We start from the raw sequence: 285,334 nt of genomic DNA, 5'->3' as shown, positions 1-285,334 counted from the left end.
TAATTTCCTGCCCAGCTGCAGTGGCATTGTTGTCTGACTCTCTGTCTTAATTCGAAAATGCAACTCGCACACAATTTATAAAACGATTTTGGGGCCTACTAGTTTTTAATGTGATGGCGTCACATGAGTGTTTTGAAGTGTGTGCCCCTGCATCTGGGTATTTTGATTAATTGAATTTGCAATTGCATTGCCAAGTGCCAAGTGCCAAGTTGACAGCTTGATGTTGATGAACTGTGTACGAACCAACTGCATTGTTGCCACATTTCACCGGTTCTTTGCTCCGGAACTAGAAAGCTTCGTTGTTGCGCAGACGGTTCTTGTACCCTATGTTGGTCATTTTTCTTCAAATATATAACAAACGATTAACAAGCAAATGTATTAATTTAGGTTAATTAGGTTACCACAAATCTGCCTAATATTAGTCTTCTGACTTAACGAATAATGAGCACAGATAAAGAACAGATGGGCCTGCTACTATAAATATCTTTTTCATATTATCTAATCAATAGTATGCATAATAATAGATTAATCAAAGGCAAATATTTGGGCATAGTCGAATTTTTGTTGTTGTATTTAATGAACAACAGAATCTGATTCTTATTACATAACACGAACAACAACGAAAATCAGTCCTAATTAATTGCGTGTTCTGAGCTCCCAAATATTTAATCAATTGGGCAGATGCAATATATTGTTATTGAGTAAACCCAAATCTACTAATTGAGAAATTTGTGAAAAACTGTTGTTTGAAATTTTATTGAGGCTTAAGACCATTTTCCAACATTTTTTTTTGAGAAGATAGGAATGATGGTTAAATTAGTAGGTTAGTTTTTGGCTTGATCTGAAGAGATACTGTGTAAAAATAGATGACTGGTTTGGAATTGATTTTTTTTGATTTGGTTCATTCCGAATCCGATTCAAATGAACTGTATTACACTTCAACAGAATGAAAGTGGATGAAGTAGATACCTGGTTTGGAATGCAAGCCCAAGCTTTACATAAATGCAACTTGGTCTCCACCATGCTGCTCTTGCCTATGGCGGCAGCTGATATACAGTTGCTACACGTCTCGACCCAAGGCCTTCACACTCGAATACCCATACAAACACATACGGCTGTTGTCTCATTGTGCATGCACTCAACGCATAAAGTGGCGACATGTGTTACACAAGACAGACAACGAGCGAAGTACACAAAACAAGGCAGCTAAAAAAAAAAAATTTAGGCAGCTCAAAGGCAGGAGGGCGAGGAGCAAGGCGGCTTTGCGGCCATGTTACTGGGGTGTTAATAGAAACCAACAGAGAGTGTCCTGCATTCTAATGCAGCTCTATATCGAAAGCAAACCTACGCACACACTCACACACACACAACATGCCACAAAACATTGCCAGAAAACGACGAACTCGGGGCCAAGTTGTTATTTCCTTGGCTCTCATGTTGCACATTAATCATAATTTCAAAGCTGATGCCAAATGTGCATGCTGAAGCGCCCCCAAATGACAAATGGTAATGAAATTCAAATTTCAAATTCAATTTTCCCGATGCGACGACACATTGTGTGCTGTTGTGCTCCTGTGCTCCTGCCATAAGCCGACTGCTGACTGGTTTGCTATTTTATTTGCTTTAGTATGGCTGATATTTTCTGCTAATTAAGTAGCGTCGTGTCGTCATAGCAATTGCAAGTGCTTTGCTCCAATCCGAACATGTTGCTGCCTGTCAGCAGGTGGTGAAACGAGCTAAATGAAAATTACCTTAAATTGGCAAACACATTCGTCTGTGTGTGTAGGTTGTAGGTGTAGGTACATAAATTGAGTCGTCAAGCTAGGTCTGACACACACACTCAAGTGCAAAGTATTATCAATCACAAATTTTGACATTATTACGTATTATAAATGCTGCTCCCAATGGCAAATGTATCGAATTTAAATGGTGTAAGTCTGTGTAGAATGCTCGCAACGTGGAACAAGTTTATATACAAAACGAAATCAAAAATAAAATAAACTCGTACCTGATACTTATTCATTACATTTTTATATTATATTCCAAAATGAAAGACTCTGGCACTTAAAGGAACTGAGATCGGCCAGTTCGTAGAAACGGATAGAAAGACAAAAAGACTTTCATGGCTAGGTCGACTCGACTTTTGGTGCTGAACAAGAATATATATATACATTATGGGGCGCAGAAATTTCCTTCTTTCTCTCACTTTCAATGAGTTCAGGAAGAAAAATCCACTCTTCATGGTTTTAATTTATTATTTTGTTATTTATAATTTATTTTTAAATTAAATTTTAATGAAATAAACTACAATTTGTAATAGAACGAATATCGACAGGTATGCAGGTCGGTTCCCATCGCAATTCTTGAGAAAACCAGCATTAAAGGTAAAATTGCACAAACCTTTTGCAAATAATATATTTATTAAACACTTGGCCAAAACAATTTGCACATCTCGTTGCGAGCAAAGAGTCACGTAGCGAATGCATAAAAATTCCGTAAGAGTCGCAATGGCACCCCAAAAGCGAGGAATGCCAAAACACTTGCCATGCATTTATGCAAAACGAGAAACAAGAACGACACACAATCATCATACAAACAACAACTGCAAAGTTGGGCAACACTCGAGTGTTATGCGTGTCGCACTAATTTGCGTTAGGGTCGTCGACAGCACGCACAACTTATAAAAATTTCAATGGGACTGAGCATCAGAAGGCAAACAGTTGCATGTCCAGAATAGTTGCGACAGCAATTTGCCAATTTACATAATTCACGAGGCTCAAACGGAGTCTGAGGACAGCCTAACTGACAATTGCCAGCTGTCTACGTGCAAATGGCAAAATGAGAGTCCTTTCGCCTGTTTCTTATCCAAAGACCACATCTATCTCAACTGTAACACAAATTGCACTAGCACCTCAATAATTGATATACCGTCAATATTCAAAATTTGTTCTTGCCACAGAAGATGTCGAGCATTGTGGCCATTGATTAGTTAAAATACCTCCAATTCAATATCAATTTTGTAGAAATTTTCATACCGATTGCTGTGGTTTTTGCAGCAATACAGAAATAAATAAACAGATACACATCATCCTAGTTATATAAATATATATTTTGTCGTTCTACTTGTGCTGAAAATTATTAAATTGTGTTATGTTTCTCTAGCTCATGCATTTATTCAAGTTTCCAACATTTGGCCAGATTTGTTATTGCATATGTGTATGCTGAGTGTATGCTGAGTGTGTGTGCGTGTGTGTGTGTGTGTGTGCGTGTGTGTGAGTGTGTGTGCGTATATGTGTATGTGAATTGCCTATGGCAGCTCAAATTTTAAACGATTAAAAATATTTCACAAAATAATAAACATGTTTATGAAAATTAAGAGCCAATTTAAGTGATAGATATTTGAAATACGCATATATTATATAAGTAATTAATTATATCCGTATGATGAATTCAAGAGCCGCAATAATAAATGCTCTTTATTATAGAATATATATGAAAATCATAAGCCAAGCACTTTTCTCGGTCACAATAAGTGGAAAATCTATTTGAAGAAAGTTTTCAGTAAGCATAATTGTAATTTGACTATATTTAATAATTTACCAAATATGTAAGCATAGGTCGAATATAATTGTATATATCATTTTCTCAATAGAACTGTATTTTCAAAATATTCATCACATTTCAGTGGTCATTTGATATTCCTTTAATCGTACCTATTCGAAAAGATTACATTCATCCTCCATAGTCGCCTAATTCTAACCTTATCTACACCAACAAGTAGTTTATTCAATATTGTCCTGACCCAATCTGATTTTATTCAATTTTAAATACAAATTAATTGGTTAGTATAAAGAAAACAATATTATATTTCAATTGTAAACTTACTATTCTCACCCTCTGCATCCTACTAAAAATAATAAATCAAATGGAATGATTGCAGACAACGAAACTCTATAATTTGAATAGGATTCACTCGCAGTTTCACATACTGCTTCCATCTACCGGCAACAAAATTAATGTTCTGAAACACACAAACCATTTAACCCAATAAAACGTTGGGGTTTCGAGTACACAAACAAACCGCAAGCTGTGCTCATCACTTGCAGCTAACAACGTCGCCAATTCTCAGCTAGAAGGGCTCCCATCTCTCTTCCTTTCTGTCTAGATTGAAACATCTCCCTCTCTCTCTCACTCTCTCTCTCTCTCTCACTCTCTCTCTTGTTGGGTAGCTCCAGAGCTTACCGCAGTTAATTTGTTGTACAAACCCGCACACAAATAAAGACGTCAGCACACAAAACAGCTGCAGAAATCATTTGCTTTGAGCCAACATGCAACTCTTTATCCAGACAGTGGCTGGACGTTTTCAAATTTACAGCACGTCAACAGGCAGCAATACTGCACCTAATTCTCAACCAACTCCCCCACTGGCACTGTACAGGATGCAACATCCATTGCCCAGTTAGAGGCAACCACTCTACATTGAGCATAAAAGTCAGAAATGGATATAAGTTGACTTAAGGTTTGGCTTTAAGTACACCAAATACGGATGTACTTATTACAGGGTATGCGTTCTTTGTAGCTACAATACATGATAAAAGTAAACAAAACAAGTGAAAGAAACTTGTAACATAACTGCAAAATTCTGTTGTATGTACGAGAACATTGTTTAGTTTATTTTTTAAATAAATTTATTATTGCCTTGCTTATTACTAAGCTACTAAAGCCCAACCATTTTTGATCTGATTGGGTTTATTTTTCGGAGTTTCCTCAATCCATGCAAGAAATGTTGAACCATTTTACATTTAAATTGACTTATTATGTTCTTAACTTAAATTTTTTAAAATTATAAGCATTTAATTTTATTTCTCCTTGTAAATTTAAATAATTAAATGTGCAACTTTAGTTTCAAATTAAATTTTAAGGTTTTATTAAATCATTTTGTAAGTTTTCGAAGTGTTTAGTCGAAATTAAATAAATACATATACAAGAAATAGATACATGCATATTAGTATTTATAGTAAATATGTAAATATTGTGGCAACTGCTTATAGTTGGATTGGATTAACATATTTTGCAAGCACTTACATCCATCCAATTCTTAAGTGTCGTTAAGCACTGCATAAGAGGAAAGAACGGAATGCTAAATGCAAAATGCCAAATGGTGCCTGCAACTCACGTACTTCAAAAATGTCCCATTAAACTATAGTCATAAAATCAGAGCGAAACTGCAAAATCCAAACTTAAACTTACCAGCTACATGGCAAACACGTTTCGCATTGATGTTGGAATTGTTGCCTTTGTTATCCTTGCCCCGTCCCCGGTCCCTTTTGCTATCCACTTTTTATTTTATGGTCAAGTTAAGTTCCACTCTCAACATAGCACTACATACATATATCATGGGCGCTTTTTATTATGTATGCCGAAATGAGACAGTTTTAAATTTTGAATATAAGTGCTCAAGTGTTTAATTCAGTCGAATTGGAGGCTCTTAAGTGTTGCATAACTAGATTATCTAACGGTGGTTTCCCTATTTTGACTAACCATCTCAAACCTCTACCTACCACTTCCTGGCGGCTCCATTCTCGCAATTATTTGCGGCTATTTGCGTGCTCATTGTTAATTTGATTCCAACTCGCGATAAAGCCAAACACCTCGACTGCCTTGGTTGCTTACGGCGGGTATTTGAGAGGGAGGGGTACGTAACTGCAATGGGCGGTACCTGAGCGCATAATTGAACCATAAATTAAATAAAGGTGCTTCGGGCAGTCCATTTAAGCAGAGCACACTCCAAACCCCGAAATGCACTCAACTAGCGTCCATTTTTAGTTGCCATTTCGATTTGCAGGCCAATTGAACTGTTCGCATTGATTTCTCCAGGGCTGGCATCAATAATGCACACCTCAATGCGTTCTTTTATTAGGCAACGATAGTGGGAAAATAGTCGTTTATTCCAAAATTTCCAAAAATTTATTTTGCAAACTGTTCGATAATTTACTTGTTCATTTAAAATATTATTGCTCTTATTAGATATTCCACAGTTGTCGAGTAGAAATACAAATAGAGCAGCCACTATATGGCTGTGCAGTTCACAGCTGCACATTAATTTTGTCAATTATTTCATCAAATATTTATTTGTCAAATGTTCCAAGCAAAATGGCCTGCAAAAATATAGTTTTAAACAATGTCCAAATATCAGTCAGTCAGTTGTCAAATTTGAGTGGCTTCAATTCGTGAATAAATAGATGGGAGGAAACGAATATTTAAAGTGCTGAAAACAGTATTTATACAATTTTATTATTATTATTACTTTTTTTTCTTATTTTATTTGTAGCTATTGAATTGTATTCAATTATTCAAATTTATCTATGAATAAATATGTATTGTTCAATAAATTTATTTTTAAAATGCCATCGTTATACCGAGCCATATAAAAATAAACATATTAATAATATTAGCCAAAGAATATGAATATCATATAAACAAATAAACGCTAAAAATAAATAATTAAAACAAATGTTAATAAAATTCGTGTATAATTTTCGGCACAGTTCAACACTGACTTAACCTTTCACACATAGAATTTTGCTTAACTTGCAAAAATTTAATGTCAAATTGAATGAAGCTTAAAGCGCCTTTTAATTTAGTTACAGCTAATCAAATATTTAAGCTCCATAAATAGCCAACAAATTGTGAAGTTTGAATAACAGGCGTGTTGAAAAGTTACCTTTGATGTTTGGACCCACGTCTTTTTAACAGTTAAACAATTTTACGGTCTGGCGATCAATTGTACGGAACAAAAAGCGGTGCACTTGAGTCACCTTTACACAAACCAAAACCGAGTGGGAGGGTCAACATTGAGTTTACATTCAATTGGCCTTAAATTTCAGTTCATCAAATCTGAATTTCAACTGCTCCCAGACAAAACTTAAACAATAAAAAAATGAGCCAGCTACCGGTCCTGAAATCAAGTACGTAAAGGACACTAACTGATAGACTGCCACTCATGTCCGTTCTAGGCACAGCTGTAATCAAGTTGAGCGACCACTCGCCTTATGTACAAATTGGAGTCGGTGCCGGCGGTGGCCTTGTGACAGGATTGGTTTTATTCAGGGTAAGCAAACTGCTGGCTATTTGCGTGGGTGGATCCATCCTGTGCGTCCAGCTGGCTATGGAGGTGGGCGTTGTCAGCATCAAGTGGGACAGAGTGGACACACGACAGGTAGTGGATGCAACTACTCGAGCCATACAGCGTGATCCATTCCGGACACCGCATATTAACGGCACAGAAATTGTAGAGAGCGTTAAGAATTTGACAACACGCCTATCAGTGGCCTTTTTGGCAGGATTCTTGCTGGGCTTTGGATGTGCTTGAAGCTGTGAATTAATTTCAGATTTGGAAATGCATGCATCAACAAAGTACTCTGTAAATTGTAATAGAAATGCACTCAACAAGTAAAAAAAAAAACAGCCATACACATAGGTTTATGCTCTGTATGCATTACACTGCTCATATTAAAAGTTGAGAAGCTCAAAGTGCGGTGGCAAAAAGTTCAAAGTTTTAAGAACATTTTCATGCGCTTTTAAACATTTCAGTTTGCAAGCAAACGAGCCGACATAAATTTATGCATAAGCAAAGTTTTTTTTTATATTCAAGGCTAGGCTGAGCGAATTTTTGTAAGGCTGAATCAGTGGGAAGGTGTGGGCGACAGAGGGGGAGTGTGTAATGTGTTTCGCATGTGTCACATTTATCGTCATCAAGAAAATGCAAATGCGCAAAAAAATAAAGTCGACAAGCTAACTTCTGAAATTCGGACCTTTAGAATAGGCCTTTACTGAATAGGCTTGATAGTAAAGTTAGCTGCAAAAAAATATAATAATACGAGCATTAAAAAATGTTTACGATGTCTGTTTATAATTGTGAAATCCAATTTAAATATATTTAATATTCTATATATATCTATATAATTTATTAATTATTAATATATGTAAATATAAGAAATGCTCATATTTACCGTGAGGAAATAAATACTTAACGAGATTTTTAAAATAATGACACAACTGCCATTGTTAAAATATACATGTTGTACCTTTAAATTTGTTCATGCCTCGCAACTCGTAAAAGCGCAGCAACTCTTTTATTTTTTATTTCAATTTTGTAGACTTTTGCTTCTGCGCCTAAATAGTTTTATTTTATTCACTTTATCACCGCTGCCGGCCAGCCTTTTAGGGGAATGGTTTGACTGGTTGGTTGGGTCTTGCAATATTTCTTTTTTTTGTGTTTCACTGGTACATTTTCTTTCATGTTTACCACAAAAGCGGCAACAGCAAATGAAGAGGCTGCGGAGAGTGAGGAGACGAGTTCCGGCCGAAGGACATTGTGCAGTGTAAAACGATGCGATTCTTATGGGATTCTTATGAGTTTTTTTTAGGCAGAACTGCAGGGAAGCATGATAATTTAATGAGCAGCACTGTGACTTTGAAGTTACAGTTGGAGTTTACTGCGATTTGAGCTTTAATCGAGTTATTGACAGTGCATTAATATTCCATAATGCCTCCTTTCAATTAAATGCGATGCTATCTAAAAATACAAACTAAATGTGGTGTGCAAATTATTTAGTGAATCGCAAACAATTTAATAATAACTGGTAGCCATGCAGAGCAACGAATCGAGCTGAAATGAATTTGGCAATTAGTTCCCTGTGCTATTTGCGGTTTTGTCCAAATTGAGTTTTGGTGTAAACATGCAATCTTATATACTCGTATATATTACGCAATTGCTTAACCCATCGCATATAATGGCGGCCTCGAATTTTGAATTGATTTGGTTTGGTTTGTTCTGGTTCGGTTCTGTTCGGTTGCATTTGCTTTGTTCGACAAACAATTATGGGCATGTGCGATGTTATTTGGCTATCGAAATTTGCCTTTGCATTGTACATATTGAATAAATTTTGTTTGCACAAGTTATTCGAATTAGTGAAGCATACAAATTTGCGGTTAATTTAGAGCAATTATTGAGTGTTCAATAATTATATTTATTTGGATAGCAAATACCAAATAAACGAAGAAAACATCCCCATTACATGTGGTCAATCTATTATATTAATACTTCACTTAATTCAACATGCTAGACGCACCAATTTCAATAAGCAAATCGCATTCAATTGACTGATGAGCTTAATAAGCTCTACGGTTGAATTCACTTAAGGCTAATTAACACTTTTCCATTCATTGAGCTAATCAGAAGCCAGAACATCAATTGTCTTCGCTTCTCCATCTTATTGGCTAAAACAAGCTCAATTAACTTTGAACAAGCGTGAAACTTTCTGCATGCTAATTGGACTTATCCACTTTTGGCTTCGGGTATTTGCATATTTAAAAAGTTCGAATTGAATTGGTTTTAAAATGGATGTTGTCCAATTTATATTGGACAAACGCAGTGAGAAGTTTTTCGATTCCCAATTTCGTTACTCATGCGACACGTAGCCACATTTAATGCACTTCCTATGTTTGTCGGTGCGGTTTCAGCTCTGGACTAAAATTGTAAATATGTTTTCATTCTCTAGAAAGACAGCCGAGACAAGTTTGATTGTCTGTGCATTTTATTTATTTCGTTGTGCTTCGGGCGATTCCATTTTGCAAGTCTTGAATATCTTGGTATTAGTTAATTTCCCGTAAATCAAAGTTCTATTGTGGGATATATGAGCAATATTCAAATTTATTACTGGGATTCGCATGCATTTAATGATCTTATCAAATTTACACTCAGCACAAATAATTTAAGAAGCTTCCAAGGCGATTAAGCTGCTTCAGGCGATTTGTTTAAAGCATTGGCCTCACAGATGACCGGGTTTAAATTTGCGGCTGTAACTTTTGGCCAGGCAGGCAGCGGATGTAATTTCTAGCTGAAATTGCCACGAACATGTTTGACTGGCTGAGGGCGTCCATAAATCTAACGGAGAGGGCGTTAACTGGGCCGCTATCTAACTAACTAAGTATATATCTATCTAGTTGCTTGTTTTGCCAGACGGTCTGGGCTGACTGTCTGACACTACTTGCAAATAGTTACGTGAAATTATTTCCGGCGTCACTTACTATCACTTTGTTTGAGTTTCTTTTGGATAAACTTGCAAGCAAGTTGCATTCAACTTTTCATGTTAAGGCCCCAAACACAAGCATTGGTGCTGCCGCTCTTGAGTTGAATTGGTTCCACCAAATGTCTTCATTGCAGTTGGTAGAGGTTATTTTTTAAGTGCTTTCACTATCATTCATACATTTTCACATTATTTTTAGTAGAATTATAATTATTACTAATTGGTATTCAGTGATGTTACATACAAGATTCCATGCCTAAGATTTGATTAAAGAGATTTAAGAGATCAAGGATAAGGAAAAGGCAGCATAATGTTTATTTATCCGTGTTATTAAATGAATTACATTTTGGTGTTATATACTTCTGCACTATATTTCTAAACTATCTCTCTCTATATTGTAAATTGACATAACATACCAATAATATGATATATTCTTCATCTGCTATGTCTGATGACTTCATCTTAGCTCCAAGGGCTGTGCATATTCTAATCAGAGCCCCATAATTTTGCCTTCAACTTCGAGTTATCGCACATTTCCACGGCTGCCAACGCACAAATTGTCGTCATAAATGTTAATTAAATTAAAATGCTAATAGGCGTGAAATATGATAACACTCACAGATGCCAAGTGGGAAACAGAGAGGCAGGGGGCAACATGCCAAAGACAGGTGGCAAGAACAGAAAAAGTGTAACAGCTGCCGTTGTCTGAGTGGCAGGCCCATTCCATTCCGCTGGTTGGAGGGCGTGCCCAAAGTTGCCACTTGCTTGATTTTCAGAATAATACTCGTAATAAGTAATTAAAATGAAAATTAGAAATGGGTAAAAAAAAGCTCGCTTGCAGTTAGGTAAAGCAGCTGCCAACTGAAAAGCAAATAGTCAAAGGGCCACGAACACTTTTCAGGAAAAGAGGGAACAGGGATTGAGGAAGACTTGGCTCTCTTGAGCTTGAGCTCGGAATTTGCCTTTTAGCGGCGTCTAATTAAAAGGGATAAGAGTTGGCCGGGTGCCCAGAAAGGTGTGAACATAAAAACCAAAAAAAGGCCCGTAGATGGAGAAGCTATATTTGCTAATTGCCGTGATTATGACGGGAAAAGTCAGTGAGTTGAAAATTCTTGTATGCAATGGTATATGTCTTTTTTGCTTGGAGAATGTAATTTCCATCAAAAACGTTTTTATTGTTTGTCTTGTATAAAATTAAGCAATCATATTCATATGAATTTCAATTTGATAATCTGATAACCGCTTCTTGGCAATATAATTATTATTATATGATTAATTATTTAATTATTATATGGTATTATTTTATTTGAATGGGATTCAAGATTTTGGGGTTTTAAAATTTTAAATATAATGATTAAGTTTCACATTTAATATAAGATTTATATAAAGATGACTCGATTTATATTATCGGTGGAATTTTTTGTATATTGCCATTATCTGGTAACTCCTTTTTAAAATCGATGAGCAAGTTTAAAGCTTGTTTAAACACATTTAGGTAGTTGACGCTAACCAAAACCAGCAACTAAGCACCTAAGGTCTCATTGTGTGATCAGTAGCCCCACGTTTCACCGTTCCCCCACCCACATAAACACCTTACTGAAACTGTCTTAATACCTACGAGTTGTTATGTGGCTTGTCTGTCTGTCGCGACATGTGTCATGGGCAACACAGGCAGAATATGGATTAGTCGGGACACCCGGTTCTGTCGCCGTAGGCCTACTTAGGAAACAGTTCAAGGATTGCTGTCAAACGGGGCCCTTCCATTAAGATGATGAAATGCCCCCTGATGGTCGCAGCACCACTCGACCCACACACTTGTTGCGTAATAATTGATATTAATATTTCAGTGTGTGTCCTTTGTGTGGTGTTGCTGTTGGCCATGTTAGCAGTTGTTATGTTGCCTGCTCTGCTAGCTGCCAACTTGATAATGCTTAATTTGTTGCTTAATTATGCATAGAATATTTTTTGTTGCTACTTGCCAGGCAGACAACTCGGGTTTCTTTCTAATTACTGCTGTTGCTGTTTGTTATCGGGCACAACACACTCTGTGTTGGGGGACCAGGTTTAAAGCGGCTTAACCAAGCTCATTTTAGGGGCTCAAATAATTTTTACACCAGCAGAATGACAATTTAGTATAGGCAACAACTTCATTTTGGGTTGCATTCCACACATTCTCATAGATACATATTAAGTTTTACATATGTATACATGAGTGTGTCTGTGTATGTGTATATGAGCGGTGGTGTGGTGGGGGATGGTTACAAATGGACAAGCTGCGTGTTACGGTAAATGCCATGACAGCCAAACACGTTCCAAACACATAAACAGCTTTTGGTACTGTTTGTTGCCATTTCTTTTTTTTTTCTGGTCTTTATTCTTGTTTTTGCCCTGACCAAGTTAAGTGAGCTGCCTCATAAATTTCGAATTTTCTTCTGAAGGGTTTGCAGCAGGATGTTGAGACTGGCCATTGGATTGGGCAGAGCTTTCAATGTGTGGAAGGGAATTGCTGTGGGCTAGTTAAATAAACTATTTGTTTAATTTCACTTTAAAACAGAGATGAAAAAAAATTCCCAACTTGAGTAAGCTAAGCCATTAATAATTTGGAGATTAATTTCTGATACTACAACATTAAAGATTTATTTTACTAAAAGTCTATCAATGTGGATTAAATCATTCCACTGGGCTACATTTTGGATAGTTATTTTCTTAATAAAAACATAATTGAGAAGACCGAATATCTTTTTATTCAAAAATAAATACATAAAACTTTCCTTGCGTCGGTTAGCTTAAAAAGCTGAGTTGCAGCATTATTATTATTATTATACATATTTATTTAGTTGGCAAACCATTTTCAAGAAATAGAACGGTAGTTAACCTACAAAAAAATTGTATCTGTAAACCTTGGAACATCTTATGCCGCATAATTTGCAAGGATGCATTTGCCGTCGAGACACTTTAGTCAAATCCATAAATCTACTGGCTATAGAGAAAATCCATTGTGCTTGTTTCCTGGTGCTTAAAAGCCGTTTAATAAGCCTGACCACAACACGTGACAAATGTGCCGCCCAAGAACTGCATTGTGTGACAACACCAAACCGAAAAAGGAAGCTCCAGACAGCCAGGCGATTGAGGCTGCTGCAATGGCCATAAATATTATTACTATGCTATTGAAAGCTTGACATGGCACAGATATTTTGTCGCATCATTTTCCATAAATTTTTCTGAATAGTGGACACTGTGGCAAAACGGGCCATTGCGAAAATCATTCTTGTCTACCTTTGGTATCAGACTATAAACACTAAAAATCGAATCGAGTTAATTGATTTCGAAAGCGGTCCAATATTTACTTCGCAAAGCGAAGACTTTTGGTAATTTATGATATATGATAGCATTTGGCTGGACTCTGAGACACCTCAATGAATCAACTGAAGCAACAAGAAATAAAAGCAACTAAATAAATTAAATATCAGTCAGATATATGATCTCCTCAAAATTGTTAGGGTCTGACTGCAACTGTTTACTAATCGAGCCGTCGGCTTTTACCTGTACATCTTCTACGCACTTCTCTCATTCAGAGGCAACTGGTGTGTTTGGCACATGCTATTCTTCGGGAAAATTCTGGTCATGGACAAGACCACAGCCAATGTGGATAGATGTCAATAACTATGCATACAACACATAATATACTTTGTATGAATTACATGTGCCTGATATACACATGTATATATAGACACTCACTCCTACATAATACATAAACTAAACACTGCTCACTCAAGAGCAATATTGAATTGAAAATGGCTCTGTTGACATCAGAAATAATTAGATACTTGACAACATCTATTAATTATATGAGATTCGCTATTTTTTATTTGTGCTTAAATAAATACAAACAAACAAATATAACTAAATTTATTCAAACACATTCTTAAATAATATTACGTTCCATATTACGTTAAAATTGAAATAATAACATCATCGCGTAATTTGCGTTTCGACTTTATCTTTAATTGTTTTTATTTTAGTTATATTTATAACAGTTGGGAACAACAAGTTTCCCCCAAACAAGCCCTCTCTCACTCTCTTTCTCTCTCATTATTTATCTTTCTCTCTCTCTCTCTCTCTATCTCTCTCGCTCTCTTTCTAGATACGAGCAGATCTCTTTCTTGCTATTTCAATCTCTCTCGCAGAATTTGCGAGTGGTGTTTTGATTCTATTAAATTCACAAAACAATTTATAACGCATGCCACACGAGCAGAGATGTATTTTAATGGTACATGTTTTATATTTTGCTCTGCATATAATATAATATTTATTATTCACATTCAGAATCTGTAGTTATAAAACGATGGCAACTACACGAATATAGATGAATGAGAATTCATATATATTATCCAGGGTAGCACTCAGTCTATCTCTTCTAGTTCAATTACACTCTCAAAAAGTTTACAATTTGATGATTGTAAATAAATATATGATTATAATTCAAGTTGGCACTTGCAACTGATGATATCACTGATTACCGATACTTCGATATAGTCGGCCATAAATGATTATCAGTTGATAGTATAGCATTTACATATACTAAAGTCAACAAGGTCAATCTAATCTAAAAAGAGCGTCGCTGTATTCACTCTCCAAACGCTCACTACCTCCAGCTACAAATAGTTCAGCATTTATTGAGCGGCAGTCAGTTTGAAAAAGTTGCTCGGGGAATCATCACATCAAATTATGCTGGAAGTTACTTTGACCTTGGTGGGATTGCTGGCGGTGCTCTTCTATGTTTTCATGAGATGGAATTTCGACTACTGGCACAAGCGGAAAGTTCCGGGTCCCCCTCCACGCATCCTCATTGGCAACTATCCCGATATGTATACTATGAAGCGACATACTATCTACGGTCTCGATGAAATCTATCGGTGAAGTAGAAAGTAAAAGAGATTTATACTTTACTAAACTAAACTAATTCTATATTTTTAAAATACAGGAGCTACAAGCAGCAGTACGATGCAGTTGGCATCTATGAAGCACGAAAGCCGCAGTTGTTGGTGATCAGCCCGGAACTGGCACGACGAGTTTTCGTCTCGGACTTCAAGCATTTTCATGACAACGAGCTTTCTGTAATGGTGGATGAAAAGTCCGACTATATATTCGCCAACAATCCATTCTCCTTGGTCGGCGAAGAATGGAAACACCGTCGGGCTGACGTCACACCCGGACTGACCATGAGTCGTGTAAGTTATAAGTATATTGGATTAATGTTTCTTATATATTTGCAAGAAGTATTCCACCTTTGCCACATGAAATACAATAGGTCCGGGTAACTCCTGCTGGAATTATATTAATGCTCTGAGATACTACATTTTATTTTCTTTCATATCCAATATGCTGCTGATGTTGGGTGTTAATGCAGATCAAAGCTGTCTACCCGGTAACCAATGAGGTCTGCGGCAAGGTGAGCGACTGGCTACGCAAGCAAATACGCCTGTCTCCTCCGGAGGGAATCGATGCTAAGGATGTGAGTGCTGTGAGATTACTCATTAAATTGATCACATAGTTATTTACAAATTGTTTTCAGATGAGCCTCCGATTCACCTCTGAAATGGTCACCGATTGTGTGCTGGGCCTAAGGGCCGAGAGCTTTTCTGAGAAGCCCACACCAATTCTGGCTAGCATCAAGAATCTGTTTGTGCTATCCTACTCTCTCATGCTTTACTTTGCCTTAGCCGGCATATTCCCCAGTTTAATTCGATTTTTCAAGGTGCGCTTCGTGCCTTTGCCCATAGAACGATTCTTTGTGGATCTGATGCAGAATGCGGTGGATACGCGTCGTGCTCAGCTGGCTGCTGGCAAGCAGTTCGAGCGCATTGATTTCCTCGACTATATACTGCAATTGGCCGACAAGAGGAATCTAAATACACGCCAGTTGACTGCTCACACAATGACCTTCCTGCTGGATGGCTTCGAAACGACGGCAACGGTCCTGAGCCATCTACTCCTGCTGCTCGGACGTGATGAGGAGGTGCAGCAGCGATTATTAAATGAGGTGCAGGCACATCTCAATGAAAAGGGTGTCATTGACTTTGAGAAGCTGAACGAGCTACCATTTCTGGATGCCTGTGTGCAGGGTGAGTTTACGTCTAAAGATTGTTTTCTTACTGTCCGGCAAATATAAGTCTAAAAAACATTGATAGTTAAGATACAAATCCATGTCACAGACAGTGAATGTGAGGATTGAAAAATATTCAAAATGTACAAAATAAAGTGCAGAAAGCAAAGTCTATAAAAATAAAATCATGATAAATTCAGGACCTCATGAATACGATAATTACTTTAGAGTATAATATTAATATGTAAGTCCCAAGTTTAAATATCATCAGTTTACAGTTAACTTAAATTTTAATGCAACATAAATATAGAGCAGTCAATTGGTTTATGTTTTACTATCGATACCAGCTAGATATTAACAAAACTTAAATAGACTTAACTAAACTATTAATGTGACGAGAGTCACCTTTTAATATATTTAATAATATGAGAAATTGTTGCTATTCCCAATAGAAACTGTTCGCCTATTTCCGCCCGCCTTCATGTCCTTAAAGCTATGTACAGAGCCGATCGAGTTACCCAACAGGAAAGGCGAGAACTTCGTTGTGGAGCGGGGCACCAGCATTGTCGTGCCACATTTCTGCTTCATGCAGGACGAGGAGTACTTTCCCAATCCCACGGCATTCCAACCCGATCGCTTCATGCAGCCCGATGCGGCCAAAATGTATCGCGAGCAAGGCGTCTTCATGGGCTTCGGCGATGGTCCACGCATCTGCATAGGTGGGATAAGCTTCCATATATATCTCTCTGTAGTATATATCTATCTATAATATATTATTTTATATTTTAGGAATGCGCTTTGCTTTGGCACAAATTAAGGCCGCTGTTGTTGAGGTGCTTAACAACTTCAATGTTCGTGTTAATCCCAAGACCCGCAATGACAATGATTATGAGCCTACAAGCTTTGTTACCAGCCTTAGGGGTGGCATTTGGCTGGACTTTGAAGAACGTAAATGAAAAAGCTGAATTCACTTTAAATTTTTACCCCAATTGCAATTTCTTACGATATCAAATCTACTCAGCGCATGAACAAGATTTCTGTATACTAATTTTCTATAATTATAATTGATTATAATATAACGCGGATAAAAAAGTTTGCAAAAGTTTATTACATTTTCATATGCTCTGATAATGAACTTGATATTGATACCTACTACTGTGCATAAGTCCTATTGTGAGTATATTGTGTAGTAACTTGCAGTGGTGTCCATATATCCACATTAATATTAACAGAAAATTGGAACATTTCGTACTGGTAACGTTTTTTGGGACGCGACTGTAACAACGGTCAGCATCTAAGCGTGCATGCAAACAGCTGATCGGTAATGATGCATTAGCAGAACCATTCACAATCATTCGCACGGTGACCAAATTAGCAACTCTGACGTCAAAGCAACTGTCGCATGCATTTTCCTGCAATTGATGAATTGCTCCATGAAATTCTTATTGAGAATAACTTGGCGGCATGGCTTTGTTAAAGCTCGTTTTGTTCAAAATAATTGAAAGAAACAAATACTAAAAAAAAGTGCACCAATATTGAATAGCAATTGTGTGTCTTCCCAAAACATGGCGGCTGCCATAAGCAAATTGTGCCAGGGCTACATCAATCATTCAAATGCCAGTGTCATTGAAGCGCGACAAACATATTGCGGCCGTTAACAATTAACTTGCTGTTAATCTGTTGGTGGTGCAATAAGGGGAATAAGTCTACAAACTCCTTGACGCCGTATCCATTGTGCGCACATGCAGCTTTACAGCCTCTTTAATGGATGATCAGCGCCGAGGCGGACTATCAGCTGTTGTAATTTCAGTTTAGTGCGCAAACCTTGTGCAAGTAACGAATCCAATCTGAACGGCGGTTGACCGAAACTTCGACTATCTCAAACTGAACTCTACAAGACCATACACAACAATTTAGTTAAACCGTAGGTTAAATTGTCATATAATGAATTTGCGATGAACTAATTTTTAATCTTAAAAAGAGTTATATAAACTTGGTATGGTTTGTAGTATATGTAATATCAGCTGTTATATTGTCTACTCCGTTTTGAAGATCACACAGCAACAGCAATTATGGAGTATATAAAAAATTATTTATGGATTAAAATAGCTTAATGGGCTCCTGATATAAATATGGTTTTGCATATTTAATTGGGTAAAGGAGTAGAATATTAGTCTTTACAGGTTGGGCGGCTAAACAGAGAAGAACATCAACATATCTCTTCTTCGACTTAAATATATCTTCACTAGTGGATTCTGTTAACTATTCTGTCTGGTTGTTTTATTCCGTTCCTTCAACACCCTATCTACCATTTTTTAGTTATGTGACACGGCAGTTTCCTACTTACTACTTTCCCTGAGCACAGTCGACCGTAGGCAGAATACGGCTCCAGTTTGCTGCACACTTTAACGTGTTCGTTACAAGCTGACAATATTTTTTTTTTGACATCGAATTAAGAATTACCGACAAACCTCACAAGTTTTGATTAGTTCGATATTATACGAAGCAAGATTTCTATCATACCGCAGGAACCGGTGCTCTTCTCTCATTCAGAGGCAGCGGGTGTGTTATATTCGTATTATATATTATATAAAGTAAACACTGCTCACTCAAGATCAATATAGAATTGAAAATTGCTCTGTTGAAATCAGCCTTAATTAAATACATGGCAAAATCTAATTATTATCATTCGCTATTAAGCACTAAAAAATACAAACAAACAAATATAACTAAATTTATTCAAACACATTCTAAAATAATATTACGTTCCATATTACGTTAAAATTGAAATAATAACATCATCGCGTAATTTGCGTTTCGACTTTATCTTGAATTGTGTTTATTTTAGTTATATTTATAACAGTTGGGAACAACAAGTTTCCCCCAAACAAGCCCTCTCTCACTCTCTTTCTCTCTCATTATTTATCTTTCTCTCTCTCTCTCTCTATCTCTCTCGCTCTCTTTCTAGATACGAACAGATCTCTTTCTTGCTATTTCAATCTCTCTCTCAGAATTTGCGAGCGTTAATTAAGGGGTGTTTTGATTCTATTAAATGCACAAAACAATTTATAACGCATGCCACAAGAGCAGAGATGTATTTTAATGGTACATGTTTTATATTTTGCTCTGCATATAATATAATATTTATTATTCACAATCAGAATCTATAGTAATAAAACGATGGCAGATACACGAATATAGATTAATGAGAATTCATATATATTATCCAGGGTAGCTCTCAGTCTATCACTTCTAGTTCAATTACACACTCAAAAAGTTTACAATTGGATGATTGTAAATAAATATATGATTATAATTCAAGTTGGCACTTGCAACTGATGATATCACTGATTACCGATACTTCGATATAGTCGGCCATAAATGATTATCAGTTGATAGTATAGCATTTACATATATTAAAGTCAACAAGGTCAATCTAATCTAAAAAGAGCGTCGCTGTATTCACTCTCCAAACGCTCACTACCTCCAGCTACAAATAGTTGAGCATTTATTGAGCGACAGTCAGTTTGAAAAAGTTGCTCGGGGAATCATCACATCAAATTATGCTGGAAGTTACTTTGACCTTGGTGGGGTTGCTGGCGGTGCTCTTCTATGTTTTCATGAGATGGAATTTCGACTACTGGCACAAACGGAAAGTTCCGGGTCCCCCGCCTCGCATCCTCATTGGCAACTATCCGCATATGTACACTATGAAGCGACATGCTATCTACGATCTCGATGAAATCTATCGGTGAGGTAGTCTCTTTTACACTTTACTAAACTAAACTAATTCTATATTTTTAAAATACAGGAGCTACAAGCAGCAGTACGATGCAGTTGGCATCTATGGAGCACGCAAGCCGCAGTTGTTGGTGATCAGCCCGGAACTGGCACGACGTGTTTTCGTCTCGGACTTCAAGCATTTTCATGACAACGAGATTTCTCTAATGGTGGATGATAATTCCGACTATATATTCGCCAACAATCCATTCTCCTTGGTCGGCGAAGAATGGAAACACCGACGGGCTGACGTCACACCCGGACTGACCATGAGTCGTGTAAGTTATAAGTATATTGGCCGTAATGTTTCTTATATATTCGCAAGAAGTATTCCACCTTTTCCACATGAAATACAATAGGTCCGGGTAACTCTTTCTGGTGTTATATTAATGCTCAGAGATACTACATTTTATTTTCTTTCATATCCAATATGCTGCTGATGTTGGGTGTTAATGCAGATCAAAGCTGTCTACCCGGTAACCAATGAGGTCTGCGGCAAGGTGAGCGACTGGCTACGCAAGCAAATACGCCTGTCTCCTCCGGAGGGAATCGATGCTAAGGATGTGAGTGCTGCGAGATTACTCATTAAATTGATCACATAGTTATTTACAATTTGTTTTCAGATGAGCCTCCGATTCACCTCTGAAATGGTCACCGATTGTGTACTGGGCCTAAAGGCCGAGAGCTTTTCTGAAAAGCCCACACCAATTCTGGCTAGCATCAAGAATCTGTTTCAGCAACCCTACACTCTCATGCTTTACTTTGTCTTAGTCAGCACATTCCCCAGTCTACTTCGATTCTTCAAGCTGCGCTTCGTGCCTTTGCCCATAGAACGATTCTTTGTGGATCTGATGCAGAATGCGGTGGATGCGCGTCGTGCTCAGCTGGCTGCTGGCAAGCAGTTCGAGCGCATTGATTTCCTCGACTATATACTGCAATTGGCCGACAAGAGGAATCTAAATACACGCCAGTTGACTGCTCACACAATGACCTTCCTGCTGGATGGCTTCGAAACGACGGCAACGGTCCTGAGCCATCTACTCCTGCTGCTCGGACGTGACGAGGAGGTGCAGCAGCGATTATTAAATGAGGTGCAGGCACATCTCAATGAACAGGGTGTCATTGACTTTGAGAAGCTGAACGAGCTACCATTTTTGGATGCCTGTGTGCAGGGTGAGTTTACGTCTAAAGATTGTTTTCTTACTGTCGAGCAAATATGAATTTGATCTAAATTGAATATAATTATAAAACATGATAGTTAAGATACAAATACATGTCACAGACAGTGAATGTGAAGTCTAAAAAATATTCTAAGTGTACAAAAAAAAAGTTAAATAGACTTAACTAAACGAGACATTGCGAAATTGAGCTAAGGTCACGTAATAATATATTTAATAATGTGAGAAATTGTTGCTATTCCCAATAGAAACTTTACGCCTATTTCCGCCCGCCTTCATGTCCTCAAAGCTATGTACAGAGCCGATCGAGTTACCCAACAGGAAAGGCGAGAACTTCGTTGTGGAGCGGGGCACCACCGTTATTGTGCCACATTTCTGTTTCATGCAGGACGAGGAGTACTTTCCCAATCCCACGGCATTCCAACCCGATCGCTTCATGCAGCCCGATGCGGCCAAAATGTATCGCGAGCAAGGCGTCTTCATGGGCTTCGGCGATGGTCCACGCATCTGCATAGGTGGGATAAGCTTCCATATATATCTCTCTGTAGTATATATCTATCTATAACATATTATTTTATATTTTAGGAATGCGCTTTGCTTTGGCACAAATTAAGGCCGCTGTTGTCGAGGTGCTTACCCACTTCAATGTTCGTGTTAATCCCAAGACCCGCAATGACAATGATTACGAGCCTACTGGTATAATTACCGGCCTTAGGGGTGGCATTTGGTTGGACTTTGAAGAACGTAAATGAAAAAGCTAAATTTACATGATACTAATTCAGTTCAAAAGTTTGTATGTTATATATCGATTTGTATACCATTTTAATATTTGAAGATCTTTAAAAAAAAAAGTATGAGCGAAACTAATTTTTAATATTTAATTATAAAAGATTGTTATCCTAAAACAAATACGACAAGCATCTGATCAACTAATATAACGGTGATAAAAAAGGTTTGCAAAAGTCGCATGAATGTTAAATTTCATAAAATGTATTCAATTTTCATCTGTTTACTTTGAGTATATTGTGTAGTAGCTGATAACATTTTTATGACATCCAGTTAAGAATTGCCGACAAGCCTCACAAGTTTTGATGGTTATGCACATTCCCTCATTGCTGATGAAATTTTAAGTTAATTGTTTGAAACAAAATACCGTATACAAAACTTAATCAGATATATTCTGGATAAAGTTGAATATTAATAGAGTGACACTTATCAAGAAGCTAAATAATGTACACACGAATATGAATATATACTGAGTTCGTTGAAGAGCAACTTATTAAATTTAACAGTTGCAATTCAGAATACTTTCAGAAAACGAAATGTATTAGATTATATATGAATATAAAAACACGTAATGCATTTCAAAGAACCGAATTTTATACATTGAGTTCGTAGCAAGAATTCAAGCCAAAAAATAGCTAAATCAGACTGACTAAACTAGTACTTATTTTGCAAACAATATTTATTTGTACGTATATATTAATGCCATTCTGTTGAAGTATTCATTTATCAGACATCACATAGATGTCAATACAGTTTTATCGGTGATAAGTTGCGACTTGACAGCAGCAACTGCTGTCGGGGCAATTTAACCCCGAAAGCACCCAAATATTGGAAAGTGAAAGTTGATTGAACTTTATGCAGCGGAGTAGCTTATGTCAATTATTGCTAGAGAGACACGTTAGTTAAAATCGACAAGTTACCGTTCAATAATTTTATTCGCATCGTGCCAGGCAACGGGCAGGTCAACAACTAAAAATAAACATAAATATTTATGGTATTTATTTAGTAATTTATTCATGTCTGGCAAGCGGCTGACACATGCTACTTGTCAGCTCGCCTGACTATGCTTTGTTTAGCTGTCACTCGGTCTGGCAGTTGTATAAATCATATTTGGGGCCCATCAATGCTGCGAATCGATGGCAGTTCAGCAGTTCAGCAGACCGCTTTACATATTTCGGCAAATCGTATCATTTGTCAAAGTTGGATATGAAATAGAGAGACAATTCAGAGAGTGATTCGCTCAATATCTAAACTCAATTCAATTAATTGTTTTCACTTTTATAAAGTCGTGTGAGTAGCTCCATTTGAACTCGAAAAGTATGTGAATTATGTTGCAAATCCAATTGGAAATTCAAAGGCGCACATAAATTGCATTAGCCAAAGTGCTCAGACAAGAGATTGTTCTTGGAGGGGGTTAGTGGCAGGCGGAACTGGCCAAAGTTGTGCATATGCATTTCTTTTAGCCAGCATCGAGTGCATGTTCAATCTGCAATTTGCTGCGGCTGTGATTTGCCAAATTGTTTGTCGGAAAAACAAAAGGCGAAGACAATCCAGCTTAGCCTAACAGCCACACCACCTCGCACCAAAAGAACTACCGCACAGACTTTGGTCGGTCGCAATTTATATTGCCAGGCACTTTATATCCCCATTTTGCCTTGGCAGTTGTGTGGCTGGGAAGACTTCGCTTACAGCCTTTGTTTGCAGTTCAAAGGTTGAGCGTAGTTCAAATTGTTTGCCAGGTGTTTTCCCAGCAGCACTTTTTCTTGGTTATTTGATCTGTGATTGAGCTGAATGAGCAAATAAACTTCTGGCTGTGACTGCACTCTATTGAGCGCTGAAACTAAGCTGAAAGCTGATTGAGCTCAATGGTTTTACACTTTTCGCCTGTCGGGCGTCTGACTTATTATTATCTGTTGCTCTCTGGTCGTAGCACTGCTGTTCATTTAACTCAAGGTGTTGCGTAAATCCGCAATATAACCATAGCACTGTAATTACCAAAGCAATTGCAATCCGAAACGTTTAATGCTGACAACTATTCTGGAGTTTTGTTTGAGCAGATTGTAAGTCCTAAGTAAAATAAAAATGAATTAATAACTGTGTTAGTTGATTATAGTTGTTACTCAATCAAGCACACTTCTTATTGTCTTATTGGGTTTTACTGAGTTAAATTCCACTACTGATTTTGAGAACTAGAACTAGCTTAGCTCATTATATGTATTGGTATTATTAATTGATGTGGTGCTATTAACAAACTATCACCACACAAATAGTAGTTTATCGTAAATAGATAAACATACACAAATTAAAGTTCGACAAACAGATTATGTTCGAGTTGTCAATATTTAACTCAAATAAAAGCTTTAAGCGAATGCGCATATTATACAAATGTGTATATTCAACCATAATCAAATCTCGTGCATGCTGAACAACAGCAACATGGAATACTCCAACGTATTGTCACCGCCTCTGCCATGCCTGCTGTGCATTTGACCTTGTGTTAGCATAAAAAAAAGTGAAATCCAATAAAAACATTTTGTTTAGAGAATTTATTTTGTAAACGACCTTGTCAACAGGATGATGAACACGTTATACAAATATTTACCCACAAATTGGAAGTGTGTGTGTGTGTGTGTGTATGTTTGCATGTGTGTCTGCCTGTGTGTATGTGTGTGTGTGGGCGGCAGTGTGTGCTTACATTCATGAGTTACACACACTCAATGTTTATTTTGGCTACCATTGAAGGACATGCAAAATTGTTGCCAAAAACGACTGTCCATCGTACAAATTTAATTTAATAAGAAGATTTGGTTTACTGTCTTGATAGTGATTGGTACAGGATGGGGGAGGAAAAGCCACAATAACAACAAAACCCCATTAACAATTTCATGGAAAAACTTTGTACTAATTGCATTTATGGCATAAAACCCCAAAGTTCAAAATCAGTTCCAAAAACACAGCAGAAAATGCAATTAGCACTCGAGACGGCAAGCGAGTCTCCATTATGATGGGAAGGGATGAAGAGCGGCCACGCCTCCAACTTAGCGGCATGACAAAGATGATGACAATGGCAGCAAGTGGAAATGCCAAGAAAATGTGCGGCAGCTAATTAAAAAACTTGCGGCTGTTATAAAATTTCATAGAGCTGGAAAGTCAACAGCAAGTGACGAGCAAAAAAGACAGCTGGAGAGAGAGAGAGAGAGAGGGAGAGAGAGAGAGAGAGAGAGACAGGGACAGGGTGCAAGAGAGATAGAAGAGTGTTTTCAGTTGGCAACGGAAAATTGCATGATTTTCTCTGCCACATGGAAATTAACAATTTGTAATGCAATAATTTGTCAGGCGAGCGACCGCAGCAGACCTGCAAAGAAAACTCCGGGAAACGGAGGTGATTTTGATACAGCCGCAAGTCTATGCCACAAAATCATAAACAACCCAGACAGGAAACCGGGCATATCTCAAACCAAACAGCCAGCCGAGCATTCTGGCTAACAGAGTGTACATCATTTATTGCTAATCTCAAATTTATAAGCTGCTGTCGGAAATTAAGCTATTAATGAAGCTTGGCCATTGTGAGTGGAAGCATTTGCTATTAAATAGTTTATGAGCCGGTAAATACTATTGTTTAGTAAAATATGAAATATGTTCATCATGCAGAATTTGGGAACTTATTTAGATAATCGCTGCGTTTCTTAATATTTCACATTAATTCCTTTTGTTTAACTATTATTTACTTATAATTTGACTGCGCAAAAGGAACTCAACTCAATTTATGAAAATATAATAGCAATAAATAAAATTATTTCACCCACCGAAACGAAATTCAATTCTCTTTCATTGAAGCGAAATTGAACCTGGCCAAAACGCAAGCTGTTGCCACCCGGCAAACAGTCAATAAGCAGACCAATTAATTTGTACATCCAATAGGTCTTGTGAACGACTCTTATTAATTGAGCGATGCATATTTTGCACGACACTTGCCAACCGAGGCTGATAAAATATGAGCAACAATATTCATTTTAACGATATATGCAGGCAGTTTAAGCCATGTGTGTGTGTGTGTGTGTTGAGCTGCATTATTGCGGCATTTAATTAGCCACATGCGATGACACAAACGATTATGTTAATAAGCCCAAGAATGTATGAAGAGGCTGATATGAAACGGATTGAAGTTTGGGTTGACAGTTGGAGTTTTGGGCTTAACATGTAAAGCGGTTGGAGCAACGCGTAATGCTATTTAATTGATCATCACGGCGTGTAAATGTGCCGGCTTATTGATTGTTCCGCCATCCTTTCGTTGGATTGGATTGGTTGGTTTATTTGGCATTGATATGTCAATTTAAGTGCATTTATTTAATTGCACAACATTCGCGTTTAATGCGCATTAATGAGACATGACATTTTAATTGGATTAATTGCGTTAATTAGGTGCCAGTCATGTGAAGAGCAGAGAGCTAAAAGCTGAATGCTGAAATCTGATTAAGTTCACTCGCTCGGTCAGCAAAAATGATAGACTATCGCCAAGATCCGAACACTCTACGGAAGGACCTGGTACGGCATGTGCAATTGAATGGGCCTGCAAGTGGATTCAATTTACTGCTGAGGTTGCTACGGATGTGTGCAACAACTATAAGTGGAAGTTCAATCAGTGTGGATAGACTGAGAATGAGTACGAGCAGCTCAATATTATAAGAATGTCAAATCAAATTTAAATTGGCATACTCGTACATCTTTAAATACAATAGCAACATAAAATTTTAAAAAATATTATCTCTAGTAATATTATAAATGTTAAAATAGGAAAATCTTGAAATATTTTTAATCTCGATCTTTTTGGAACAAAATCGTTCTTATTATTAAAAAATAAATGTGTGAAGCAATTGTTATATGTATTATTAATTATTTATATAAAGTCAATTTGTGCTCAATGCAAACTCTCCAACTAACATTAATTTTGCACAATATCGAGTGTCGCACGAAGCAAATGGAAGTAGCATAAAAACTCATAGTAATGCCCTCTTGGCCCAGGCCATATATCAAAAAACCCAGAGGCAACCACATCGAGTCCCTCATTCCGCTCTCCATCTACGCCACATAGAGCAATGCTTAAGTTAATAAAATATAAATAAGCATAAATCACGCACACGAGCAAACATGAACATGATTAACAAGGTCATTTAACAGCACTTGTCTCGCTCCTTGTCCGGTTCGGTCAACAAAAACAAAGCGTAGGCGTGTTCCCCAGCAAAACATTAGTCCCGCAAAGGCTTAAGCCATGGTCTGGTGGCTGGTGTCTAAGTCTGATTCCCCCTATAAAAATTCGATTATTGTGTTAAACGCTGCAACGCCCCAAAGGCAAGGGATCGGGTATATATGTGTGTGTGTTTGTGTGTAGTTTGTTACTTCCTCGTCTAAATGTTGTGTTTTGTATGGCCGTAGATATATATTACCCGAGGGAGACATTTGATAATAACTTGCGGCCAATGTTGACTATAATCAGCATAAGTTAGACAACATTCTTTCATATTGCCCATATTGCAGTGGTCCACTCCTATGGCCACGCCCCCGTCCCGCAGGCACTCAGGCTGCCTGGCCATCTATCCGGCATCGGGAGAGCAGACAACGCACATGTTTTTGGGCTGACACAGCGTACATTAATCATTTGTATTGAGTTTTCTGGCTTCGGTTCGGGTAAACAAGTCAATTTCTGTAGCTTAGTTGAGGTAGACCACGGGTGGAGTAAGGGAAGCTTCCACATGAAAAGTAAGCCGATTAAAGAGCATGGGAAAATACTACATGTGAAAAACAATACAATGGGTGCCTAAGCTGGTTATTGTTTTACTGCAAACTAGTGATGATGCAAAGCCAGTTGCTTGAAAAACCAAAAACTTGAATAATTAATAAACACAAATAAATGAAAGGTTAACTGCTATATACCTTTCAGAAGAGCTTTAAGGTGCTTAAAATTCAAGAGGTTATACTTTGATTTCAACAACTATTTATAATCAAATAATAAACTTAAAAAACAATCATAATTTGCACTTCAGAATGTGCAAGCTGAGCTTAAAATATGTTTGCGCCCGAGAGGAGTAAGTAATCAAAAACTCAAGTTAGTAAGCAAATAATATAAAGCTACCATATTCTACAAATCATAAAAGCAATGACTGAGTTTTAAAATCTCCACACACTCTAAGAATAAATCGACTTATGTATGAATTGTAAATGAGTGCACTTTTGACCAGCTTTCGCGCAATGTATAATGAAATCCCAAATACTTTTCCTGTTATTGTCTGTGGCTCAGAACAAATCGGTAGTTGAAAACCCAGCAGCAAAAAATGTAGTTTTTCCAAATGCGCTGCACAGCTCCATTTGAGATATTGTCTGCAGCAGGTCAATTGTTTGTGGCTTTTGTGCACATTGCTTTCACGTCATGCCAACAACTCAGAGCAGCTCCGCCCCTTGGTCGACTGCTTATCCGTTGGCTGGAATTTGATTTGCACTGCGAAGCAATTCAGGCATTTCTACTTGAAAATGCATACATTCAATTGTAAAGATTTCCGCAAGGTAACCTGCTTAAAGTTGCATTAAAATGTGAAAGTCAAAACCATTACATGGTCCTGCCTTGTTTAAGAATAAGCAGGAAAAGGTAAACACATGCTGGGAAGACTGTGCTGCTGTCTGCTTGAGACAAATAAAAAATTATGTTGTGTACCACATGGTGTCTCAAATGTGGCCTTCTGGCATATATAACAAACAAAATTTAATTCAATATACGAAGCATCAACACAATAACCGGCAATGACTGGAAAATTCTCTACCTTGGAGAAGAACAAATTAAAATCAGTTTTAAGATTAGTAATATTATGTATTGTTGAGAAATAGAATATCGTATGTATTATATCTCAATTTATTATTTATATAAAATATTTCTTTAATTTCAAATGAGATCAGTGAGAAATTCTGATTATAAAAGACCATTTTTACCGCTACTAAATTTTTTTTTCTCGTAAATTTCCGGAAAATTTAACACACAGTAGAGCAGAAGCCTACCGACTTCTGAGTCATTGCATAAATTGCAATAGGTTGCCAAACAATTTATGGGCCAAGTACGGGAATTGACGGAAGTTATGAAACCATTTTTATTTTTTCCGTCTTATGAGGTTGACTCGTAGTTGGCTGGGCTGGGCTGATGTGCGTTGTCTGTTTACATGTTTAATATCGGACGATCCAAAAATGAAAAAATGTATTACGCGTATGGTGTGTATGTATGTAGTTCACGTACAAAAAAAAAAAACACTTAACGTGTTTTTCCGTATTATTACAGGAGCGCCTGAAAGTAGGCAGTGTTATGTGCACAGGTGAGCCAGTCTCTGTTTGTTTATTTGCTAAACTAATAAACAACGGTTTGTTATTTTTCATTTTATACGGCTCAGGAAGAGCGTAAATAGCAAAATCAAAGCAGCTAACTCAAATACAATAATGGTGAACCATGGAGAAAATAATAGTGTACAAAAAAATTAAAGAAATAAATTTTTAATAGGGCCAGGGATCAAAAAGTTACCCAAGTTTCTGCAGCAATTTTCGGTCAAAACAAAAAGGCGGAGCCACTCCCATTTTATATAAATCAATCCAAAACCCCAAATACATAAGTTGTTTACCTAAGCTACAAAGTTGTTCCCTATTTCCTTCCCAACAAATAGGAATTTTGTCCATCGAAGTATTTCATGTAATTTGGAAATTGAAATCGTCTAAATTCATAGTATCAGCATAAATTGTATAATTTGTTTGCTTGCACAAATTATTAATTGTATTACCTTTGAGCTTGAATTTGTTTCCGAAAATGGATAATTCTCCCCACAGTGCAGGTGGCATGCGACGAAGCGACGCAATACCAGTCATTCCCACACCGCCCTCTCGCTATGCAGCAACTAGCAAATGAATTAACAAATTAAAAGCGTAACAAATTGGCTTTGGGAAAAGGCTAGCGGATGTTGCATGTTGCATGCTGAATGCTGCACGCTGCACGCTGCCCTCCGACATCGGCTGTCGTAGTCTGCTTTAAGTTGATTTTAATTAAATTAGCCAGAGCAGAGCACATGTCAGTTCAGCCTGTAAAATGGGTTAAGGTTTAGTTGCTTCCTCCTAAAACGAGCTGCATGCTTGCAAGCTTTTATCGCCTTGTGGGGCTAGCGAGTCGTTAAATTGTAGTTCAACTGGTTACCCTATTTACTTTCTCTATTCGAGTCATTTTTGTTCAATTATTACTCCAATTTTAATTTGTTTTCAAAAATAAAAGTTGCAACATATTATTTTGAAAATAATACCATTTCACATGCAACAGCCAAACCCAGATTAGTGTAATTAAACGGAAATGGACCGTAACGGTTTCTATCATATAAACAAGAATAAAATAATAAGATATTACAGCATCAGAATGTCTACAATACACTTCTAAATAAAAATTCATACAGTTCTCTTATACTGGCAAGTTGAATGTTAATATGTGCCAGAATTTCAATCAAGTTGAGATACATCAAATATATTCCTTTTTTATATTCAACCCCTTCTTTTTCAGCTGTAATCCTTGGCAATGTCTAGCTAAACCACAGCGCAAATCCTTCTGCAACACACTTTTGATAAGCGGGACGCATTCACAACGATCTCAATGAACTCAGATGAGTGATTACAATACCCAACGGGCACATTTGCCACACTGAGACCCTCACCCACCTAAAACACCAACAGCCGACGGCGTCGCTACTTTATTACATTTTTATTACCATTCTCTTTTCTTTTTTATGTCTACGTTGTTTGTCTGTACGGATAGATAATTTGGTTGAGTAAAAAGTACAGGCAGCTAAAAAATGTTGTAATAAACCCAAGAAAGAACAACTATCTTAGGCACTCCAAGGATAACTTACTCTAGACAGACTGGCCACCTAATTTGTTCCTATAGCAGCAATGTTTATATGATAAAATGAGACTTGATTTGTCTCATTTCTTTTGATTTTATATAAAACTAATTAAAACCTTAAGCTAACTTATATTAAAGAGCAATAGCAGCTAATTCCTTCAGTCTAATATAAAACCATGGATGATATGAGAAACCCACATCTGCAGTTCAGCATTTATACACAGCTTTATTTTTGTCTTTTTTTACCATCTATAAGGAAATATTAATAACAAAAGACTATATTATTTTCGCACTTGTGGAATTTAGTTGTTTTAATATCAATCAAATTTTATAAGCCCAACTATGCATAAGTTTAATTTAGATTAACGTATATCAAAAAGAACCCCTCAAATGTACGCATATTTGTTTTTTGTACATACGTAATGCAAACATTTGACTGCAGCTGGCTGCATAATAAATCCGTTCGATGTCGTCAAAAAAAACAATGGATTTTCATTCGATATTCTCGCGTGGCTGGCACTCATCAGTCCCTGCCCAATCACAGCCAGAGATTCACAGTGGGGAACTCACGAGTATAGCACAATCATTTGTTATTTGATTTGGCCACCAGAAATCACAGCCAGGAGCCGGACGTCGGAGGACGGAAGTCGAAATTTGCCAGGCGATTGCCAGTTATCGCTGACGTTGAGCCCGGGGACAGCTGCGCCTGACCCTTCCCCTTTCCTGCAATTCACCCTCTACAATTACAATTCCGGCGATGTATTGTCAATTTTTTGAGTGCAATTTTACTGCTCCGTCAGTTTAAGCTGCCAGCAGCGCAATCGTCCATAGACAAGTAAAAGCTATGCTCTGGTGACTGTCGCACGAGTTCCACAGGTCTGACGAGGTGTTGATGCCAGCGATCATCTTAGCCCAGGCGTAAATCAACTGTAAACTGTGCTGGTACAGTAAAACTGATGGAAAAAGCTACACATTGATTGAAGAAAAAAAAAAACTACAGTGCTTCATTCGACACTTATATTAAGTCGATTGAAATATGTACAATCATACTCATAATCATTCCATACATGAGAATATGAAACTACATTTTTGTGAATGCCTCTAAACTATGCAAAAATGGGATATTTTACTGCAGCTTAAAGTATTTATATTAAAACAAATTTAAGCAATTTATATATACACATTCGTATCGATATCAATGTAAAACGTATTTAAATTAAAATGTATGAAATGAATATTCCTTCCTTCCTGCTTCTTCAATAAATCTCGGCTCTCCATCCCTTTTCAAAATGCCAGATTCCATATTAGCCTTGCCCACTACAGCTTTTAGCTTGAAATTGTTTAAATAACTTTAAATTCTTGCCGACGTTGCACTTTCCATTTCATCTTGATTTTTAAAACCATTCTTTCACATTGCTTAGTTTCACTCTCTCTCTCTTTTAGACTTTCTGAATGGAAACTTTTATTTCATTTTTATGGCGGCCAAACCGTTAAAAAATGCTTTATGCAAGTTAAATTTAAGTTGAAAACTTTTCTAATTAAAATTTAATAGAAACTTCGTTTACTGTGAAGTTTTGATTACTATTTGCGTTTCTTGCTTACGTATATTTTATACATATATTTCTTTTTGTTCCCAAACTCATATTCAAAACTGTTACCAAGGTGCTGTGGCCACGATAAAAGAAAAAGCTGAACCAAAACTTAATCGGGGGCAAGTGGGCGACAAAGTTGAAGGTCAACTGGTTGCCAGTTAAAAAGTAAAGGTTTCATATTTGCCAATTTAGTCAGCATTGTTTTTGTAGTCACATAGTTCAGGAAAGTGTCAAAAACTTAAAAGAAAAAAGACGTGCTGATTGTCCAAATCAACAATAATAACAAGAAGAATAATTTGGAGCACTAATGCGTATCTATGTGCACAAATCTGTAAATTATCTGCTATGCATAAATAGAAAAAGAAGACCAAAAACAAGGACTCTTGAAATGACTGCCACAACAGGATCCACTTTATTTGGGGCATTTTAATAATGAATGTTAATTTGCATTTAATTTAATAAAGGCAGGGGCCAGTCATAACTGCGTTGACTTGACTTCCGCTTGAGCTTAAGACACTTGCCAAACCATTAGCCCCTCTGAGAACTTCGCTCATTGAGGGTGTTATGCATAAATTTTCATTTCTTAGAGTGAGAGAGTCAAACAGAGAGAGAGAGAGAGTAAGATTGTTGCGCCTACAATTTACATAATTTATTAACGAGAGTTGGAGCGTCTCCTTCCGTTTGGGTAAACTGGGGACCGGCACCGGACTTGGGCAGCAGGATCAAGAAGAACAGGCAGTCGAGCGGGTGTGAGCGGTCCTCATGCATAATTAAACACGTAATTAACCATTATTAACAACGTCTGATTTCTGTTAGATCTGGGGTGGCTGTTACCTAATGAGTTTCAAAAAGATTTCACTGCCCGAATCAGCCTCAGTTTCTGTCTCACTTGTCTCCTGTTTGAGAGCAATCAGAAAGGACGCACGCATCTGACGTTTGATTTGTGTCCTAAGTCCATTCACGAGTTACAGTTACAGTTTCAGTTTGTTAATGAGCATTAATTAATTAAGCTCGTCTCGGGCCGGTTGTCTACGTGTCGAGCAGGTGAAACTTTTCCGCTCGGACAGCTAACAGGCCAATTATGTCGGCTTTGTTGCTGTTGCCAGTTACCCACTGTTGTTTATGCCGTTTCTGTGGTCTTGAGGTGTCCACAAAGTCAAGTGTCACTTTGACTATCAAAAGTGGTTTGCATAGCAGCGTATGCTAATTAATTATCTTCAATTGCTTGTGAACAGCAATAAACATCCACATGATATCTAAACAATAGGATTGGGTTTGACAAAAAAGTTGTATTATATAGAGAACGTCCATGATATTTTATTCATCCAAAAACACCCATCTTGAAAAGCAGACTCCCTAAATATTTCTGGCGTGGTTAAGCGAGCCATAATAATTAGGCAATAAATGTAAACGAAGTGTTCAGAGTAATGATAATGAGCTCCATTAAATTTATGGTAATTTTTCGTAAAATTAACGAAGCCATTTTCAAACAACTGCTTTTATTGAATTGTTTTGTGTACGGATATCGCACAAAATACATTTTGTCTGGCAATTATGACCGTGAGAGAAAACAAATTTGTGTATGATAAAAGCCATTTGCCTGGCTATTAATTAGACCAACTAACTAATGTCAACTGATGAACAAATGCGTACATTTCAGAGTCATAATTAAATGTGTAGCAAACTGAAGCATTTATGTAATAACAGGCCGTGCTATTTTTGCTTTTAATAAAAACATTTCATTGTTTGCATAACTAACATTTTAAGCATTTCATGAATTATATTCTCTCACTACTTTTCACACAGCTTTTTACAGCTCCTGGCTCACCTGGGGCACCAACATTTTTTCTGCCACCTGTCTCCTGAAAGTTGCCTCATAACTTTCACAATTAACAGACGGAATGTTGGCAACTGCTCGTAAATTCTTTGTTTGAACTGCGGGGGAAAATTTCAATTTTACGCAATTTCCAAGCAAATAAATTTGCCAGACTTCCTTTCTATGCTTTGTTCAATAAGACAAAATAGTATTTGAAGACTGGTTTCCAATAGTCATAGAAGCAGAGACATTTTCAAATTGTATTGACGAACATTTGAAAAGAGATCATTAAAATGATAAAATAGTATTTGAAAACTAATAAGTAGAACCTTTTTTAAGTGATATTTTAAAAACAATTATGCTATTTCAATACAAACAGCAAATTTTTTAAATCGTGCTTGCAACCCAATTTGAGAACCATTCAGGCACCTGCTTGTCATGCAAAAAGCAATAACTAGCTGCCTAGTGGTAACTGTGAAATAGGCTCATAAATTTTCAGCAAATTTATAATTTCACACCTACATCCATAACGAGCTGAAGAAGAAAAAAGAAAGGAAACAGCGAAAATATAGGCAAACTATTTGCCAATGTGCATAGCTCCGCTTGTCAGTGGTGAATATGACAAATGTTCACCAGACAGGCAGCCGGAAAATTGTGTGGAAAGCCTGCCAGCATAAGGGCATGCCCAAACCCAAGTCCATTCTGTGGGGGAGGGGGTGGACTGACGAGCCATGCAGCCCTAATGACAGCGAGCATTGCATGTTTGCCCAGTGTTAATCATAAACGGTTTCTATGTTGGGGTACAAGCAGCTAGCAGCATAATAACCCTGGCCACCAACTGAATGCCAAGAGAATTCCTTAGCCAATTTATGTGACCATCTCATATTGGTCTAATTAAAAAGATGCCAATGTCGCAGCCAAAGCGAACCTTTGCATAGAGTGCAACTACAAGAATCCTGTGCCGAATGGAAATGACACCAAAGTATGCCAAGGGGAAGCAACCAAAGGACCAGCGATAAAACTCTGCCAAAAACGACAATTACCTTGTCTGCTATGCACTTGCGAGCACAAAGCGTTTTAAATAAAATGTGACAGCTATTTGGGCGCTTAAGGCTGGCGGCTTGGCTAATGGAAAGATTGTAAGCGCTTGATTTATGGCCCACGTTGATGACACAGTGGCATGCAACGCGAATGCAGGTTGCACTTAGATTAACCAAAATTATAATGCCTGTCGAGTGCATGATTGACAAAAACCATTTTACGTCTCATTTGAAGATTAATTTCGGAGTTAAAATATTTCTCTCTCTAAATATCATTCAATGAACATGACAGCAACAGTTTTTGAAGCACGTAATTAGTTATAGCTTGAAGTGTCAAATTATATTCTCTGACACCTTTCGCTCGTTGCCTGCGAATTTTTAATTAAAAAGTGAATATTGTGCTTTGCCTTAACAATCCCTGAAATTTGAAGCTATCAACTAAATTCCATCGAATCAAACACATACACCAATACATTTGAAAGTACTTTCAAAATGCTACCCCCCTTGTGGCGTCGAAGACTCGCACAGAAGCTCATTATCAGCGCTCTGGTAGTACTCCTAACCATCTACCTTGTTTGCTATCAGTTTGTGAAATTCAATCGAGTCATGAAGACAAGGGGTCCGGCTTTCCTGGAGCTTCCTCGTATGCAGCTGGAACAGATTGGTGATTACTGGATCTATCACAACTTTATGCGTTCGTCGAGTCGCGAGCTGAGTGGAAATGCGAGTGTCACCCTCACCACACACGGCACCTATAGGGATCTCAAGTATATGACATAGCTGCTGGTCCGTTGGAGTGGTCCCATTAGCATGGCCGTTTATGTGCACCAGGATGACTTGGACGAGACACAGCAGTATCTCTACTATATTAAATATTGCACATCTGACTCATTGAGCTGGACCCATTACGTATCCCTACAGTTGGTCTTCTCCGACAAGCATATGCCACACATTTTCCATGGCATATATGGCAGTCATCCTAACGGCCTGCGTTGCAAGGAGGAGGTGCATATCTCAGCCTTAAGCAATTTTCACAATAATATCACCTATCCGCTGCATCTATTAAGGCATGTGGCACGCCTAAATGCGGAAACATTTTATGTACTTCCCGTGGAGCCGGGCATGCTGCCCACAAAGCATTTCATCAAAACTTTCCTTCAGTTCGTTCATCTATATTACCCGGAAAAACCACTTAAGAGGTGATGACAAATATTCGTGAGTCTACTGTTCTTTATAATCTTCCAAAATCTACAATCAGCGTCTACTGCATTCCCGTCTTCCCACAAATCGGCGATGACTTATCGCTGCCCAAGTACAAATCGCAGCTTTGCACCCAATTACAGCCCTATCTACAAAATAGAGTCTGGCTTCCTAAAACTAAACTGGAGCAACTCGATAAGTGGCGCTCTTGGTTACAAGCTCCGATACGGGATGGCGATATGACTATATACAGGGTGACCCAGGATACCGATAACTGTGCTGTCTATGTCAGTAGCAACGCCTATGATCAGTCCACTTATGAAGTTAATTCAACGAAGGTAATAAATTTCGCTTAGGATCTCATTTTACTTATAATTTAAAAAAAAAAGCTGACCGAAAAATAAAAAGATTGATTTAAAATCTCTTCTCTTTTTTGTTGCAGCTAAAAATATTGGTTGGCCGTGGATTTGACTTTATTGTGTTGGATGGCACGTTTCTAATTTACCGAAATACAAGTCTGCAGCCGGAATACTCAACAGACTCCATACCACATACGGCAACTAATCAAATTGAATACCTTAGCACTGGGCAACTAGAGTAATAAAACAACAACTTAGCTGCCCCTGAGACTACGCTTACTCAAAGTGATGCTTAAAATGGGAGTTGGACTCGTACTTGTAATCGGACTCAATTGCATGGCACTTAATCAAATTGTCTGCTTGCTTGCCACTACGCCTGTCGTTTTTTGCATGGTATTTTATATTATATTCATTTTATTATTATTAATTTATTTTTTGGTTTTTTGATGCCATTTGCGGCGTTGAATTTTATTTCTCATTTGGCGTCGTTTTTTAATTTTATTTGCCCAGTGACTTCTACGAGATAGCTCTACGAGCGAGCTCTGCTTAAATTTAAATTAAATTTGAAAGTTGCACATTTATTGTGGATTTAAAAAAAAAAGACACCACACTTTCCTGAACTCTTTATCGGATGACTATAAATCAAATATGTATAAGCAATTGGTTAAAAATCGTGATACATAAAAATACCATGGGCTCAGAGTATTTGCCAGTGCAAATAATTACGTGAAAAGTTAATAATGAACCGTTTGACTGTAAATATAAACAGTTTTAATTAAATGTATCTGTCTGATATAGTTATTTTGCAAAAGCTTTTTCATATTCAGAGCGGCTTACCTTTTGGAAATTACCATAAAATTCCATTAATTTATTTGTGGTTGCATGCAACACCTCATGTTATTCGGCAACAAAAATAACTGCGGAATATTAGATCCCCACGCGCTGCTAGTCTTGTTGGCTGCTCTTTACAACTAATAATTTAATATTTTATGCATGACCTGCAAAATAAACAGAAACAGAAAATTGGTAACAGCACAAAAGAAAACATTTGCCCATTAACAAGCACATTGTCTCCTGTTATTTACGTTTTATTTTGCTTTTTTTTTTTTTTTGGATTTCTCGTTGGATTGGAAAGTATGTAAAGCATAAAAAATGGGCGGCGCGTAACTTTTGGCGAAAGTTTTCTGCAGAAGGAAAGTGAGCAGAAAAGTTAATATTAACGATGAGCGACGCATTTTGCCTTAATTTTTCGCCCCTCTTCGCCATTGTTGGCACCCTCAGTTGTTTTTCGGCCATTTTGACGCCAAACACGTAGTCAACTGTTCTTGGTTTTGCCCTTTGCTTTGTTAGCAAATCTTGTTAGGGTTCCTTTTCTCCCCGAGCTTTATTTGCATGAACTCTTCAAAATCGTTTATTTTTCGTTTTTTCTTCCCTCGAACATTTTTTTTATTATGGAGATTTTTGTTGTGCAAATTTTCAATGCTGCGTTCAGCATACAAAGCAAACGGCACACGTTAACAACAAAAGGATTCGGAATTCATGCAAACTCTATGCGAACAATTAGATGAGTTTGCCAAAGGTGAACAAAAATTTCAATGTACTTTTCCATAACCTGTATTTCGATTTTAGCAACATAGTCGTTGTAAGTCTTTATTTTCTATTTATTCATTTATATATCCCAGAAATATAAAGAAATGCTGTGACATTTACTTTTATTCGAAAGCGAACCCTACATAAAGTAACATAATAATTACCTAGAGAAATATAGTAGGGCTTTTCAAAAATAATCGACACTAATACGTAAGTGAAACTTAAACAAGCTTCAGATATTTGTACTTCTCAGTAAAGAAAATACAAAGTCGGACTCATTAAATATGTTGAAATTACTGAAATGCTGCAATGCTCGTGAGGAGCCCGAGGTGGGAGTGAGGCGGCAAAAACAAATGAGAAATGCAAATGATGAAATAATGAAAAAGCCATACCGAACCCAAACAAAGCCCGCAGGCGGAAAGGCATTAAAACAAAAAGTAGTTGAGCATAACAACAAAGTGCTGCATCAAGTATGAGAGGCTCAACGTGTGTATGTGTATGTGTGTGCCTGTAAGCGTATGTGAGTCTGCATATTTAATTATTCATACGCCTTGTCTGCCCGCAATGTACAAAATGCATGAAGACGCACAAGAGCATGAAGACAGTGCAGCAAACATGGCAAAAGTTTTCTTTCCAGGCTTCAATTCGTTGTAAACAAGACGTCGAGTGGCGTTGTGGGTGTGTGTGTGTGTGTGTGTGTTTGTGTGTTTGTGTGTTTGTGTGTGTAAAGTTACCAAGCAGGGAAATTGAAAAGTGCAGTGAAACAAAAATGGATTTGCAGTCGTATTTTTTCTTAACATATGCCATTCAAAGTGACAACAAATAATTGAAAATCAAATTGCAAATATATTCAGATTTTGGTTTAAGCTGGCCAGAGCTCAATTAAATTCTAATATTTTAAAATATGAAAACAATATACAGACTTGCAATCTGTGAAGCAAAGTACAATCACAGACATTTTAATTCCTTATTTATTTCTTAGCAATCAGAAATGCATATATATCTTAAGCTGAAATGCCTGCAGGATGAGGAGAAGGAGGATTGATTTGATGATTCAAACGAGTGTAGAAAAGCTTAGATTAGCCTTGCAAGTGTTCAGTTTGCAAAGTCACAGCATATTTTACTGATGTGTTCATTTTGAATAAACTAACATAAATATAATTGGAAGTTGTAAACATTGTTTTTGTGGAATAAATAATATAACAACAGTGTAACTCGCCCTCTTATGCATCTGCATAGCTCAACTTGTAAGCAGAAACTCAAATTAGCCAATTAAAATAGTTAAAATATAAATTCACCTGCTTAGCTAGAGCCCTAAATATATATGCTTAATTAATTCTTACACACAAATACTGATATATTTAAATGGTGACGCATAAATCGCAAACTTCTAAGTGGACTTCAAAATTTGAAAAGATCTCTTTAACATTCCCTAGACGCCAATCAGTATTTGGCTGTCAGCGCCAGGGTGTTCTTAGTATGAAGCATCAACACGTTTAACAAGGGTAACGCTGACTATTTGTTGCCCCCCGTTGTCTAGTTTATCAGCATCCCTGTTGCCATCATCACTCGCAATCGCACTTCCAATCTCACTCCCAATCGCACTCGCAAACGCACTCCTCTCTCGTTGCACACTGAGCATTTTTATGTCCTTCACACATCATTCAGCAACAAATTGCTGCGGGCGTTTCAAGGCGATGCCATTGCACACATAGCTGGACTGCTTGAAATCTATTTGGGAGATAAAAAAAAAAAACAAAAAAACAAAAAGACATAGGAATGTCAACAGCCAGCAGCTAAGCATACCGTGTCCGGGGTTCGTGTCCAGGCTGCGTGTCCATTTGAGGAAGCACGTGCCATGAGCATTGTACGTTTTATTATCATGAGCTGCGGCAACTTTTTATTATCTTTTAGCTCTTCTGTGCTCTGTTTTATTCTACGCTCTGATCCACGGATGGCTTTAACACTTCCCGACGCTATCCTTTTGAAACCCATGCCGTAAATATGACTTACTGTTGTTTAAAGTTGACACAGGCCATGCGCAGCGCCTTTTTAACGAGCTGCCCAACATTCAATTGACCCACGTCAAGTATTCTCCCATTATCGTTAAAATCATCCTTCAGTATCCAAGACATGTGTGTGTGTGTGTGTGTGGCGAGTGTGCGTGTGATTTTGTTTATGGGAAGGGCATCGTAAAAGCGAACTGCTCTTAGCACAAATTGCAACACGTTTTGAAAAGTGCAACGGGCTAACAAAATGCTCGGCCTGCACTGCGTGTCCAGGATAAGTTACAGATACTCAAGCCAAGGCTGCGCCTGAAACTGGACGTGTTTAGTTTTATATCTTGCTGTGCTGGCCATAATAAAAATCGTGTAAATTGGTAAAAATAAGTAGATAACTCGAGTTAATATTACTGCACAAAGCGCCAGCACTAAACCAAGTTACCTGGCTCTATTAAGTTTTTCACTGCGCAACAAAATTAAACACCATGAAAGTTTTAATAAGGAATTTCATTTCAACAATTTACCACACGGATACTAACTAAGCTATGATAATGTAATGGAAGACTCTAAGTTAAAAATTATAAAAACCTGCAGAGTTTTAAATTCATATTTGATTATATATAACATCTATAATCCACAATACATTTTCTAACATTTTCTGTAAAATAAACTCAAACTTTACTACCTCTTTAGCTTAATAATATATTTTATATATGCATGTGTATGTATTTGGGAAACAGACTTTTGCCATAAGGGTTCAATGGTATGTTGATCGCTTTGTATGAACATTGATTTAATTTAACCTCATTTTACATAAATGATTCATTTTCCATTAATTCATCTTCAAAAATTCACAACACTTAACTCAAGTGCCAGTCGATTTAACTCAAAAGCATTCTTCAAAGGCAACACTTGTTTCCTGTTTTTTACTCCAAGGTACTATATACATATATAAATATGTATTTATATATGTATATATATATTTTTTATTTTTTTTTGCTTTTGGCATGAGTATAGCTAAAAATAAATTGCAAAACAAAATTCAATTACTAAATGCAAATCCAAGGCGCCTTGCCATCACTTTTGCGCCTTTCCCCTCCGCTCTACATATGTGTCAAAAAGCCGCAACCAGAAAGCATTCGCCATTTATTTACCATATTTTATATTGTATTTCCTTTGTGGGGCCAAGTGTGGGGTGCGTCTCCATAATATTTATGTATTTATATTTATTTCTTGAGCTCTCCGTTATTGAAAGGAGTTCGAGAGGCCTTTGTGCTTCTATTGTGTAGATACTTGAAAACTTGGCAAACACTGACGGAAATTTGTTTTTGGGAACAGGAAAAAACAAAAAAAAAACTTGTGCTTGAATGCTGCCAAACTTGTCGAAAGACATGCAGATAATAAAATGCATAAGTCTACACTTAAAACGGACTATTTTTGCGAATATTTAATTGCTTAAGCTGTCCCTTGCGAATTGAGCACATGGCAATAAATATATATTTAATAGCCCTTTAAGTTTGGGCTTAACCACAAGCCACAAATACTAAAACTAATATAAGAACATTAATATATTATTAGTATTAAAACAATGCGATTGTTATGCAAAGTGAATTCAGGCAACGAGTGCTACGAAAATCAAATATGTGATAATTACTAATATGATAATAAACAAAAATTAAGCCGTAATTTGCATACTCTTATGTACAATTTAAAATTTAAATGAGCCATGTCTAAACAGTATTAATATTTAATATCAAAAGCACATGGATAATAGCTCTGATTTTATTCATGCAATATTCGAAACTCAACATATTTAATAATTAAATCAAATTGGAAAATGTGGTTATAATTTAACCCGCACAATCCATCAATTGATATTTCCTCTATCTCTTTCTCTCTCACTCCCACTTTCCATATCATTATGTTCAATTTGATTAGATATTAGTAGTGCTATTGAGCTATCCTTGTGCTTAGATATACCCAGTCTGGCTCACTCTTTCGACCGCATATAAGCAACAGCAACGCCAGTGCCAACGCAGACAACACCACACAACACACGCAACATTTAACAAACACCAGCGCAGTTTAAAACTTTGACCAGCCAGTTAAAAAAATAAAAATTACTGCTAACAAAATGAAAACAAGCTAAAAACTACAGCAAAAAATAAATAAAAATAAAAGTCCGGAACTAGTTGAGTTTGAGTTTTTCCGACAGGCTATGGCTCAATGCGCATTTCAATTGCTTTGGTGAAGTGGGAATGGATATTAATTTTTGTTTGTTTTTTATAGACCATTTCAAAAGTTAATAGAGTGCTAAATTAACTAAATTGCACTTTGTCTGTGGCACAAATAGTTTGCAGTCAGCTCGCGTATGTGCAATGTGCAGCATTTATTAAGTATACGCCATGTGTTTCCATGTCAAATTAATTAAACGTCCGTTTCGAGCAAGTTTGTTCACTAGCAGAATAATTTTGCCAACTTATTTGAGAAAACAATTTGGACTTTTTGTCTTATCTACAAAAAAGGTCATAAATAAAAACGTAAAGAAATTTAAGGGGCACAAATCGGTCATGGATTTAAATTGATATCTTTATGATAATAAAAAAAATGCTGAAAATCTTTAACATAAGTAATGATGTTTTTATTTAAAGTTGAAATAAGTGCAAGCTTCAGAAAAATATGTAGAAATGTAGTTATTATTAAATGTACTGTCAGAAATTTAAACTGCCATTTTATTTTTAGATCATTACTATTATATGTTCATGTGTGAATGGAAAATACGCCAATTATGCAAACACCATATAAGTTTGCCAGCCGTTTTTGTTTTCAATGCTTATTGCTTAGCGATTTACCTGCTATTTCAGAGTTCATCAATTCTCGGCTCGAGTGCCACCTCAGAAATCAACGATGCGCATAAGGAAAACAGCAATTGTCATAATTACACGCCCGACCAACTGCGAAGGACCAGCAACACAAAAAAGCAACACAATCACAACACCCATAATGGCAGACTTAACAAGCAGCCGACCTCGGGCTCGGGGTTTGGTAACAGGTTTTTCTTTCTTTTACGCTGTCCACCCTCCAAAGTTATTATTAGCTGCTCTTACGCTTGCCTGGCCGAGATTTTCTGGCTACGCCCCAAACTGCTTACAACTTGATTCAAGAAGCTTACGCGCATCTGCCGGGCAGCAGATGAGGAGACTAAGGAGACACTTGTCGGGGTGTCTCAGAGCTGTCGGTTTTTGTGGCTTAGTGCGTGCTAATTATGGCATAATGATTATGTTTCATTAACAGGCTGCTTTCGCGTAATGGGCGAAAGTTTGCTATGCATTTTTCATGACCACTCTCTTGCGCAGCAATTTTAAGCAAACACTTTGCACAAAAGTGCAAGTAATACTCATAGTTAGCCAGCGTGAAACCTCAACTTCACGACCTTCCCGCACTTAGGACTCTATGACACATTTTAATAAAAACCTGTAAAATTTTATGCGACATCATAGCACACACAATGCGGACAGCGCAAAACGAACTTGACAGTCACACAAAAATGAACACAGCTCGAATCTAGTAAGAAGAAACCACACACACTAACACATATATGTGTATCCAATGGTTGTGGCGAATAGTGCAATACTCGTATCGATGCACAGATACAAATTTCACTGTCCATTCGAAACCATCTTGCTAAAATGAGCAACAGTTCCAATATCGGATTATGACTTTGTCATAAACTCATATGAAAAACTGAAATGCAATTTTGATCAAGCCAAAGTAAGATAGACTATTATATGCTTTTCTCAATATATATTTCACAATATAATTCTTAGGATATTCAAAATGTTAATAAAATATTGTAAAATTCAAGTTCAATCACAGAAGTGGATTATATGATGAGTTGCTAATATATATATTTATTAATTTTCAATTACCAAAATCAAAAATCAAGTAAAATTTTGTTTCTAAATTTGCCTTACAAGCAAAACTATCATTCACATTTTAAAGAGTGACTATTGATGTGTTAGTAAATTTATAATAATTATTGTTTTGCTACCATACCTGGCAGTATCTATGTTCCTCATTTATTTTCCAATATTTCGAAATTTTATTTATTGGAAATATAATATAATGTAATCTAATCTGGTTATTTATTAGTTTGGCTGATAATTTGTAAATACAAACTAGACTTACTAATGATAACAGCAACATTTTGAATATAAAGTTAAACAGAAATATGTCATAGAAATTACAAATAATAAACGTTTCTCCAAGTGTATTCCGCGACATATAAAAAGCAACAACAAGTGCAACTCATGGCACACTTCGTAAGCAATTTTTGCTGTGCATTCAGCTGCAAATAAACCGCCACGCTGCACATAAATGTCACTAAATGCGCTGGCAACATAAACATACACACACCCACACACACACACACACACACTTACCTCACACAGCACACCCATATAGCCATACCAGTCCAAGTGTTGTGAGTACATAGAAAAACAGGTGTCACATTGTTGTCGCTGGCTGTTGCGCGGTTTTTATGTAATTTTAACATTTCCTAATGTGTGTGGCATGTTATGGAACCAAGAAAACACAATAAAACAAGAGCCACAACAACGACAACATCATCATCTCACGATTGCAGACAAAACTTTTAAGCAAAAAGATTAAGCCATATTCCTATTTACGACTATGACAGCAGTCAGCAAACAGGGCAATGCACTAAGTTTTTGAGCGGTTTTTAGTAGCTCTCCAAAGCAACAATATGGAATATGTAATAAAATACGCCAAGTTAAGAAACAAAATATTTATAAGATATGCATGGAAAATTGTAAAAACAGGCAAAGAGAACAAGACGAATCTGAGACGCACAACAAAGCTGTCATTCAAGTCGAAAAGTCTGTTCATCTCCAAGTGCACTCAGCTGCATAGCATGATTCTAAAAGCATTCAGTTTTCTGAAACTCTTGTGCAGATTTATCATGATATTGGCCTTCATAATCTAAGTTCTCGATATTAAAAATCTATTAGTAATGCTACTGTGTATTCATTAATATTTTTTTTTATATATACATAACTGGCAATTTTCAAAAATGTTCTTCAAAGGAGCTGTAGGCTGTGTATTTTGGAAAACAATCAGAGCTGCGAGTTTACTAATCAATTTGTAAATCAGAACGGAATCTACAGCATTCTCAATTAGCCCAATAAATAAACAATGCGGTTTCGGCAATTCAATTCAGTTTGTTTTCATGGCCATTGTAATGGCAACAAGTTAGCAGGCTGCTCATGCAATGTTCAACAAAATCCAATTTCATACAATAAGAATTGCACACGCCCCTAAAACGATACTGCACTTCAGTGCGCGCAGACACACACACACACACACACTAACACACATATACACTTTAAATACGATGCTGCACATCAGTGCACACACACACAAACACACACACACACATTTAATATAGTGTGTGCGAGTGTGTGTGCATACACACTTAATGCAATTTAAGTCAAATTTAATCAATGCACAGCTCAACCGGCCCACCAAAGGACTCAACGAACCAACTTTCAGCATTTTTGAACCAATCGAGCTGCAGAGATGTAGGAGAAGCAGGGGGGGTTGAGTGCGGAGTTGTGACGGCAGTCAATAGAGTAAAAGTTATATCCGACTGCCTTGGCTGGCAGAGGCTGTTGGGGCCTGCTAGCAATGAGTGGAGTTCGCATTAGTTGCAGTTGTAGTTGTAGTTGTAGTTGTATTGTAGTTGCGGCAGTAATCAAAAGTAGTTTGGGGCACACTCAACTGAACCGTACCAGCTGGTGGAAGTGGGATTGGCAACAGTTTGGCAAGGGGGCGGTGGGCGGTGGGCGGGTGCCGCGTTAAACAATTTGTAAAACTAAAAAGCGGAGCAGGGTTTTGGTTTAGGCATTGCTTGGCAGGCTGTTGAAACTTTTGTGCAAATACTCCTCCAAATTGCGGCATATGTGTGGAAAATAATTTGCCAAAATGTAATAAGTAAGTTAGAAAGGCTCTGCAGCCAGCCACCCAAATGGTTAAAAAGGTAAAGCATAAAGCTTGATTTTACACCAGTGCTAGGGAAATTTTTAAACAAACGAGCCTAATTGCTATGGAATTGCTTGAGTTGAAACAATTATGAGTAATAATGACAAAGAAACACACTGCATATTGAGCTACATTTCATCCGGGTAAATATCCTGTAACCACATAAAACCATTTTACATTCGGCTGTGAACATTTATATAATATATTGTATTTCAATTCGGCTATTCAATTTAAATGCCTAAGTCAATAAAAAAATACCTGATTCTTATCAGAGACCATTAATTATATACAACAAATATCGTTAATTAGTTGACAAATTTAAAGGTTGTTAAACAATTACGGGACTTAAGCTGTCTTTAGCTCATTAAGTTGCACCGAACAGCGAACAGATTTAATTTGCATAGTTGCACTTCAAATGAGCCTCCCCATGAGTTCAGTTTCCACATCGACTCTGATTCTGATTTTGACCCAGGCTATGTTTACGGGCGGAAATTACATGGTTATCAAAACATAAGCACCGGTTGAATGCTGTTGCCCCAGGCTCTGCGCCTACGCATGCCTGTCCATTGTTTGCTGTATATACCCCAACATCTTTCCCACCGTATTACCGCCCACCAGCACAGCCCTCGATCGGAGTACGCAACCATTTTCATAACTGCCACAGGCAACTAGCCGTATGCAGGCATTTGCAGCATTTTGCATTAATTGCCTCGGTCAGCGACAATAGAGCCAGAATCTGAATAAGAGGCAGAGTCTGAGTCAAGTGTATGTTATCGCATACAAGCACTAACATATGCATATATACATATATACATATACCTAAGGATGTCGGCTCAAAACTGCTGAAGTGTGTAGTGTGAACATTTATGTTAAAGTATCAAATTAGCAGCTCAGTTAAGTTGGGCATTCAATATGTAAGTTGGAACTTGTAACTATTTTAGCTACTCAATTGAATACTTGATAGCTGAAGCCAAAGAACAAATAAACCATAATAAATAGTCGAATTTAAATTGAATTCATTTACGATTTTGGATAGAAATGCTTTGCCTAAATAAGCTTTAATGTGATATCAATTCTTAAGGGCTATTTTTTTGTTATATATTGCTTTGTGGGTATTTTCCTCGTGTTTTATTTATAATATATATTAATATTTGTATTATTTTTTAAGCATTATTAATTATTCTTTTCACAAAAGTCAAAGTCTGTTCAACTAATCTTTTTTGATACATTTGATGTCAGCAATGCATATTGTCGCTTATTAATATATTTGAAATCGAATTATCATTTTTTTTCTTAATGTCTAGTCAGCAATCTAATCAGTAAAATTCCACAATTGCTTAGTTCGAACCCAAGAATATAACCAAATGTGTTTAAAAGCCTTTTGAGCTTTTAAGGGTTTGACTCCGTCAGTTTATTAACTTTCCATTCAAATCGTGCTACCAAAGTTCTACAAACATACACCAAAACTGGATAACAACTGGTTTGCAAAAGCTTTTTTCTTAACAAAAACAAAAGCTAACAGGTCAAAAAGCTTCATGCTAACTATAATTGCTCCGTTGTTAATATTGTTCCGTTGTTAAGAAAGCTGCGACCAGTGTTTACACCATAAATTTTGCAGCAGAACAACATCAACAAATCAGACCAACAAAATGAAAGTTTGGTGGCGCGGCAAGTAGTCAAAAAGAGGCCAATAACTTATATACAATATTTACAGCGCTATCAATGCTATTATCAACAAGCATAACTTGCAGAAAACACATACAAACGCAAAAAATACACAGCATGACAAAAGAAAAAAGCACAGAAAGTTATTAACATAAATTCTTATAACAACATCGCATCGCACATCGAGCTAAGATGAAGTTGGCCCACAAGCAGCGAGAGTGGGGCTAAAAAGTTAGCAACCACAAAAGTCAAAAGTGTTGCGACCCCGATCCAAAAACCGTCTCATTTCCACCTCTCAAAGTTAAGCATTTTTCAGTCCTTTAAACTTTGCCTCGTTTACCGGCGATCGTCTGAGTACGCGCCTTGAGTCGAGTATTTAGAAATTCATTTAAAAGTTGCACCAGCATCGTTGCCTCTTTGTTGTTAATATTACCATTGTTGTTGTTGTTGTTGTTGTTGTTGCTGCTATTGTTGCTCCTGTTGTTGCCACCACTACCAATATTTTTGTACGCCCAGTTACACGCATAAATTTTGTTATGAAACTTTTTGCAAGGCTGTTCGTTGCTGTATGCACAAGGACTGTACGAGTACGTGTACGTATACTGCTAGTAGTGAAAGTTTTGACGCCCTTTTTGCTGTACTTGTTGTTGCTTTTGTCGTTGTTGTTGCCGTTGTCGTTGTCGTTGTTGGTTGTGTATTTGCTGTTGCGAATGTTTCGTTGGTTTTCTTTAGTTGCTTGCGGTGTTATTGTTGAGGTGGTACAATGATGGTATGCAAAGTTTAGTTAGATTATGTTACCTGTTCCCCGGTACAAAACCATTGATTATAAGTCAAGAGCAGTGCAGAAGACATCTACGTACATTATTGATTAAGGCTTTAAATTAAAATTTATTTTGCATTGCCAAAAACTAATAATATTTATTATATTCAGAAATGGAGTTAGATAGAATCTTAGGTGATTTTCAATGTTCAATTTCTGACAATATATTTTTAAAATTTCTTTTTAAGTTCCTATCATCTTTCAGCTAAAAGGGGTTTGCTCTAATTTATGACGACAAGCAAGCTGAGCTGGACTCTGTGCTGCATGAGGTAAAGCAACCCTTAGTTCCTCATAAGCTCGGCCATGTGGCATGTTTAGAGACGCGACTCAAGTGTTTTGGGTACATTCGAGTGGCAGCTTTAATGCAAATGAAATGCAACCGAGTGCTATGCTAAGCAATTGCATCGCAATGGTAAGCCACACGTTTAAGCTAAGGTGCCCTTTCCATTTTCGCATTATCTTCATGACATTATTTTCACTTAAGCCCCAGAGCCAAATGCTCAGCACTCTCACACACACAGCCATAAGTTGGAGCCACACGCAGAATTGTGGTGCACGCAGAAACCTTGTAAACAAATACAATAAATACCGGGCTTTGAAAATTTAACGTCGAAATGCGCAGCAGCTAGCACAAACAGGTGTTAATCCTGCTTGGCCAAAAAGGATATGGAAAACGACACCCCAAAAACAATGCTGCATTAAAAGGAAAACTTTAAGCTGCTTGCGCCAGTGGCTAAGAGAGTGAGTGTGAGAAAGAGAGCAAAGAGATAATCATAAAAAATTTGTTGCACATGAAAACAATTGCGCTCATTTGTAGCGTGAAAAAGACACCCATAAAGAAAGAGAGAGAGAGAGAGAGAGGGAGAGTGAGAGGGAAAGGGAGAGAGAGAAAGCAAATGTTCGCAATTTGCATTTGTTTTGGTCACAAGTTGTCGTCGTTTGTCAGTTGTCCTGGCAACCACTTGCCTCACACACACACACACACACACATAGAGAGAGACCACTAGAGTGAGACGGCAGCTGTTGGAACTTGTTGTTGTTGTTATTGTTGTTGTTGTCTAAGCAACTTGCACTGCTATACACACACATACATACATATAAAACACACATATATATAAATACGCTCTCGCTTGTATGCAGCTCCTGCAGTTGCTCCTTGTGCTTGTCATTTTTTAGTTTTAGCATACGAGCAGCTTTTAAAGGTTATCTCACATTGACCATTTCCATTGCGCTGCTCTTTTCGGTTACAAAAACGTAAAAAATAAAATAGAAAAAACAAAAAAGCGAAACTTGCTGCAAATGGAGCGAAGCATAAAGTGATGCCAAAGCTTTAAATACAAAGCCAAAGCAAATCAACAAAATAAGCAAAAAAATCAACAAAAAAAAAAACAACAAAAAAATAAATGCCAAAGAAAATAACGGCCATCGACTAAGGCGAATAGTAAAATGTTAGTGTTTGTATTCCCGGCTGTGGTTGTTCTTGTTGCTGCCTTTTGTTAGTGTAACGGTTTTGTGCATATTTTCTTTTCCATATGGTGACGCCGGCGTTTCTCTAAGTGCTTTAGTGCACCAGTGTGTGTGTATGTGAGTGTGTGTGTGTGTTTGGTTGCTTGTGTTTTAGCGTGCTGGTTTGTTTATCTGCATTTGTGTTAGTGGCATGCGCTTTAGCCGGTTAAATCGCACGTTGCCATTAGCATTTAAAGCTAACTTAACAGCCCTGTTAACAGCACTGCCAGGCTTTACTCAAATGTTAAGCACAACTGTCTTCGATAATTATCGATAGTGCAGCTTTTCAGTCACGACACGAAACAGACAAAACAAATCTTTGCATGACTGTGATTGTACTTACTCATTTATTTAAGTATGCTACATTAATAATGGGAGTATTTTAATTATTTTAAGGTTAATCAATCTCTCTTAATTACTCCTCGGTTACACGTCTATTTATTATAGTGCTAGATAGGGGATTGTAGTGTTAATTAATCTGCCAGAATCACTCCTCTGATACCCGTTAACGTTTTTATAGTGTCAAATAAAGTGTGGAAGCGCAGGTATTGCAAATCATTTGTCGAATGGGTTACACCATGTATATGTCTTTCCTCTCTCTCTCTCTCTCTATGTCTCTCTTTCTCTTAGTCATTCCTCACATAAAATAGCATAATTTCGGCAGGCGCAACTCTTGAGTAGATATTGCATATGGCAAAGTTGCCCCACCCACTTGAGTTTCCTTAACGGGACAACTATTTTTACGTAGATTAGTAATGACACTTTTCAACTCCAAATAGCGAAGTTTGATTTTCGGATATTGGGTAGTAATTACATTAAGAAATATGTTTGTAAATGCAATATTTATATCCTTAATCCTTAGTTTATTTTGAAAGAAAAATTAATTCTTCAAAAGTTATGAATTATTTATTTTATATGCATTCGTGACTTTGATGCATGCTTGTCAAAACTATTAACAGATTTATATCTTATTCCGAAATAGTTTTCCTCAACTTAAAATCAAATTCTTAAATAAATTAATTGTAATTACCTAATTTTATATACGTGAGCTCTAATTATAATTACTAATAATGTAAACTGGTTTGACCTTGCATATAATACTATTTGAATAATTATTTGTTTGACCTTGGTGATTAAATCTGGTTCGTTTTACGACACCTCTGAATAATGGCTAGTACTTTTGGGGATATCATGAGAAGTTAATTAGGCCAAATGTTTGAACACAATATGCATTGGGCAACCCGAAATCAGACACACATATCGGGCAAATGTTCTACTAATAAAAATGATTGTAATATCCTCATCTGTTCTCATTTAAAGCGCATTAAAATCACTTCTGAATGTCGCCCATTTCTATGGCAATACACACACACTATATATATATATATACCAACGCGGTCTCTCACCCAACTCTGGGTCATAAAATTATTATGAATATTCCAAAATAATTTGCTGGGCAACGCCAAATCAAGGCATAAACTTCTGTGCACATGTTCGGCAAATGTTGTTTGTTTTTAATGACAATGGATTGACAACGCAAAACACAAACAACCCAAGCAAACTACAACTATAACAACACTATTAATAACTTAAATACAGAAAAAGCAACAGCTACAATAACATCTACGACAACAGCAGCAACAACAGCCACAGGAACAGAAAGAGGGGCTAACCCTCCCCAAAGACGAAGCGTTGCCAATGTCAACCGTCGCTGACACCCCAACAAACCTCAGCCCCCTTATCGTTGTTGTTCTTGTCGGCGTTTTCAATGCCGCACTAAAATTCCGGCTACGGTTACGGCTCCGGTTTACTATAAACAAACTTTGTTAACATTTCTCAGTGGACCGACGAACAGTTTTGCCGCGTAATTTCACAAACACGCGTGTTAACACAAGACACATAAAATAAAATACAACAAAACTTAAATGCGCGATAACTAAATGAAACTTATCTAAAATGTGGCAAAAGTAATTGCGAATTTGGGTTTAAACAGACAAATACAAATCAACGACTATTTCAAAGACAACTTTACGCTGTATACACCAAAGGGTCTATGGACAAATGGTTTGGAGAGAAACGTCTATGGCTGTTTGGTAATCATCTTCCACTTCTGCCCAGAAGGTAAGTCACTGAATTGTAATTCAACAAGTTTAACTTTCAATTATGATAAACGATATTGATTCCTTTGAATGTTTGACTTGAACTTGATGTCGTCGTTTAACTTTAAGATTGACGCTTAGATAATTTGCCATTACGGCATAATTGTCCCTGATATTGTTTAGCTATAACCTCAGACAGTTGACTTTCAGGCAAAAGTTTCCTTGACTCTGAAAATTCAAGCGAACAAGTTATTTTCTGAATAATATGGATGTTCATTTGAATAAACCTTGGAGAATACTGATATGTGTACATATGTTCGGCAAAAATACCTTACTTTGCATATTGCTTTTTTGCAGAGCTTTGAACTGCTTCTTTTTGACTATTTGCAGAGTTCCGGATATGAGGCTAGCTATTTTGAATTTATGTATTTATGAATGTATTTAAAAGTTCAGTTGTTGGCATATATAGGCGTAACCCATACAATAGAAATAGTAATTTCAGATATGCCAGTGAAAATGAATTAAGTGCATTAAATTTATATACAAAAAGTAATGTACAGATACTTTAAATAGTATATTGATTACAAATTCAACTTACCATATTAAATAACATAATCTGTATCAATTTCAATGATCACATATGATACTCCAAGTATGCATTACAATTGTATTCAAAATATGCAAAGTATTTCATCTTAGACTTTGGTTTCGCCGAAAATTACTTCAAATATTTGACGTTTGGCATTCAACTTCTCGTTGAGCTGACTCCTCAAAGTGCTTTCAATTACATAGTCACCAAAGAAGACAAACATGTTGGACTCCCTGGTTGAGAGACAGCTCACCTAGCAAATACCCTGCGAAAATACCAAGTTATTTCACAAGTTGCATATGAACAATAGGGTAAATATTTGTAATCGATTTTCTCCCGAGTTTCTGCTTCAACTTGCAGAGATGATCAAAACTATTTCAAGGTATCAACTTACCATGGATAAATTGTTAAAATGATAGTTCTTAAAGCCATCTGTAATCAAATCGTTTTCATGTTAGGGAAATACAAGAACTTACTTTCCAAAATTAAAGTCTCTAGCTCTTCTAGTCTCTGAGATTTTGTACAAATGGAATTGGAGGTGCTTCGTTCTGTCTGTTACATACTTTTGTACATCTTCATTACACCCTTTTTACTGCACAGTAATGTGCTGAAGGTATAAGTAGAAAAAGTGCAGAACCAACGGCACAGGCAGCAGGGAAAATATATTTTCCATATTTTTGCTCGCAGTTTCCATGCAGACGCGCAAATGACGTTGACATGTGCGCAAAGGTTTCACCCAGTTTCACCCGGTTCCACCCGGATGCCTCTCTGGCTGAGGAAGAAGCATTAAAAACCGCTAAATCATCCGCTACCGCTGCCAATAAGTATGCAATATTCCATTTGAGCTGGTTGTCTGGCTGTCAGTCGTTGTCGGGTCCATGTTGGAGTCTCACAATTCTATGACGGATCCTTCGGATGGCATGGGCAGTGAAGAAACCAAACAAAAACAAACAAAGCGATGGCCGCATATCAATGCAATTTTGATGTCTGTGTATTTTTTCGCCATTTTTTCTATTATTTTTTTTTTCTTTTTGCAAATATTTTGTTTGATTGAATTTCAATTTGATTGCAGTTATTTGCGGGTTTGGACTGAGTTTCGCTGATAGGGTTTGTGCGATTGGTTGGTTGGTTAATAGCAAGGTTTGTTGGTTTTCGTGATGCTCATTTTGCTGTCAGTATTGGCAGCTAGTTGAATTGTGAAGAATAAGTTTTGTCACGAGCATGTTCGATTTGCCTGACAGGCTGTCCGATTGGAAAATTGATGCATTCGTCTGATGGGAAATAATATATAATTTCTGGTTAACATATTAGACCATATTAACATGTTATAATTCAATTAATCAATTGCTACTTAAAATGGTAAATCAATGCCGAAAGGTATTCTTATTTTGAGTAATATTACGCAATGAGGAATTGGGCCCCATAACATATATTTATTCATAATCAGCACCAATAGCTACTACAATAAAGCCATTATCGGCTAGTATCTCAGCAAAGCTACCTGTATTAAAAGTCAAATACAATATAAGTTAATTTGTTTCGCAATTTTGTTGAAACTCATTTCTCACGTGTCACACTGATTGGAGAAAATCAACTCGACAAAATATTTTAAATGTATATAATTTAATTTAATACACATATATGTATGTATATGTTGTAAGTTCATTTTAGAATAGCTCGCAATGTAGCTAGTTTTTTGCTCATTCTATTCACGCCATGCTTTTCGAATTCAGTCGCAAAGCAATTGCACATTTGCCCCAAACTCTGTACATCACTTGTATATTGGGTCTTTCAGCGCAACTACTGAGCTCTCCCCTTGCTCAGCCCCTGGATCAACTGCATAGCTGCCTTTGGTTTGGACATTTATGAGCTTCATTTTGCATGTGCCGTGTTTTCCTTGAATCTTTTTGACTGCCATCACAACTCTCGCTCTCTGCATGTGCAGCTAGCTACTTTAGCTGCCTGACTCATTTGCATGCGCCCCTTTCTGTTCATTCCCATGTAGCAGCTGTTTACTGACCCCAAAAAAAAAAAAAAAACAAACTTAGAAAAAGCATTAAAAAAAAAGAAAGACGATGGAAGGGAACTGGCGACGCTGCCAGCACGAAACTCGTCACAGTCAAAGCGGCAAACACCTGGGCCGGTTTCAACGGGGGCTGAGGGCAAGTTGACTCATGGAAAATGGCAAGTCGTGCATTAAATATGCATCATGTCCAATGCATTTTAAAGCATATATCGATAAAATAGATTGAGAAATGGCGTAGTCTACATTTTTCGCTGTTGCGGTGCAAACGTGTCTGTTGGCCGTGTGAAATGTTTCACAATTATTATTTCCCGCAAGCGTTTCACGACTCATTTCTCTATCGTCTCATACAAAAGATACAAGTGTGCAATGAGCCAACTATAAATGCTAGGCAGCACAGGTAGGTCGAAGTTCATATCGTATCGAGTAAAACTTTCGCCTTTGCGGCAAGCTCGTCCGTAATTAGTTTCGTTTTAACTTTGGTGCCAGCAGCTGAAAGTGAAAAATGTGCAAAAAAAACCAACAAAAAACGCAAAAAAAAAACGCAAGAAAAACTTTTGCCCGAATGACATTTAGTCCTGTTTGTAGTTTGTATGTGCATTGGCCTTGGCCTTTGTTACGCAGCCCGTAAGTTGTCTGCAGACCGTAAGTATGCAATGCTTTTTACAGCCGTGCGTGTGCTCGCTGCACATTTGGCATTAATAGCTTGTTATTTATCGCACTCTCACTCCGTGTATTCAGCGAACAAGGCCACATCCCCACTAGAATCCCACAACCCCGCTTAACCAACTCGCTTTTACATATTTGCGCCCATGGAACGCAACGTTGCCGCTCTTCAGCGATTGGGTTACCAAATTTGCAGAGTGCTAAAGTTTTGCCTGGCATATTCATTTCTATTTTCGCACAACAATTTGAGACACTTGGGCAGCAAAAGTTGTTCGTTGGGAGAAGTATTTATAAGCCATATTCGCTGTTTTTAGCACAATGCAAATGCTTAAGTTGAAAAGGTCAGTCGGCTTAGGCATTGTTCTAGGTTCATGTGTTATGTAAGCCATTAATTAGAGACATGCTCAGAGGAGGTAAAACTATAGCCAAAAATCTGAAAATCAGATTTGACAAAGTTACGGCTCTGGAATATTTTAACCCGTCCTATAAGCACTCTCTGTTGGTCTAATTTTAAAATAAACTTCGAGTTAGAATCGCGTTTCAACTTGAAATTCAGCATTAAAGTCAAAGTCAAACTATGATTCTTGCTCAAAGTATATATTATAATATTAGGTAAGATAATACTATCTCATTTTTTTAGTAAGCTTTTTTTCGATAAAGTCGTTCCACTTCTCAAAGTCTTATTCTTAGAGTCAATATTTGAACTCTCCTTTCAGCTATTTTTAGACTAGGATCAGAGTATTGTTCAGTCGGTTAGCTCTCACTTGCTAACATACACACAACATAATTAAAATGACCAAAAATGAGCTCTCTTAATGTTCAGCAGACTATTACTTAATTTTGCAAACTTTGCACTCGGACTGCCTGTCGATTCTCGCAAACACTTAAAACCGGAGCAGTTGGTAAAACACGTACACAATCAATAATATGTACAACAATGGGTTTGCCAACCCACTTGACCAAAAGTTGAACAGCCCCCGGCAAGTGTCGACTATTGAACCCGACTCAAGCCAACAATATGCCCAAAACTCTCTCGCGGCACAAAAGAATAAATATCGGATAGGAGAGTATTGTAGTTAACGTTAACGTGCATGTAAGACCCGAGCCGTGAAGAATATAATTAAGAGGCATGAAAACGACTACAATTACATGAATAATGTAGGAAAAATCAAAGCAAGGGCTGTGTGGTAAACAAACCGTTTCAAAAATAGCCACACAATTGAAGAGAGCCCCAATGAAAGCACTACAATTGCGAATATAATTATGCAAATTGAATGGCGCTAACAACTGTACAAATCCCCTTGCCAATTGGCCAGAAACAAAAAGGTCAAAAGCCGTCACCATATTGGCGAAATTAGTGCGAGCAATTAGAGGAAATGGCTATTGGAATTAAAAGGTGTTGGTCAGAGTATTCATTGTTTTGAGGCCAATTGTGTGTCTGTCAGGGCTCTTTGTGCGATGGTACAACGAGGCGTATGCGTGACAATTGCTAGTAATTCCAGCTCGGATTTCAATGCATTTTTGAGTATATTCGATTCATATTTAATGCAACACGCAACCTCATCACAGACGGTTCGAAACAATATCAAATGAAACAAACCGGAAACCAAACAGCCAATGTCCAATGCGACACACACACATACACATATACAATCACACACACACACACACACACACATTTCTGCAATGTCCGCAGATGCAAGCAAGTTGAGCGGCCATTTTGACTTTATCGCCAAAGCCTGTGGCTGTGGCTTGGCGTGTTGACTTGCTGGCCATTTAGGTGGCCCTGCTAAAGTCCTGTTCCTGGCCAAAAGAAACTTCAGTAGGTTGCCGGCACTTGACGTTTCGACATCGTCTTGCGCTCCACTTTTATTTGCTAGCGTTGTCGCTGCTCGGTATCTTTATTGTTATTACTGAAGTTTCGGAGGTGATAAAGCAATCAAAATAATATCTATATATTACGACTTTCATAATGAAAATGTTTGAGATATCCAAGTTGTTTTCGCTGCGGAGGTAAGCCTGAGTATAACTTCTTCTATAGACTCAACTCCATTATATATCAAAATATTTCATTTGAAGTTTGAATATTTAAATGTATTGCAGCACAAATTGTATATATAGTTTTCTATAGTGTATAAACTTTTTTGTGTTAAAGCAAGTATATTATATTATTATTTATATTTAAGGTGCAATTAATCACAACAAAACTGTTTATTAAATTTTCATTTCTGACTTTCAGTTGGATCTGTTTTAATAAAAGTAAAATATTAAATCTATCGACAATACAATATAAGGAGTCCTAAGTATTTTAATCAGACCATTAAATCGATACCGATAAGAGTTAAATTAAATAAGAATAACACTTGACATTGTTTTAATTACAAAATAAGTGCTGAGAAGTTGATAAGTGAAAACTCGCTTAATTAGACTTCATTAAATATTAAAATCTCACAATTAGGCACCTGCAGGCAACCAAGTCAACAGCAATTTATTCATATTTTGAATCGTAATATCCCAGTGAAGTGTGCCATAATTGCTCTACAAAATGCTAGACATTAATAAGTTATAGTGTCATGGATAAGCCAAACCCAACCTCCCATTCTACTCAGCCAAGCCGATTGCACTGCTGCACCAGTTTGACTGTCTTCCCTAGTTCAAGATAGAGCTACCCTTTCCTTGACTCAGCTCACGAGTTCCTTTTGTAGCACAGTTTGAAAGGCGACAGGGCCACAACGCCCACAGTTCCCGTTTCGCCAGAAACTACCAGGTAACCTCAAAAGGCAAAGAAAAAACTACGCCTCAAATTCTTTCCGGTAGTCGTCGTCGACAGTCGTTGACTGTTTATTCAGTGCACAATGGTCACTCTGGGCAAAAACAAAATCTTAATATTACCTATAAAGGTGTTTGTAAAAAACGACAAAAGGACAAAATGGAGAGTTGTTCGATGTTGCTAAATCCAATCATATTTTTATTTTAATTTATTGAACATTTTATACAATAATAAAAATTAGAGGCCTAAATTTGTCTGTCCGTCTATATATATATATATATACCATGGATTGTTGTCGATTCTGTTTTGTAATGTATATAAATTTGACAGCACATTAAATATCTTTGAATTAAAAGCTATAATTTGATCAAGAATGAACTCCGATTTGCCCACTGTTCAACGTTGTGAGCCACCAAACAACAATACCAACAACAAAAACAAACACAACAAACCATAGAGCACACACTGCTCAGAACTCAGAACTCAGAACTCAAAGGGGAGCTAAGGAAGCTAGATGTTCTACATGAAACATGAAACTTCTTGAAAAACTTCAGAGCACTGCGCATGGTTAGCTTTTGTGTTGTGGTTTTTGCTTTGTTAACTTTGGTCGCATTGCTATGACATTGGTTCTCGGTTTGGGACGTTCGGTCGGACGCCAGACAACGACAAGGGCTGGGCGGGGATTAGCGGGCGGAGGGAGTTCAGGTCGGGCCAAAAGTCCGGGAAATCAGTCGCTGGTTGTCAGTCAAACAAACGGCTCTCGTACAGGTCGCACGCGTCTGACGACCTTTAGCTGGAACCTGCTTAGAATCTTAGAACACATATTGATCGGTATTCCAATTAATTACCAAGTTATTTAGCGCATGGTGTGTATTCAGCTACTCTTTAAACAAACGATTTGTTGGTGCTAATCTTGTGCTTTTCATCATTACAATTTGCATATGTACATACATTGCATCATTCCAAACATACATATCCACATATGTATATGTACGCCAATCCATTTAAATACCGTAGTGGCACATACGTCAGATTATAGCCAGATGGATACCTACTAGGTAAGTGCTCAGTTGGACAGCTCCTCAACGTTAATCCTTCTGCTTTTTGCTGAGTTTTCTACTCCCACCCGCCCCACATCCATTTACCAATTTGATTTGCACTTAGACCTTGTAGCCGCACATGAATATTTAATTTAATTGCATTTTGTGTGTTTACGACCTGCACACATGTAAGTGGCTCGTGTCCTGCACTCGGTTTCCTTCCAACCTTCCCCCCAAAAGTTCAGTTACCTATGCATGACATTGAAATGGCAGAACATATTGCCTGTAAGCTTATCACTCGCTAAACATCAGCCAAAATCACAGAGCCACAAATTGTCTGAAAAGGACACGCATTCAAACTATGAAAAATCGATTTTAGTTTACTTCCTATTTTTTTTTTCTTTTTTGTTTGTTTTGTGGGAAGAGAACTCATTAGTGGGGTGCAATATCTGCAAAGCAATATAGAATATTACTGTTATTGATTATTTGGGAGCCAAAAATGACTTTATAATTATGATTAAGATTCGTTCATCCAGTTTGTTCACTTGAATTTTATGAAATCAATTACAACAATTTCTATTTAAATTAATAATTAAAATTATAATTTCGATCATTAACTTTTGAGATGAAAATCGAAAAACATAAAATTCAATTCAATTTTAACTCGTACATTTAATGCTACTGAAAAAATCAGTTTCAAATAAAAATACAAATTAAATTATTGTGCTCGATTGGGATATACACTGAAAAGTAGGAGAATTGCAGTTTACTCTCATTGAAAGTTAATTTTAAAGGAAAAATAATAAATTAAGATGCATATTCAATACAATTCTCTAATTTAATGGGTGCGGTACACAATAAGTTAAGGAAACTAATAGATTAAAATTTAATTATTAGCTTAAAACTCTCTTATCATATATCTCTCGTATCATAGAAATTTTCCATATTTTAGTATTCAAACACATTCTTTATTTATTATTAATATCTGTAGTCTTTTTCATTCTTTTTATGCTTAACAAAGGCATCACTTGCATTGAAATAACTCATGAAAACTTTTCTAATCTCATTCGTTTTCGTTGCAAAAAGAAACCCATCAAATAACAAGCACAACTAATCAAATCCGTTAAACAAAAATCAACTTTTGGACATCAAATAAAATTACAAAAGAATAAAATCAAAGTCTGTACATATATATAGTAAACAACATCAAAAGATCACCGCTCATTCAAATGACATATACATTTATATATGTATACCCGATTCCCATATATACATATATATATATGTGATTGAGATCTCTCATGTGTTCGTGTCAAACAAATAGCATCATAAACATTCTATGTGCTCAATGCAAAGCAATGCGTCGTGCAAACATCAAACGTGGTCAATGTTTGAGTCTAAGGTAAAATTCACAGCTAAATGTATATTTATCTAAATCTGAACCTTATGCACATGTGCAGGTTGAAAAATATATTAAAGTATTACTCATTGAAACACTTTCAGACCACAAGGTAGCAGCAAAATGGATCGTTATGAGAAGCTCAGTCGACTGGGCGAGGGCTCATATGGCGTCGTCTACAAATGTCGAGATCGAGAAACTGGCGCCTTAGTTGCGGTTAAAAGATTTGTCGAATCTGAGGACGATCCGGCCATACGTAAAATAGCATTGCGAGAGATAAGGCTGCTGAAGGTAAGATGAAGTGCTTTAAATTGTCAGATGCCTTACAAAATAATTGAATTTATTTAATACATTTATATCTTATACATGTGCAAGATATAAGTTAGTCGAATATTAATTTGTTTTTTCAGCTTAACATATACAATAATATTAACCAACCATTTTACTTCAATTTTGTAGAACCTGAAGCACCCGAATCTGGTGTCGTTGTTGGAAGTGTTTCGACGCAAGCGCCGCCTGCATCTGGTCTTTGAGTTCTGTGAGCTGACGGTGCTGCATGAATTGGAACGACATCCACAGGGCTGCCCGGAGCCACTGACCAAGCAGATTTGCTATCAGACGCTGCTGGGCGTGGCATATTGCCATAAGCAGGGCTGCCTGCATCGCGACATTAAGCCAGAGAATATTCTGCTGACGGCCCAGGGTCAAGTGAAGCTCTGTGACTTTGGCTTTGCGCGAATGCTTAGTCCGGGCGAGAATTATACAGACTATGTGGCGACACGCTGGTATCGGGCACCGGAACTCCTCGTCGGCGACACACAGTATGGCACGCCGGTGGATGTGTGGGCGATTGGCTGCCTCTTTGCGGAACTGGTGCGCGGCGAGGCGCTGTGGCCGGGACGCAGTGATGTGGATCAATTGTATTTGATACGCAAGTCTCTGGGTGATTTGCTGCCGCGACATATACAAATTTTTGGACAGAATGAGTACTTTAAGGGCATAACGCTGCCAGTGCCTCCGACGCTGGAGCCACTAGAGGACAAAATGCCGGGCAAAGCACTGCAAAATCCGCTAACCATCGATGTGCTAAAGAAGTGCCTGGACAAGGATCCCTCGAAGCGTTGGTCCTGCGACAAGCTGATTAAGCACTCCTACTTCGATGATTACATAGCCAAACAGCGCGAGCTGGACCACATCAACAGCCTAGAGGCGGCCACACTACGCCAACAGCAATTGGCCTCCCAACAGTTCATGCTGGCCACTGCCGCCCAACAGCTTCAAACGGGCACGGCGCAGGCGGCGGCCATCGCCGCAACGCGTGATAAATCAAAGGTGAGCAAAGGACAGCTTACACTCACTGTGAAATATGCCCAGGCATCAAATTAATGCGAGGTTCAAAGCTGGATTTCATAAAGCTATTCCCAGTAGGCCAAACAGATTTATATCACTTGCTTTTTTCCGTATACATCTCATAGCATGTTGCTTTTGGATTCATCACAATGTCTCTCTTTGAATATGTTTCCGTTTCTGACAACTACTTATCTAAGGTATAAAAAAGTCAACCCGACCAAAAAAAGTTCCATAAAATGGAAATAAAATGCTGAGAGCATTAGCGTAAAAAGTCCAATATGAATATTATTAGTTTAATATAATTCCATAAAATATTTTTTCTGTATTTTATACGGAACTTCAAGAAGAACATTTTTTCAAATTTGAAAAAAATTAAAAGACCACAAGAGAAATTGTCAAAGACAGTTATAGAAAATAGCAAATGTCTTAGAGAAGTAAAGGCAAACAAATAATGGTATATTTTAATGATACTTTTGTTTAAAAACTAGGGTTCTGTTTTCAAAATATAAAAATACGAACTTCAACTATGAAAATTAAGCAATCTTAATTCCTAATTGGGTTTATTTTTTTGGCAAAGTTAAGCAAATATTTGGTAATCTTCATTAAAAATATTATTTAATGAGTGTACTTCATTTCTGTAATAATTTTGTCCTTTTTGGCCAGCAGACTTCAAACACCTCCTTGCCGCTGCTGCCGAGCACACAGCATCATCATCATCATACGCATCAGGACTATGTGAAGCTACAGCCACTAAATAAGAATGCAGCGATGCTGCATCGCACCGAGCATCACCTGCCCACCATTTGAGGATTGAGCTCGCTACTTCTGCACTGAATTGTAATCTTTACTATCCCCTAGCAGTTGGCTCACATATTTTAGTATATTACTGCGTTATGTGAAGAAAAAAACCTGGCATAAGTTTCTTTAATTACTTCGACAAATAAATGTAAAGTGTGAAAAAATACAAAATACTTTAAATTTCGTGAGTGAGTAAAATTGTTAGGCCAATAATCTGCATAAGTTTAAAAAAAGTAAATAAGACGGATGTAGTTTAGAACTGTCAGCCTCGAACAGTGTGGGTAGTTGGGTAATGATGCCATCTGTCTGTTATATACATAATTAATTATATCTAATTTTGAGATTATAATGTAATGCACTTGCTAAATCCCTTCGAGCCATGCACACACACGTACATTGAATTAAAATCCAGCGCGGGAGCTACAGAAAATGTCGTGTCTACACAGCTGGGCCTGTAGACACCTTAACCCACTGGCAGCAGTCGCGAACTTGGCTACTACTTTGCTTCGTACATCAAACCATATCTAACCATATCTACCACATCCACTTGTTGCCCCCAAAGCTAACCAAGTGAACGTCACACTTCGCCACGTGCCAACCACGACGGAGACGGTGACGGAGAAGGAGGCAGAGGCAGAGGCGGAGGCGGAGGCGGTGGCGGAGACTGGGTCTGTTGGCAAAGGCTCGACTCGTTTTTTTGGCAGGCTAATCCGGTGCTAAGCACACGGCAGATAATCAACGACACGTACCGTTTTACGTGTGTTCTCCCAGTGTTCCGGAAATGGGCAAACAATCGCTAACAAAGTGGCATTGACTTTTGATTGCAGTCGTTACGGTATTTAATGATAAAGATATTTATTAAAAGAGATTGGCCAAAATTGTGGGTTTGCTTGAAACTCTATTTTTTCTTTCGCATCTTTCAAATCAATCTATAAGCGTTAAGTAATATTCATTATTGATATTTAATATAAAAATGCACTATTAATTTGGCATACTTTTAATCAAGTTTAATATTTTGGGCTTATAAAGTTTTATGCTCGCTGTATTTTATTATTTTATTGTTCACTGAGCTCGTTTGAAACTTCATGTTGCCAACTAATAGTATTCATAGACTTATGAAAATTAAATTAATTTATTATGCATAATAGAATTGCGAACTTTGTCGAAGGCCCATACAAAACAATTATTTGCTGGCCCACTTTTGAATCTCAAATGACTAAAATAGTTGACTGGCTCAACTGATAGACTTTTGTTTTTTTGGTTGCCAAAAAGTTTTAATTAAATTAGTGTGCAAGTTGGCAGTAGTGCAACAGAGTAACGGCAACTGTCAACATACAGCTCGAATCTCTGGAGGTCGACGATGTGACCAGAGTTTTGTACGGGAGTCGTCGAATGCATTTGGGTATGGCGGACGCAGGCAAACACTGAAACTGACTCACATTCTCTCTTTCTCCATATCTTTCCGTTTCTCTCTCGTTCTCTATATATATATATATATATATATATATATATATCTGTGCTGACTTTTGCTTCAATGCACCCGCCGCCAAGTGCCTGGCACAATTGCTAGACACTTTGATTTTTCGTTTGGCATCACAATGGTCCAGAAACTTTCCGTTTCACCCTTTTATCTAACTGAGCTGAGCATTTGGCTGGGAATGCAAAAGGCAAAAGGCAAAAGGCATTTGTAAAGCGAGTGCAACCCCCACCCTCACTCCGTCCCTCACACCACCGCACCTGCAGCAGCCTCGTCCTCTCCCTGCCACATCCTGGACAGGATATGCAAAGTGTGCAGCGTGTTGTCGACTTGACGCTTGACAATCGCAGACAGTTGCATAATCTGTACTGTCGTTTATGCAAAGTGGCCTCCGGCAAAGAAGTGGGGCTGGGATAATGTTAAGAGGTGTCTGAATTGTTAAGCTCCACTGAGTGCAGTGCAAAGCAAAATCGAATATTGAATAAGTCGATAAAGCGTGCTTGATGCTTTTTTATACTTTTCCTATTCTCAGTTGTATTATCCAAATTCACAGCAAATTTTTAGTAAAGCCTTATAAAAGTTCTGATTGCGGTTTGCATTTAAACATGCCAATAAATGGGCAACAATAATAAAATGGTTTTAGTTTGTATGAAATATGAACTTCAAATAAAACTTGCAAATTTAATTACTATTGTAGAATATTAAAATAAAGTTATTGAATTAAAAATTAAAAATGTTTCCTACTGATTCCATAGGCGAATTAATAAAAGAAAGAGGAAAAGGTAGATTCTTTTGAAGTATTTTTATTCTTATTTTAACTTCATAATTTGATGATTAGGATAAAGTTTTAAATGAATAAATATGTTTAAATATTGAGAAGTTTTTCGAAATAAAAATCAGTGAAAAGTTCGTTGCTTAAGCATTGATTTTCCTTACAAGCATAGTTTGATTGTCATCTAAACCTTAACTAACAAACTAATGCCATTGATAAAGTTGCAAGTCCGCATAACGGCGATTAATGGCATTTTTACGTTCCGCATCCCCGCCCACTCCACGCAGCAGCTCATCGCGTTGCCAGTTGCGATAGACAGCCGAGTCCTGCAGCTTATCGTCCTTGTCCATGGCCTGCAGCTGCCACCACTTCAAGTTGACAGCTGGCGTCTGCATTGGTATAACTGAAATAATCTGGGGCTGGCGTGGTGGCCACAGGCCCAGCTTAGCCAATCTCTTCTGCTCATCGATGTCCGTATCCTCGGGTGTGCCCAGCATTCGCAGCTGTTGTACTCCATTATTACTGCCATGGGAACGCCTCAGCGGAATCGGGTCAAAGGGATCCTCGCCATACAGCTGACGATACTTGTTGCTCTTCACCAGGGTTATGATTTGGAACATGGCAACACACGTGATACAGTTATAGCCAGCAAAAACTGTAGAAAGATCGTCAATTACATATAAAGAGTATTTCACTTTAGACAGTGCCCACTTACGACAATAGAAACTGCCCACCAGGGTCAGTATGATGAGCAGACCCAAATTGATTTGCTTCTTGAGCACGATCATCAGCACAATGTGACTAATTGTAATATTCAAAAAGTAAATGAATTCAACGACTGCCAGCGGCAATAACAACCATTTTCGCAGCTAGGAAACAATTAAATATAGTACAGATTTAAACAATATATAATCAAGTAATAAAAGCAGAAAGATATTTTCTCACTCAATAAGTGGTGATCTTTTTTCAGCTAAAGGACATACTACAGGATATACTCAACTCAAGTATCGAGTACTCACCTTTATTGCGCCCACAATGCCTAAAATGGCTATCACAATGTGAGAATAACACATGACTTGCAAACAGATCAGAATATTGTCGGGTGCTGTAATTATATGCATAGTGTAATGATATATGTTAAATCACACATATTATATACTCACAATCGTGTATTCCGTTGATGAACTTCCGTATTATAAAGGTGCTCTTGTACTGTGAGTCATTTTCAAGCAAATCGATAAGTCCGTCGAAAATGTGGATGCCACGCACAAATAATAATATGCTCAGCGCCAAAGACTGGGTCTGGAGAAAGTAAACTGATCTTAATACAATATGCAACCACTACCAAGATTTTTTGGGTTTTTTTTTACAATGCTCAAGCCGGCCACAATCAGAACGCCTAGGCGAACTGAGCAATAGCACAAATAGCTTTCCATAAACAACATATTCAGTGGAATATTATTTTAATCGCTGGCCATAATTCAGGCGCCAACAACCTGGCCCCGCCGGACTCACTCAACAACTGCCGGGCTGGGCTCTCCCACGTCGGAGTCGGACAAATTGCCAATGACAACAACGACAACAAAAACGAACAATTAACGGCACAATGGAGGCCATAAAGGACAAAAACTTGTTCCACAGCCAGAGAGAGAGATGCCTATCTGCATACGTTACTAAACTGTTGTCATAACTGTGCTCATAATGCAATCTGAATGAGAACCATTTTTCATTCGCCAGCTGAACGTCATGGAGTTCGCTACAATGTTGCAAGGCGCTCGAGGCCGATTCCTCAGTAAGTGGCAAGAATGTTGTGTATGGAGTCCTATATGTTCTGCGCCTCAGTGCGACTGGCTGTTATCATTATCAGTGCCTTTGCCTTGGTCTGTATCACCTGAAAACTACTGATTTATTATGAGATTTTGTTTGTTTACAAAATTGTGTTTGCATATTAAAATGCCGCATCGAACTTAAAACGAAACTAAAATGAATTGCTGCAGTTTTGTCACAGCTGTGGCAGTTAGTCAATCAGGTTAAACAGTATTATTTAAACATTTATTTAGATAGACTCAATGACTGTTTTTTAACATAATTTATAGAAATATGAAAATAGTTTCTTTAACATACATTTACAGGCATTGAAAGTTTGATAAATATTGAAGTAATTTTACAGCCCTACACAATTTTATTCAACTATTCAATATTTAAAATGTTTTTATAAGTCTAAACCTGTATCAATTATTTTGATTAAAGTTCTTAAAAAATTATAAAATAAAAACTAGAAAAAAACATTTTAGGCAAAAAGCATTATTATCTTATGTGTGATCACCACCGAAGGCATTGACTTTATGGTTCCTATAATATCCGCCTTTGATAATAATTTGAGTTACAGAGCCAGCTACTACATGGTTAGAGATGTCATATTCTGGATGGATAAATGTAAGCTTTAAGTAAAACTCTCATAATATTTATACTAATTTAATTCATATTCATATAAATTATCTAACAGATCCCGATGTAGTTGTTCTAACACTCCAACTATATAGCATTTGTCACGCCATATTCTGCATCATTGCTGCATATGGTGCCTATAAAGTGAGTAATAATTGCGATCCAATAAATACCCTTTTCCTCATTTTGTCTTAATTATTTTCAGCTCAAAAGATTTTTTGTGGTGCCCCTTGCCATTTTGGAGTCTGTGTATATTGTGCAGATCATAACGCTTTTTATACTTTTCTTGCGGATTGTCAGACATTTTTTAAGCCTTGGAAAATTGATACTGCTGACCCTTTCAGCAACTGCCTATTCATGTGATTATTCGAAAACTGATTGCATATAGTTATCTTATATATATATATATCTTATATATCCTTTGCATAGTTCTCACTGTTTATGACTTGTTCGCTCTGGTTGCTTTCGAGCAAATCATTGCACTTGTGAGAAGTAAACGTTATCAGCAGCTTTATGGCTCGGACCCATTTAATCCCATACTCAACCATAACACAGAACAGCAACTGAAGGAGCATCCCACTATTGTTTATGTAATGCCCAAGGCGAATGCAAATTTGCCAAAATGGTGGCAAGTGGATAGCTTGCAGCATAATAATAGGGAAAATATTATGTTGCATGATGCACACAGATATTTTTAAGTTTAACAAAAAAAGATGACGTTCAGAATGAAAAAATTAAATTTAATCTCTAATCTTTTGAATAAAATTGATATTATTATTATTATTGTAAATAAATATAAATGAATTATATGAATTCCAGATTCGAAATGCTTTCAGGTGGAAAGCTTAAAGCTCTCTGCAGACTAAAAAGCTGTGGTGAAACTATCGTTTTAGAATACCACACAGCGTTGCCACTCTATGCAAAGTGGTGAACTTTCAATTCGAAAGCTAAACCATTCTACAACAAAATTAATTATTACAAAAAATAGCTTTCGTAATGGCTGCCTTAGTCATATTATCTTCGCTGCTGCTAATCATGAGCAACATTCGGTTCCAAGCAAAAACTGCAAAGGATTCTGCACGATTCGTTGAGTAGGATGGCGGATTTTTAATTAAACTTACACTAGACAGCTGGAATAGTGTAATTTGGGCTCAAGCGATACACAAATTATATTTGAAGTTATTTCATCAATTTAACAACCATTTTTTTAGCATGCAAACAATGCCTTCAAAAGAATATAATGTTAATCAACGCCATTGTTGGTTTAAGCCGACAAAGATGATAAACTACTGAACACTTAGGCTAAGGCCAAACTCAAACAGCATTCTGCATAAACGTTTACCAATTGTTCAACTTAAACATAAAATATACGGGTACATTTTATTAAAATTCTACATTAAATGTTATATCACTTGAGATCGCAGGAACCGTCTGACTTTTTTGATAATAACTATCGCATTCACTTGCATCACGTAGTACAGTTCTTATTCTCTCCGTAGAGCACTCGATACTCTGGCTCAATTGTTTTCTTGATTATACGGTTCATCTCCTTGGCGTATTTTTGACGCACCGGATTTAGCTTCGAAGTCTTAATGCCGGGACTGTGCACTAGAAAGGCAGGATGCAGCACATGATACTCGTAGCCCAACAGGCACATGGCGAGGCCCTGCAAATATAAAGAATTTTAATAAATCTCGAACTAATATTTATTTAGGCCGATTTTGAGCCACGATAAATATAGATGAAGCGAAGTTTAACAAACATTGACAGATTTTAAAATGTTTTACTGCATTTGATTTGCAAGAATTCCTATAAATGATTTTTAATATGTTTAATAATGTAATGGACTCAACTCTAAGTAAGAAAAACCTTCTGGATTAATACAACATATCATTTGACAAAAATTCATTAGATTAGATTAGATTGTTATGGCATTTCAATTTACAATAACTTCATTGTTTGGTTTTTTTTTAAAGTAGTACCATAATTAGCGTACATTTTGTTTGTTTTTATGGTTTATATGGTTTTTCTTGCGATTTTAATACCAACCTGTATTCGCTTGTTGGATTGTCCCTCCCACGTGACACGCTCATCGAAGATTGGCTCTGTATTGTCGCTGACGTAGAAGGGCTCCCAATATTTGTAGACGCCCTGGCGCAACGTCTTGCTAAATAGTTGTAGGGGATCTGTGGGGTTAAAGGCTCGATTTATCCAGCTTTTGTATTCAGGCACTTTGTGACAGTTCTTGCAGATCTTCGCATGGAAGATCTGAGCTCTCCCCTTGCCCAACAACGTTAACAGTTCGGATTTATCGTTTGGCACAGATTCGTTCTCATTCACCTCAAAAACGGCAAGGGGATAGACTCGGCGGGCCTGATCTGGCCTCAAGGCCAGCACACTGTTGTTGAGGGACACCATATCCAGAAATTGGTCCACAAACCCTAAGCTCGGATATAGTTCAATGTCGCAGGCGAATATGAAGTGTGTATTGGCCGCCAATCTGGCGATATTGCGACCTACATTAATGGGATAGGTCATTTTGGCCTGCACCTTGTACATAGTGGAACTGTTCTGTCTATAGGGCGGTTCGAGCAGGGTGCCATTGGCTTCCACGCATTGGTAGGGCCAGTTCAAGGCCTCCTCCTCGTCATAGGGGACATAGTCGGGCATATGATTGTGGGAAAAGTAAATGTGAAAGCTGACAAAATCGCTGATCATTTGGCTGCCAGGCAAACAGTTTCTCACATACTGAATGGCATCCAGCGTCGAATTTAGATCATAGCCAGGCGTGTGAATCGCAAAACTGATTGGTGCAAACCATCTGCAAATTGAGAATATTCATTTTATATATATGACGAATAGACCGATAAGATCTAACTGGGCTCTCTTCGAAATGCAGTTATTCCAGTAATCAATGAGTACTTTTCTACTCTATTATATACTCTATATCTAACTTATATGCCAATTTAAATATATGCTTGATTAGCAACCAATCATACGATATGAATTGTATTTACTTATGGTCGAAAGACATAGACGTCAATCGACTCTTGAATTGTATCTCAAATCATAATTGTTATCAAATCAAATTTTTAGACATTTTTTGATAAGGAAATAAGTTGTAATCAAAATAGCTATTTTGTGCTAATACGAATTTAACATGTTTATACCCAGGGGATATTATAATTTTAGCCTGACACGTTTAACGCCAGTTTATAATTTAGATATGACCAGATTAACTCATCTCTAAAATGTGTGCCGAAGGTAGCCATTGTTGAATTCAGAATTAAGTGTTTTACCACCCACAAACAAACAAATTTAGATAATTTTTCACTTTCCTATCAGTTTCACTTAACAACCTCATTATAAAATGTTTAAAACTGTGGGTTATACAAATTGCAGAGATCAACAGCTTATTTTTTGTTAAAACTCGAGATATTTCCAGCTTGAAACAAATAAAACAAAATGAAGATGCTCAAGGGGAATAGATAAGAATTAAACATTTTACTCACCGCTCTGCGAGCGTTTCCAGATTATCAAAGAATGTGAAGTCGCCATTTGTAGTGTACGTGATTGACTCGGCACAGCCCATGTCCCGACTCAGTCGTCCCACAACCAAATTCTGAACCACCCAATAGTCGCCATGTTTCACTTTCTGCAGACTCAGTTGACGATTGCGGCATTTGAGTAGCTGCTGCAGCTTTTCTGTACGTGGCGATATCCACTTTGGCTCTTCGATGCTGGTCGGTTCGGTGATATCCAAAAGAGTAACAGGGGCAACATCAGCAAATTTCAATTGCCGCGCCTCTTGTAGATTTCGAAGAAGGTACAGTGAACTCAATGCGATGAGTGCTAGGAGCAGCAGAAAACGTCTATTGACCTTAACACCCATCGATGTAGAACCACTTGGTCTGATCTTAGGCTCAACACTGGATCGCTGGATACACGAGCGCAAAATTAGAATGCAACAATAACGACTCAAGTGTCAGACATATATATGTTTTAGTTTTTAGCTTCGGATCGTTTAAAAGCTGTCACACTTGCAATGATAAATTGCAGTTCAACTCGCCTCTCATTACCATGTGAAATACTAAACACCAATACGTGCTAAACTCGTGCACCCAACTGAAATGAACTAAGTCAAAACAACGGGAATGGCTATCAGGTTGCGCACAATGTGTCTAAATATTGAGATATTATGTTATGTTTCCAGTTAATGATAATTAAGTATATATTAAAAAATATAGGGGTTATTTTAAGCAACAAACGAATCGAAAACAATTCGGATTTGATAGCTAAGCATGAAATTCATAAACATATAAACATGTTATTTTTTTCATAACTATTTTATCAACATAATAAAACCGGAAACCGAACCGCGAGCGACGAAAGATGGATGGCAACTAAACTGACCGTACTGAATATTATATGGTAGACGTACTGGAGGAGCTGCGATAAGCAGCCGTCAATCAAAACTTTAGGATAAGTCTAATCTAACAATGGAATAAAAGAGAATTACACTTTCACAATTTATGTACTTATTACTTGTACAGCATATTCTACAAATAATTATACACATATATATATATATATATATATATATATATATATATATATATATATATATATATATATATATATATTTATTTATTTATTTATTTATTTATTTATGTAAATAAGTTTCGTCTAGGTTATATTGACAATTGCATTTGTATTGGCCAGTTTGCTGGCACAAGTGTTTTCTTCTCCATCACAATTGAAATTATTTATCTAGTTGGTTGATCTGATGACTCTAAAGCACAATGACCAATCTCTCGCATAAAATTGTTTATAAATACGTTAATAAAATATTTGACATTAAGAAGATAATAGTTGAATTCTATCATGTTGTTCATATTAGTATTCAATTATTTTTAATTATCTTATAATCTAAGCTTTACAAATAAAACCAGTTGGTTGAATCTATCTGTAAATTTCTACTCATTTACATAATTTTATTTGTTTTAATCATTTTTTGTATGCGTTTTTAATGCTTAATGCCCATGGTAAAATATTATTCATGCGATTTATGAAATTTCTGCGATTTTAACTTCCTTTGTTGCTGATAATGCTACAATTGGTTGACTTTAATCATTAATGCATGCATTACACATGAAAAATATATACAAATGTACAAAGAATATCATTAAAATAACGCGGTATTAATTGAGAAAATACCGATGTGAAAGCAAAATTAGAAAAAAGAGAAATAAATATTTCAATTCAAATTATCTTGATTTGTCAAATAGCTAGCAAATAATGAAATTAAAAATGCAGTTTTAATTTATTTTTGAACATGGACTATTTGAAGGCGACCCACTGTTCATTTTATCATATATTATACACCTATAATTAGAGAAATAAAATAATATTTATTTCTAAATGTTTAGATTATTTCGTCAGAGAACTGCGACGTTAGATTAGCTCCTATTCGTATTTTGGTAGATTACAATTAATTATTATTGTTTGATAACTGCCAAGTTATCTATATCAATCTATATCAATATTTACTATCTATTATATATTGTATATAGATACAGATATGTCTAAATAAAAACACACATTTAGCATATTAACTTTGTTGGTAACGCTCAAGCGTTGATAAGTCTTAAACAGCCGTTACGACTAGGTGGAACAATCTCATGGATGCAGCACTTAGATGAGGCCAGTTTGTGCACGCTCCAGGAGTTGATTGAGGGCCACAGGTTGCCAGCTCTGAAAGCTGCTATCGCTCAGCATACAAACATTGCGATCGATGTAACAGAATAGTTTGCCCACTCGATAAATCTGAACAAAACCAAAGAAAGAAAAATATTAATGAATAGTTCTCCCATTGAGGAAGTTTGTAAGCTGCTTACCTGTTTGCCCAATTCGCGTCGTCCTGGCAATGGGGCGAATATGATGCCCAGTTCGGCGCACTTCTGCGAGACGAGCTCCTTGAACTCCAGCTGAGCGGGCGGAGCCACATCTATGAGCATTACGGGGGCGAGCAACACAGGGGCGGGCGCTGGTGGCATGGGCGGTGGTGGGGCCGAAGTGGGTTGGAGAACCGCATCCGTGGCGCGGTGCAGCATGTCGAGGGCGCGACGCAGATGCTCCTTGATGCAGGGCTCGCGTAAGATGGCCTCACTGAACATGCTCTTCCAGCCGGCATACCAGCGTGAGATTTCGGCATAGTCCGGCGACTGATTCAGCCACATGACGAGCACCTGCATCCAGCGTGGAAAGAAATACTTATCGAGCAGCTGGGCCATGTGGGCGGCGGGTATTAGTTCGTGCCATTCCCACACCTGATGCCACAGCTCCAAATCCTGCTGCAGCGGATTGATGATGAACTCGGCGAGCACCGCCTGCAGCTTGGGTATAATGTGACGCAGCAGGAACTGCAGCAATTGTTCCTCGGGAAATGCCGTCTGCCACGGCGTGAGCATAGCCCGGGCGGACCGATCTTGAGGTGACCAAGCCTCCAATGCCACACCCAGTTTGCTGCGTATCTGCGGATAGACAGACTCCTCCAACTTCTCACCCAGCAGTCCATGCCAGGGCAAAATCCAAATGTGGATGGGCACCGTATCCGTCAACGGATCCCAATCGCGGACGCCAATCTTCAGCCGAGTCAGCACCAGTTTCTCCAGCACCGAGTCCAACACCCACGTGGGCAACACGGGCGCCCATGCGTCCAGCAAAGCGGCCATCACGGCATGCTCCTTGGGCTGCCAGTTGAGTGCGCTCGTCCGAATCGAGGGCATCACCCCGACCCAGATAAGCGAGGAGTATGGATCGAAAACGTTCCGCGATTGCCGCAGCTGCAGCTGCTCTACCGATACCGGCGCCTGATCCTCATCCTTATGCAATATGTTGCGCCAACGCTTTATCATCTCCACCGGCTGCATGGGCTTCTCCAGCGGCTGCCAATCAGCTAGTTCCCGGCGCAGCAATGGTGCTATGACGCCGCCAGCCATGTCCTCCATGCCGAACTCCTCAAACTCGGCGGGATAGTCGCGCTGTAGGTCGAGAAACAGCTCCTCCGCCTGTGACATGGTCAAGTCCGGATTCTCGCTGAGCTGATCGACACGAGCGAGCACCTGCTCCAAAGTGCTCATGTGATTACGCTCCAGACTCACCAGTTCCAGCAGCTGCTGATGCTCATGCTCCAGCGCTGCATGCAGATCCTGGCCCTCCCGCTTCTCCTTGTCGATGTTAATGATCTCCTGCTCACATTGGTTAACCAGCAGCGACATATTGTGCGCCAGTTCCGGCATGCTAAACACACTAATCGGTGAACTTTTTCCTCCGCCCGACGGCATCTGCTCATCGTAGAGCGTCTCCTCGGGCGTGATCTTGCTCTGGGCCAAGGCATGGTAGCCACTGAGGACGCGTCGCTCCGGTCCGGTCATGTCGATGACGGGCACATTGCCCAGCTGCTTGGCCAGCTTCACGGGCAGCAAGTGGTTGTCCTTGAGACTCTTAGCAATGACTTCCTCAACGGATTTATAGTAGTAGCGCTGCTGTTTGCCGGACTTCTCACGCGGCTCGACGCCGACTTTCTTCCACTTGGTCAGCTGCTCCTTGAACTCCCTGGCCTCCTTGATGTCGTCGTCTTCTTTCGGGGGTTTTGCCTGGCCGCCAATGCTGGCCGCCGTCTCCGGTCCGTAAGCACCAATGGCACCTCTTCCCTTGCGCACATGCGCCTGCACCGGCTGCTGGATGCCCTGCAGATCCTTTCCCAATCCCTTGCCCGGCTCATAGCCCATCTGCAGCAGCAGCTTGGCGCCAATGCCACGCGTATGTTGCTCCCAGGCACCAACATTCCGACCACTTGCAATGTGCGATTTGTGGCGCAGTCCAGCAATGTTCCGGGACCGCATCTGCTGCTGCTGCTGCTCCCTCTTATTCTCTTCACCATCGGAGCTATCCGAGCTGTAATCCTCGTTGTTGTCCATCAGCTGCGGCTGCTTTCCCCCAAACGATGGACGTGCCTCGTTGCCGTCGCTGTCCTCCGAATCACCAGCTGGAGCCTCATCTTTGTTTGTGCCCTCCTCCAGCTGCTTCTTCTTTGGCTGTTTGCCAGCTTGTTGAATGCCGCCAGCAACGAAATTGACGGGAGCCGTGTAATCCTTTGCTTTGTTGGCAGCGCCGCCGCCCAGGCCACGCCTACCGCCACGTCGACCGCTGGCTTCTCCCTCGCTTTCATTGTCGCTGTCATCGGCCCAAATGCCTGGAAAGGAAAAAAGAAAACAAATTGAAAACAAACAAATTTTGTGTTTGCTTTTGCTTACCGTAGATTTGCTGATGTTTGGTTTGACGACGGCGTGGTCGATTTATATTGAACTCGTTGTCCAAATCATAGTCCGTTATTTCAAAGCGCTCATATTCGTTGTCCGACATTGTGCATTTCTATAAATATTCAAGCTAAAATCAATATTAATATTAAGCAGACGAAAACGTTTAGATGCGTTTAAGATTAGTGTTGCAAAATGTGCAAAATGTAAGAATACAGATTAAGCGGTTCGCGAGTTAACATACAGTTAGCACACTGTTGTGCTTGTTATTATTTATTTTTAAAATTCTACGCAAGTTTTCGATGTTTGCTTTGGCGTCTTTTAACTGTCAAGCATTAATTCACAATAAATAATAACTTCAATTTGATATGATATTTTTTGGTGAAATGACAATTGGTACTGCTAAATGCAATCAGATGTTCTGTTAAGATCATCATTTATGAATAGTGGCAGCACTAACTCAGGAAACATACTTTGTTAGAGTCAACAGTGCATTTTGCGTATAACGACTGTATAACAGAATGTTGACAGCTGTAAAATTCAGTGATTCCGTTTGTCGGTGAACTACTCATTAATTTACTTCCTATTAATCAATATAATATGTTAATGCGAAAAATACTTTGAAGTTAACTTCTTCATCTTGTGGGTAATATGCAATTAAGAGTATAGCTCTTGATGAAAGTTTTCATTGAAAACTTTGTGTACCAAGTCTAGGCGCCAAAATCAAATATTTAACAGTTGCAGTTTTTTTAAATTTAGGAGAAAACCCGTTGTGAAATATTTTAGCTTTTAATGTATTCTTCTTCTATAATTTGTTAGTGACAAAGCGTGAATAAATCGTTGTTCACTCTTAAAATCTTATCAACTATGCTGAAGAACAAGTTCTATAGTTCGATTATCAAATCGTGGCAATCGAACTAGTTCAGTTTTGACAACAGAATTCTCGCACGTGCATTGCAAGAGTACCGATAACATAACATTGTTCTCGATGTTCTTGTTGCGTGCGGTTCGCTGTTTGGTTTTCGCGCATAAAAATCTAACGCGTTACAGGCTCGAGTTAAAGCAGCGTAAAGTGCACACAAAAACAAACACATTAACATAACTGCAACTGCAACTTCAACAACAACTGCACAGGCCGCGACGCAACAACCGCAGCAAACGCGTTTCCTTTGTGTTCTTGAGTGAACTGTTTATTGCATTTTATATTCAACACAATTGCACAAATGTACATAAATGCAAATTTCAAATACATTGAAAAGCAATCGCAAATACAGCAAGCAAAACAAAAGTGAAATTAACACGTGCGCTTAGCAATCACTCTTTCGTTCTTCTCCAACTTAAATTAATTATTGCAGTTGCTTTTACTTTTTCGTTGTCGCCGTCGCTGCCGGCGTCTATTTTGGCTGGCATTTGATTTGCCTTTGGATTAATTATTGCTTGGCAACAACAACAACTATCACAGGAACAACAAAATGGTGCAGGTTAGTAAATAACTAAGATTTGTTTAATAAAAGTAATAGCTTAAGTATAAGACACGTTTATTTAGACGACCATTTACTTGATAACTATTTCTAATTATATATTTTATCAAAGACTCAATCTTATTTTAATCTTAAGTTTAATTCCTTCGTTCAAATGGTATTTTAAGTACATCTTTAAACATTTTTAAAAACTAAAAGTAATGTTGGAAAAATGTATATAGGAAAGTTCAATTTAAATATGAGTTTTAATTACAAAAACAGTGAAAATTTGGACTACAAAATATAATAACTTCATATTCAAATCTGTTATTTTTCGATTTGCTTTGCTGATTTTAAAACTCAGTTTTCGTCTATTTTCGTCGACTTTCGAATGCAATTTATCTTGAATAGTTTTAATGTTAGTTTTCTTCCAAAACTCTTGACATACAGCAGTCACAAATAATCTCTCACTTGATATCAACTTTAAACACCTATTTACAACTTTTAAATCCTTATATTTTGGCCTGGCATATACACCATGAAACCCTTAAAAGTCAACTTACTCCGAAAAAAAAACAAACCAAACAAAAGGCAAACTCTGCACACAACCAAACTTGAAAAACTTTTCACTTTTTTCAACCCCCCTCGCGATATGCGCCTGTTCCCTGACCTTTGACGTAACTTTGTCCAACAGCATGAACAAGAACAACTTGCAACCCCACTGCAAAAAAAAAAATCCTTGTACGGGACATCAAAAACAAAAAAAAAAGAAAGAAAGGAGGAAAATATTGACTGGCTATGCAGTTTTTCCCAACCACCCCGCTGGCCGCTTGTGTATATATTTCCACCTTCTACTGTCCCAAACGGGAATCAACAACAACCACCGCACCACCGAAACAGCGAAAAAGCGGCACCAAAAATGTGTTCGCATAGAAAAACCCAATTAGATTCGTTCGGCTGTGCAGGACACGATGGGACGGAATCGCCCAAGGACTGGGAAAATTGGCCTATTTGGCCTGTATGTGTGGGCCTCTTACCCCTCTCCCCCCTGCTCCCAGTAATGAACTCGATACGTTGCATTTAGTCAATTTTCCAACCACCATCAATGAGCAGCAAACTGGAGGCAGCCAAAAAAATCATTGATATATGTTTCTCTAATTGCTATTTTGGGAGGCGATGGCATGCCCTTCTTTTTTGTTTCGAAGAGTTTGTAAGGCTTGTAAAATATCTAGTCTAAACAATTCAACAAATAAGAATTGTCCCAAATTGAGATGCATATACAATTTTAATTAGTGAGAAATTTTGATTTTCTTTTTAGAAATTCATTTAAAAGTATTGTCCAAAAATTGTTAACAAATTTATTCCGAAGTTTAAGGCAACCAGTTGAAGTTTGAACACATTTACTTTTATTTAAAACAAAAATTTAATTTCTTGCAAATCGGAACTAGATTATGATAAAAGTAAAATCTTGAATACAAACTTGATTCTATCAGAGTCCTAATAGGCCTAAAAATACACCCCGCTCGCGTATACCCAGCCTAGCCATTCATGTGCGTACAGGGTATTTAAAAAAAATAACTAAAACGGTTCGCCTACCTGTTCCGAAAAATGATTGAAGTTCCACTTTTCGATTTGATATGCGTTTTGCAACTGTCCACATACACACACACACACACACACACTCACACACACTCACACACACACACACACATATATGCTCAGTTATAAAAGCACACACACATACGGCTATGTCAAAGCGCATTTTCCACATTTGCATTTTGGCCCGGCTCTGTCAATGGCTGTGCGGCGCTGGCTGGGCTGGGCAGTTGTGGGGGCTGACGAAATCCGGCTGCTCTCGAACATTTTCTGATGTTTGACTGAACTTTGCTGTTATTTCTGCCTGTTTAGTCGGCAAAGTATCTAAAGCAGTGTGTGTGTGTGTGTGTGTGTGTTTGTGTGTGTGTGTGTGTGTGTTTGTGCTTGTGTGAGTGATGTAGGGGGAATAGACCCATATCAGTGTGCACCACGAAGCGTTACCCAATCTACTGAAAATGCTCGAGTTATTTGTAACGCTGCTCACGCAATTTTAGCCAGTTTCCTGGCCACGTTGTAAAATGTGCAATGTGCAGAAAGAGAAAGAGAGAGAGAGAGAGAGGCTACAATGCATTCTGAGATAAGAGTGCTCCCAATTATAATGAAAGTTATTGAAGGCTTCAGTTAAAAGACCAAGCAACTGCATCTTTCAAAATTATACCGGAATACATTTTATATTTGTAAAGTTGAATTTGTCTCTTGGTAACAATTAACATTTTTCGAATAACAATTTTTTTCTCTGAAATAGCTTATATTCTTTTTAAAATCAACAAAACGTTCCTCATCATAATTATTAAATACAAAATTTAATTTTGTATCTATACATTTCATTTGTGCTATCCTACAATTTTATTAACGAAAATTAATCAGTTAAAAATCGTAATTTAATTGGCAAAGTCTTGTGTTTAAATGTTTTTATAATGTATGTATGTGAAATGCGTATTTGTAGGTTTTTGCCAGTTATGTGAAAACTTGAAAACATATAGCATCGCTCTTTGGTGAGTTCGGCAAATAGATTTTTGGTTTGTGAGCATGTTTCCGTATTTCTCTATGCGTGCAACGCACTCTCTCTCTACCACACCTGTCTGCCCCTTCTTTACCCAGTGGCAAAAGTCAGTTTGCTTCGATATTGGTGTTGCCAAAATGCCAGGCAAATTCCATTTTTTTATTTTTTTTCTTTTGAGTGCTGTGTGGAGGAGTGCAGAGAACTCCCATTAAAGCGCTTTATATTTCAATTAACAAATGCATTTAGATGCTGCGTGGCAATTGCTGCAGGCTGCGATTGGAATACAGATTCCGATCAGAGCGATTCAGACGAGTGGGTACTGCATCTGCATCTTCATCCTCATCGTCCGTTATTTCAATATACTGTCTGTTGGTAGCTGGCATCTGCACCAGCTCCGCACAGTGGTCGTCGCTGCTGCGACGCTTTGCAAATTGGTGAAGCGAACGCAACTCAGTCAACGCCTCGGAGCTGTCAGACTGAGCTCGAAATCTGTGCCAAAGATCGCCCAAAATGCGCCAGGGCAGCAGCAACCCTATGCAGTACCAGCCACAACGTGAATGATTCGAGGCGCTCAACAGCAGCATATAGGAGAGCAATTGGGGCAGGTGGCGGTCCATGAGTCGCACCCAACGATGATGCCACAATCCGCGAAGACGTTGGCACACCTTCGTTAGCAGCCAAGCGCCGGCAACCGCAGCAAGAGCCACACTTGTTGGATACTGTTGCAAGACCAACATAAAGTTGACCCACGACGGTCGGCAGCTTTGCAGAGCGACGAACACAATTGTCTGACCGATCAAATGGATGCCCAGCACCATGGCCATGAAGTAGCTACAGATCAAGCAATCGCCCTACATCCCAGTCGTTGTTGTTGTTGCCCAGAGCACCAGGCCAGCAAGGAAGCGTGCCACGCGCATCTTGTCGCATCTCACCTGAAGCAACGTAATATTATAGGCCTGGTCCGTGTAGATGCCATAGCAGGCGTGGTCATGCGAGGGCATTGTAATATGGTGCAGCCGCTGTCCACTGCGCGCCAGCAGTTTATCCTCGAGCCTCTCACGATTCTCGCTATGCGCCCGATGCACACCATGTGCCGTTGCAGCCCTGTACTGCCTGTAGTCCACATTGGACGTGTATGGCATCAGCTGTAGTTGCTGTCGATTGCTCTGGAAGATGTTGCCCAGCCGCAGCTCCTGATTGCGACGACAATAGATGTGTATGTGATTCTGCGAGTAGAGCACCTGCAGCCTCAACAAAGAGTCTTGCACGTGGGGAATGTCCACGTGCAAATAGGTGATCAGCTGCTCGTTGAACTGATCGTTGTACAGATGTTGAGTGCTGCCTTTGGTTGCCAGCAGTGCAAGCAGCCAAATAAATGCAATCATTATTCCAATTTGCCGCTGTTCAGCTTTATTAAAATATATAAGTTAGTTTTTGAACGGTTTTAGTTTCAATAAGGAATATGTCAAATATATTTATAAAACAAAAGTAGGTCTTCAAACCATTTGGCCTACTTGATTGTATCAAATCATATCACATTAAATACTCGAAAAGGATATAGCCATATAAAATATGAATAACAATGCAAACTAATTAGCTATACAAAATATGAAATACATTTGATTTAATCTCGCGTTGTTTAAGTTTTAAAATCAGCATACTTTTTACTTTATTGAGTTTTTCAATTAATTTCCGAAAAACAGATAGAAGCAATTCCTATTTTAAGAAATTGTTTTTCGTGCATCTTGAAGTTACTTCTAAAAACAAGAAAAAATTCTTTGTTTATTATTTAATTTATTAAGCTGGTTGCAACAATGAAAAATTACTATCAATGCTGCTGTGTTGTCTGAGTAAATTTGTTGTTTCGTTATTAAATACGGTTGTTGCTAAAGCCTTTGGGATTTTGAGTTTGATTTAGACTTAAATTGCCTTAAATTGAATCATAATTGATTTTGCTGAGACACAATAGACGACAATACTCTACTTATAATCGGGCAAAATAAGTGTAATGAAGTAAATTAAACTTTAAATGGGGCGTCACTGCAATAAACCTTACAAACTGAATAATTGATGACCAGCAAGCATTTGTTTTTCTTTGGATTGCCACACACAAACATCATGTCTCGCCTCCACTGATGGCTTTCGACTCTGCAACCTACTCAAAACAGAGTTTACACTTTGTAGTCGCCTTTCAGGCGTGCAACAACAGTCGTATGCTGTGGCACATTTTTGTTTCTAGTACGTATTAAATTTGAATTGTACAGCAATTTATTGTTAAATCATGGACCACAGGAAATCTACAATTTAGAGAATATTTTAAAATGCAAAATATTTCAATGTCAATATCTTGCTTGGAAAATATTTTAATTAGCCTTAACTGGAGTGAAGAGTATTCTTTTGCTATGTGTCGTCCAGACACATTGACATATTTTCCATTTGAAAATCGAAACTACAAATTCGAAATCAGAGAAGATAAATACTAAAATGAAGAAAGTTGAATCACATATTCTAATTTCTACTCTTTTCATGTAGTTTCGAAATTCGACCGATGTATATAATAGATCTTTCGATCTATATTGTTTCATATGTACTCCAGTGTTTTGCTCTCTCTCTCTCCCACTCTCTATATGTCTCTTTCTCTCTCTCTTTTAATTTTTGCCAGTTAGCTTTTAGACATTGCCAGTCCCTTGTGGCACATTTTTATTCTCTGCTGCTTCGTCGTAGGTGCACTTTTCCATTGTGTCTTTTTTCAGCTGCATACTACGAGAACAAACTAACAATGTGTCTACGTAGTAACAAAAAAAAAAAAAAAAGCTCCTAGAAACTCCCCCAGAATTTGGTTTACAAGTCAGGGCCAAACAAAAAAGTAAAAGAAATTCCTGGTCATTCTATCAAAGCGCAAGTCGCAATAAGCAAAAAAAAAATAAAGCGAGCAAAAACTCTTAAAAAAAAGCCAAGGCAAACGAAAATCTACGCACAAAGTGGAAAACAGGCAAATGCAGAAGACAAAAAAAAACCAACTGAATTTGCCACAAAATGGAAACGAACGCAAAAGACACATAGAAGCAGGAGGAAGAGCAGAGGAAAAGATATGTGTGGAAAATGGTGTTTGGGGAAACTGAGAGAGGAGGCGGTTATAGGAAGAGATAGCGACTGCGAGGCAAGCAGTCTTTTTTTGCGTTATGGACCAAAAATCGAACTGAAATTTGTGCAATTTTTTTGCAGCTGCTGCTGCTGTTGCTTTATAGTTTGTTGTTATTGTTATTGTTGCTGTTGGCTGTTGGCTGTTTCCCTGTGACTGTGGCCACCCATTGCTATCCTTGCGTTGCGTTCGTTTTGCTCCACGCTGCTGCTTTTTGGGCCTCATGCATTTTCCGTGTTTCATTTTGTGCGCAAAATAAATTGGTAAACAAGCGAGGCACGCATAAGTGCGACAGGGACATTAATCGAAAGATAGAGAGAGACAGAGAGAGCCAGTGCAAGTGTGTGTGCTATAGAGTGAGTGAAAGAGAAGGCGCCATGCACTGGAGTGAGCATTAAGAGTTGCCTGGTCAATGGCAATACATGGCCGTATCCAATGCTCTCGTACATAGCCGCTTGCCACATTCACATCCACATTTCCATATAAGTATGCTATGAGTGTGTGTGTGCGTATGTGTGTGCAAGTTGCCCCCTCTGTGTATCTGTATGTGTGTGTGGCTGTATGTGTGTGTTGTGTTTTCTGTGATGCTGTGTGCACATTTCATTCTGGACTGCATTTTAGTGCCTGTCCATTGTTTTTGGGGTGACAGTCTTTCGCCCACTCTCGCATGCTGCCCAGCCATCGAATTTGCCCCAGCTACAGCTTCTCCTCCAGGCTCCTGACTCCCGACTCCTGCATGCTGCATACTGCATGCAGCATCGCCATCTCTCCATATAGATGTATATTGTGCATATTGTGCGTCTGTTTGCCTGTGTGCGTGCCGCGTGGGTCACATGCAATGCGTGGACGTCGCTGCCGCGCTTTTGCCTCCCTTTTTCTCCGACTCTCTCTCTCCCTCTCACACACTCTTTCTCTCTCACTCTCTCCGTGTGTGTGTGTGTGTGTGGCTCTGCCACGGCTTTTTTCCAAGTCCACGTCGTCGTCGCGACTCTTCCAACGAGTGACCCACGCCTCCTCTCCATTTACTCATGCTCTTGTTTTTCGGCCGTTGCATTTTTTACATTGCCTTTTTGCACTGTGGAATTAGTAAACAATTCAAAATTATTTCAATATTATTGAATTATCTATTCTATCTATCCCTATGGATATATAATCATTAAATAGTGTAACATTAACAACTCTTATATATATTTAGCTATAGACCCTTTTTCTGTAATTTTTAAAGAATTATCACATCGGTTCCAGGGCTGTGACCCATATTGGCTCGAGGATGCTTGACAATAAGTTTAGCTGAGACTTCAGGCATAAACCCGGTTAAATACGATAAATTCACAATTAAAATAAATTAAGAAAAACAATTAGGTCGAAAAAAGGTGAATGGAATATTTAACATATATTTTACACCTAAAATGATGCTGAATTGTTTAATTTACAAAACTTATATTTGATAACATTCATAATTTTGTCACTTTTCCATTAAATTAAAATTATTTCGATCTGTTTAAGTTTAGAAGTATTTAATAACAAATAGTAAAACGTAATTTAATTGTTTGAACTCTTTTCTTTTTTGAAATTCCAGGTAAGCCACAAGTGACAACTGCATAACACATTTGCCCCACTGTGCCAGTCCAATAATCAGAAGCGAACGAGACGCGACGCTGACGCTGCTGCCGATGTATCCGAGGCTGCCGCTGCAGTCGCAACAGCCGCAGTCGCCACTCGTTATGTGTGCCAGGCAAAAGGACAAACGCATGTGTGCTCAGTCGGCCCTGTCAGCCCACCCGACAGTAGTTGGCAGCCCCACTCAAGCCTTGCCCCAACAGCAACAGCAACAGCAGCAGCAACAACAACACATGTTGTGTGCACAGTACATAGATGTGTGAGCGAGAGGCAGACAGTGCCAAATGTAAAGCGAGTGCGAGCGAGTGAGCGAATGTCGAGCCTATACATAAAATGGCGTTGCATATGAGCAGAAAAACCAATGCAGCTGTGTGTGTGAGTGGGCAACTCTCTGCGGATGCGGATGTGAATGCGAATATGTGTGTTTGTGTGTGTGTGTGTGTGTGTGTGTGTATGTGTTGTATATGTGAGCCTACGCAACGGTAGCTTTTCTCTGCTGCTCTGCCGGTTGCTGCTGCTTCGGGTTCGGCTGCACCTCAAACGCAAAGGCTAAACGCATTGAATGCGTATCGAGTCCAAGTCGAATGTTGATTGTATTAGATTGCCACAGAACCTGCTGCCGCTCGCTCTTTCTTCGCTGCCTCTCTCACTCTCGACATGCACTTAAGTGATGGGACTCTGCTTCAGGCTACATGCAATGACAACACACACACACACATATAGATACATATACAGGGAGCAAATTGAATAAACTCCCAAAATCAAATTGTTCACCACTTTTGCTGAACTGACGTGACTGCCGGCTGCTCGCCAGATACACACACGCACGCACACACACATCTATACACACGTGCAACCCGCCAACCACCCTCTGGCATCCATATTTGCCATTTAAAGGGTCAATGAAATGCAAAGGTTATGTTAGCATCTCATCCATATCCACATCCATGCCCATTTCGATCTACTCGTCCTCGTCCTCGTCCTTCATTGATTGCTTGCCCGTTTTTAGTTTTAATCGGGCGCCTTTCAAATCAAATTTTTTTTTTGGGCGGACCCAGTTTTTATTTATATTTATTGTGGCGTTTCTTGTGTAGCTAATCTTTCTCTCTCCCTCTCCCTCTGTCCCTCTCTCTATCTCTGTATATTAGCTTTGATATTGTAGCCAAAGTATATTTGCCTTCTGGTCAATCTCCAGTTTCGAGTTCCTAGTTTTTATTGACCAGCTCAATTGTGATAACATTTCATTTTATGTTTATTCCTCTTCTTTTTTTCATTCGAAGTGAAAGCATGTCTAGCAATCATGGGCATTTCAATTGCAGTAGACAGTAGTTGGCTGTGCATGGTTTGGAAAAAAAGAGGAATTGATTAGGTCGGAAAATGGATTGTGTTTGGCATTACATATACATTGTAACAAGAAAGTTCAAATCTAGGCCAGATGGGATGTTTAAAAATGAAAGGAATGTACACTGCTCCTTGTAGAATTCACAATAATAAATAGAGGAGCCTTTAGATAGTTTTTTTTTACTTAAAGTTCAATTGGAGACATGACAGATAATTAGTCCTAATTATTAATAATATGCGAATTTTCCATAAAACTAATTATAGATAGGATACATTTTGGAATAGTTTGTAATAAAATAGATTTATGTACCAATTATTACAAAAAGGTTGCCTCAATGCGCAACTCCCATGTTCATTTACAGGCATTGAGCCCACAACAGTTGCATTACAATATTGCCATTGAGGCCACAACAAGAAGGAACACCTTGAATCGGATCTGGGTTTTGTTTCTATTGTTCAATGTTTACCTAACTTTCTGACAGCCTTTTCGACGGCCTACAGCTTTAGTCAATGGAATTGAGGCAAGAATTTGGTTAAAGCTGCCCCAAAAAGAGCCAGGCAGTCGGACATGGCAAATATAAAAGGCCCAGAGAGATATACGCACACACACACACACTGAAAATCACACATTGTTGGCCGCAAAGTAAAGGCAAAATGTAAACAAAACAATTTTACCTTCATTAGACTTACGTATAAATATTAGACTGCTGCCTCTGCCACCTACATATGCACATACATATATATATATATATGTGTGTGCTTTTTTTCATTTGTTTTGAAGGTCAAATTACGATATGGCACACACAAAAATGTGTCTAGCACCCTGGACAACATTTAATATACTATGTGTATTTATTAAATGGAGCAAAAGTTGTAACAAAACTTTGACCAGTCTGCATGTTGGAGTATGTGTGGCTAGGCGTATGTGTGTGTGTGTGTGTGTGTATGTGTGTGCGGGGTATGTGTGAAGGACGCCAGACGGTGTGGCTGCAAATGTTTTTATTGCAGCAACTTTCTAAAACTTTTGCAACATAGACCCAGGCGACTTGACCTACTGACAGTTTGTGCAAATTTATTTGTTCCTGCCAACCGATGAATACTTGAATTAAAAATGTACACAGCATAACAAAGGATGCTTCTGTAGAGACAGAAGCGACTGTATTTATGTATCTATGTGGTCTGCTGTGCTGAGATAAATGCCACAAAAATATTCTTAAGGTAAATATGCAAGGCATGTTTTTAAGTAAGAGCTGCAAAAATAACCATAGATAAATGTACACCGTTTCTACTATGCATTTTCTCAACACAATCCACCTCAAAAGTGAATCTCACAGAAATAACTTACTCTTAAAGCAGAGATATTTGTACAAATGGACGAATAGCCAGACAGGACATAAGAATGAGAATCATGAGTAAGTTACTTGGATCAAGACTAAATGACATAACAATTCTTGGACTGGTGTTTTGTTGTGTTTTTGATTGTTTCTAATTCTCTACTACTCGTAATTAAATTATTATAAAATCGGGTTCATTTTGCTAAATACTTCATTTATATGTGAGCAGTTTGCCTCCGTTCTGCAAGGGTATGAGCTTCAGATAGTTTAATTCGAAATTCAACCAAAACTATGTTGGTTTCTCGGTTAGAGCAGATTAAATAATATTAAACAATCTTCAAAGTTTATATGAAACTGCAATGAATAATGTAGTCGTTAGTCACACATTTCAATCAATTCGATTGAAACTAAATGAACATTATTTCATAAATTTAAAAATAGAAATTCAGGTATGTTGCTTTGACTGCCAATTACTTACATTTTTCACATAGCCTGCATATTTTTCAACTTCAAACCTTGGCCTTGACTTCGATAGTTTCCGTATACATCTAAAGCTGGCACAATCAACAAGTTCTCAGCAATTTTCACGCACACTCAGCCGGCAATTGCAGTGAGTAAAAGTTTACTTTTTTGAACATTTTATGCAACTTATATAAATGGCAGGCGACACTTTAGCCTGGCCCGCCCACAAAATACCCACCGCCCACGGCCCACGGCCCACAGCCCACAGCTGCCGAGCGTTGGCCTTTATGTATTTTTCTCTTCGTCATCGTTGGCGTCGTCGTCGTCATCGTCGTCGTCGTCGTCGTCGTCGTCGTCGTTTTCGTTTTCGTATTTGGCAAAGATAAAGTTTTGTAATAAAAATGTCTGCTCGTAGACACCGGCGGACAGTCTGCCAGACAGTCGGTTAGTTCAACGGGCAAGAGAGTGGGGCGGAGATGAGAGAAAGGAGGGGCTTGCTCTGCCCAGCCAAGCCAACCGGGCAGACATTTTGTCTAGCAATTTCCAAGCCCAAAGTGTGTCAGTAACTTTGCCACGTCCTCGACTTCCTCTTCCTCTTCAGCGTCGCTGTCGTTGTCGTGAACCTGTCCTTGTCCTTGGCCCCACTCAGACACACACTCTCAGATATTTTTATACATTAGGGAAAATGGTAGGCGGGGGGTGAGGTGTGAGGTTGGTTGAAGAACTTTCGCTTTAGTTTTGCGCTGGTTTGCATTTTATATTAAGGCAAACATCGGAAAACTTGTTGACAGTTATTTAAATTTGCTTACTCTTGAGGAGTGAAAAACATTTCGTTTTTATAAAAAAAAAAAAACATTTTAAACCAGTATTACTTTCTGTTCTCTTAAAGTATTGTTTTTTATCTCACCTATTACTTTTAAAATTGGTATTGTTTTTAGTTCGATATCCGTTAAAAAGACTTTTTATTAAGTTTGTTTTTGGTAGCATTTGAATTTCGTTTTAAACAATTTGCAATTTAGGACAACATTTAAGAACACTATTTCTATATATATATATATATATAGTGCAACGCGTGCCTAACTCTTAAACACATGTTTTATTACAATACATGTACAATATGTAGTATGTTTTCTTTTTTGTGATTTGTTCATTTGTTGTTGGGCTATTTACATTGGTTGTTATTATAATAATAATAATAATAATAATAATAAATGTACTAAACATGTAAACTCATTTGATTGCTTAGACTTCGTTCATGAATGCGAATGCTGTGTGCTATGTACTATAAATATTTGTGAGACACCCTTTAGACCTTATGTTTTAGTACAGTCCCACATTGGGTTGCCATAATTTAGTACTACACGCAATATAAAAAACCACTTTATTACCTTAATTAGTACAACTCGCTGAAAATCCCCGGGCAACCCAATTGCAGTCTGGCTAACAATGCGATGATGAGTTTATTTTCAATTTGTTTTTGTTTTTATAATGAGAGTCTGCGACATGCGAGTGATATGCTTCCGATAATTATTAAATTATATAGATACTATGACAATATACATACATATATAAAATCGCCTAAGGGGAAATGCTAATACACTACTACGCCTAGAATGTAGACACCAACCCACTACGCCTTGCGCCTAATGCCCACCAGGCATAGCACAAAGAAGATGATTGTCCAGGCGGCCATCACAAGGAATCCGTTGTAGACCTTCGCGTTGGTGATGCTCCAACCCTTCTCGATGACATTTCGTGCCGATATCGAGGGTATGGTGAATGGCAGCACCATTACCAGATCCTGCAAGAACCGTGGCATGCTCTCCAGCGGCCACAGCAGACCTAAAATACGCAAAAATCTCAAGACACAATACTTTAGATACTTGAAGACTTACCGCATAGTATTATCATGGGATAGAAAGCGCCTGTGGCCACAAAGTTAGCCTCCGTGTGCGATTTGCAGAAAACAGAGATAAACAGACCTGTTTAAACAGTCACAAATTAGTTGTTATATCTTACATAATGAAAGCCACACGCTGCTCTACTTACCGAACAACATGCCACAGAAAGCTGTTAGCGTTAGCAGTCCTATCAGCGTGGTCGTATCTCCATTGTTATACGTATCGAATACGATGCCAATGTACATGATCACCTCAAACGATTGCAGTGTCATAATTATCAGCTGGGTGCACAGATGTGCCCAAAGCATTTCGGTTGCCGAGACACCAGCCAGCAAAGTACGATCCCAAATGCCATCCATGCGCTCTGATATGAAAACAGCAGCCGTCATCAAAGTAGCCAGGAAAAATACCATGCTAAAGAGAGTGGTAAAAGTTATGTTGCAATTATTCATAAGTACGACAATTGCATAAAATGAGATTGTTGTTTTAAATAGATAGATAGATTAAGTTCAAACAAATAATGATTTAAATCCAAATTAATAATGATGAAATCAGTTCGATTAGGAATCAAATGGAAGTTAAATCAATCAAAGAAAGATTCAATTCTATCATATTTAAAGGATAAAATGAACTTAATTAGATAGATTATGAATGAAATTTAAACTGTTTAACTTGAATCACGATTAATTAGTCTTCAATGTAAATTTTAGTATGCAAAATGATTTATCGAATTAAGTCGATTAGTAATGCATTTAAGTTGAATTGGTTGTTAAGATACTCACGTCATTACCACACCGGGTGCACAGTACTGCTGGAACTCAATGTCCGTACTGCCGTAGATGGGATCCTGGAACTGAACGGGCAGCTTCACCAGCGCCGAGGACACATTGCAATCGCGAACAACTCCGTTCATGAAATCGCTGAACTTATCCCGCAATTTGCGTTGCATATAGTAGGCAACTTGTTGATCTGCAAACGCAATTAAATAGCGATAATTCAGGGATAGATTATAGAACTCAAGCACCCACCTGTCATATCGATGTGTACAGTCAGTTCGGCATTGTCGACGGCTCCATCGCTGGCATGGATGCCATCCTCTATGAGTTCGTGCACCGATTCGCTAAAGTTGTGCGCAAAATAAATATAGCCGACAGTCAGAGCCCTTTTGGCCTCTTTGAGGGCATCCTCTTGGGAGGCGTAATACTTTCTGGTTGCTATATCGTCGCCCAGTTCGAGTATGTAGCGACAGGAGAGCTTATTAAAGTGACAGGTATCGTTGGCATTGTAAATCGTTTTCAAATTCGCATCGAAGCACTCAGAGTAGCTGTCCACCTCGCCGGAGTAGACGCCCAGCTCCAGATTTGTGGGTGTCTTGCCAATGGCCAGGTAGAAGCAGGTGAGTTGTATGATGGGAAACAGCAGCATAAAAATGATACCACTGCAAAAGAAGGCTCGGTTATGGCTATAACTATAACTGCATATTATGGCTTCTTCTACTTACGAGGGCTGCCTGAATAGTTGCACAAAATTCTTGGTCATGAGCGCCTTGAGGCGCCCTTTGGTCGTAAAGAAGACCTTCTTGCGATTCTCATTCGGTGTCTCTTCGTACGGAATGGGCGGCTTCTCGTCCGTGGTTGGGTCATGTGAATCGATCACCTCAAGTGGCAGCACTGCGGCAGGCAGCGCCACTGATTGATTTCTGTTCTGATCCACGACCTGATCCTCAGTGCCCTGGCGCTGGCTGAGTATCAAAAATGCTTCCTCAATGGATTGTGTACCAAATTTAATCATGATATTTGTAGGCGTGTCCTCGGCCAGTAGAACGCCTTTTCGCATGAGACCGATCTACAAGGTAAAAGCAGAGAAGATATAAGTCAAAACAGTAATTGGTACTATGAAAAACCTATTTCAAATTATTTGCAAAAAAAAACCATGGGTTTCCCAACATTACAAAATATATTAAGAATATTGGCAGACGGAACTACTTAAACTACGTCATTTAAAGTCTATCAAAATGTAAACGAGTTTAAAATATAAGTATTTAATTATAAAATAATAAAATGAGTGAATAAGTTGTGCAAAAGGCAGAAGGAAGCATCTTTGACCTCTACAGGTTGTATAATTGGATAGAATTGGATGAGACACACCCAAGTTACAGTCCAAAAGGTATTTGGTAATAAAACTAGAAAATATTTAACGAACTCACTCGACTACATCATTCTTAGTTGTTTGCCTAAAGTCAAAAAGGTTAAACTTACGTAATTCGCTTGGTTGGCCTCCTCAATGTAATGTGTGGTGATGATCACAGCCAATTTGCTATTTCGAGTCGTTTCCACCAGAAAGTTCCATATTCTACAAAGAACAGCTCAAATTAGTTAACATTTTCTTCATTTTTTTGTTCCTACACTAATATTTTACTTTTCGCGCAACATGGGATCGAGACCGACTGTAGGCTCATCGAGGATGAGGAGCTCGGGATCGTGGATCATGGCGCAGGCAAAGGACAAACGTCGCTGTTGTCCACCGCTGCACTCCTTGATCATTTGACGTGCTGGCGGTAATTGGAGCAGATCCTTTAGGTCTTTGAACTTCTCGCGAATGCGCTCATCTGTGAGTCCGTAGATGCGTCCGAAATAGAAGATCGTCTCCTTGACCGTCATCTCCTCAACCAACGCGATTTCCTGCGGCATGAAGCCAACACGTGAGCCGGGCACACCGCTGCCCGGCTCGCCGGGTTTGACGCCCAGCACCCGAACCTCGCCACCATTGAGACAACGCTGACCCACGATGCACGAAAGCAATGTGGTCTTGCCACAGCCCGAGGCACCCAGCAGGCCATAGCTATTGGGAGGAAGAATAGGCATGTGTAAAAGTTATCGATTGATCGATCCAATGAACGAGCTGAGCTCATTATGGATTCCACTCACATGGAGCCACGCATGACGTTCATATTCAGTTGGTTGAGCACAATCTTGGGACTCGATTTGGAGCCATAGTACTTATAACCATTGCGCACTTCAACGGCCGCCATGTTGTGTGTGTGTGTGTGTGTTGTGTATGTGCGTGTTTTTGTGTGTGTTTGTGCTCCCTCTCTCTCTCTATCTCTCTGTATGTTTTGCGCTGACGTTGCTAATGTGCTGCTTGATAAAAAAGAAAAAAAGAATATGAATATCGAGTAATCACTTGCGTCAATAAATCATTATATGGATATATATTTTATTGATTTGCGCTGCTTTATGACAGACACGTGCCAAGGCACACAAAGCGTTCCGGCTGCCAAAAATTCACAGTCCCCGGGTTCTTAACTGGTCGCTAAATTCTAATCACTCACTAAGAAACCAATAACTATTGAAACTCATTGAAGAATTTCTGAAAGTGAAAATAAAGCAAAGCAGCTGGTTACTTCCAGCTAGTGCAGTTCAATGCCCTATCTATTTACAAAGATGTTGATATTTATTTTGATTATTTCATTAACAGTCACATGAACATTAATATCAGCAGCTGACAAAACTTAATTGCAGTTTTTGCTTTCTATTGTTCCTCACATCTTAGACTTGATCTCTGGGCAAAATTTGTAAACTTTTTTTTGTTTGCGCTAATGAAGCTAAAGTCTTAAAAAAAAAACTTTAAATTATTAAATTGGCTGGTGTTTTTTTTTTACATCTTGAAGATCAACTTTTGAATAGCTGTTAATAATCTTAAATAATCATTCATTTTTAGACAATTCAGCAACACTCCGAACTGCAAAACAATCATTGAAGTCATTTTCGAAATTTTGTTTAACTCCGAAGTAACTTCAAAAGTCCGCTTGAAGGTCATATTTGTAATATTGTATTTATCAATAAGAATTAGCAGTACAAATTAACAAATAAACTACTTGACGAGTTTTCTAAAAAGAACCTTCAGGCTTTAAGTCGCTGCGGGTCATTGAAGTTTTGCTGCCGTCATCAGTAAAAATTAAAATGCTCGAAACTCGAAGTCCAACAGATTCAGCAAATATTGACAGCAGTTACAGAATACGAGGGCAAGTGAAATTTACTTTAACTACATTGCTTATGCATGTCTGTAAATGCAAATGAAAAAGTTGCTCAGAACTGCGGGCCACTCGGAAAACAACAATACGGAAAAAATCAAATGACAAAACGTCTTGAATAACAATAATGGAAACGAATACGAACCCACTTACACCTATGTATGTACGTATGTATGTTTGATGTATGTACCTACATACGTAGCTAGCGTACACTCATATATACATCAATGTCATGAAAATGCACTCAGAATTAGCAAGTAATGTTTTGTAAAATGATCAGCACAGCTAAACAGAACTGGTTAGAAATTCTTGTGGTTTGTGGTTGTAGATTTAATATATGGCTAAAGTTGTGAAGGGCAAAGTAATAAATGACAAAGTCGTCTAGACAAAAATGTCTAGATTATAAATAGTATGTAGTTGGCATAATCACTTAATTAGATAGATTCTCTTTAACCTGACTTTTAGTTAAAAAATAAAATAAAAGTCGATAGTTTGATTTAGTGACTTAAAATATTTTCCACATTTATGTAAACTGTCTAAGTCACATTATCATATTTAAGACTTTGCAACAGATCTGAACTCCGAGTGCTCTATAATTCATTTAATTTGCTGTTATGTGAAATCTATCAGCAACTCCCGCCCAAAAATCAATGACCTCGTTGTCAGACTTTGACCCACTTCGAGTGCCAGCTCATGTTTTAGTTGAAATCCGTCAAAACGCCAAATGCTAACAAACAGCATGTGAGTGAGTGGGGTACAGCTCTCTTATATCTCTGCATCTCTTAGATACATAATCAAATGAGCCGGCTAACTAGAAACAAAAACAACAACAACCAAAATAGCAACGCTCACAAGGCAAAAAGCCCATAAAACGTTCGAAAGTCAAACTCGAAAACATTAAAAACTAAATAAAAGCCTGCCCCGAAAATTGAGTAAGGTTAGTAACACAAATTCGTTGTCATAAATTTACGTATGTGTTGTTATTGTTATTATTGTTATTGTTGCTGTTTGCTTAACATTGTGGCAGATGACGCAAAGGACAACAATTTTTGACTTGATATGGTTTTAACCCAAAAGAGAGGCGTGAATATATTGCGCTTTATTATCATACGAAATTGCCATTCAAAACGAGTCAACATTAAATTCACAGATTGCAAGTGCAATAAATAAATAAAAAAATTTAAATATAAATATAAGCAGATGACAAAGGCTAATAGTGGAAACAATTTGAATAAATGTAAGAATAAAGCTCAGAGGCAAAATAAATTATGGATTAAGTTATTATGAATTAAGTCACCTGTTAATAAATGAACCATAAAAAACTTTCAACAACGACTCAAGCCCCATACAAGTTTTTAATTAAATACTTATGAATAACTGAATACATTTATTCTGCATTGATCAGATTACAATTTGCTCGTATCCCATATTAAAATGATAATCACAGACTGCTATCATTACATGCACTGCAAACTACATGCTAAAATGATAATACCCTGTGCAAGTGTAAAATTAAAAACAAAAATTAAAAAACCCAAAAAAAAACCAAAAAAAAAAAAAAGAAAACAAAAAACGCAAAGCGCAGCGCCAAAAACAAAACAACGCCAAGGTTGCCAACTGGTTAGCAGACGCTGCAGTCGACGTCCAAAGTCGGCGTTTACGTTAACATCGCGTCGTAATGCCAATTGCCGCCGCGGCTGTGTTACCAAAATTGTTTGGCTTATCGATTTGCTCTCAGTGCATACACACATACACACACACATGTGTGTGTTTATATATGTGTGGCATTTTGCTGCTCATATGCAACGAATTTAATTTGCAAATTTGCAAATGTGTTGCAATGCTTGCACTGCCGAGTCAAGAGGCCCTGAGCTGCAAAGCTGCTAAAAAGCACACACAGGCAGAAATAACGACTGTTGTCAGCAGAAAGAATTTGGAGTCACCTCTCCCTGCCAGCTATTTTGTTGTAGTCGAAACGGCTTATTTGACTCACAACCAACAAAGTTTTGGTAGTCTTCGATCGATCGATAGCTGCGCCACATGCTGCCTGCCACTGTTGGTGGGTATTTAGTTCGTGCAACATTCAGATATTGTGGATCGTCGAATTGGTCGACAGTTGCTTCCTTCTCGCTTGTCACCAGCTGCGCTGTTACCAACTGTCCACACTCTTCTCTCTTCTTTGTCTGTCTGTCTGTCTTGGTCTCTTGATTTTCAGTTTGTGGCATGGCCACTTGTTATATAATATAGCAACAATCATTTCGGCCAGCCTGCAACACCAACAGCAACAATCAACAACAACAGCTGTCTCAGTTGGTTGTCTGTACTGTTTACATCATTTACACTTATTTTATGTGTGGACTTTTAAAATTTTAGTGCCATTTGCAAAAATATTGCTTTGCAATGCTCTCCAGATGAATAATTAATTAAATGTTACACTATCTACACTGTGAGATAATTAACATAATCTTTATGTTTATAGATCCAAATCAGAATTTCTCACTCATCTTTAAGTTTTATTTTTTTTAAATTTTTAAAAATTAAATACTTTAAAGTAAATGATACCAAGTGGGTGCTAGCACATTCGTGACTTATTTTCTTTAGCTCATTGTATTCGGATGTAATTTTGTTTCTCTTTGATTATAATTTATGCATAATGCTGTGAATTTTCTTCAATTTTTTGGTTTATTTGAAATTTCTTTCGTTTCCTTTACCTTCTTATTTACTGTGTTAGTGTTGCCGTTTTGTTTTTATTTTTTTCTGTGTCATTTCGCATTATAAACATGTAACTATTTTGCTCACTTTTTAATCCCCTGTTGCTACAAAGACAAAGAGATGCATAATTATGTACCATAGGAAGACATGATTAGGCAAAAGGTCGGTTTGTGCCGCTAATCTAACGGTAAAAGTGGGTTATACAGCAGTACGATATAATGATGAGGTACAAATTATACAATCAGATAAACAAAAGAAACTGCAGTTTGGCATTTTCCTCAAATGGATTTGGCCGGCCTTTGGGTTAAACTTCTCACGTCTTAATCAATTCGATTGCCCACTCATATTTTAAAAAACCAGTAAAAATTTCAACGTATCGAATGCGGAGTTAAAACTGCAGTTAAAATAAATATATATATGGCAGTCATTGTCTGTTGCAATATTTTGCCTTGCCCAATCCCGTTCAGCTCGCTCAGCTGGCCCCAACAACTATGCCATTTCCCATACATGGGTAAGTTCATCTACTTGTGCTGTACGCTCATTTTCGAAATTTGTGTGTGTGGATAAACAAACAGAAAGGTAGCTAACAGTAGCAGGGGCAGCCGAAAAAAAAAATCACACAAAAAACATTAAAATTATGCTTTTGTTCGTTGCGTGAAGTTTAGTCATTTGTATTTTTATTTTGATGTTAGGTTTACAGTTTGTTTTTATTGCACCTTCCGCTGAGAGTTGAACATACGAGTGGTATATCACACCGAAACGAAACAGTTTCAAATAACTTCTTTGCGCATGGCCTGCTGGCTAGCTTCTTTCATTTTCTGCGTTTGCGTTTGCGTCTGCTTTTGCTGGGTTTTCTTTTGTAATTTTTGTTTTTCTTTTTTGTTTTTGTCAATAAAACACAATAAACGCACACACAAAGAAACAAACACAATACACCAATGCTGCTGCTTCATGCATTTGCGCACACGCGCCAGTCCGCGCAAGTTTGTGTCTTAAGTCTTTTGTTGTACTTTTTAAATTTTCTTCAGTTTTTTTTTTTTTTTTTTTTTTTTTTATTAAAAATGACTTTTTCATGAGGCCACTCGCTGACCAATTTAAAAGGCGGAAATTTTCTTTGTGTCGATCGTTTTCACATTTTCGAAATACACTTTAATCGAGTTTGCTCACTCGGTTCTTTAGACCACAGTTTTCACATGTCTGTTCACTTAATATAATAACTTGTTTAGTGCCTAAAATGTATACAGTATATTTTCCAATAGTTTAATCAGCTTCGTACCATTCAACGCTCTTCTAATGAACTTCTCCTTGAGCGCGCCTGGTGTGTGTGTTGCAATTTTCTTCAGCTGTGAGTGTTTTTTTTTTTTTTGTTTTTTCCTCTTGCTTTTCGCCGACTGACTACCAAGTTTGGCGGCTGCGCGCACCGTTTTGGTGTGTGTATGTGTTCACCGTTTGTGAACGCTGACGCTTCCGCTTAACCCAAGTGTCGCGACCAAGCTCCGTTTATCGACTGAGCTCCCAAAGCCGACGCTAGCCCGCTCGCAAGCTCGCAGCCGTCGAAACTTCAGCTTCGAATTGGACTTGGGGCCGGGAAGCTTTCGCATTGCCTTAGCGATGCTTTCAAAGCGGCACACGAAGAAAAAACAAAGTTGAATTTGAAATGCGAATTTTTTGTTGCTTCCTTAATACAACTTATAATAAAAAAAAGCAGCTAAAGAAAAAAATGTTAAGATAGATTGTATAAAATTTGTTAATGCGCCACAATACAGAAATGTTTTTGCTGACTTGTCATATTCATCATCATTTTTGCTTTGCCGAATATCGTTTTGGCTGATTAAAAAAGTAAAATAAACTTATTGTAGGGACAAAAATTGTATGACTTGTTACATAGTAAACTAATATAATAATATATTTTTTTCTTTGTTACAGGTATGGAAATATTTAATAGCAATTATTATTCTATGGTGAGTGTCTGCCTGATTGGCAGCTTAAGTGCGCATTTAATTTTTCATATATGGTCTCATTGCTAGGGTAAAATTCGCTAACTGAACTGTATTCAATTGCTTTATGGACAAGTTTAGATTATTTTAATGTTGAATTGTCAATAGAAATTGTATGCTGCACAGAAAGATTATGACATTAAAAAATGGTTATAGCATTACCTAAATTATTTAATTCCTATCTCACGAAATTTGTAGAATTATTATTTGCATGCAGAGCATTTACTTAAATCGTATGCTTAATTGTCGTAATAAATCCCCGGACCCCAACCTGTTGACAAAGTCACTTGTTTGTTGTTAGCTATTATCTTGTGATCTTTTCCCAGACGCGAGACCTCAATTTTGCTTGAAATTGTTGTGGCGAGTGTCCACCTTATAAAAGTTGGGGTGAAAATGCCAAACACATGAGGAGAACACATTTGAACTGTGTTTCCATGCTCAGACTGTTCCGACTAAAGTGAATTCCATTACCTTAGCATCACCTTGAGGGTTCCAAGTTTAATATAGCTCTTTAATAACATCGAGAAACTAGCTCTCAATGAATTCAATAGCGTTTAACGGCACTTAAATGTGTAATTGATGTTAATTGCTGAGCAATGAAGTCCAATCACAACTATTTTCATAAACCTTTTGATCTGTCAACACCAAACTGATTGCTTTTTAATTTCGCTAAGTAGTATTCTGATAAACACTAATGTAATAATCCACCTGCCTTGACGAATACCAACTCCGACATAATCTCCATATATTGTAACTTTTCCAGTTTCTGTTTGCACTTTGGCCCAATTTGCTCATGCGGGCATGCAAATAAACCAATTTGTGTTCCATTTAACTGCGATTCGTCGCAGACTTCATTTATTACTTTTATTATGTTTTTTTATGCAAACATTTCGAGATGCTTTCGGACGTTTTGGCTATTGTGTTTTTTTATTTTGTATTTTGCAGCACATATACTTTGTTTTGCTGTTGCCCATCTGTTGCACAAGTTTGCAAAATAAATTGGTCTGAAAAATATATATTTTGCTGGGCCATTGTCTTACTCAAGCATAAAGTTTATGACACGACACTCGACACTGTTGCGATACGAGTAGTTTAAACATTAATTTCTATGCAAAACAAGCCAAACACTCACCAAACAAGAGAGCCGCCTGAATAACCAGCAACCAGCACTCGAATTTGATTTGAGAGTCAAACGTTTTCTGCATTCATCTCTGACGCGCAGCATCAATTTTGGTGTTTTTTTTTTCAACTCTTCTTTGCATTGGATTGTTTTTGGTTTTTTTTGTTTTTTTTTTTTGTATTTTGGAGTAGCGCTTCTTTTTCGGCATCACTTTAACATATAATTTCGTGTTCAAGGCCAGCGCTGGCGCTTTCTTTTACAATAGTCGACCTTGACGCGGCTGCGACTGCGCAAGCGACAGCGCTTCAATTCGGCGCTTCAAGTCGTCCGCCGCTCCCAGTGCCCCGCTCGCCCCTGAAGTTTGCACTTTGTTATCAGAGAGCCAATAGCACGACGTACAAATTAACCCACTTAGGGTGTGTTGAACGCAACGTTTAGCTCGGCTTGAGCCGAGAGCTCCTCACCTGTTCGCGCGTTCGTCCGTCTGGCTGGCCGTCGGCTGACTTATCGATCAGCAGAGCCAGCAGCAAGCAAATAGCTGCGCTTAGACAGACGAGCTTGTAATTTTGGTTAAAGCGCCGAAAACAGAAATGTCGCAAAGTGTTTTTTTTTTCTGTTTGCATTTTGTCGTTGTTGTTGTTGTTGTTGTCGTTATTGTTGGTTGTGCAATGGTTAACTAGCCCGCCTTTGCACAACTGAAGCACTCTTTGGAGTCTCGTATTGAACTTGTGATGGGTACAATGACTTTGTGACGTTGCATATCATATGGATATGTTCACAAAACCACGCCATTGATACTCATAATTTAAAAATGGATTCTAAATGTCGAAATATTTATTGAAATCATATTATTTTGAAATAACAAATGTTTGTAAAACAGCTTAACAAAAAAAGCTTAGCTTAATCAATTTATGACTTAAATCTCAGCAAAAAAAAAAACCTAGCTTGAAAGAGTATTCAAAATCTGCATCTGCTTATTTTAAAGTCATGTTTAATTGCTGACATTTAAATAAACAAAATTTGAGCATATGAAAATGCAATTGTGCTGCGCTCCCCAACATTACTCTCTGCCTGTCTCTCAATCAATATTATTCTCTCTTCTTTGCGCTCTTACTCTTGCCTGGAATCATCTCTTTCTCTCTCTCTCTCGCTCTCTTTGTGATAATTGCAACGAGGTTATAAAGTTTTGTAATATTTTATGAGTTTATTGTGCTGACACAATATTTCAATTTAACTGCAAAATTATAAAAAAAAAAACAGATTTTTTAAATACCTGTTTTCAATTATCATGTTAAAGTGGAACTTTATGCTATCTTTGGCTAATCATCGCACTTCCTCTGCACGTTCTTTTCGTGTCTATGGCTTGTTTTGCAATTGATAACTGATAGCTGTAACAATTCAGTTGTAATTAAAAATTATTGCTAAATTAATTTTTAATAGCCACTTTGAGTTGTGCTTTTATGTTATCTTCAGCGTCTAACGTATTTATTTGTTTGTTTTCCAAATTTGTTGTTGATTGCATTTCTGGCAAAGTTTCTTTCCGTAGTTGCTGATGCGGTTCAAGGTTGCGTACTACTATGTTACCAATTATCGTGATCTGCGTAATGTAAAGCAACGTTTTCCATAGTTATTAAAGGTTGGCTTGCAGCTTGTTTAATGGGGGCATATGAAATATTACGTTAGCATAGCGACCAAAAACTGGTATTTAATTATACTTACATATGTATGTTTCAAAAGTGAGCATTCGCTGTCTTTTCTAACTCACAAAAATTCAATTTCATATCTATTGGATGACTAAGTAACATTTTGCAATTATATATTATACGAGTATATACTTTTATATTAAAAAATATAATTTTTGCAAATTACATTCACTCAATAAAGACCTAAACGATATTTTTTTTATTTAAATAAAACAAAGGAAAACCTGGTAACCCTAATTAAGCTGTCAGTACTCATTTATTCCGAAAATCAAGCTTTACCAGCAACTCTTCATGCAAAGCTTTAATTACTCTTAAACGACCCGTCTTATTTTTGAGATCTGTTGAGCCAACTCTTTAGCTGGCCTAGCAACAGGCAACTGCTAATAAACAATCAATTAGTGTGCATATGTAAACTCAAATTAAGTTGCGGCATGTTGCGTTAATCGATCTAGCAACATATTTCGACGAAAGCTTCCCAGCCAAAGCTTAGCAACAATGTTGCCGCTGCAAAAACAAAGCAGACAGTAGCAGCAACAAAGTGTAAGCAATTTAATGAGCCTCAATTAGTTTAAATGAAATGAAGCTGCGGCCTTTTGATAGACAGCGTAGACAGAAACAGCAACAACTCCAACAACGAAGCGTTTATGTAATTGAGTTCCATTTAGTGGCCAACCGTTTGGAATGTGGGAAGGAATGTTAAATATCTATTGGAGTTTACATCTGAATGCTTATGACTTTAAAGGTTAATCCAACGACAGAGTCATGAGCAACAAACTGGTGCTCAACTGTGGCATACCTCATCACAAGGGAACCCTTAAAATATGCTACATTATAATAGCAGCTGATTATACTTATTAATACACGTGTAAATGGAATTTTAATGTTTAATTGTTCTAGCTTGACAAGAATAAAACGGGTTATTTCAATGTAGGCAGTAGTCATTAAATATACAATCTATGAACTAAAATAAATTATTTATGAGCAATTTAAGCTAAGAACATGTCGAGAAATATTATTGTAAGGTAATGCAATCTATAAATTTATTCCATTTGTTGTTGTTGCATAGATAACATTGTCGGCTGGCCTTTAAAAATTGAAAGCGTTAGGAAATCGGTTTAGTTAATTGACTTTAATAACAAGCGTGTAATTTACATATTACATTTCATTCACTCTATTTAACCCCCTGAGAGTTGTGCATGCTTAATCATATACACTGATCCAGTCACTTAGACTTAGCGACTAAGAAAGTAATTATTGACAAACTTATTATACTATATTTCAGCAACATGAGATTAAATCACTTTATAATGACACCCTTTAAAAAAGCTGACGAGTCTAGATGAAACCCCACGCATCATTCAGAGTATGATGCAAAAATAAACAACAATTTTAAAAATTTGACCCCTTATATTACTGCTTGAATCTATAAAAATGTAGCTTTTTAGGAGTTTTTAAAAACCCTACAAAAGCAGTCAAAGATCTCAAAAGTCCGACAGTTGAATAAATAAACTTCAATCAGAATGTTTGTCTTGCTGCTATTCCTATCGGTTTCCCTGACGAGTGCTCGCCCAGATCCAGCTATAGTGAATCAGTCGACGCAGCTGCTAAGGCGCCATGGCGCTAAAGGAGTTAACTTCACATTTCTCAATTTCGAAAATGGTTTATACTACACTGAACTGGACACCAATCTGCGTGATGTTCTACTTCAACTACGCAACTTCACGCAACAGTCGGTGCTAACACAGTTCGATTGGGTGCGAGCACGCAATATGGAAGAGGGCCGCATGCAGCAGCCAGTGTTGAACAGCGACAGATTTCCCTGTGATCTGAGTGAAGGTCGATCTGCAGAGCGACCCACTCTTATAAGCCAGCTGCGTCCAGGCGATATCGATATTGTGGCGGCCTTTGGTGACTCGGGCAACTCGGGCACTGGCATTATGAGCCTGGGACCATTAGATGCCTATGTGGATTATCGTGGCTATAGCTACCTTGGCGGAGGTTTCGAAACTTGGCGCACAGCTCTCACATTGCCCAACATACTGAAGCTGTACAATCCACAGCTGTATGGATACGCCGTGGGTCATAGTCTGACTGCAGATAAGAATGTGTCTTGCTTCAACTTGGCCGAGGCTATGTTAAACGTACAAGATCTGCCGTTTCAGGCGCATGTGCTTATCGAACGCTTTCGCAGTGATCCGAAAGTAAATATACGTCAGCATTGGAAGATGCTGAGCATTCAAGTGGGCGCCAATGATTTGTGCTCAGAGCTCTGCAATTGGCCTGACACGGATGCCTTTCTCCGGATGGAGGCGCATCAGTTGCACAAAACCTTTCGATTACTCAAGGATAACGTGCCCCGACTGCTGATCAACTATATCGTTCTGCCGGACATCGATGAGCTGTTGAATATGGTTAGAAAAGCGCCCAGCCACTGTGCCCAGAGAATGTCCTTTTTTTGCAACTGCCACATAAAGTATGATCAGCAGATGTTGTATAATGCCGCCAAGCGATTCCTGCATCTCCAACTGTCGATTGCCTCGTCGCCCGAATTCCGTAGCGATGACTTTGCCATTGTGACGCATGGCATACTGAGGAATGTAAGCAACTTGTGGTCCGAGAATGGCATCATGCAGAAACGCTTCTTTGCCAATGATTGCGTCCACTATAGTCAATTGGGTCATGCTGTTTTAGCGAAAACTCTGTGGAATAATATGCTAAAGCCAAACAATGTTCAGCTGCCCGAGGCCTGGCAGCAACCGTTCAATAATTTTCTGTGCCCCAATCCAAACAGACCATTCTTAAGAACAGTGGGTGATCAGTTCTAGAGTTCCAGATCCACCATTTATGGACTATTGCTGTTAGCTGTCGACAGAGTCAACAAATTAATATTAGGAGGTATAAGGTGTATTTAAATATCAAGATTGCTTAACATTTGTACAAACTTTTTATAGACAATTCCTAAAGCAAAAGGGCCAAAAAGTCATAGAATAATTAGTGCTTATGATTTAACAGTTTATTTTAATCTACAAGTTTCAAAGATGGCTTTTCTAGCCAAAACTTTACACTCAAATGTGCTTGGCAAGCAGGAAAACTCCAACCGACTTCCAGATGAACTATACAAATATTTTGAGAAGAATCAAAGTTCAAACTAAAATTTACGTAATTATTTAAGTAATATTATTAGTATTATTCGAATAAAAGTATCATACAATAGTTAAGTTGCTTCAAGGGAAACTATTTTTGAAATATTTTAATAAATAATAATTATTATTTTGGTAATTGTATTCAGTTGAAAAGCGTTTTTGTGTTTTAATAATTAATAATCTAATTATCAAAGTATTAACTCATTAAACTCTGTTCCAATTCATTTATTCTAAACTTTTACTTTAAAATCTTACGCAAATTATAAATACCAGCTAGACTCCCCAAAAAAAGGAAGTATAAACTAATTGCGCTATAAAAGCAAGTTCAATTACGTGAAGCACCCAAAATTATTCGAGCTGTTTAGCACTCGAGGCGATAGTTAATCATGATTGTCATTCAGTTAGTGCTGTTCACGCAGCAGCTCTTATCCTTAACGGCTGCACGACTGGAGACCCCCATATTGAACCGCTCCGGCCAAATGCTCTCACGCTTGGGCATACAAAGCGTCCCATTCAACTTAGGTGATCTGCGCAACGGACACATGTACTACACGAATCTGGAAAAATATCGAAACATTGTCTTAGTGCTACGCAATGCGTCGATTAACATTGCGTTGGCCGGCATGGATCAGATGATGGCCAGCAATAAAGCGGAAGGGAAGCTGCAGCAGCCAGTGCCAGAGGACCAACCTTTTCCCTGTAATCTGAGCCAAGGGCGATCACCAGAGCCGCCCAGCCTCATCTCACAGCTGCGTCCTGGCGATATTGATATTGTGGCAGCGTTTGGAGACTCGGTAACAGCTGGCAGTGGACTGCTCTCTCGGAGTTTTTTTGACGTTAGTTCCGAGTTTCGAGGCCTGAGCTTTAGCGGTGGTGGCATTGGAAACTGGCGCACATCGCTCACACTGCCCAATATACTGAAGCTGTACAATCCACAGTTGTATGGCTATGCAACGCACGGCCTGGTTGCAGACAGACAGCGATCTGTGTTCAATGTGGCCGAGCCCATGTTGATCACACGTGATTTGCCATATCAGGCACTGGTGCTGATCGAGCGATTGCAAAGCGATCCAAAGGTCAATATGCAACAGCATTGGAAACTGTTGACCATTAATGTGGGCATGAATGACATCTGCTTTGAGCTGTGCTCCTGGGACGATTCGGACGAATTTCTGCATCTGCAACGCCAGCAGGCCTATCGCGCCTTAAGCATGCTTCGCGATAATGTGCCCAGACTGATGATCAATTGGGTTTTGTTGCCGGACATACATGAATTTCTGCGCCTGCTCGCACAATTTCCGGACAAGTGCAACCTACAGTTAATATGCTCGTGCATGACTCGACTCTTCCGGCCGCAATATCTGGACGTAGTGCAGCAACTGCAGCGCATGCCACTTGAGCTGGCCGCTCTGTCCGAGTTCAGGCGCGATGATTTTGTGATTGTGACGCACGATTTGCTCAGCAATTTAACGGGCATTGTGATCAGGCATGGAGCGATGGACATGAGATTCTTCTCGCACGATTGCATGCACTTCAGCCAACGGGGCCATGCGATTGCTTCCAGCGCACTGTGGAATAGCATGCAGCAGAAATTGGATTTGCACGAGGTACGTGCTTGGCGACAGCCGGTGCAGCACATGATGTGTCCCAGCGCGGAGAGACCATTTCTGAGAATCATCTAGTGCGGAAGTCGAGAGCGACTGCGAGTTATCTGAAATAAACAACAAAAATAAATAACAAATTCCTGCACACCGAAGTTCAGCCTCTTTGGTTGCCGAGATTTATCCGTGACACGCCTTGGTTTCTCGCTTTACGAGTCAACTATACGACTTTATTTTTAGATCACCTCACATTATTTTGTTATTGCAATATTACTTTGTTATTTTAGTGGGCAATAACCTATATCAAGTACACATACTGATTATACAGAAAGGCTACATTTTGCATGACTCCGACACTTACGACTCGATTCGAGTTCCTTTGACAAACATCTAAGCAAACAATTAGTTATTAATATTTTAAGTGGCTGGAAAACAACTAACAGCAATAGTACAAAGTTACTGGAGCTCAGTACGCAAATATTTGTTGTTGATCTTTTCGTAGCTCAGCTTTGGCTTCAATGAATGCATAACAATTCAGTAAACTCTCACAATGGAATCTAAGCTAACAAATACAACCGGTACAGTGGCGCAACAAGGGGTCTCGCAAATTACTCACTTTTTATAAAGGTATCGAGGAGTACAGTACATTAAATGAAGTAGATAACATTTAGAGATGTATATATGACATGACTGACACTTTGTGATTGTTGTTGAGAGTCAGAATAATTAGAGGAAAGCTAAATACCACAATTTAATGAGCAAAGTGCATTTCGTAATTATTAATATTATGGCTTGAAATTGAAATTTAATTACACATTAAACTGTTTTCCCTTTATATTGTTTGTATAAATCTTTAATCGTTCGATTTATTTAAGTTATCAAGTCTTAATAGAACCCAAAATCTTGAGTAACTCTCAAGTAAAGAACTTTCTACTATTCATGAAATTTGTTGATAATTCCATTTTAATATTAGAATATTAATCAAGAATCAACAATTAGTTTGTTGGAAAAAATTCCTTTGGCTTTAAGTCAAAGATTATACAGAATTAGACATATTTCCCTAATGTCACCCAAAGTCGACGCCACTGTTTTCACAAATAAACATAGACGTAAGTAGTTATAATTTATTTATAAGTCTTATATTTTTTTTATAAATGTCTAAAAACATTAATTGTTGTCTGTCATGTTGTAGTAGCATCAATGTTGTTTACGGCCGTACCAAGGTAATTATTTTGTTTTGGGTTGCTGTTAATCATATTTTCGACAATATCTTTGAACTTGTGTATAGGTTGAACCCAAGCTGTCTGTCCCAACTAGAGATGTTGTTGCCTGCTTTGTCATTTGTGATATTTTTTTTTTTTTTTTAATGATAGCCAGTGTCTCGGTCAACGCATTCAAGTCAAGTTCTGTGTAGCCTAGTGAGCCGGCATGCGATTTGTTTTTGCCTTTAATGGAAGAAATGAGTGCTTGAGGAGTACTCGTTGTTCGAGATGTTGTTGTCTGAGTTCGCTTCATTTTGTTTGAGGTTCCATTCAAACTAGCGGCATTTAAGCGCTCGACGCATTTGCGTTTCGATTGAGAACGCGTCAAGAAGTCGTGGTCGAGAGTGTGCAGCTGCTAGTCAAAGGACAACTAGAAAAGAAAAATAAATAACAAATATTATTAATAAATGTGCAAACTGTGAGACAACGAAAAAGCGTTAAGCCTAAGAAAACATTGCGTTTCATAATTAATATACAATACATGACGGATACCGTAAATGTCATCGATTCTAATAAATAGATAACCAAGTTGCCAACTATGTGTTCCAGCATATTTGGGCTCCTTGTGCTTGTGGTACTTGTAATCACAACAAATGCTGCTCATCTTCATCGCATACGCCGCCAAAATCGCTCCGATCAGCTGCTGGCCAGCATTGGAATACACGCCCAAGCCTACAAACCTGTTCGTGAACCCATGTCGAAAGCTTTGCCAGCGTACACGAATATAGATCGAGATTTTCGCCATTTGTTTATCCAAACTCGGACAACGACTCTCAACTGGGCTCTACAAGATATGGATGCGCTTTACAAAAGCAGCAGACGCGAGGGAAAAATGCAAACTCCAATTCCTGGTCAAGTACCGTTTCCCTGCCCGTTGAACAACACACGATCGCGCATTGTGCCCATATCGGTGGAGCGTTTACGGCCCGGTGATATAGACATCATAGCTGCCATTGGTGACTCACTGTCGGCTGGCAATGGCATTATGTCGCATAGTGCCCTCGACGTGATCAACGAATTTCGGGGCCTGGGCTTTTCGGGTGGCGGCATGGGCAACTGGCGGAATACTCTAACCTTGCCCAACATACTGAAAGAATTCAATCCGCAGCTCTATGGCTATGCCACTGGCCACAGTCTGGTCGTGAATCATAAGATATCACGCCTGAGCATTGCCGAGCCCATGGTCATGTCCCATGACTTGCTCTATCAGGCACGTGTGCTAATCGATCTACTGCAGCGAGATCCACATGTCGATATGCAGCGTCACTGGAAGCTGCTCACCGTGTACGTGGGCAACAACGATGTCTGCTCCGACATGTGCCACTGGACCGATCCACAATCGTTGCTCGATCAGCATGCCCGCGATCTGCGCCAAGCTTTTCGACTACTACGCGACAATGTGCCCCGGCTGGTCATCAATATGATAGCGGTGCCCAATGTGCCGCTCACAATGAGCCACCTGAAACAGGTGCCGTTCGAATGCTTTCTAGTGCATCGTATTGCCTGCCACTGCTTGATGAGCGATCGCCTCAGTCGGGAGCAACTGGAGCAGCGCATGGACACGATACGGCGATGGCAGCAGCTGGATTTGGATGTGGCACGACTGCCCGAATTTCAGCGCAAGGATTTCGCCATTATTGGCCATCCCCTGATCACCAATCTGACAACGCCCTTGTTGCCCAATGGCAACACCGATTGGCGCATCTTCTCCCACGACTGCTTTCACTTTAGCCAGCGTATGCACGCGATCGTCTCCAACATGCTGTGGAACAGCATGCTTCTGCCAGATGAACAGAAGCCACGACCCAATATCCTACCGAAACTCTTTGAGAAGTTTCTCTGCCCCAGCAAAGAACAGCCCTTCCTTGTGGTGCGGCCCAGTTGAGAATGGATTGTCCAAGTAAAACTTGGATGGTGAATGGTATTCTAAATACTCGAGCAGCGAGGAGTAGCACTGGATTAGGAGTAGCACAGCCCTTAAATAACCAAGTTAAGAGATTAACTTGCCATTAATTCCTATATATTTTTTTGGTGTTAAAATTGCACTGAGGCATCACCAAATTTCTTTCCTATGGCTGACAGGGCATAAAATTCATCTCCACATTGTTAATTTTCGATGGAAAATGTTGAACGATATTTGGTTTGAAAATATATTAAACGAAACTGAATGTTTCGAATGTAGACAATCTTTCATAATCTTAAGCTTTGGATATATATTAAATATTAAGTGGGTATCTTAATTCTACTTTTAAAAGAAGGGTTTCGAAGTACAGATTATTATTAGTAATTTAATTGATAAACAAAAGGAATAATAAGTACAAATTCTAGAATTATATTGGCTCAAAGTGCGCAGAATAGCAACTCTTAAAATCCGCACCGGATTATGAGCCATATCGAAATTCCATTGTCTGGTTTTATCCTCTCATTTGGCTGAACTTATCTTCTTCTTTTTTTTTTTTGCCTACTTCATTTCAATTAAAATATTATGCAATTTTAAACATATATTTTTATTTAATTAAAAAACACTAAAAAACAATACTCCACCCAGCATAAAAATTCATTAAAAATACTTTTTGCTTATATGGCAGAAAGTATTTTTCCTATTTGTTGCGGAACAATCCTCGAACCACAATTTCAACGGTACGCGTGACAACGCCGCCTGCTTATTACGCCTGGCTTTTCCGCCCCTTCTCCACCGTTCGCTTAACCCCCACACGCTCAGCGTGAATGCAAAATAAAAAATATAAAAAAACAAAAACAAAAAATTAAAAATATAAAAACAAAGCGTTGCGAACATTTCGCATATGCAGCGAGGCCACCTGCAAACCGGACAGTTGCCAATGGGCGGCGACCAACCCCCGGAACTCCGCATGGCATATATAGGAAAAAAATATATACACGCCCACTGCAAACAAGGCTGCTGGTTAGTGGGAGCTGGGCGATGTGGGCAAAAAGCGACCAAAATAAAAATACAAATCTGGAAAAAAATTGTGGCCGCGGCAACTGAGGCGCCAAGTGTGAGCCAACGAAGTATGGAGGGGGGCTGAAAAATTATATTAAAAATGCACTGTCCGAAAAAAGGGCGTTACACACACGGACACCCACACTCACACACACGCTGACAAGCTTATAAACCCTTGCACAGCAAAAAAAAAAAAGAGGAAGAGAAAAAAGTAAAATAAATATAAAAAAATTTAATAATAAAGTTGATGCGCTATGCTGGGTGAGGGGACGGGCCATGTCGTTGATATATACTCATACACCTCTCTATATATTACATATTTAAATATTTACGTAATACAACGGACAAAAAAGTGTCCCGTTTGCAAAATATATGCAATTTGGGTAACCAATGTAAATAAAGCGAATAAGCGAAATGGGATCACAAACAGCCGAAACGCATTCTCATCAAGAAGCCGAGAAAAAAAGAATCTATTTACCCCCAAATGATAAATACAATTTAAAATCTCGAGCCTTGATTAACCAAAACGAGCATTAGGCGAGCCAAGAGTGGTCACAAATACCAGGGACGAGTACTCAACTCAACACAACTCAACTCACAACCCCCTTAAAATAGCCGCACTTTGTTTGCGCAGTTAAAAAAAAATATATATACATGCAAATGTATGTATAAACGTATATATGTGCATACATATATCATAGAATGGGCAACTGGGAACTGGTGAGAGGAAACTGGCGGAACCGTGTAGAATGAGAGGCAAACACTGCATAAATATAATATGATGGCAAACAAAAACATTTGAGCCATTTGAGCTTGTCATTTGTACCAAGATTTTTTCTTTTATTTCACATTTCGCAGCTCGCGGCAGTTAGCAGTTGGCAGCGACCTCCCAGAGATTCGGGGGGGATGTATGTGCCAGTACATGTTTGTTGTGTATATAGTAAATTGGGTTGCTTCCCGGTTTGAGTGTTATCGACAATGCCAGACGAATATTCAGTGTGTAATCCAGTCAGCTGCCTGGTTCAGTTGGCGAACAAAAAATAAATAACTTTTCGGGTTACCTAACTCAAACCCAATCAATAAAATATTTCGATATATGCGAGGAATTTTTTAAATAATTTATTGCCATTGCAAATAGACTCGGCATGTAGAATATTATGTTTGACATTTTATGAAACCTTGTGCTCTTTTAAATGTTTAAAATTGGGATTTAAATATTTTCTTGCCTTCCTTAGATAATATTGTGTTTCATAAAAACAAATATGGTATACAAATTACTGAGAGATGCTTCAAAAATGCATGTTATCTTTATTCCAAATGTGAACTATTGTTTGTTTTTAAATTAAGAATCACAACTATGAACCTGTCCATCTATCTAATCTAAACCTAACCAATTCAAACCATTTCAACGCCAACTGCAGCAAGTCGACGAACCGACACTTAACCAGACAAATCCATCAAGACAGCGCATCAACTGAGACGGACCCTGGCCAATGACGGGCGGAGTGGAGTGGGCGTGACGCGTCCAATACGCAATGGGCATGAAACTGTCTGCAGTTAGCCAGCGACAAACATGCCAAGTATTCAGCTGGAAGACGGGATATCGGGGTCAGCGTCAACAATGGGCATTGGCCACAAAAACAAAAAAAAAAAAAAAAAAAAAAAAAAAACTGAAAGCAAAGCAAAAAACACCGTCATCGCTTGACATTAAACAGCGACAACATTTTCGCTTTGCATGCAAAATGTCGGCACAAAGGCGCACAGGATGGCGCGAGTCGCATAAGCCAACCGACAGACGCATACACTCGCAATCGCTGGCTGCTCTTGGCCATCATCTGATCCGGCATCGCCTTCCACTTCAGTCCAGCACCGCTAACGAACCGCCAAAACATCAGCCAGACGGCGGAAATAGAGCAAAGTTTCCCCAAGCGACCAGCGCACAATACAGCAGGAGAAAAAAAAAAAGAGGAGTTTAAAACGACACACAAGCTACTTGAGTTGACCAGCAGTCAGGCAGGCAAGCACTCTCGAACAGCAATTCTGGCATGGTCTTTTTTTCCGCGCTCAACTCTCTGGCATGCGGTTGACGGGTTAAGGCGGACAGTTGACCACCACAGCTGGTCAGGAGGCGGCTTCTTTGTGACGTCTTTGCTATTGTTCGCAGTGTGCCCAGTCCCAGCTTAATGGCAATGATTTTGACGGCTGTTTAGTGCTCTTGTTACTGATTCTAGTCCTAGTCCAGGTCCACGTCCTGATGCTGTTCCTGTTGCCGGTCCGCTTACCCGCTACTAAGACTAATGGCTATGTGCCTTGTTGTTGTAATGGTTTTTAGTGGCTTCTCGAATGATTTTCTATAGGTGCTTGGCCCATGGAGGACAGCGTCTTTTAATCAGCCAGCAATGGCAATGAAAGCTGACATCTGGTTTAGGGATCAGTTCCCTGAATGCGAATAGCTGAGACATTGCTTACCTTAAAATCGCAACCTTTTCACAATTACATTCATATTTTTGTAATGGATATTTAACGTTTGAAAAAATATAAAAATTTAGGTATCAGATTAATGTATTTTGGTGGCAGTTTCAAAGATAATCATTTGATAGTCTTAAATATATTTATTTTTAAGTAGCTTATCAATATGTTTTTGCATAATAATGCGATATATTCTGGGTATAGAGGAGTCATCGGTGACTGTATCACATAATATTATAGTTTCTATGAATGTGTGTATTTCCCTCCAAAAAACCAGCACTCACATGGGTACGAGTGAGTGCTATACAGAATTCAAATATGTTCCACATACATTCGAGTAGTACTATATCTATTTGCTGATGCCTTTTTTCCATTGTTTGCACTACACTTCAACGCACTTGCGTCATTGATCCGCTAGCGCCATGCAATCCACATACAACTAGGCATCTACCCATACACCCAGCCACACACACACACACACACACACACACTCGCACACACTTTCTCATCTACAATTCAACTCCAACTCCAATGGCAGCATTTTTTCCGCACACACAGCAGCAGACTCTTGTCTATCTCATACCCTCTAGCGGGTATTTTTATTGAATTTGCCTCCTTCCAACAACAGCAACAAGAACAACAACAACAACAACAACTGACCAGGCCAACTGACTCGTTGCATTATGCCAGGACATACGTTTTGAAATGCCATTCCTGCGTAGACTTTTCTTTGCTTCATCCATCTTTTTTTCTGTTTTATTTTTGCCATTACTCATATATGTATGAGGGGGCACTGGAGCTACTGGGGAGCGGGGCACGTATGTTGCCAGGTTGCCACGTGCAGAGCTTCGGCACTAAGCTTTGACTTGGGATTTGCATTTTTTACGCGCCGTGGACCATCACCCTCAGCCTGCCTCCCAACAAGGGTTCCACTTTTGCTGATGTTGTGATTTTTTTTTTTTAAATTTATATATATGTAATTTTTTTTTTTGGGCTGTTGACGCTTTTGCTGCGGGTTTTCCTGCTTTTTTTCATAATTCTCTATGCCCATTCTATCTATCTCCCTCTCTCTATGTCTCTGTGCTTCTCTGTTGTTCGCTTTGTCTATCTTTGCTTTCTCGCTGGTGCCCCATGTCCTGTTTTGGGATAAAAATCCATTTCATCAGCGGGGTTTCCGCTGCTGTCGTCGCTGCGTTTTGTTTCTTGTTCTTCTTCTGCTTGCTGCTGCTTTGTCTGATCGCGTTGAAATTGTAATGAGATTTCTGCTGCGAAGGGTTGTCTGCAATTTTACGCTAATATGCTCAGTACCCGGGTATTTAATTTATGAAACTTATCTGCGGCTCGCATCGAGGCGTGCAGGGTCCCCATTATTATTTTCCATTTGCGTCTACCAAAGTGGAAATGTGGAAATGTGAAAATGCATTCATCACTCCAAAAAACAATCTTGGGGGATTCCCCCTTGCCCGCCCCCCACGCCTCTCACGTCTTTTGTTTACTGTCCAGTTTTTGGTTAATTTCGCTCATGTGGGTTTTAATAGATTAGAGGCGACTGGGGATTGTGCAATTGGGGGAAAAGAATAGAACTGGACGGTTCATAAAGAAGGCTTAACAGGCTTGGCATACATGAGTAGCCTTGCTGGACATGTAACGTGTGTTGCAGTTGTGTGATTGATGCTGTGAAGAGGGTTAACCGTTGATAGATTGTCGAGCTATATCGCTGTACAGCTGTCTGGTCTGTTTAAGGATATTCAATGTATTTTCAAGTGCTAAGTGCGTATTACCACAGATGATGACAGTAGTATTTCATTTTGTTTTCTTTTTGTGTAGACATTTAAAGATTTAGTCTTGTCACATCTTATGGAAACATTATGTTAAAAATTATCTGAGACTGCGAGTGATCCTGCATAGTTGGACAACAATAAATGCATAATTGTTTCCTTTCTATTTTTCAAAGAATCGGGCTACAAATCTATAAATATTTTGTCAATCTTCAATTTGGAATTTGCACTTTTCTATGTGCAATATTTAATAGCTGCTGCCAAAAGCTTGGTACACCTATTAAGCACTGCTTTCCATATACATATCAACACAAACATCTATAAGTGTATATATAAATGATATAAATGAATGTGTATATACCTGCAGCAAGTACCAGTACATTTGATATTTCAAAACAATACACATTTCCAATTACTCGACAGTTGTGCGCTGTCTAACTCGGATATTGCAACTCTTTCCACTCGTTGTCTCTGCTGCTGTTGATGTGTTTGTTTGTGTTGTCGTCGTTGTTGTTGTTGTTGTCTCTCCGCTGTTGTTTGGCGGGGAGGCTCAATAGCAAATTGTATTTAAAATTTATATAAAATGCGCGTCGCATTTGTTGTTTTTGTGACAATGTGTCTGTGCTAACTCCTAGCCCCTCCCCACCCTCAACCTCCCCTCCATCCACTTCTAAGTCCAGCAGTGGCAGCCCCGCCTTTGAAATAACAACAACAAGAACAACAACAAGCAGCCACTTCACTCGGTTATTTTTGCTATACAATCAACGCGACCAACGTGAAAAATTCGCGCGATTTATGCATGCATGAAGTGCCATTGTGTGTCTGTGTGTGCTGGTGTGTTTGTGTGTGTGAGTGTGTGTGTGTGTGTGTCTGTCGCTGGCTCTTCCTGTGCCGCCTACATCCTACACCCAACGCTCGAAAACCAACAAGCCCCCCGACCCTCAACCCCCCAATTCTATGCGAGCCGTCAGATATATATGGGTCCTGCCCATGCTTGGTATTTCAACTGGCGAGTCACCAAAATACTCGACGCTTGTTTATTTTATTGGCACGTAAATTTAATGTTGAGTTCTGTATGCGTTTATGTTGTTGTTGTTGTTATTGTTGTTGGTGTTTGCTATTTCAGTTGTGCAGGTTTTTCATTTCTGCATTTATTCCATTTGCCATATACAATTGTGTTTTATGTGTATGTATTTTATAAATAATATTTGAACACGGCAAATGGACACACCCAGAAATAAATCAACGTGCTATTCAGATATATGCAGGCATAAATATGATGTCGCAGTTGGTTTTGTTTCGCCAATAGTATCGCGAACTGGAGTTGATAGCAACGCCGGGCGAGAGGTGAACAATTGTGGTACATGTAAATGCCGAATGACAACTGAATCTGATGGCCACTTTATTTTGATTATAATACAACAAAATTTCGAGTATGATTTCTTTTTAGATACCCCTTCATTTAGCTTGAAATTGCCAGTAACGCTCATTTGTTGTTATTCTTTAACGAAATATCGAGGAAGATACTTATATAGATTTATTTTTAGATTAACTTTTAGATACTCATATCTTGGGTGTATCTTACACTCGAGGGGGTTAAAAACAAAGATTTACTCATCACTTTCTTATCTTTCATTGAGTACGTATGATTTATTTTAATCATTGTGTGTGTTTGTAGTTACTAATTGATATGTGTCTAGTGCTGTGACTCCCAATTAAAAAGTATAAACATGATCAATTTATATTTTATCTTTGTAAATCACATATTCTCATTTATTGAATAACTCAATTATAAAACGAACATCGAATTTATTTCTTTAGCTTTCAGTTCATTATTTTCCAAAAACTCTTAAGATGGAAGCTTTACAAAATGTTTATGTTCTTCAAATTGAAAAGCTGTCGTAGTTTCGAACGGTTGTTAAGGATTGCAATGCCGTTTGGTAAATATAAAGTTACTTCAAAACTGGACAAAGTACATGTCAAACGATACATAATTAAAGCTGAGCTTCGTTTGTCTACTGTATGTGTCCCAGTTTCATGAGCGTCCGTTTAAAGCGCCATGCGCATTCCTCATGTCACCTTTGACTGGGTCTGGGGCTGGGGCAAGGCTTAACAATAACTAGTTGGAACATGGGGAAAGCCTAAAAGGAAAAGAGAAAGAGATGGCGAAAGATACAGGCGAAGTTATGGAGACAGACCAAGAGGCAACATCGTCGTCATCATCGTCATCAATATGCAAAGACCTCCATAGGGCGCAGGCAACAGAAAACAAAAAAAAAAACATCGGAATTGTAGCTGCCATTCAATGCGACTGCCGGAGATTCACTAGCTACCGCCTGACCACCCCTTTCCCCGCACAGACACACACACACAGACTCACTTATACGAAACAACATACTGGGTGCTGTCCAATTATGCCTCGCACATGCAAATGCAACGTCTGCTGCCCCCGGCACTCCCAGCAATACTCTCTCTCTCTCTTTCTCTCTCTCGCTGGCTGGCAGCCCCCTGGCAAACACTCAGCGCGCTTGTTGGGCCCGCGAGGCTGGCCAGGAGCAGCAATGCGACACGATGAGGTCGGCCTAGCAATGGTGGTCCAGCCTAGCCAGCCCGGTCAGTTGAGTTGAGCTCAGCTCAGCACAGCTTCTGCTTCAGCTCTCAACTCTGTTTCAATTTGCACCCACACATACACAGATGCAGCAATCACTCAGCGCGCAACGCGCCACCCAGCGCCCACTGCCACGCCTACATCCATACATCCATGTAGCCCTCTATCCACTCTATCCGCAATTGTTGCCGTTTCCCGCATCGCGTTCGCCTTTTTTCGCGTAACGCAACAGCAAAATTTTTGGGCAGCAAAAACCAGCTGGCTCTTTCACTCCACAACATTGCCACATGTCCTCGTTATCCTTGCTGCTCTGTTGCCGTTGTTTTGGCTGCAACTCTGTCGCCGTGGCTCGTGTTTTTGTGCTCTGTGCGTTTGTTGAAACAATCGATTTATTTTCGGTTTCATTTCTGATTGGCAATATTTCATAGCGATGTGTTTTTGTACTCTCCATCTCTTCCCTTCTCTTCTCATCCCATCTCATCTCTTCTCGCCTCTGCTCTTCTCATTCTCATTCCTTTTTATTTATTTTCATTTCATGCTGATTTCTTCATTTTTTTTATGGGGTATACGAGCGCTGTGTATCTGATTTTTTTGCTGCTTGTTTGTTTGTCAATTTGCATCTGTGTTGGTTGTTTGCATTTTTAAATATTACAGAGCTCTCCGATATGAAAACAGAAAAGAACAAAAGGTAAATTTTATGCATTTTTCGATTTGATCGATTCTTTAATGCCGTCCTTAGATGCTAGCTCTAATTGAAATCGTTTATAATCATTTGAATTAGCAAAGCTCTTTTCCAGTGCGAAAACTTGGCTGATCACTTTTTAAAATTTAAAAAAAAAAAAGGTATAAAAATCGAATGACGAGATAACTTTTTGTAGAAATATTAGCAACGTTCACATTAAAAAATTGGGGAATGCGAGAATATAAACATAGAATGGACAGTCTCCAAAAAATACATTTTAGAAATTATTTCGTATTGAAAATATTAAGCTGCAATTTATTATACTGACATATGTGTTTATTATTTAAATAAATCAATATAAAAAACAGAACGGTTGCTGTGAGTAAATTGACGTCAAATCCAATTCAAATGTTTATTTAATTATCTTGAAGGTTCCTGTGCAAATCCATTTAAGAGCGTCAAATTTTTTTTAAATAATCTTTTATATAATCTCGATGGTGAATCCTCAAATTGCTTGCTATTTTCATTTTCATTCACACGTCCTTAACCCGTTGACGCCCAGCACTCGGCCGCTCCCCTTTTGTTAATGAAAATTGCTTTCACAAAAACCAACGCCCGTTGACGCCTACAAATATGTGCGTCGCTCTGACACTTTGTTGTGATGTTGAAGGGAGAATAGAAAAAAAAGAAGAAATTGTTTGCCCCGCTGGCTACGCGGCGTATGAGCAACACTGCCCACATGTATAAAAAATGTCAAAATGTTTGCGCGTCTGCCCGACTGAGTAACTGTCCGTCTGACATTGTACTTATCTGTTTCTGGCCTGGCTCTAACAGGCGACGAATTTCTCTTGACATTCTTTTCTGTGCACATGCATATATTTTGTTGCCTCTTCATATCTCCGTCTTTCATAAATTTGCTTGAGTTTTTTATGCGTTTTTGTGTGTTTTGTGTTTGTTGTGCTCATTTGATTGTCAAAAAAATAAACAGCGCAAACAACAACAACAAATAATGTGCAAAGTTTGAATCTACTTCCGCATAATATGGCAAGGATTCAACATCTTTGATAATTCTTTATTTAAGCTATTTATTCTACAAATGCTTTCGATTGTAATAAGTATATCTCTTTTTAAATTTAAATGCAAGTTGTTGTTGTTTTTTTTTAATAGCTCGTATTTTATTTCAAGCATATCTTTGGGTATTCCATTTGCTATGCCAGACATTCATTTCAGCGCCTATTTGAATACAACTGCGGCTCTAATCTCGCAATATGGTCGCATTCGTTATTCATTTATTCAGACCGTTTGTACTGGCTCCAAATCGTCCCATCCCTGCTCCCTTATTCCCACTGGGCATTCATACTCCTTTGTCTGCTCGACCATTTTTGGTATTTTATAATTATTTTTTATAGTTAGCCAATTATTTAAATAAATAATGGCTGACTGGTTCAATTTGTTTGTTGGGTTGAATTTCGTTTTTCGCTGGGGGGGATTTATGCAGAAACCGAATTGAAAATTGCCAAATACCAATTTAGCCGGCGAAATGCAATGTTTGTTTTATGTGCCGCTGCATAAAATATGCAATTATATTTGCTGTTCCTATATACGCTATTAGTATATAAGCCCATGCGCTTCATATACAAGTATGTACGCATAGCTTTATTCATACACATATACGTATTTATATACTTTATGACACTGCGTGTGTATTGGCATTTTACGCGACCGCAAAAGTTTCATTTCCGTTCGGTGCGCACCTAAAAGCACCACCGAAAATCCACAAAAAACAACAAATGCTTCAACATATAATATGACATAAACAGTGCGACATGTCACAAAAATGTCTGCTCAATTCGCGAAGAGGAGTTTTGGTACTGTCTACTTGTTACTCAGTTCCTAGAATCGAATTCGCTTTTAAATGCAAGTATCCAATTAGAGGAATTTTTGATGATAAAAGTACTGAGTAGTGTTTTTGCCTATTTAAAATATGCTGGATCTCATAGCCAAAAATAAACTAATATATATTCAAAGCCATCAAATCTGAAAGTAAATATATAAAAGCTAAAATTTCTATTGCTTTGCAATTATTTACTTAAATTATATTCTGAGCTTGATAAGCAACTTTAATGCACAATTTACTAGGCAAGCAACAATATTACAAAAAATTTATAATATTCAAATCTAATATTAGATAGTATATAATTTATTTGCGAAATTCAATTGATTTGAAATTACAGAACACTCGTCGCATGTTTTGCTGCGGCTGCGTTTTATTAGCGAGTCCACGCGGTTGCTTTGGGTTGTGCCTATAAACTCTAATCAATATTCGGTTATTGGCAATGCAACTACAACCATCAGAACACCGACAACGACACATTGCACGAGGCCCTGCATAAATTTGAGGTCCACTTTGAACGGGTCTGGTGGGTTGGGATTGGGGTAGGGTCGGACTCGCTTGGTCTGACTGCGGTTTGCAACAGTCGCGCGTATTTCTTCATCAGGCGCTCAACGAACGCGGCCGCCAAGCACTGTCCAACCCCTCGTTGCACACACACAAACACACACACACGCACGTATCGGGTTTGCTCTTTTACTCATATGCATGTATGCTGTTTTAGCACCACACGATGCCCCAACTCTAGGACAGGCCATAATTTTGCCTATGCTGGAACGTTGCACTGTTATTTACAGGCTGTTGGCTGACACCACACCACAGCACAGCAGCCACACCGCTGCAAGCCTGCAGTTGCCTCGCCCATATTGTCACTGGCTCGCTGGTTTTAACGTTAATTTGCACAATTTTTGAGTTATGTCAATCGATTTCTAATGGCCGTCGCGCAGTTGTGCTTCAACCCCACCATTTACCCCTCCCTCAACGCGTACATCATGAGTGTTGGGGAAAGTGGAGTGGAGTTGGCTGAAAAGCGCACAATTTGTAGTTTTATAATTGAAACAAGTGGACCCCTTGCATTGCCTGCTCCTTTGCCAGGTACTTCCAAACGATATAATGATTACATGGGTGAAATCATTCTGAAGGGCGTTGTATTCAGTTGTATTCAAATCTGTCGATAATTCCCGTTCAAGGTCTCTTTTGCCTACTGATTATGTTAACGCTGAAAATCAGCAGATGAACTCATTTCTATTACTCGAACAATCAAATAGTTATTATTAAGGAATGTAAATCCCAAAAAAAGAAAACATGTTACAAGACTAGAACCGAAATTTGAAGGATTAATTTTATCATTATAATTTTTCGTCAAAGTTTATTGACTTTTATATAACTCAAAAATTCTATGTTTTCGAATGGGGTAAATGAAATGTCATTTATATTATAATACTAAAAAACAATGTGTATTTTATTGCAAAATCAACCATGAGATCTTTTAAGCTTACTTACTTGTATTTTGAAATGTTATTGTATTAAAATACAATAAACTTAAGCCTATAAGCTCCTCCCCCACATATCGCACAAACATATTTGCAACATTTAAGCCCACCAAATGTGCGTATACTTTGTAAATCTGTGTGTATGTTTCGTGTGCATATCCTGTGCGATATTTTAAATAAATGCCAAAAAACAACGAAATGGTAATCAACTGCATTCAGCTAGCTGCTGATGCCAGCTTAACAGAGCTCATTGGCCAATACCGAGCCGCCGAAATAGCGGCTGCAAATCGGTTCCACCTCTCAATTCCAACTACAGTCACCAGTCAAATGTTGCACATAATATACAATACATATATATATATATGTATATAGATGTGCAAATTAAAATGCTCGTAAATATGCAATGTATTTTGTGCAATTATCGCAGAAGTGCACGCATTAATTTATGATGTTAATGTCAAACAACAACCAAAATAAAATGAAGAAAGAAAAAAGTTCTGCAAAATTCGTCTGATGATGATGGCAGCCACACACACGTTTGCTAAAATGACACAAAACCACAGCAGACAGGGGGGAGAGGTCAGGAGAGACGAGTGGAATGATTGCGAAATGGCATCAAATGCTATCATTAAATTTTGTCAAAACTCGCTGAGGGAAGCAGAAGCAGAGGTAGAGGTGCAGGTGCATAGATAGAGGCGCACAATTTACATAACCTGCAGGGCAGGCAAATAGCAAATGTAATTCATATTTAATTCAAACAAAAAAAATATATAGAAGGAACTAAAACCAGTTTACACGCAAGAACCACAGAGACAGAGACAGCAAAAGGATGTATATACACCAATACATGTGTTTGCCTGTGTGTGTGTGTGTGTGTGTGTGCGCGAGTTCAATTCGTTGCCTACTTACAGGCAACGGCCTGTGCATAAAATGCATTTCCAAATAACCATTAATGCAAATGCAGCAACACAGCGGCAACAACAACAACAAACGCAGCTTGTTGTTTCCGTTGTTGTTGCTGCAGTCGCAGTTGCATTTGAAAAAGTGCCACGAATTTAAAATTATTGGCACGTTGTCTGTGAGGGCGGCCACCTCTAAATGCTGTTTGTGCGTGCGTGTGTGTGTGTGTGGGCCATTTGTTGTAAATTGCCGTTAGCAGTACGGATGTACAGATGTTGCTGTTGTTGTTGTTGTTGCTGTTGCTGTTATTGTTGTTGTTATTTGTGTTGGTGTAACGAGGCAACTCAAATAATCGGCCATCGTTATACGCATGCAAACCGCTTTTGCGGCTCGCAGGGGACAGTTTTAGGAAAGCGATGCCTTCATATGTTCTATGTGCGATTGTTGTTGCTGTTGCTGTTGATGTTGCTGTTTGTTTACAGTTAGTTTTAGCATTGGCTGTCGCCTAAAATATGCTCACATACGCATTTTATCTTGATCCTTCTTTAGTTCACCAACCCAGCACAACTCCCCTTTCCGCTCCAATCACACACAATGCGTGGCAACTAGTCGAGTGCGTGACGCAGGCTTAATTGTAATTGCATATTGCCCGGCCTCTAACGCATCAATAACAACTTCGAATAGAAATTGTAAAATGCTTCAAAATTTATGCGATTATAAATTAGCATTAAGAAAGCTTCTCAAACAGTATTAGCTTTGACTCTGACAAAGATTTGAATAAATCAAAGCTACTACATTAAAGGCTTACTAATCATGGTTTACTCAAAATGTATCATAATTCTAATTCAAATATTGCAAGATAAACCCTCAAAGAATTCATTACATAAAATTAATATATATCGCAATTTATTTGCTTTTTTTTTCTATTAAATATGTGTAATTTAATATACAGTTTGAATGATATACTTTTAACAGAAAATATTTGTATATATTACAATTTTCCACTTATATAAAAATAATAATAATTTCTGAAGCCTATTTTATATGGAAACTGTTTTTATTTTTTTGCAATTGGAAAACTTCAAAATTTAGTTAACTTAAGGACTGAACTCCAAGCTATCTCAATCACTCTCACAGAGTTTAATATTTCATATTCGAGTTTTCAATTCAAAGTACTTTTCCCTGGCTATACTCAATCAAGCAGTACAGAAATACCATTTTTGTAGCTTTTCGATGTGTTTCATCCAGCTAAACATCAATTAAGTCACAATTTCGAAGCACTTTGTTATTTAATGTCTGTCAGCGAAATGCAATTAAATTAATTTGCCAACAATAATATATAAATTTGTCAAAATTGTATATTTATGTGTAGGAAACAAACACGAACATACTCAAAGAATTGTTATCACAATAATTATTTGGTAAATTGCCTTGGAAATTGCATATTTCGCTAATCATCGCGAATGGCAGAAACAAAACAGCATCAATATCAAAACAACAAAAAATTATCAATTCATTTCACAAATTGCAATTAATCTCTAAAAATAAATGTGACAGGGACAAACCAGCGTTCCCTCCTCATTGCTTTATTAATATTAATTGAAAATAAATGCAGCATAAGCTGCGGGTTTTAAAAGGCAGTTTGACTAAAGGGGGGTCTGCGGGTAGGGCCGTGGCCAAAAATGCTATAAAATGCGAATAATTAAATGGCAACCAATAAAATATGCAAATGTGTTGTGCGGTGTCGCGTTCACAGGACAAATACAACACACAGATGCAGCACATGCATCATGGAGGCACATGGGACATAGACACAGACAGGGGAAGGGGCAGATGATGGTAATGTGGGCCGAAGTGGCATCAACTGTAGGGAGAATGCATTCTGCTATCTGCTTATGGCATTTCATATACTAAACAAGTTATTTGTGTATTTGCGTAGCAAATTTAATTTCCTGTGCACAAAATTTGTTAAATATGATAATGACCAATATAATAGGGGACAGCAGTGCAAGCGAGACAACTACACATATAGCTGATGGCGATTGGCCAATGAGCTATTTTTGGTTTCACAGCCATAATTAGTTGATATATATGTATATATATATATATATATTTATACATTCATGCATATAGTAGTATATTGCTTAGGTGCGACAATTGTGTAAGCTACATTTTATATTAGTCAAAAGTATCATTACCATTTGTTAGCATAGACAAGAGTCCATGCTAACAATGCATGAGGTAAGCAAACTGAATAAAATAGAATAGCATCAATACAAATTTCTAGAAATGCTTATGACGGGTGTATAATAGAAATATTACGTATATTTTAAATATATTATTTAAATAGTCTTGCTTCAATTAAATCAATATTATTAAATGTAATCACAAAATATTAATCCCACAAATTAAAATTCATTGCACAGGCACTGGACTACGATTGTGAGGTGCAGGGTCAGCAGGACATACCGCAGGCTATTCAGCTGCTCGGTGAGATGAACAGCAATGTGAAGCAGGTGACAGATCTCGTTGAGGGCATGCTGCAGCGCGTCAAGCGTGGCGAGCTGAGCACCGAATACGGACTGAGCTTTCTCGAGGTCAAGTATCATATGCTGCTGGACTATTTAATCAATCTGACATACGTGGTGCTGCGCAAGTGCTCCGGCGAGACCATTGAGGGTGATCCCTCCATTGAGCGCCTGATCGAGATACGCACCGTGCTGGAGAAGATACGGCCCATAGACTACAAGCTGCGCTATCAGATTGACAAGCTGGTCAAGACAGCAACTACAGGCGTATCCAGTAGCACAGATCCCATACTCTATAAGCCAAATCCGGAGGACATGCTCAGCACTGCTGGCGCTGGCGGTGCTGAGGATGATGACGACCAGGCAGGCAGCGGCAGCGATGAGGACGAGGATGATGACGATGAAGACGAGGACGATGATGAGGCAGGCGCTGCGAAAAAGCCGCGCAAAGCAGCCACCGCAGGCAAATCGGGCGTCTATGTGCCGCCACGCATTAAGCCCGTCTACTACGATGGCGATGAGCGCGACGCGGACAAGGAAAAGAAGGCTCTGGATCGTGCCAAGAAGCGTGCAATCACGTAAGCTAACTGGGTAATGATGCCAAAACCAAAGAATATATTTCATTTAATTCTATATATAGCTCATCTATGCTGCAAGATCTGAAGGAGGAGTACTTGGATGCGCCCACTGAGCTGTCGTCGGGCTCACGTGCTCAGCAGATGCTCTCGCAGGCGCAGAAGGAGAAGCAGGAGTACGAGGAGAAATATTATGTGCGTCTGCCAGTGACCAAAGCGGAGAAGCATCGTCAGCGTCAGCTCACCTCATTGGGTAAGTACTCACGTACGAAATGTTAATTTCATACAGCTTATGCTCAACTCTTATCCATTTGGCAGGCAATGTGGGTGATGAAATTCTTGGCGAGATTAGCCGCGAGTCTGCGCTGCGTGGAGATGGCCTTAGCAAAAAACGCAAACTGACCAAGGCACGCGGCAAGGGAAAGAAGCGTGGCGGAAAAAAGCGAAAGTTCCATTAATGCAGCGCGATGCCCAATTTATGGTTTTTGCATTAGTTACAATAATTTGTAATAACAGTTTTCCATTGTTTTATGATATTTTTCAATTGCTTGTCAAATTATACCTTAACAAATTTACCTTCCGAATGTGTTTTCAATTAGTTTATAGTTTAAATAACAATTATGTTGAATTTTTATTGCTTTAACCAAATTCTTATTACATTTTTATTAATGTTAAGTTTATGATGATTTATAATGAAACATTTTATTACTCAAACCCCCATTAAAGATTCTTCATATTTGGTCAAATTATCATTTGTGTGATTTCTATTTATTTATAAATATTTTTTCAATTAATTAAGCATCATAAAGGTTATCGGACTTTTACCGTGCGTTGAATAATTTTCAAATATAATTTTAAACTTAAGTAAGCGGGCAACAGCAACTACAAAATGCCGCAACAAAAATGCGTAATGAAATCAAATAATAAAACAAGAATTATGCCAAAAAAAAAAAATTGATGTATATGCGAATTGTAAACTGCATTAAATTTAGGCCAAAAAATTAAGCTCTTAATAATTTCCTTTCAATTTACGATTAAAGAGTATTTTAAACATAATTAAGAAATTGCAAAATTTGACGAGAAACCCGAAAATCAAATTCAAAATTATATATGACGGAAAAATATATAACAGTCTAGTATATTGATAAACGAAATTTCCATTAAAACTAACACTTAAGGCACAGCTAAATTTTTGCAACCGCAAAAGCAAAAATGTTTCGTTGTTTTTAGGAGTCAAACAAAAATGAAACCACTTTCTGGCTGCTTATGATATGCTTTAAGAGACTTGTAATTATTTAGTTGAAATAGCAAAAGTTGACCAACGAAATTCAAATCCAAAAATGCAGTTCCAAATCAAATTGTAAAAATTCCAAAATAAGAAAAAAAATTTACAAACTAAAACAAACAACAAATTACAAATTCAGTAACAAAAGCAGTTGCCTTAACACAAAAACAAGAGACCGGTTATACTTACAGTAAGAACAAAAAGAGAGCACAAACTAAGAAAAGAAAAGATTTGACAACAAGTTTTTATGTTGACATAGGAACACCACGGAAAGATACTTATGTAGCATATGATAAACGTAAGCCCCACCCAAAACTAAAATATACGAAAACTAAATTAACTTAATGCCAAAATCACAGTCAGAATTTTGATGGTACGTTCCAATCGGATGTTTAACTCTGGTGAGTTTTATGTTTCTGGCCGTATCTTCTTGATTTACTTACTAAAACAACAACAACAAATAACTCCTAAAAACAACTGAATTTGGACACAAAATTTTATATATTTACTATACATAAAATACGAGTATATTAACTAAATTTAAGCAACCTTTTTGAATAATCCAAAATGATAAGAAAATGCAAAAAAAAAGAACACATAAATAAGGCGTACGTCCACTTGAGAAGTTATTAAATTTAGCAAACGCAGGAAAATTGCGAAAAACTAAGCAGTTTATGAGATAAATGAACGCATATAAAACAAACAGAAAAGGGATAATATAAAAGAAACATTACAAGCAAATATAATTATTACAATTAAATGTAAATGATAAACCCGAGAATCTAGTATTAAGTTAAGTACTTTAAGCAAGCAAGCAAACTTTTGGCTTTTACAACCAACTTTGACTAAGGATGAAATTTTTTCAAAATTTTCTTCAAATGCGATCCGTCGCTGTTTGAGATCAACAACTTTTTGGCTATAAACTTTAAAACGAGCAACGTAAGGCAGACCACGAAAATTACCACATAAATGCAATAGAACACGAAATTATTTACAGGCCGCATCACTTGAACATTTTGTAATGCAATTAAATAAATTAATTTAATTAATTTATTTATGTTGAAAGCTGAAAGACTGAATATGTTAAATGAAAAACGATACGTAAACGAAAACAAAAACGATAACGATAACGATACGAAACGAAAACGAAAACGAAAAAAAATGTGTAAAACTTTTCTCAAACAAAACAAAAAATAAATAAAATGAAAAACGAGACGTGGTATGAACTTAAATAATTTTAATAGCCGAATTTCTAGCACAAATTGTAACGACTAAAAGATGTATTTTATTTATTTATTTATTTTTTTAAAATATTTTTGTTAACATTGCAAAAGTTTTCAGTTGACATTTTTGGTTATGCCTATGTTCAAATGCAAATTATTCGTTTTTGTGTAAAATGAGAATGGAAAACAGAAATTACTTAGACATACTGACGAGATGACGACAACGGACAACCGACAACAGAGAAAACAACAAATGTTGAATATATTGCAAAATGTAAAACAAAAAATGAAAACAAACAAAGTGAAACAACCAAACAAAAGTCGCCTTAGCCTAGCACCACAAACAAAACGAAACGAAACGGTAAGAAAAATTTGTAAAACCATACAAAACATACTCTAAAGCAAATACTTAAACTTAAATATTCATTATTTGTTGTAATTTAATCATATACACACACAAACAAAGACACACACACACACACACATGCAGAAAAATAGTGCAAAAAGTTCAAAAAGCAAACCTAAATGTAACTTAATTTTTATAGCCAAAAAAAATGAAAAATGAAAAATGAAGCAAAAGCATATGAAGAAGAGAGCGGAGAATAACTGGATCTTTGGATCGTTTAGTTTAAGTAACTCCAATAAATTTTACAAAAATCAATTGGTTAATTAGTGATAACAGAGGAATGTTTTTTAACAACAAATTCGAGCTTATATTTATTTCAAAAACTTTTAAAAGCGAAAGAAATTCATTTTGCATTAGTTCTCTAAACTGTAATATTTTTAACCACATTATGGTGTTGTATAGCAGCAGCCAGTGAGGTCAAGTTTAAAAATGTAATGTTTAATGAGGGATCTGTGGAGACAGTTGGAAGTCAAAAACCATGTAAAATTGACATAATTCGAATTAATATCTACCAATAAATTATAATAATACGAGTAAGCAACAAGTATAAACTAACTAATAAACCAAAACGACAAGCGATGATAAAAATAAAATTTAAATCTTACAAAACCTAAAACCTGCAAACAATTTTATTACAAGTGCATGAGAAAGGATTTTTTCGACATCTGGGCTAATAATTTTGGCTCCTTCTGGTCCTTATGCATAATTTGAAAACCTGATAGGTCATGCAACATTGTTTATTAGTTTACCCATAACATGGTCATTAAAAATGTTATTGAAATTAAAACTTCGTTTAAAGAAATGCGTAGGAATTCTCATTTATTTAAAAAACAATACGCAAATAGTATGGGATATAATAAGTATGTATTCAAATATTTACAAAATGAATTGCACAACTCTTATTGTTAAAAAGGGAAATCTCGACAAGACGCAGCCTCTATGAAAATGCTCAACTTAACTGGAGAGTCCTATGCCAGGGCCTCTCCCAGGGTAGGCAACTTGCGCTCAGCCTTCAGCTTCTGCTTCTCCTTGAGCAGGGCATAGCACTCGGGCACTTTGTTGTAGAAGTCGCAGAGCTTCGTCTCGTCATTGAATGCCAGGTACTTGCCGCAGTTGTAGAGGCGCGGATGTCCGTTGACGCACACGAAGTACTTCTTGCAGGTTTGTGGATGGCGATAATAGCGTAAATCGCCCTCAGGACCAACATCAACTGACGGTGCCTCACCATCAGCGGCTTCCGGTGCAGGGCAGTTGAAATTCAAGAAAGCCTCCGCATTGCAGCTGCCCACCAAATCGGGCCAGTCGCACTGATAGGTCTCCTCGTTAAAGGCCAGTCCCTCGGGGCATTTGGTCAAACTGGCGACACCATGGGCGCAATTGCGATAGACGCCGCACTTGGTGTCATCACCATTCAGATAGAAGCCGAACTGGCGAGGACACTCTTCGGTGCCGTTGGCCGGCTGGAGGCGTGCACGCTCCTTGCAGCTGGAGTATGGCGCATAAGTGCATTCACCGGTGGCCTTGGTTCGCTGATGGAAGAGCAGCCCATCCGGGCAGAGTTTGGCAATGGGCACATCGTCCTGGCATTCGGTGTACGCATCACATTGCTCTCCACTGGCAAAGCGTCCGTTGGGTATGGGGCACTCGGGTGAAGCACGGACTGCAATTGGAAGAGGGAAACAATTTAATAAATACAGTTAAATATTTGTACAAGCATTTCCTTAACCAAACAAAAGACTTGAACGAGACACACTTGTTACAAAAATGTCGACATTTATTTATTATAATTGTGAATGGCAAAATTGTATACAATAAACTGGCACAATGACCCTTTTAACTACAGACTAGAAAACTCGAGCAGCTCTTTTGCGTGCTTTGCATATCCAAAATCTGAATTCTGATTCAAAATCAGCTTCCACTTTCCTCCCTAGTTGATTTTTCCTTAGTGGTACGGTTAGTGCAGTTTTCCGGCAGCCTTGCGTCCCGCGGCGGCACTGGCGCGTGCCGCTTTGATCTCGGCGCCCTTGGCGCGAATGTCGTTGCTGCAGTTGGGCACATTGTCAATGTCGTCGCATTGCATAGTCTCCTGATTGAAGGCCTGATCCTCGCCACAGGAAATGCGACGCGGGCGATTCTCAATGCAGATGAAGTACACCTGGCAATTATCCGACGACGGATGGAACGTATAATCCGCTTCCTGCTCTCCCAACAGATCCGATTTCTGTCCTGGGGCTGGGCAACTGAAGCCAAGGAAGGCCTCAGCATCGCAATCCTCCACTTGATCGGGCCAGTCGCACTTGTATGTGGCCGCATTCCATGCCAATCCCTCCGGACAGTCAAAGACGTAACCGCGTCCACTCGCACAATTCATGAACTGGCCACAGTGGCTAGCATCGCCCATGCGATAGTAGCCAAACTGATGCGGACAATCTTCGGTGGGCTGGGCAGACTGCAGGCGTGACTGTGCCTGTGTACACTCCACATCGATGGGATAACCGCATGGGTAACCGGTGGACTTCTCGTTATAAAGTAGGCCATCCGGGCAGAGTTTCTCCTCGGCGACGCCATTCTTACACTCGATGTAGGCATCGCAGGAGCCGGAGACGGGAGCAGTGCCGTTGGCTTCCCGGCAGCCACCAGCTGCTTGGGCTGAAAGAGAGGCGGATAGGTCTGGATGTTAATAGGGTCGGGCTTGGGAGTGTGTTGGGCTTACCTCTAATGATTTATGATGAAAACTGATGCTTGCAATATTTCTGCATTATTTTCTTTTCTTTTTTTTCTTTTTTGTTGTAACTTTATGCAAATGAACGAACAATTGAACAACTTTAAATAAAATATTTCTTATTTTAACAAATACATTTCGGGTTGCGTTTACGCTGTATTTATTAACATTAAAGTACACACTAATATTTTACAGCTATTTATTTAGATATCTTCGACGTCGCAATGGATATACATATTATCATCCACAAAGAGTTTATAATTTCTAAGTACTACATGGCAAATAAATTGGATCAAATCATAAAGAACACCATCTTTAAATGATTGTAGTTGGTGTATATGAAAGGATTCGAGTTTATTCTACAAATAAATACAACAACTATGTTCAAAAATGGAATGCATATTATTATTATTCGGAATATTCTAAATGTTTATTATAATTATGCGATTGGCAAGGTATTCTGTGAGATCGTGTTGTTGGCATGGAACTTGCTGGCGTCCAAGCGCCAAGCGAACTGGAGGAACATCGCCAGCAAGAGTATATTGATGGATACATTTTCAAGTTCATTTCTATAATTGAGAATGAAGCCAATATCTTCAAGTGTTACGGCGTCTCTAAGGCACTCCTCTCATTCATGACCATAGTGGAATCATCCATGAGAGGAAAGAGACTAGAAACACGCACAAGAAGAGACCATTATCAAATTGACAAGACATGTACATATGGACATATTGGATGTCTGAGTCTGTCCGTCTGTAACTGTTGTCATCTTTGGAAATTTTAATGAGCTTGAGGCTGTTAAGTGTGGGTACACACCCCGTTTATTGAACTCTAGTTGGCATTGTGTCTGCAAAAAGTGTACACAAAAGATACTTAAGCCAATTACGCTGTGGGGCTCCACTGGGGAATCCCATGCTTTTTATTCAACAATCATTTTTAATGGGAATCTTACAAAACCATCGAACATTGTGAACAAAATTTAAATCGTATCTCATTTGCTAAATTTCAATTTATTTGAAACTCATTTGCATGTACAACAACATTTATTTATACATATATAAATATATATTGGATTACAGCAACAAGCTATGATAAATCTTTAGAGACTTGTTGGATACCGAAACTTATCTGCCGCAAGCACTAACACAACATTTTCCCACACATTGAAGTGAACAACATTCACTGGAATCTGCACATGTGCGGCTGTCTCCCTTAATTTCAGTGCAACACAAATGGTCATCATCATCATTTTATATTGAATTCAATGAGTTGGCCAAAACAAAACACTCGTTTAATAAAAAAAAAAAGCTCTTGAATGCTAACGCGCTCAAAGGTCACGTCAACCGGCTGGGCACGCATCGCGATTCAGATTGAGATTGAGGTAGCTGTCCAGGCCAAAAACTTGTTTCACGGCATATCAATAAGCAACAGTAAGCAGTCAGCCACAATGGACCAAGAAGCAAAAGCAAAAGCAAAATCAAAAGCAACAGCGACAGTCCCAGCAACAGTGTCAGCAGCAAATGTTATGTAATATTGATTTTGGGTACTAATTTACTTATGCGATGCTAGCGGCGTGTGAATTTATTTTAAAAGAGTTGCCATTCGACCTTGAAACAAGATGGAGCTGAAAACGCTCACTGATTTAACATATTAAATGCAATTTTTTATATTTTCACATTTTTGTGTTTTTCATGCGGAAATCGACAGGCAAATATATTGCCAAAGCTTGCGCTGATTAGTTGCACTTTTCTTTGGACAGTTTCCATCCCATGCAATTTCCTGGTATTGTTGGAAAATCATTCACATGGGGTGGCTCCCATTTTATGCCCATCCCAGCGGCAGTTGCTTAATTGCAAGATGACGTTGTTCGATCAGTTGAGTTATTGTTTTGTTTGCATGAAATGAATAATGCAGTTGGGGAAATGTGTGTTGGTGTCGGGCTTTGTTTGATGCTCTCTAAGGCTGAGACTTGCACTTTCAATGGTGGCGCCTCTAATTGATGTAATTATTATTGTATTGTTTTTGAAAGAGCGTGGGACGTCAATATAGTTAAACGTTTAGTTTAATGTGCTTTGGCATAATAGTTAAGGCTTATTCAAAATTCATTAAACGACGATTTCTACATTTTGAAGTGGGATTGTCATTTTTGCAATCTTAGACTTCAACTGAATTGAATTTTATATATTTAAATATTTTTTTTATGAGATAATTGAGAATATTTGTACATTCATATATGAAATATTTGGGATATGTGTTTAGAATTTGTTAAATTTCCGAACGTATGCGTAAACCAGAAAAAAACGTGTTTGGATTCTAAATTACTTGACTACTTTGTGATTATTCAATAAAGCAAAAACAAGTTAATAGTTATCTATTTTCATATTTGCTTTTCAGCTTAACCTTTGAATTTAAATTGAGTTAAAATTTATGCGATTGTTTTTATAACCTGATTTGATGATGATTTCTGATTCAATGGTAAATTTTGCATTGGATTTGGTTTAACAAAAAAGTAAGAGAATTATAAGCATACAAAAACGACGTATTTTTTCATACACATTTGAATCACTGTATAATATATAATATTTAATAGTTTGCAAAAATTAACTTAAAACTTGATAGAGCAATTCACTTAAAGTATACCCACATCCAATTTAAATATTGACAAATGTGGACAAGTTTGTCGCCAGAGTCTTTCGTTACGGAATGGAATTGGTTGTGGAATGGAATTTCGTTTTTACTAACCCAATGAGCCAAACATGGCCAGGCACAACAAAGCACTGATTATTATTTTAGCCATGTTAAACGACTGTGTGTGTGTGTGAACGTAGTTATTAAGGTGGTTATCCTTCAGGCGCAGTCCTTAGGCACTACGTTCCGTTCAGTTGCGGAAAGCGAACGCGATGTGCAAGCAACGAGCAGACAATTTCGACTGTTTTGCGATAGATGCGCGGCTCAGATCTTAACTGGTAAAATGGCAAGCGACGCATACAACAAAAAAAAAAAAACAGAAGCGGATGAGCATGAGCCGACACTGTGGTTGACGCAGTTGGTGATCTTCTTCTACTTTGGTTACGTATACGACAACGACTACTTTTATCGCTGCTGTTGCAATAAAAAGCAAACATGTTAATAAATAACCAAAGCGCATACCAACAACAAACAAACCACAGAGTGCGCGAGCGTGAGAGAGGGAGCCGGCAGCTTCTAGAAATGACCGAGTGGCATAAAACAAAAACAAATAATACGCAATACGAAGCTCGTCTCTCTCTCTCTCTCTCTCGAGATGAGTCAATGGCAGATCAAGACACCAACTGGTTGTATTCGGTTGGGCTAGCAACTGTCTTAGTATTAATCAAAAAGTTGTGTTTAATTTATGTTAAACAAATGCTGAAATGCCATCTATCGAATTAGCATTTTTGGCACTCTTATTTTCGTTCAGAAAAAATGAAAAAAGAAGAAAAAACAAGAAACACTAAGAAATCTGACAGAAAACCCGAAAATATCAAGTTAACTATTAAAGTCAAGGACGGGGACGAGCTGCGCCCATGCATGCCAGAGCCTACGGCTGTGCCAAGTGCGGGGCTACACCATTGTATTGTGTCAGAGTCGTCTTCGCTGATCTGATCTTGAATTTGGAACTCAACGTGAGCAGCTTTGGGATTTTTTTTTTTTTTTTTGTTAAATTTTTGACAATTTGTCTGCTTATAATTCGTAGAAATCTGAACATCGTGTTGGCTAAACAGATTAATAACAAGATAAAAGCGTGTCTTTAAATTTATATTGATTGTTTCGAGCGAATTAAGAATTCACTTGATTTTTGTGCATAATTACTTAAAATATGCACTGATGTCGTCATACAGTATGTGATTAAAAACATTGAATGTGATTAAGCGCAGAGGAAGTTTTTAAAATTGAAATCACAATAAGTAAAATAAGTGTCTGGTACTTAAGCAATAACACAAGCCTTACAAATGAAGTTACCCATAAAAAAAAACACTTCGTGCACCAAAACCCGTTATTTTCGCTTGTCGATTTCGAAACATTGTCATTACGCATTGTCTTTGCAGGTTGCGGTTAAGTTGATAGCATGTGCACGCACCAGTGACCTAATTCAGGTTTCTGCATTAGCTAAATTACCCTAAAGCTAAAAGATGCGGCATACTTATAGGGGTACACAGGCGACGAGAAAAATGAAAATATCGCAGGACTTGGGTCAGAATCACAAGGATGAAATCAATCGATAAGGCCAAACACTGGTAAAAATGTGATTCGTGTGGTGAAACTACAAGAACGATTTGAATGTTCTTTATCCAGTTGGTAGGGCTAGCAGATATATGAGCAATTTTCTGTACGTCTAATTTTTGAATCACGTTTTGCTTATAAAAATAGCTCTAACTCGGCCAAATCCTTACTCATTTTTGTAGGATATGATGAGTTTGAATCGAATTGCATTCTCTTAACCTAAACCTAAGCGTTTGTAAATAATCAAGTCGTGTAAGCAGTTTGATATTGTTTTCTTTATTTTTACAATTCTTATGCATAGACATCGTTTCACATAATTTTGTGAATTTTCTTAAATTTCAGCTAATAGTTCTTGCTCAGCAATTGTTTCGAAATGTTGCCACTAATCATATAAACGATGAGTAAAATGCTGCGCTCAAAGGAACCCAAAAAGGCTTTAGGTTAGAGTTGTTTTCATGATATTTATGGCCTAAACAAGATAAACGTTAACGCATATACTTCCGAGTGCTTAACTGATACGTAATAATCATACTAATAATAATTGAAATATGTAATAATAGTTATATTAAACATAAAATTGGCAGGCTAGCTATAAGAAGACTCATTCAATAGGGCATGACTTCGACTAACTGCAGCTTAAATTTCAAGTCGTTTTGAAAACTATATAAAAAGGTTTTGTTTAAGTAAATAATTAGTTGAAATCTTCATACACATACGTATATACAAATAGCTTAATACATTTTGTTGCACATAATATATGTATCTTAATATTAAATACATACTATATAATTATTTACATACAAAAATAATGCTCTCTATGTTTTACGAAAATCTTTTTTGACTTATGTAATTTGGCCAGAACAATATGCCGCTAAGCCAACACAACAAAAGGTGTCTGTGAATTATTTATAAAAATACAACTGAAATACAATTCACTGCCGCATTAATTAAGATTCCTCTTATATGATTTTAGTTTTTCATTTATTATTTCGTTCTCTAAGGCACTTTAATACTTTATCAATAATTTTTGTTTTCTTGTGTATTTTTATATTCTTTGTTGTTTAAATTGTTGTAACACTTTTTATTGGGTCTATTTTAGCTACTTTCTCAATAGTTTTATATTCTCTCTTTTTTAATATTAATTTTTATTGATATAGTTTTATTTATTTTGGAATTTTCTGTTGTTGGGCTAATAAAAATTTATTTGGATGTACTAACTTTTTTTGTAACAATTGAGCGCATAAAATTGTTTGGCGATTTTCATGTTTTGATTACTGGCTTAGGTGTAGGCTTATACATAGGCATACAATAGATACAAACACCAAATGTTGTTGTATTTTGTTCCCAAGACACTTTCAAAATTTGTTAAGCATACGAAGCTAGACAATTGTTTCAGCGACTTTAACATTTTCAATTGTCAGCAGCTCCAACAAAAAAAAAAAAAAACAAAAACACAAAAGCGCCGCATAATTTTAGTGTTTGTCTCGACTTCTCGTTATGTTTTTAACATTTATATGTGCACAGGTTTGACTTTAAGTTCAACACTAAAAAAAGCATATACAAAACTAGTTTAATGCCTATAATTTTTTTATTTTTTATTTTTATTTTTTTCTATTCGCTTCATTTCGTTTCGCTTCTTACTGGCTAAGTTGAATTTTATAATTAATGCTCAAACTAATCTTCGCCATTACTAGTACAAATATCACGGTTTGCATTTACGCCTTAAAACGTATTTTTTAATTAATTGGTTTTTAATTTTAGGCATTAACACGAACTTGATACTCAAGGTTTTTATAATTGTATTTCATGTTATTACCTTTTAATTCTAAATACTTGTTAGTATTATGTTTTATATGTATTTTTCGCATCATGTCAAATCTTCAGCATTCTAATTTCAAACGTCTTTTTTAAATTTCCCAAGTCTATTTAATGTATTTAATATTTAAACCATTATTTTGTAGAGGATTTTATTTTGAATTGTTACTGCTTTTTTTTTTACCTATTTTTAACCAAATTTATTTGCTTTGAAACTTAAACTCTGAAAATGTCGGTGTGTCAATCAGCCAACCTGGTGACCTAAATGGTATGCATATAAATGGTTAGACTATTGTGGCTAGGAATCTCTGTATATATATTGTGTCTTGAAGAGCTAATCTATCATTTAATCATTCAAATGGCAGTTGGTATACAAATTTTGGAATTGGAATTGATGCAAAGTATATATTTGAGTATTCCGGAGGAAGTAAAAAATTAATGAAAATCAACTTCAACTCACTAATTATAATGATATTCCATTCATGATAAATCAGCTAACTAACATAAGATAAATGGCTAACGAGTACATACAAATTGTGTGTAGAACTAAACCTAAATTATAATGACTGTATATCAGTATAAAAAAAGTGCAACTTGTGGACTGCAGAGGAATTCTTGAAGTCAAAAATAGGACGCATTTAGCCTGGCTCTGAATGAAAATTGCCGTATCTCTTAACTTTTTTATTTGTTTATTTTTTTGTCTTCATTTAAGCTCAAAGCGCGACATTCCAGCTGTATGGCAGCTAACTAACCTGGCTAACTAACTACATTCAGCATTTTAAAAAAAACCAACAACTAACTACGTTTAACGTACTTAAGCCGTGCTCCTAAGGCTTCGCTTATGCATAGAGTAGAAAAAACACCCGCTCCGAACTCTACTGGCCTATAAACCTATGTAATTCAGCTAATACTAAGCTAACCAACTAACTAACACTAACTAACTGTAGAACATACATACCCACACACACTCATTACATTACATTATGCATATGGATATGTATGTATATAGAACAGCGAACGGCATTATCATCTTTTCGTCTTGTCTTGTCTTGTTTTGTTTTGTTTTGTTTTGTTTTGTTTTGTTTTGTTTTGTTTTGTATTGTATTGTTTTGTTTTGTTTCTATAGCATTGCAAATAGAAATAGTGTATCTTGTTGTTTTAGTTGTTGTAGTCTTTTCGCTAACCTCTCACTGAATGAAATCGGTGCTCAGCTTGGCTTCACAATTAGTTACTATATTGCGCAGCCTTTGCGCATGCCGTACATGATCTTCAATTCCGGATAGATAATTTTGCGTATCAGCTGATTCGTTTTGCCCGCCAACATCGCTCGTCGATTATCCTTCTTCAGCACTTTAATGCCCGGCTTGTGCACCAGAAACGCATTGTCCAGTATGTGGAACTCGTAGTCCAGCACACACAGCGAGTAACCCTGAGCATGAGTGAAATGAGCATTTAGATAACTATTTAAATGTGTATTTAACTGTTACTCACCTGCGTCATCTTGTCGCTCTTGCCCTCCCAGCTGAGCCGTTCATCGTAATGGGGATCCGCATGGGTGCCGATATAGATGGGCTCCCAGTGGACATAGTAGCCGGTGCGTTTGCCTATGTGAAACACACTCAGCTCGTCCGTCTCATTTGCCGCCATCCACTCCTTGGACTTGGGCACACCATGGCAACTGGCACACACTCGCTTGTGGAACGGTATGGCCTTGCCACTGCGCAGAAACTCCTGCAGCTCCGTCTTGTCGTGCGGCACCGGCGAACTCTCATCCACCTCAAAAATGCTGAGTGGAAAGACTCTGTGCGAATGTTATGCAAATAAATAATTATTGAAAATGTTAATGTCAAATGTCAAGTCCTAAATAATTAAAAACAAATTATACTTAATTTAACTGCAATGCAATGATTTCTTGCTAATATTTAATATGTTTGCTATATTTCACTTATTTCTTTTTTATTTTTACTATGATAAGAGTTGAGTATAGCTGTTAATATAATTTTGGATAATTTAAGTACTTACATTTAACAAACAAAAATCTTCGTCTGGTTTCATCAAATTCTTATACTTATACATATGTTATTTTTGCCTAATAATTCTGCAAGTTTCTTGAACTTTGCCAAATTCGAAACAAGCTTGTTACATTTCTTAAATTTCACATTCCTTCAGGTGTTCTTGAGGACTGAGGGTTATCAGCATGAGGAAATGTGACAATTGGAAGCAAAACTCACCTGGGAGCCTTTCGTCGCAGATACTGCTCATTGCGAGCAATCATCTCGAGGAATTTCTTGACCAGTCCGGGATTCGGATACAGTTCTATATCCGAGGCGAGTATGAAGTGCGTGAGTGCTGCATCGCGTGCAATATTGCGACCCACATTGACTGGATACAGTAGCTTCTTCTGCGCCTTATACAGATGCCCGGAGCTGATATTAAAATATGGCGCTGGCAGCGAACAGTTGTAGCCCGTTTTGAGCGCATCCTGTGCCTTGGGCACACTCTTGGGTATGTGCTTGGTGCCAAAGTAAACATGGAAGGTGGCAAAAGCGCGCACCAACTGATTTCCAGGCACACAATCCCTCAGATACTTAATGGAATCCAGCGTGGGCTGAAAATCCGTACCGGGCGCATGCATAGCTATGCTAATAGGCGCGTTCCAGCTGTAAATTAAAAAGATAAATAAAACAAGTCAGCTCAGTTTGGTTAAGCATTGAATTTGAAATAACTTACCGTTCCAGCAGCGGCACTAGATTGTCGAGAAATGTGTAATCCGCGTGCGTTGTATACGTGATGGACTCGTGGCACTTCAGTCCGCCGTGCTCGGCTCGCACATAGTTTTGCAGCACCCAGAAGTCGCCGCGTTGCAACGTCTGCTGATTGTAGTCGTGCTCGATACAATTGAGCAGCGTCCGCACTCGCTCATCCAGCTCCTTCTCATCGCCGGTGACTATGTAGCTATCTGCTTGAGTGTTGTTTAACTCGGCGGCAACACTGCTGCTGCCAATGTTGCCGACCACCTGGCCATTGACGCCATCTGCCACATTAGATGACAAGCCGCTGTCGTTGGCAACTGCGGGTGGAGGTGCGACGACTGCAGCCGCCACTGTCTCCATATTTGAAATCCCATTGGCATTGCCAGTACCCACTGCAAGCTTCTCGTCCGCAAAGGCCGCCTCTATCTGTTCAAGATAGGAGATTATTTATTTTGTTTGTTATTTCAATTGACCTTATTATTAATATTGATATTTATTTGGCACATTACTCACATTAGCATTTTTGGGCGTGGGTTGCTGTTGTGTCAGCGGTGAGGATGCCTGCAACGCGGATGCCGCCGGCTGTTGCTGTTGCTCCTGCAGCAGAAAGCCGCCGCCGCTAGTGAAATTGTTGCCGCCGCCAATTGTCACAAGGCAGCCTATGTAAAGTAGGACGGCCACGTTTATGAGTATGCTGCAGCGCAGTAGCCAATTACGACGTGTGAACATTTTCTGACCCAGCGGCTCGAAACGCATGTTGAAGCTGCATAAAGAAAATCAATTTAAAAATTGTAATTTATACAAATACGTTGCAATTTAAGCTTGAAAACAGCGGACAATTAACACCGCTGTAGACAGCAGCGCCATCTATACTTTTGATTGTGTACTACACAGCGAATGTGTTAACAGTTGCGCGCCATAAGTATTTAAAATTTCAACAATAAAATGAGTGAAGAGTGTAACTGGTACTGCGGTAGTGACTGATTTTTAAAACAATATTAATATCATTAGAAATAAGAATATATTTGAGAGTAACAAAAAAAGCTCCATTAGCGAAGCAGCGAACAAGAACTTATAGTGTAAATAAAATAACATAGACGTTTACATTTTATACTGTACATGCTATTCTGTTATTTAAATACTGTATAACAGGTTCGATAGTGAGTACATAAGTATCGCTCATCTCTAATGTAGACCAGTTCGAGTAGACTTCAACAGCTGTTCGTGTCGGCATTTGGGCGCCTTTTTGCACCGGACGGAATTAATTTTGGTACGTATTTTGGCAAATAAATTAATTTTATTATAATTCAGCGATATTTATTTGTATTGGTACACAGAAAATGTCATTGCGACAGGCTCTTGACGATTGCCTAATCGATTTTGATAGACGTGTGCTGGTCACCGATTTGTTGGAGGAGTACAAATTAACGTATAAAGAGGTACACGAATTGCTCGAGGCGCACATTAAACAGCAGGAAGACGCCAGCGCCAACAACAAATATGAGAAACGCTTTCTCGTGTATGGAAATCAGACAGATGGTGGTGAACTGTATACGATTGTGCAAGGCGAAGACAAGCTAAAGGAATGGATAGCCAAATTGCAAAACTCACAATCGCAACTGTATTCAGTGGAAATTGCTGGTGGTTCCAAGAGTGCCGCGCCAATTTTTAAGCCCATGCAGCAGGTGGAGGTGCAACTGGCCAAGTTGGAAAAGCGTGCCGGCGCCACAACACCAAAGGGCGTTAGCAACGGTATTCACAAGCCCTCAGAAACAACAAAGCCCACCAATGTCAAGACGGAAACATCGGAACCAAGTAGCAGTAAAGTGGACGCTCCCACAGAGCAGCCAAAGAAAACGTCACCAAGCGAGCAGAAGGGCAAAGCAGCTGTCGCAAAGAAGGGCAGCATTGGCAGCTTCTTTAGTGCAGCTCCTGCGGCCAAAGCAAAGGAAACAAAAGCCGCTGTTGCAGCCAAACCTGCTTCGAGCAGCAGCATGGATAACTTCTTCAAGAAGCAACCAACGTCTAGCGGCGGAAATCAGGCAAAGCCGACGCCTACGAACAACATGAAAAAAGATGAACCTTCTGCCAGCAAGAGCAGCAACAACAATACCTCTATACAGCTGTTTGACGAAGCCTCCTCCGACGAGGAGGAGAAACTGGACAAGCTGCGACGCAAGGTGGTTGGCTCAGGTGACGAGTCAGATGAGACGGCGAATGCGTTGCCAACTAGTAGTAGCAAGCGACGTCGCATTGTAGACTCTGATGATGATGAGCAGCCACAAAAGAAATCAGCAGAGCCCCAGGAGGAGAAGTTGGAGGGGGATGTGGAAATGGAGGCGGACACAAATGAAACGTTTCTGGATGATGATGGCTTTGTTATAACTGTAAGGGCTAAGAAAGCAATGCAGCCATCCAAGAAAAAGGCTTCGCCGACAGCAGGAGCAACAGCAGCTGCAAAAGCTGCTGCTGCAGCTGCAACTACAAAGAAAAAATCACCGCCTGCAGCTAGCAAGAGCGCAAAGGAGACGCCTAAAATCAAACAGGGCAGCATCACAAGCTTCTTTGCCAAAAAGTGAATGTGTTGCCGGAAGTAATTATGCATCTAACCTCGTTCAATGTATGCTAACTAGATTTACTTAATATAAGGCTTGCCGTTTTCAATAATGCTTCAAATCATTGTTAATTTGTATAAAATTAAATATACTAATTTTTTCTCAAATGGGTAATCGTTATTTGAATCACGACGAGAGTGGTACATTTTAAAATTGTTCATAATTGTTTTGGTTCGTAAAAAACAATTTATCCTGCATCGATTTTGAAAAAGTTGAACACATCTTTGATTATTTTAACAATTTATAAAAACTGAATTTTTGCTTATTTTTTGACAACACTACGTATAACTGTGATATCCAATATTGGCCTTAACCGTCATGGGTTGCTGCCTTAACTTATAGATAATGTACATTCAATTGCGTATTTGTCACTGTGCACTTTGTAGTTAGGTATTTTGTTAGCACGTGGAAATATTTAGTCAAATTTTGCGAATTCTTGCCTTTTTGTCGCTTGCTTTATCAGCAAGGCCTTAAGCCAACCGTTATTTGGTAAGTGCGTTCTTGAACTGACTCATATCTGGTCAGCAACAGTTCTTTTAAGATGGTACGCCTTACTTACTGCGCTATTTGCTATTTGGATTTGCGCTTGTTGTTTCTAGTTGTGCGTCAGGAATACTGCGCTAATTTGCGTTTGAGTTAATGAAACTTGTTTACCATTGGCCAGCTTATCGTCAAATGAAAACTTCCATTCAAATTAAAGTCTGATAAGCACAACATAATACTAGTTTCCCGCCACTGCTACAATTTAAATGGAAACAAGTCTTTGCACAATTTGTAATATAAATGTGTACTTAATGTGATTTTAAGCACATTTTAAGTGCAGCTTGCGGTATATAACAAAACAAGTTTTGCATTTCGTTGGCTCCCCAAAACGAGAGTGCAACGACTCTTTCGGTTAAAGACAGCGGACGAAATGTCATCAACATTAGTCAGTGTGAAAAAAAAATAAAATAAAAAGCCAATGCCGCAAAACAGGAAGCGTGAAATTAGCTGTGGTCTGTTATTGCTTTTGCCTTTGCCTTTGCCTTTGCCATTGCCTTTGCTTTTGTTGTTTTAACTTTATTTTATTTTTTGGGAACACTGCTTAAAGTGCCGCCAGAAATTAAATTAACAACAGCAATAAGAATTAGTAACGTTTCCCACATTAATTACTCAACCGTCGTAACGCCTCAGGTGAATGTTGTTCTTTAAAACTTCATAATTGTCCCAGATTTTATTACATTATTCTGCCATTTTGCTTTTAATTTTGATGTTTTTTATTACTTGTTAATGAAAATGAAAAAGTTTTATAGAATTTTTAAAATCTTTTCATTGACGTCCTGCTTAATTGAGTGATAATTTAATGGTGAAAGTTTTAATAAAAGTGTCTTTAAAATGCAGTAGATATTTAACAGGCGATGTGTTCATTAAAATGAGCTATTAATCCAACAATTTAATTTATTTATTCTTATATATAAAAGAATATAAATCCGCTTATAAAAGTAAGAATTTAATCGGTTTTCGTTTTGTTGTATCAAAATATTATTCCTTATATTATCATAAAAGCAGTATTATTTGTAGATCGTTTTTAAATAAAAGAACTTTAAAATGCTCCTTTAAAAACAAACAGCGCCTATCGATAAGGATCAGAAAACTGACTCAATTCATTGACAGGTAAAAATTAAGAAAAAAGCACGTATCGACCGTTAAATCAACAAGTATGCCGGTTCATAAATTTTGTCAAAATCTCTGACACTTTTGAAATCAGCAAGTCTGACGATTCATAAATTTTGGCAAAATCTCAGACACTTTCGAAAACGTACGGAGAGCAATTAAGGGAAAGAGATTTGAAACTATTATTTTTGTATTTGCTTCTTTCTGTTTTATTATACTTTTATTTTATTTTTTTGGCATTTGCTTGTGCTCATTATAGCAGAAAAAGTATCATAAGAATACAAATTGTACAGTTGCTGTTGAGCTGGAACTGTGCTCCATTCATTAGAGTCTCCCCTGGGGCACGCGCATTTTACACGCGTCATTGGAATCGCTGCCGCAGTTGATGGATTGGAGTGAAAACTGTGAGATGTTTCAGGTTCAATGCACCGGCTTGACTGATGGGCCCACCAGGGCTGCGGTCGCCGATTTTTATCAGAATCTGCCCGGTAGCTTGGATAGAAAAATAAAGTGCCACTGGTTTTGGTGTTTGTGGGACAACAGCTCCGCTCCGTATGGGACTGGATTTTGTTGTAGTGCAAATGGTTGTATGTGCTTCATAAATTTGCATAGCCAGCGGACAATTCAAGCCGAACGCCTCGAGTAATCCGCACCGCACAGGAAACCAACCAGAAATCAGCATCTGAATCAGAATGAGAATCTCGTCAATTTTTTCACTGCCCGCCGGCCAATTTGATAAAAAAAAAATATCTTTTGCACGCGCTTCGCAACAAGTCTTCTGGTTTGCTTTTGAGTTTGGGTTTGGGTTTGTTGTTTGGTTTTGGGTTTGGAGTTTGAGTTCCTCTCTTTTATGGTCACATTTGCCATCATAATAATCGTGTGTAGAGTTCAATGGCAGGCACTTCTAGCGTTCAGTGGGTTGCTTGGCGGGTTCTTAAGCTGGCGTCGCTTTTATGGATCTCGCTCAGCCCACTCAGTTGGTCTCCGCTGATTATGCACAGCACAAAAGCGTTCCACAAAATTTAGAGCAAAACGTGAGAGTTTTTATGAGTTTTCAATTTGCCAATTGCCCAGACTAATGTGGCCCGAAAGTGCGCCACACGTTTACCAAGTCTACAACAGATTGTTTTTAATTGTTCGTTTCGTTTCGTTTCCTTTTTTTTTTTTTTTTTTTTTTTGCTTTTGCTTAGTGCTTATGCGTGTCAAAAATTTGGCTGACAACAGCATGGCGGCAAAGAGGGCTTGAGAGCTTGGCAATTTACTCATTGAAATATGAATATTTAATAAGGCTCCTCTTGAAAACAGGTTAAGAGTGTCTAGGGGCCAAACAATTGATAAAAACAACATCTACTCAAGCACCCGGCTAGAAGCAATTCTATTTTTATATGCATGTAAACACAATCCGAAATTAATATGCTAAAGTTTTGTTAGCTGAGTTAGAATTAAGTTCTTATGAAATTAAGATGCTAGAATTTTCCAAATATTACATTGAGTTGAGTCACCATTTGTTAAAGGCCTTTATATATATAAGAAGTGGTTAAGAATATACAAACTCTGCTCATGCTTTAAATATACAAAAACAAAACTTTTTAGGCTGAAAGAATATGAAAAACTTGATTTCGTAAAGAGATTTGATTTCGTAGCTGTTTATTGGGTATGGGACGCAGACCAGCATAGGATCATAGCTGGTATCAACCCATTCAGCCACCTTAGATTAACCCCACTTCGATCATCGATTTTCGCCCCAGCTCAACCATGAAGTCAGCCCAAAGTAACAATAAAACATTCCAGCAGCAATAACAGCTTCAGCAGCAGCTAGCGCAATCTAATTAGACATAATAAGGCAAAGAGCAACCAACTGAGAGTCGAAATTTGCTGGCCAAAAGGTCTGGTCAACTGTTTGTTTGTTGCCAGTTACCAACTCAGTGCGCGCTGGTTATTGACCAAACAACCAAGTAACAAAAAAAAAAGTATTAAAACGCGACTTCGTCTTCGACTACAACTAGCGACTCAATCGCCGAGTTTTTCCGGCCTGTGCTCACTCTGCGCTATTAAAATATATTACAGCAGCAATTTCACTCGACTTTATTTTTGCGCTTCAGACCAGGGACCAGGCCAGGTACCAGGCAGCCAACCACCAGCGACTTGAGCTACGGTCGGGAGCAGTCCCGATACCGCTCCCGCAGCCGATTCCCGCTGCACCCGCTGGCCTTCTGGTGCAGCCGGTCACAGTGCTCGCTTTGGTGTATATATTTTAATTTTTATGGTCATGCAAGTCAATTGTAGTTTGGCATTTCTTCGATGAATTTTTCTTGGCCAGACCGAACGTCATCGCTTGCCCGCCTCTGTCGTGGCCATCATCTGCTTTCTGTTTTGTGCCTTGCACTCGTTGTTATGCTGCGAAAGTCGTAACATGAAACGCAGCAAATTGTTTGCACAATGGTAAATGACTGTGAGTCAAGCCAAAGGCGCAACCGGACCAGCGATTCTTGTGCACATCTTCTGCCTAATGAGCCTGTAGCTAGCGGCCAAGATGCGGCAAACTTGCAAAAGTTGCTTAGCAATTTCTGTGTGGAAATAAATCTCTGGGCGGACAACTTAAAACCTACAATACTTTACATATATAATTAAAATGTTGCTTTCTTAATTGAAACTTGTTACGTTGCGTTACATTTCAGTTTGTGGCTATAAATAGAGATACAAGTTATAAAAAGTTGACCTTGACGCGGCAAGTTGGATTTAAAACTGATTCAACGTATGAAAGAGAGTTTTAACGTTTTGTAATTATTTTAACAGTCGTTCAATTAAAAGAATGTTCAATACGTTATATTGTTTGTTTGAATTTGAAACAATATATGGACTATCAAGGCCGTGCCATATCCGCTTCTATATTGGCTTAATTAGCAAACATCCTATCTAAAAGACTCAATTGCTTTCACGTCAGTGGACTAATGTTCCCAGAATTCTAATCAAACGAAATAAGTTACCAATTATGTGTATATGGTATATACATGTAACAAGAGTATACAGAATGACCGCAAAATCAATAATAAATATATAAACAGATAATTATCGATAATTGAACATTAATAAATATCAACATGGGCACAAATCAAGCGACAAAGTAACATACCGACTAACTTATGTGCCATTAATGATGATACTTTGGCATGTTGGTTGTTGTCTAATGGCTCTATAAATAGGCCCGGTGTTGGCCAGAGTGTGCTACTGACCACCTCGTAGACATTGTAGACACACATTGCACGACACATTTCCAACGGGCAATGGCTCTCCGCAGAAAGGCAGCCGGATAATTGATGAATGAATGTCGATTACTTGAGTGTTCGTATATATTGTGTATATTATGTTGTGTGAGAAAAGTAAAGAACAAAAACAAAAAAAAAAAAGAAGAAAATTTCAACCATCTCAACGGAAAACATACTCATAAAATATTGAATTTATATTGGTTCATTTGGTTAGACAACGGAAATGGCAGCGACATGAATTACAACTGTTTAATGGTCTGCCACGCCAATGGGAGCGGCCCCAGGGCGTCGCAACTGAGGTGGCCTGACATGCCTGCCCCGAAAGATTTATGCCGGATCATAAAAGTTTTATTTATTCGATGGCATCCTCTGCAAAGCAGCGTGCAGGTTTTGCAGTTTGCTGCTTGCTGTTTTCATTTATGCTAGCTAACGGCACTTGACCAAAGTTAACCAACCGACAACTTAGTCCAATGCCGGCTAAACTCCAAAAAGCTTTCACAACCGCAAACTTTGCTCGGATGGTGTTTGATTTTTCATTATGATTACAATTCTAGCATTTATGTGAGGCCATTAAAAGTGCCATAAAATAGTCTGTCTCACCGCAAGGAAATTAAAACAAAATAAACATTTGATTTGGCCAGGGACAGGCACATTAGGAACTAACTTGATATAATGATGTATAATTATCTATACCTGAAGAAATTCACTTAATAGTTTTTGTACTATTAGTATATATATATTCACTTTGTAAAGCAATGTATTAGCTTTTAAATTGGTTAAATACTTTTCTCACTCAATACAACTATCAATATTATCGATATTATTTCTTAAAAATGTAAAAAATTACACAAGCTTACAATAATACATTAAAATAATTAGTGTACAATCAAATTTAATAGACGAACTGGAAATGCAAACCAAAAAACAAACTAATTTTTAATTAATCTTTTTTTTCAGCATAATGATATCAGATCAGATTCGAACATCAATCAAATTGTGATTATCTTCAGCCTTGACATGAACAATGCTGAGAATTTCATTTAAAGTGTGTGATAAGATAATGATAAGAAAGATTTTTTATAGAAGTAGTTACGAGATAGTCATGCACTGCATAAGTTTTTTATTTGACATTCAAATTTGTCTTTATCTTTGTATTGGGTTTACCGACGATGTTTATCATTTAGATTACATTTTTGAGACGTGAGACGTAATCTTTTGAGTCGACAGTGCGATACGCTGTGTAATAGTTGATATTGATAATATATATACTGAATGGGGTCTAATAAGCCATTTCTGCGTCTGTACAAGGCAATCACACATAATATAATATACATTATTGAATGGAAAGAGAGTGCTCAAGTGGAATGGACTGAGCTGTGTATAAATAATACAAACGTCGAACTGATAAAAAAAAAAACTAACCGAGCTAACTTTCTGGGGTAATTGAGATGAGAAGTACGTACGTGACCATTAAATTTGACTAACTGACGACGCTAAGAAAATTACAATTGAATTGCTCAATGACATACATAAATTATGCAGAGAACCGACCACCAACACTACTTAAAGGCAAGTGAATCTGATTCGAACTGGAAGTGGGTCATGTCCAGCAAACACGCAACTTTAAAGGATACCAAAAATAGGCAGACACAATAATCAAGAATAAGAACAAGAGAAGTAACTAGAATATACCAAACTTGTACAAGATATAAACTTGTGTTTACATAAAAAACTTTTATATTATCAGTTTCTTTATCGTGAGTGTAAACAACCCTTAACTAACCCCAGAAAGGTCAACGTATAACAGAAATAAATATTTAGATGGATAATCTAATAAAGCACAGGAAGTAGAAAAAATCACCTTTTATTTATATTATAATTATTAGTCATAAATATGTTAGATACATGTCACGAATGCATGAATTATATATATATAGAGTATATACATATATTAGATACATAGACCATAGTACTGCAGATAAACATGTATATGTACTTATAAGCAACGCAAACACAATACGGCAATTATTATGACCACAAAAATAATTACATTGGTCACGGAAACATTAAATTAAGCTGCCTGCCCATATTTATATGGTCCCACATAGACTATATATATATAATATAGATTTTTTTATATTGGGCGTGAGATTGTGATATTGCGTTTGCATAAAATAAACCTTCACAATTTGTAACTCATAGTCTTAAAAAATTGACAAAGTTTGTTGTTATAAATAAATGTTGTTGTAGGTTTAGTCTCCTCAAGTTGTGACACGCATGTGTGTGGATTGCTTGAAAGTTTCTTTTGCATAAATTAAAGGAAGCGACTAGGGAATCGTTAAATTTATAAGTTGTATCTTCATTTGCTGTATTTTAAAATTGTTGCCCAATATTTGACTGAACTGCTCAGCAAAAGATGCATTTTTTTGTGTTGGTCTAATTGTATTTTCCATGATGTAACAAAATATTATTTAATGATTGAAAACTCAAATATAATATAATATAAAAGTAGCTGTCATACAACTGTGCAAGGAATTAGCTAATTTGTTTTAAAAATTAAGGATTCTGCGTATACCTGTGTGTACCAAAAGGTAAGTCCCAAAGCTGTCAAATTCAACCAAAACAAATTACAACAAATGATTAGAAAATCCAATAGGGACTGAGCTGAATGCTAGGCCATTACTCATACGCAGCATGTGACAAGCATAATTTTTAAAGCGCTCGCAATGTTTTCATAGCTACACACATTTAATACTTTCTAGTAGCACGTGAGCCAAAAACGAAGCGGGCCACAGAAAAGAAAAAGTCACACAAAAGGAAAATGAAATGAAAATCGATTGTTTTTGACCTCATACGGAGCATAGCACACATCTAGAGCGTTGGGCATTAGGCGACAGTCGGCCAGCGATTCTTCATTCGCGATTTTCATTTCTCGATTCTCGCCGGGTGCATTGGCACTAATGAAGCAAAGGAAAAAAGAATAATAATAATAATGAAAATAGCAGAACACGACACACGCCAACGGGCAAAAGCGTAAGGCAAACAAACACGCCACGTCTACGAGCGCAGGTGTCTAGTTTATTCCCAGTCCCAGACCCAAAACAAGGCAGACAGCTTTAATTCTATTCTTTTATATGTGTTGTTTTCCTTTTTTTTTCCAGCGTTTGCTGCCTATTTACAGGCGATTGTAACACGCGATCTAAGCCCAGTGGCGCAAAACAACAAAATGAAGTAATGCCCGCGAAAACCAATAAATTTGCACAGCACCCATGGCAAAGAAAAAGGGAAAGCTTCATCATTGAAAGTGTATAGATATTACTATTTCGGTGAATTTGAATTTCTTTTTACCCTAAATTAAACTCAGAAGCGACCGGCCTTCAATTTAAAAATATTACAAGCGAAGAAGAGCAATAACATTTTGGATAATTCATGGAATGGCGCTCAAAGTCTCAGTGGAATGCTAATTAAAACCTCAAGCAATGTCAACTTAGCTCTGCACCAATCCGACAACAACTCTACGCATACCCCACAATTTCGGTTGCAAATGAAAACCAGTCAACGACATTAAGCCGAATAATGAGCGACATTCGTCGAAGGCACGAAACTCACACGGCCAACATGTCAGCATAGTGACAACGCCCGTCACGCCCCCTTAAGGTGCCTGGGGGGGGTGGAAGCAGGTGCGATTATAATCGATTATCTTGTGCTGGCACAGACCGAAGTGCAGAGCATTATGTAAAAGCACTGTGCGACAGGCACAGTTACTAATACATGCTGATGTTCATTCACACCGTTATGCGTTCACTCAATATTGTCAGACACACACACACACTCACACACACACAGAGAGAGAATCGGTCGCAATTTGCAAGCTTAATTTCATTAATTAACGCTCTTTTTTTCCCCTAGTGGGACTGCGGAATATTTCTGCCTCGGCAGCAATAATGCCGTCGTTGTTCCCCGTTTGTTGTTGTTTTGCGTGTTGCTGTGGCAAATGTCATTTTCATTATCGTTTACATGCATTATGTGATTTGGCCATTAATTGATTGGTTAGCTCTTTGGGCACATTTCAAACGACGCAATCGACAACTGAATGCATTTGCATTGCCAACACGAATACATAATATAAACATTTGCCATATACATACATACGAAACCAAGTAACACTCCAGCCTAATGAAAATTTGTCGCGCGTGTGTTGACTTAGATGTTGAGTAACCAATTACAAAGGCGCCGTTGGTCAAGGTCTTGGCCACATACCTGGAAATAGTCAAGAAACGTTAAACATTTATTTAGTTACACAACTAATTACTGCATGCGTTGGTAAAAATTCTAAAAATTATAACAAATTGGAATTTTATTGATGAATAAAGTGATATTTTGCTGTTGTAGTATTTGGGCACATCTTCAATTATTTACAGATTATCGCTTTTAAGGATTTCACCAAGTTTTCAAAGTATAAAGTATAATTATTATTAAATTTTGTATGTAAGCTCAAGTAATTTAATAACAATTAAATATATAAATTCAAATTTACTGCGTTTGCTTGAATCTACATCGTTTTCAAATGTAGGTAGAAACTGTGTTTTTCCAATAACTTGAACAATAGACATTAAATAAGACTTAGCTCATATTGAACATAATACTTTCTTAAAGTGCTGAAAACAATTTCAGGTACGCACACGCAATGTGAATATAATATGAGAGATAAATTGAGCGGCAGACACGAATCGCAGAGGAGTCAAGAAAAGAAATAGGAAGAGTGGGGAGAGTGAGGAGATGGGATGGAGACGCCTCCAAGTAGGCAACAAAAGACAAGCGCTAAAAGTTAACAGCAACAAGCACTCAAAACGTCTCTAACACACAAGCACAGGCAGAAAACATACACTCAGCACTGTATACCAGCAGTTATATATTTATTTATTTATGCAAAAGGCAAATGCCAACAACACACGCAAATGCGCGCGAAATTTCGCTGTTTGCGAACTGCCTTCATTTCCCTTAAATTTCCCATTCGACCAACTGCACTTGGCCCGGACTGTGGCACATGACAAGCAAGAGATGAAGATGAAAGCTGAATTTCGGAGCATATCGCTTAACGACCAAATTCAATAGCACTTGTTGGTCAGAACAGATGCTTTTTAGTGGTGGCTACTTGTCTTGAATATAATGAAAACATCAAATTTAAAGATGGTGAATAAATGACAAGTTTATTAGTATTCTGTGTTTCGTCAACATTTTGAGCAGTCTGAATTGGTTGTGTAAGTTACAAGCAGTGAAGTTCTTGTAAACATGCGCAGTTCTCTATTTAAAAAGTTAGCAAATTTTAATAATGCATAGAAAGCTAAATATATTCCATTTGCTAGAGAAACTTTAAGATACTGTTACTGAATGTATGTACTGAAGAGAACTTATGAAAGACAGTTGCATACTAAATGTTTGTCTTGTAAAGTTTCGCTTAAGTTGAATGACACATTAAGCCACAATTTCTAAAAAGCAAAATTCGCAAAGCTGCAATGTTGGGATTCAAAAATATTTCTCGATATACTTATGATTTATTATATGCCTCTTAAATAAAATTGTTTCGATGGATAAACTTGGAGGGCTGTAACCAGCATGATAATCTTTTTACTATATTATATATTGTATTTATATTTATTTCATTTTTCTGAAAAACATTAGTAACAATATCCCCTACAATATTTACTACACATACCAGAAGTGAATACAATCCTAAAACAAGCAGCACACAGTTTACATTTGTGCTTGCAAATACGCATTTAATCCTTTCAGCCATTTGTTTGGCACCTCCACCGCACTCCGACCAGAACTAATGCCCAAAAATATACCGGGCAGAAACGAAAATATATCAATACACAGTAAAACTAAATACAAAACACAACAAATGCTAAACAAAACACACTCGTGTTCAAGCATTGTACAGCATTTGTAAAACATTTAGTGCACATTGTTCATCCTTATGTTCATTGGGGTTCTCCTCAGTTCGGTGGCTGCCTCCATTTTTATTATTTTTTTCCTTCATGTATCTTGTTATGGTTTGTGATGCCACATTGTGTGTTTGTGTGCGCTGTTAATCCTATCAGCAAGGAGCCCTATGTAACTGTAACTCTCTGCCCAACTCAGGGAAAAGATAATACTGGCAAGCTACGAGTATTTCAAATAGTACACTGAACCAATGAAGTAGAAGGCCAAGGAGGCATAAGTGCTGCCGCTGAGCTGTACAAATATGTCTATAAATATTTGTCTGAATGCGCCGGGTTTGTGGATTATATTCACTTGAGCGTAATGAAATGTAAACGAATCACATTATAGGCTTTTGCAATAATAAGTTAATGCAAAGTGTTTTAAATGCCAAATGCTCATTTCGTTTTCATTTAGAATAATAATTTCTTCCTTTATTATCGAGAATGAGTTCGGTTTGTCAATTCGTTACATTAATTCGAAATTCTGATCAACACACAAATTATCATTGGGTATGTTAAATAAGTTACTAAATTGAAGAGTAGATGTGTATAATTTCATATTCATATTAATCTAAGTCTTTCTGAGCACAGAGAGTGTACTGTTTTCAAATAAAGTAACCCAGCCCATCCAGCTATTAAGCTATGAAGTAACTAACCTCATCATCATCTGCAACGTAAGTAATAGACAGATGCTTAGAACACAGCTTTCTTTTCCACATTGAATCATATTTATGAACACATTGAATCTCTTTTATCGGCAAGTCGTATACAAGAATAAACAAACAAACGAATAAGACTCAAGCACATAATTTAACAGTTCCACTGAAACTGCACAGTTTCAACTTCCAAGTGAAGCATTTTCCGTTAAGAGTAATATCCAACTCCAATGATGGCAGCTCTAATATCACAGATCTCATTTACAAGCGCTATAATCAGCATACCAACGGACAGGCGATGCGTGAGTCTCATCAAGAGAATCTGAAGATTGTTTGCAGTAAGTGGCATCTAGTTGCCACTTCTATTGGGAGCATTGCAAAATACAGCAAGAAAAATTGCCACTTCGATCAATTTCACAAACATTGAGATTCTTTTCTTTTTGAAGTTTTTTCGTGTTTCAGCCGTGTTTCACTGCAGGAAAGTCAATTTACAGCGACGTTTCTTGCGGTTCGCCATGCGGAAGAGAACTACTATTTCTGGACTTGGAATTGGCAGCATAGCACTCCAACTATTCGATTAACAACTGTGCAACAATGGTGTGGGTGTACCTGGCGTGTGTTGACCAATAATGGCTATGCCATTATAATAAATACTTCTGGGTCATTACGAAATTGCAGAGGGGCTTCGGTGGAGCTGAGCGATTCGTAATTCGACTAATACCAGCTTTGTATCCAGTTAAACAACCACACATTTTTCACCATCGTAGAAGAATTTGCATTAATAAAACAACTTGCATTGTAATTTTAGTTCCCCAAAATAGTTGGCGGTTAGTAGACATTAGTAGTATATAAAGTTTTTTTCCGGAAAATTTGAGAATTTCACTTTGATATTAGTTGCGAATAAAGTGAATTAAACAATTTTCAAAATTAAAACTTGATTGACTGACAGCATAAAGCAACTTATTCGTTGCTTTATTCGTTAATATACAACAATTTCTAAAAATAGAAAAAATCTTAATTAAATTAATATTAAAAATTATTGCGATTTTAATACAATTAATTTTATAGATTCTTCTCAAACTTGAATCTTTTATTTCGCAGTAGTTTCATTGCATAACTAAGGCAGATGGCCAAATTAATGGCCATAAAGTGAGTTGACTAAATTAACTCATTAAGGAAAGTGCCATAATAAATTTGGGGAAAGGTTCTCAACGAGCTCATTTTAAGCTCGCTATGCGAAGTGTACAAACATATGTGCCTTAATATTTATGTACTGTGCTCAAAGTGGTCGGAACTAGAGTAACGAGTTCCTCAGAAATTGTTATAATTCTGTAATAAAGTAACCGCGAAATGTTGTTAAAGAGTTTTAATGAGTATAGCTATTGTTTATTATATCAGAAGCAGCGATCCTACATAAACTTGAACTTTGCACTGGACGTCGGTTAATCAGTTGCATGCAACTGACAATTACAACGCCTATTAAGAGAGGCAGTTTTACGCGTGTCTCAAAAGCATTTTGCTCATGGCAGAGTAATTCTTACACCAGATTATTAAATGAAGACATTATGGCAACACCTTGAGAGCATCAAGCACCCAGCACCGACTACTTAGCCTCTATGGCTATAGCTATGGCTATGCCCATATGCCAGCCGCTATGCGGCTATAGAGAAAAGTAGGAAGCAACGCCAATACGGCTGCTCATTTCATGGGCATTTAATAATCTGTCATCTAATCCATGTGTGCATCAGACTGTAGACTGTAGACGGTAGACGGTAGACTGTAGTCAAGGAGAGTGGCCAGTCGTCGGCTAAAGCCGCACCAACTTCTTTTGTGCGGCTTGCTGGTCTTACTGGCCTTTACCTTGAAACATGTATCAGAAGACGGAAAGAAGAAAATAACGCTCTTAGAAACTGGCCGCTTAGCAATTACATAAGTAGCAATTACTTAAGTAAACAATTAATTTGTTGCAAAAAATTCAAGACAACATAATGCTGGCGTGTAACAGGAAATTTGATAGTAGTGAAATTTTCTAAATTGAAATTTGTTGAAAACATTTCGATGTGCTCGTCACGTCGCCTGTCTCGACATGAAAGTCAATGATAAACCGCAGACTCTGATGCTGATGTAGAAGCAGAAGGAGACTTCTTGACTTTGCCGCTTCATGGCCGCTGCGAGTATTTTCGAGTGTTTGTTCGGTCTGACAGTATTTCTTTCTCACTACTTTCATTTCACAGGCCAGCGCACCAGTACAACAATCCTCACAGCCACCCTCTCTGTGGTTGTTGCTGCCACTGTTTCTCGGCATTTATCAGTTGCCATTGTGTTTGGCTATTTCCCCTAGTGAACTGCAGCTGGGAGCTGTTATTCTTGTGATAAGACCCAGATTTGTGGCACCACTTCGCGACCCAAGCAGCTATTCACTTGGACGGTTTCCTTTGTCAAATCGTGGTCGGTCTGATGGAATGTCAGCATTTTCATTCATATGAAATCTCTCAATGCCAATAGTAAACTGATTAAATATTGAAAAGCGGTGGACAGAGGAAACTCGAACAGGAAATAGAATGAATTAGTCAGACACAAATATAACAAAGAGCGAAATATATATATATAAATAAAAAAGAAAACATTTGCAATATGAAGAACTAGTATAAATGGAAGAATCGAATGTAAAGAATATTTCAAATCATATTTCAATCAAGTTTAATAGTAAATTGATGGAAAACTGATTTGGAGTCTTAAAGGTATTTTATAAATATAAGAAACAATATGAGTATTGAGACTACTATAAGTGAAATAATTTTCACATCAATTTTTAATCATCAAAATGTGAAACTGAAAGCTTTTAGCATGCAAAAGCTTATTATAAATAATAAAAATTGCGACTTAAAGCGCCACGCATCTGTAATGCGTTTTCTTAATAAGCAATAAATATTACTGAATTGCCGCGTTTTTAAACTTTTTGGTTTTAATTTATGATGCATACACGAAACACATATGCAAAAATTATTTATCAATTTTAAATAATGATTAATTCTTTTCATTATACACTCGCAAAGGCTTTTAATTAGTTTTATGCTCCAGCGACACATAGGCATAAATTAACCAAGTAAGCAAGATTCCAGGGAAGCAACCAGAGGGTAATGCAGCGCCTTGGCTTGGCCAGCACATAACTGGTTGGGCAGAACCACAGGAGAATAAACAACATTGCAATTAGGCATTGAGCACAACTGTGATTGCAATTGCAACTTGATTGTTTAGCTGACTATAAACGGCTTCAGGCTGAGGCTGGCAATTGTCGCTATTTATTTTCCATAAGCAGCTAAAGTTAAATGATTTTCCAATTGCATCATGCGGCAAATCGTTACGCTGATTTGCATAATGAAAAGGTTTAAGCAAATGGTCATTCGACGTTTCTAACGCGCACAAATAATTAACCGTTCATCAGCTTATCAGCACAAGGTCGTTGAGGGGGCTTCCTACATATTTGTAGTCATTAACCGAAAACCCCCAATAAACCTTCAAGGCTCACGAACCAAATTAACAATTTGCCAAAAAAAAAAAATACTTAATGCATAAAATGTACAAACAAAAAATTAAATAGATATATTGGTATGCTTACAAATTAAATAAAAACATTTGAAGACGAAGCTATTAGTACCTTGAAAGAGCAATAAGAATAATAAAACAATTTCATCATAAAATAGTAATAGCGTTAACGTCATTAGTACCCAAGCTCATGGACATGGTTTTTATATTTGCTGTTTCATTTTAAATAGACTCAAACAATTTGAACAACACAGATGACAATGTAAGTTTTCATATGTAAGACAGCTAACCTAATGATAAACTTATTAAGTCAATTGAAAATAATTAAAATAATAAATTAATAAGCAAAGCGCAGCTGCATAGTCAAAAGGGGCCAGTAAATGGCGAAGATAGTCATTTACTCTGTTCCTCAGTCATTATTTTCAATAAACGTACACGCAAAAGGCAAAATAAATATGGCAAATTGAAGTGGGCAACATTTACAGCCGGCGGCAACAAAACACAAACAACAAAGATGTTTACAAAAACAAAATATATATATATACAAAAAAAAAGCTTCAACGCAATGCGCATGCGCAGCACGCAATGTCAAAAGAGAGTCCAAAGTTGTTGCTAAAGCCATAGCCAAAAGCAAAGCCAAGGTTGATGTAATTTTTGTTGTTTGTAGTTTTTTGCCGTTGTTGTGGTTGCTGTGGCTTCAAGTACATCAATGTTGAATTGCGAGTACGAGTGGAGTTATGTTAGCGCCATAAATAGTTGAGGCTCAGCACACATACATGCATAAAACGTGGAAGCAAAACTGATGTTTAATTGCAAGTTGTAAAAATTCATTGGGTGGGGTTAATCAAAAACTTACAAGGCAGCCAATTGAAAGCCACAAAACAAGGGTTCAAAGCAATGACTTTTAATTAATGCTGAAGCGAAACTAAGAGATCGTTTGAGCAAAGTTCTTATAGGATATCTAAATATATGTATGTATATGCTTATTTGTCCGTATTTGGCGATTAATCACAATCAAGTTGTAGTGCCTAACATGCCCATTACGACTCGTAATCAAGGTTAGCTTTCTAAACAGAAAAACTACAATATTAATTCCAGTCTGGTTGAACACCTGCAGAACAGACTTTTTAATGCCAAAAGCATTTCCCAGAAGTACTTAAAGATAGGTAGAAGAGCGCCAAAACAACAACGAAAGTCTCTGAACATTTAAACATTATTTCTCAAACAAACAATTTGATTTATTGGGCCACAAATGCAAACACGTTGCCATGCTAACAAACGTTGCCAAGCAGACAAACCAACGACATCAAAATCAAGTTAAACACATGGCGCACTCAAAGACTAGGAGGTCAGGAAGAGTACGAGGAGGCAGCGCTGGGCAAACGTCTGGCCAACATGTGAGTGAGTAGACGTTGGCGGTAGATAAGCGCACCAAAATGCGCTTTAAGTGACACAAGGATAAACTTTAATGAGTATGAAACGAACACAGAAATTGTCACATTGCAGTCGCAAATCTGCAACTTGCACACCACAAATGCACCTTCAGACAATGAATCTTTTTATGGCACTGACAACTCGTGCGAATGGTCGTCTTTCAAATGCCCTGGCAGATGTAATTCAAAATAATGATAGAATCATGATTGAATAATGAATTCAGCTGCTGAACTCAGTGATTACAGCTTGCAAGAGCTACATGTTAATATATACAGAATTCTAACAACCTATTCAAGATTTCTTCAAGTAAATAAACTCATTATTTAAGCGAGTTGTATTATTATTGCGCAACATCTAACAGAGATACCCTTTTTATTAAAACATTACAGTATCTTTCGTAGCAAACAGAGACACCCTTTATTTTAAAATATTACGAGGTATCAGGTGCAGTCAACTGTGCTAACAGCAAAAAGGCGGTGTGGGACACAGATACACTACTTGGCCATGCAACTAAAAAGAGTTGAATCTATTCATAGAAAGAGATAAAAATGAAAAGAGAGAGAGAAACAGAGTGAGAGAGAGAGAGGGACAGAGCTTGTGAAAGAAGATATGAGAGATCGTTTAGATAGTCGCTCGTTTCGACACGCAAAAGGCCACTTAGGCCAAAAATGTATCATCGCCTGCTGCAGATAGTGGTTTACGACATTTAGATGCAATGATAGATTAAGCGCAGCATACAAATGTTGCATTATCGGGTGAAATTCTCGCGCGTGACAGGCGTTGCAATGCCATCGATTACCACAGGACAGCAGCTTCAAGCACATAATGCGACTGCAAGGTATTTTTAAAATGCACGCCCTAAATGGATACTCATACTCCCAGTGCCTGCGCTTGTGCCTGTGCCTGCGACTGTGCCCAGCAAATATACTTATAAATAGCCCAGGCTATGTATGGCCACAATGAATTCCATGGACGGGGGTCACTCCACGAGGCTGTCATTAATGGCGCCGATCGTTGGCCCACAAAAGAGGTTTAAGTATATACAGCTCTACCAAACAAGTTTTTCGGTGGCTTCTCTTTGGTTTTCGGTTTTCGATTCTTGATTCTCGTTTTTTCATTCTTCAACAGCGCCCGCCTTTCGTTTGCAAACTGCTGCTATGCCTACCACAAGGCAGTTTCAAGTATGGAAGTTTAAAATTTACTGCAATTAGCGACAAACAGCAAAAAACCAGATCATAGAGGCGACTAGTAGATTAACTGCATGAAATACCGATTTGATTTCCACCTATACGTTTATCTCGCCCTAAAAAATATGTTATATTTTGATTGACGATCTCTAAATAAAAAGTTTGCACTTCATTTCAATTTGTTCAGTAGTTTATTGAGGGTATTATAGAGGGGTTTGTCGTAAAGTGAAGAAGACTGCTATATTATATAAAATGAATCGGTCGTTTCGCTCATGTTAATAATTGAATTAAAATGCAAGTATATTCAATCCACGACGTGTCTAAAATACCTGCTCTTTCTTGTCTAATTTGCCTTCATATAATTCATTTTGTGGTGTTGAAATGCTGTCATGCATATCACATAAAATACAAAAAAATCTTGCAAATAATTTAAATTACTTTAAATCTTTTGCTATGGTATGCTTTTGATTTTGTGCACACACATTTGACTATTGTTTGCTCGGCTTGGTTTATATATATTTATATATACTACTACGAACATAGGAAATTCCATTTGTTTTTGATAGTGTCAGCTATTTTTAGTCTGATTTTTGGCTTAGTTGTGTTTGCGAAGTGTAACATCACGATGTGCTAGCCGATATTTAGCAGCGAATAACTGCACGTCATTGGCCTCATGAGAGCATTCAGACCGAAGCGATGGGAACGAGAAATGCGAGCAATACGAATATACTGCGTATAGATTCGCAGACAGACAAACAGACATGCCCCTTGATATGCAGGCATGCGGCAAACTATATAACAAAACGGCGGTAAATTGAATTTTGCGCAAAGATCTATATAAAAGTGCAGGCATTCATATATTAATTTAAGCAAAATAAATTCTATCAATATTATTGCTTTTTAATAGCTTATATTTAATCACAGCTTCTACTACGAACTGAAAATATTATTTAATTTAAATTTATTTATAGTACGTTAATGTTTATGTGTAATAAAAGTGTCATTAAGTAAATAATTAATTTGCAATTATACTTTATACTTAATTTAAATATTATTATATTATTATCGCTTTAAAGTTTGGTTCTTGCAACTCCACAGCAGAGTAGACGGACGCTGTGAATACTCTCCCTGAAGACGAATCCTGACGGCATTAGAAATATATCGAAGTATAAAATAAATCAAATATAAACACTGCATCTGAAACTATTCACAAATATTTAAATTATAAAAAGAGATTACAAAATAATAAACAATCTTAATACTTTATACTCAACTGTTTCTAATTATTTCTGTATATTGATTTTCTCCAACTTTTCAATTAAATTCTTAGTTTCTTCCATTCATATATTAATGTGAGCTTTCTCTACTTAAATAAGGTAATGTCTCAATGAAAATCCGTCATTTCTTTGCCCACTTAATTGAAGTTCGTGATTTGTCGCTAAATTTCGCATGCGCATAGTCATATAAAATGGTTAATGCCAGGCCACAAATATTATTTAATGTTTGTGAATGTTACATAAGTTGCAGACGTGCTTAATGGCAAATCAAAAAAAAGCACAAGCAATTGTTAAATCATTGGCGTTAATTTGTTGCAGCTAATTGCAGATAGCTAGGCTAACAAAAAGAAGCACAGACGACCTTTATAGCGAATACTTTTATTTTTATTGTGTTATGTTTTTTGTTCAGTTACCTTACATGTTGTTTTTTCTTTGCTGCAATACAGATATTTAATTGTGCAAACAAAAGTTGGCCAGTGCCATCTCTGGCGTTTCAGCTGCTAACCTGCCCATTTATTTTAGACTTTTTTATTCGTTGGGATTCTCCGGTTATATTCGGTTAATTGCTTTTCGTTGGGGGGTTTTTTTTTTTTGGTTTACCGGTTGGTTGGTTGGTTGGTTTGTTGGCTTCTTGGTTGCTTCCTTGTCTTGGCTGTGTGAACTCTTGATCTTTCAAGGTTGCGACAGCACCTTGACGTCTTTTAGGCCATTATCTTTTTAATAACATGGTATAGAATAATGTACAACTGCCGCTCAAAATTCATACGAATAGGTGTGAGTAATATTGTAAATACGAAAAGAATAACATCACGAATTAAATTACCGCGAACGTTGGCAATAATTTTATGTAGAAGATCTATACGATTTCAGCTGCTATTTGAAATGAGCGTATATTATGCAAAAATATGGGCGTCTTTAGGTTTCACATTCACAGTCAGCACTTAATTTTTGGTCACTGACAGCATGACGTATACTTAATGTATAATAAAGAGAAAAGTAAGCAAAGTTAAATTATGTATACCCACTATCACTATAAACTAGCTATTCAATAATATTTATGTCTATATAGATGTATAGCATGTATAACTTGAAAAATAATACGTAATAGCTTATATCAAAGACTATAGAGGTACCTCAACATACAGTCTCTATATAAATATATATATATAGTCTTAGCTAGGGTATAAGGGCGTCACTTAACACACGAAATATAATACACGAAATAAAGAACAGGAAAAAGAAATTTGCATAGTGTGTGCTAAGAGAGAAAAAAGAAAAAAAAAAAGGAAAACTCTCGAACAGAAAGCAAAGTTAAAGTCATGTTGAGAGAAATCTGAGCAAATGAAGTAAAGGTGTCAAGAACTTTATTGACAGGCCTCAAGCTGACTGGCAAACACAACGTAATGCTGGCAGCAAAAAAGTTTACACAATAAAACAAGAAAGCGACAGCAGCAGAGACCGTAGACCGAACCCGATCCCAAACTCCCATGTAAGAAGCCGATGAAAGCAAATAAAACAAAACAAACTGGAAACGTGACAGGCTGCAAGCGTACCAATAGCAACAAACACACAAATAACAACAGCAACAAACACACAAAACAAAAAAAAAAAAAAAAAAAAACAGCAAATGCATGACGACAAAAACGAAAAATATTTTTGCATTGACAAATGAGCTACGTGAAAGTTTTGCACAACTTCCCAGGCCAATGGACGACTGTGTAGGCCTACATCTTTGACTCACACTCTTACTTCGACTTATTCTCGGATTCTGGTTTTTAACTGGCCTGAGGGCAATCCGCGAAAGGCCAGCTGCAAAATCGAAATCCAGTAATTAGCACTTATTGAGATCAAAGTCAAGTGAATCGCTCGACAATGCGAACTAGTCTGCCGTCAATGTGGGCAGAGGTCGACACACTTTTCGCAGTCAGTGTCATTGGCAAGAAAAGTTAATAGAGCAGAGCAAATAATGACATATACTCATATAGCTGAACCTCAACTTAAACGGAGCATAATTAATATGCACCTGCCACAAACAGAGAGCGGTTACGAAACGTAGATTGACTGTGAGTCAAAGCCAGCACGAGAGTGAGTCAAATGAAGAGCAGAGGCATTATCTACGCTTGCGCTAAACTGCAATTTGTTTTGCATTCCAAAGTGTTCCAGCTCGGCCATCTTTTAACTTAGCAAATATTACGTAAAGTTGGCGTAGCCGACTAGATATTCTCTTCTTCATATTTCCTTAGTGCCAGAGAATTGCTTGAGAATTATTATTATTATTGTTTTAAATATTTACTATTTAAAGGAAATAGTTTTAGCAGAATTGAAACAATCATTTGTCAGCCACAAAATGATTCGTTTATTGAACGTAGAAATAATCATTAAAACTCCTTAAAAATCAATCTACTATATATGTATGTAGTATAAAAGAATTCAATCGTACTTTAAGGTATTTAAATTAAAATTTAATACAATGAAGTACACAAATAATAATAATAAGGAAACAAATTTTAACTGTTCACTGGAAAATTTAACTGCTGTCAAAGAGTGAAAAGAGTGTTTGCAAGTCGCCCAGTAATGAAACGATTCGCTTTATGCATTTTCTATCGGCTAATGCACAGAAACTCATTTGCATTTGACACCTACCAGAGACGACTGCAGTTGGAATTGCAATTGCCACTGCGGAGAGCAGGAAGGTGACAAACGGCTGGTGGCTGGACGGCGCTGGTAATAGCCATCGTCAGCAGCCAGCTTTGCAATCCGAAGAAAACGTGTGCCACAAAATGTCACTCTCATTTCAACGACATGAAACCGAGTGGAAAGGGGAAAAAATGGTTGGCTAGTTGGCTGGTTGACCGGTTGCATGTCACAGTCATTTGCGGACGAATGTCAATGTGCCGCTAATTAAGGTTAATCAAAATGGCAAAATTACGAGAGCTAAGCAAAATCAATGATTATGAAGTGCAAGCAAATGCGACACACGACAGACGTTGATTAACGAGGTCATCAACCAAATGCGGCTGTTCAGATAAATGGAGATTTGCCCAAACAAGCGACAAGCTGTAGAACAAACACATAAACTAATTGTGTAGCCAAATACAACAAAAACATACAAATGACTATGTCTGATGTTTGTTATGAGCAGCTTGAGTTGCTCTCTGCGGTGTTGTCTTACTATTTGCATAGCACTGTTGGAACAGGCTGACGCTGAATTTGATGGTCGAGTTTGCCACTGCATGTCAAACTCTCGGCGAAGTTTAGCACGCAGAGCAACACAACGCACCGTCCCCTTACCCCTGACTGCTTTTTCTCATAAATCAAAGAGTCTCGCATTGTCAGCGCTAAATGAGTCATTCACTTTTTCGTTATGGGCCAGAGGGTGGGGCTGAGGCTGAATACGCAGTCGAGAACCGAGAGGAAATGCCTTTGATGTTTTATGCGAAAATCAAATAATGCTATGCCCTAATTAGAGACCATTCGACTGGCTGCGGGCCTTTGAATTAACGCAGAATTTAAGACAATTAAATACGTGGGTTTTAAAGGGATAACGATTTCCGAACGCAGCGCTTTTTGTCGGAATCCGAGTGCTTCATTAACTCACCTGATTTGGTTTTGCAAACTGCTGAAAATGAGAATGAAAGTCAAAAGTTAGTTGAAATAATCAGAAAAGTGTGAATCTTAAGTTGTCCAACTTTTTTAGTGAAATATGCAGATCGCAGTTTAAACGCACTTGTAACAAACTCAAAATTGGGTTACTCGTCTTTTTAAATTGTAAGAATAATAACAATATATATGCTTATTTCACTTCAAAGTAGTTTTATATAGACGATATGCTAAATATGAAATGAAATTATTAAATAGCAAAGTAACGCATTACTCTAATTACGTATTTATTTATATAATCTTTTATGTGTGTTTACATTCATCTCAGAAGCAGTTAAATTTCATCTAAATACAGAAAATCAGCTTGACAACTGAAAGTGCAGGAAGTCAACAATAATCCCACTAAACTTCTCACAGCTCCTACAATCAGATGGTGTCCAAGTATTTTCCAAGCAGTTACTGCATTATACCATTAAGTGCTGCAAGTAACTCCTGCAACATAATCCTTGCGTAATATGCATTGGTCAAAGTGCATTAGCTTCAAACTTCAAAATGAGCTTTTTTTCTTAGTAGCATTTGCACTATTCAAAAATTAATGCGCTAAAAAAAAGGTAAAACATAAGTAGAGCAAAACACAGAAGAGAAGAGATGAGTGCCTGCATAAATGATGCCCCAGGACACGTTCAACGTTAGTTACTCGTAGAAGAAAAGAGGGAAAATGTGCAGCTGTGCAAAAATGTTGGCAAAAGTAGCCCAAGGCGAGCAAATGAGTTAAGCACAAGAGGAAGTCCGAATAGGAATGTGAATGACTTGAAAACAAGCATGAAAGCTGCAAGGGTTCTTTAACTCCAAAGAATTGCAGAACAAGTGTAATGCTCCAAGAGACATAATCTCTAAATAGAAAGTGAACTAATATAAAATAAAGCTTTTGTAGAGACCATCCATCAAAAGACGAACGCTATGAATCTCTCCTTGAAGTCGAATCACGACGGGATTCGAAATATATTGGAATCTATAGAATGAAAAACAAAACAAAAAAAACCTTGAGCTTGGAGCCTGCAAAAATCATATTTCAATTTCCTGAAGAACTTGTCAGTGTTTGAAGATATGTCAATTGGACGATTTAGGCAAGAGCTGATAATCTTACGTTGCACATAAGCTACGTATTCACTTCACCTGAGCCCAATCTGTTCAGGTACCGATTGCGGTAACGTTTTGCTACTGGTACATAAACCAGTAACATATATATTAAACATACCATACATATTCATTTGACATGCAGAGTCAAAGTTTACATCAATCACAAAATTTTTGACACAAAATTACTACTACAATATATCATGATAAGCATCTGACATATTTCTATAAACATACCGTACTCGGTCTATGTCTTATTAATAATTTTACTTAGAAGTGAGTTGGTGGACTCTGTTCTTTTTAGAAATTTTTTAATCAATGTTCTTTCTATTATTATTAGTTGTGGATTTTTTTGTATATAAATGTAATATACTTATAAGTAAATAAATAAAACTAGTTTCTAACTAATGTAATTGTGTTTGCCTCAATATAAATACCTAACAACATTTCAGTGTAATTGCACTGTAAGAGCATTATTTGAATCTACATATCTGCATATTAAATATGCCCATTCAAATGTAATTTATTATGTAAACACGCTTTTTTTGTCATTTAAGTTTTGCTGATATTTGAGGTGCTTATGCGAACAATTACATTTGCTATGCTCAGGCACATAAATGGCTGCCACGCCCACTTGCACACACATACACACACACACATAAACATATTTCACTTCAACAGAATCTTATTATTCAGCGTTATTGCTCTTGACCCAACTGACTTCCAGACCCAGTCCACAAATTGCACAGCAGTTCTATATTATCCCAACAACAAATGACTTTGTTTGCTTTGCCCTGACGTGACTTGATCCGTGTCCCTCGCCCCTTACGGCGCTCCGGCCCACCCATACGGCGCACACTCCGTCACTCGAAAAGTCAAGTGGCAGCCGTGGCAGAGTGGAGCAACCGCTGCTGAACTAAGCCGTCGCATCGGGGACTCTGCGGCTGACTCTGGCTGCGAACTCAGAACTCAGAACTTGTAACCATGTCGACGGCGATTTTGCTTGTGTATGAGAATGCTCATGAATGAATGAATTTGCTGCACAATTTAAAAACTTCCGCATCACACGACAACAACAGCAAAAATAAACACAGCAACAACAACAATAACAAACAACAAAAAATGCGACAGCAAACAAAAATAATGCGCCCCCATCTGTCGACAGATATTTCTCGATGCGCAGGTTTGACATGTACTTCACTATACGGGTATATTATATGTATTATACATTTTTCTTTGTTTTTGCATTTCTCGTACTTTTTGGTGCATTTTGGCGTAGTTTTCTTTTGGAATGAAAAAAATTCGTTGCGGATGTATTTAGTATACAATTTATTTATATTGACAAGCACAGAAAGTCTCGCTAAAATGGTAGACAGTAGTTGCTAGACATGAATAGTAAAAAAAATTGTTGGATGCAGACATGAAAGGAAAAATAAGTTTCAAAATAAATTCCAAAGGAGCTATAAAGTTATTTGTATTCTTCATGTAACTTGCCCCTTAAAAATATTCAATTGAAAATAATGGATGTGTCACAGGCAGTGCAGAAATAATGTATGAGCTTTTAAGTATTAAACTATCTGCGTAGGCGGCTTAAGCACATACTTCCGTTGCGGATGGGAATTTCGACAACTGTCAGCGTATGATAAAAATTTTACTTCCAAATGCACTCAACACATTTCACATTGCATACGCAACTTTTATATGCAATTTACAAGAGTTCGCACATGTAGTTAAACCGAGTTCCGGACACCCAGAGGACAATCGCCTTAAGAACTAAAGATAAATGACAACTGTGACGAGCAAACAAAAACGAAAATATAAAATAAAACAAAAAATTAACTGCAACAGACTTCAATATGAACAGAATCCACTCTCTAATACACACACACACACACACTCACAAATACAGCGACGGGCGGTCTCATTAAATATTTAAAACTCTTGTACCATCGAAAACAAGCGGCTGAGCACATATAGACTTTTAAAAAAGAAAACAAAAACAAAAACAAGAAAAATAAATATGCCAACACACAGACACACACACACACACACTCTCCCAGAAAAGCGCAAAGCAGAGCAGAGCAAAAAAAAAAATCTTGCATTTGGCCAAAAAGGAAGTTTCTGTGTGCATGGCATGGAATTTTAAGCAACAAACAAAAGGAGACCCTCAAGGACTCACAAAGGGGCGTGCTTGTATTGTCAGCTGCTTATAAATGAGCCAGTATCTCTTTCTCTCTCTGTGTGTGTTTGTGTGTATGGCAACGTATGCAATTTAATTAGGACTAAACTAAATTAATGGCCACGGTATTTGTTTCTCCAACAACTGAAAGGGTTTTGCGCCCCTTTGCAACCACAGCGCAGGCGGAGCGAGCGATGAGGTCCTTTGACGGCACACAAATGTGTGCGGTGGCATGTTGTTAAAAATTTGGCAAAGCTCCTGACGTCTATTAGCGGCATACACACACACACACACACTGACACATACACACACAGGCAGGCACGGTAGCACGCTCACTCGCACACAGAAAGTAACTTCCCAAGGAAGTCGACTACAGGCTTCGTGTATTCCACTGTGTGTGCTTGTTTGGGCACAGGAAGTGCTCATTGAAAGTATTTTGCGTTGCCGGTTATGTCATGTGGCAAACTGTGTGCAAAAATTTGTCACTGCCCCAAAATGTATGCTACAGCCTGTGCGACAAATAGATCCAATATATGCAAGCTAGTAAGGATAGTTTGACTCCTTGTTTGCTGGCAAAGCAATATATCATTCAATCATCAATATACTTTACAAATTGGCATATCAATCGACATGCAATAATTGAATTAATGTTTTTAATAGAACAATAGATGAATTGTTTTATTATGATGCAAGGAAGATAAAGAAAGCAATTACAATTTCAAATTATTTTTAATTATTTGTATAAAGCACATTTTTGCAAGAAACCCAGAAGGTATATAGGTCAAAATCAATAAAACAGAAAGAAGTATTTGACGCAAGAGCCAAGTGCATTAAATAATACATTAAAATGGATAATTGTTAATGACCCTTTTTGTCATTTAAAATCCTGTCAATAAAGCGCAATTAAATATACATATCAAAACAGGCGGCCATTGTACGTGTAATGGCTCATAGAATGGAAATCTGGCGGTTGGGGTTGCGGCTGGGACGAATTTCTGGGAGGAACTTCCTAAAAGAGGGGTGTGTGTATGTATGTCATTTAACGCAGGCTGTTGATTTTACATACAACGCAATTGAAAAGCCCCAAGCTGCTGCGTGAAACGTTTGAAGTAAATGATATTATATGTTATTCATACGATGTGTGGGCTCAACTTGACGGGCTTACAAAGTTATTTCCAGTTCCTGCAGTGCTTAAATTTTATTAACATATGTATATGTGTTAAAGCACTGTATGGAATTCTGACAGCAGCATAGCAAAGCAATTAAGTGAAGAAAAGTCTGCACCACAATATATATGTTTCTTTTTGCCCATAATTTTATCAGCGAATTATTGCCTTAGACTTTTTAAAACACACAGATATTACATCTAATTGCAGCAGTTAAAATACCCTTGTATTATTAATTAATCTAAGGCTTTATATATTCTGACTTCGTGCATCGCACACTTTGTGGACAATTTATAATACTAATACAAGGATATGAAAACTACATTTCGCATGCTTAGTTAATTAGTATTATTGTATTGCAACTGAATACTCGAATAATTTCATTGTTTGTTCGTCATGCGTCTTGTGTATTAATTAGTAAAAGAGCTTTAATATAATCAACAATGAATACCATTTGCATTAAGTTCTTATTATAAATGTAATAAAAAAACAATGAATATTAAAATTGTGCCAGATTAATTATGCTTGAACTTAAAATTCCGAATTCAGATGAAAATATTATTATTTCAGATAAGATAAATTAATACATAAATTAAAAGAAAAAAATAAGTACACAAGTAAATATTTGTTATTTTTAATGAATGACTGAAGGCCAAGCCAAAATGTTCACTATATTTTTAATATGTTAAAGAAGCGTCATAATCGTGGATTGATTTTAACATTTTGTTTGTATATTTAATAATATTTATAATATTTAATAATGTATTCAACGCTACAATATCAATCACAAAGAATACAACAATTGCTGATAATTCGTAAACATTTTATTTATGCAGCATCAAATGCAAATGCATTTATTGGACATTTAAAATGAATGGGAAATATTTCGGGCGTTCAACTGTGACAACTGTGAGTAATAATTTATATGTGATAATTAAACTAAAATGAATATATAATCGCTGGCAAAGGCTGACAGACAAAAGCCAAGGGTCAAACAATGGTTTTGCGAGCCGCAAGGGTTAGCGCATGCCACGTGGTGTACAAGATAGATTGAAGCACACGCGCCGCTAGTGACAGGACATAAATGTAATGGAATTTTCCGACAGTTTCGGTTGGTTTGTCATTTAGCTTTTGCGCTTATTCGTTTTTATTGTGCAAATATTCAACATAATTTTACATGAATATTTCAAGTCACTCCCAAGGGTTGCATTTTTGAAATGGGTATTTTTCTTTTGTGTATGGGACATAGCCCGGCATAAATTTTAAGCTAAATGTATGCAAACATATGGGTGTGTATCCCAAAAGGCAGTCCTGTAATAAATCACTAACAAAAATTTGCACAACATTTTTAACCCAATTTCAGAACGTGAAAAGTAATTTCTAATTCAAATGTAGCAACTATGTATGCCCGGTAATTGACTGAGTGCTGAGTAAAATTCCGAATTCTCTTTTTGCATTTTACACAAAACTGCTATTGCTAAAATCATTTTAAGAGAATTAATTTATATACAAAAATATTTTATATGCCATACACAGACATATTCATACCTCAATGCAAGCATCCACATAACAATAAAATTTAATTAAACTAAATTACTGTCTGATATAAAAGGATGCACTTAATACCATTTTAAATTTGAAGGCACCATTCAATCTTCAATGTGCATCACTTTAGTTTTAAAGCAATCATAAAGTGAAGGACAACCACTTAAAAGATAGTTTGGCCATCAGCTCAATGCGCATCAATGATCAATTGCCATAAAACACTGTGCGATGGCTCCCAGCATGCACAAATATGTGCTTGCAAATATATAAATTCATGTTCAAACAGCAAAAATAAAGTGCTTGACTAAAGCATACCTATCAACATCCATGTAAATTAATGTACATTAAACATGTGGGGGGACTTCATGCACTAGGGCTTAAATTGATATATTGTGTCCCCTTTTGAATATTTAGCTCTCTGATTCTTGAGTACTTAATGAAAGCCTAGCATTTATTCCGTAGTTTGTTGAAGACGAGATCCATAACTAATTATGAAAATTGCCTGGCAACAAGCATAATGAGACTCTGTCAGCCATAGGCTTACATCATATGAGGGCTCTAAGACCACATTGCATTTCTGCACTTGATTGGAGTTTGTCAAGAACTATAACTAATTTTAAAGACAGTGATCCAGCAAATCGCAGTACAGTCTCTAAAGTAATGATAGTAAAAGTTTTGTATTATGTCACTATAATTAAAACACAAATGTGACCTAGCGTTAGACACTGTTCTGACTAGTATAACTATTTCTATTTATAACTAAAGGGTATAACCACAATTTTGACATACACAACAAATAAAACTGAAACTGAAAGTGCAAATGTCAAAAAGAAAGTGCAAACTATGCGAAAGTCAGCATTAAAATGTATTGAATTATTTAATGTAGTGCAAGCGAAGGCTTAATGTCCTACAACACTCCCAAAACATTCCGACGTTATCATCAGATTTTCTAGGACACTCTCATTCATCAGCTTAAACATGTACATGTGGCAACTGCTGTTGTTGTTGCCGCTTTAATGGTTATTGTTGTTGTTGTTATTATTGCTCGGTTAGATAATGTTGTTGTCGGCAAATGTTGTTGTTGGTGTTGTTGTTAGGGGGTGCAAACCCTGAGCAAGTCGAAATAACAAACTTTGGCTCCGTCATAAACACAAACTATGTGCGACAGTTGCTCAGAGACACGGCCAATAACAACTACAACAACGAGCAACAACAACAACAGCTAGCGGTAAGTAAATCATGCCAACAATAAAGAGGCGTCTAAATAAATTCAGATGTAATCATGTGTAAATCCTTAAAGTTTACTTTCGGCCATTTCCCACAGCAGCAGTAACCATATTCGTTTTGCTCGTGAACTTTTCTTTATGATGAACACGTAATGTACATGACTATAAATATACGGATATCCGGTATAAGAGAAATAAACAGAAGGCGAAGGTGTGGATGCGAACAGCGAAAGGAAATGCGTATGAAGGCTTTGATTAGAAAATATGAACGCATTGCTGATTGGCTTTACTAAGGGTCGATGTATCTTGGTAGTATTAGCTATATTTATTTAATACAATTTGACGGCTTTGCTATGAGAGTGATCGAAAAAGGGGTTGGAAATTTAAGTGTTAATATTAAAAGCGACACGAAATGGAATTTTTTGTAGGTAAGCTATAAAACATGAAGTTTTAGAGCACCATCAGGCTGCAGGTGTTGTCAGAGTTGCCTTAAAAGCAGGACAGTTTAAAAACTAAGCATGAGCAAAGGACAGCATCAGCACAAGCTGCCAATAAAACATGAAATATTTGGTATAAAATAACGCGTTGCAGTTGGGGCAATAACAGGTAAATGGTTCCAACCAGCACCATGCACAATGCAAAATTTATTAGTATTGACAAACACAACGAAAAACGGCAGATAGAGGAGTGTTTTCGTTTGGGATACTCTGTTTTCGACTATGGGATACTTGCTACTTGGAGTTTAGTATGACTTTGGGGAATGAAAAAATATCAATAGTCTTATTTTGTGTATGCTAGATAAATTCATGCATTCACATTAAATTTGGTAGCTTAAAATTAAATAATTTTAAAAAATACACAAAGTTCAAAAATCGATACATGTCAAAATATAATTCATGATGATGGGTTGGAAATTTCATTCCGAATTTCATCTTTAGTATAGCCTCACTGTAGTCTCTCAGATCTGAGATGAACAACTCTACCCTTTGAACCGCTTTCAATGGGTATAACAAAGGATAGGGAAAATCTGCGGCACCAGTGCAAGCAGCAACTGCAGGCAAAACGCCATTTTGTTGCCTACTTTTTAGTTCGGTCTCCACATTGGTCTAGCATGACTTGAGCCCATAATAAAAATTGCAGCCTAGATTTCGGCATGCATATGTATATATGTGTGTGTAGTGGAGGAGCATTGCGGCCAGATAGGAAAGCATAACAATACCTTTAAATGCCAGCTTGGCCGCAATGGAAACTGTTTACCTTGGGCCTGGCCAGTTTTTCACTATCTATTTCACTTCTCCTTTTTTTCTTTTCTTTTTTGGCAGCTCCAAATAGTTGGCAATACTCGAATTAAAATGCCAACACACTGTGGCACTAAACTGCGTTGTTCATGCCACAGACTGTGGCCTTAATTAAAAGGGCTTTGGAGATGCAACTCTCACTGCAGGCCAACCCAAACTGGGCGGCATATCGATTAGACAAACTACGATACTGAAAATTTTGCGTTATACCCTAGAAGATGGTCTGAGAATTGTGTCACGGAATGTGTAAAGTGTGTTTTTTTAATTAATAATTTAATTCTAATATATATCGGGTGGACTCCGTTCTGCCAGGGAACGTAATGTACATTATAGGTATTCCTTCTTAACTCGTGGAAAATCAAGTAAAAAAAATAGCGTACCTGTAAAGAAAGACCAACACAAAGTATATTGCTTATTAAGGGAACAAACCAAATAATAATCAAATTATTTTCAAAAATAAGTAAAGAATTGTGAAACATTTTACTAGCTTGGATCATATTTTATGAATATACTTCTATAATTAAATGTTTTATCATTAAGATTCACCAGAATTTGATAGCTTAACAAACATCTTGTCATACTAACTTCCATTCAAATGCAAATTCAATTCAATTCAAACTGGTTTTTTTTAATACCACACGTGTTAAAAGAAGCTCTAAGTTTGTATAATACCTAGATTTATGACGCACACATTTAACACATGTTGCTTCCAACTTTTGTTTATGTCTAATAATGTTTAGAATAATTTTTTCACTAACACGCAATCTTTTGCACTGACAACTAAATTCTGTGTGTTTCCCACCCCCTCTTGAAATACCCGAAACAAGTTCTCCACATACATCAAGTGTGAGGCCTTTTGTCCGAAAACGTTGGCCAAATGCAAATAACGAAATTTTAATTAAATGCGTCAATAAATCGCTCGTGCACAACAACAAGCCAAAGAGTTCCCCTGGGCTTGGCCCCAATGAGTGTGCTCCACTAATTGAATGTAGCATGTGTCTGTGCCAGGAGAGCCATAGATAATGCCACGCCTGGATGGGGCAAACAACTTGTGCAAATATATTTGCACAAGCGTGGCAAATGCAAAAGGAAATTGAATTGTCAAATAAGATTGGCCAGCAAAACCGCTTTCCTCAGGCCTAGCTAATTAAAATTTGCATAATTAATCAACAATTTCGGACCAAAAAGTACAAAACAAAAAAAAAGGTAGCGTCGGAAGCCAAAATAAAGCTCAACTGAAGGAGCAAACCCAGCAAAGCGAAAGCGAATACTAAGTGAACCGCTTTACAGAAGTGCACTTAAAATTGCATTTGGAATTAATTGAATTTTTAGCCAGCGGGTTGCTGACGATGACTGCGAACTTAATAAGCTGCAATTGTGTGTATGTTTGTGTGTTTGAATAAAAAGGAAAAAAAGGAAGGTTGACAAAGTCAAGAAATTTTAGCACAGCAGGAGTTACTTTACTGTTGCTTTACTTAACTTTGACTGGGTGCCTGGTTTCGTATTATTTTCCAGAATGTATTCAACATTCTTAAGACGTATTTAATGTGCTAACAATAGCTGAACAACCATGGTATTGTGCAGCTTTAATACTAATTAAAAATTGTTAAATTGGGTATCCTAATAATGTGTAACTGTATGTAGAATAGTAAAGATATTTGTTGCTCTATTAGGTCTAGCCTTGATTTCTGAACCCAACATATATTTTTTCCAGAGATATTCATAAAACACCTTCGAATTTGACACAAATTAATTATAATATATTTGCATATATGTTTTGTGTAGTTATCATAACAATTTTTAATAAATACGAACATCAAATAAAATATTTTAAATTATAAATAAATGATATATAGTGGTTGTAATTTGGTGTTGTTCGGCAAAAAGGCTGCGGTCATTAATAATAATCATCAACTCATATTTGGTTATAATTTTTCTGATAAAACTCGCATTAACTCGCAAATTTATTTAATTTTTCGTTTTCCCTTAAGCTTGCATACAAAAATTATTGACCCGCTATAAATATTTATTAATAAAACCAAAGCGAAAGAAATCCGAAGCTTATCGTAATGTTTTTCATTCAACTTTAAATAAATATTCATAACATGCGAATAAAGTAAGTGGTGCTAATTAGTCATAAGGGTAATCCCACAATTCCAAAAGTACTTGTAAAGGGTATTAAACGTGTTGCCTTCCGCTGCAATTCAACTGCATATAAAAGAGACAAAGACACTCGCCAGTGAGGAGCTTCCCAGTGGGCGTAGTCTGGCATGCAATCGAGAACAATTTGAAAGACCCATTAAGTGGCTTGTTGAGGCCTTGGCACCGGGGCTTGCCGTTTTTAATTGCGGTTATCGCCGTTGGCATCCGAGTGGACATTATGTGGACAATTTCACAGCAAATGGTGCTGTCGGGCAATTGCTCTTAAATAATACTACTCATATCAGCCAAGCCTGTTATAAAAATCTTAACGATCGCATTAGGTTGAATAATTGCTTAAGTAAACCTTGGCAATGGCCAAATATTATACACCCAAACTTTCAAGTTAGACAAACCATAGAAAAATAAAATAGAAAATATTATACCAATAAGCATAATGTGCACACAGCATATACAAATCGGATAAGCATCTGAACACAGATAACAGTTGCGTACAATTGTTTTTGTATATTCCAGCTGGTTGTGTGGCTGCCTGATACACGCATTATATAGACTGGCTCTTATCATTATGTTAAACAAATCAATTTACGGACATAAACATGATTGTTGATAAGAAAACCCTCTTGTCGTGCCGCAATAATGCTTTGTTTCGACATAGTTTATAAGCCGTTTATAAATTGAATGGAAAAGTAAAACTTCTCAACAGGTAAATACTTGAGCAGCTTAAAAATAAACATTTCCAGGCGATTGTGTGACTATTTAATTTCCGAGAAAATTCACACACAACTATTAGGCATGTTTTATGGGAAAGTCACTAGGTAATAGCTCAAAGTCAGCTAATTGATAATAGGCTAATAGTATTAAGATCTCTTTTCTCATTTTGTTAATGTTATGCGTCGTGAATCAAGGGAAAATTAAAAATAATCTTGTTAAAATACAAAAGCCGTTTAGAGAAGGTTTACATCTATAAGTACTTGTATCTATATAATTAACTAAGAAAGTAATACAATGATTAATCAGGCGAATGAGCTTAAGTACTTTAATTACTGTCGAATAAAACTCGCACTTTTGTGTAGTTTGGTAGAACAAAGAAGTGTGATTAATTTTCTATGATTGCTAGCATTAATCATTTTCGAGCCATAAGCCATTTTCTTACTGAGCTCGAGCAGCCATTAGGAAAAAGTAAATTGTGTGTATATCTCACAGATATGCAAGTGAAAGTGCACTGCAGCCAGCACAGACGTTGGATGGTTTTGATTTATAACGTGCGATTCATTTTCAATGGTGCCATAAAATGGAATGAGAAAACCCCAAAAGCACGTGTGGGCACACGAGCTTTAATTAGCATGTACATGGCCAATGATATAAAGGCCTCTTCTTGCTAGTCACTGTGGTTTTTTCCTCGTTAGGGTACTCAATCAAGTTTGCTGATACCTGCAGATATTAATTTGCTCACACAAGCTAATGATAACAAAATGATTCACTGGTAAATTCCCAGTTGATCCCTTTTGAGGCCAGCTGTTATTATTAACATTGACTGATATTTTAAAATGAATTCACAGCATTGAAAGCTAAGCCAGATGTCCAAAATATACAAGTTATAAGCAGACGCGCATGTCATACAAATTTTTAATTAAACCCCGAACAAAAATACATATATCTGTAAAATAACGAAAGAAAAAAACGTATGTGCAAAAGTCACGAAATACAGAACTGACACCTCGGCGAGCAAAACGTAACTTGGCGAACAAGCTCGCCATCAAATAAGAGTAAGAGCTAGAAATAATAACAATAATAATAATAATAATGGCCAGACACTAGTAAAACTGCTCGAACAATGGAGCAACAAAAACAACAGAGGAAAATAATAGACGATGCTCTCTCAGGTACGATCAACAACCAAGATATAACTGGCATCGGTGGTTTGGCAATGGCGTGTGGAAAACACAGTAATTTTGTGTGTCAGCAGTACGAATAATATAAGATTATGTTTGTGCTTGGATGCCATGCCTGTAGTTTGGTGTTCACAATTTAAGCATTGATAAAAATGCACCTTATCATTTGATAAATACAATAGCGCCAAGTTGTCTGAGGTTAATACTTTGACAATTAGAAATGTCGTAAAATTAATTGGGTGTTCCACTGATATTAATTAAAATTAAGTTTAGTTCACAAATCATATATTATAATATATATGTAACCTGTAGAAATGTGTAATAAAAACTTTGAATATTTCATTTGTGATTTTCGTACTTTGTACACATAGCTAATTAAAATTTAAATATTGTTTATTTGTGAGGCAACGCAAATTAATTTTAGTGTTATTTAATACTCTGTACACTTTAACAAGAATCAAAAACAAACAGAATCATAACTCAAATTACAAATAGAACTCGTTGAGCACAATTTGTTCTATTACAAGTTCAGATAAGCCAACAGAATACTAAGCAATGAACAAAATAAATTCACATATAGTTTGACAAACAAAAAAAATGAATGAATTTTCTATGTAGTTTTTGAGTATTACTTGTCAGTTAAATCGAGGTTGCACTTCACCCGGCTTAAAAAATTTAACATGTACTTGACATGAAGTGATTGCAAATAAATTTTGTTTGCACAAATTAAAGATGCGATTTCTGTATAGAGCTGTTAACCAGTGGACAGCTGCAGGGAATTACATCATTCAAAGGCGAAGAAACCTATGTCATTCGACTGCTTAATCATTCAAGTGCAACTCTCAAGAGACTCATTCAATATATCGTTTGGCCTCACGCCGAGTAATCTATGCAGGCTTCGAATGACTGGCCAACTATTTTATGTAAATAAATAAAAAAAAAAGTTAAATATAATCGACTAAAAGATACTCTTTAGTTTGAGTAATGCTGACACGTATCCCAAATGTTACTTATGTATTCTAGAACAGTATCAATCAATTAAATTTTAATATTTCTCATTTTATGGAGTCACGTTTACACATCATCTACTCTAATCGGTATAAAATTCTAAAAAAAAAAAAGTTGATGTGTTAATCAAAAATCGTTCTGCAAAGTTATGATTAGTTTTCATCATTAAAAGTTTTGTCCGGTATATTAAATTTAATCTTGAACTCAGTTGTTGTACAATCTCGCCGATCATCGTAATCAAACATATTAAAGCATATGCTGAACTTAATGGACCAACTCTTCAATCTATTGAGTACAGGGTATACAAATATTCGACTCTGTACTCCAATATAGGTATACAAATTTGACTAAATGACAAAACAAATTGCATTCACGCACTTGCCCCAGGCGTCAATCAGTCAAAAGCGACAGCATTTACAGTTTCTCTGGCATAGATCAACAAGCCACTAAATTCAGATGCAAGTAACTGACCATAAATATGACAGACAGACTGGCAATCAGTCAGTCTCACGTAAAGTAAAGAACATTTTGTGTAAAGATGGGGGAAATGGCGGCTTAAGCACAGGCTGTAATATATCTTTTGATATATACATGCAAATTTATTCACCCGATGCGCTGCGAGGTATATTCATGTATATTTCAAATATCTGCGAAAGTTAATTTTATAAATTTTGTTAGCATTTCAGTTGTTTAAAAAACCATGTGAATAAATTAACTGAGTGAATTTTTAATGAGATGGGAAGTTTAGAGAAATCTCAATTTAGCTGAAACGATTGAGGACAATAGAGAAAATTCTAAAATGTATAATAGCCCTCTAAGGGGTCTACACATATTATATTTTACTAAAAAAAATACTAACTGCTTTGTGCTAAGCCCAAACTTCTTTATAAATTTGATTTCTTTTATTTTTTTTAATATTGAAATATTACAGATAACGATTTCTTGCTCGCACGTCTCTGAGATCGACTAGACATAATTTTATTATATTGAGAAGCATCCATACAAACTATAAGTACTCTAAAAATATGTTCGTAGAAAGGAATTATTATTAGAGTTAAATGTACAACGCATTGCAATTATGTTTTAATTAAACTAGTAATTACATACACATAATTTCTTGTTAATCATGTTCACAAGCAGACGCTGCCGCTGCCGACCTTCTTAGAGCCGGCAGGCTCTTGAGCAACCTGAGTTTATTTTGCACTTAATTAGGTACATTTTACGTCACGTTGAGCACATTAAGTCTTATCAAAAGATTGAAACCTATTGCCTATGCAATACACAACAACACCAACCCCCACACCCACATGCGCCCACACACATAAATTGAATAGAAGAAAGTTACACAAAAAGGCAATGAAAGTAGAGTAAATGCCAATGCAAAGAGATGCCGTAGACACTTGTGTGTCAAACGCAATGAAAAGGAAAACGATACACTTTGCCAACGACGATGATGATGATGATGATGATGCCAAAGAAAAATACGATACAAAGATGACATTCACACAGGCACAAGCACGCGAGTCAACTTGAAACTCAAATTACAAACTGTCAAAAAAATGAATACGCTGAAATGTGAGCAATCCGGGTGGAGAATCCCATTCTCGATACCTCGATTCTTTGACTACCTTAAACTCTGCCTTCAATCTCCTAAATGTCCCTTAAAAAATACTTATTGATGGTAACGGCCACGCTCGGAGTCGCCGCACAACATTTCTGCGCAATTCATTCATTCACTGTCTATTTCCGAACACCAAAAATAGGAGCAAAAAAAAAAAAAAACAAATAATATAACTGACAAGCTGACGTTATCACTGAGCACAATCGAGTGCAAATGAGTCGAAAAAAAAATATATTCATCACACTTGGCGGGGGTGTTTCATTTTCTATTTTTCTATTGCGTGGGCGCCACTTCAACGGGCTAATCTGCGTCGCTGGGTAAAATAAAACTGGAGAAAAAGGCAGCTTTATTTTTTATTATTGTCGTCAGCTCTTCACGCAACATCACATCGGCAAAGCTGCAAGCTAACGGTGAAATTAATAAAAACAAAATGGCGTCCCTCGACCAGATTAACGCTAAAGCCCACCAGCATGTTACATTGTACCGGTGGCTTCTTGATAATCATCCTCGTTGCATAACTTTTTGCGTAAGCTCTTTGGGATATATGAATACATAGGGGACTTCAAGTGGGTTTGTTTTCAATGTGGTGCAATATACTCGTATATATACTCTTGACCTTACCTAGCTCCTGAAAACTTTAGCGTTCCCAGCCCCATTTAATTTCTGTACATTTCCCTTGCAGTTTTATTAATTATATTTCCCTCGAAGTTTGGTTATGCTCCAATCGCTACGCTAGTTTTCCTATTTTAATTTAGCGCTTTTTCATGCTCGTTGAGCATTTTTATTTAAGGCTTCTTTTGTTTGCAGGAGATGAATTTATACCTAACCAACTATTCAACTATTTTTCCCAATATTTTGAATAACAAATGGCAAAAACAAACTCACTAAACAGACGGAAGAAACAGGCTAAGATATCTGCATTGTATTTCAAGCGTCATTTTCTTGGCGTAGCTCGTTATTTACATCTCAGCCTATTTACACCTACATACGTTGAGAATGGCTTCTTAAAGCAAGTTAGAAGGCATAATTCTACTTTGTGCTTGTCAGAAGGCGCCAGAACAACTGAAACCACTCAACTTGGGTGGCCATAAACCCCAGATACCAGCACATTAAACCATTTCGACTATTAAGCCATCTCTCTCTCTCTCTCTCTCTCTCTCCATTTCTCTCTGTCTGTGTTTTTCTCTTTTACACAATTCGTCTATCTCTTATTGTCTGCATGCTAAAATATAAAATTGATTTATGATGTCTGCCGCATTTTTAAGCGCCAAAAGTTATGCAACAAAATGAAGTGAAAATGTTTTGCCGCCTCCTGCAAAGTGTGTGGCAAGTGGCCGCAAAATATTGCCATATATGCTATAGCCAACATCAATAAATGCGATGGGCGTGGCAGCGCCCAGCCTTCAAATGCAATTCCTGCAGTGTCAACATGTCTCTCTGGAGTTTTGCTCTCATTTACGGCTTTTGGTTTTTGGCCATCACTTTTCGGTCACTCTGCCGTTGTGACCATTATTTTTATTAACAATCATAATTCATATTTATTAATGTGCTCAATTTTGTTTAATGATATTATGTGTAGCTCAGTTTGCTTGCCTGCGTATGCATGTGTGTGTGTGTGTGTGTGTGCGTGGCGTCGAGCAGCTGTGGACTGAGCAGAATGTCCTGATTTACGTTAAAAGTAAATGTCGTAAATATTTGCACTGACTGTCAGCAGGTACGAAAATACATCCCCCTGCGCCAACAAGCCAAGTTTGAAGTATTGTGTGCTTACACGTATGATAATGAGGCTTGCTGTGTGGATCATGTAAGGGTGAAAGGTGTTGTGAAATACTTCAGAAAATGTTGGTTATCTTGAAAGTTAGCTAAAGTAGCTATAAATTTACAAATATTCTCCAGTTTGTTTTCTTTAGCCTTTTGCCTTTAAATAAGTTTCTGGGTAAAAATAACTTTGAAGTGCATATTTAAAGTGAAGTGTATTTTTAAAATATATTCCAAAATGATTTGAAAATTATTAGGATATTCTTAAATATTTTTAATAGATTCTTAAATAACTTTCTTCATTCTCTGCACATTACTTTATTTTGTATTCGCTCACAGAGAAGAACTCTTTTGTCCATAGAAAAGTACCATTTTGCCAAGCAAATTTCAAATTCATTGGTCTTCTTGTGCACTGATCGGTTTTAGAACCATTAGTCCGCATCCTATTTAACACAACATTAAGAGCGGAAAAAACTTTTCAATTTCCAATCAGTAAGAAAGGAAAACCTCAGAAACAGAAAAAAAAAAAACCTCCAATTACTAAAACGTTGAAAGCAACCGAAAAAAGTGAAAAGAATCAAACACATCTGAAATGAACAAAACACAATCAAACAAAACTACAATAATAACAATGGGCAACCAAAGGAAAACGAACACAATGCGGCTGGGGCCAAAGAAAATGGACATGGAAACTCTGGACAAGTGACTTGGCCAAAAAGCAAATACAACTTTGGTAACATGGAAGTCAAACACGCAAAACGACGAAATGATTAAGCGGAAGTATTCCAGAATCCACTACAACAATATAAATAAGGAGAAAAAAGAACCTAAGCCGACCTTAACAAAAGATGGTGGAAATGCTAATAGATTTGTGGAAGTTACCCAATATTAATAGACCAGCTTTGTTCATAAGAGCAAAATATTTTCTTTTCAAGAATATATGTTTTCTATATTATGTTCTAAATGCATTAATTGTTGACATATTTGTATTGTTTAACGTGAGCCTTTCTGTCCTATTTTCATTTTTTTAATAAATGGTGTGAAATATTGGACTAAATTTTCGGGATTTTCATATTTCTTTTTCTATACCAGACACAAAACAAGACTTGAATAAAATTACTTATTAGTTTATTGTATAGCCTAAGCAATTTTTTGTTTTAGTTACAGTACTTAATGACTTAAGCACTTATGATACCAGCTTCTATTCACTATAAAACAGAAAATATTAAAAAAACTTTGTATTTTCCCTAACAATATTAAGAGAGTTTAATTTTAGTATATTCGGTTGTTAATCTTTAGTTTGTTCTTTGCCTTAATGCTTATAGACTAACTTGAAGGGTTTTGTCCAATGTATACTCCTTGAGTGTTTATATATATATTAAGAATTATTATTGTGTTTTTTGTCGCAACGCGTTTTGATTTTTTAGGAAACCAAAAACAATGCACAACGTCCCCATTTCTAAGTTTATGAATGTACGAATTTTGGTCAAGGACTCCCTGCTCGTTGCATGCTAATTCTTTTGAGCGGCTTTATCCGCACCTACAGTGCATGCCAGAAGTTTTGGTAGCCTGTATATGTATTTGTCGGCGACTGGCGTCCCCCATGGGCATAAATTAAAACAACAACAGCAATAACAACGGGCTAAACAACTTTTCCTGCGCAGCACAGATGAAAAAGCTTATGAAAAGTTTGTTTTTCATTTTCTTTTTGTTTTTCTTTTCTTTTTCTCTCGCAGGACTGCAGTTGTCTTAACGATTTTGGCCACCCAGGAAACAAAAAACTGCACACTCGCAACTAACAAATATATACATTAATTTTCATTTTCGCGTTGTCGCACAGTGCAGGAGCATCTCTCACTTTCCGCTTTTCAGTTTTCACTTTTATTTGTCTGCACAGTTTCACGCCCTTTCGTCTTCCTCAAGCCCAGGCGCCCAGTTCTATTTGTATTCCGACCAAAATGGATGCCTAGCTGACTAACTGACTGTCCGAACGTGTGGCCATCTGTCAAACTTTTTTATTTTTTTCCTTTAGGAATGGTAAGCTTTGTTAAAGTTTTAATGAGTTTGTGGCCAAACACACACAATATAAGCTGCATCAAATGCGGACTACAATATAAGCGATATGCGTTTTGTTCCTGTTTTGTTGAGCAGCAATTTCTGCTTAGTTTCGCTTCGCGTAACTCCAAAATATGCTGGCACATTTTGTGTTGCTTAACAGCCAATTCGGGAAATTCAAAAGCACTCAGTTGCTTGGACTTATCTACTTTACCAAATCCATTCATACATATTTTCAATTTCGCTTAAAAAACAATTTTCGCGGCTGCTGGCTATACTTTGCAAATGTAATTCAACTAAAATCAGTTTGCAGTCATGAAAAAAGTGCACAATTACAAAATAAAATGATTCCGAGTGATAAAAAATTCAACAAACTATAGATACAAAGAGAATCAGTAAAACTATTACATTAAATATTATTCTGCAACAAAAAATCTACAACTCCTTTTGCACTTATTTTAGGATTATTAAATATAAAAATTACACAATAAAAATGACATCGAATTATAAATTCAAATGGATTCAGTAAATTAAACAATATTATTCTGAATATACACAGCTCTTTTTGCACTGATTTTATGGTATAATAATACAGATAGACTTGAAAGCTTGGGAAATTTGCATAAACTCTTAAGATATGCAATATCAATTTGTATTGTCTTCAAGAAAAACCACAATCCAATTCAAATCCAAACACAAAACTATCGATTCGAAATGCCACAAAGCATTTGCCTGCTATCGATAAATACATATGAATATAAAGATGTGTGTGTGTGAGTGTGTGTGAGTGTGTTAGTGGAAGCTTTTAAGCAATCAACTTACTGAAAAACGCTCATGCAGCTGAAAACTATAATGTATTTTGCACTAATTCATTTAAAAGGATGCTCAGCCTTAGCCTCAAACTTGGCCAAGGCAATCATGGGAAAGAGACAGCAAGAGCCTGTCAGAGTGAGAGGACAAGTGTGTGTATGAGTGAGTGCTATTCTAGAGATGCTTGTGGCTGCTTCTTGGCCTTGTGCCTGAGAACACGAAGTGCCCCACACTCAGTTAGTTCCTGTGCCGATGTCAAGTTTGAGTGGCTCCGCTACTGTTGGTGCTACTGTTCAACTGCTGTGCCTTGGACAGGCTCGTACAGACTACATCGATGACATTTGGATGAGTGCCAAAAAAAAAAAAACAACATCAAAAACAAGAAAAACAAGGAAAAAAAAAAGAGCAGAAACTGGCGGCAACTAGCACGTGTCTTTAGCCCAGTGCAGGCAAATAGCTAACGTTTTATAATTACATTTTCTGTACTCAGCCTATTTAGCATCGTTTACTTCAGAGTGGACTTTAACCAGTCCTCTAAGTTCACAACAGTCCAAGCACTTCAATTACAACAACTATAAGAGAAACAACATTTAAAAAACCAACAGCAACAACAGCAACAACAACCACTGTCTGGAACTTCTTAGTGTGCCCGTTTGCATAACAATTAGCTTCACTTGGTTCACTTGTCTCCCTAACTCTCTGACACTTTAACCGATGATTTGTGCAAATGTTTTTGACGTCGGCGCTGCGCTTTGTCTCGGGCCCGGCCCCAGACTTGTTCATTTGCATATTAATTACAACAAAGCACGCAGATGTGGTTGCCCATCTTGTTGCCACTTTTTGCTATTGTTGTTGTTACCAAAGTGCCAGCAAGATTAATTGTACCCGCGTATCCTAAAAGAAGACTACAATTTTTTGTGCCCGCTAAGTGCTTGAACTGGGAGCTTGTTGACTACTAGAAAAAGGTTTTGTTCTTGTTATCGAACAGACCCTGTGACAGCCTGTGGCTAATCAATGTGCCAATAAGCGGCAGCCAATTGTCGCTGATTAATAGATACTAAGAGTGATAGATAACTTGCAAGATAAATGCTCAAGTCGGCACTTAGACGAACTCGGAGCAGCTTAAATGCTTTGTTCTATTTACGTATTCAGCCTCAAACTAACATCATCCATTACAGTAAAACCAGCATATTTTCTGATTTATAAAAGTTATAAAACTAAGAAGAATGCTATGATATACCCTGAATCCAGCTATTAAATATAATCAAGTTTTATTGCGAATAGAGAATGTTCTTGATCAAGAATATATATACTTTATAAAGTCATAGTTCTGCTTTCTGCCTGTTACATACAAAACCATTATATACCATCTTGCCCAATGGGCTTAGGCTGTCAATGTAATAATTGTGTTTGCCAGCTTAAAAGTTTAATTTGTTTTTCTAGATTTACATAGAATATTGTTAATCTCATGCGTACGAACGATGCCGATCTGATTCAAAATATATATCAGAATAAACCAAACAAAAAAAGAGACCTAGACAGTAAGAAAGCAGCAGTAAATTATAACCAAACACAGCAAAAAGATTGTGATGAATCGGTTATAGTATAGTTGATAAGTTTACAAATAAGAAAGCAAATACTGCTTATCAGCCACTTTGTACAAGATAATAGTTTTTAATTAAATTTGGGTATCTTAGTTGACTTACCTTATCCAAATTGTGGTGAGATATGCGCAACTTTAGTGCCCTCTGCGTTGTCTGTAAATGATAAGAAAAAATTTCAATTAGGCCATTTCGAGAACAAATTGGCAATTGGGCGAAATGGGCTCTTTAAAAATGCTGTTGTAATTAGCCATAAGACTGCGTCGGCTAATTGCATTGCTCAATTGAATGGAAATATTCAAGTGTTCCAAATACATTTTCAAGTAACTCTTAAGCTTTTAAGTGTTTCGATTCTTAAGAATAATGAATGCTTGGGGCTTTATCATGCAGAAATCGATCGGAGGGTCGAATGAAAAGTTCAACATATGTATTTTTATTTTTATTTTATAGTAACTTTAACTGCATTTTAATTAGAGCGCGTTCCTACTAAAAGGGATTGCAATAAAAGCTAATAACAAAATATCGGAGCAGACCGCCATGATAATCATTCTATAAACTTGTTCCTACCAAAATCCCGGAGATTTGAATAGCTAATCAGTGTAAAACAATTTTTCCTTTACTTTCCCTGAATTTTAATGTGGAAAAATAAAACTATTGTAATTAACATAAAAGCCAACTGACAAGACAAAACTAAAAACAAAACCGAGTTGCTAATTCTGCCCAAAACAAAGTCGCCATAACTGTAATGACTTTTCAACAATCTACGTGACATAGAAAACTTTATCGACGAATTTGCCATAAACATAATTAGTCAAAGGTCTGGCTTAGCCTGCCTCAAGTCCGTGTGGGTGGAGCCCCGAACTTAAATCAACTGATGCAGAACAAGTGCAATGTGGCCAACTGAGTGGCCCACAAGTCCACATTTCCCACTCGAGACAACGGAAGTGAATTTGCATGGTTCGTTGGTTTTTGTGTGAATTTTGCAAGTTGGAATGAGCTTGAAGGATGTTCTGGGTTAGCAGGCAGCGAGAAGAACAAGAAAACGATGCGACCAAATCCAAAATAAAGTTAGATAAACGAGCATAGTTATTTTTCCCGTGAGTACATAAGGCCAATGGTAACAAAAATAATTTATAGAACAGTTTATCAACGTGAAGTTGAACAGTATTTTCTAAAACTAAATAACATAACATATAAATGAAAAAAGTTGCTCAATAAAAAGTTGTCTAACCAAAGAAACATTATAAGTTTAATGAATATATTATAGAATTTTCAAATTACAAAACACAGTAGTAAAAATGTGAATGATGGCACAAAAAATAAAATCAAATTCAAATAACTCAATGAAATGCAGGGCTCAGTCAGTGGAACCAGATAATATACCCCAGAGGCTATTCTAATGAGCACTGAAAACAGATTTATCTGCTATATCTATGTAATATTTATATTATACGTATTTTGTTATTGCGTTTCTACAGTAGCCACTGCGGCAGTAACAACCAAAATTCGATGCCCCAGAGGGCAGATAAAAATCATTAGGCTGAGCGAAGAATGGAATTCGCTTTAAAACCTCTGAAAATTAGTCAGCACGGGGAACATTTAGCATGTTTTTGTTTTTATAAATTAAGTTTGCGCTTTGGTTATTGAACCACACAGCCCGAAACGTTTAACGTTTGATTGTTGATTAACGATCGTCGCCACAAAAGTATACTCAAATTAAAGATGAATAAAGAAAGCCTTAACGACATGATTGAGTTGAATTTAAATGTGCTAATCTGTTATTTATAGAAATCGTCTCAAAGAGCCGACATAAGATGAATTTGAGCTTGTGAACTGAGTCAAATATACGCAATCAAATCAATGATTTGGCATGCAAATCTAAACAGTTAAAGTGAAGATGCCTAAAAATTAGAGAATTAATGGTTAAAAGGTTGGTATTCTATATTTTTACTTTTATATTTTTATTGAGTGTCATTTAACAAATATTTATATTTCGATTTCTGTCACAGCACTTTGTAAACATTATTAACATTTGTAAGCTAGTGAAATGTACATTTATTACAACAAATTGTTATTAGTTATGGTATAATTATCCATAACATTACTGGGTAAAAAAAAAAAACGGCCTTTTTAATGCTACGTTGAAAATCTAACATATGAATCACCCTTAACTACACTTTCCAAGTTGAGCTCTAGTTGAGCAGACGCCACATGCTTCCCATTTCAATTCAATCAACCATAAACAGAATGCCCTCGCCACAGGCGCTTGTCATGCGGACAACATGGATGTGCTCCCCCAGCCACGCCCCCTCGACAAGGTGTCGGCACATCACACGCCTTAATAGTGGCCCACCTGTGCCGACCCGCCCACGGATGGTTGCGTGCCTAATTGTTAGACGAAAGGAAAGAAAACATTTTACCTGCCTCGCCGTTGCCATGACAATTGCATGCTTCTTACCAAGAATACAGCAAAGAACTCAAAAGCCCTAAGGGCCAAATTGAAAACATTATTAATATGAACATAAGGACAATTAATTTAAATATACTAATTGCAAGACTCTGCGCGAGAAACTCTTCAATTAGAATTTATTTGGTACAGTTTGGGCGGATCTTTGAAAATATTTAAATATGTATTTTGCTTTGAATAACTAAGTAAATCGAACATTCTTTCGAATCTTCATTTTTGTTAATTAATTGCAAGTTATTATTATGCCATTACTTGCCAAGAAAAAAATGGAAAACGTAATCACAATTTGAGACTGTTTTCACTGAATGCACAAACTAATAAGATATAACATTTAATAAGACACTTCGATAACAAATTTATCAGTTCATTGTCCTCGATATGCTTGCTGACAGCTTATTTAATATTGGGGGAGCTGTAGTCCATAGCAACGAATTTTATCAAGTCACACTTACTACGCATTGAAAAATAAGTACAAAAAAAAAAACATTGGAGTTTCATAAGAACGCAGCAAAGTGTAAAAATATATTTTATAGAAAATGGAAAATGAGAAAACATAAATTGTATTGATGACTTTCCAAGCTGGACCATCGAGTCAACTAAGCAGGCATTTCCATTTCCTTGACCAAACCAAAAAAAAAAAAAAAATAAGCTCCTCCCGCTGTCCGAGCTTAACTTTTACAAATGGCTGAGTTTGAGTTTGAGTTGGGAAAGTGGCAAGAAGCAAATCAAACGAAACGAAAACCAAACAAAATGCTTATTTGCGGTTAACCACAAAACTGTAAACTAATACCAGACCAGTAGCAGATTGTCACTAGGGTAGGCACAGGGAGAAAGAGAGCGGGGGATGGTTTTGAGTTAACCCATGCTGACAGCTGATTTGATGTCTCCTAAAGTTAACTTGGCTTACATTTTAGGGTAACTTTGTGATTAATTCAAGTGTAAATTGCATTGTGTCCGGTTTTCAAATATGCTTAAACTTCGACTGATAATAATTTGGGCCAAGGTTAAGTATCCATTGGGTTCACTTAGGTTGGTTTTAGTTGTTCGGGTCGGGTTCGACTGGACGTTGATCGATGAACGTGAGCTGGGTCGTTAATTGAACAAAGGTTTTGCGCTTCGCTTGATTAAGTTTTGTTAATGGCACACAATTTGTAAAACTAAAATTCATTATCAAAGGGCAGCGTGAAGTCAAAGTTTGTCGTAGTTCAAAATTTTAATTGAACCAAATGAAAAGTTCACTTCATTAGCACAAAAAGTATATTAATTATTTAGCTTGTTCATTTAAATTACTTGTTATACACAAGATTCTACAAAATATTTTATTTCACTTGTACTTGTTATCAATAATTTATTTAATTTAACACCAAACACGTTTAAGTATAAACTGCTCAGCAATATATTAAACTTATCTATTTAAATTGAAAAGAAAAATCAGGCAACCATTTTCATTTGTCCTAAAATTTCAAACATTGCAAAAGCGCTCATTAAAAGCGTAAAAATATCAAATATGCAAAGATAAAAGAGACAGAAAAACTTTAACAAAAATTGAAATTAATGCGGCAGTTAACATTTTCAACAGCTTAACACAAAAAAAAAAGTTGCACAGCATTTGACCTGCTGAACCCTGCTGACATGGCACGCGCCCCTTTGAACATTTTTTTCTGGTCGCTGTTGCCATGACGTTTTTTCACAAACAATTTATGTGAAAATGTGTAAATAAATATAAATGTACATATATATATATATATTTATTTACCTCTGCAAGAGTGTACTCATGCATAAATATGTTATTTGTTATTAAAAGTAACCAGGCAACTTTTGCTCTTTGGGTCATAGAGATGTTTGATCTTTCATTATAGATTTTCCAAGTATTTAATTAATACTTGAGCTAAAATGACTAACATTTGCAGGTAAAGTATTTTGTGTGTTTTATAATACGTTAGCAATATTCAGTAGCACAGCAGCTTGCCTTATCTTGTGACTATGAAAGTGTTTCCCCTTCTGACTTCCGCTTTGACAATGTTTTTTTATCGTTCAGCAAACATAAACAGTGAAATTATGTCAAGCTTATCATTCGCACTAAGCGACTTATACTGCATTGTTTCTTATCTGTTCACTTAGATGACAGCGTTAAGTAGCCTAGTTAGCGACAGCTTATCAGTTAATTTATTGGGCCAATAATTAGTTCATTTTTGCCGAATAATATTGGTTCAAGCGCCACACGGGAAACGCTCTTAAGAACACATTGATTTTTCTTAAGCAATTAATCAAAAAGATCATTCGAAATAGAATATTACAAAGCATAAATATCAAAATAGATAAGGCAGCTCCTACACATTTTATTCATGCAATCAAAAATAAACAGTGAATTAATTAAAAACTTGTAGGACGAAATGTATATTTTTATGAATTTATGAGTTTAATTATAAACTCGCAGTCATAAGCCGGATTGTATAAGAATATCTGGCTAATGATAGGGTCTTTAAGTGTCGACACAAGGAAAAGTATCGATTCAATTTCAATTTTATGGAAGCTTCCCACAAAAGTTCCGTCGCTGATTACTGCTTGCTTTCATAAATGTTTTTATCATTGTTTTGGAGGCGCACGTCAGCTGCTATTTTTAAAAGCCCATACATAAATTAAGTTTGTAGACATTCGACAAATGTTATTTGACAGTTTAATGTGTATACACACTAGTTGGATGTTTTTTATTTGACGAGATATTAAACAGCTTATTAAAAAGTAATCAATCTGTTCACAAATGTGCCTGAATGAGCCGACAAGAAATAAGTGTTGCGTTCAAAACTAAATTAAAGTCGCGGCTCGTTTTATAGTATAAAACAAATATATAAAAATTATAGTATAAAATAAATTTATATTATTTTTATAGATATATTTATTTATAGAGATTATATGCACGCAAATGTATGCTCGTAAATAGTGCTTTTATAACATAATACAACAAATCGTATTCATAATATTTATATTTATAATGACAACTTGCGACCGTTATTGAAGCACTTGACTTTTGTTTTCTTCTGTCTGTCCGGCCGGAGGGGATCTACGGCGAATGCAGCAGGAAGCATACGGAAAACTTGCTAATGTTGCGGTAAACATCTGTTTACGGAGAAGCGCTTTGAAATCTGTTTATGATATTTAACACTGTGCGATGTTTATAGTAAACAAATAAATCAAGTTATGTATACGATCCCGATTGGTTTGAGATTATAAAAACAGATGTTTCTAAGGAAAGAAATACAGAAAAACCCCAATCTGTTGAAATTACATTTGTCAATTTCACAAAATTATACATTATGACTGAGTGTGAAAACCATTAACTAAATTAATGGGGTACATTTGAAAAATAAACAATCTCTTTTCAATAAATATAAGCAAATATATAATATAATATATACAAATACATTTAAAATGTGATTTCTATACCCAAATTAAGGTGGAAAAATTGTACTGTACACAGTTAATTTCACACATTTTTGCTGGTTGCCACCATAAATAAATTTCGCATATCAATTTGAAAAGACCTAACGTGCAACCGCTAAAACCCGTTCAAAACACCTCCAAGACAAAACGAACAACAATTTGGACTACTTGGACTACTTGAACTTATATTGGGCGACGGAAACTCTGATTTGAATAGGTAGCGCAATAATTATGTTAATAATTAATGAGAAACACCCACAGCAGTGAATATAATTACAAATATTTTTTATGGTAGTATCTCGGAGTTTACAAGAAATATAAATTTCTTGATTCATTTACATATTTTTTCTCATTTTAGGTCAATACACATTTTTAGTTTTCGATTTTTGAAATGTCTATGAAATTAGTTCATATTCAACACAATCACTAATTACTTTAGCACATTTGCCGCTGTGAATTAACAATGTTTTATAGCCAATGTCTTGTTGTATTGACATTTTTGGCAACCACTTTACAAATCAAAAAAAAATAAGATATAAAAAATTGCCATATCATAATTCAAATAACTCAAACTGGAGTAAATTTTTTTTTTTTATATACAATTTTGTTGTTGTTATTGTTTGACCGACATTTTATACGGCGATAAAAAGCCGGTCAACCAGCAAAAAAATCAAAAGTTAAACGCAACGCATAAGAAAGAGGCACATTAACAGAAACAACAAAAACAACCAACGGAACCAAACCATAGTGTCTTCGTAATGCTAAACAAAATACGAAGAAAAAAGCGTGTGTGTGTTTAAAATACTTTTAAAATATAAAACTTACATCACACACATTCACAAATCACAAATAACAACAACAGCAACAACAACAACAACAACAGCAGCAGCAAATGCAATTTGGGCTGCGGCTGCTGTGACTGCTGTGAATATTTAGTGTTGTTATTGCTTTTGTTGTCTGTTGTTACTGTTACTGTTACTGTTGCTGTTGCTGTTGCTGACGCTATTACAAGTTTGAAATTTGATTTCTTTTGATTTTGCTTTTGTTTGATATTTTGCTTCCTCCTTTTTTTTATCTTTCGCTTTTTTATTTTTATTTTTTTTGTGTGAAAATAAAAGAAATTTTGGATAGAAAACGCGCGGCCCAAATTGAGTAGACGATTGTTGTTGTTATTATTATTATTGTTATTGTTGTTATTGTTGTTGTTGCTGTGGGGGCACATGAATGAATTGCGCGATTAAAAACACAAAAGGCGTGACGCTTCATACAGCAGCAATAACAACAGTACAACAACAACAACAGCAACAGCAACTTAATATCGAAACGAGTTTTGTGGCTTTGGCTTTGAAAAAATAGATAAGCGCCGCATGTAGGCGAAAGAAAAAGAAACTAACGCAGGCTTTAAAAACTTAACATCGAAATGCTAAGGCGAACCGAAAAAAACAACAACAACAACAAACGCTACAGTTGCTCACGCACACAAATGCATAAATGCGCACATACACACATGAACACATCTCGGACAGCTGATTTGTGACTGCAAGTGCAAAAGTAAGCTGCCTGCTCTCTTCTTGCCAATTACAATTGGTTTATTTAGGTGACGCGCACACACACACACACACACACACGCACACAAAAGCAAACGCAAATCCAAACAAACACAAACTCAAACGCACACACACATACACTGAGAGTTTGGCAGGCCGCACGCCTCGTATATTTATATTGTGTGTGTTACACTTGTTTTTAGTTTTTAGAGCTTTGATTACGTTTTGCCCTAACGTGGACAGTGGCAGTGGCTTATTTTGCGTTAAGCCTTTAACTTTTACACACACCTTGCACTTCCACTGCTTGGCACGCGTTGTTTGGGCTCTCTGTTTTTGTTATGCTTTAAGTGTAATTTTGCGAAAATCTCATTGTTAGTTTCCAATTTCTGGTTGGAGCTGTGATCGGCGCACTCGCGTAACCACCCGCACGGTTGGAAATTTCTATACAGACTGTTAACAGTATGATGTTAACTGGCACATTTTGCATTAACAGCTGTTGATACTTTTGGTATTTGTATGTTTGGCATTTTTTAGCGCCACTGTAATTGCCTTAACAGAGTAGGAATGCCTGTTAGGAATTTGAGAAGCGCCCTTTTTTAAACAGCAAGTTAAATATGTGAACAAAATCAGTGGGAAGTTAATATTGTAATTATTTTTAGTTATTCGATACATTATGTTTTCTTTGATTTCGAATAGCGTCATTTGCAATACGAATAATTAGTAGAATCACCTTTTTTTGACATTCACACAAAAATTTGAATAAAGCAAACAGTTTAAAATTAAATGTAAATCAATTTCAATTTGAACAAAACGAATTCTGGAAAAAAGGAACGAACAATAGTGAATAAATAATTTAAGTGGTAAAATATAGACACATGTAGATTACTTAATTTTTTATCTATTTTGTTTTTTTAATCGTATGCTTAACTTGGTTTAGATGCCTTGAAATTTGAAAATTGTTTTTGATTTGCGTGCAAAGCTAAACGAAAAACAAATTAACACAAAGAAAACGTTTTCAAGCATAGCCAACAATTACAGCCTCAATCAAATTGTCTTAAATTCCTCCGTGTCTAATTGTACATAATAACAGCGGCCAATAACAACAACAAGAACAACAACAAAATGCAGTTTTGAGTCTAATTTCAAGTTGAAGTCGATATTGATATATAATTAATTTCCTCCATCTCTCCCTCTCTCTCACTCTCTCTCTCTTTCTGTCTGTCTTTTAGCTTCCCATTTTGCAGTCGTCCTGCATCTGCTTGCCACAGACGACGCACCAATCAATCAATCAACCGCTCAGCAATCTTTTATGCAACTTAACATTTCAATCGCAGCGCCAAACTAGCCGCTGGCATGCAAATTTCTTCGAGTTGTTGACGATAATAATGACGGGTTCTGGGGCTGGTTAGCAAATGTTTGCCATCTAAAGTGCCACAAAAGCAAGTGGCATTAAGCAAAATGGACACGAAATTTCAAAGCGTCCAGCTGGACAGGTGCAAACAGGCCGACTAAGAAAAAATGTTGCAAGGAATTAAAACTTCCATTAAGACTACCAATTACATGAATTTCTGGTTTTATAATTATTTTCATTTTTTTTTTTTTGTTTTTTTCTTAGATTTTCCCTTTTCCTATTCAGCTTTCTTTGCTCCTGCTCCAAATGTAGAAAATGCTTAATATTTTATACATACAAGTTGTCTGTTGCATGTATGTAATTAATGAAGTGTGAAAAAGGTTTGAATTTAAACAGCTTTTGTTTTCAATTGCACAATAATTAGCTGCCTTTACGGACCAGAAGGTTCCAACCATTCAAAATCGGAAAATTCAATTAAAGTGCTTGGCTTACTCAGACACCTGCTGGCAATTAATAAGCTCAAAAGAACTCGAACACTTTTAAACGATTGCCGAAATTAAAACACCCTTATTGACTACATGAGCGATTATAATATATTATTTTATGTAATTATTACAAAAATGTATACAATTTGTTAAAAAAAAAAATAAGAAAAAAAAAAACATTTTGATGTTCAGTAAAATCTTTGAAGGCAAAGAGTTCGACGAGTTCGAAGTTAAATTGCCCTTAGATCCTACAATAAAATATTTCCAAGCAATTGTTACTTTTATGTTAATCAAAAACAATAAAAATATATATATATATATATATATATATTTATATATGTGTAATATTATATGCCTTACAATTTTGTTGCATACTACGTAATCAAATAATAAAACTCTTTCCAAGTGTATAATAAAAACCTTAAAAAGAAATTCACACAGTGTTTGTGTGTTGCTGTTGTTGTTGTTGTTGTTGTTGTTGTTGAGTGAGGACATGCGGGCGGATGTGTGGGCGTGGGAAGCTGAAGGCAGAAGCCGCATTTTTTTTGCAATGCCTTACCTTAAAGTAGGCAAGTTTTCTTTTTGTGTAAGGAAATTTTAAGAAAAATTTGCAGCCATTCCATCCCTATCCGCCCATAATTCTGACAGCAGGCAAAACGGAAATTACATTTTTGTCTGTTTATGCTAAGCTCAAAAGAAGTTGAAATGAATCTCAAAGCACATCTCTGCGGATAAAACGACAATTTTATGACCTGCAGTAAAAGTGTATATTTAATTACGCAACACATTCACAATATTAAATAGATATACTAGTAAATTGTATTTGTTTTAATTAAATATTTAAAGTGCATAAAATTATGTAATGCGGAAAATAAATCAAATAAAATGTAAACAATTCTATTTATTTTTAGTTAATATTCGAATGGATTTTTGAGAACAAAGCAAGCATGTGAAATGTTTATAACATTTTTAAACAGGACAAATAAATTTAAAGCAACTGCTGGACAACTCCCACCCAAAATTGTTGAGAGTTTTTACTCAGTTGCTCTTGTTATGGGTAACTTAGAGAGCTACAGATTAGGTTAATCTGTCGAGCCAAAAACTAAGATTAGAATGTCGATTAACAGCGATGAGAGTATAAACAATTTAATTGACATTGAGAACTGTGATGATATATCTGAGACCTATAAGCCAAAAGCGTTTGAGCCCGAGTTAAATGCTTCAAGTACGTCCACCTTAAGAGAAGGTGAGACACAGGAAAATAATCAGTTCTATAAATTAGTCAGAACTTCGATTGAAACAGATAAGCCAGATACAGCCAGAAGTTCCACAAATTCAATTAAACTATTCTACGAAGCTGTTATACCAGAGCCAATAAAACATCATTGGCAAGTTAATGAATAATATTATCTATAATTGATAAAAGCAATTTGTGTATTGTTCTTGCAGCTCTGCATTTCGAATTGCTTCTGGGCAAACAGGAAAAAAACATGAACAACAATTTGAGTACAGGGATTGTGAAACTTGTGATTGTCAATGTGAGTAAGCAACTGGAATATTTAGGCATATAATGTAGTCTCTGTTAATATGTCTATAAGTGTATGCTTATTACTCATATTATTATATTATTTTCATAGTTTGTTGCGGTATAAGTAATGCAGATCAATCAAAAAACAACTCAAAATTGATGGCACCAAAATACGGAGCAAGAGAAACTAACAGTGCTGAGTTCTATGGCCAGCAGATGACAATGCAAATGGGACCTGAAATGGAAATGGGAATGAATCCCGGAATGAATAAATATAGCTGTGATATGCCAAGGGTTTCTTATCTAGACCAGTCAACGAGTGCTGACCATTTCCATCAGTCACAAATGCAGACACAGTCTTTGACAAACGTCAACAACTATGAGTATATGCCACAAGAGGCACAGATGTCGGGTGCAGATGGCTATTTGCAGTCCCAACCGAACAATTATTACATCGAAAGCAGTGCAGATGTGAATCCTGGTGCTCCTTGTTCGACTCCTTGTTCTTGCAACTGTCCATCAAGAGATTACAATGATTACGACCTTGGAGCTCGTCAAATGCAAGAAGACTCAGCAGCAGCAGTTCAAAGCGATGACTACGGAATGCAGGAGACGACAGCTATTCACCAATGTCAAGTGGCTCAGAGAATGCCTCGCGAAGGTAAGTCCAAGACAAGTTCAACAAAGCCGGGAAATTTCCGTAAAAGAGCTCGATGAACTAACCAGGTCCATGATTATCTTAGATCCAGTTTGTTTGATCAGTTCGTTGGTGCACCTCAAATACTGTATTTATTTCCTTTCAGCCAGCTTTCTGGAATACCGTAACTGTGGCCAAAACACCGAGCAAACCAGTTGCCCAATAAACGCAGCTGGAATGCCATCCTGCATCAATAATTGCGGATACCCAAGTGATCCACGTTCTCCCTCATCCAGACCGTTTCCTTTTACAGAATGCTGCACATCCTCCTGCCAGCAGATGCCTTATTATTCCTATTTTCCCAGCAACTGCGTGCATGGGGAACACTTTATCCAAAATTTGCGATCAACGCAGCCTGATTGTTTTCCCAATTACCAGACAGCTCCTTCGTCGCCGCCCGGCATGGGCATGAATATGAATTATGGTCCCAGTTGTGGTCCCAGTTATCCACCCAGCTGTGATCCCTACAGTGCTGGCTACTATTCCAACTACTCGCCCAGCTATGGTCCCCCCAAGAACACCATCTATGGTGCCGATGACAAGCTGCAAGCGCAAACCGTTTACAGCACCGATTTCAATCCGTTTTCAAGACCCGGCAACAATCTCAATCACTTTCCCAGTTATCAAGCTTCCGGCAGCTGGGGCAGCTTCAATGACTCCAATAACTGTGGCACATACCCAGCTGACTTTGGCAGCTTCAATTCAGGCGGCATCTATATGCCACCAATGTGGTAAGTATAGATCATAGGACAACTAATAATGGAATTAAAAACAATAAAATTGAAAATTCTTAAGGAATCAGGCTTGCCACAATTTACCTACATTTTTCCCTTTTAGTTGTTGTGTCAACAGCTTCCATTCTTTAAATGGAAAACTTTTCTACTTTTCTAAATTGAAGCAAAATGGGGCACGCTTGAATGCTGTAATAAATCCTGTAATAAACTCTCAATTTAAGCTGAATTGCAGTTTAGAGAGCTATCAATTTGAGATACTATTTAACTATTTAATGGAATTAAATTCCGAAATTCATCCAAAAGTTAACACTTGACGTTTTTTTCTAACGATTTCCAGCTACAATGTCCAGCCCTGTTCTTCGGGTGGCAGCTGCATGTTGCCACCGGCTGGTTGTGTCTATGGTACGCCTTGTCCAGCCAATTACATGTCGCTGCCGACCACTTACTGTTGCCCACCCAGTCCCGCAACTTGCCACGGTGCCGCACCGTTTCCAGCTCCGAATACCGCTTCATACGAAATGCCTTCAGGCTGCAACCAGCTGTGATTCAATAGTCCTGTAAGTACACAAAACTGAACTATGCCAATGCCAGCTATCACAATAGAAACATTATATTTGCAGCTTGCACCTGTATAAAATATAAAGGATAAAAGGATAACGTTTCCACTGGTTGACGATTAGTTGAAATTAAAATTGGAATAAACTTTATAATAAATTAGAAGCTTCATACAAACTGTGTATTGGGCAAGTAACATTATAAGAACGGAATTTAGTTAACAAAAACTGAATGTCATCTTGAAAATAGTTGTGTGTTTTGTGAATTCTGTAGATACTTTTGTATATGGAACATTGTTCATCATTGCATCGGTTCATTTGCATTGCATTTGCATCTGTATAAATTTACATAACTTTATCGAATTGGGAGCATATTTTGGACACCTCTGCTCCAGCAACATTGCAGGTTTCTGGCACACACTCAAATCGAAATTTTATTTCACAGGGTCATAAATTCAGCTTTTTGGCAAACAAATTCCTTATGGGTGGGTGACTGAATATTTGAGAGACATATAAATGCAGTACGATGAAAACTGGCAGGAAAATTAATCAAAAAGAGAAATAGCTTTTGTTTTTCTTTTCACAGTGCTTGCATCATTTTTTTTACGACCTAACGACTCCAGGCCGGAAACAGCTATGCAGATTCACTATTTATGTTGTCAATTTTAATATTTAAAGTCTGTCAATTTTGTTGCACTTTCACCATTTTCACAACATGGAAAAATAAAACTTCTTTTTTTTTTGTATATGTAGTTTTTTTGTTTTTTTGAAAAAATATTTATTACAAAATATTGCATCGACAATTAATGGTTTAATTGTTGTTCCATTTATAATTTCAATTATTAAAATTATAAAAAAAATGAAATTAAATATTTACTATGGATGAGTAGATGAAAAAAGTAGCACTAAGCACACGAAAAAATAACGCAAGTGTTATTTAAACTGAACAATTAACTCGATTTTAACAACGATTTTGAATTTAAAAAAGCTTAATTTTGTAGCGCAACTTTAACTATTTAAGCGAATTACTTAAATAGTAAAATATTAGCACTGTCTGCAAAAGTGTTTCAAGTTGGGGGATTTATGAGTTTGTTTTTTTTTTGTTTGTTTTGTTTTTGTGGCTTTAAGCTGCTACAATTTTCGATTGATGTAGAAAAACTATAAGTTAATTTTGATTATCATTATTTCATTTTACAATTGCATTTAACTATGGTATTGTATATTGATATTTAGTTAGACCATTCATTAAATTAACATTTTTTCTATTTGCATTTACTTTAGGTTTACGATTAACGGTACTCCACGGGGCCAGGCAGCAACCGAATGAAATTAATTAATGCTGTCAAATTTAATGCACAAATACAAATATGAGAAGATCTCTCTATCTGTCTCTCTAAATGTGAGCGATTTGAATATTGGATGTATAAACTGTGGCATAAGATACTTAATCTCATATTTTAGTCTTTTAATTACACTTTTTAATGACCCTTCTGAAATCACAGGTAATACAAGTGTTATGAATAATGCAAACAACACCCATTCATATTTCTGCCGGTTAACTGTCTGAGCATATTTTGTATGGTTTTCTGTTTTTTCATTTTGTTTGTGATTTTTGTTTAAATTATTGGAATTACACATTGTTTCGTTTGTTTTTTGCTGGTGGGGCTTGATCTTTTATAGTTGACATACACACACATATAGACATTATACATATATATATAAATATATATATATATATATATATGCAGACTATGTAAATCTAAGTTTGTTTTATGCATTGACAAAAAAATATAAATGTATGTAATTTAAATGTTTTAAATCCTGTTACAGGATTTGCTTCAGCTATTAAGTAGAATTACAATAAAACAAGAAATATATATATACACACATATATACATTGGTATATATGCGTATAAATATATATATATTATATATATATAATATTAAAACATTAATTAAAAAATACAAAATACAATTCAAATACGAATACAGATACCAATATTCATATATGGTTTTTATGACAAAAGTATAAATTTGATTTATGTAGTTTGTTTTTTGTTTTTTGTTTGTGTTTTTGTTTTTCTTTTGTTTTTGTTTATGTTTTTTATGCAACAAATAGCATCACTGGAATAGTTTTTGCCACGCCCTGCCACAAAGAGGCGGCAATTTAATCGAGTGGTCTTTTTTCTTGTATAGTTTTGTTTTTGCTCGCCGCCATTTAAGGCGCTCTATATATGTATACATACATACATACATACATACATACATACATACATACATACATATATATATATATATATCTCGATATATAAGTAGACATGTGTGAAATTGCACTAAAACTAAATGCTACAACATTTAAAAATGGATTCACGTATTATATATATATATATATGTAGGTAGAAAATTCTAGCAGCTCTCATTTAAACCAATTTCGGTTTTGGCATTTTATTTAAAAATATTCTTAAATGTTTCTGCTTTACTTCGATCTTTCAGTTGTTTTTGCTTTTTTTTTTTTGTTTTCTGATATTTATATATATATGCATATAAAAAACACTTGCTGCTACATTTCTTTTTGTTTTTGTTTTCTGTTTTTTTTTTTGTGTTTGATTTTGTTTGATTACTTGAACTAAAAATTATAATTTGATTTGCATTTTAATATAATATAGTTAAATAAATTTCTTAGTCTTTTCATTTTCCATGTGTGCTTTAGTTACTATACATAATTCATATGTATATGTATACATAGCAAAAAACTTTATATAATTTAATAAACTCAAGCCGCACAACAACAACAACGAATGCTGCACACACAGCAAACAAACATATTTGGACAAAATACATACATACATACAAATATATATGTACATTTATTTATATTTATTTATTTTTGTATAAAAAATTTGGCAATTTCACGCTTGAAATTAATTCTCCCGTTTCGTTTCCTCCTTTTAATATTAAGTGCTATCAGTTTTGTTCTCGAGTTTCGTTAATGCTGCCTGCCGCTGCCGCTGCTTGCTGCTTGCTGTTTGCTGTTATTGTTCTTGTCTTGCTGTTGTTATTGTTGTTGTTATTGTAGCTGCCCGTTGTTGTTGCTGTTTTGGCTGTGGGTTCATTTTTTAGGCACATGTTTACAGAGCTTACACATAGAGCACTTAACACTACGCATAGATATACTAATACTAATCATATAAAACTTGTGTATGCGCCGCCTTAACCCCGGCTACGGCTGCGGCTACGGCTGCGGCTACGGCTGCGGCTACGGCGACAGAATTTCATGGCCCACAACATTTGTCAATGTTCTCCGCGCAGCAGTTCCATTAGCAAATTAAAATCTGCTCCATCGCGCGTTTTGATCGTCAGCATCTCCTTGCCCAGCTGCATAATGATGGGGGTAGATAGATAAAGTTAGATAAAGCTGACAGCTAGAATTTGCCACACACACACACTCACCTGACACGTGCGCTGCAGATCGGGTATGCGCAGGAGCAGCTCACCAAACTTGGACGGCGTATCGGGATAATGGGCCAGCGTGTAGGCCTGCAAACCCTGCAGCGCCTTCTCCTGGCACTCGCGCACCTTGACTGCCTCGTGCAGTTCCGTTGTGTCTGCAACGATTAATAATAATAATTGGCCATGTTACTCACTCAATAAGGAATGTTCAATTTGTTGCTGTTGCGAACAACTTACCGGACTGCAGCAGCACGATTACCTTCATGGCAACATATTCGTAGCGATCAACGCGCAGGCGACGCAAATGATCGGTCAGATTCAACATGCGCTCAATGCACGCCTATCAAGTATACAAATAAAATAGTTAATTGTTATATTTTATGGGTAACAAGAATAAACAAAGAATTAAGGGGAAACTGCACGACTAACACCCAAGAACTAGATCCAGGATTTCAATGTCTTAGTTGCCTCAATTGCAATAGTTAAATATAACCAAAAGCAGCTTACAATCAGTATATGATATATATATATATAATAATGTATATATAGTCATCTATATAGTCATGTCCGTCTATCGGATGTCGATGTCTGTTTGGCTCTCTTTGCTATCATTGAGCAACTTTTGTGGTTACTAAATGATCCCAACTAAACTCACTAGTTACAAGTGTTGAATTACTGCAAACATTATTGTAAACATTTTGCACATCTAACCTGCAAGCCATTGGTTTTAGCCTGTGCCAGCGTAATCTTTCTGCCCTGCGACATCTTGATCTCGCCGGGCGTGTCGACGGAACGAAAACAGCAGGAGAAGAGCAACAGTTCACACCACGAGTTGATGAGCAGGCAGATCTGATCGTCAATCTATTGTAGCAGAAAATAAAGATAAAGATAAATATGAGCAGAGAGTTTATGTATATATATATATATAATATGGATATAGGTGGATAGGTACCGAGATGTTCTTGAAGAGCGGCAAACTTTTGCACCATTTGACGATCTTGTAGAGGCGATGATCGGCCACGTTGCAGAGGTGTGCAATCAGATCGGGATTGGCGTTCTCGCCGTTGGATGAGAGACCAGCACTGGCCAGCAGTGGATTGGTCATCTGTTGTGCATTGCCCGTATGCTGTCCGGCGGAGCTTGAACCGCCTGTGCCGCTCGACGATGAGCCACCCGTTGCAAATGAGGACAGCGGCTGATTAATGCGTGCCAATTCCGCATCGGTATATTGCCAGAGATGTTCAACATCCATGATTTCCTAGAAGTCAACAATTACTTGATTATCAATTTCAAACACCAAACTGAATCATTGCTTACCTGCAGCAGGGCTGGAATGCTTGAGGCTCGCGTTGATGATGACGTATGATGATTTAGCTGTTCCGATTGCTCCGTCTTGATGGATGCCCCGCCGAGACTGGGACTCGCTGGCAACGAATTGGAGCCACCACCACCAAAGCCATTGAGTGGACCATGTTGTTGCTGCTGTTGCTGCTGCTGTTGCTGTTGTTGTTGCTGTTGCTGCTGCTGATGATGTTGAAGTCGCTGCTGTTGGTGTTGCTGATGTTGCTGCTGATGCTGATGTTGATGCTGCTGCTGCTGCTGTTGATTGACAACGGCGGCGGCGGCTGCAGCGGCTGCCGCCTGATCGGGACTGAGCAGCGGACTGAGCATCGAATTGGGCAGCGTATAGGAGCACTGATAGGTGGAGCGACCGCCACGGGTGCGATCCTCGCGTATCGCCTCCAATTTCATGCCCTTCTGCAGGCACTTCTCGAAACGGCAGGCGGGGCACTTTTTGCGCGTCGAGATGCTCACCTGGCAGGGCCCGCCTCGCACACACACATAGTTCTTGCGATTCTGGACGGTGCGCTTGAAGAAGCCCTTGCACGACTCGCACGAGAAGATGCCATAGTGGAAGCCACTGATCTTATCCCCACAAATCGGACACGGCGAATTGATCAGTTGCTGACGTGAGATGCCCGCCGGCGACGCAGCCAACGTGGCACTGGCATCCAATGCAGCACCACCCGCATCCATGCTCAGATTTTGTGCCTCCTGTGCGGCATCCACATTGAGTGGCCGATAGAGCACACTATGATGATGCAGTGCACCGCCATTTCCATTGCCCGTGAACAGGGCAGCGACGCCAGCGAGTGGCGCATGGCGCGCCTGAATGGGTGAGTGGGTGGGACTGAATTCGGAGCTGTAGCTGTAACAGCTGCTGTGCGACGCATCGCTGTTATTCCTGCTCAGCGAGGGCGTATAGGGGGCGTGGCGGGACGTCAGCGGCGACTGGGAGGGGCTGCTGTGCGTATAGACGGAATGTATGGCAGAATCGGGACTGGGATTGGCGGGCAGCAGTGGCAAATGGCCGCCACTATTCGACTTGCTCCTGTCGCAGAGCAGCGATGATGTTGTCGTTGTCGTTGGCTCATATTTCAAATTGATGGGATCACTTTGCGTCGGCGCCAATTTCAGTTTATTGTTCGGTGCATAGCTCTGTTGCTTCAGTGGCAGCAATTGTTGTTGCTGTTGTTGTTGCAGCTGGAGTTGTTGCTGCTGCTGTTGCTGTTGCTGCTGTTGTTGCTGCTGCTGCTGCTGCTGCTGTTGTTGCTGCTGTTGTTGCTGCTGCTGTTGCATCTCGCCGGCTATGTTCTCCAGTTCGGTTTTGATAGGTTGCAACATGGCGTTCACTTGACTGCTGGCCATTGTTGTGGCACTGCTGCTGCTGCTGGTGCTGGTGCTGCTGCTCACCTCGCTCTTGATCACCGTTTCCGTTTCCATGAGCTCCTCCTCGTCACCGACGCCGCCGCCGCCGCCGCCATTCGTTTCATTCTCGCTCAGCTCACCCTCCCAGGACATGGGACGCGGACCATTCTTGTCTGACGCACGTCGTCGCACCTTCAGATTCTCAATATTGGCCAGCTCCGCATCCGAATCGGACTCATCCCCATTGCCGCCGAGTGGAATACTCAAGCTGCCGCTGTGATTGTGATTATGATTGTGATTATGATTATTATAGTTGGCTATGACCGGCACCAGGTTGCCATTCGTTGGCGTCGCCAGCTCGTCCAGTTCACATTTGATATTCGTCACGGAGACATTGTGGCGCTGCTGCTGCTGGTGCTGGTGCGACGCTGGCGTCACTGTCGCCGTCGACATGTTAACGGGCAGCTGATAGCTGCCACTGGCACCGGGTGAAACACTCTGCTCCGTCTTAATGCTCGACATATTTGGCATCCTTGCGGAAACTGAGTGTGTTTCTGTGTGTGTGTGAGTGTGTGGTGGATGTTGAAACTTGCAATTATTGTGCAATTAAACGCTATACGATTTTTAACTAATTTATTTGTGCAATTTGTAGAAATTGGAAAGATGTCGTTGATGCAGTTCCATTGTGTTGTAAATCTGTAAAAAAAAAAATAAAAAATAACACAAAATAATTAGATTAATATATATTTGGGCAATGCAAGAAATGACTTATTTATATAAATTGATTATAAAATAAATTGATTAAATATTTAAAATGAAAAAATTAAATAAGAGATATTTTAAGTCCTTAAACATTACGAATGTATTCACAGAAAGTGAGTAAAAATGCTAAGATTTCGAAGATTGAAACAATGAAAATAGCCAAGAACTTTCTCCCTTTTTTTGATAACGTATTTCTATGTGATTTTCGAGAATTCAGAGACTTGCTGCGTGAATGCGTAACATAAATATAAATAAATGAGTCTCAGTTCTTTTCCATAAAAGTTTCGTGTTTTGGATTTTAGTGTGTCGCTTTTCAGTCTCTATTCGAAATAATTTTATTATTTTAATGGTTATTGGTCATAAAAATGAACATTTATGATCAATAGTTTAAGAACATTTTAAAAACTAAATTTCAATAATAAAAAAACACACTATAAATTCAAATCAATAACATTTGGGCATAAATAAATAAAATTTATTGTATTATCGAAAACATTCAAGACTAAAGAATACAAAATTTTAAATTTTTAAAGAGCTAACAAAGAATATGCAATTTAAAAAAAAACAATATTGAAGTATATATATATTTATATATTGAGTAGTAAAATGAATCCATTCAATACATAAAGTATAAGTTGTTTGGATTGGATTGGACAATTGTCGGACATGTTGCTGAAATCGTGCATAGTTCTTCTTCAACTATTTTTAAATGATTACGCAGCTTAAATATATAATTTCGTTACTATGCGAATGATGATTGGTCAAAGCCTAGCAACAACTAAACAACTAAACAGATAATCAACTATGCATGATTTCAGCCCCACCTCAACCTCATCCGCCAAGCCAACGACCTTGGCCTCTGCAGATGACACTCGTGGCACGGGAGACGAGGCGAGTTATGCTAATTGGGTCCACGACATGTGTTCTACAGACACGCACACGCACGCACACACACGCACACTCACACACACACACGCTGTCCAGAGAAAGATGAGAGATGATTTTGTTGTTATCAGCGATGCGCACACGAATGAATAGCTGAAAGCAACAAGCCAAACAATACAATACAATAGAGCCGACAACAACAACGAAAAACGAAAAATGTCAACGACCCGAAAGCGAAAGAGGCGCAAAAGCCGATTGGAATATTATAATAAATTAAAGGTACATTAACCCAGCCAAAGCCAGCCGGCAGCTGAAAATTGTTTGTTGTATCGTTTTCATTATGATAAGGGCGCGACTGGGCAGTGCCATTTGGCTGAGGGAGGGTGACGGGGGTAGATAGTGGACAATGGCAAATGGTTTTCACTTATTGGCTGTGCGGTTAAGTGCAAACGCTCATTGCAGTAAATTAAATGTAGCTGCTGACGACGACGTCGACCTCTAATGGACATCTTTTGTTTAGCCGGTACAACAACCCAAAACGAAGCGGCCAAGACGCCAACCGGCATCTGAACTGAGAGCGCACGCAAGCGACAGAAAGAGCAAGAGAGAGAGAGAGAGAGCGAGAGAGAGCCAGCAAGCGTAGAATGGGCAAAGGACGACCTTCAAATAATGTTGAAATTTGTACGCAAACGACCTTGTATACAACAACAACGAGAGACGACGAAGCAACCACGAAGAAGACGCAGCGACATCAACGACGACGACGACGACGACAACAGCGAAAACGAAGCAGGCAGCCACAGTGCTCACACACACACACATACACACAAACATTCACACAAACAAAGCAACACATGCGCGAGCGAACGAGCAGTACTGGTGCGGGTGAGTAGACGTCGCGAAGAGCGGAGGAGAACGCAAAGCATGCGACGAAGTAAAGAACACAAAAAACACAGTCAAAGGCAGCAACAGAAACAGACGGGGGTGTGTTGTGTGTGTGTGTGAATGTATGTGTGTTGTGTGTGTAGCACAAAAGAAAATAAACAAAAATTTTGATATCAAGAGCGTCACTCGGTGAGTTGCGCGGCGAGCAAAGCAATCAAGAATAATTCTCGTTGTTAAAGTTGTGTGGGTGCCGAGAGGTCACACTGAGAGCGAACACAAACAAAATGCTGACCAAGCAGAGAGCGTTGAAAGCAGTATGACAACAAGAGAGAGAAACGGAGAGAGAGAGACGTGGAGCAGGAAGAGCATGAAGTGGTCAGCCGTTTCGTATTTGTTAGGGAAATCTACTCGCACATGCATACATATACATATATGTATATGTATGTATAAATGTAGTTGGGAGCCGACAAATGCAGCCAAGCGATTTGATGACGGCTTGTTTCTGGTTGTAAGTACAGACAGACAGACATACAAACCTATACAATTTATATGCTCTCTGATAGAACTGTACCTTGCCGATTAGGCGGAAGTGTTTTGCTTAACGGTTTATAAACATTTAGCTACATCATTCGGGATTAGCCTTATGATCAGAAAGTGTTAATCGTTAGATACAAATTGTAATACATTGCATATATTTACTTGCATACATTTAGTAAATGATAATGTGTAGCTAAAGATTGTACCACGAAATGCAAACATTAGCTTATATTTCACAAGACAGTGAAAGCAGTTTGGCAGAGTAAAAAAAAAAAAAGGCAAAAATAAATTGGTTTTTTATATAGCTAAAGTGTAAATATCTTTCCATTGTGACACTTATTCATATTCGCAAAAGTAGTTTTTCCTCATGGAAGACAAGAAAGCAATGCCAACAAAAATATAAACTTGATTGCAAAGTGTAACAGCAGCTGTTACAATTAAATTACATTTATAATACAACAAAGTTGATTTTTTTAATAAAAATTTACGTGATATTATTAGCGTAACTAAGCGTACCTAAATGCTATCTACATCTATCTATAACTATGTATTCATATCAGTATAAGCAGCAACATTCAGTTTAAACAATTTTAAGCTGTGCAAATTTCTACGACAATTACCAGCTATTCAAATAACCAAACACACAAAAAATAAAACAGCAAAACACAGTTCCACACCTTTGAGAGGTAAACGCCCCCATTGGGGCTACCTATCGATTCTGGCTGTCAAGAGTTGCATGCCTCAGTCATGATCTAATTACGCTTATTAAATACGGGTGTATGTATTATGGTAGCAGCCCACCATTGAAAAATGCATAGCAATTAGCATCGATAGCAGTTTTTAACCATGACATATTGCAACAGGCACCAACTGCCGCAGACAGCAGCAGCAGCATGCCAAGAGATTTGTAGCAATTTGACAAGCCCCTGAAAAAAACAGAAATAAAATTAAAAAAAAAAAAAAAAGAATAAGTCAAAACGGCATTCCAAAGCCGTATTGTGTGGGGCAGGGGGCAGGGGGTTCTAAAGTTGAAGTTGCTGCTGACCGAGTATCCAAAGTCTGAGCAAGAAATGTGCAACGGGGTTGGGCGACGGTTGCCCCTGAGCTACGGGCTGACTTGTCTGCCACCGCTTATCGATTTTTATCAGCACAAAATGCTTATGACTTTGACAGGCCACGAAAAAAAAAGAAAAGAAAAAGAAATAGAATGAAAAAAACAACTTCAACTTGCCGCATAACTCCTGTTAGACAAAAGGGGTTGACCTTCACACAGCACACAGTTTTTCTTTTTCTTTTGTTTTTTTTTTTCAGCTAGCGCGCGTGGGCGCTTTTCCCATTTATTTTTGTGTGGAGGGTGTAAAAAACGCGAAAATGCCGTTGCCTAACAAAATGGCGACGTGGTCGTCATCATCGTCGTCGTTCCCCCATTGTGGTAAATCCATGTCAATAATATTCATGACATTGACATGCTGCCGCTTTTTGGGCCAAAAGAGACCCGGCCGGCACTAACTGAACAGCCACACTTACTGGGGGGGAGGTTGAGAGCCAAGCAGTCAAAGCCAAATCCAAAGTTGTTTGGTGGTTGTTTTTGCAATTGACGTCGACGTTGGCGTTCACGTTGACGTTGACGTCAACGTTAGGGCTCGCCGCTGGAGTTGCTGTTAGCATGTTGCGTAGTTGTGCCCACTGAATAGGAAGTGGGTTTCAATTATGCGTAACATGAAAGCGTTAAGCGCATTTTAGGGAGGGTTCGCCTGTCGGGCCCCGGGTGTAGGGTGCTCTAATTGGGGAAAATCGACCCTTTTGTTTACCACCCCCCGCCCCACGCCCCAATAAGCCAAAAAGCACAATTGTTTTTGGTTTGTTGGGGATGAAAAGCAAGCTGAAGTCAGAGAGTTCCCTGTTTGGTGCTGGTTTCGTTCGGCGCATGCAATGGGGTAGTAGTGGCTAGGGATGAAGTTAATGTTGTTATCTTGTGGGTGTTAAAAAGCTGTTGGGGATTAATTTGCGTAAGTAGTAGAAAGAGTAGTGTGCCCGCGAATACACACGTATAACCCTTTAGATGTGGTATATATAAAGACAACACTTTACGAGAAAACCATTTTGAAAATATATCTTCAGGAAATTGAGAATGTTATCATATCAAAAACTATTATTCAATTATAAAGTTAAACTTAAGAACTTAAATGTGGAAGAAGCTAAGTTCTTAGTAAAAGTGAATAGTTTTCAAAGAGCTTTTGGCAACAATTCTTATAGTACTACATTTTAAAACATTCATGTTTATTTGGTGACTACACAAAAATAAACTAGAAACTTACTTGAAGTAAATTCTAAAATTGAAACATATTTATTATTTAGTTAACAATTTCAGCAAAAGAAAAAATTACTCAATGAAAACAGGAATTTTGTTCAACGATGAAGAATTTTGTAAACAACAAATAACTCAGGTGACAAAAAGTTCATCGATTTACATTGACATATTGAAGGAAACGAAACATCAAATAAGCTTACATAACTTGGCCCAAAGAGTGTGCAACTACTAGCTACGAATCGCAATCTGGCTGTCTAATATTTTAACACGCTCCAGACCCCATGGACAACACACATACATGCACATATACACACTCATACTCACACACCTCCAACACCTTTCGCCAATTGCAAACAAAGGTAGAGACTTAAACATAAGCCCCGGGTCCGGACCATGTCGGGCTAGAGACCCAGTCAAGCCAATCCAACCAAGACCCGACCCGGCCAGGCCAACAACAACAACAGCAGCAGCAGCAGCAACAACAATTGCAAATTGCAATTACACTGCCTGGCAACGGGCCACATTCATCAATGTGTTTGTGTGTGTGTGTGTGTTCGCTTTTGATTAATCATCGGTGCATGCAGCTGTGCCGGAGTGTTTGTGTTTGTGTTTCGGATCGGGCTGGATCGTAGCTGGCACGTCATTAGCATAATGTGCAACAGAAGTTGGCTATGGAAAATGGCAAACAAATTGCCAAAGCACCAACACAAATGCAACACCAAAACATTGTAAAAATATTCGTTAAAGCCAACAGGTTATATAGACATGCACACATAACCAACCAGACAGATCGGACGGACTGAACGGAGCTGTTGGATTGAAGACTGCGTGGTCGTTCATAGAATTTCCTATTGCCATTTGCAGTCATTTGGTTTACAAAATCCAGTGTCTATCTACAAGTGTGTGTGTGTGTGTGTCTGTGTGTGTGTATGCTAGCCAGAGTACACTTATAAATCCACAAACATAGATGCGAATCGACGCGACGTCTGCAGAACTTGATTTCCAACAGGTGCGTCGTCGTCTGGTCGCCACTATCGACATGGATATGGACACGGTTGGCAAATAGCTAAACGCAAAACCGGTACGATTGCAAGAACAGCACTAAGTGCACTGAAAGAAATTGTTAAGTTGCAAAAAATTGTAAATAATAATTGAAAATATGCTTTTTCCTGGCTCCAGCTCAACAAGGTCGTAAAAAACATTTTAGCTATAAATAAGAGATTACCAAAACAATAAATAGAAGTAGGAAAATAATTTCAAAATGAGTGACACAATTTTCAACAATTTACAATGGAACTTTTTTATGCTAATTAGATATATAATCAACAAATTCCAAATCGAAATCTTTAAATGAAAATTTAACTCGTTGTTTTCTTTTTTTAAAGATTATTCAATTTATCTAGTACATTTAGAAATAAAATGTATTATTCAAACTGCATTTAATTTGTGGTCTGCAATTTCTCTCAGTTTATGGCACAGGTAGCTCGAAAACTTGGGCAATTTATGCCACAAAGCTCCTGCTGATAACTTTGTCAACGTCGCGACGCTGCAAATTAAACGCCCAGTAATAGAGGCGTGCCACTGTTGTTGTTGTTGTAGCTGTTGGTGGTGCTGTTTTGATGGTTGCATAGAGAACCCGCATTTTTGGGGCGTTGCAACGTTGCAAAGTTGCAAACCTGCAATGTTGCGTCTGCATAACAATTACAATTTACCGTACGACAAACAGGAAATGTTACGCTTGCGCCGTTTGCATTTTTATTTTTATGAGTTGCTGAAGACTTTCGAGTATGCGGCACTCCCCAAATACCTCAAAACTGAACTATACTACAGCGCAGAGCTTGGTCTGTTCATATTATTATTTTTTTATGTCATTGCTATTACCCTAGCAGCTTTATCAAGTTGGGGCTTTGTTTGCGCCAACCCTTTGTTTTTTCGTGGTTGCCACGCTTCAACTCGTCGCTATCAATATCAACAAAAGATAACCAGCAGCGGCCGAGACTGGGGGGAGTAGCCTCATATCGGTATCAGTAGAAACACTGTTCTTCGACTTTTATTTATAAATTATTTCAACTTGCTGCTGCTGCTGTTGCTGCTGCTGCCGCCCAGCTGTTGTTGTTGACAGTCTTTGCCTCAAGGTCGTATGAATGTTCTTTATTTATGCACAAAAATAAAATTGTGGCGAATATTTAATACACTTGTCGACAGATGACAGCTCTTCGTAACGAATTCGCTTTTCATAAACTATTTAGATAATTATTTGGAATATTTGAATTTGGTTTTTACTTTTATTTTCTACAATTTAAGTTCAAGCATTATTTTTCAATTCATTATTAAAACTGTTATTATTTTATTAATTTTGAACTGCTTCGAGTTCACATTAAGTAAATAAATAAACAGTACGCTTTAAGTGGTTAAGTTGCCTGTCAAATCAATGTTTATAAGTTATAAATTATATTCTTCTAATAAGGTCTATAAATGCTTTCAAAATACTGATAAACTTTGAAATTAATTTTTATTTTTATTTTTTGTCATACATTTGATAACATAAAAAATAATAACAATCAATATTTCAATGTGGTTTAGGCTTGTTTCACATCTTGTGACATAATTAAAACACTCTCGGATAGAGTATAAAAATAAAAAGTCGTGTACGCGGCTCGTTCTCACTTTATATAATGCAAAATAACTCCCAGTTCCATGTTACCCCTCTCCCCCCACCCCACCCACATACACACACACACACACTTTAACAGGCTTTCAGTAATACTTGCATTAATTATTCTTATATGTCATTTGGTTCTTTAACTTATTGTCGTGATTTGTGTTGATAAATGTATCTGCGTCGCATTGTTCGCTTCATTCCCTGATCGAAAAGATTATCTTTCAAACGATTTAATTAAACTAATTATTTTTGTAAAGAAAAAAACACATATGCAAAAAATACATGCTAATAAATCATTGCAGTCAAAATGTTTTTGAGATGTAGAAAAGGCTTGATTTCCTCAATTATTGTTTGAGATTTATTGTCACACAGCGTTATTTAAATTGGAAGACAGGTTTTCAGAGAGAAATTCAAAACAAAAATGTAGATTTTGAAAAGCATAGTTAATTTGTGTCAAATGCAATAAACCAAAATGGTTATTATGACAAACACATAAAAAATGACAACGACCGCTTAATACATAAATGCTTAAATATGTTAATAAAAGAATATAGTTTTTAATTATTAATGATATTCACGAATTTGATTGAATATGTATATAGCAAAAACAAAAAGAAACCTTAGAACAAAATATATTTAAATATAGATTAAAGTACTTTTTTTACTTAAAACCTTTTTTTGTGACTATTATGTGCTCTATTGGACCTCAGACTTTTTCAACTTGTGTTCTTGAATTAATATTGTAAATTATGCAGATTGGAAAATAGTTAAGGAATAATATTCTTTCTTTTCTTTTTTGTATTATTACAACCATTGTATTTTGTATGTATACATATCTGTTTGTTGAATTTGGTTTTTTGTTTATTGCTTATTTTTTTTCTTTTTTTTTTTGGGTTTCAATGACACAACGTTCCACTTTATCGATTACACAATTATGTGCAACCTGCCAAACAGTTTCACTAACTGACTAAACTGCCTAACTGGCTGGCTTAACAGTTTGCAGTTGCATCTATCTAACTGGTATCGAGTATCAAGAATGCCAGCACGCACACATTGCACACATTAAAATTGCACTTAAGCCAAAAAAAAAACAAAAACAACAAAATAAATAAATAAAATAAAATATAAAAAACACAAACAAGAAACTCAGCTGCCAGCAGCGGCCTGTGAGACCAGAACGCGATCGGATCGTCAACAACCTTGTCCCAAAACAACTTGTGCGAGTAATTCGTTTTTCCTTTTAATATATCAGTTGTGCACATACATAACTAACTATATGCTATATGGTATACATACGTATATACGTATAGTTTGCACGTCCAACTTGCCAACTTGACTCGATATTAATTAAACGCACGCAAAGACCCCAACCAAAGAGCCAGCGGCAACAGCACCAACTGCTGCAACAACTTCTGCAACTGCAACTTGCCCACCCAGCGTCGAGGAAACGGGTTTCAAAGAGAGAACAAGCTGAAACCAAAGCGTTTCGCACTGGCTTAGAAAAGAAGTCAACGGCTTTGGTCGCCTGTGCCATCGATGCAGTGCGTCGATGATGGTGGGCGGCCTGAACATGGGCTACGTGTATTCTATGCGTTTGCGGGGATGTATGTACGACAGCTATAAAATCGAGTTAACTACCAGCTGAACATTGTACTGAGCGCAATTTATTTAATAATATTATCTATAATGCATTTATATACAAATAACATTAGAGTTAATAACTAGACCTTTAGCCCTCCTAATAATATTAAGGGTTTCTCTTCTAGAAAATTACAGTCTTAAATATTGTATTTGTATTCTGACGATATTCGTGGATGAGATGGTTAGATAGATGGATAGCCATAAGCTGTGGTATATTTGTATGATATAATTTTGTTAACATAACTCTTTTGCGCAATAATTGATAAGCCTCAAACTAGAAGTGATATGATAAATAAATAAAAAAAAAATATAGATAAGATGAGGGAGTAGTTTTGGAAACAGGTTTTTTCTTATAGTCTACAGTTTTTAGAAAGTATCAAACATATAGGTAGGGTATAAATATAACTCGCAGTTCACATTTTCAAAAAATTGAAATAAAAATAAATAAAACTCTTTACTCTTTCTGAAAGCAAATAAAAGAAAAAACAAAACAATCTCTTCAAAAATTATTATTAGTATTGGAAGGCTTCATTTATTGCCCCTTGTGTATATTATTTTCGCAACTTTGAACCACTGTGCACTGTGTGCTTGCAGTTACTGATTTGCATGCGCCGCTGAGCAGCAGTTGCGTTTTGGGAGCATATCGCTTAATGGCTCTGTTCGAGAGACCTTTTTGCGTAGCCAAATGCAGTCAATGCAGCCACGTACTATACTACAATGGATAGCACAGTTCGTCATTTTGTCAGTCAGTCAGTCAATCAGTTGGTGCTGTCTGCCGTCTGCAGCCTGCCTGCCTGCTGCAGCTCGTCATGGGAATGCCAATGGAAGCAACGTGCTTGTAGCCAAATCGTATGCCAAAGCCATCGGCCATTTGCCTTTTGCCTCTTGCCATTTGGTTCGCTGTTTGGATTTAGCCCTCATTTTTATGACAATAGCAAATGGTTTCTATTTTTATTACAGCTAGTGTGTAATATTTTTATTACACAAATTAGTTTTGTAATTGTTATGGTTGAAACATAAAAAGAGTTCAAAACAACATTTTAAATCGTGATTTTCTCTGTAGTTTATCTAAAAAGCCAACATATTTAAATAATAGCAATTAGTGGTTGTTAATTTATGTCTATAACAATATAATTAATAAAATTTAAATAAAATAACTTCTTACTTCTTTAATTGCCAAATAATTGTTCGACAAATATGAACACTATTAAATGTATCATCATAATTAAATTCTAAAAATATGCTAAATAGTTTAAATACACAAATAGTTTGTGAAAACACTTTCTCGAAATGAGTACTATTTAAATAAGCTCGCCGCGGAATTGCATGAATTTACATATGTAAGTATTTTCTGCAGACATGTTAAGTGAGCGTAGAGAGAGAGCCACCAACAATGTCATTGCTCCACTTGCCTTGGCCCTATGCCCAATGCAATCCGCCTATCTGTCTGTCTGTCTGTTTCGTCTTTTCTCTCTCCCTGTGTGTGTGTTGTCCTTTGTTCCGTTTTAGTTTCTCCAGTTTCTCCAATTGAAAAGGGCATTGCAGTCTGTGCAGTGTCACCAGCTGCAAGCGCGCACCTAAAATTCTCCCTCTCTCTCTCGCTTTCTCCTGTTTTGCATGTGCCTAACTCTCTCACTCTCTGTCTGTCTCTCGTTGTCAGCCGTTTTGTCTTTGCGTGTGCATTTCAATGTTGACTGCACTGCTCGCTCAGCTTTCAGCTGCCCGTATTATACATACACACATACATACCTATGTACGTTTGCTTCTTTATTATTTCTTTTCTTGGTTTTTTTTTCCTTTGCTTTACCACGCCATTTTTCGGGGCAAGGTCATCAGCGAGACAAAGTCAATGGCCGCCAATGACCTCTTCTTCTGGCCAGTCTTCGTTTCGTTTCGTTTCTGCACTGCTTCTTTGCTCTTTCTTCGCCGCCTGCCGTTTGCCGTCGCCTCATTCTCATTTACAACTTGTTCTTGGCATTGGCGACTGCCGCTTCGGCCGCCCCGAAGGGGCTCAGGCATGATGACGTGTTACTTTTATTCTGCTGTTCTTGCGTTCTTCTCTTCGCCCATTTCTTTTTCTTTTTTTCTTCATTTCATAGTTTTGCTTGTGTTTCCTCTTCGTCGTCGTCGACGTCGTCGTTTGTCGCTTTGTTTGGCTTTTTATGTCTTGGCAACAAGTCGTCGCTGTCGCAGTCGCTGTCGCCGTCAGCGTTAAAGTCACCGTCGCTGCCGCTACCTCGACTTCTGCTGACAATGTTTGAACGTATTTGGCCTTTCTTTTGTCTGGTTCTGTGTGCTGCTACTCACTGTTTCTGCTGTTTTTATTTTTTTTTTATTTCTTATTTTTATGTTTAGCCTCTTTGTGTCTTCTGTGTGTGCTGTTCGAGCTCAATGTTTGGTTACTTTGTCTGTGTGTGTGTGTGTTTCTTTTCTCTTTGCAAATGTGTCCAATGATCTTCTGCTTTTATTGCCTTTTGTTTTGTTGTTGTTATTTTTGTTGTTGTTGCTGCTGCTGCTGCGAGTTCTTCAGCCTCCCCGGCAGGCGTTTCTCGATGTGTGTGTTTTTATTTTTGTTATAAATTGTTGGCTGTCAGTGTTGTCACTATTGCGCCAATGGCGCTGGCCCGAGTTTGACAACTCTCTTAACCTCTCTTGCAGGTACACACTCAATACGAACCCACATTTTATTGATTGTTGCCTTATCGATATCTCATATTTGAAGCATTAATCTTCATAATTGATCACTTGCAGTTTATTTTTCCTGGCTGTTTCAGATCGTTCACAACTAAAAGAACTTTTTTTTTTGCTTTTTAAATCTTGCCTTGTCTACCTCAATTTGTGTCAATCTTAAGGACAACTCAGCTTTTTTTTATGTGATCTCCCCATTAAACAGTATTCTAAATAACACCCACAAAGCTTTTGTAAATACTATTTATGTACATATGTATGTATGTACAGATGTAGCTGCATATACATTAATATGTAAAACATCAAAACAAACCGCATTAAGTTCGCTTTAAGGCCGTGCTCTGTCCCATTCATTTGGATTTCACTCTGTGCTGAGCCACCTTTTAAAGCGCTGAATAAGACATAAATCCTTGAAATTATGTACGAACCGCTTGTTAAGTTCAGTCTCGGTCCTCTGTCCGTCCGTTCGTCCGCTTCAGTTTCGCAGTTCGCGCTGTTGCCACACTTTTGCACAAATATTTTCGTTGCCCATTTTATTGCATCGTTTCGTTCTGCACCTTCCCGGCACCACTCCTCCGCCCTGCTAACCTCCTCCTGCAACCTTCCTCCCTCCTCCAGTAAACTTGATTTGTTTTGATTAAAGCAGCCCAAAATGCGTTGCTTTTTTATAGTTCGCTCTGCTTTTCAGCGTTTCCTTTTATGTTTATTTGCCTCGTGGCCTTTTTAGGTTCCAATGTATGTATATATGTATATATGTGATGTGGTGCCCCCCGTTTTGAAGGACATTCGTTTAATTTAGGACCTGAGAAAACATATATTACCAGGCGTCGCTTATTATGGCTCTCTGATGACGTCGCATCTTTAATTCTTCAACTTAACTCCTCGCAGAATTTACTTACATATGCATATGTATTTGTGCGTGATCATTTTTATTATTGCATATACTTGTTGACTATATATATATATATATATGTGTATATACTGAACAAGTTGAAAATAATTTACTCATATTGCTTCTAGCATCCTTGGCCATAACTACTCATACTTTTATATGTTGGTTTGAGCTTATGAATAATGAAATTCAAAAAGAATTCCAAACAAAGCTTTATTTGTGGTTTTCTGTGAGTCAGATCGAATTCCTCAATGTATCTATGAGAATTTTATTAAGAAGAATCCATTTAAATATTGCAAACACATTCTGAGTCATGCAGCAAAACTATCTAATAAAAAAAAAACTGTTTTGACGCCAGTTTCCAGCATGTTGTTAAACATTTATTAAACTTATACACATATTATATATATGAGTACATAATACATAAAAGTTCTGTATAGGTTCGAAGTTCTGTGGAACTTTCGATGACCTTCATCAGCCCAGCCCAACCACAGACAATGGCTGTCAAATTAAACATAAGCCCATAGATAACAAACACTGCACACAATGGCTAATATGCGGGGGTAGAAAAATTGACCTACTTCAACTCTTGCCAGAATCCCAATCGACTGACTACGATAAAAAATATACAAAAAAAAAAGTGGACCCAATAAAACATTCATATTGGAGGAACGTAGGCAATCCATCAATGCGTCAATTCAATCAAGCGACAGGTTGACAATGCCGGTATCTGTTGTATTTCTATCTCGCTCGCGCGCTCACTCTATCTGCATAAGTACATAATATAAAGCAAAGTCGAAAAGAGAGAGAACAACAAAAAGTGTACATAAATAAATTAGCACATTTCAAACAGGAAATACAACCATGAAATAATCAAGCACTGAAGAACGTTCTATGTGCTTTATGTGTCTGTGTGTGTGCTTGTGCTCCTATAGAAAGCCAAGCAACGACCTTGAGGCGATTTTGAAATATACACTCGCAATTATACATATAAAAAAACACACACACACACATATGCACATTTGTATATATATTATTTGATTCGAGCTGATGAAAAATTTCGCCACAATTTGGCCAAATGAGTTTGGCAAATGAATCATGACAGCCTTTCAATAGCTTTCTAACATATTATAAGATACAATTCCGGTCGATTTATCATTATGCATGTGTGAATCAATTTATGTATGTTTGTACATCGTAGGGGAAACGCTGGTGAGACAGTCGTGTGATATTTGGTCGCTAATTGACTGTGAAAGAGGCTGCCAACGAAAATGCCACAAAACAACATTAATCGCCAAAATTTGGCAGATAAGTCAAAAGCATTTGATAAACACCTGTTGTGGATTAGCTTATATAATCTAAATAAGACATATACCACTAAATAGATATCGTAAATATTACAAGTACATACGTGTATATAGTGTATATAAATCGATAGATTCACAAAAGTAAGCCTCATTAACTATTCCACTTGCATACCGCAGAAAGACCATAACTCACTTTTTTAAATGTTTATGAATATATGTCGAAAATATTTATTATGCCTCAAAATATATATGAAAAAATTATACATATACTCGTATATAGGTATATAAAAATCTCCAGAATGACTTTAATACTCTAATAAAAAATACTCAAAAAAATTTAGAATAGTTTCAAGGAAATTGAAATTTCAAATAAAATCTTATCAGCATGTAATGATACATATGAGAAAAATCTTCTACTATAAGAAAAAATTACAACAACACAAACCAAGCCGAGTTTTTTTTATAAATAAATTTCTTTTTTCTTATGTCACGATAATATTATTTAATATATTTTATTAATGCTTTTGGATGTAGTTGAGCTTAAGAGTCGCTTTGTTACTGTTATTGTTGCAGCTATTGCTTAAAATGATTTAATAGTACTCTTTAAGTTGTTATTTCAACCGCACCCACATCTATATAGTATGTACTTGAATAATTGAATTGATTACTTTTACATTTTAAGCTACTGGGTGTATTCAGTGACTGTTGATGACTCGACTCAAGTGCTGCTGCTGTTGCTGCTGCGGCTGATGCTGCCCAAAACAAACACACACACATAAATCAGTGCTAAGTGTTACCTTTGAAAAGTACGTGAATTTTGCTGGTCATATGTCTGTCGACTCTCCACTCCTCACCCCAGCTTGGAGTCAATAGTTGGAGCTAAGCGCCAAACATCATGAGCCATGCGTCATGTGAAGCGTCACTCAAACTGAGATCCAAGAGAAACCTGAAACAGGAAGAAACCCGTTTCTTGTTGTGCGAATGCATGTGTGTGTGTGTGTGTGTTGGGTTTGGGGAGGGAGTGGAACCAATCAAGCCAAGCACCAAGTAAAAGAGGACCAAAGCATAAAAGCAAAATCCAAAATCAAAAAGCCAAACAACAAACAACAAACTGGAGCCCTGCTCAGCTCTCGTTGGCTGGCGGCAATTTTCATGTGATTAGTCATCGAACGAGAAGCAACCGAGTAAAAATCTATGCCCAGACAAGACATGGGGGCCAGGTGTGCTTAGAGGTGAGGAGGAGAGGGGGGCTGGGCTGTATCGCTTATTGAGAGAGATACAGAGAGCTTTCGATAGAGAGAGAGAGAGAGAGAGTGGCACTTGAATGTTTCCTTCAAAATACAAAACTAAAATTCAAATTTTTTTTTGCTCGTCACATTAGAATAGTTTCTAATAAAATGTTTTTTATTGACTCGCTGAGTTTGTTGTTGTTTTAATCCAGGCAGCAACTTTCAAAGTGGTTTTTTGGGTTTTGTCTTTGTCTGCGGGCCCCGTGGGCCAATCAATTTTTATCGTTTTGCTTTAATTTGATGAGATTTTTATCGATTTCTTGTTCTGCCCAGCCTGACTCGTCGCTGCTGTGGCAGCCTCATCTTTTGTTTTGCATAAATTAAATGGCTAATGGCCATAAATTGTATACTTGTTGGTGTTGTTGTTGTTGTTGCTGCTGCTTTTGTTGTGTCTCGGTTTAAACGCTGCTGCGATTTATTGGCTGACCTTCAGCATTATAAATAATTAAACTTACAACAAAACATAAACGAACAGCTGGCTGCGGCATGTCGAAGAATGAAGACACTTGCAACACAGCAATTAAATTGTTTCAAGAGCACTAAGGAATTTACAGTTTACTAAGCGATTCTAGCTATGATCTTGTCAAATAGTTTAGAGCGAATTCAACTGTTAAATGACAATAAAAAATAATCAGCCTCAAATATTTTTCATATCTTTTCTATCATTGTCAGACTGAATTTTTCTCTAGCAAAATAATATTAAGTAAAAACTTAAAGAAAGAAAGACCCCATAAAATATATTCTTAATCAACATCAAGAGTCGAGTTCTTCTTATTAAAAAGTCGTTCTCAATATAAGATTTCATATATTATACGCAAATCAAATTTATATATCGATAGAAATCGATTTCCAATTGCAATAAAAGCCACAATGGCAAAGCTACGCAGACTTATTTCAGCAATTCAAACTTTCTCGAGAATTCTAACATGTTTTAAAGCTGACTTCTTGAAGTGATTCTTCAAAACTGACTAATTTCTAAATAAATAAACTGAGAAATAAACGAACAGACATGTTTGCTTTTATACTTAGCTCGTTAGTTATGTCGCCCAATTTATGTATATATTTAGCTAAAATTCGTCCTCATTCATTAAATCAAATGTATATAACACTAAATGCTTTATTATCAAACAGTTTACTTTCTAGATGCAAGCAGCTAAGTTCATGTCCAGGTTCAGCTGCACTACGAAATGGCTGCAATTGTTACGCAACCCTTCAACAACAGCAACAACAGCAGTTGCAGCATCAAATAAAAAACAACAGTATTTGCTGGGCAACATGTTTCACAGTTGGCCACAGCAACGGCAGCTGTTAACGGGGCAACTGCAGAACAAAACGGCAGCAGTTGCTGCTGCACAAAAATTGGCCAAAACGATCATGTTTTGCAGCAGCCGCAGCAGCAACGACAACAGTTATGGCAATTGCCAAAGTTGCAGTTGCAAAAATCAAACAGAAAGCCACAAAAAGCACGAAAAAACAAATGCAGCCAACAAACGATAAAAAGCCATTCAATGTTGGCCAAAAAGTCAACAGCAGCAACAGCAACAACAACTGTTGCAGTCAAATGGCAACAACAACAACACCAGCAGCAGCAGCAGCAGTTCAGCAACAATGTTGCCAGCTTTGTGGCGAATGTTGAACCAGCGACAACAACAACAACAATAGCAACAGCGACTCAGTCAAGTTTCTTCTACTGCTACTCTGTCTTCTTCTTTGCGCTGAGGTTACAACAAGGTAAACTTGCTGCCATGTTATTGTATCTGCGCTTTGATCTCTCGCCTCAGACAATAGAACAAAGCGAAAAGTTGTTGCTGTTGCTCGTAAAACAACAACAGCAACAACATAAGCAACAGCACCAGCAACAGCTGAAGAATTATGGGAGGAGGTCAATGCTGCAATTGTTAACTGCTAATTAGCAGTCAAAACGAGCGAGAGAGAGAGACAGATGGAGAGAGAAAGAGAGGGAGCGAGAGGATTGCATGTTACAATCGATATGTGCCCGCGGACATATCGAGAACCGGTTAACAGAAAACAAAAGAAGTTGCCGCTGTTGTTGTTGCTGTAGCAACAGTGAACAAATTAGACATTTGACATGCTACACACACACACACAAAGACAAATTGTAAACAATAAAATGCACAATGTAACAATATGTTTTGGATGTCGTTCAAGATCACTCGCAACCATTAAAATTAATCTATGCTCAAAAGCAAACAATTTGCTCATCGTTAATGTTGCTTTGTTATCGAAAGCATAACAAGTTCACATTGTTATCAGTAACATCTGAATCGATACATATTATTATCGAAAAGTGATTTTATTTACAGCTGATATCGATACTATTTTCTGCTTTCGTTTCTCATGTTTACACTCTGCTCTGCTATTATTCGATACAGTCAATAGCTGTCACAGCCTGCATTCCCCCCCCCCCCCCCCTCCTTCAACAACCCTCTCGCACTCTTTTTTCTCCCCACACCACATCATTCGGCTTCTGCTTAAATTATGACAGCAGAGGCTGTAAATTAACATTTGGGGCCGACGCATTTAGCCACACACTTAAAAAGAGTTCAAGAACATAAACAAAGCAATGGACGTGCTCGACACAAGAAGAAGAAGAAGATAAAGAAAACCAACCGCCAGAGCCAATCAACTTACAAAAGTCGTCGATGCCAATGCCGACAACCTTGGCTGAAAAGGTGGAAAAAGCGCAATGCGAGGGGAGCGGAGAGCGAGGAGGGAGGAGGAAGTTGTTGCTGCTGACTGCTGCCAACTGATAAAAGCACAGACCGCACATAAACCCAGTTACGAACAAGTAAGAGTGACCATCTCAAATATGCTCGCTTGCCTGTATACCCTGTATTTGTTGTTCCGAATGTACAAACTGCAAATATTTGAAAATATTGTTGTAATTGTAAAAGGTGTTAAGCACAACCATATTTCATTTCACCACATATATGCGGTCTGTTATTTATAGCTTCTCTTTGTACAGGGTATGTAAGAGTAGGTGAAGAGCTCAAATGCAACTGCAACAGCAACAGCAACGAGCAATAAACACGAAAAACCGCAAGCTGACGTAGTCAAAATAATAATGAGCCAACATTTAAAATGGTTTATGAGATGGCAGCGTCATTATCATCGTCAGCAACAACAACAAAAACAACAATGAACGATGATGATGATGACGATGTCCATCATCATTATTACAATACACCTACGGCACAGCCACAGACGAAGAGTCTTCGATTTTTCTGGGTCAAGCCACACGCGAAAGACGCGACACGACAAACCAGAGGAAGAGGCAGACGCAGAGGAAGACGAAGGCAGAAAGAAATGTGCGATAGAGTTCAAAACGTGCCCGAGCCGCATCGTTAAAAGCTTCTCTTAACTGCGCACCGCTCTCGTGTGCACTTTTTTTTTTCTTTTTTTTTGTACATTGGAAACAACAATTTCCGGTGGCCTCCGGTGCTAAGCGCTGCACAATTGCAGTTACTCCAGCAACAGCTACAACGACAACAGACGCGATCCGCGATCCAAGCTGAGAGTCGCTGGGTCCACGGGTACCATGGGTTCCATGGGCTCCATGAGTCAGCGCCCCAAGAAAGTAGTTCAAGTGACCAATGGCGCCGTTACATTTCACTGCTTCAAGTGAAGTGAGCTGCTCTTGATTTTGCCCTGGGTTCGCCGCTTTGGCTTTTAGAGCTCGTGAGTATTTTTATTTTGCTCTTTTCAGCGAATTGGGCGTTAATTAAATTGTTTTCATTTCTGATTTTGTTTTTTATTTATTTTTTTATTTTGCGGTAAAATCTCAAGTGGGTGTAGCTCAAGAGACCAGCCTTCCAAAGCGAATTAAGTTAAGTTATCGATAAGTGGGCGGAAATGTTGGTTAAGGGCTCAAGCTGATATCTCGAGCATACAAAATATGCCAATATATACTATATAGATAAAAGTGTCAACTAATTAGTCGATTTTACCAATTCTTGAATCAAATAAAACTTTTTATAATAGAAACTTATTTGTTTGGTATTCAAATTTTGAAGAAAAAAAAAAATTGAAAATAATTAACTAAATTTTCTTTTCCCACCTCAACTCCAATACTTAACTAAATAAATTTACAATTATAGAATAAATAGGTTTCTTTACTCACCATTCCAAGTTGTAAATATTAATATTCCATTTGTCCTCGTTTTCAGTCTAATACGATTTATTTAGATATTCCCTAAAATGTTGCGTTCGCCAAACTCAAATTGAGTTAATTTTTATTGATTGTTTATTTGTAATTTGTTATAATATTGTTTACACACTTCTAAATGTATAATTTAAAATGTATTTTTTATATTATATTTTAATTAGGCTTATTGCATTTTTTATGCACTTTCTTTGCATACTTTATGCAAATTATGCCGATTATTTTTCTTGTTTGGTTGTTGTAAAAATGGTTTTATAAAAAATATTTGCACAATAACGAGAACGATAATAATTATTGCACAATGAATGCCGCTGCTTTTATTGTGTTGTGTTTTGTTTGGTTTTGTTGTTGTTGTTGTTTTTTTCACCTGCGAATTATTAACGGTAAATTAATCATTCAGTGTTGCCGTCGGTGTGAGCGATTGTGTGTGTGGGTTAACAAGCGACCAAGCAGCAAATTGACAAAAAAGTAAATAAACAAAATGCTGCAAAACGGCAACTGTTGAAGTTGCAAGGCACAGCCAAACGCGGAAGCTGCAAGCTGAAAACCAGATATATTTTTTTTCGTTTGCTACGCCATCCAATAAGAATCACACAAGCACACACACACACATATATATATATATATATACGTGCGCTTTCTTTGCAATTGTACATGTATATGTACGTGTATGTGGAATGTGTGTGTGTATGTGTGGGCTGTTCTTTTTTGCACTTGCTTGTTGGCTGCTTTCTTTGCTGCTGCTGGGTTTCATTTTACACGGCAGCAGAGCAGTGCGCTGCTGCTCTGCCGCTGCCTCTGCCACTGGCAAGCTACTCTTGCGTTGCGTTTTTCCTCACCTTTGCAGAGTTTATTGACATTTACAGCATTTGCTTTTGTGCGCTGCTTTCTTTGAGTGAGCGTGCGCGCTCCCTATTTCTGTGTGTGTGTGTGTGTGCCTCTCTCTCTCTCTGTCTCTCTTCCACTCTCTCACACATACATATGAACAAGCACTTGTATTTTGTTGTTTTGTTTTCTTGCTTTTGTAGAGAATAACCTTCAATTTTATCTTATTGCGCTCTTGTCGCTGTTACACACACGCACACACACACATGCAGGCCCCACATTTGCTATTTGCTTTACAACTTTTGTTGTTTTACGCTGCTTGAATTAACATTCGCATTAGCTTCTGTTTCTTATGCAGCCAGAATTGAATTTTTGAACTACGCTTATTTTATTTATCATTGCTTGCATTTTGTAATTCCACTACGCATTCACATACACATATTCATATGGCTCACAACTACACCCACATTTCTACGATTCTGCAACAAAAACATGCACGGAGATTTTTGCCTAGGGCCATTTGATTTGTTGTTAATCAATTTGAAACTATGACTTAGTTTTATTTCAGAAATATTTAAATTTATTACTTTACATTGGATTGTGCTATTTTGAGTTGTTTTGTGAAATTGAACGAAATTTTGATAAATACTTTTTCCACAACGCTCGCGGCGCAACACAGACACGCGCGCGACTTCTCCGAACGGCATTTGTTTTGGTACTAACTGCAGTGTGACCGGTCGAGACTATTTGAAAAACGATACGTTCTTTGAGAGAATCAAAGGGAAACAGTAAAAGCGTAAGCCGACCAACAACTATTTATCGAAGATATACTGCAAAAAAAAATACTGATTCAATCAACACTGAGTCTGCAGTAAATACATGTTAATAACAGGCATATTTCCCTGTATTATTAATATTAATATATTAAAATATATTGCTAAACAAAGCGCCTTAAAATAAAAATCTTAAATCATGATTAATAAAATAAATTATTCATGCTGGCCGTAACTGCAATATAGGAAACCTTTAACAATACTGTTAATACTAGTGTTAAGACAGCTGTTGCTGGGTGCCCATAACATGTTTGCACGTGTACTTACCCAACACTGTTCGGAACACTTAAAACAGCAACAGCTGATTTCGGACCTGTAGTTTAATTTAGTACGCCATTTCGTGCGTGACGTGTTCTGTTGCCGTTTAGTTATTTCTAATTTTAAGCGTAAAGCAATCGCAATTTGAGATCCACTAAGTGGTTACCGGTTGCCAAACATATACGAATGTGTTAGTGAATAAAGTTTACAATTTATAGAGCTTATAAACGATTTAGTACAAATAAAAAAAACATATATCAACACAATGACAACCACCGATGTGCGAAAGCGGAAGGTAGGCAAAGGTTAAAGGGCAAAGTGAGCGTAATTTGTTTTTAAATACTCATTTCGGCGCGCTTCACAACACACACACAAACACCCCAATACATAATTGTGCCAAAATCTATTTAGATATTCAATTAATTGCTGCTGTCTATTTTGGCCCGGTTTTGTTATTTCTTTTTGTTTAGCGCGACCGGTGTATCTGAATATTATACATTTCTTACAGCTAATTTATGTGTGTAGATGTATTTGGGGGAATTAGTTAATAGCTTTAAATAGTAGCAGTTAATCACAATGTTAGACAACATTTTCATATATTTGTATTGCACATTTTTAAACGTTTAATAAATGCTGCTTTCGTTTTTTTTTCGAGCAAAGATTTGAAAATCATGTTTATGAAAATGCAGCAAAAATATTTGATAATTAAAGTTAATCAGAGAAGACAATATTCATAAACGTTTATTTAAAGGTGCTGCTTTGATGTCTTATAATTTTTAAGCAAAATGTTAACATCTGTTTTGGCATTACCATTCAAAATTAAATGTTCGTTTTTCTGCGCTTGAAAAGCTGTCCAACTGGCTTACCGCTTTCTTGTATACATACTCGTACATAGAAAAGAATATATTATCGGGTGATTTACATAATTAAAATAGTTACGCACGCCACAAATTCCCGGTCGCCGCCGGTTAAATTTCCGTAAGTGCGGCGATTAGCAGCAAGGTCGTTAAATTGTTGGCATGCAAGACGATTTTATTGGGCAAACTCAATTGCATTCCCTTCGAGATGGCAAACAAATGCTCGGAAAACATGTCTATTTCTTCTTCTTTTTTTGAGATGCCGGCGTGGGCACCGAAACAGGTTGCACTTTGCAGTTTCAACTACATCGATGGATGTATGTGTGCAAGATTAACCCTTACGTGGCCAACGTAAGCAGTATGGGCAAAAAGTGGTAAAGTCTGATGAAATACATATTTCTCAACGCGGGGCCATTTTCATAATGACGACTGATAAGCAAAAAGCACTCGAGCAAACACAATTTCAACCCCCATCGTCACAATACTAATATACATTAATTCATATGTATATATATATATATATATGTGTGTAAAATGGAAATATTTGTATTTGACCAGGCGCACGTTTTAACTATCAATTGATTTTTGTATTTGATATCGATTAAGGAAAGGACGCCTCAAACTCAACCTTTGAGCAGATGTTGAAATACACACGAGTTTAAGCATTTTAAAAGAGCATTTGGAATTGACATGCTAATTAAATAGTAGATGTACTATATTTATTATAAGTATATATAAACAATTGATGTTGCCAACTAAAGAGACGACACTAAAGTCAATTAGTTTCTTTTTTTTTTTTTGGCGGCATCAGCGCTAAAAAAAACAATTGTCTAAATAAACGGAATTGAAAATTTCGCCAGTTGCCTTTTTTCGTTTGCAGCGACAATATTTAATCAATCTAAAAGATACTTAAGCAAACCAACAACAACCGAACCAAGGCAAGTTGCATGCGAATATCTTATCATATAGTGCCATAGCTTGTCTACAGATTTCCATTACACGATGGCCTTCAAAACGAAACAAACAAAAAAAAAAATCGCTTCAATTTCAAAAATCGTAACTTAGCATGACTAGACAGTTTTTTATTTGTTTTAGTCTTTGCTTTGTTTAGCTACAAATGGATTTAAATAATTTACGCATTATACACATTGAACGAGACTTGAATATATATAAGTTATATGTATTCCGCTAAAACAAGTTTTCATGTGAAAAATGAGGAAAATGATTATGTGAAGTTAAAAGCACACTCATCATTATAAACTGTATTATCTGAAAAGCGATAAGATTTATGTATTTCGTTCTATTGCAAAGAATTTCATTCGACTAAAATTGCTACTATTGCATAATGATATTCAGATAGTTATTCTGTTATCTAAACTATGTTTGTTATCAAAATTATTTGTTATTATTTAATAATTATACTCATTTTATTATTATTTTATCTGCACCCAATCGCATTCTTTCTTCAAATATCAGATAATTTAAAGTTATTATCAGTTATTTAAAACAATGTGATGAATTTAATTCTGAAAAAATAACAACTTTTATTATACATTATATTATATATATTTTTTGTTCAATACGTTTTTTGTCTAACAAATTTATGATGAGTATTAAAAATACATAGCCAAATATAACAATTTTGTTTGTAGCACACTAGAAAAGTTAGCAAAGCTTATTGATTTGTGGCAGCCCTGGGTCCGCAATATATCGATAACCAAATGTAGTGCAGCCCTCGCTGCCTGCTGCCAATGAGCAGAAACCGTAACAGAAACAGCAACAACAAAAATACATTACCTGCCAAATGGCAGATAAGAACACACAAATAATAATCGAGCAGCGAGTTGCATACGTTGATGAACGTAACATAAAAAGAAAGAAAACAGGCAGAGTAGTGCAAACAACTGACGCGGCAGCCAAAATGTGTTTCAACGAAAATGCTGCTTATTTATAGACAGCAAACGAGCCGCAATGAGATACGAATACAAACTGGTAGAACGTTGCGCTCCTCATTAGCAAATAATTAACAAAAAAAAAAAGAAAACCAAAAACAGAATCACTTGAAAATTGTACAAATAAAAAACTATTTTACTAATTGTGTTATTATTTCTCTTTTGTTATTATTATTGTTTTCTTTATTATGCAGCTGGCTAGCGATGATAAATTGCCGCAGGCAAATCGCCGCAAGAACAGCGGCAACGGAAACGGAAATGGACGTGGCGGTGTGACCAGCGGCCTAAAGCTCTCATTTCTCTGTCTAATTGTATCTGTCCTTTTGCTGCTGTTCGTCTTTGGTGTGTATCATTTGTATTTTGCGCAAGCAGACCCCTTTCCAGCCACTGTGACTAACATATTAACTAAAACCTCTGATTCTCCCACTGTCTCCATGCGTTATCATCAATCGACCCACACGGATCACACACCGCGAACCACAATGAAACCACCAACGACGCCAATGAAACACGAAAAACATAATGAACCCAATGCTGCAGGCTTCATCTCGGACAATGCGAGTCCGTATTTGGCGCGTCTGGCCTCCAAGCTGGGCTACAGCAAGGTGCAGTATGCGGCGATCATCGATGCTGGCTCCACAGGATCTCGGGTGCTGGCGTACAAATTCAATCGCAGCTTCATCGACAACAATCTGGTGCTGTACGAGGAGCTGTTCAAGGAGCGCAAACCGGGTCTAAGCTCGTTCGCCGATAATCCTGCAGATGGTGCACACTCCATCAAACTGCTGCTGGACGAGGCACGCGCCTTCATACCAAAGGAGCATTGGTCGTCCACGCCGCTGGTGCTGAAGGCCACCGCCGGATTGCGTCTGCTGCCGCAGAGCAAGGCGGAGAATCTGTTGAATGCTGTGCGCGATTTGTTTGCCAAGTCGGAGTTTAGTGTGGACATCGACGCGGTCGAGATTATGGATGGCACCGATGAGGGCATCTTCAGTTGGTTCACGGTTAACTTCTTGCTCGGCCGCCTGTCCAAGACGAATCAAGCAGCTGCCTTGGATTTGGGTGGCGGCAGCACACAGGTGACCTTCTCGCCAACGGATCCGGAACAGGTGCCCGTTTATGACAAGTATATGCACGAGGTGGTCACCTCCAGCAAGAAGATCAATGTGTTCACACACAGCTATCTGGGTTTGGGTCTGATGGCCGCTCGCCATGCCGTCTTCACCAAGGGCTACAGTGACGAGGATACGATTGTCGAGAGCGTCTGTGTCAATCCCATTATTGCCAATCGCACGTGGACCTATGGCAATGTCAAGTATCAGGTTAGCGGCAAGGAGAACATCAAATCCAGTGCCGAGCAGCCTGTCGTCGATTTTGATACCTGCCTGGAGCTGGTCAAGAGCAAAGTGATGCCATTGGTGAAGCCAAAACCATTTACCCTCAAGCAGCACGCAGTTGCTGCATTTAGCTATTACTTTGAGCGCGCCATCGAATCGGGCTTGGTGGATCCCACAACGGGCGGCGAAACAACCGTGGAGGCTTATCGCAAAAAGGCCCAGGAAATCTGTGCCATACCCAATGATGAGCAGCCATTCATGTGCTTTGATTTGACGTTCATATCGGTGCTGCTGCGCGAAGGATTTGGTCTCAACGACAGCAAGAAAGTCAAGGTAAGCATCCCGCTCTTAATTGAAATATATATATATATAAATTAATATGTTTTTGAATTTAATTTCAGCTTTACAAGAAGATCGATGGTCATGAAATCTCCTGGGCTTTGGGCTGTGCCTACAACGTGCTGACCAGCGATGAGAAATTCAATAATTCCTAGTACTCCCTCTATTAGTGTGTAGACGAATATATAGCTGAAATTGTTTCTAGAGTGCCTTAGACGTGCATCGAAGTATACTACACACACACACACACACACATTCACACACACACACCCATTCACTTTAATACAGATACACTTTAGATATAGTCTCGTTTCTGGCCAGTTTGATATGTTTATTGCGCTATAAATTCATTTCAATTGTCTTTAATTGAAAGCGAATTCATTTATTTTTTTGTCGTTTACTATTTCGAGGCCGCACTGTGACTACACTTATCTTTGTTTCTAGTTTGTAATTCCAATTTTATGTGATTCATTTTTTTTGTCTCTCATATTTGTAATTAATACGTTACGATATTTGTATCCGTAGTCTTACACTCCATACTTTCCTAGTGTATATATATATATATCTGCATACATATCTAATTTTTAAATTGTTTAATATTATTACATTAATTGAAAATGGTTAATCATCCATAATTATTAGTTTATTTTTGCAATAAAATACAAAATGTTTATTTGGATATGATCACGGTTTTAAATTGTGAATCTGGCAACTATTTGTGACAAGCTTTAATGTTTTAATGTCTGCACAGTTTATGGCTTTCTGAAAGTTACGAGATGTGTGCTCCATTTTGATTGTTTCCAAGAGACAACTTTTTCACAAATTAGACTACTGCATGTATTTAATACTCTCCTAGTTGTAGATTCGATTTGTAAGGGGATTTCATGCTGGGTACCGATCGGTTCAAATATCTTAGATATGGGCATGCAATAATTAAATAGTGTCTTTATTTACTTCTGCTCAATATTACAAATACAAATTACAAATTGTACACGGCTTGCTTATCAAATATTAGAATGGGCTTTAAATCATATACAACATATTTAGCCATATATATCTCTATATATATATGTGTGTGGGTGTGTGTGTTTGTCTATTTAAAAATAAAGCTAACTAAAAAATGCATAACAAACAGGCATATTGTGAGTAGATACAAAAAGGTAATAACTTGGATACAGTTTCTGAGGAGGCGTTTTCTAGTGGAGATACAAATTAATCATAAAGCGAATCATTGGCTTTAGCTTTCTTTGTCTTAATATCGCGAATGCATTTTTATTGCGACAGAACCTGCGGCTTAATCTCCAGCCTATCAATAATATACTGCGGCATGCAGAGCGTGGGATTGATGGCCTTTAGGCCGGAATGTCCCAGCAGCGAGAGTCCACCAATGCCGAAGAGTGTGTGGAATATGTCGGGCATGTTGCCCGTACGATCGGAGAAGCCGCCAGTCTCCGTATCCTGGCAGGAGAGAATAAACTGCTGCAGCTTCTCGGAGCTAATCCAATGCAGACGGCCCATAATGGTCAGCGAGGACAGCACCCACCACGAGTAGCAAACATCGGGCAGCTTCTCTGGCCGCCCATTGAGTCCTCCCGATGGCAGCTGCCTCTCACAAAGCCACCAGCCCAGTTTATCCACGTCCAGCAAATGCAGACGCTGTGTCAGCGACAAGAAGCCCACGCAGCAATAAATAAGTCCTACAATCAGTAGACATATTGATTATGGATGTATTTTAGAGATTGCTTGCTGACTCACCCGCATGTGACTCAGCGCCTGGCTTGGAGCCAAATCCGCCATCCGTTTGATTGCAGCACGACATGACAAACTTGACCGCCTTCTCCACATCAATGCTCTGCTCCATGCGCTTAAGGAGCGTCAATGTTGCAACCGCACAAAAGCTAAATCTGGTGTCTACCTCACCCCACTTGTCGCCAAAGAAACTGCCGTCCGGCTGCTGCAGGCCAACCACAAAACGTACTACCGCATCGCAATCGATGGTGTCCAGAGCCTCATATGTGCACAGCACTTGCACCGCTGACAACGTGTACAGCAGATGCGGATCATGCCCCTCGCATGGGGCAAATCCACCGCTTATCGGGCACTGGCAACGCTTCACAAACTCAATGATCGAGTTACGATCTAAACGCTCCAGTTGCCCCATAATATCGAGTGCCGTCACGCCCCAGAAGATGCCCGACATGCGCAGGAATTCGGTCATGCAATACTCGTAGTCATCCTCCTGTTTGCCATGATTCTCAATATATTCGACATGCTTCCAAAACTGTAATTTCGTTGTATCGCTGTGTGGCTCGGTGGTGACGCCGCCGTTTGAAGGCTTCACGAAGGTCGTGAAATCCATCGCTGATTGTGCTCAATTGAATGTTGAATGTTTTCGACCAATTAATTGTTCAACTGCTGTGTTGCCATTATTAATGCCTTGCAACAATTTAGATGTCGCTGGTTTTACTCATTTCCATAAACGCACCAAAAAATCCCGAAAAATTGCAATCAAAAATAAATACTATTCTCGCAGCTGATTTGTTACACCTTTGAAAATAATTTCAAATTTCATAAAAACTTTTCCAATTGTAGAGCTTTTTTTATTTATTTGATCTATTCAATGAACACTTCGCACATTATTATAAATAGTGAAATTCTAAGTATTTGCAATAAAGTTGGCAACGCGTCGATTTGCCATTCACATGACTCCAAAAACAACTTACAGTGAGCGAGAAAAGTCTCAACTGTTGTCAGATTAATTTAATTTCCTTTGTGATTACATAAAATGATTTTTGCAGAGATAAACTTATAAATATTACATTGTTTTTATTGTTTAAATACACAACATTTTACACACACTTTTTATATTTGTTGGGTTTTGATCCTAATTGGACTAATAAGAATACAAGGTTTTTGTTGTCTAACTTTTCTTACCTACTGTATGTACAAGCATGTTTCGAGCATTTTTATTTTTCCAATATATACGATATATCAATCAATCTTCATTTAATCAAAGAACCGTTGACGCCCGAGGTTCGTCAATATTTAGGGAGACAATATGCTTTTTGGCCACCATAACATTGCCTAGCAAGCGGGGCTCTTGGCCCTCGACCAAATATTCGGCGCACATGGAGAGCACAATGTTTGCATCCCGATCTGTGCAGTTGAAGAATCCAACCAGCACTCGGCCATCCGTTATGACGATACGCAGGACTCGACCCAGCCACTTTTGAAGCTTCCGCCGTCCTGGCGTCAAGTTTGCATCCAGCATTTGTGGTGCATTTGTTGTTATGCGAAAGGGCCACCTGCCCGGTGGCGAAGGAGGTGGCGGCGTGAGCGGCTGCACCTGGACTTGAGTACCACTGATGCTGAGATCCGACATGCTCATTTTATTTGATAATTTATTGTTATAACTAAGTTGATCAAGTGTTTTTGTTATGGTTGACTTCAATATATTCGATAACTATTTATCGCTAGAGATGCTGGCCCGCTTTCGATAGTTTTTTGACAGCGGCAAATTTCGCTTCATTTTTGCTAATAGCTCTTTTCCGTTCAATCACTTTAATTGACTAAACTGAAAAGAAATGGCTGGCAAAGCACTCAATATTGGTGATCAGTTTCCCAATTTCGAGGCTCAGACCAATTTGGGCAAGATCGATTTCTATGACTGGATGTCGGATAGTTGGGCCATACTCTTTTCTCACCCGGCTGATTTTACACCTGTTTGCACCACGGAACTTGCACGGGTGGCACAATTAATTCCCGAGTTTGTTAATCGTGGCATTAAACCAATTGCTTTGTCCTGCGACACGGCAGATTCGCACAACGCTTGGATTGAGGACATTAAAAGCTATGGCAGTAAGTTGTTGCCTGCAATGGGATTAAACCTGTTGCGTCTGAGCCCATTTTGATGGCTTACTTGCAGAACTGGCGAGCTTTGATTATCCCATCATTGCCGATGACAAGCGTGAGTTGGCCCTGAAGCTAAATATGCTGGACAAGGATGAGCTAAATGCGGCAGGCATACCGCTCACCTGTCGCGCCGTCTTCGTCATCGATGAGAAGAAAAAGCTGCGCTTATCCATATTATACCCAGCCACCACGGGACGCAATTTTGAGTGAGTTTAAAGCTTAAACCGAACCGTTTCTTGTGTTGTAACTGAATTGTTTTTCGTTGTTGCAGTGAAATTCTGCGCGTCATCGACTCGGTGCAGCTGACACAAACTAAGAGCGTGGCGACGCCAGCAGATTGGCAACAGGGCGGCAAGTGCATGGTGCTGCCCACTGTGCAAGCGACCGATGTGCCAAAGCTTTTCCCCAACGGCATCGAGACGATCCAGGTGCCATCCGGCAAAGGCTATTTGCGCATCACTCCACAGCCGACTGAAGACTAAAAAGAGCATTCCTTGGCAGCGAGCATTGTGATTTGAATCATATTATATGACTTTATTACAAAAATTATAATTAACAAACAAATCAAATTGTTTTTACAACCATTGCACCAGTCTCTCAACCAAAAGGCAACGCTTTGGACCAAGGCAAAAGCGCGCCCAGCCTGGGCAAAAAAAATGCACAGAAAACTTTCGGCTTACTAACTAAAAATATAAATGTGTTTTCGAGGGAGAGAGGGGGAATGTGTCACTAATAGCTTGTGTTACTAAAACATAAATATACATAAAACATATACATATTGCAACTGGATAAACCGACAAAACTAAATACAAGTCCAACTCTGTACAAAAAGTGTAGCGCATTTGTGGATGATTAAAGCAAGCCAGATAAAGCTAATGCCCATAACCGAGAGTATCTGAAAAGAGTTTGAAAAATATTTACAATTAATATGGCAATGGCAACTGTTTGGCATTTAAATATTAAATATTAATATGGAACTCAATTGATTTCGATCGGAAATTAAAGATAAACATCTGGAAACTAAAATTCTTATTTTTTCTCTCTCGAATTTATGCACTTTTATTATGAATGTACATATATTTAAAGCTTAATGTTTTAGCTGCCACAACTTGAAAACAATATAAACAAAACCAACAATTTAACTATGTTTAATATTAGCTTGAATTAGTGTGTTTAAAATTATGTTGAACTTTTTATACTAACTCTCGATTTACACACTTTGATTATGATTCTAAATATAGCTTGATTCCCTAGCTCTACCAAATGAATGTTTTAGCAAGCCTTGAGTTGAAAATTAAGAAGAATACTCACAATTTAACTATGATAGGAATAAAGCTAATCGAAAGGTTTCCGCCGTCAGCGGCGTCTGCTTTCCACCATTCGCGTCAGGCGACGTACGAGGAAAGGCCACAACACCAGCACAGCGAACCAAAGCGGCGAGATATCCTTGAATGGCCACCAGATCGGATTCCTGTGTTTGTCATGCAGCTTTTGCGCATTGCGCACCTCGAGCAGGGCTTGCTCCATGCTACGAACTCGTCGCTGCACAGCAGCCATATCGGAATTCATTGTGGCCACTGTGCTCTGGATTTGCCGCAGCATTTCCGTATTGTGTGTGATCGCTTGTGTGAGCTCCTGGGGCAGCATCGTGTCGTAGGGATCGTCGTATTCATCGTCGGAGGGCTCCACAATGGCCACGCTGCTGTTGTTTGTGTAATTGTTGTTGTTGTTGTTGTTGCTGCTGCTGGTGGAGTCGTTGTGCGTTGCGTAGCCGGTGCTCGTCGTAGACGTGTAGCCATTGGTCAGCGGTGTCTGATGGCCATTGATGAGCGAATCCGTATTTCTTTGAGGCTGATCTGCAACGCCCACGTTGGAGCTGCTGCCATGCTGCGGACTGTTTGTGCGCGAATGGAACGGTGAGTTCGGATGTGATTCGGCTAGCTCACGCATGCCGGGCGAGACCAGCTCCAGCTCGTCCAGATTTATGTTGGTCAACCCATCGAGGCTGCCCACAAAGTTTTGCACGTTCTCCGTGAAGGACATTGTCTCGATGATTTCCTGCAGACCCTCCACATAGCGTTGCATCGCCTGCTCCTTGCTCAGCTCACGATTCCGGTTCCATGCATCCCATTTGGCTCGTCCGACAACATCCCAAAACGGTGGCTTCTTCTGCGCACAGCCGCCCTCCGATGCCTGCTTGAAGAGCCCATAGAATTTCAACATCATGCTGGTGCTGGGCTGATAGGGTCCATTCTTGGGCAGTCCCTTGATCACGTTGACAGCCGCCTGGAAACGTTCCTCGATGCTCGCCATATTTACAATTGTGTATGTGTGAAATCTGAAATCGAATTGGAATTTTACTGGCCTTAAACAGCAGATTAGATATTGTATTGTATATATGTATGTGTGTGGGGCTAAGGTTAAGCGTTAATCGCGAATAGCTCGATCGCCTTCCCCTCCCTTTATCTCTTTCCCCTCTCATTCGCAGATGGATGTAAGCAACACCAACACACACACTCACACATACACATACACAAGTGAATGGCACTGATGCTGTCGCAAGCAGTTTACAAATTACCTAATTATCTTGTGCAAGTGCAGATACCCAAAAAAAATAATGACGCTGTAGGCTTTTGCGGGCAGTGTTGTTGCTGTTGTTTTTGTTGGCTTTTTTATTATTTTGTTATTGATTCACATCTAATGACTCTGGCCGATGCATGTGTATGGGTGTGTAACAAAGTTCGAGTTCTCAACAGCCGAAGTTCAATATAAATTGTTGTTGCTGCTGCTGTTGCTAATGCTTCTGCGGCTGCTGTTGTTGTGTACTAAACAATCACTTAGTGATAACGACAACTTATAGGCATTGGCGGCGATTGGTTTAAGCGAACACCGAAGCAGCAACCCAGTCAGTTTGCTGACTGCCTGCCACTTGTTTTTAATTCGTTTTGCAATAAATAACAAACATACTATGGAAATGAATAAATGTGAGAGAAAATATCGATTCAATGAAACTAGCGATATTTATTGCAATGCGCAATGTCGTATCGGTATCGACATATCGATACCAAATACAGGGTACTCCTGAAACGGTTTCAATCCACTTTCAACTTTGCAAGCTTATCTGAAAAGTTGATGAATGATCTTATTTGTCAAAATTCAGTCAATCAGAAGAACACGGAACTACAGATAGTTCTTTAATTAAACTGTACAGTGGAATATCGCATTTACATACTTTTGTATCTCTATATGTCATTTTATAAATGTAAAATCTGATTTCATTTAATAATTTTCATTTGATATATTTATAGTAATCGATGCCAATATAATAACGTAATATAATAAAGCAGATTAAAGTCATTGTGTTATCGTTGTTTAAACAAAATTAACAAATTTATTTGTTAACTTCTGTGCACTAAAACTGAAATTTAAAGCAGTCAGTGGATCGCGCCTACTTTCAAATCAAACATCTGGTAATGAGAACACATTCGAATCAACTCTGCTTTTCGATCCCCTATCAAATCAAAAATAATACATATTTACTTGAGAAGTTTTGTTGATGACTATTAAATACTATAAAATTCAAAAAAAGTAGGATTTAATTTCATCACTAGCAACAAAGTACATGCGTCGAGCTGTAGGTGGTGTAATTTTCAATTTCGATAAACTATTTGCGATAAACATTTTGCGGAACTTCTCAACACTGCGTTGAAAGTGTCATTATAATTTCGTCAAATCTAGCTACGTGAAAAGTGCTTAATATTTTGCATTATTATTTCAACAACACACATCAACAACACAGAGCTTTTGAAAAAGCTGTATGAATCATAGTAAAAGTCGTGCACGCATGCATTGTAAATTCCAGAGTCAATAACAAAGAAACAAACTATTTGAAACGCTACAGCAAACAGTTTCACAACTCGAACAAAATACACCCTCGGAAAGGCGGCGCTGTCGACGTCGATAACAGTCAGAGTATCAAGGCCAAGGAAGTCGCAACGAAATTCAATTACAATTAAACATGAAATTTGTGGCAACACAAGGCAACGACCAACATTTTTCTAATCAGAAGCAGCAACAGCTGGAGTGCATAAATAAAAAACGCGCGTGCAAACCAACAACGTTCAGTAGCGTATCAGTTCTCAACATTTCTAAACGCGTGTTGTGCAATAAAAGGGAACAGCAAGCGCAGCACCAGAGACAATATTGGAAACATAAAAGATTTGGCATAGCTGCGTCTTGATTAAAACTCTTCCAATTTCAAAAAGTACAAAGAGTACATAAACAAAAAACCAAAAGAAAAAAAACGTAAAACATCCCTTAGAAAAATTCTAACCTAAATTCCTGAACGCACAACGCATATATAAAATCAATAAAAGCAGAAAACACGTGCAAGAGCCGCCAATAGTTGCCGCCAAACGCGTCTGTGTAGACATCTTTGTGTAGAGTCTCTCTCGCATTCTCACTCACTCTCTTTCGGGTAAAAGGACACTGCCCTACAAGGCTTGTGTTTTTAGTGAGCGCGTGTGTAAAACAACAACGCCGATCATAGACACGATCAGTTCGAGCAACAGCAAACACAAAATTCGTGGACACAGCGATCAACGCAATAGCAACAACAACAGCATCAATATGCCGCGTCGCAATAAAAGAGCAGGAGCAGGAAAAGGTGAGTCAAACAAAGAAATAAAGTCAAAGATATTGAGTGGGTGTTTATGTGTAGTGTAGTGAAATGCATATTTTCTATAAATTCTGTTGACCTTTTGCACACTGCTGCTTACTTTATATGCCATCTGCATTAGTCATTCGCATCCAACAATGTTGAATATCATGAAATACATATAAATTTCGTTCGCTTTAAAAGCTTTCGCCTTCAACCTGTTTGGCAATCATCATCGAAATATATACTTTTTGTGTGTTGCTGTGCTGGCAAACGAAAAAAAAAGCTTGCACGCGCTCAGCTGCTGAAACAGATGGCCGCAACACGAAGAAGTGACTGATGAAATACCCTGCCTTTGATATAGGGAGGGAAAGAGTGGAAATTTGTATGTGAAAATGTTATGAATTTCATTTTCTATTTTTTTTTTTTAAATAAATGGTGTGCATATATAATTAAGCATACTTTTTTAGCATAGGATTGCTACTTAATTGTTTTTTTTTTGTTTGTACATTTTTCACAAAGTCTCTAATGCCCGATGCACTCGATAAGTTAAGGGTATTTACACGCGATTCGAGTGTCTGAACATTCAATGCCAGCTTATCAAGAAACACACCGTCAGAAGCTTATATATTTATGTGTGTATACATGTATGTGTAAATCATTACATATATACATCAAATCTAATGCCAACTAGTGACATAGTTGGCATTCATAAATAAATATATATTACTTCTATTGAAAAATACGCTTTTTGGGCGGAAACAGCTACACACAATGCTGTCATCAAATTCTTTTTTCTTTATTTAAGGTTTTATTACAAAACTTTTGTAGTACGGCAGATTCCAAATGTTTTTGAGACTCCTTAAGCTCAACTTACCAAACAACTTTCAAAATAGTTGATTATATTTTTTTCACAACAGCTGTTCAAAGTTGATTTGATTACAAAACAAGTTGTTGTTGCTGTTGTGAAAATGAAAACCTAATGCCGGAAATTACCTTGTCCCAAATCAGCAGAGGCGTGGGCTAAATGAAAATTGTTGTGTCTGTGTGTGTGTGTGTGTGTGTAGAAAGTTGAGCGAGTTTTTCTTTGGCAGCAGCAAACAAGAAAACTTGTTGCACAACATTTTCGTTTGAAGGTCGTCCAATTGCCCCAAATACACGACAAACGGGCACCCAATTCCTTTTGTTACATTTTATATACATATATATATAAATATATGCATTACGTACAAAGTATTTATTTAGGTGTGTGCACATAAAGTCTGCCAAGAAATACCCTGCTAGGCGGAAAGTTATCGTGCTGCCAATTTACTAAATACATATATACAAAGATACATTATTTTCTTTTTTTGCTTGTTGCTGGCCACAGCTGAGTCATTTCATTTGACATTTGCGAAATTTGAAATCATCTAACAGTGAGCAAAAACTGCTGCCTGAAAAGTTTAGACAGTTTGAGCAGCACTGTTGATGTACATTTCTGTTGTGCTCTGCACATTAACAGAACGAATGTTAAACGATTTTATACAGTTTAGAAAGCAATGGCACGATGTGATACAGATTGATATAAGTTTAGACCAAGTCAAAGAAATTGAAAGTAGTCTTAACAGTTTAGGCAGCACATTAGCCATGTTGAGCATCAATTGAAACGTTTGCCTTATTAGCTTCCACAGATCGCACCAGCGACACAAACTCTGAGGACGAGTCCTTTGACAATGTGAGCGTTTATTCGAACGTTTCGATGGTTCAAACCTCATCGGAGGGTGCTGAGGAGCTGATCAAGGAGCGGTCCATGGAGCAGTTCGAGGAGAAATTCGATAAGGCACTGGAACAGGCCACCGAGAAGTCGGCACAGACACGCCTCCAGGCACTGCAGTCCATCTGTGAGCTGCTGATGCATCGCTATATGCCCGATTACGTTGACGATCGCAAAATGACAGTGATGGACTTTGTGGAGAAGAGCGTTCGCCGCGGTAAGGGCCAGGAACAGTTGTGGGGTGCCCGCCTCGCACCGCTGCTGGTGCTGCAATTGGGCGGCGAGGAGAGAATGTCCAAGGACATGAGCCAGTTCCTGCTGACCACCTTGCTGGACAAGTCGGTTAATTACGATGCCCGTGCCAAATGCTGCACAGCCTTGGGCCTGCTCAACTTTGTGGACTGCGAGGATGTTGGCGAACTGGTGCGTCTGATGCAGATCTTCGAGACCATCTTTGCCGGCAGCTATCTGCGCGGCGACGACAAGACACCCATTTCCGTAACGGCCGAGGCAGGTGCCCTGCATTCCGAGGCTCTGTCCGCATGGGGTTTGCTCCTAACCCTCATTCCCTCGGGCGACTTTGTCTCCCTGATGACCACTGGAGAGCACAAGTTTCCGTAAGTAATCTATCGGCAAATAACACACAAAGATTGTCACTCACAACAAAATTTCCATTTCCATTTGCAGGTCGATTAAGAAGTTTTTGGGTCTCTTGCAATCACCGCATTTGGATGTTCGCATGGCCGCCGGTGAGACGATTGCACTGATTTTCGAATCGGGCCGTGCCCATGATGAGAACTTCATGGATGAGCACATCGCCGAGCTGTGCGTTGCTGTCAAACAGCTGGCCACCGATTCGCACAAATATCGCGCCAAACGCGATCGCAAGGCGCAGCGCGCCACATTCCGAGATGTTTTGCGCTATTTGGAGGTGAGTCAACTGTTCTCTCCTCTGTTCCCCGTCATTGAACAAGAGGCAACTTCTCAGTGATCAATTTGGTTTCCTCAAGGACTACAGTCGAAGGTTATAGCTATAGCTATAGACAGGCGGGGTCAGAACTCACTTTATTATATAGAAACTTAATAAGACAGTAAAATCCGATAGAATTTGGGTAATTGAAACCAATTCATTATTGAGATAACTTTTTGTTGACTATTTGGATAACTTTCAGTTAATAACAATTGTTTTTCATATCGATCAAGGACTCGAGCGACGATCTTTTCACATTCCTTACTATTTCCTAAACTGTTGTCCAAAAAATCAATTACGTTTTCAATTGCTCACTTGTAATTTATACGCGAGAAATGAAATGACACAATCAAATAATGAGTGAGACATGGAGCAGAAGATCATCTTATCCACATCTATCCATTCTTCACTGCTTCATGTCGGTGCAGTTGAAGCGAATCTCGTGCCGACAATGTTTGGCCAGACACTTGGAGTGATCGTGGAGCTTGTTGCGCATTATGATGCAGCCGTTGCGGCTGATCGAGTCCATGTATTCGGTAAAGTTGGGCACCTTACGGAATGTGCTGCCCGTTGTCTTCCAATGCGAATTGTTGCCCGAGTTCACGAATTGCGTCGAGTCGGAGAAGGTGGTCTTGAACGGTTTGTAGGCCGGTTCGCATTCATCTGCCTTCACCTCGTAGCCGGTGGTGTTTTCCCGTTCCACCTGCTTCATCACATCTTGGCGGAATTCGGCGCAGGGCGCCTTGTGCGTCATCAGTTTGTCCGATTTCAATTTGGATGCTTCATCCTTGTGCTTCATGCTCTCGTAGATGCCCTCCGGATACTCGTTCACGTCACTGTAGTCGATCTGATAGGTGGTATACATGCGATTCGTTTCTAGCCGGCGGCCCAGCTCCTCCTTGGGCATCAGCTTGAGCCGTTCATACAGATCCGGATAGATGTTGCGTAAGATTTTGAGAAAACGATTCGGCTGCAGTTTCAGGCAATCCGATTCGGGGGCAAATGCCATTTTCTCCACCTGATCCTGCGCCAGCTGTGTGGGTATGAGACGCGGATCCACTAAACGTCCCATCGGCGCAATGCCTGTCCATTCCACACCCGCACAATTCTGTATCGCATCCGGCGGCGGTTTAATCTTGTCCTCCTCAACGCATTGGCATTCGACAATTTTGGGGCCACCAAAGCCATCCTTTCCCTTCAGGTGGCTCATGAACTCGTAGCGCTTCGTGTTTGGCGGCACATAGTCATGTTGATATGTGGACTGTATCATTTTAAAGATCAACGAAACAAAGAAGATAAAAGTCTAGTTTTTTTTTTTTTTTTAATATTTTTAATTTAGAGAATTTCTACATTAAATTTTGTTTGTGCTGATAAAGTAAAGCTGATTAAATGCCAGACATGATGTGAATGAAATATGTTTCCAAGCTTACTAAATTGTAATTGTTGAATTTCAGGAGGATATCTCGCCAGAGATTAATATACGTTTCGGACAGGACGCGCTCACATTGGATGCCTGGTCCATACACCATCAGTATTCGTCTCTGTGCGCCATTATGGGTCCTGGCATTACCTCACAGCTGCAGGAGAACGAATTCATACGCGACATTTTCCAGCTGGGGCCGAAACCGACAAACACTGGCATCAATGGCCACGTTACAACCAAACAGTCCAAATTGGAGCGCGTAAGTTGAAATTATACACATATTTATAAGAGATTTATTCCAATATATAAAATATATTCTTTTCCATGTGCAGCATCTGATGAATGCCGCCGCTTTCAAGGCACGTTCCGTGGCACGTGGCAAGAATCGCGACAAGCGCTCGGCCGTCGTCACATAAACCTAGGCGCACTCATCATGAAAAGAATCCAGGACTCTTCTCCCCATTAGATGAATTGTTTTCACGTAGTTGATAAAATACCGGCTTAGCATACCAAAATCTGCATTAGTCGCTATAGATTAAGGCGCTTTCGGTCAAGTAACATTTGTCGTAACTAAATTCAAATAGTTATATAGCAACGAAAATAAATAATATTTAGCTTATGGCTTTTAGTTGATTTAACATACTCTTAACACACACATACACACACACTCACACACACACATTTAACATGTTAGCTAGTAATGTGATCTTCTAATTGAATTAATTGGCATCGAATGTGACATGCCAGTTGAAGGACTGTATGAATTTTAGTTCACTTATGATTATAATAATTTCCTTTTCTTTAAGTTTGCACTGTTGATCTTTTAAAATAAACACTCTAGTACATTGTGGATGAATAACTTAAGTTGCGATGTACCGCAGCATGTCAAAGGTCTGTCATAGTCTGTCTGACTTGGCTTATATAGTATGGATATTATGTAAGAATATTCTGTATACATAAACTATAAACATACATATATATTTTATAGGTATTGTGTGCATAATAAATGTATAACTATAGAATAAAACGACCACAAATATTAAGTGTTTTCTTTAAATTGAAATTCTAGACTAGTTCCACTGCACATTATATATATATATAAAGTCGATGTGCGGGTATTAACAATCCAGAATATATATTGTTCGTGGTACTAATTAATCAATACAATTGCGAGTTGCTGGAAACGGACCAATGGCTTTTTATCGTAAGTAAAGAATACCAAGGAATCACACACAAATCTCCTAAATTAAAGATACGCTTGACATAGTCCTCAGAATCCATCGTGTAATCCTGCAAAATAATAGATGAAGCGTGACATCAGCAGTTTTATGAAATTATCAATTCCCTAAGCTGATTTGCAAATTCAATGCTGACTTTTCGTTAAGTCTGACTTTGAGTTCTCATAGTTGAAATAATCTGCAAATTCTCAGTTGGTAGATGAAAAACACAGAATTCATTTGATATCATAATTGTTATAATTATATTTAACTGGTTTATCACAAAAATGTATATTAGCTTAAAGTGTAAATATGTTGTGTGTTCGGGATTTGTTGTTGATAATATGTTGAAATTATGCATAGCAAAATCGCTTTAGATAACACAATTCAAATGTGGGCGCGGCGTTTATATAAATAAATGTATATATCGTTTATAAATTAGGTTTTGTTAAGTATAGGCTTAAGGTATACTGCGAACTGTTTTCGCTTTGAATACAAATTAAAAAATACAAATATTTGTATGTATGTATGTATGCAAGTGTGTGATATTTGTGTGTGCCTAAAATTATATTCGCCAAAATAAACATAGCTGTGCTCAATACAAACGTACGAATTGCGTACGTTTTTCAATTTAAGAACTTATCGTGTATTCAAACTACAAACTACAAACATGCCCAGCTAGACTGACATTGACTGGTGCCATTGTTAACTACTTTCGTATTTCATTTGTTAAAAACTTCTCCAGCTACTTGGCAACGTGTTCTCATCATTATCATCATCATCATAATCTCAATACGTTTCTCGTTAATTGTGTTGTATTGTGTACTATACTGTATACTGTGTAATATAATTGATACTGGCTTATGCATGTAGGTTGTAAAATATAGATTATATAATATTTGGCTTCTTGGTTTTTTTCTTTCTTTCTTTTTGTTTTAATACACATCGCGCTTGGAATAATGCGTGCTAATTTGAGAGACAAAATTGACTCGTTTTGATTTTTCGAATCGTTTTCCTACTTGCTAAATGACTTAAAACCTATGTACACAGTTTGCTGGGAAGATATTGGGAGGGTTGAGCAAAAATTGTGTGCAAAACGCGCTCTCTAAACTAAATCGTACGTATCGTCTACATCGTCTGTTTGTGTATATGCTCATAATATGTATGTTTGTATGTGTGATGTTTCCTTATGGCATCAACTTAATATTGCTTGTGGACTTGTCGTACGTTTAGGAGGCGGAACGCGCTGCCGCTGCTGCGGAGGTGCTGGCACTGACATCCTCGCAAATGGTGTGCAGTTTCTCCATCTCCGAGCTGGTCACAATATTAATGGAGCTAACCTTGGCCCGCTGATAGGCGACCACAGTGTTCTCGCCCAGACACTTGACGCACACATAGCCAATGAGTACAGCAACGCCAACGGTCAGGACACGCACCAACGGATCCACATACATTTGTATAATAGCCCAGGTCATGGCACCAGTGACACACATCAGCGTGATCAGTATTACCGTCTTCATCCAATGCTGAATGGTAAAGCCCTTGTCCCACTCGAGTCTGTAAACGGAGATTATATATTAGAGATGGGAGTCTTCATTTATTCATTGATTTGGTTAACTCACTTTTTTGACTTCTCAATTTCGTAGGGATGTGAACAGACCTTGCAGGCCAGCTGGGCTTCGTTATTGCTGCCACAGCTCTCGACCAGCCAGCGTTTGAGGCACTCGTGATGCACCGAACTGACGTCGCCCGTGCATCGACAGGGTTGGATGAGTGGCTCTGGCTTATCGCTGTCATAGCATATCCAGCAATCCTTTTTGGTCAGGAAAGTTTGGCCCTCCTCGGGCGAGAGCTTATTGCTGTCCGCATTGAGTGTGGGTATAGATGGATCGATCTGACGCGACAGCAGCTTGCGTGGATTCAATATCCACAGCTGTTCGGGTGCCATACAGTTCCACAGGCAGCAGGGAAACCACAAGGCTACACCAATTTCGGCGATGCGAAAGATGATATCGTGCCAGTTGCGCGAATTGACGGGCACTCTTTACAAATACCAAATGGAAATGATATTGATTTATTAGTTGCATTAAATTCAATTTGAATTTCAATTGTGGACTTACTTGGTCTTCCAGAAATCACCGAGCGTTTCGGAGGTGAGGAAACCGACAATCACAATCAGCATTATGGCCTGGCTGAGCAGGCCAAGGCGCGACTGATGCAGCTGCGAGGCATTTACAATTGCCTCGCTGGGTCCTAGAATTTTGCCCGTCTGATCATAGACAAAGCCGCCGCGTAGCTTGAAGAACACCTCGACGCCATAAATGAGAAAGAAGATGACGACGATCAGTAGGAGCACAGCGTAGCAGCCGTTAAAGATGTGAGCGTAATCGCGACGCTCGGAGTTGATCAGTGAGCTGAAGACCTCGATGCCAAACAGGCTGTACAGGAAGAAGTTGAACGCCACAAAGCCCAGAAAGCTCTTCGACAGGAACTGCGACTTCTCCCAGCGAATGTCGCGCAAGTGAAAAATCTAAAAAAAAAAACAATATGCCAAAGAACACGAATCAAGTACAAGTTCAAATATAGGCAATATGCGCATTGCAAAGTGCGCACGTACGCGACTTTCAGTTGTTCCCACAAGTTTAATTAATGGTCGCGATAAATTGCGGTTGCGTTCAAAAACAATTGTAATTTTCAATGAAAGACTGACTCGGTGCACTTGCACCTAAACACTTGCGATTAGAGGTGACTGGAGTGATAGCGTTATAATAAGTACAATACATCTACCCCTATTGTTTTCTCTATAATTATTATTAGCGTTTGAGAACCTTTTATTGGCACAGACTTAAGTACTATATATACTCTCTGGTTCTCAGGAGACCAGCACAATTAAGATTTGGGATTAGATTGAGCTAGAGTGCGAGCACTCACATGATTCTGAGTTATACTCGCTTTTCTCGTGACTCTCGTTAAGTGAAGCCAGATAAGACTTAAACAGAGTTGAGCACAACCGCAAATAAATTTCACTCTTTTTTTTTCTTTTATTTTGTTATTTTTATGTTCTTATCAAAATTGTAGCTGGGATATGGCTTATCATCGGCGTGAATATTGACGGTAAGATTAAAGCGAATCGCTTCAATAATAAACTCTATTAAAATATGTTGTGCTGCTGTTCTAATTATTTGTTTAAGTTGCAACTAGCTTAGTCCATTTCGCGACATTCAAGATTCTGCTGCACAAAAACATTCGTTAGAAACAATTGTGTATTTCTTGAAAAATTTGATATTTTTGAATTCTACAGTATAAAAAAAATATATTTGTGATCGCTTGTAAAGTTTCTAAAATTAATCAAATTAAATTAATCTCTCGTTTTGGCGACCAATATGATATTATGGCTTTGAAAGCCAAAAGCATTGAGAAATTGCTGATATTTGGAACTTAAGAATACTGATGACTTCTGCAAATGCAGTTTAAATTGTTGTTGAATCGAAACAGTTCACAAATTTTCTACACAGTTTACAAATAATTTAGACAAGAACAAGTAGAAACTATTGAAGCAAGATTTTTGTCATTTTAAACAAAAAAGGAAAGGAAATTTGAAAACGCTTTCAATTTGCGCTTTGAGTAATTGAATTAAACTGATCGCATCATTCTCAACTCGACTGGCATTGATGACTCACCTCGGCCCACATGCAGACAATGAGGGAGGCGCAGGTCATAAGGAGTGGATAGTAGGCGGACATCAGTGTGACTGCCCATTGAGGCTGCAGCTGCAACAGATAAACAGAAGGGAATTAAATACATATATATATATATATAGATATAGTATTATACTTACTGGTGTTGTGAAGTAGGCGCCGCGAAGCGACGATGCCACAAATACCATAAAATAGAGCAATTTCTGTGTGGTGAGGCGACAGGCGCGCAAAATCGATGGCTGCTTGAGCCGCTGATACTCGGCCACAATGCAAATGAGCAGCTGAATGACCGAGACGAGGGCCACAAGATAGAAGACAGTGGATATGCCCGTGTAGTAGGGAAAATTAATGAAGTCGCACTCATCGCCCGCATATCGGATGTCGCAGACGCAAGTGTTATTGACACAATCGCCACGGCCGGAGCAGCTCAGATCGTTGGCGGGTGTGAAGGGGCCGTATTGGCCGACGGCTGGCGCCTTACTGTGGCCAGTGGTGGAGCTGCGCATCTTGACCGACTCCAGCGGCGATTGCAGCACACGCTTCGAGCAACGCATTAAGGTGTCCAAGCTGGGTAGCATTCTATATTAAATTAGCTGTAAGTCGAAACAAGAAACAAGAAGTTAGTTCTTTTTTCTCTGGCGGCCTGACACCTTAATTAATATAATATCAAGGTTGCAAATCGATAAACGCATAACTTGACACACAAACACAAACTAAATAACAAAACAAAACAACAGAACACAAAGCAACGCAAACAACAATGACAAACACCCTTTGTGTCATTTGAATAAACATTTGGGTCTCGTCTGGGGTCGCTAAAAACGAATGTAAATATCGCAGTGTGTCTTTGTGTGTGTGTTGGAGAAAAGATATAATCCGAACAAGCGACCGACGCCTTGGGGGCATTCACGCAAGGGGTATTCGATAAACTTATAATTAATGATGCCATGCTAATTCAAATGGAAAAGGATTGTTCAAATTATCTGCAAATGTATTCATGCATGCTTCGCGTGTTTGTTTCGCTAAATAATATTTACTTGATATGTGTTTATCAATTTTAAATTTAATTACTGAGAATATTTTCAAAAATTCGGCATTCAAAATTTATAAAATGGTACACAACAGTTTAAATGCAATACTTAATATTGAAAGTAGTAGAAAGTAGAAGTTGTCCAAACTTTACTTAACAATCAGTCAATTCCAATCAGTTTCATTTACATGTTTTACTTTGCTCCATAAAATATACGTTGAGTTAAACATTTTATTCTATACTCGAAGTTAAAACAGTGAATTGAAACGGTGACTTTTCAATTAGCTCGTCTCTCATAACATAACCCATATTAATACCGAGCACCCCTCATAATTGAATATTGTGACAAGTCTTTGGCTGGCGACGTTGACTACATAAGATCCATCAGCCGTCGGAAAAGAAGGGCCGGGAAAATGTCAAAAGGTTGGCAATGGTTTTGCATTATAATGCCTGTCTGTCGGCAAGTGACTTCTAAGTCAGGCAACCATCAATCAAAATGTGTACAAACAACAAATGGATTGGATCTATATATATATATATATAGAAAGATAGATAGATGGGTGATGGGTGCTGTGATGTGATGTGAGACAGAAACGAAAAGAGCGCATCGATAAAAATGCCTGCCAGCATTTGACACCCACAATAAAGACAATGGATGGAACTGAACTGAAATCGACAACTGGGCAAACACATAACAATCGACTGTCAAATCCATTGAGCTGGGCTGTTAGCCAATTGAAATGCATGAGTCGTGTCGGAAAACTAAGTTTGTCTGTTGTGGTCAGGCGCAAAAAGGCTAAGCAATCGTTTATAGCGCTGCACAGATGCTATTTAAATATTGATCAAATACTTTATATATTTTTATATTTATTGTTATGGCTCTGCAATTCGATGGAGCGCTCATTTCCTGTCCTCTTTTGCAATTTCTCGCTTGTTTACGTTCTTTTCCTTGGCACCGATAACAAATTTCTGGGAAGTGAAGGTATATAGGTTTATATATATATATATATATATATATATATATATTGACAAGTGCCAAATACCGAAGGGGCGAATACGTTTTTTTCTTGGTTGGAAATGGTTTCTGTTTCAAATTCGAATAATAAATTATCTTTTTATTTGTATATTACCCATTTTTATTTAGGATATATCATTCCAAGCTTAGCAGAAGAATCGCATTATTTTCACAAGCATAAATGCCAACCAAAAAAAATTAAACAATTTTCTTATAGTTTTTCCAACAACATTCTGCATTATGCCATTAATCAATTGTGAATGTGAATGTTTATGCTATATACACAATAAACAATACATAGTTCTAGAAATAATTATTATTTGTTTGCCTTTGCTTTGTGCTTTTGCTTTCTAGGCGACTAACTTTAGTAGCTGACTAGCGATAAGATAAAACGTAGTCAAAGACAAAGCACAGCAACACAGTTCACAATTCATATACATTTTGCAGAAATTGCCTATATTAAATAAGGTTAAAATTAAGGTCGGGCTTAACTAAGGGCGGCAGCAGCTGAATGCTGCTTATTAGACCGGAAATATGTTTGTATGTTTTGCTCGCAAAGTCGACCCCCATGCGCGACAAAAGGGCAAATGTGATAATGAGACACGCTTGCAAAGCTAGCTAAATGTTGAGAGGGTTTGGCAGACAGAAAGACAGAGATATATATATATATATATATAGAGAGAGAGAGAAAGAGAGAGTAGTACCCACCGTATTTCATTATTTTGGCTGTTGTCAATTATTGCTTAGCTTTCGTCATATACAGAACCAAAAAAAAAAAAACGGCAGCAGCGTCCCTCACATTTTAACTAGTCTGCCTGTCCGTTATAAATGAAGCAGCGTTTTCACTTTACAAGAATTCCGAAAACGAAAATAGCACACACAAACACACACACTGCAGCTGCTGGTACGAGTAAATATATATATTTATATGTATATCTGTGTGCCTGTTATTCTTAATATGTATTTTTTTATTGTATAGATACTCGCAGTGTTTGTTTGTTTGTTGTGCACAAGTCACACTACTTTTGTGAACGCGTGCCAACGCACTCTTTCGATCATACCGCGACGCCGACGCTGACAATACTAAATGAGAGAACCAGTTGCGATCCCGACTGTTAACTAAAATGTCTCTCTCTCTCTCTCACACACACAGCTTTTGTGTCTCTGCCTGTTATGCGTAACGCGGCGAGCGCTCTGTTAACTATTCACAGTATGTGCGCTAGAGATGAGCAAGTGAATTTCAGCAAAGTAATTTCTAATAGAAATTATTTATATGCATCACATTTAATGTTTATTTCATATAAACAATAAAACTAATTGTAATCGGATTCTTATCACGAGACATGCTCATCTCTAGTGGACACTGTTGACTGTTCAAACTTTAACAGCGATCGTGCTGAGTTTGGCACCAAGCAGTGCACACAGGAGAGCACACTGCGTATACGTCACGCCCGACTGACGCCAATTGGCAAGCAGTGCAAACGAGTACGATGAGTAAGAATTCCTATGGAAGTACAAATAGTTCAAAAACTAATCAATTAAAGTTGTGCGCACAAACATGCGTAATATATTTACATCAGATATATATACATGTATGTAGACAGATACACATACATAAAAGTCACAGGCACACCGCGTCTGTTTAAATAACAAAGCTGAATGCTGAAATAAATTTGAAGTGCTGAAGATATGTATATATACATATATAGATAAATATGTCTGGCAATTTCGCATTGCTATTTGGCCAATTAGCAATAAGACTTCGTATGTCATCACAAACATAATAAATTATGCCAAACAATTGACAAAATTGTTTGTAATTATGATATACACACATAAATGAAAATTAGCTTTGAAATATGCGCATATATACTATGATATATGTACATATGTATATATACCAGCTTGATATATATATATACATAAATACAATATTATTCCAATTTAACTAAAAATTTCATTTTTATTGCTTGTCTTTATTATTCATTTTTGTTTTTAAAATGCAATAATATGAAAATGTTTATTACGCCATTAGTTTTTCTCATAACAAAATAAACAAGCTCTTTGGTCAAACTTATAAATCAATTCAATAATTGTTAAATTTCGAAGAAATTCGCTTTTGAAGAAACTTCAAAAGCTTTACAATAACAATGTGGATTTTAACGTTTACAAATGCAATTTTCTGTGCTTATTAATGATTGAAAGTGTGTATATTATATCTCTATATATCTCTCTATATGTAAGTATCTTAAGTGTGTATTTCAGCACTGGTCAAGTATTGAAAAATAAATAAAAAACAGCTCAGTGAAACGAGTTTTTGATGCCCAAAGCTAAGTTACAATAGACTGGTTTTTGGTCTATGTGGCGCTACACGTAGTCCGTCTGTTCATCGAACTAACCAGAGACAGAGACAGATAGACAGAGAGCGAGGGAGAGAGAGAGAGAAAACAGAGTGTGACGTTCAGGGTCCATAGTTGAACGAACGGTCGTGAGAGTTTTTCAATATTTACACAGACTGGTGGTGCAAAAACAGAAATATTAATCTTGTCACGATACGATACAGTTTCGCAACTTGAAGGTGCACGTTTTTTTATTCTGCACATTTGAAATTTATTTAGCAAACGCCAGTCCTGAGATTAGCACTACTCTAGAAAACCAAGGCGCATGAGATGAGTTAATGATTAATAATTCAATTTATTTTGGCTGAAAAGCAGTCACACTCAACTGATAATCGTAAATTGCTGCTGAAACTCATGTATTTTTTAGTATTTAAACTATTTACGGGGCGGATTCGAAAAGCGCCCACGAACAACACACAAGATACATGTTAAATGGGGCGAGAGCGTTACAAATGTGTAAATATTTAATCACAATTTGATCGGTGGGGGTTTCATCTATTCTTAGATAGTACACAATTAGAATTTGTACGGTGGCGATTGATTCTTATAATAGTGCTTACCAATTAATTAAATCCTTATTTATGTTCACAAAGAAATCGACAAGTTCGTTCTTTACGAATATTAAGGCTCAAAACTTTACCAACTATAATTTATCACATTAATATTTACAATATTTGAAACAATCAAATTGCGGCGTGATTTTATATATTCCTCTATAACTATTAGATATCAGCAGATGACTGAAAAATAATAACAGAATATTTTTAAACCTTGATCAAGTATTACTTTTCTATGATTTTTCTATCAATTCTATGTCTTTGTGTCGTGACCCCCAATTTATGTGCTGTATTTGATCAACGAGAAACTGACGCGTAAAGCAACAAAAAATAAAATTGTAGCAGCACACTTAATTAATTGCTATTAGTGTTCATTAGAAGAGCAACTCAGGTGCAAGAAAACAATGTTTTTTACTGGCATGCCAAAGAGCCAAATAAATTACGAGTGAAATAAATTCCCAGATGGAAACAGATGGAGGCTGTGGTAAAGTTCACGAGCCGCTAAGTGATGATATTACCACATGCTGCCAACATAATTTTTGTGAAAATTATTTAAACAAATTGCAAGCGTTAATTCATTTACATTTTCCTAATATAAACTTATTATTCATTTAAAAAATGTTTTTTGGAGCAGTTAGTTAAATGGGTTCACAGAAAGAATGGTATACGTGTATTAAACGAAATGTTTACCATAGGTATACAAATATACACATATATGTAGTATATATGGCCACATATCTTATCGCAGGCCAAAGAAAAACTGACGCCGGGGGATTACGAGTCGAGTGCCGAACATTATAATCACAACCTTCAAATACTTAGACAAATATGGTGTTGATATTAGTAACACGTACATGAATCGGCTAAACGCATCGTTAAATAAGGACAGATAACTCATAACGCAGTCAGCGGCTTAATCACAGTGGGGGTTAATACTCTTATCAACATGTTGTTTAGGTGACGCATAAAATGACTTTCTAATTAATAGTTGCCGATTAGATTAGAAGTCAATGAAGTAACAGCCACGAATTACATATTACAATCAACCGAGACTAAGTTTCTAGTGTGCACTGTTTTATTTCAGGGTCCAAGGTCATATAATATTTATTATGTTTTTGTGAAACAACATAAGTTATTTACTTAATCATAATGCTCCAAACTATTTCCTTTTAACAAACCCGCAAAAGGCAATAAATATAGTCCCCACAGGTAAATACTATTATTTATATAACTTTTATATTCTACTTTTATGAAGTTTGCTGATTGCGCAGTGCGATATACATATAATAATAGACTCAAACGCAAGCGTATATTGTTTTCGACGGAGTAAGCTCGTCACATGCAAAAACTGTCTACAAACTCAAGCATTAATATTAATTAAATGACTTTATTTTAAGTACTCACACAACTCGTGTCGATTCATGGAGAGTGCTGATTTTCATGGATGGAAAAACACTACGCAACTAATTTTCTAAACTGCGTTAACTTGGCTGTAAGCTGCAAGAGGAGAACCATTTTAGCTACAAATATTTGTCCATCTAAATCACAGGCAAAAACCCAACCAAATCCACTGCAAGGTGTTAAGATTATCTTCCTCACATTCGCACTTAACTGAGGGCATCGCATTTTAGTTACCCATTAACTGAACACTTGAATGAATAACTAAACATTTCGCACACTCAAATAATTATTCTTGACTATTGAAAAGACGAGAACTGAATGCATTAAATGCATTCCTTATTTGTATAGTAAGTGTATTGTTAGCGATCACAAATGAATACAACAGATCATTTCATTTTAAGTATTCTCAAGCTTGAATTGAGCTTGCAGCTACTATTTGTTTTTTGAGTTATTCCAAACTAACAATTTGCCTAAGATATATGCGGATAAGGAAGACAAATGTGGCACGAATAATCAAATCTGCATTTGTTTGTTTTGTTTTTGTCCAATGGAATAAACGTACTCAGCGCAGATACAACCTCTGCCAAGGTTTGTGGAATTTCATTACTATAGCAAATGTATCTCAAATGAGTACACAGTATGGCACCTAGGTATATATATATATATATATGTATATATGCGAAAGTGTTGGCCCACCTACGCAGCGTGTTCCCCCACTACTCCCGTACTCCATCCAAGAACATCGTGCGCATCATGCCTCAGCACGCATTCGACGTGAGGCAAGTAATTTTATACGACAGAAGGCAGCCAAGTGAGTGAGTTCCATTTACATATTCAGCCCGCCCTCGAACCCTCTCGCTTCCCACCAGCTGCTAGGCATACGTTTGCCCTGAGCGCGTGTCTCGTCGGCGACATGTGAAAGAAAGACAGAAAGAAAGCGCATTTGCGATAGCGAGAATGGGGACAACGAGACGGAGAGAGAGAGAAAGGGGCGACGCTATGAGTGCGAGGTTCGTGTAATAAATGCAAATTAATTGCGCGAGTATTTTTATTTTTATTTTTGCATTATTGTTGCTGTCGTATTTATTGCCACGGCAGCAGCAGCAGCAACATTTTTCGCCTCTGCTCACTGACCTGCCCTCAAATTGTAAATTGCGAGCGTTGCAGCAAAATCATAAGCGCAAAAAACAAATCAAGCTTCGCAAATATAACATACACACATACACATCCATATACAACATACATATTTATATATATTATAGATGTATTTTTTGCTTTATTGTGTGCAGTCAATTAAAATGATTCAATCACTTTTAAGTGAAATGCCTCTGAGGGATGACGGCGACTGGCTGGCAGCATTGCGTGTGACGCGAGATTGGAAAGTGAAAATGGTCTTTGAACTGTTGCCAGCAAATACTTAGATTACAGTTAAGCGTCACTATAAGTGCAAATAGCTTCATTTAATTCCATACATATTTACTTCAATTCTTTATCTCTGACGTGAGGTGCTGGCTTTTGTAAGCTTAACAAAATATTCTATAAATACTATATATGTATTATTATTATTATTATATATTTTTCGACTAGGTTTTATTTAGAAATGAGCATTTCATTTTGTGACATTTGTGCAGAAATATACTATGTTTTAAAGTCTAAAAACAAACTTGTTAATGTTTTTCAAAATATATTTTCTTTGCATTTAATATGGCTGCTTTTTCAATTATGATCATATTTCTAAGTAATAAAAACGGGCGTGTTTCAATCGTATTAAACTTTGCAGTAAATAAAGCTTCACAATAGACACAAACACACACATTTTTATATATAATGTAACCTTGTTTTTTTTATCATTGGCTCGGTGCACGCGCACCTAGAAAGAACAGTTCTTCGGTGCATGTAAACACAAAATATTGGCTCAGACAGCGAAACATAAAAGTTAGAAAGAGTTGCGCAATTTCAGTAAGAGCGAGTGACAGAGAGGGGGAGAGCAAAGGTGTAATTACTAAATATCAAATCAGAAATGACAACAGTAAAAGCTTCAGAGGAGCGACGCAAAAAAAAAGCTAATTTGGAAGTGAATGAACGCATTGCACACAAACACACAAACATTAACCCGCAAATGGGGCCTGCTTGGCATGAAAAGTGACATAATAAAATGTATATTATATTGTGCGCTCGAATTAAGCTGCATTAAAAAGCTATTTGCACTAATTCAACAATTCGCTAATGCCACTTATTATCACTTATAATTAACTGCCAAAAAGATAACAACACACAAGGGTTAACATATATGGCTGCTTGGATAAATTGCTCGCAAATCAGTCTGTGGCTGGGTACATTTTGAGTGCAGCCGTACCGAAAACCACTCATTGAGTGCAAACATTGCAGACAAACTGCAGGCATTCGCCCATTGTCTGTGAGTTTTTCCAAGTGAATGACTAATACTTGTTTCGCACAGGTAATAAATGTACACCTGCAGCGCCTGATTGAGTCAGCGACTCAATTGCTTGATAAGCTTTATTATTATTATTCCTAAGTTTATTTACGAAATTTGTTATTGTCAACTCACGTGGTGAATGCTCCAAACAAAAAATTCTTACAAATTTTGCAGCAGTAACAAAAGTGCACACACACACACAGACTGAGACACACACACACGCGCGCTTACATATATGTATATGAATATTTACCAGCAGCGTCGCAGATTGCTGCTCTTGTAATACTATTATTTCTTTGTTTTGCAAATTGGGTTCTGTGCAATGTGGCTGTGTGCTAGTTTCGATATTGCATTTTCCACATATTTCTTATTTATTTTTGTTTAAACTTTCATGCGTATGTCGTCGCTTGTATTATTTGTGTCGCAGCCAACTTTACAGTGATGCGCTGTTAACCTCCCTCTCCAAACTGCTGATAGTTCACAATGGGGCTAACAGAGAGCTAACCGTGACACCGTGTGCTCAAAAGACACTGTTAATGTGCTAAAATCGATAGCTGCAATCGATTTCGATAATTGCACAACATTTGAAAACAGTCAGTTTATTTGATATTGATTTGTTTATTTTTATTTATGCTTTCATTTCACTTAATAACCGTCGAGTGACTACAACTGTGCTTCTCGAGATATTGGCGCCGTGTGAAACACTTAAAGCAATGATGGCACTTGAAGGGCCGCTCGCCCGAATGAATGCGAACGTGATTCACCAGATGGCTGCTCTGTGTGAATGCCATCGGACAATGGAGACACTGGAACGGTCGAATTCCCGAATGAACGCGCTTGTGCCTTTCCAGGTTCACGCTCTGCGTGAATGTCTTTGGGCAGTGCGAGCATTTGTACGGACGATCGCCGGAATGAACCCGCTTATGTCTTTCCAGATTTCCACGACTAACGAATCGCTTTGGACAGTGCGAGCACTGGAATGCACCCTCGCTGGAATGAGTGCGGCTCGACTCAAATGAACATTCATTGGAATGAGCGGGCATCTGTTGCCGCACTTCCACTGGATGAACGCGCATGTGATTGGCCAGATGATTGCTCTGGGTGAATGCCTTCCGGCAATGCACGCACTGGAAAGGCCGTTCGCCGGAATGAACACGCATGTGCTTGATGAGATTGGAGCTCTGATTGAAGGCCTTCGGGCAGTGCTGGCATTTGTAGGGCCGTTCGCCCGAATGGATGAGTATGTGTCGCTTGAGACTGCCACGATTGGCCAAAGCCTTGGCACAGTGCGGACATTTCTCTGCATTGGAATTTCGATTGATTTGAATTTCGTGCAAACTGCTCTCCTCTGCCTCTTGCTCATCCCTCTCCTGGCGCTCGATCTTGATGCGTTCTGTCAAGCCGCTGTTAGGTCTTTGGTTCGCCGCTTCCAGCGCCTGTTCCACTTTGACACCACATTCTGTTAACAGACGGCAAAAGTGCTGGTGGCTCTGCTCGCATCGCCGCTTGAAGCGAAATGCATTTTGGGCGGCGAGAATGCAGGAGAGGCAAATCTGTTGGGGAAGCGGATCATCGCGGCGAATGTGGCAATTGGCGCATTCGTTCAGCATGTCGGCCAAGCAGGGCTCTTCCTCTGATGGGCTCCGTTGGCTGAAGATGTCCACGAGGGTGACGCTGCTGCTGGTGCAAATGCGGCACACTTCTTCCATCTTCCCGAACTCTGTTTTTGTTTATGTTTTCTTGTTCTACATTTGTTTGTGGGTCGCAGTTGGATTGCGTCCAAATACAGAAATACCAATTGGAAAAATACTAGTTTCAGGTAAAATACTAAGCAGGAATCCCTGTCGATAACAATTTTATCCGATTTTTTTTTAGCATTCGTATTTGTGATATATATACACAAAGCTTTGCTTTGTGTTAATATCTATATTTTTTTAGTGGTTTAATAGACACATGTGACCATTTGGTGTGTTCAAGTGAAAAAATAATCTAGTGCAGCCAGCTTTTGTCATGCTCCCCCTCTCGATTACACTGAGCGAATGAATTTCATGAAATCGAATAGTTCGGCGAATTGAGCTTAACAGTGCAACATGTTCCTAAGCAACAGAATTGCTCTCATGCGCTCTCTTCTTTGCCTTTTTTTTTGGCTATTTCTTGTTGGAGTGTTGGGAGCAGCGTTTGATAACATCGCGAGTTGCCGTTAACAGCTGTTAGAAGAGACTGTTATTGTATATCTTGCTGTTGACGCGTGTAGTCGGGTTTTTTCGGCGGTAAATGCGGGTATTTTAAATCTAAGCAACAAATCCAAAGTGCAAAAATCGGCAAAAAAAAAATCATTAAAAAAATTGTAAAAATTTTTAAATGTGTTGAAAATCGCTTACAAAAGAAAAACAACATAGAAATAGTTGAAAAAGGTAAATGGCCAACAAAATGTAACGCAATCTTTAAGTGTGTGTGTAGCAAAATCGATTATTCAATCTGTGTGCGTGTGTACGTGTATATGTGTATGTGTGTGTTGGTTAAAACGCTTTTTATGCATGGGCCATAAAACTCTATGCGGAAAATCAAACACAATATGCCAAACGAAAACTAATTTGAAATTAAAACAACATAAAATAAAGCAAGCTGAAAAAAAACAGACTGCAAAATGTAGAGAAGTGTATACCAAAAGCAGAGCGTAAAAAAGTCCAACCAGAAATGCACACAGACACAGCGATACATACACACACACACACGCATACGCGCGTATACAAAGTAAATGAGCGCAAAAGCAATTGCGAGAAGAGAAAAAAAACACAAGTGCAAAAGTAAATGAGACAAAAGCAAAACACACTGTGAATGTGAATGCAAAGCAAAAGGCAAAACGCACAGCGCAAGATTTAATAATTAATTTAATGCTTTTTAGCTTTAGTCAAATGTTCTCGTCACTGAGCTGGCAGCTGATGCAGCTGCGAATGATGTGTGCGAGTGCGAGCGAGCACGCAACATATGACGGCCATCAGCTGTTTTGACACTTGACACGATCGACGACAGTTTTTTAATGTTTTTTCTTTCGTTTTCTTTTGCTTTTTTTCCTGCTGTTTTTCCTAAACGAGTTGCGCTTTGATTTTTGCGTTGTGTTAATTAATGCAAATTGATTTATTTATTGGGTTAAATTGTTTTTCATGCATGGCTTCGTTTCAATTGACGCAAAAGCAAATCCAAAAGAGCAAAGACAAAAGTAATGACAAAATTGTGGTACACTTGAAAAAACAAAAACAGAACAAAGCAAAGTAAACTTTAAAAAAAAGCAATAAGAAAATATGACAAATTGTCTGGCAATGCTACACTCATTTTTTAATTATTGTGCACGCACTAAAAAAAAGAAAGAGATGGAAAATTCAAATTTTAGATGCTAATTTTTGTTATTTTCTTTTCTTCAACATTCTCTTTGCAGCTACACAGTAAAATAAAAATACAAATAATAATAATAATATTATATAGAAGCGGAAAAAATAATTAAAGTGTTAAACCAAATGTTAGCCTAAGCTTAAAGTGTTAAACTAGTTTAAGCCGCCAAGTGTTAAGCAAATAAAACCAAACAAAAAAAAAAAGAAAACCACACACATACACCTAAAAAAAATCTAATCTTAAACTGCAAACTACAACATAAAAAAACAACAACAACAACAAGAGCACAAGCTTCCACTAATACAACAATAGCAAACTGCAAAAAATAGAAATATAAAAAGCGCTAACTGCTAAAAATAAAACAAAGAAAAGGCCTAAAATCCAAGTGAATAGCTACGCTTCGCTGCTGAAAAAAAGGCGCAAAAAAGCGAAAAAAAAGCCGAAGCTAAAATTTTCTTTTTACCGTTGTTAATAAACTCGCCAAAATAGCTAAATCCATTTTACAATTTCTTAAAAAGAAAAAATCCCATCATAGTTCAGGAACGGCAAGCGGCAGCGGCAGTGGATCAGAGGGCAAGCTACAGCAGCAGCACAGCAACGAGGAGGAAGGCGGTGGTGCAGGGGGAGGACAGCAGGAAGCAGCCGCCGCTAGCCAAAAACACACGCCCTCAAACACGCTAACAGCAGCTGCAGCATCTGCTTCAGCATCAGCATCAGCAACTGGATCAGCAGCAGCAGCATCAGCATCAGGGGCAACAACAGGAGGAGGAGGTGGCAGTGGAGCAATAGCCGATACAAGAGCAACAAACAACGCTGAAGCTGCTGCCAGTGAGGAGCAGCAGCAGCCAAAAGCTAGCAGCAGCACCCACAGCCACAGCAGCTCTCCCCAAGCTCAAGTCTCCGCAAGCGCCACGTTCCGTTTGTCCTCGCTAACTGGAACGATCTCGAAGATGGGCAATAACGCGACCACATCCAACAAGAAGGTGGACGCCGCCGAAACGGTTAAGGAGTTTCTCGAACAGGCCAAGGAGGAATTTGAAGATAAATGGCGTCGCAATCCAACCAATACCGCTGCCCTCGATGATTTCGAGAGGATCAAAACGCTTGGCACCGGCTCCTTTGGCCGTGTGATGATCGTCCAGCACAAGCCGACAAAAGACTATTATGCCATGAAGATACTCGACAAGCAGAAGGTGGTCAAGTTGAAGCAGGTGGAGCATACGTTGAATGAGAAACGCATCCTGCAGGCCATACAATTCCCATTTCTTGTCTCGCTGCGCTATCACTTCAAGGACAACTCCAATCTCTATATGGTGCTGGAGTATGTGCCTGGTGGCGAGATGTTCTCCCATCTGCGCAAAGTGGGACGCTTCTCGGAGCCGCATTCGCGTTTCTATGCGGCCCAAATAGTGCTCGCTTTTGAGTATCTGCATTATCTGGATCTGATCTATCGCGATCTGAAGCCGGAGAATCTGTTGATTGACTCGCAGGGCTATCTGAAGGTGACCGATTTTGGATTTGCCAAGCGTGTCAAAGGACGCACCTGGACGCTATGCGGCACACCCGAATATTTGGCGCCCGAAATTATATTGTCCAAGGGCTATAACAAGGCCGTCGATTGGTGGGCGTTGGGTGTGCTGGTCTATGAGATGGCAGCCGGCTATCCGCCGTTCTTTGCCGACCAGCCCATACAGATCTATGAGAAGATCGTCTCCGGCAAGGTGCGTTTCCCCTCGCACTTTGGCTCCGATCTGAAGGATCTGCTGCGCAATCTGCTGCAGGTCGATCTGACCAAGCGCTATGGCAATCTGAAAGCGGGCGTCAATGATATTAAGAATCAAAAATGGTTCGCCTCCACGGACTGGATAGCGATCTTCCAAAAGAAAATCGAGGCGCCGTTCATACCACGGTGTAAAGGTCCCGGCGACACAAGCAATTTCGATGATTACGAGGAGGAGGCCCTGCGAATTTCCAGCACCGAGAAGTGCGCCAAGGAGTTTGCTGAATTCTAATTCGATGGATGCACAACCCCAACAGCAACAGCAACAACAACAACAAAAGCAGCAAAAAAGAAAGAAAGAAAAAAAAAGAAAACCAAAACACCCATTGCGCATCCCTCCCTGGTCACCTCGTATGTGTTACCATCGTCGTTGTTGTCGTCTCGTCTATATGTCTACTACTTACAACTACTACTACGCAACTACAACTAGTATGTGTACTACAACTAAAACCCAGCAACTAAAACTACAACTGAAACTATCGCGCATCCAACTTGCGTCTAGCGTCTATCGTCTAGCAGCTGGCCATTTTCTAATCATCCAAATAAACATCAATCACCAAGACACCAACTAAAACACACACCACACACCAAACACACACACACCCAAATACAAAACACACACAAATTGGATTTCTCATACCCAAACCGCAACAAATAACATTACAGTAAGTATCTAAAGTTTAATATGTTACCCCAAATATATATGATATTTTTGATATTTTTGCTTTTGTAGCTTTTAAAATTGGGGTGTGTCTAACAACTTTTGTAAAATATTATCAATCTTTGGCGATCATTTTTATTTATCGATAATCTTTCTACCTTTTAGATTGTAAATATGATAAGCAAAAAATATTTATGTTAACCATTTAAGATTGGTGACTCCCTCTAAAACTGGCCAACTTTTTAGCTATCGATAACCTTTGTACCTTTCAGCTTGTATATATTTATTGTGTTTTTGTTTGCTTCATTGGAATTTTACCTTGACAAGGAAAATATTCGCAATTTCGATTGATCAGCATTATAATTCCATTCATTAGGGAGTTAAGATTGATTGATGTTTGTTTGGATGTTGACTAAACAAAGCAACCCCTTAAACACAATACACCCAGTCAGTTCATCAACTGTGAGCAGTTCTGACTGTGCCTCAGACAGCTTTACCCCCTTGTCCTTGCCTCACCCACTCACTCTCTGTTCATTTGTTAACGCGTGCCGGTCATTCTTTTAATTAGTTTGACTCGTTGCAGCTGTGATGAGAGCCAGTGAATTTCTCGGTATTCATCGGACTCTCGGACTGTGATGTGTCTGGGGGGTGACGAGATACTTTAGCTGGCAGCCTGCTTGTGGCACATGTTGAACATATGTTCGTTGTATCCATCGCATTGAGTCCTAGTACGTGCTCGTGCTGTGGTCAATTATTTTGTAGACTGACTCAATCAGCAACAGTTGCTGGGAAACACCATTCGACATAATAACTGTCAGCGGGCCTTAACTGCAAATAACATGTAGTCCGAATGCATTAAAAAGAAAAGAAGGCGACTCGAGATAAGATATTGCTGATACATGGCTACGCTTAGACTATTTTAATAATATATATATAAAATCATACACATATATATATGTAATTTATATTAACTTACATATATAATATACGAGTTTTTAAATTCCAACTGACCTTTAAAGGAAAACTGAAATGTTGTTTATACTAAAAATACGATATACTTCCTAAAAAATTATTGGAATAACTTGTTGGTCACAGTTATCGATTATTATTATGGATCAACTATATTTTTATATTGTGTTATTTGAAATTGTTATTGTGTGACCAATATCGATTATTGTTAATATAGACAAAAATTACCTTCAACTACATTTTCATATTGTATTATTTTCCCAGAATTTCTTCAGTTGTACAAAAATTTCTTGTGTTCTTGTTTCCTTTTTCTTTTCCTTGTTTTCTTTATTACAACTTTGGGGTATTGCGTGCTCGGAATTTCCTCAGCTGGTTAAGTCGCAAACCAACCCCACTTCCCCACTTCCCCAACATCCTCACTTCCTTCGCTATCAACGCCCACATTTCGCATTGAACTTTGCGTTTAACCAAAATCAACATGTAGACCAAAAGGCAGTAAAAAAATAGATATTCACACTTGACCCATTTGGTTGCCTTGGTAGTAGCTGTGTGTTTGTATCGAGCGTAAATAATGTCAAGCCCAGCCAAACAGCAAACAAAATAAAGAATTTATATATATATTCATATACATATATATATATATAATATACATCAGCTTATGCGCTTTTGCTGTGCAGTTACAAATTGTTGTCGGTTGCTGGTTTTGCGTGCCTTTGGGCCATTAGCCAAATATGTATTACAGCCAAGAAGCTGCTCATAAATTGTAAGCAGCTACTGCGTCTAACAGGCCATATTAAAAATCTAAAAAACAAAACTAAAAAAAAAAAAAATCCAATGAAAATGTATAATTATAAAATGTACAAGTTGAGGCGTGGGCCGTCATTGGTCACCATGGCATAATTTTATGAAATATGTTTAGTTGTTTTTTTTTTTTTTTTTTGTTTACCTTCATAAAAAATATATTGTGAAATTTGCTGCATTCCGTATAGTTTGACCATGACCTTGTTTGACCTCTGGCAAAGCATTTTGGATGGTTTTTCAGATTTGTGTCAAAATATGTTGCGCTTCTTCGTTTTATTTATTCATTTATTCCTTGATGTGACACTTTACTTGCTCAATTTTATTGGCACTAATTAATGTTGCTTTCCATTTGGTTCGCCAATAATAAAAATAAAAGCAAAAACAAACAAAACAGTAAAGTAAATTCATCAATCATTTTGTTGTTGTTGTTGCTGTTGCTGTTGTTTTAGCCATGGCAATTATAATGATAGTTGGGACACTAGCACTTAAGTATTTACTTATTTACACAGCCCCAAACTGCTCAATGAATATTTGTGATCGTTTATCAGCGCTGGGCTTTGTGGGGGCAGTCAAGTTGTCATTGATATGACTAAGATACGACTAAGACACGGCTCTGGGGCTTAGTATGCCGATTACCTAAGTATTGCACTGCATTTTTTTTAGAATGTTTTCAGGCTTGCCCAGTTCAGTAAGTGCGAGATAGGAATTATAGCTGGCAACACTAATTACTGATATTAGTTTCTTAATGCTTTATATAGGGGCTATAAAAAAATTAAATAAAATAGTTGAAAAGTAGTTTTTGAAACGGAGAAGTAACCACAAGTTTTAGTCTGAAATGTATTATCATATTGATCACTTTACTATCAGCAGACGCTTTCGTCATTATCAGCCATATCTATTGATTAATTGATCAATTTCGAGTTGGTTAGACTTTAATAAACTGCTGTATTTTTGTTTAATACGAAGTTTGTCAATGTTGCAACTATTGTACTTTGTTGAAAGAGTTTGGACGACATTACTTGACTTGGGCGGAACTGTGTGATTGTTGGGAAATGAGGTCATCTATGATTCAACTGTCTATACAACGTTACACGTTGGACTCCTTGGATTGAGTTGCCCAAAGTTCAGATCGCTGCTGGATGCCACTGAACAGTAGATGGGGGCAAGGAAAAAACAGCAAACTAACTGTCGCCACAGAAACTCGTTTAGAACACACGCACGCAACAAATTCGTTGCTCATATTTGTGTCGCTCCAATAAACACCTAGAGCAAGTTTAGATGCAACGCCACAGTCAACGTGCCACATAAATCTCACGAAATAATGCAACTGCCAACGCGCAACTGAGACGCTGTCTAGCCAACTGTGGGCCGCCCGGCTGACAAGATAGAAATACGAAAAGAGACAGACAGACAGACTGAGAGATAGACAGACAGACAGATAGACAGACAGACAGACACGAGCTCGGACAGACTCTGAAACCGACCAGGCAGCCTTGTAACAGTGCCCTCAAATCAACTGGCAAACACGCACGCGCTGCAACAACCACAACAACCACAACAACAACCGCAACAGCAGCAATAACAACCACAAGAACAACAGCAGCAAGAAGCAGCTAGAGTAACGAGAGTCATGGCAAAAGACACTGTGCATAATTAATCGCAACAACAGCTTTCATAAAAATTATAAGCAATTATCAATTAGACATGATGAACTCTTGCAATTTGCATACAGCGGTAGCTGAGTTGTCTAATTGAACATGTCTTTGTCAAAGGTCTTTTTAGCAGCCAGTGCGACTTTAATACTAATATTAACTCATTCACTGGCATTCGTCAGGCAATCAATCTTCAAAAAACTTTGACATTTACAAAAATTGAAATTTATTCAGCAGCACCTTCAGTTTTTTGTTTCATATATCTTGTGTGCCTATTAATTATTAAATGTTATTATTATCGATTAATTATTTTGTGATAAAAATCACTTACATTTATTACAGTATTCGAGTTTTTGTTTTATTTGAATTGTTTGTTTTCTTATTTGGTGAGCTCTTTTTATATTTTAAGTGAGTTTTTTGCTGGCTCCAGCTTTTGTTTGTACCAAAATGGATTTTAGTACATGAAGAAACATGTGTTTAAATACTTGCTTAACAAAAATATGTATTATTAACTCAAATAGATTCAAATATTGATTAATGCTCGCAACAATCTTATCATTGTGTAAATATTATATTTAAAAATATATTTTATTTTAGCAGAAGTAGAAGTAACTCATTTTAATTAAACAAAATAATAATTTTGGTCTTGCTGCTCTTAACGGTTTTTACTGTTAGCCACAGAGAATTAAACAACAACAGCAAATTAAACATTTTGATGTTGCTAATTGCCAACTTTCTGAGACTTCACAATTGTTTCTCAGTTTGCTTGATGACACAGTTACTCATGTTGTTGCTGTTGTGTTTTTTGTTTTTTTTTGTTCAGGGTATTCACGTTCATAATGAATTCTTAACGCGCTGTGTAAACGCGTCGTATGCGCAATAAAGTGAGTGGAAAGCAAAACAAATGCTCGACTGTTTAGTGACTTTTCGAGTATTAAGCGTTTTCATACGCATCGAGAATAAATTAAATGACTTCATTGTGAGCAAAAAACAAAAAAAAAAGTATTTTGTTTGTTGCTTTTGCTTGCGTTTGTTTTATTATTGTGCAAAAATGATCTCGCGGCTATGGCAAACAACAAACGAGTTTTGTTAGGAGCGCCAGCGAATGCAGCCTACAAAACAAAAAAACAACAAAAAAACGTATTTCAATTGAGACAACAGCCGAAAACAAACAACACAAAACAACGGCAACGAAATCATCATTTAAATAACGCACACGTCGTCGTCGCCATGTTGCGCCCGTTTTAATTTTTTTTCGTTTCTGTGTGTGTGTGTGTGTTTTTTTCGCTTTAGCAATTATTTTTGTCTTTTTTCTCTTCTTTTTTTTGCTTTAAAATTGTAGCTGCTATTTACTGTGAATGTGTGTGTGTGTGTGTGTGAGTATATATCTGAGAGATAAAACGCGTACATTTTACTTTTGCCCGTTTTGTATTGCCTTCTACCCGTTCTCTTTGTATCTCTCTCTCTGTCTCTCTCTCTCTTTCTGTCTCTGTCTCTATCGCTGTGTTAACCGCCCCCTCGTTGCCTGCTGCTTTTAGCGTGTGTGTGTGTGTTGTGTTCGCTTCGCTTCGTCGCTCTCTGTCTCTCTGTCTCTTTGGCTTATACATTTTTCAGTGCCATGCAATTTTCATTCAGAATTTATGGACAAATGGAATAGACTTGAACATGCAAAAGGCGCACAATGAAAATTGAAAACTTGCCTAGCTTGTAGTTTTGTTTTATTCAGTTTTGTTTTATACTCTTCTACATTTGCTTGTTACGTGTCTATTTTTTTTTGCTCTCTTGATGAGCAGGTGTGTTTTGTGGGTGTGTGTGTGTGTGGCGAAAGCTGCTGGCTACGTAACTCATCAAGGATTGCTGAGAAAAACTGATTTGATAATTCTATGACAGTTTTTGTATCTCTGCCACAATCATCTCTTTTTATATATATTTTTTTTGCCTAGTATTATTTCAATAATCGAAATAACTTCGATGAAAAAAATAAAGAAATTTAAAATTGATAATAGAAATTTGACATATGATTTGCTAATAATAATCTTAAATATTATACGTAATATTGGATGATTGATATTATGAAATTGATACAGGTGCATAGCTTCAGCTGCTCAAACAGAACCGAGTTGTGTTTGTTGTTGTTGCTTTTTGTTTTTAATTGTGCAACCCGTTAAGAAAAACCGATGATAACAAATGCCAAATGTCTAGAATTGAATGCCAAGTAGCCGTCAAGTGTTGTTTCCCCCTGTGGCGGCTTATCAACAAAACAATCGTTAAAACTATTGACGGCTCTCGCTTTTGCTGAGTATATTTTCATTTGTTATTGTTGTGTGCTTGAAAAACTAGCAAAATAATTAAAACCAAACAACAACAAGACGTCTCTGATAAGGGTTGGCAACAAAGAAATATACATTCACTGCATTTATTTATGCAGTCTAGCGAATTATGCGGGTCGTCAACGGCATCGTCAGCAACGTCATAAATTAGTTTTAGTTGTATTTGTTTTTAATTTGCTTGCTTAGCTAACGAAATGGGTTAAGAGTATGCACAGCACAGGGGCGAAGACAATGAACTCGTTTCCCCCCCTTTTTTTGGTTGATTTTTTTTTTTCTTCCAGGTATTACATAATGAATTAATTTTGGGACCCGATAACAAATACGTCATGCAATCGAAAAGTAATAAATACAATAATATCACCATTGGGGCCATTGGGGCAAACTTTATTATTTCATAGTATGCATAATTATGTATATGTGTGTATGAATTGGATGCGTGTGTGTGTGTGTATATATATGTAACACACAATTGCAGTTTTAGTACGAAGCGAGTCGTGCGCCTAATTGAATTTGTTCGCAGCAACCCTTGCCCCGCGTTTCCCCGTCCTGTGTTCTTTACGAATGGCATGTAATCAATAATAATAATTTGTTGTTGCGTTGACATTAGACAGCGGGTGGTGCGGTTTGGGGCTTCTTCTGCATATAGCCATTTTGGTTGGCCAAGCCAGGTGCTTGCCAGCAAATTAATTGAACTTATTTTTGTGTCGTTTTTTTTTTTTAGCCTATATGCCGCCTGCCCCCTCCTCCAAGTTTATCTGTCTTGCAGTCAAATGCTGTGCACGCAAGGCGCAATTATTGATTAATTAGTTGTTGGGTATTTCTGTTTGTTTAATTTATTGCTTTTTTAATTTACAGTGGTCATTGTGATTGTGAAATTATTTATCTAAATTGTTTTGTTCGACAATTGTAGCTTGTATTTAATTCTTTATGACATTTTTGTAAGCAATTCATTTTTATAAATGTTTGACATTTTTTGAATAATGTTTCCATTTAAATATATGAGTAAGTCTTATGCAGTAACTGAAATAAAACATAAAGTTAATCTGCTCAGTGTTGTTCTAAATTTATCATTCTATTTCTATTTTTAGAAGTTGAATAATCATTGAAGCTTATTATTTTTAATTGCTTAAGAAGTCAGCTAAATTTGAATATAATAGTATGAAGAGAAAAACATATCACCAAAAGAAATGTATATACATTTTTCTGAGGTAGAATTTCAACTTTAGTGTAGAATTCAATACTTTAGCTATCATTTGTCCCCATATGAGATTGGCTGCTTAATTAGAATTGCTTGTTACGCATGCAGCGATGATTGATTGATGGCTGTAAACGATCTTCGCTACAATTAGCAAACAACACATTGACGGACTGCATTCTGTAACAGCCAAAGGAGAAGTTGATACACAAACAAACACACACCAAATAACTGTAGACACTGTGTAAAGATCGTATTTCAGGTTTTATTTGCATTAGCCAAGGTCAACTGCCTATAATTTAGCAAATGCTGTGGACTTGCCTTGGCCAGCAGGCGTATACACAATATGAATATATATGCATCAATATGCGTAGACATATTACGCATACGCAGCGTTATGCGCGACCCACGCGCTCTTGAGCATTGTTGAGTTTTGCCAGAGACTGCCAGCAACAGATAAATGTAATTACTGTCTTATCATAATTACCAGCCAAATGAGAGCATCAGAAAGAGAAAAAAAAAAAACAACACTAAAAGAAAATATATATAACAAATGCTGGCGAGCGCAGATGGGCAAGGCGAAGGCGGGTTACAAATGATGACGATGAATGACGATGCTTGCGAATGAGCTCAGCTGTGCTGGAAAACCACACACACACACACCCACACACACACACAAGTGCACTTTAGGCGCAGCCACAGGGTGAATGAGTATAGCGCGTGCTACTCAAAAACAGCGGGAGAGAGAGAAAGAGAGAGAGAGGGGGGGCAGAAAAAAGCTTCCTTTTGCCTGTCAGCTGTTGTTGCCGCTGCCGCTGCTGCTGCTGCCGTTTCAAATTTTAATTTTATTTTATTGCAGCGCACAAATTGTGCGCCAGCGGCGTTCTTGCGTGTACGCCTGAACCCCAATTCGTGCGAGGGCTGCAACGATAGTTGCCGACTTGTTAGTGCACAATACTTCACTAGCAAATATCAATGGAATATTCCTACCTTAATTAATCTGACCATATAGCATTCTTATTTATATTCTTCTTCCTTAAAGTTTAAAGTTGATAATATATTCCAATATATATTTATATATAATATTTTAAAAATAAATAGATGTAATATGTTATGAAGCAAATATTAACATGGAGAAAGCGAAAAACACCCTTCAAAAATATTAAAAATAAAATAAAAATGAATTAGCAAGTGAGTAATTTCAAAAATATTAAAATTTAAAGTTTTTTTTTTTTTTATGATATAAAAAAATGTATCTTGAATATCTTATTAGACTTTGAGTTGAACAGATGTCAACTCGGATTGACAAATGTTGTATTTTATGAAGAAAATAAAATATGTACAAGTTATTATATTATTACAGAATTTGGCATTTACTAGAGTTGAACTGACTGATATTTGTTAAAACAAGCGAATAAATACCTTATTATAATTGAATAAGCTGGGTGACAGTGCAAGCTGACAGCATGATTGATTGTATTTAAATGCACAGTGTTTTTCTTTTTGTTGTTGTTGAGCAGCCCTCTCCAAGTTGATGCGTCAGTGTGTGTAACGTTAATTGCCTCCATCCGCGCGCAAGTCGAGTTTCTGACCTCCCAGACCCATGTCCTTTACATGGCGCACAAAGCCTGCGGGCTCGAGTTGTTCTGCCTTCTGTGCCGACCTGCCCCTTGTATTTAATTACTTTCTTAGTTAATTCTGTTACAACAAAAGCGACAACAACAACAGAAACAACAGCAACAACGGCAACATCCTTAACAACAACAATAATAATGAGAGCAGCAGCAGCAGCATCACAACATTGTCAATGTCATTGCAAAAATTGAAATTTGCTTTTAATTCTTGGGTCTATACTCAGTTTAGGCGCTCTGTGTTCAGCCCGTGTCCAATTTCCGTTTCCTGTTCATTTCCAGGTTGACATTTGCCTTTAGTTTCATGGAAAGCGAGCCCAATTCTTATTAATTGATTTGTCTGGAGGCCCTCAATCGATTTCTGCTTTGTTTTATATATATATATTTTTTATTTTCTTGCTTTCCCTTCCTATCTGTCTTTGCTCAGTTCGAAAATTGATTTAAATTTCAAAGCCAACAAGTTTATTGACATTAGATACGATGGCAGAGCCGTATTTCAGATATACTTTTACAGTTGCCTTGCCGCAAAAGTTTTCCACGCTGTCGATGTTGTCGATATTGGACGCCTTATAATTGTCATTTGCCCCTGGCCACGCCCCCATATCGCTTTTGTCGTCGCATTAAAACAGTTGAGAGTTCAAAGCGTTGAACAGCCCATAATAAGTGTGAGAACAATCAACTGCTTGGAAAACAGTTGAGAACTGAATCAAATTCAACGAATTACAGATCTTTTGGCGTTTGTTGAACTCAAATCACATTCTTAAATGGTCCCAATAAGCTCGGAATGCTGTTTCAGTCATTGTCGCTAAGGCCAAAAGAGCGTTCATCAACGCTGGGTGAATGCAAATTTGCATCCAGTGTCAATAAAGTGTGAATTTTGAGTTTTCAAAGAATTACTTAAAGCAAAGCACAAAGTAATGGAAAAAATGTATTTTTTGCAATAAAGTTGTATTTTTTAGAAATGGAAAATCGTTATTTTCTCGTCTTGCAAAGATGCATTTGAATATAAATTGGACATTAGATTTATGCCCATTGGGACACACAGAAATTTGGTGATGCAGACATTCAAACTTTTCTGTTTTTTGACAATAATAAAATGAATTTAGTATTGCAGCCATTCAAACTTTTTTGTTGTTATTTTTTTGCTAATAATTAAATGGCCTCAAGCACATATTTCTAAGTCCAATATAAAATAAAATTTGCTGAAACTGAAAGTTTTGCAAACAAAACAAATCGTATAAAGCGAACTTATCAAATAATATTATGTGTCACTTCTCTGGCGAATCTCTTGCAACATATTTGACCTAGAGGCAATGACAAATATGTTGCTGATTTAATAAACAACAATTTTGTGCCTCGTAGAAAAATATGTTTGCTTGTACAATATATAAACACTATATGCGCCCAGCATATGAATATAAATTAAATTATATAAGCAATGCTGTTGGTCAGCTAAGAAATATGCACACACACACACACACACACACACAAACAAAAACTTAATACAAATTTATAAAAGCATACACATTTCCCCATCCCGATCCAATCTCCCTCGGCGCTTGGCCGGCCGCACAACATTTTAATAAATCAACAGGCCGGGCGAGCTAGCGAGTGGACAGGCTCGGAATATCGTATACTAGAAGCAAAACACTCTAGATACATATTTGCACAAGATATAGACGCAAATATTATGAAAATGAAATGAACAAATTTGTATTCGCCCAGTTGTTGCTGGCAAATTCGCAAATAGATACATATGTCTGCCTGTTTGACTGTCTAACTGTCTCACTGTCTGACTGTCTGGTCGTAGCCCCTGATGTCTGTGGCTTGTCTCTCGGCGCTGTTTCTCCAACTGTCGCCTCGGCTGCCCATTTGTTGTCTGTCTGTCGTCAGAGTTCAGCTCCTCAGCTCCTCAGCTCATTTCATTTGCACAGTCACAAACAATCATAAAGTATGAAGCTTAAAGTTGCTCGAGGGTGCGACCATCATTTAACCACTAAAATAGGGTTTTCTTTTTTTAATTAGACTGTAGTCTGAAGTCAATGACCTTAAACTAAGTAACCTCTGGAAAACGCCTTTAATTATTTAGAAGATGATTCATAGAATGCTAGAGCTGTAAAATGTTTCAAGTACAACTACTCTGCACTAATTATTACATATTTCCAAGCTTTCACGCTCTTTTGTTGAACGTTTTATATATTGAACCTCGCATGATATATGATGATCAGCTTATTTATATTCATGCATATTGTTGAACAAGCACAGACACCCACCCCTCCCCATGTAAATTTGACGTTATCTTTATTTATGTATATACTGTGTGTGTGTGTGTGTATGAAAACATATGTAGTCAATAGTCCCGTTAAGTCAGTACAGTTGTTTATTTTCCCCAGGTGCTAATTACGCATTTTTCAAATGCAGTTTGCTTCTGTACTTCATGAAATATGCACGGACTGAGTGCGACATACAAAATAATAAAAAAAATATAGAAAAAGAAGGGGGACAATTCTCCGCTGTCAGTTGGCCTTATTGAAAATGCACAAAGGCAAAAAAGAAAAACTGCGATGCTGACAACATCAGAGTATGTCTGGCTTTTTTTTCCCCCCCCAAACCCACACATTCATTTTTCATTCATTCCTAGTTAATTCTCTAGTTGAGTCTAGTTAGCTAGTTGCTTGGCAACTTGTTCGCTTTTGATAAGGCATCCAAGCTGTCAGGTCGAGCAAATGTATATCAAAGTTGGGTCACTGTGGTAAAAATTGTGATAGGGCTGCTGTGTTAAGATATCAATGGGAAACTCCCTGCACTCAGCTCATATTTATTTTAAAATTTGCCGTCATCCAAATAAAAACCAACTATTTCTGTGAAAACTTTTCAACTATCAAGTAAATTATCTACCAGCCTATCTTTCAATTCATATTGAGATAAGAAAAAAACTAACTTAATTTGTAATTACATTTATCTTTTAATAAATCAAAATACTGAGATCATTTATAATAGATTTACCCAAATGAAGATTATGGATATGTGGATCTTGTCTACAAAATATATCATCATAATTATATATAATTGTACATTTTATACATACAATAAAAAATGTATACATTTTTAAGGGATCTACTAAGTTTATAAAAATAAGCGGAAATGCTGATAGCTCAGATAAGACTTCCTTTATTTTTATAAGGTTAGCTCAGTTAAGTTTAGTTCACACACAAAGCACTCCAGTTGGTGGTAATCACAGTGCGGTCTGCACAGACTTTCTATAACAACTAATGATCGTCATTTCCTTGTATTCCTCGAGGCTTTCATATCTTGCACACTGCTAGGTTATTACCAATATGTCGACGTTATGACATTTCAAGGCCAGAAAATCACTTAGCATGTGAAAGTTTTGTTTGGGAGTTGGTATCCAATATGGGCATAAAGTAGTTAATTGTATCTGACGCACGTAATTTTAACTGACAATGGCTAATGGCGCTTATGTAATACCACATACAATAACAGCCAATAACAAGTACAGCAACTAACAACTAGAAGAGTTAACTGATCTGTTGCTCGCTGCACTATTCAATGGCATAGAGCACATCAGATATATTTATATATGTTTAGGTGTGTGGTATTGTATATCTCTGCGCCTCACTATTATTCAGTTTGGTATATGATGTAGCTCTCTTTGTTGTTGTTGCTGTTGTTGTTTGATGTTGTTGCGTGGGTGCAGGCAACAACCCGTCGCCGGTTCGGTCACTGGCGGTTTTTGTTTTCAGCGATAAAACGCCGCCTGAAAATACAAAACTTTTGCTGTCTTTTTTTTTTTATCTTGTTTTTGGTCTTCTCTCGTTGTTGCTGTTGTTGTTGTTGTATTATGTGATTTTGTGAAAAAAGATTTAATATAGCACGCTGCTGTTGCTGTTGCTGCTGCTGCTGCTGCTGCTGCTGCTGCTGCTGCCAGCTGCTTACGTCATTGGCACCCAAATGGCAGCGACTGTTTGGAGTGTGCGGCATTGCTGATAAGAAGCACACTCTATAAAAGTTTTTACATTCACATGCCAGCTGTGCAACAGTGAGAAAGAAATGGGAAATGTGAGAAAGGTATTGCAAATTAGACGCTCAGTTACATGGCTAATTTGGTTTCAATAGTGTTTGTTGTTTTGCGAATGAACTGATGATTCATGTTTAATTAATACATTGAACGAGCATATGCAGGAAGTGGCATACATATTTCTGACATAACCAACAAGCCATCAACTTAGTTTATCGAATTTTCATAGTTAATAATGTTTAATTATTTCGGCTTGTTCTTGAAGTTTGAAACCAATAACCTACTGAATATATTTTTAGAAGTTGCGCTCCTAACCAGTTATTGAGTCTTAATCTTTTTGCCTAAGGCAGCAGTTGCAATTCAACTTAACTTTAAACGACTTAATGCTTTATCAATGCTACAACAATACAAGTTTTATTTATTGTTTAATTAAAGTGGATTTCAAAAATAACTGTTTATTTTAATTTATAGTCAATCCACTGTATTCAATTCAATGTTATATTAGCAAAAAAAAATAAAATAATCTCAAGGAAAAATGTATTATTATTTTTATCAAGAAAAAGGTACTAGCTGTAACTTTTTGATTATTGAACGTAATAAAATTATACTTGCAATAATTAAATAGTGGGCTCAAGCTTCTGAACGCTTCAGCTGGCAAGCCAACTGACTCTGACAAGTGTTTGAGTTACAGAAATAATTGTAAGCCGGCCTTGGCTGTCAGTTATTGTAAAATACTCAGAGCTGTCCACCCATTTGTTTATTGAAAGTAGAGTTGATTTCTATTTACCAATGATGAAATAATTATACAGGTCTTTTATTAATTTAACAATCTTGTTTGCCACATACAAAATGTTTTCTCTCTACTAAAGTTCCTAAATATTATTCGATTTCAGTAAGGAAAGTGAATGAACTCTTTTGTATTTCCATTCACTTTATGTTTCATTAAGTAAGTTTGTTTTATTGTTTTAACCAGAAATCTATTTAGATAAATAACATGACCATGACCTCTTTGCATCACTTTTTGAACACTATGACAACAATATGTTTGTTGAACTGACTAAACCTAAGGCAGTGCAGCCCATCAAAGACCCATCAAATTTTGGGTTAGACTTTTAAGGTTATTGAGTGCTCTCGTCATAGTTATGGCAATTTGATTTCTAGTCTCAGACTGGGTTTAAAAACCTCAAATAGGAAGTGGCTGGCGCACAAACTTGGTTCGCTGTCAAGGCTGCCCAAAATCGTTGATTGGTAGAAATATATAAAAATGTATGCATAATGAGAGACTGAGAAACCGCCTAATGATTTATGCATATTATGTTTAGAGTTGTAGTTTTTAAGTCTGCTGCTTTGAACTGTTATTAACCAATTATTTCATTTATATTTTGCAGTGCATACACGATATGTGTCAGCAGTGGATACCACTAATGGAACAACTTAAAATCTCCCGAAAACTGGTGAACGTAATTTTGAAGCCAGCACCTCAAATCGAAGCTGCCTTTAAACGAGCTTCATGCAAGCAGCAGCAGCAGCGGCAGCAGTCAACACAACAATTCAAATATTACAAAATTCGTATAATATTTAACTTGATGTAATTTCGTATCGCAGCTAAACAAATAACTGGCGGAGATAGAAAAAGATAGTGAGCGAGATGGAGATGGAGAGGTTAGTGAGGAGTAACCAAACAGAAACAAATAAGTAACAAAATTTTATGGCATATACATAAATAATCATTCATAACATATAGCGTATAGTATAACCACGAGACTACAGATATTTAGTTGTAAAGTACATAGTTTAGTTTAACTGAAAGAAAAAAAGAAAACAAAAACAAAACAAAACAAAAAAAACATAAAATATTAAATATAAAGCAAGAAGCGCAGAAAACCAGATGCGCCTGGAATACCATACAAAGGCGATACAAGAACTTCGGTAAAATGGGCAAAAGAATTTGTTTTTATTCTCAGCTGATAACAACCCAAACAGCAACAGCAGCAGCAACATCAGCCAGCAACTGCAACAACAGCAAGAGCAACAATATATTTGTGAAAGTATGAAACGCTTTATTAATTTATAAATTAAAAAAATAAAATGTATAAAAAAAAAACAAAAAATTATGGCGCACATAGTGCGCTTGAAAAAAAAAAAAAAACCAAATATTTAATAAAACCAAAAGCGAGCTACAATTTTAGACAGAAACCATGAGCTATGAAATTGAAGTCGCCATAAAGAAATCCTTTAGGCAAAGTTCTCATATTCTTGTGTATTCGTAAAAATATGAGAATTAATAAAAGCATCTCCCAAAAAAAAACAAACAAAGCGCAAAAAAGAAAATAGATCCACAAAGTAGAGCGCAAAGAAGGAAAATAAAATTTACAAAAGAAAAAAGTTGTCATAAGCAGTTCAACAATTTTGGTCAGTGTTGGTTAACTAGCCATAACAGTGTTTCGCGACTTTCACAATAACAATTAAAGTGTTGTCAAACGCTCGAGCATTTTTGTTCTGCTGTCAAGCGAAGTAAAATACACACTTGTTAGTGTTGCAAAAGTCGCCAAAAAAAAAAGAAAACTTTCCAAAAGCTGTAATTCTTATGTGCCCACAACACCATTTAACCCTCTGCTACTAACTGAGCTTGCGATTAGCTCTTGATGTTTTAGGCGTTTTAGACATACGATATACATACATATGTACTATAAATGTTGTACAATCAGCGACGACGTGCAACAATAAATACATAAACACATAACCACACTCACAACAAAAACAAATACAACAACAAATACTGTGGATAGTGAGAGCTGAGAGTTAATCGACATCCAATGGATATACACTACACACGCTCATTAACAATGGCACCTAAGAGTAAGCGCACTCACCGAACATATACATATACATATATACGATATACATACATTTACACACACACACACATATTAAAAAGTCAGGCGCATATATCCACGTATCACTCGCAAGGATCTAGGGCCAATTGCGCCAGAACCACATGAACTACTCAAATTCTAAAATAAATATTAACATGAAGAACATACAAAATAAATAAAGAAACGCAGCAACAAATATAAAATCTAAATGTTTACATTTAAGTCGCAAAACATAAAGAGGAAAACAAAAAAATAAAAATAAAAAACCAAAAAAAAGAACAACATAAAAAACATTTAAAAACCAACTGAAATTTGTGTGTAAAAAAGCGTAAATTCGTAGCATTAATAAGAAATGGCGTCAAAAAGTCATAAATAGGCATCAATTAAACACTTAAATTTAAACATATTCATTTCTGGTTGCGTAATCCTCAATTGAATTTGAAGGATAGAAAACGTAGCCACCAATTTTTCACTCACAACTCACGCATCACATTGTTTCTACATGTGTAATTATATTTTTTCGTATAACCACAATATAGAATCGTACAATTTTTATTTGACAACACACACACACACCCACACACACACACATACAAAGCAGCGACAAAATAAAATAGGCGCATTAATAAATAATACACAACATATAAATAGTTGATGGTAGTCTGAGCAAACAATTTAATACATAACAGGAAAAAGAGTATATTAATAAATATATTGAAAATATATATACATACATATACATATAAATACATACATATGTATTTAAATATGCATTGAAAAAGTCAAACTTTTGTTTTGAGAAAATGAATATGTTTAGCTTATTTTTGTTTTGTAAATTTAAAATAATTTATTGTGCAATTTTGATTAGTTAAAATTTTATGTAATTTATTTAGTAAAACTCTGCAAATATTATGTTAACTACCTGTATGATTTTGTATACCTTCCACAAACTTTTTAGCAAACGATATGCATAACAAATCAATTAGCTTTTGATTTTAAGTGCAAATCATTTTTGTCAAATATTGTGAAAAAAAATTGGAAAATGTAAGCCACTTTTGTTGTTGTTTTATGTGTGTGCGTGCTAAATTCGAGGTACATATAATAATATAAATATATATATATATATACATATATATAAAATCTGATATGAAATACATATATAAAAAAACAGAAAGAAAAAAAAAAACAAAAACAAAATTCAAATTATTTAATTTAGTTTATACATTTAAGTTTATATAGCAGGTGCGTATATAAATAAATACATATATAAAATTCAAAACCAACAAAAAAGAAGATGAAATGTCTTTAAACAAAATCCAGCATACAAAAAAGAAAAAAAAACCAAATTTGCGAGCAAATAAACCAATTATAATTAATAATGATGGAAGAAAAATAAGAGGTGGATACAAACACAAAGGAAAAGATAAGCGAAAATAAAACAAACATACAAAAAAAAAAAAACCAATAAAATGAATTTGAAATCCTTAAAAAATATATATGAAATAATATGTGCATTCTCATTTGGGTAAGGCCTGAAAATCATTATCACGAGCATTAAGTTACAAAATTGCATAATTGAAATTATTTGTTGGGGCAATGCAAAGGAAACACCTTGGGTCTTGTAACTTTCTCAGCGTTCCAGGAAATTTGCATATGTTAATTATGAAACTATTGTGACGTGACGAGAACTTGGCCCTGATGTGAAAACTTCTTGAACCTATAAAACATGATAAAGGTTTTCATATGGAACATTCACACGCGACCAAAATCCAGCATAATTTAATTACATAATTTGCAAGAGCTGTGGAATTTCGTTTCCATATATTTTCATATTTTATTCACTACTCCAAGGTGTTGCCAGGGCATTACGTTTGTTAGGGAAACACACACTCTCAACCTTAATAGCAATGGAGGCACATGTAAGTAAATGGCAACTGAAAACACCTGCGACCATATAATATGCGTACATACAATGTGTATGTGTATTTTCGTATATAATTATTATATATACAGGGCCAATTGAACTAGGTTACCGCACAATTGGTTGGATAAGCCAATTCCCAGTGAAAATCCAATTTTCTCTAATTTTGAAAATGTTTGCCGGTAAAGTAATTATCGTTGGCGAATCATATTACGCTATTAGCAAAAATTATTGTGATAAACATTACTTTAAAAATAAATACCTGAAACTAAACTAATCATATATGAGTTCCATTTTAAAAGGCTAAACTTTGAACTTATTAAGTCTTCTTTTTGGATTATGATTTGCCAATATTTATAAATATATTTTAGAAATATTTTCAATTTTCTTGGTTTTTCTTTCAAGATACTTTTCTTGTATTAATAAATATTGTATGTATTATTAAATTACTTTAACATCCAAGTATATATAAGCAATGAGCGCACAATCTTAGTTTTGAAGCTACCCGAACAAACAAACTTTTAAAACTTACGAAACCGGACAATCCACAGAAATATTTCTTACTTTCTTACAAAAAGGTTTGCCACACAGCGACTGCTAAACTTTTGCATAATTTTTGTTGGCTTCCTTCATACAGTACGAGTAGCTTTGACACAATTGCCGTTGGCTTTGATATACAAACAAAAACAAAAATATTAAAAAATTGAGGAAAAGGACAAAGTAAAACGAAAAGCGGGTTTTACTTTGTTTCCTTGATTTTCGTTGCAGACAAAAGTTGGCGTGTATACACGACACATGCACAAAATTATATATACATTTATATATACATAATGCATACTTATACATATGTATATGTATGTGTGCAGACTTCCATATATGGCATGTGAGGTTAGGGCGAGGCTTGTGTGTCGAACAAAGTACGGAGCATGTTTAAGGTTATTTATAGCAACATTTTTTGGGCATACACATTAATATTACTTCGCCTCGTTTGTTTGGCTGCGACTTTTGCTGCCAAGTTTTTATCAGCTAAGTTGGCCAGGACATGCGACAGGACATCAACTAAGCGGCTTTATGATTGAGGCCGATACATACTCACCTTAAACATTAGGTATCCTGGTATTTCAACTTATGCTATTGATGGACATGCATAGGCATGCAATTGGACACAGGCTTGCTTGAAAATTAAAAGCAAAGTAATACATACAGTCCTGATTCACACACTTATACAACACGAATATGCTTTTGTGGTAGGCACAGTTTTTGGGGCCATTTCTTGTCCTGAGCAGGTCGTCAACCCCTAAGTAGTTAGCTAAGTTAGCTGGGAAATGTATATGGATGTGTTGCCAGTTTCATTTTGTCCTGCGGATTTTCACCAGAGAACTATTTTGAAGGTGTTCCAAGTAATATATAAATTAACATTGGCAATGGCAGAACTTTCGACATACAATTTCCAATTTCTTTTTTCATAACTCATTTGCCATTTCGCCCACGGGCATAGTCTATTATTAGGTTGGGCGGCAAAAACATTAACTAAATTTATTGCTAATAATAATGAACCAACAATCAGATTTTCTATAAAAAATCCGCTGCGAATCATAAACCATAAATTTCCAGAGTAGATGGCCAGACTTAAAGAGCAACAAGAATATGCAAAGTAATCCATAAGAATTTATAGGAATCGTGTATAAGTACATATAGAACAATAGCGGAAACATAAACAACTACCATAATAACAACAACAACTAATATGTATATTGGCAACCAAAATAAGCAAGCCAAATATAATTTCTGATACAACAAAAACTATATATATATATGTATATGCACATGCATAGATATAAAAATATAAAAAATATGTTTTTTCAAAATATTTTTTGCATCATTTATTCAACATTTATGTGAACAAAATTTATTTTCTAAATTGTTTAGCGTTGGGAATTATTTACATGGCACATTTGAAGACGATTTCAGGTAGGGCAAGTTAAAATATAATAATTTTGAATAAATTGCTTGACTTAATGCGGACTTTACGTTAATGAATAATGCTTTTGTAAGGATTTGGCACCTGTGTAAACATTTAAGATGTCATGTTCTGTGGCTAGACTGTTCAAAATGGTACTTAAATATATTTTGTATATAAAAATAAATCATATGTCGCAAAATAAACAAAAAAATATTGGAAAAAAGCCAAACAGTATTGATGAATATATGCATTTTATCGTGTTTCGTTATGCTAATCAACTTTACTAATTTCACACTCGTGTTCGTTCCGCAAAACGTGTCCAACTTTGGAACTTTTGGGTGCGGTTAGTTCAGCTCAGCTCAGACTAATAATAAATCTTTTGTTTTTTATTTGCCAGCTAAGATATGAGTATCTCATAATGAGTAAGGAAGATAGCAGTAAAGCTTAATTTTGGAGTACATTGCTAGTTAAAATCTTAGATAAGATATTATCTAAAGGTCGCTGGAGATTTGCATATTCACTGTTTTTTTTCGGATAAACTATGTAGTGCACAGTCTCTGATCTCTAAGTAGCTTGTTAATTTCATGCCCTCTAAGTATACTTGAATTTTAATTGATTAAGTACACATCTATTCACGTCCTTACATAATCAGTCATTTAACCATTTTAAAGTCATACGGGCATTTATTTCGCCCGATCAATTAGTGAAATATTTTCACTGACAGTTATTATTATTTTAGCTTATATAATCAGTCATTTAAGCATTTTAAAATCATACACGGCATTTCGTAACTGAACAACAGCAGTAAAGGTAAAGATCAATAAAAGATAGTAAAAGTCTCGACTTGCGAATACTCTAGGACCAATAATGAAATAGATTAATAAATAAATAAAATGTGCGCCGATTCATGAGAGTCTACATGTTCATTCAGCTTTATCTGGTTACAGGGTGTATTCGGTTCCATGCCATTAAAGGCCAGCTAATTTAAGTTAATTATTAACACGCTATTGTTGGCCAGACAATTGATAAACGAAATAATTTGCTCTGATTCTGATTTCAGATCGCAATTGTTTTTTTTTTTTTGTTTTGTTGTTGTTTGTGTGTTGTTGTTTCAGTGCATGTGCCGTTAAAAGCTGTCAATACTCATTTTCATTTTGCGTGATGCACCGAGAACAGCTGCCCAGAGAGTGGGCCAAGAATCATGCATGGCCCCTACGAGGCCTTGCCCCCGCTGGTTACGTGCCCGATACGAGTTCAACTGAGTCAGCCAGACTGGCACTGAGACCGGTTGCTTGGTCCGTTGGTTGGCTGGCTGATTGTGATTTCTGATTTCATTTTCCAAATGGCTGCACACACAAAATGCCGCAACTGCCCCTGCCTTGTGCGAATGGTGATGCATTTTATGACTCCCGCTTGATATTGGTTGCTGCCCCCCTCGCACTCCGAACTCGTAAAGTTAATTTTTTTACGATTTGTACAGCTCGTTTTTATGGGCTCCAGCCCGACTGTATTGTGCATTTTAATTAGTGCAATTATTAAAATTATTTCGGCTTTTGGCAG

At 37.6% G+C, this 285,334-nt stretch overlaps 28 protein-coding genes across 42 annotated transcripts; 14 read left to right on the top strand and 14 right to left on the bottom strand.

Annotated features, from left to right (window-relative positions):
* Positions 1–6,902: 6,902 nt before the first annotated feature.
* On the top strand, positions 6,903–7,537 carry LOC6561540 (FUN14 domain-containing protein fndc-1). Its single transcript, XM_001988166.3, has 2 exons — positions 6,903–6,968; positions 7,017–7,537. Exons 1-2 carry the CDS (start codon positions 6,941–6,943, stop codon positions 7,370–7,372), a joined length of 384 nt encoding a protein of 127 aa, XP_001988202.2. The 5' UTR covers positions 6,903–6,940; the 3' UTR covers positions 7,373–7,537.
* A 7,222-nt stretch (positions 7,538–14,759) lies between these two features.
* LOC6561654 (probable cytochrome P450 28a5) lies at positions 14,760–17,292 on the top strand. Its single transcript, XM_001988167.3, has 6 exons — positions 14,760–15,007; positions 15,076–15,322; positions 15,502–15,606; positions 15,667–16,216; positions 16,650–16,916; positions 16,987–17,292. The coding sequence occupies exons 1-6, from the start codon at positions 14,820–14,822 to the stop codon at positions 17,151–17,153; spliced, it is 1,524 nt and encodes a 507-aa protein (XP_001988203.1). The 5' UTR covers positions 14,760–14,819; the 3' UTR covers positions 17,154–17,292.
* A 2,430-nt stretch (positions 17,293–19,722) lies between these two features.
* On the top strand, positions 19,723–22,022 carry LOC6561655 (probable cytochrome P450 28a5). The gene is made up of 6 exons (XM_001988168.2): positions 19,723–19,948; positions 20,009–20,255; positions 20,436–20,540; positions 20,601–21,150; positions 21,404–21,670; positions 21,741–22,022. Exons 1-6 carry the CDS (start codon positions 19,761–19,763, stop codon positions 21,905–21,907), a joined length of 1,524 nt encoding a protein of 507 aa, XP_001988204.1. The 5' UTR covers positions 19,723–19,760; the 3' UTR covers positions 21,908–22,022.
* Positions 22,023–36,100: 14,078 nt separating this feature from the next.
* On the top strand, positions 36,101–37,246 carry LOC116805285. Its single transcript, XM_032736348.1, has 3 exons — positions 36,101–36,496; positions 36,556–36,835; positions 36,940–37,246. Exons 1-3 carry the CDS (start codon positions 36,108–36,110, stop codon positions 37,096–37,098), a joined length of 828 nt encoding a protein of 275 aa, XP_032592239.1. The 5' UTR covers positions 36,101–36,107; the 3' UTR covers positions 37,099–37,246.
* Positions 37,247–52,336: 15,090 nt separating this feature from the next.
* Positions 52,337–63,405, top strand: LOC6562503 (cyclin-dependent kinase-like 1). 3 transcript variants are annotated; one of them, XM_032736545.1, is made up of 4 exons: positions 52,337–52,621; positions 61,191–61,377; positions 61,546–62,418; positions 63,103–63,405. In XM_032736545.1, the coding sequence occupies exons 1-4, from the start codon at positions 52,554–52,556 to the stop codon at positions 63,241–63,243; spliced, it is 1,269 nt and encodes a 422-aa protein (XP_032592436.1). In that variant the 5' UTR covers positions 52,337–52,553; the 3' UTR covers positions 63,244–63,405. The 3 variants fall into 3 exon arrangements, with proteins under 3 accessions (XP_032592436.1, XP_032592431.1, XP_032592434.1); XM_032736540.1 differs by lacking the exon at positions 52,337–52,621 and adding an exon at positions 55,450–55,611; XM_032736543.1 differs by lacking the exon at positions 52,337–52,621 and adding an exon at positions 60,974–61,089.
* A 2,224-nt stretch (positions 63,406–65,629) lies between these two features.
* LOC6562938 lies at positions 65,630–66,928 on the bottom strand. Its single transcript, XM_001988170.2, has 5 exons — positions 66,854–66,928; positions 66,647–66,785; positions 66,503–66,588; positions 66,199–66,352; positions 65,630–66,138 (listed from the first exon to the last, which is right to left on the bottom strand). Exons 1-5 carry the CDS (start codon positions 66,926–66,928, stop codon positions 65,687–65,689), a joined length of 906 nt encoding a protein of 301 aa, XP_001988206.2. The 3' UTR covers positions 65,630–65,686.
* Positions 66,929–67,885: 957 nt separating this feature from the next.
* LOC116805223 lies at positions 67,886–68,629 on the top strand. The gene is made up of 4 exons (XM_032735788.1): positions 67,886–67,919; positions 67,990–68,075; positions 68,137–68,290; positions 68,361–68,629. Exons 1-4 carry the CDS (start codon positions 67,886–67,888, stop codon positions 68,627–68,629), a joined length of 543 nt encoding a protein of 180 aa, XP_032591679.1.
* A 656-nt stretch (positions 68,630–69,285) lies between these two features.
* LOC6562939 (beta-1,4-glucuronyltransferase 1) lies at positions 69,286–72,336 on the bottom strand. The gene is made up of 3 exons (XM_001988171.2): positions 71,444–72,336; positions 69,981–70,752; positions 69,286–69,597 (listed from the first exon to the last, which is right to left on the bottom strand). The coding sequence occupies exons 1-3, from the start codon at positions 71,821–71,823 to the stop codon at positions 69,400–69,402; spliced, it is 1,350 nt and encodes a 449-aa protein (XP_001988207.1). The 5' UTR covers positions 71,824–72,336; the 3' UTR covers positions 69,286–69,399.
* Positions 72,337–73,258: 922 nt separating this feature from the next.
* LOC6562624 (septin-interacting protein 1) lies at positions 73,259–76,390 on the bottom strand. The gene is made up of 3 exons (XM_001988172.2): positions 76,250–76,390; positions 73,829–76,188; positions 73,259–73,757 (listed from the first exon to the last, which is right to left on the bottom strand). The coding sequence occupies exons 1-3, from the start codon at positions 76,356–76,358 to the stop codon at positions 73,626–73,628; spliced, it is 2,601 nt and encodes an 866-aa protein (XP_001988208.1). The 5' UTR covers positions 76,359–76,390; the 3' UTR covers positions 73,259–73,625.
* Positions 76,391–77,231: 841 nt separating this feature from the next.
* Positions 77,232–126,317, top strand: LOC6561715 (neuroguidin). Its single transcript, XM_032735686.2, has 4 exons — positions 77,232–77,733; positions 124,892–125,571; positions 125,634–125,821; positions 125,887–126,317. The coding sequence occupies exons 1-4, from the start codon at positions 77,725–77,727 to the stop codon at positions 126,024–126,026; spliced, it is 1,017 nt and encodes a 338-aa protein (XP_032591577.1). The 5' UTR covers positions 77,232–77,724; the 3' UTR covers positions 126,027–126,317.
* On the bottom strand, positions 80,203–81,719 carry LOC6562625. Its single transcript, XM_032735685.1, has one exon. The coding sequence runs from the start codon at positions 81,133–81,135 to the stop codon at positions 80,554–80,556; it is 582 nt and encodes a 193-aa protein (XP_032591576.2). The 5' UTR covers positions 81,136–81,719; the 3' UTR covers positions 80,203–80,553.
* LOC6561634 (ABC transporter G family member 20) lies at positions 89,375–98,329 on the bottom strand. 2 transcript variants are annotated; one of them, XM_032735684.2, is made up of 10 exons: positions 98,133–98,329; positions 93,039–93,251; positions 92,530–92,952; positions 92,370–92,463; positions 91,613–91,956; positions 91,140–91,549; positions 90,894–91,080; positions 90,260–90,525; positions 90,106–90,192; positions 89,375–90,052 (listed from the first exon to the last, which is right to left on the bottom strand). In XM_032735684.2, the coding sequence occupies exons 2-10, from the start codon at positions 93,140–93,142 to the stop codon at positions 89,841–89,843; spliced, it is 2,127 nt and encodes a 708-aa protein (XP_032591575.1). In that variant the 5' UTR covers positions 93,143–93,251; positions 98,133–98,329; the 3' UTR covers positions 89,375–89,840. The 2 variants fall into 2 exon arrangements, with proteins under 2 accessions (XP_032591575.1, XP_001988210.1); XM_001988174.3 differs by having other exon boundaries at positions 93,039–93,248.
* LOC6561714 (phospholipase B1, membrane-associated) lies at positions 108,000–109,850 on the top strand. The gene has a single exon (XM_001988177.2). The coding sequence runs from the start codon at positions 108,221–108,223 to the stop codon at positions 109,565–109,567; it is 1,347 nt and encodes a 448-aa protein (XP_001988213.1). The 5' UTR covers positions 108,000–108,220; the 3' UTR covers positions 109,568–109,850.
* A 2,981-nt stretch (positions 126,318–129,298) lies between the features above and the next one.
* LOC6561931 (protein obstructor-E) lies at positions 129,299–134,169 on the bottom strand. The gene is made up of 3 exons (XM_001988180.3): positions 133,947–134,169; positions 130,439–131,131; positions 129,299–130,142 (listed from the first exon to the last, which is right to left on the bottom strand). Exons 1-3 carry the CDS (start codon positions 133,999–134,001, stop codon positions 129,451–129,453), a joined length of 1,440 nt encoding a protein of 479 aa, XP_001988216.2. The 5' UTR covers positions 134,002–134,169; the 3' UTR covers positions 129,299–129,450.
* Positions 134,170–138,364: 4,195 nt separating this feature from the next.
* Positions 138,365–194,598, bottom strand: LOC6561932 (beta-1,4-glucuronyltransferase 1). Of its 6 annotated transcripts, none has more exons than XM_032736087.2 (9): positions 194,435–194,577; positions 186,797–186,847; positions 165,231–165,251; positions 151,697–151,808; positions 140,528–140,777; positions 139,992–140,440; positions 139,493–139,921; positions 138,753–139,062; positions 138,380–138,690 (listed from the first exon to the last, which is right to left on the bottom strand). In XM_032736087.2, exons 5-9 carry the CDS (start codon positions 140,768–140,770, stop codon positions 138,493–138,495), a joined length of 1,629 nt encoding a protein of 542 aa, XP_032591978.1. In that variant the 5' UTR covers positions 140,771–140,777; positions 151,697–151,808; positions 165,231–165,251; positions 186,797–186,847; positions 194,435–194,577; the 3' UTR covers positions 138,380–138,492. The 6 variants fall into 6 exon arrangements, with proteins under 6 accessions (XP_032591977.1, XP_001988217.1, XP_032591978.1 ...); XM_032736088.2 differs by having other exon boundaries at positions 165,231–165,248; XM_032736086.2 differs by lacking the exon at positions 151,697–151,808 and having other exon boundaries at positions 138,365–138,690.
* LOC6562236 (DNA polymerase delta subunit 3) lies at positions 141,216–142,736 on the top strand. Its single transcript, XM_001988182.2, has 2 exons — positions 141,216–141,284; positions 141,352–142,736. The coding sequence occupies exon 2, from the start codon at positions 141,355–141,357 to the stop codon at positions 142,591–142,593; it is 1,239 nt and encodes a 412-aa protein (XP_001988218.1). The 5' UTR covers positions 141,216–141,284; positions 141,352–141,354; the 3' UTR covers positions 142,594–142,736.
* Positions 194,599–196,966: 2,368 nt separating the features above from the next.
* Positions 196,967–199,744, top strand: LOC6562492. Of its 2 annotated transcripts, XM_032736206.2 has the most exons (7): positions 197,013–197,228; positions 197,286–197,370; positions 197,432–197,520; positions 197,620–198,171; positions 198,314–198,938; positions 199,279–199,498; positions 199,562–199,744. In XM_032736206.2, the coding sequence occupies exons 1-6, from the start codon at positions 197,096–197,098 to the stop codon at positions 199,484–199,486; spliced, it is 1,692 nt and encodes a 563-aa protein (XP_032592097.1). In that variant the 5' UTR covers positions 197,013–197,095; the 3' UTR covers positions 199,487–199,498; positions 199,562–199,744. The 2 variants fall into 2 exon arrangements, with proteins under 2 accessions (XP_032592096.1, XP_032592097.1); XM_032736205.2 differs by having other exon boundaries at positions 196,967–197,370.
* Positions 199,745–202,366: 2,622 nt separating this feature from the next.
* Positions 202,367–225,813, bottom strand: LOC6562493 (nuclear hormone receptor FTZ-F1 beta). Its single transcript, XM_001988184.2, has 9 exons — positions 225,655–225,813; positions 205,542–206,350; positions 204,520–205,442; positions 204,263–204,408; positions 203,898–204,203; positions 203,657–203,806; positions 203,183–203,285; positions 202,946–203,100; positions 202,367–202,870 (listed from the first exon to the last, which is right to left on the bottom strand). Exons 2-9 carry the CDS (start codon positions 206,183–206,185, stop codon positions 202,787–202,789), a joined length of 2,511 nt encoding a protein of 836 aa, XP_001988220.1. The 5' UTR covers positions 206,186–206,350; positions 225,655–225,813; the 3' UTR covers positions 202,367–202,786.
* A 1,861-nt stretch (positions 225,814–227,674) lies between these two features.
* LOC6562799 (ectonucleoside triphosphate diphosphohydrolase 5) lies at positions 227,675–232,935 on the top strand. 4 transcript variants are annotated; one of them, XM_032735738.2, is made up of 4 exons: positions 227,675–227,907; positions 230,616–230,763; positions 230,962–232,091; positions 232,160–232,771. In XM_032735738.2, exons 1-4 carry the CDS (start codon positions 227,878–227,880, stop codon positions 232,250–232,252), a joined length of 1,401 nt encoding a protein of 466 aa, XP_032591629.1. In that variant the 5' UTR covers positions 227,675–227,877; the 3' UTR covers positions 232,253–232,771. The 4 variants fall into 4 exon arrangements, with proteins under 4 accessions (XP_032591629.1, XP_032591627.1, XP_032591628.1 ...); XM_001988185.3 differs by lacking the exon at positions 227,675–227,907 and adding an exon at positions 230,278–230,461 and having other exon boundaries at positions 232,160–232,769; XM_032735736.2 differs by having other exon boundaries at positions 227,726–227,907; positions 230,616–232,091; positions 232,160–232,935.
* A 79-nt stretch (positions 232,936–233,014) lies between these two features.
* Positions 233,015–234,578, bottom strand: LOC6562800 (geranylgeranyl transferase type-2 subunit beta). Its single transcript, XM_001988186.3, has 2 exons — positions 233,853–234,578; positions 233,015–233,794 (listed from the first exon to the last, which is right to left on the bottom strand). Exons 1-2 carry the CDS (start codon positions 234,454–234,456, stop codon positions 233,370–233,372), a joined length of 1,029 nt encoding a protein of 342 aa, XP_001988222.1. The 5' UTR covers positions 234,457–234,578; the 3' UTR covers positions 233,015–233,369.
* Positions 234,579–234,942: 364 nt separating this feature from the next.
* On the bottom strand, positions 234,943–235,521 carry LOC6562446 (N-alpha-acetyltransferase 38-B, NatC auxiliary subunit). The gene has a single exon (XM_001988187.3). It carries the CDS (start codon positions 235,483–235,485, stop codon positions 235,108–235,110), a length of 378 nt encoding a protein of 125 aa, XP_001988223.2. The 5' UTR covers positions 235,486–235,521; the 3' UTR covers positions 234,943–235,107.
* A 74-nt stretch (positions 235,522–235,595) lies between these two features.
* Positions 235,596–236,578, top strand: LOC6562447 (peroxiredoxin-6). Its single transcript, XM_001988188.2, has 3 exons — positions 235,596–235,955; positions 236,023–236,215; positions 236,281–236,578. Exons 1-3 carry the CDS (start codon positions 235,682–235,684, stop codon positions 236,489–236,491), a joined length of 678 nt encoding a protein of 225 aa, XP_001988224.1. The 5' UTR covers positions 235,596–235,681; the 3' UTR covers positions 236,492–236,578.
* Positions 236,517–239,022, bottom strand: LOC6561911 (acyl-CoA-binding domain-containing protein 5). The gene is made up of 3 exons (XM_001988189.2): positions 238,588–239,022; positions 237,321–238,347; positions 236,517–236,904 (listed from the first exon to the last, which is right to left on the bottom strand). Exon 2 carries the CDS (start codon positions 238,320–238,322, stop codon positions 237,366–237,368), a length of 957 nt encoding a protein of 318 aa, XP_001988225.1. The 5' UTR covers positions 238,323–238,347; positions 238,588–239,022; the 3' UTR covers positions 236,517–236,904; positions 237,321–237,365.
* Positions 239,023–239,689: 667 nt separating this feature from the next.
* LOC6561912 (interferon-related developmental regulator 1) lies at positions 239,690–245,855 on the top strand. Its single transcript, XM_032735891.2, has 5 exons — positions 239,690–240,675; positions 242,328–243,036; positions 243,107–243,350; positions 244,844–245,071; positions 245,145–245,855. The coding sequence occupies exons 1-5, from the start codon at positions 240,639–240,641 to the stop codon at positions 245,226–245,228; spliced, it is 1,302 nt and encodes a 433-aa protein (XP_032591782.1). The 5' UTR covers positions 239,690–240,638; the 3' UTR covers positions 245,229–245,855.
* Positions 243,685–244,793, bottom strand: LOC6562285. Its single transcript, XM_001988191.2, has one exon. It carries the CDS (start codon positions 244,657–244,659, stop codon positions 243,796–243,798), a length of 864 nt encoding a protein of 287 aa, XP_001988227.1. The 5' UTR covers positions 244,660–244,793; the 3' UTR covers positions 243,685–243,795.
* A 413-nt stretch (positions 245,856–246,268) lies between the features above and the next one.
* On the bottom strand, positions 246,269–259,017 carry LOC6562286. Of its 3 annotated transcripts, none has more exons than XM_032736152.1 (6): positions 258,820–259,017; positions 249,868–250,320; positions 249,710–249,799; positions 248,150–248,559; positions 247,652–248,071; positions 246,269–247,586 (listed from the first exon to the last, which is right to left on the bottom strand). In XM_032736152.1, exons 2-6 carry the CDS (start codon positions 250,303–250,305, stop codon positions 247,259–247,261), a joined length of 1,686 nt encoding a protein of 561 aa, XP_032592043.1. In that variant the 5' UTR covers positions 250,306–250,320; positions 258,820–259,017; the 3' UTR covers positions 246,269–247,258. The 3 variants fall into 3 exon arrangements, with proteins under 3 accessions (XP_032592043.1, XP_032592042.1, XP_001988228.1); XM_032736151.1 differs by having other exon boundaries at positions 258,699–259,005; XM_001988192.2 differs by lacking the exon at positions 258,820–259,017 and adding an exon at positions 252,481–252,852.
* A 166-nt stretch (positions 259,018–259,183) lies between these two features.
* On the bottom strand, positions 259,184–260,335 carry LOC6561424 (zinc finger protein 525). The gene has a single exon (XM_001988193.3). It carries the CDS (start codon positions 260,273–260,275, stop codon positions 259,208–259,210), a length of 1,068 nt encoding a protein of 355 aa, XP_001988229.1. The 5' UTR covers positions 260,276–260,335; the 3' UTR covers positions 259,184–259,207.
* A 1,732-nt stretch (positions 260,336–262,067) lies between these two features.
* On the top strand, positions 262,068–278,460 carry LOC6561425 (cAMP-dependent protein kinase catalytic subunit 1). Its single transcript, XM_001988194.3, has 2 exons — positions 262,068–264,401; positions 278,403–278,460. The coding sequence occupies exon 1, from the start codon at positions 262,907–262,909 to the stop codon at positions 263,966–263,968; it is 1,062 nt and encodes a 353-aa protein (XP_001988230.1). The 5' UTR covers positions 262,068–262,906; the 3' UTR covers positions 263,969–264,401; positions 278,403–278,460.
* The last annotated feature ends 6,874 nt before the right edge of the window (positions 278,461–285,334 follow it).

This window comes from Drosophila grimshawi, unplaced genomic scaffold, assembly GCF_018153295.1.
Source record: "Drosophila grimshawi isolate 15287-2541.00 unplaced genomic scaffold, ASM1815329v1 contig_1377, whole genome shotgun sequence".
Lineage (NCBI taxonomy): Eukaryota > Metazoa > Arthropoda > Insecta > Diptera > Drosophilidae > Drosophila > Drosophila grimshawi.
The sequence above is the reverse complement of the archived record's forward strand: the minus strand, read 5'-3'. Positions and strand labels throughout refer to the sequence as shown.

What these genes read in the sequence shown, in the direction of transcription:
- LOC6561715 (XM_032735686.2), top strand. An exon ending in GCCAAGAAGCGTGCAATCAC is followed by an intron (nt 125,572 to 125,633) that starts GTAAGCTAACTG and finishes TTCTATATATAG; the next exon opens with CTCATCTATGCTGCAAGATC. An exon ending in GCGTCAGCTCACCTCATTGG is followed by an intron (nt 125,822 to 125,886) that starts GTAAGTACTCAC and finishes TCCATTTGGCAG; the next exon opens with GCAATGTGGGTGATGAAATT.
- LOC6561425 (XM_001988194.3), top strand. Translation starts at nt 262,907, where the DNA reads ATGGGCAATAACGCGACCACATCCAACAAGAAGGTGGACGCCGCCGAA.
- LOC116805285 (XM_032736348.1), top strand. Translation starts at nt 36,108, where the DNA reads ATGGCCGTTTATGTGCACCAGGATGACTTGGACGAGACACAGCAGTAT. An exon ending in CCGGAAAAACCACTTAAGAG is followed by an intron (nt 36,497 to 36,555) that starts GTGATGACAAAT and finishes ATCTACAATCAG; the next exon opens with CGTCTACTGCATTCCCGTCT. An exon ending in ATGAAGTTAATTCAACGAAG is followed by an intron (nt 36,836 to 36,939) that starts GTAATAAATTTC and finishes TTTTTGTTGCAG; the next exon opens with CTAAAAATATTGGTTGGCCG.
- LOC6562285 (XM_001988191.2), bottom strand. Translation starts at nt 244,659, where the DNA reads ATGATACAGTCCACATATCAACATGACTATGTGCCGCCAAACACGAAG.
- LOC6561634 (XM_032735684.2), bottom strand. Translation starts at nt 93,142, where the DNA reads ATGGCGGCCGTTGAAGTGCGCAATGGTTATAAGTACTATGGCTCCAAA. An exon ending in GCACCCGGTGTGGTAATGAC is followed by an intron (nt 90,526 to 90,893) that starts GTGAGTATCTTA and finishes CACTCTCTTTAG; the next exon opens with CATGGTATTTTTCCTGGCTA. An exon ending in TTTCTGTGGCATGTTGTTCG is followed by an intron (nt 90,193 to 90,259) that starts GTAAGTAGAGCA and finishes CTGTTTAAACAG; the next exon opens with GTCTGTTTATCTCTGTTTTC.
- LOC6562938 (XM_001988170.2), bottom strand. Translation starts at nt 66,928, where the DNA reads ATGTTGTTTATGGAAAGCTATTTGTGCTATTGCTCAGTTCGCCTAGGC. An exon ending in TTGTGGCCGGCTTGAGCATT is followed by an intron (nt 66,786 to 66,853) that starts GTAAAAAAAAAC and finishes TACTTTCTCCAG; the next exon opens with ACCCAGTCTTTGGCGCTGAG. An exon ending in GGTGGGCAGTTTCTATTGTC is followed by an intron (nt 66,139 to 66,198) that starts GTAAGTGGGCAC and finishes ATCTTTCTACAG; the next exon opens with TTTTTGCTGGCTATAACTGT.
- LOC6562503 (XM_032736540.1), top strand. Translation starts at nt 55,502, where the DNA reads ATGTTTCACAATTATTATTTCCCGCAAGCGTTTCACGACTCATTTCTC. An exon ending in ATAAATGCTAGGCAGCACAG is followed by an intron (nt 55,612 to 61,190) that starts GTAGGTCGAAGT and finishes AAACACTTTCAG; the next exon opens with ACCACAAGGTAGCAGCAAAA. An exon ending in CAACGCGTGATAAATCAAAG is followed by an intron (nt 62,419 to 63,102) that starts GTGAGCAAAGGA and finishes TTTGGCCAGCAG; the next exon opens with ACTTCAAACACCTCCTTGCC.
- LOC6561424 (XM_001988193.3), bottom strand. Translation starts at nt 260,275, where the DNA reads ATGGAAGAAGTGTGCCGCATTTGCACCAGCAGCAGCGTCACCCTCGTG.
- LOC116805223 (XM_032735788.1), top strand. Translation starts at nt 67,886, where the DNA reads ATGGTTAGAGATGTCATATTCTGGATGGATAAAT. An exon ending in CATATTCTGGATGGATAAAT is followed by an intron (nt 67,920 to 67,989) that starts GTAAGCTTTAAG and finishes ATTATCTAACAG; the next exon opens with ATCCCGATGTAGTTGTTCTA. An exon ending in TTCAGCAACTGCCTATTCAT is followed by an intron (nt 68,291 to 68,360) that starts GTGATTATTCGA and finishes TCCTTTGCATAG; the next exon opens with TTCTCACTGTTTATGACTTG.
- LOC6562446 (XM_001988187.3), bottom strand. Translation starts at nt 235,485, where the DNA reads ATGAGCATGTCGGATCTCAGCATCAGTGGTACTCAAGTCCAGGTGCAG.
- LOC6561714 (XM_001988177.2), top strand. Translation starts at nt 108,221, where the DNA reads ATGTGTTCCAGCATATTTGGGCTCCTTGTGCTTGTGGTACTTGTAATC.
- LOC6562939 (XM_001988171.2), bottom strand. Translation starts at nt 71,823, where the DNA reads ATGGGTGTTAAGGTCAATAGACGTTTTCTGCTGCTCCTAGCACTCATC. An exon ending in CTGGAAACGCTCGCAGAGCG is followed by an intron (nt 70,753 to 71,443) that starts GTGAGTAAAATG and finishes CTCAATTTGCAG; the next exon opens with ATGGTTTGCACCAATCAGTT. An exon ending in AATCCAACAAGCGAATACAG is followed by an intron (nt 69,598 to 69,980) that starts GTTGGTATTAAA and finishes TTATATTTGCAG; the next exon opens with GGCCTCGCCATGTGCCTGTT.
- LOC6562800 (XM_001988186.3), bottom strand. Translation starts at nt 234,456, where the DNA reads ATGGATTTCACGACCTTCGTGAAGCCTTCAAACGGCGGCGTCACCACC. An exon ending in AGGCGCTGAGTCACATGCGG is followed by an intron (nt 233,795 to 233,852) that starts GTGAGTCAGCAA and finishes TACTGATTGTAG; the next exon opens with GACTTATTTATTGCTGCGTG.
- LOC6561912 (XM_032735891.2), top strand. Translation starts at nt 240,639, where the DNA reads ATGCCGCGTCGCAATAAAAGAGCAGGAGCAGGAAAAG. An exon ending in ATGTTTTGCGCTATTTGGAG is followed by an intron (nt 243,351 to 244,843) that starts GTGAGTCAACTG and finishes GTTGAATTTCAG; the next exon opens with GAGGATATCTCGCCAGAGAT. An exon ending in AACAGTCCAAATTGGAGCGC is followed by an intron (nt 245,072 to 245,144) that starts GTAAGTTGAAAT and finishes TTCCATGTGCAG; the next exon opens with CATCTGATGAATGCCGCCGC.
- LOC6562625 (XM_032735685.1), bottom strand. Translation starts at nt 81,135, where the DNA reads ATGGCCATGGTGCTGGGCATCCATTTGATCGGTCAGACAATTGTGTTC.
- LOC6561911 (XM_001988189.2), bottom strand. Translation starts at nt 238,322, where the DNA reads ATGGCGAGCATCGAGGAACGTTTCCAGGCGGCTGTCAACGTGATCAAG.
- LOC6562447 (XM_001988188.2), top strand. Translation starts at nt 235,682, where the DNA reads ATGGCTGGCAAAGCACTCAATATTGGTGATCAGTTTCCCAATTTCGAG. An exon ending in GGACATTAAAAGCTATGGCA is followed by an intron (nt 235,956 to 236,022) that starts GTAAGTTGTTGC and finishes GCTTACTTGCAG; the next exon opens with AACTGGCGAGCTTTGATTAT. An exon ending in ACCACGGGACGCAATTTTGA is followed by an intron (nt 236,216 to 236,280) that starts GTGAGTTTAAAG and finishes TCGTTGTTGCAG; the next exon opens with TGAAATTCTGCGCGTCATCG.
- LOC6561540 (XM_001988166.3), top strand. Translation starts at nt 6,941, where the DNA reads ATGAGCCAGCTACCGGTCCTGAAATCAA. An exon ending in GCTACCGGTCCTGAAATCAA is followed by an intron (nt 6,969 to 7,016) that starts GTACGTAAAGGA and finishes TGTCCGTTCTAG; the next exon opens with GCACAGCTGTAATCAAGTTG.
- LOC6562286 (XM_032736152.1), bottom strand. Translation starts at nt 250,305, where the DNA reads ATGCTACCCAGCTTGGACACCTTAATGCGTTGCTCGAAGCGTGTGCTG. An exon ending in GGTGATTTCTGGAAGACCAA is followed by an intron (nt 248,072 to 248,149) that starts GTAAGTCCACAA and finishes GTATTTGTAAAG; the next exon opens with AGTGCCCGTCAATTCGCGCA. An exon ending in GAAATTGAGAAGTCAAAAAA is followed by an intron (nt 247,587 to 247,651) that starts GTGAGTTAACCA and finishes CTCCGTTTACAG; the next exon opens with ACTCGAGTGGGACAAGGGCT.
- LOC6561932 (XM_001988181.3), bottom strand. Translation starts at nt 140,770, where the DNA reads ATGCGTTTCGAGCCGCTGGGTCAGAAAATGTTCACACGTCGTAATTGG. An exon ending in CCACGCCCAAAAATGCTAAT is followed by an intron (nt 140,441 to 140,527) that starts GTGAGTAATGTG and finishes TATCTTGAACAG; the next exon opens with ATAGAGGCGGCCTTTGCGGA. An exon ending in AGAGCGACAAGATGACGCAG is followed by an intron (nt 138,691 to 138,752) that starts GTGAGTAACAGT and finishes ACTCATGCTCAG; the next exon opens with GGTTACTCGCTGTGTGTGCT.
- LOC6562493 (XM_001988184.2), bottom strand. Translation starts at nt 206,185, where the DNA reads ATGCCAAATATGTCGAGCATTAAGACGGAGCAGAGTGTTTCACCCGGT. An exon ending in AATCGTGCTGCTGCAGTCCG is followed by an intron (nt 203,101 to 203,182) that starts GTAAGTTGTTCG and finishes TAATCGTTGCAG; the next exon opens with ACACAACGGAACTGCACGAG. An exon ending in ATCTGCAGCGCACGTGTCAG is followed by an intron (nt 202,871 to 202,945) that starts GTGAGTGTGTGT and finishes ATCATTATGCAG; the next exon opens with CTGGGCAAGGAGATGCTGAC.
- LOC6561931 (XM_001988180.3), bottom strand. Translation starts at nt 134,001, where the DNA reads ATGGCTAAAATAATAATCAGTGCTTTGTTGTGCCTGGCCATGTTTGGC. An exon ending in GGCCATGTTTGGCTCATTGG is followed by an intron (nt 131,132 to 133,946) that starts GTTAGTAAAAAC and finishes CCTCTCTTTCAG; the next exon opens with CCCAAGCAGCTGGTGGCTGC. An exon ending in GGCTGCCGGAAAACTGCACT is followed by an intron (nt 130,143 to 130,438) that starts AACCGTACCACT and finishes TTCCAATTGCAG; the next exon opens with TCCGTGCTTCACCCGAGTGC.
- LOC6562799 (XM_032735736.2), top strand. Translation starts at nt 227,878, where the DNA reads ATGACAACCACCGATGTGCGAAAGCGGAAG. An exon ending in CCGATGTGCGAAAGCGGAAG is followed by an intron (nt 227,908 to 230,615) that starts GTAGGCAAAGGT and finishes TTTATTATGCAG; the next exon opens with CTGGCTAGCGATGATAAATT. An exon ending in ACGACAGCAAGAAAGTCAAG is followed by an intron (nt 232,092 to 232,159) that starts GTAAGCATCCCG and finishes ATTTAATTTCAG; the next exon opens with CTTTACAAGAAGATCGATGG.
- LOC6562492 (XM_032736205.2), top strand. Translation starts at nt 197,096, where the DNA reads ATGTCGATTAACAGCGATGAGAGTATAAACAATTTAATTGACATTGAG. An exon ending in TGAAACTTGTGATTGTCAAT is followed by an intron (nt 197,521 to 197,619) that starts GTGAGTAAGCAA and finishes TTATTTTCATAG; the next exon opens with TTTGTTGCGGTATAAGTAAT. An exon ending in TCAGAGAATGCCTCGCGAAG is followed by an intron (nt 198,172 to 198,313) that starts GTAAGTCCAAGA and finishes ATTTCCTTTCAG; the next exon opens with CCAGCTTTCTGGAATACCGT.
- LOC6562624 (XM_001988172.2), bottom strand. Translation starts at nt 76,358, where the DNA reads ATGTCGGACAACGAATATGAGCGCTTTGAAATAACGGACTATGATTTG. An exon ending in CAAACATCAGCAAATCTACG is followed by an intron (nt 76,189 to 76,249) that starts GTAAGCAAAAGC and finishes TTTCCTTTCCAG; the next exon opens with GCATTTGGGCCGATGACAGC. An exon ending in GACGCGAATTGGGCAAACAG is followed by an intron (nt 73,758 to 73,828) that starts GTAAGCAGCTTA and finishes GGTTTTGTTCAG; the next exon opens with ATTTATCGAGTGGGCAAACT.
- LOC6561654 (XM_001988167.3), top strand. Translation starts at nt 14,820, where the DNA reads ATGCTGGAAGTTACTTTGACCTTGGTGGGATTGCTGGCGGTGCTCTTC. An exon ending in AGGGAATCGATGCTAAGGAT is followed by an intron (nt 15,607 to 15,666) that starts GTGAGTGCTGTG and finishes AATTGTTTTCAG; the next exon opens with ATGAGCCTCCGATTCACCTC. An exon ending in TCTGGATGCCTGTGTGCAGG is followed by an intron (nt 16,217 to 16,649) that starts GTGAGTTTACGT and finishes TATTCCCAATAG; the next exon opens with AAACTGTTCGCCTATTTCCG.
- LOC6561655 (XM_001988168.2), top strand. Translation starts at nt 19,761, where the DNA reads ATGCTGGAAGTTACTTTGACCTTGGTGGGGTTGCTGGCGGTGCTCTTC. An exon ending in GATCTCGATGAAATCTATCG is followed by an intron (nt 19,949 to 20,008) that starts GTGAGGTAGTCT and finishes TTTAAAATACAG; the next exon opens with GAGCTACAAGCAGCAGTACG. An exon ending in AGGGAATCGATGCTAAGGAT is followed by an intron (nt 20,541 to 20,600) that starts GTGAGTGCTGCG and finishes ATTTGTTTTCAG; the next exon opens with ATGAGCCTCCGATTCACCTC.
- LOC6562236 (XM_001988182.2), top strand. Translation starts at nt 141,355, where the DNA reads ATGTCATTGCGACAGGCTCTTGACGATTGCCTAATCGATTTTGATAGA.